General features: G+C 61.4%; 14 protein-coding genes across 23 annotated transcripts; 9 read left to right on the plus strand and 5 right to left on the minus strand.

Moving 5' to 3' along the window:
• Positions 1-1,785: 1,785 nt before the first annotated feature.
• LOC135442854 (uncharacterized) lies at positions 1,786-3,399 on the minus strand. Its single transcript, XM_064703130.1, has 4 exons — positions 3,060-3,399; positions 2,872-2,973; positions 2,521-2,646; positions 1,786-2,451 (listed from the first exon to the last, which is right to left on the minus strand). The coding sequence occupies exons 1-4, from the start codon at positions 3,393-3,395 to the stop codon at positions 2,302-2,304; spliced, it is 714 nt and encodes a 237-aa protein (XP_064559200.1). The 5' UTR covers positions 3,396-3,399; the 3' UTR covers positions 1,786-2,301.
• Positions 3,394-15,347, plus strand: CHKB (choline kinase beta). The gene is made up of 11 exons (XM_064703128.1): positions 3,394-3,684; positions 4,672-4,780; positions 7,743-7,856; positions 7,925-8,058; positions 9,139-9,243; positions 10,457-10,515; positions 10,599-10,683; positions 12,289-12,397; positions 13,025-13,131; positions 13,731-13,812; positions 14,822-15,347. The coding sequence occupies exons 1-11, from the start codon at positions 3,533-3,535 to the stop codon at positions 14,876-14,878; spliced, it is 1,113 nt and encodes a 370-aa protein (XP_064559198.1). The 5' UTR covers positions 3,394-3,532; the 3' UTR covers positions 14,879-15,347.
• Positions 15,348-16,847: 1,500 nt separating this feature from the next.
• On the plus strand, positions 16,848-34,295 carry CPT1B (carnitine palmitoyltransferase 1B). Its single transcript, XM_064703131.1, has 19 exons — positions 16,848-16,952; positions 18,080-18,242; positions 18,313-18,452; positions 19,069-19,240; positions 20,859-20,960; positions 21,043-21,180; positions 21,729-21,806; positions 21,899-22,006; positions 22,945-23,029; positions 23,116-23,311; positions 25,897-26,082; positions 27,125-27,230; positions 28,170-28,286; positions 28,491-28,655; positions 29,514-29,648; positions 31,173-31,325; positions 32,654-32,767; positions 33,031-33,123; positions 34,135-34,295. The coding sequence occupies exons 2-19, from the start codon at positions 18,102-18,104 to the stop codon at positions 34,216-34,218; spliced, it is 2,313 nt and encodes a 770-aa protein (XP_064559201.1). The 5' UTR covers positions 16,848-16,952; positions 18,080-18,101; the 3' UTR covers positions 34,219-34,295.
• Positions 34,296-37,594: 3,299 nt separating this feature from the next.
• LOC135458302 (dromaiocalcin-1-like) lies at positions 37,595-39,645 on the plus strand. The gene is made up of 5 exons (XM_064733368.1): positions 37,595-37,708; positions 38,333-38,427; positions 38,496-38,684; positions 39,084-39,189; positions 39,414-39,645. The coding sequence occupies exons 1-5, from the start codon at positions 37,642-37,644 to the stop codon at positions 39,479-39,481; spliced, it is 525 nt and encodes a 174-aa protein (XP_064589438.1). The 5' UTR covers positions 37,595-37,641; the 3' UTR covers positions 39,482-39,645.
• Positions 39,646-41,731: 2,086 nt separating this feature from the next.
• Positions 41,732-43,876, plus strand: CIMAP1B (ciliary microtubule associated protein 1B). Of its 2 annotated transcripts, XM_064733379.1 has the most exons (6): positions 41,732-41,942; positions 42,023-42,226; positions 42,363-42,464; positions 43,095-43,210; positions 43,514-43,651; positions 43,741-43,876. In XM_064733379.1, exons 1-6 carry the CDS (start codon positions 41,738-41,740, stop codon positions 43,813-43,815), a joined length of 840 nt encoding a protein of 279 aa, XP_064589449.1. In that variant the 5' UTR covers positions 41,732-41,737; the 3' UTR covers positions 43,816-43,876. The 2 variants fall into 2 exon arrangements, with proteins under 2 accessions (XP_064589449.1, XP_064589457.1); XM_064733387.1 differs by lacking the exon at positions 43,741-43,876 and having other exon boundaries at positions 43,043-43,210; positions 43,514-43,646.
• Positions 43,877-45,286: 1,410 nt separating this feature from the next.
• Positions 45,287-50,092, plus strand: TYMP (thymidine phosphorylase). The gene is given in 11 exon segments (XM_064733398.1): positions 45,287-45,413; positions 46,178-46,380; positions 46,457-46,555; positions 47,193-47,322; positions 47,397-47,520; positions 48,106-48,263; positions 48,705-48,896; positions 48,899-48,934; positions 49,550-49,690; positions 49,910-50,049; positions 50,051-50,092. Coding segments are annotated over 11 exon segments (1,392 nt in total).
• A 16-nt stretch (positions 50,093-50,108) lies between these two features.
• Positions 50,109-51,647, plus strand: LOC135458683 (protein SCO2 homolog, mitochondrial). Its single transcript, XM_064733957.1, has 3 exons — positions 50,109-50,176; positions 50,295-50,401; positions 50,855-51,647. Exons 1-3 carry the CDS (start codon positions 50,109-50,111, stop codon positions 51,628-51,630), a joined length of 951 nt encoding a protein of 316 aa, XP_064590027.1. The 3' UTR covers positions 51,631-51,647.
• Positions 51,648-53,700: 2,053 nt separating this feature from the next.
• NCAPH2 (non-SMC condensin II complex subunit H2) lies at positions 53,701-66,699 on the minus strand. 2 transcript variants are annotated; one of them, XM_064703133.1, is made up of 21 exons: positions 66,613-66,699; positions 64,839-65,085; positions 63,224-63,325; positions 61,802-61,857; positions 61,323-61,398; positions 61,160-61,231; positions 60,575-60,654; positions 59,588-59,730; positions 59,428-59,511; positions 58,406-58,503; positions 57,785-57,856; positions 57,621-57,687; positions 57,003-57,110; positions 56,740-56,793; positions 56,062-56,132; positions 55,881-55,959; positions 55,655-55,732; positions 55,504-55,547; positions 55,296-55,397; positions 53,954-54,103; positions 53,701-53,878 (listed from the first exon to the last, which is right to left on the minus strand). In XM_064703133.1, the coding sequence occupies exons 2-21, from the start codon at positions 64,944-64,946 to the stop codon at positions 53,750-53,752; spliced, it is 1,773 nt and encodes a 590-aa protein (XP_064559203.1). In that variant the 5' UTR covers positions 64,947-65,085; positions 66,613-66,699; the 3' UTR covers positions 53,701-53,749. The 2 variants fall into 2 exon arrangements, with proteins under 2 accessions (XP_064559203.1, XP_064559204.1); XM_064703134.1 differs by lacking the exon at positions 66,613-66,699 and adding an exon at positions 65,286-65,376.
• A 10-nt stretch (positions 66,700-66,709) lies between these two features.
• Positions 66,710-89,490, plus strand: LMF2 (lipase maturation factor 2). Its single transcript, XM_064703132.1, has 14 exons — positions 66,710-66,844; positions 70,010-70,263; positions 71,360-71,388; positions 73,051-73,247; positions 75,370-75,548; positions 79,419-79,557; positions 80,139-80,273; positions 80,370-80,475; positions 81,130-81,226; positions 81,303-81,485; positions 84,489-84,657; positions 85,973-86,084; positions 87,048-87,156; positions 88,498-89,490. Exons 1-14 carry the CDS (start codon positions 66,742-66,744, stop codon positions 88,825-88,827), a joined length of 2,142 nt encoding a protein of 713 aa, XP_064559202.1. The 5' UTR covers positions 66,710-66,741; the 3' UTR covers positions 88,828-89,490.
• Positions 89,491-89,637: 147 nt separating this feature from the next.
• On the minus strand, positions 89,638-92,545 carry MIOX (myo-inositol oxygenase). Its single transcript, XM_064733412.1, has 10 exons — positions 92,522-92,545; positions 91,523-91,585; positions 91,312-91,392; positions 90,950-91,112; positions 90,799-90,866; positions 90,600-90,709; positions 90,437-90,504; positions 90,155-90,204; positions 89,949-90,061; positions 89,638-89,845 (listed from the first exon to the last, which is right to left on the minus strand). The coding sequence occupies exons 1-10, from the start codon at positions 92,537-92,539 to the stop codon at positions 89,737-89,739; spliced, it is 843 nt and encodes a 280-aa protein (XP_064589482.1). The 5' UTR covers positions 92,540-92,545; the 3' UTR covers positions 89,638-89,736.
• Positions 92,546-94,413: 1,868 nt separating this feature from the next.
• On the minus strand, positions 94,414-97,585 carry ADM2 (adrenomedullin 2). The gene is made up of 2 exons (XM_064733425.1): positions 97,260-97,585; positions 94,414-96,137 (listed from the first exon to the last, which is right to left on the minus strand). The coding sequence occupies exons 1-2, from the start codon at positions 97,349-97,351 to the stop codon at positions 95,735-95,737; spliced, it is 495 nt and encodes a 164-aa protein (XP_064589495.1). The 5' UTR covers positions 97,352-97,585; the 3' UTR covers positions 94,414-95,734.
• A 4,292-nt stretch (positions 97,586-101,877) lies between these two features.
• Positions 101,878-174,356, plus strand: SBF1 (SET binding factor 1). 6 transcript variants are annotated; one of them, XM_064703135.1, is made up of 43 exons: positions 101,878-102,032; positions 133,648-133,733; positions 139,141-139,278; positions 140,715-140,849; positions 142,350-142,460; positions 146,625-146,648; positions 147,926-148,031; positions 148,744-148,876; positions 150,332-150,440; positions 150,867-150,980; positions 151,879-151,956; positions 152,474-152,587; positions 153,333-153,461; positions 154,581-154,679; positions 155,319-155,523; positions 156,399-156,511; positions 157,225-157,374; positions 157,466-157,534; positions 157,934-158,092; positions 158,571-158,830; positions 159,798-159,970; positions 160,761-160,834; positions 160,921-161,116; positions 161,866-161,993; positions 162,280-162,455; positions 163,810-163,949; positions 164,245-164,452; positions 165,142-165,338; positions 166,327-166,464; positions 167,464-167,559; positions 167,901-167,978; positions 168,499-168,683; positions 169,159-169,335; positions 169,794-169,895; positions 169,967-170,152; positions 170,342-170,468; positions 170,545-170,675; positions 171,150-171,383; positions 171,494-171,604; positions 171,896-172,107; positions 172,235-172,322; positions 172,463-172,594; positions 172,706-174,356. In XM_064703135.1, the coding sequence occupies exons 1-43, from the start codon at positions 101,978-101,980 to the stop codon at positions 172,802-172,804; spliced, it is 5,775 nt and encodes a 1,924-aa protein (XP_064559205.1). In that variant the 5' UTR covers positions 101,878-101,977; the 3' UTR covers positions 172,805-174,356. The 6 variants fall into 6 exon arrangements, with proteins under 6 accessions (XP_064559205.1, XP_064559207.1, XP_064559206.1 ...); XM_064703137.1 differs by lacking the exon at positions 167,901-167,978; XM_064703136.1 differs by lacking the exon at positions 146,625-146,648.
• A 9,478-nt stretch (positions 174,357-183,834) lies between these two features.
• On the minus strand, positions 183,835-241,944 carry PPP6R2 (protein phosphatase 6 regulatory subunit 2). Of its 2 annotated transcripts, none has more exons than XM_064703143.1 (24): positions 241,825-241,944; positions 222,473-222,605; positions 214,325-214,566; positions 211,281-211,467; positions 210,440-210,577; positions 209,289-209,354; positions 208,330-208,442; positions 206,512-206,625; positions 204,825-204,951; positions 204,079-204,231; positions 202,480-202,710; positions 200,936-201,000; positions 198,815-198,930; positions 197,776-197,861; positions 197,401-197,481; positions 196,957-197,054; positions 195,007-195,064; positions 194,073-194,200; positions 193,071-193,228; positions 190,641-190,794; positions 190,183-190,271; positions 189,555-189,735; positions 185,028-185,174; positions 183,835-184,392 (listed from the first exon to the last, which is right to left on the minus strand). In XM_064703143.1, exons 3-24 carry the CDS (start codon positions 214,549-214,551, stop codon positions 184,341-184,343), a joined length of 2,769 nt encoding a protein of 922 aa, XP_064559213.1. In that variant the 5' UTR covers positions 214,552-214,566; positions 222,473-222,605; positions 241,825-241,944; the 3' UTR covers positions 183,835-184,340. The 2 variants fall into 2 exon arrangements, with proteins under 2 accessions (XP_064559213.1, XP_064559211.1); XM_064703141.1 differs by having other exon boundaries at positions 214,325-214,570.
• A 5,585-nt stretch (positions 241,945-247,529) lies between these two features.
• On the plus strand, positions 247,530-264,195 carry DENND6B (DENN domain containing 6B). Of its 2 annotated transcripts, XM_064703144.1 has the most exons (20): positions 247,530-247,676; positions 251,924-251,962; positions 252,044-252,086; positions 252,781-252,893; positions 254,759-254,839; positions 255,855-255,960; positions 256,378-256,457; positions 256,595-256,657; positions 257,244-257,299; positions 257,943-258,065; positions 258,619-258,714; positions 258,792-258,886; positions 259,835-259,900; positions 260,018-260,082; positions 261,160-261,249; positions 261,459-261,512; positions 261,844-261,953; positions 262,624-262,726; positions 263,188-263,262; positions 263,541-264,195. In XM_064703144.1, the coding sequence occupies exons 1-20, from the start codon at positions 247,536-247,538 to the stop codon at positions 263,661-263,663; spliced, it is 1,722 nt and encodes a 573-aa protein (XP_064559214.1). In that variant the 5' UTR covers positions 247,530-247,535; the 3' UTR covers positions 263,664-264,195. The 2 variants fall into 2 exon arrangements, with proteins under 2 accessions (XP_064559214.1, XP_064559215.1); XM_064703145.1 differs by lacking the exon at positions 254,759-254,839.
• The last annotated feature ends 314 nt before the right edge of the window (positions 264,196-264,509 follow it).

Below are 264,509 nucleotides of genomic sequence, written 5' to 3' on the forward strand. Positions count from 1 at the left end.
AGAACTCCAAGGTCAGCGAGTCCAAGCTGGGCCCGATCCCCACCAGAGCCCCGAGTGCCACCTCCAGGAATCCCTTGGACACCTCCAGGGATGGGGCTCCAAAGCTCCCTGGGCAGCCCCTGCCAAGGCCTGACCCCTTTCCATGGAGAAATTCCCAATCTCCAACCCAACCCTGCCCTGGCCCAGGCTGAGGCCGCTCCCTCTGTTCCCGGGGCTCATTCCCTGGAGCAGATCCCGATCCCCGCTGGCTCCTGGCAGGAGCTGGGCAGGCCCAGAAGGACATTCCCGATCCCGGCCCCGATCCCAGCGGAGCTGCCCTGGCCCCCAGCCCGGGGCACATCCCACTTTTCCCGGGCTCTGCCTGCACGGATCCCTGGGGGGCTCGGGGGCCCTTCCCGAGGCACTGCCGGCATTCCATGGGCCAGGATCCCACCATTCCCCAATCCTGGCGGGGTCTGCCTGGGAGAGACCTCCCAGCCCATCCCAAGGATCCCCCGGGATCCAGGAGATCCCACAAGCACAGCCCAGGAAGTTTTCCAAGCGTTTCCATTCCCAGGATCCATGAATTGCACCCCAGGTTGATCCCAAATCTTTGGCTCCCAGAATGGATCCCAGGGATCCGCCTGGATCCACCACAGCTCTGAAAAATGGGAGAAATTCCCACTGGGAGAATCCAGCCTGAGGAAAATCCACCCATTCAATCCTTCCTGCCCTCCTTATCCCAAGTTTTCCCCTTTCCCTTTCACTTCCAGCTGAGTCCTTCCCATGGAGCCACAGGGTCTCCTCATCCCCAAATCCCAGCCCTTCTCCACATCCAACCCCCGCCACTTCCCACCCCAACATGGAACATCAGCTCCTGGAGCAGCAGCTGGAGCGGCTGGAGCTGAGATTCCACCCAAAAAAAAAAGGAATTTCCCTTTGGGAAAAGCCAAAGCTGGGAAATCCCAGATCTGGGAGCACCTGGCACAGCCCAGCCGCAAGCCCAGCCCAGGCCCGATGGAAATCTGGGAAGCAAAGGGAAATCCCTCGGGAATGAGGGAGCCCCAGGGCAGCCCAGGGCTTCCAGAAGCTTCCCTGAGAATCCCGGGATGAGCCAGAGCCCGTCCTGAAGGAGCCCTGGAGCCGCCTCTGCTCCAGGCTGAGCCCAAATCCCAAATCCAGCTGGAGTTTTCCAGCCCAAATCCCAAATCCCTCCAGAGTTTTCCAATCCAAATCCCAAACCCCTCTGGAGTTTTCCAGCCTAAATCTCAAATCCCTCCAGAGTTTTCCAGCCCTAATCCCAAACCTCTCTGGAGTTTTCCAGTCCCCTCCCAAAGCCCTCTGGAATTTTCCAGCCCTTCCCAGCCCTGTTCCCTTCCCTGGCCCCATTCCAGCCCCTCCAGGGCTCTCCCGGATTCCGGACGGGGCCTCACCGGAGCCACCTTTGGAAAATTTGGGAAAACTCTTCCCGGAAAATGTTTGGGATCGCAATCCCCACACGGGTTTCCAGCCCCATGGATGTGACACTTGGGGACACAGGAGGGTGGCCTTGCCCTGCTGGATCGATCCCAGGGGATTTTCCAGCCTCAGTTCCCACCCCGGGCAGGCCGGGGTGGCAGCAGCAGCAGCTGGCACAGATGTCACCACCCCCCGTCACCCATCTGTCACCCCCAGTTCCCCCCCGGCACTTCCCGAGGCTCCGGACATAATCCGGGATCAGGGCTGGGCATCGCTGCCACCCCTGAGCCGGGAATGTCACATGGAGGGGACAGAGTGGCCCCAGGAACGGGCACAGCTGGACACGGACACGGGGCGGGCACAGAGTTTATTGGTGACCATGGGGAGGGGGACACGGTGGCCATGGGGAGGGGGACATGGTGACCATGGGGACACGGTGGCCATGGGCAGGGGGACACGGTGACCATGGGGCAGTGTGGGATTTCCACGGGGAGTTTGGGGCTGGGGGTGTCTGTGGGGTGGGCACAGGATGTCCGTGGGGTGGGACAGGGCAGGAGGTGTCTGTGGGGTGGGACAGGGCAGGGGTTTCTGGGGGGCATTATGGGGCTGGGGGTGTCTGTGGGCAGGGCACAGGGTGTTTATGGGGTGGGGCACAGGGTGTCTATGGGGTGGGCACAGGGTGTCCATAGGGGGTACAGGGTGTTTTTGGGGTGGGACAAGGCACAGTGTGTTTATAGGGTGGCCACAGGGTGTTTATGGGATGGGACAAGGCACAGCGTGTCACAGCGTGTTTACAGGGTGGGCACAGCCACCAGGTGCCCCTGCCCTCAGCCCCGCTGTCCCTGGCCGGCCCCGGGGGGTGGCTCAGGGGGTGTCCCCATTGTCCCCCTGTGCCAGCAGCAGATCCAGGTAGGCTCCAGAGATGAGGTCCTGCTCCCCGATCCCGAACTCCTGCAGCAGCTCCAGTGCCACGCGCTGCCTGTCCTCCTCGCTCTGCTCCGGCCGCAGCACCACCTGCGGCCACCCCACGGTCACCAGGGTCACTTGGGGTCACCTGGGGTGCCACCCTCCCTGTCCCCTCACCTCCAGCTCCAGGAAGTCCCCGAGCCCCTGCACCCGGTCCAGGTGCAGCCGGGTCTGGCCCAGCAGGAACAGGAGCCGCTCCTTCCTCACCGTGCCCAGCACGCCCAGGGACTGCGACAGCACTGCCTGGGGACACCAGGGGGGACAGGGGTGACACAGGGACCCCACAGAGCCCAGCATGCCCAGGGACTGCGACAGCACCGCCTGGGGACAGGGGGGAAACAGGGGTGGCACAGCGGCTGACAAGGTGGCCCAGTGGGTGACAGAGATGGCACAGGGGTTTACAGGGATGGCACAGGGGTGACAAGGTGGCACACAGAGAGACCCCAGGGCGCCCCCAGCCCCGCTCACCTGCAGCCCCTCGGGGTCGGCCGTGGGGGTGATGCTGAACTTGGACAGTTTGGGGCCGGCGCTGTCGGGGCGCTCGTAGAAAATCAGCTCCCCCCGGCCATCCTGGGGACAGGCACCGGTGGGGACAGGTGAGGGACAGGGCCAGGTGAGCACGGGGACAGGGCCAAGCCCCTCCTGCCACCCCTCACCTGTGTCCGGCGCAGCTTGAGCCGCCCCCGCGGCACCCGGAAGAACGTGTCGGTCTGGAGCAGCACCTGCCCGGCCCCGGGGCACACCTGGGGCTGCTCCTGCCCCTCACCCGTGCCCGGCCCAGCCCCGGGGCACACCTGGGGCGGCTTCTGCTCCTCACCCGTGCCCGGCCCAGCCCCGGGGCACACCTGGGGCGCTCCCTGCCCTGCCCCGGGGCACACCGGGCACACCGAGCCCAGCCCCTGCAGCCTCAGGGCCGCCCTCAGCGCTTCCTCCCGCGCCCTCAGCCGCGCCTTCACCTCCACGTTCCGCCGCATCCCGCCGAGCGCGCCCATTGACTGTCGCGCACGCACCACCTCCCCGAGGCGTCTTTCTATTGGTCGATTACACCGTCAATCAGTGAACCGCGCTGTTATTGGTTAGAGGCTGCCCGGGCGCTGCCCCGGCAGAGCGGGCCGGGGCAGGGGCGACCATGGCGGCCGCGGCGGGGGGCCAGGGCTGCTGCAGCGAGGACGGCGATGTCCCCGCCGCCACCCGGCTGCAGGCCTACGCCTGGTGCCGCGAGTTCCTGTCCGGCTCCTGGAAGCTCATCGGCCCGGACGAGTTCGGCATCTGGCCCATCGGGTAGGAAGCGGAACGGGCGAGAGGCGTTCCCCCCCCCGCCCTCTCCGCGGTGGTCTCGTCCTGGGGTTTAGGGAAGCGTCCCTCCCAGCGGCCCCGGTTATCCCGGAGCGGTGTCCCTGTCCCTTCACAGCGTCCCCTCACAGTGGCCCCTCACAATGGCCCTCACAGCGGCCCCGGTTGTCCCTGGAGCGGTGTCCCTGTCCCCTCACAGCGTCCCCTCACAGTGGCCCCGTTTGCCCCGGAGCGTTGTCCCTGTCCCCGGTGTCCCCTAGTTGCCCTCGTGACCAGTAGCCCAGTGCCCCTCGGATTGGTGTCCCCAATTACCCTCCGGACCAGTGTGCCGGTCCCTTCCCCGACCCTTGTCCCAGTCCCTCTCCCAGTGGCCCCGGTTGTCCCTGGAGCGGTGTCCCTGTCCCCTCCCAGTGTCCCCACACCTGTGTCCCTGTCCCCTCCCAGTGTCCCCAGACCAGTGTCCCAGTCTCTTCCCCGACCCTCTCCCAGTGTTTCCAACTGCCCCACCCTGAAGCAATGTCCCTGTTCCCCGGTGTCCCCAGGTGCCCTCAGGGCCGTGTCCCAGTGTCGCCTCCCAGACCATCATCCCTGTCCCCCAGTGTCCCCCGGTTGTCCCCATGGACTGGTGTCCCGGTCCCTCTCCCAGCTGCCCTCAGTTTCCCCCCGGACTCGCACACAAGTGCCTCTCCCAGTGTCCCCAAGCACGTCCCCAGTGTCCCCATGCATTGTCCCCAATGTCCCTGTCCCTCTCCCAGTGTCCCCATCTCCTGCCAGGTGCCCAGCACATCCCAAGCAGGGGTATCGCTGTCCCCCCATGTCCCCCGCAGTTCCCGGTGCCACCTTGGTGTCCCGGTCGCCCCTGACCCCCCAAATCCCACAGCGGGGGCTTGGGAACTCCTGTACAAGTGCGTGCTGGCCAGGGTGGGTCAGTGTCCCCCCGGTGTCCCCAATGTCCCCAATGTCCGTGTCCCACAGAGGGGGGCTCAGTAACCTGCTGTACAAGTGTGCGCTGCCCGAGCACGTGCAGAGCGTGGGGGACGAGCCCCGGCAGGTGCTGCTGCGCGTCTATGGGGCCATCCTGCAGGTGAGGGGACAGTGACACCCCATGGGGACCCCGAACCCCACGGGGACCCCAAGGGAGCCCCCCGGGATCGGGGATCCGGCTGGGATATGGGGGGTGCTGGGGTTGGGGGTTCCAGGGCCATCCTGCAGGTGAGGGGACAGTAACACCCCATGGGGACCCCCGGGACCCCAAACCCCATGAGGACCCCAGGGGAGCCCCCCAGGACCCCCTGGGATTAGGATTTTGGGGTGCCTTCCCACTGGGGTAGGGGGTGTTGGGGCCATCCTGTAGGTCAGGGAACAGTGACACCCCAAATCCCAAGGGAACCCCCCAAACCCCGTGGGAACCCCAAGGGATCCCCTGGGATTAGGGTTTTTGGGTGCCCTCCCTCTGGGGTGGGGGGTGCTGGGGTTTGGGGTTCCGAGGCTCCTTGGGGTGCTGGGTTTGAGGTCCCATTTTTGGGGTACCATTGTTTGGGGTGCCAGTATTGGGGGTGCTGGGTTGGGGGCCCGTTTTTGGGGTGCTGGTGTTGGGAGTCCCATTTTTAGGGTCTTGGTTTTGGGGTAACGGTATGGGGATCCTGGTTTTGGGGGTGCTATTTTGGGGTCCCATTTTGGAGTCCCAGTTTGGGGATCCCGTTTTTGGGTCCCATTTAGGGGATGCCATTTTGGTGTCCTGTTTTTGTGGTCCCATTTTTGGGTCCTGTTTTTGGATTTCCTATTTGAGGTCCTGTTTTTGGGGATCCCATTTTGGTGTCCCGTGTTTTTTGTGTCCTGTTTTGGGGATCCCTATTTGTTGTCCATGCTTTTGGTGTCCCAATTTGGGGCCTGTTTTTGGGGATCCCTGTTGATGTCGTGTGTTTTTTGTGTCCCAATTTGGGATCCATTTTTGGGGCTCCCATTTTGGTGTCCCAAATTGGGGTCCTGTTTTTGGGATCTCTTTTGGTGTCCCAATCTGGGATCCCGTTTTGGGTCCACTTTTGGGATCTCTGTTGGTGTCCCAATTTGGGGTCCCGTTTTTGGGGATCCTCTTTGGTGTCCTGTGTTTTTGGTGTCCCAATCTGGGATCCCATTTTTGGGGCTCCATTTTGGTGTCCCAAATTGGGGTCCCGTTTTTGGGATCCCTGTTTGGTGTCCTGTGTTTTTTGTGTTCCAATTTGGGGTCCCATTTTGCACATCCCATTTTGGGGATCCCATTTTGGTGTCCCAAATTGGGGTCCCATTTTTGGGATCTCTGTTTGGTGTCCTGTGTTTTTTGGTGTCCAATGTGGGGATCCCATTTTGGGACTCCCATTTTGGTGTCCCAATTTGGGGTCCCGTTTTTGCGGATCCCATTTTGGGGGACCCATGTTTTTTTGTGTCCATTTGGGGCTCTCATTTGGTGTCCTGTTTTTTGTGTCCATTTGGGATCCCCCCAATTTCGGGTTCCTGTTTGGTGTCCTGTGTTTTTGGTGTCACGTTTTTGGGGATCCCTGTTTGGTGTCCTGTGTTTTTGGTGTCCACGTTTTTGGGGATCCTTGTTTGGTGTCCCGTTTTTTTGTGTCCCAATCTGGGATCCCATTTTTGGAGCTCCATTTTGGTGTCCCAAATTGGGTCCTGTTTTTAGGGATCCCTGTTTGGTGTCCTGTGTTTTTGGGGTCCCGTTTTTGGGGATCCTTGTTTGGTGTCCTGTGTTTTTTGTGTCCCAATTTGGGTCCCATTTGCACATCCATTTTGGGGATCCCATTTTGGTGTCCCAATTTGGGACCCATTTTTAGGGATCCCATTTTGGTGTCCCAATTTGGGGTCCCGTTTTTGCGGATCCCATTTTTGGGGGACCCATGTTTTTTTGTGTCCCATTTTTGGGGCTCCCATTTTGGTGTCCCGTGTTTTTGGTGTCCCAATCTGGGATCCTGTTTTTGGGGCTCCCATTTTGGTGTCCCGTGTTTTTGGTGTCCCAATCTGGGATCCTGTTTTTGGGGCTCTCATTTTGGTGTCCTGTGTTTTTTGTGTCCCAATTTGGGATCCCCACCCAAATTTTCGGGGTTCCCTGTTTGGTGTCCTGTGTTTTTGGTGTCCCGTTTTTGGGGATCCTTGTTTGGTGTCCCGTGTTTTTTGTGTCCCAATTTGGGGTCCCATTTTTGCACATCCCATTTTGGGGATCCCATTTTGGTGTCCCGTGTTTTTTGTGTCCCAATCTGGGATCCCATTTTTGGGGCTCCCATTTTGGTGTCCCAAATTGGGGTCCCGTTTTTGGGGATCCCTTTTTGGTGTCCTGTGTTTTTGGTGTCCCAATTTGGGATCCCATTTTTGGGGATCCCATTTTGGTGTCCCAATTTGGGGTCCCGTTTTTGGGGATCCCATTTTGGGGTTCCCATGTTTTTTGTGTCCTGATTCAGGATCCTGTTTTTAGGGATTCCTGTTTGGTGTCCCAATTTGGGGTCCTGTTTTTGGGGATCCCTGTTTGGTGTCCTGTGTTTTTGTGTCCTGTTTTTGGGGATCCCTGTTTGGTGTCCTGTGTTTTTGGTGTCCCAATTTGGGATCCCATTTTTGGGGCTCCCATTTTGGTGTCCCAATTTGGGGTCCCGTTTTTGCGGATCCCATTTTGGAGGTCCCATGTTTTTTTGTGTCCCATTTTTGGGGCTCCCATTTTGGTGTCCCATGTTTTTTGTGTCCTGATTTGGGGTCCTGTTTTTAGGGATCCCTGTTTGGTGTCCTGTGTTTTTGGGGTCCCGTTTTTTGGGGTTCCTGTTTGGTGTCCCAATTTGGGGTCCTATTTTTGGGGATCCCTGTTTGGTGTCCCAATTTGGGGTCCCGTTTTTGGGGATCCCTGTTTGGTGTCCCGTGTTTTTTGTGTCCCAATTTGGGGTCCCGTTTTTGCGGATCCCATTTTGGGGGTCCCATGTTTTTTTGTGTCCCATTTTTGGGGCTCCCATTTCGGTGTCCCGTGTTTTTGGTGTCCCAATCCGTGTCCCCGTTTTGGGGCGCCCCTGTCCCCCATGCAGGGCGTGGACTCGCTGGTGCTGGAGAGCGTCATGTTCGCCATCCTGGCCGAGCGCGCGCTGGGCCCGCGCCTCTTCGGGGTGTTCCCGCAGGGCCGCCTGGAGCAGTACCTGCCGGTAGGATCGGGGTCCCCCGCGCCCCCCCGGGCCCCCCCGGGCCCCCCCAACGCCCCGTGCCCCCCCAGAGCCGGCGGCTGCGCACCGAGGAGCTGCGGGACCCGCGCGTCTCGGCCGAGATCGCCGTCACCATGGCGCGCTTCCACGGCATGGCCATGCCCTTCAACAAGGAGCCCAAGTGGCTCTTTGGGACCATGGAGGGGTGAGGGGGCCTGATCCCGCTGGGAATGGGGAGGGGGGACTGAAATCCTACTGGGAATGGGGAGCGGGGACCCAAAATCCTACTGGGAATGGGGAGGGGGGACCAAAATCCCACTTGGGAACAGGGAATGGGGTGAGGGAACCTGATCTCACTGGGAACAGGGAATGGAGTGAGGGGACCCAATCCCACTGGGAATGGGGAGGGGGGACACAAAATCCTACTGGGAACGGGGAGGGGGGACCAAAATCCTACTGGGAACAGGGAATGGGATGAGGGAACCCAAAATCCTACTGGGAACGGGGAGGGGGGACCAAAATCCCACTGGGAATGGGGAGGGGGTACTGAAATCCTACTGGGAATGGGGAGGGGGGACACAAAATCCCTCTGGGAATGGGAATGGGGAACCAAAATCCCACGGGAATGGGAATGGGATGAGGGGACCCATCCCACTGGGAATGGGGAGGGGGGACCAAAATCCCACTGGGAACAGGGAATGGGGTGAGGGGGCCTGATCCCACTGGGAATGGGGAGGGGGGACTGAAATCCTACTGGGAATGGGGAGGGGGGACCAAAATCCCACTGGGAACAGGGAATGGGGTGAGGGGACACAAATCCTGCTGGGAACAGGGAATGGAGTGAGGGGACCCGATCCCACTGGGAATGGGGTGAGGGGACCCAAAATCCTACTGGGAACAGGTGTGGGGACCCAAAATCCCACTGGGAGTAGGGAGTGGGGACCCCAAATCCCATTGGGATCAGGGAGTGGGGACCCCAAATCCCACTGGGATCAGGGGGTGGGGACCCCAAATCCCACTGGGATCAGGGAGTGGGGACCCAAATCCCACTGGGATCAGGGAGTGGGGACCCCAAATCCCATTGGGATCAGGGGGTGGAGACCCCAAATCCCAACAGGTCCAGACCCCGGGGGTTTCCTGGCTGCTTCCAGCAGGTCCTGTGGGACACAGAGGGGACACTGGGTGGCCTTGGGGTGGCCGGGGCTGGGCAGGGAGCTCTGGGGGTTCTGTCCTCGGTGTCCCCGTGCTGTCCCCACACTGTCCCCACACTGTCCCGTGTCCCCAGGTACCTGCAGCAGATCTCAGAGCTGACGTTCTCAGAGCCGGCACAGCTGCAGCAGCTGGAGCAGCTCCGGGGCTACAACCTGGAGCAGGAGATGAGGAGCCTCAGGTCACTGCCACCCCCTGGGTGTCCCTCTGCTGTCCCCTGGCCCTGCCCAGCCCGACGGCGTCCCCAGGGCAGGGATCCTGCAGGGCCGGGGTGTCCGTGGTTCTGTCCTCCCCTCTGTCCCTGGTGTCCCCTCTATGTCAGGTCCCCCACTGTGTCCCTCATGTCCCCTTTGTTCTCCTGTCCCTGATGTCCCCCGTGTCCCACATATCCCTGTGTGTCCCCATGTCCCTAGAGTCCCTGTGTCCCCCCTGTGTCCCCTATGTCCTCAGGGTGTCTCCCCTGTGTTCCTTGTATCTGTGTCACCTCTATCTCCTGGTGTCACCCATGCCTTTGTTCCTCTGTGTCCCACATGTCCCCTGTGTCCCATATCCCCAGTGTCCCTGTGTCCCCCAAATCCTTGGGGTGTCCCTGGTGTCCCCTGTGTATATCCCCATTTCCTTGGGCCTTCTCCATGTCCCTGTGTCCCTGTACCCCTGCCATCCCCGTGTCCCCATTTCCCTGGATCTCTGTGTCCCCAATGTCCTTGTATGCCAAGTGTCCCCCTTGTCCCCAAGTGCCTGTGCTCCCATGTCCCCATACCCCTGGTGTCCCCCCATGTCCCCATATCCCAGGATCCCTCCATGTCCTTGGGCTGTCCCTCATGTCCCCATGTCCCCATACCCCTGGTGTCCTCCCATGTCCCCATGTCCCAATGTCCCCTTACTCTGCTGTCCCCCTATGTCCCCATATCCCAGGATCCCTCCATGTCCTTGGCTGTCCCCATGTCCCCAACCCCTGGTGTCTCCCCATGTCCCCATATCCCAGGATCCCTCCATGCCCTTGGGCTGTCCCTCATGTCCCCATGTCCCCATACCCCTGGTGTCTCCCCATGTCCCCATATCCCAGGATCCCTCCATGTCCTTGGGCTGTCCGCATGTCCCATGTCCCATACCCCTGGTGTCCCCACCATGTCCCCATATCCCAGGATCCCTCCATGTCCTTGGGCTGTCCCTCATGTCCCCAACCCCTGCTGTCCCCCCATGTCCCCATACTCCTGGTGTCCTCCATGTCCCCCATCCCTGGGCTGTCCCCAAGCTGTTCCCCTGTCCCCAGGCTGTCCCCCTGACCCTGGGTTGTCCCCAAGCTGTCCCCCTGTCCCTTGGCTGTCCCCTTGTCCCCATCGTGGTCCCCCAGCCTGTCCCTGTGTCCCCTCTGAGCCCCTCTCGCCCCTCAGGGACCTGCTGGAGGCCACCCCATCCCCGGTGGTTTTCTGCCACAACGACGTGCAGGAGGGTGAGTGCCACGGGTGGCCCTGTCCCCCAGACCCCCCAAAACCCCACAAATCCCCCATAAATGCCCCAAACCCGACCCCACAGGGAACATCCTGCTCCTGGCGGGGCGCGAGGCCTCCTCGGAACGGCTCATGCTCATCGACTTCGAGTACAGCAGCTACAACTACCGGTGGGCTTGGGGGTCCCCAGGGGGGTTTGGGGGTCCCCAGGGGGGTTTGGGGGGTTCCTGGGGGTCCCTCATGTTCCATGATCCCACTGGGACTTCCCCACTCCTGCTCAGATTCCACGGTCCCGGTGGGATTTAGGGGCTCCCCCTCACAAGTCCCTGATCCTGGGGGATTTTAGGGGTCCTTGGGGGTCCCTCACACTCCATGATCCCACTGGGATTTGGGGGCTTCCTGCTCATATTCCTGGTGGCTTTTAGGGGCTCCCCCTCCTGAGTCCCTGCTCTTTTTTTAGGGAGATTTTAGGGGGTCCCTGGGGGCTTTTGGAGGATGGCAATTTGGGAGTCCCTAAAGGATTTGGGTTCCCTGCACTCCATGACCCCACTGGGATTTGGGAGCTTCCCGCTCATATTCCACGGTCCCGGTGGGATTTGGGGTCTCCCCATCACCACTCAGTGACCCCCGTTGGGATTTGGGGTTTCACCTCTCTGCTCCATGATCCTGGTGGGATTTGGGGCTTTAATCCCCTCTGCAGGCTCCCAGGGGGGTTTGGGGTTCCCAGTGGGGTCAGTGCTGATCCCATGATGGGTTTGGGGCTCACAGTGGGGTCAGTGCTGATCCCATGATGGGTTTGGGCTCACAGTGGGGTCAGTGCTGATCTCCCAATGATTTTGGGGCTCACAGTGGGGTCAGTGCTGATCCCCAGTGATTTTGGGGTTCCCAGTGGGGTCAGTGCTGATCCCTGGTGGGTTTGGGGCTCACAGTGGGGTCAGTGCTGATCCCTGGGTGGGTTTGGGGCTCACAGTGGGGTCAGTGCTGTGTGACCCCCCCAGTGATTTTGGGGCTCACAGTGGGGTCAGTGCTGATCCCATGATGGGGTTGGGGCTCACAGTGGGGTCAGTGCTGATCCCTGTGATTTTGGGGCTTACAGTGGGGTCGGTGTTGATCCATGGTGGGTTTTGGGCTCCCAGTGGGGTGAGTGCTGTGTGACCCCCCAGTGATTTTGGGTTCCCAGTGGGGTCAGTGCTGATCCCTGATGGGTTTGGGGCTCACAGTGGGGTCGGTGCTGATCCCATGATGGGTTTGGGGCTCACAGTGGGGTCAGTGCTGATCTCCCAGTGATTTTGGGGCTCACAGTGGGGTCAGTGCTGATCCCTGGTGGGTTTGGGCTCACAGTGGGGTCAGTGCTGATCCCTCAGTGATTTTGGGGCTCCCAGTGGGGTCAGTGCTGATCCCTGGTGGGTTTGGGGCTCACAGTGGGGTCAGTGCTGATCCCTCAGTGATTTTGGGGCTCCCAGTGGGGTCAGTGCTGATCCCTCAGTGATTTTGGGGCTCCCAGTGGGGTCAGTGCTGATCCCATGATGGGTTTGGGCTCACAGTGGGGTCAGTGCTGATCCCCAGTGATTTTGGGGCTCCAGTGGGGTCAGTGCTGATCCCCAGTGGGTTTGGGGCTCCAGTGGGGTCAGTGCTGATCCCATGATGGGTTTGGGCTCACAGTGGGGTCAGTGCTGATCCCCAGTGATTTTGGGGCTCCCAGTGGGGTCGGTGCTGATCCCCAGTGATTTTGGGGCTCCCAGTGGGGTCGGTGCTGTGTGACCCCCCCGTTGCAGGGGCTTTGACCTGGGCAATCACTTCTGCGAGTGGGTTTACAGCTACAGCCACGAGAGCTGGCCCTGCTTCCAGGCACACCCCGAGCACTTCCCCAGCCGCCAGCAGCAGGTCTGGGGGCCCCTTGGGGGGGGGGCTTTGGGGTCCCGGGGTGTCTCTTGGGTCTGGAGGGTCCCCTGGAGGTCCTGGGGAGGGTCCTGGGGGTGTCCCTTGGGGCCAAGAGGGTCTCTTGGGACTGGGCAGGGGTCCCTTGGAGAGGTCCCTTGGGGACAGGGAGGGGTCCCTTGGGGTCAAGGAGGTTCTTTGGGGTCGAGGGGTTCCCTGGGGTGTCCCCTTGGGACTGGGGGATCGATCCCTTTGGGTGTCTCGGGGATGTCCCATGGGGATCCCTTGCAGTCAGGGGGTGTCCCTGGGTGTCCCTTTGGGGTCCCAGCCCCGTGTCCCCCTCCCCAGCTCCATTTCATCCACCATTACCTGCTGAGTGCTTGGGGATCGCAGGGCTGGGCAGGGGTCCCTTTGGGGGTCCCTTTGGGGTCCCAGCCCCGTGTCCCCCTCCCCAGCTCCATTTCATCCGCCATTACCTGTCCGAGGTCTCGGGGGTCCCTTTGGGGGTCCCTTTGGGGTCCCAGCCCCGTGTCCCCCTCCCCAGCTCCATTTCATCCGCCATTACCTGTCCGAGTGCTCGGGGGTCCCTTTGGGGGTCCCTTTGGGGTCCCAGCCCCGTGTCCCCCTCCCCAGCTCCATTTCATCCGCCATTACCTGTCGGCGCTGTCGGGCGGCCGCGGGCGGGCCCCGCCGGAGGAGCAGGAGCGCCTGGAGGAGGAGATGCTGCGGGAGATCGAGCGGTACCGGGGGGATCCGGGGGTCCTCAGTGGGATTTGGGGGGATTGGTGCCTCTCTTTGGGGTCTCTGTGCCGCTTTTGGGGGTGTCTGTGGGATTTTGGGGGGGGTCTTTGTACCTCTGTTTGGGGTTTCCATGCCACTTTTAGGGTCCTCTAAAGGATGTGGCAAGATTCGGGGTTTCTGTGCCCTCATTTGGGGTCTCTGTGCCGCTCATTTGGGGGATCCTCTGTGCCACTTTTGGGGTCCTTTATGCAAAGATTTGGGGTTTCTATGCCCTCATTTGGGGTCTCTGTGCCACTTTTGGGGGGTCCTCTGTGCCTCAGTTGGGGTCCTGTGTGGTTTTTTTTGGGGTCTTTGTACCTCCATTGGGGGTCTCTGTGCCACTCTGGGATGTCTGTGTCACTTTTGGGGTCCACAGTGGAATTTTTGGGGGGCTTTGTACCTCTATTTGGGGCCCTCTGTGCCAAGATTTGGGGTCTCTGTGCCCCTATTCGGGGTCTCTGTGCCATTTTTAGGCTCCCCTGCCCCACGCCCCCCTCCCGTTGGGTGTTTTTGGGGTGCCCTGGGAGGGTTTTGGGGTCTCACCCCCGTTTCCCCCCAGCTTCACCCTGGCCTCCCATTTCTTCTGGGGGCTCTGGTCCGTGGTGCAGGCCAAGATCTCCACGATCCACTTCGGGTACCTGGTGAGCTTTGGGGGGCACTGTGCCCCTCTGGGGTGTGGGGGGCTCCACAACCCCCCTGAACTCACCTTTCATCCCCTTTTCCCTCATTTCCCCTCCCTTTCCCCATTTCTCCCCGTTTTTTCCCCTTTCCTTCCTCTTTTCCCGATTTGCTCCCCATTTTCTCCCATTTTGTCCCCTTTTTTCTCACTTTTTCTCCCATTTTCCCCCCTTTTATCCCTCCTTTTTTCCCCCCATTTTCCCCCTTTCCTTTTTCCATATTTGCCCCCATTTTCTCCCAATTTTTCCCATTTTTCTCCCCTTTTCCCCCTTTTATCCCCCCTTTTCCCTCTTTACCTGCCCTTTCCTCCCTCTTTCCCCCTTCTCCCTTTTTCCTCCTTATTTTCCTCTTTTCTCCCCCTTCTTCCCCCATTTTTCCCCCCTTTCCCATTTCTTTCCCTTTTTCCCGATTTGCCCCCCATTTTCCCCTCATTTTCCCCATTTTTCACCCATTTCCCCCTTTTATCCTCCCTTTTTTTCCCTTTTCTCTCCTTCCCTGCCCTCACCTTCCTCTTTCCCCCTTCTCCCTTTTTCCCCCCATTTTTTCACCTTTCCCCTTTCTTTCCTTTTTCCATATTTGCCCCCATTTTCTCCCCTTTTTTCCCAATTTTTCTCCCATTTTCCCCCATTCTTCCTCCCTTTTCCCTCCTGCCCTGCCCTTTCCTCCCTCTCTCCCCCTTCTCCCTTTTTCCCTCTTTTCTCCCCTTCTTCCCTCGCTTTTCCCCCTTTATCCCATTTCCCCCCCTTTTTAACCCCTTTTCCCTCTTTTTTGCCCATTTCCCCTTTTCCCTCCTTCCCTGCCCTTTTCTCCCTCTTCCCCCTTCTCCCTTTTTCCTCCTCCTTTTGCTCCTCCTTCTTCCCCCATTTCCCCCCCTTTTTAACCCCTTTTTAACCCGTTTTTTAACCCCTTTTTAACCCCTTTTTTAACCCCTTTTTAACCCCTTTTTCGCCCCATTTTTCCCTTTTTCCCCAGGATTACGCCCAGAGCCGTTTCCAGGCCTATTTCCAGCACAAGGCTCGCTGCTCCTGAGGGGGATCCCCCAAACCCGGCCCCCCCCCCCCGGGCTCTGGGGGGGCGTTGGGACGGTTGGGGGGGTTTGTAACGGTTTGGGGGGGCCCCGACAGTTTGGGGGGCGCCGCCACAACGGTTCGGGGGGCTGAGACCCCCCCCGGCACCCCGGGACTCGGCAGCAGAGGTGGGTGGGACCCCTCCCCCAATAAGGGTGGGATTTGGGGTGGGGGCTGCGGGCACCCCCAGATCCGCACTCCTGGCCAGTAACGGGGGGTTTGGGGTGGGTTTGGGGGGGTTCGGGGTGTGGCACAGGGGGTGGGGGACCCCCGTTTGTACCTCAGTGCCCCCCCCTGCGCCCCCCGCCCGCAGTTCTGGGGCCGGGGGGCTCCCGGGGTCGCCCCGGTTTCGACAGCAGAATGTAAAACTCAGACCAATAAAGCCGCGCTGGGGCCGGCGCTCGAGTCCGCCTTCCCAAATCCCACCCAAATCCCACCCTAAATCCCACCCCTAAATCCCGCCCCTAAATCCACCCTAAATCCCCCCCTTCATTCCTCCATCCCAAATCCCACCCTAAATCCCACCCTAAATCCCACCCCTAAATCCCGCCCCTTCAGATTCCTCCATCCCAAATCCCGCCCTAAATCCCACCCCTAAATCCCGCCCCTTCAGATTCCTCCATCCCAAATCCCGCCCTAAATCCCACCCCGTCAAATCCCCCCATCCCGAATCTCGCCCCAAATCCCGCCCCTTCAAATGCCCCGTTCTCAAATCCCGCCCCAAATATCATCCCCTCAAATTCCCCCTTCCCAAATCCCGCCCTAAATCCAACCATCCTCGAATTCCCCCTCCCCAAATTCTCCCTTCCCAAATGCTGCCTTCCCCAAATCCCACCCCCTAATTCCCGGCTGTTCCTTCTGCCCCCTCCCCAAATCCGCCCCCCGGGACCCCCCAATGGCCGTCGGGCAGAGGGGGGGGCGGCCCGGGGAGGGCACAAGGGACACGCGGGGGGTGACATTGGGGGGCTCTTTGGGGTGGGGGTCGCGAGTGCTGCAGACCCCTCCCCGTGTCCCCTCAGGGCGGGGGCAGGGAACGGGCAGGGGACAGGGAGGTGACACTCGGGGTGACGGGCCGGTAACAACTGGGACAGGGGCCAGAGGTCGGGCAGGTGACAAACAGGTGGCAGGCAGGTGACAGGCGGGGCACAGGGACACCGGGGCACGGACACCCGCAGCCCGTGGCAGAGCCACTGTCCCTGTCCCCAGGATGCGAGTCCCTGTCCCGGGTTCGTGTCCCTGTCGCCGATATGTGTCCCTGTCCCAGGATGCGAGTCCCTGTCCCGGGTCCCTGTCCTGGTCCGCGTGTCCCTGTCCCGTGGATGTGTCCGGGATGTGTCCCTGTCGCTGATGTGTGTCCCTGTCCCAGGATGCGAGTCCCTGGACCGGGTCCCTGTCCTGGTCCGCGTGTCCCTGTCCCGTGGATGTGTCCCGGGTTCGTGTCCCTGTCCCCGATATGTGTCCCTGTCCCAGGATGCGAGTCCCTGTCCCGGGTCCCTGTCCTGGTCCGCGTGTCCCTGTCCCGTGGATGTGTCCCGGGATGTGTCCCTGTCCCTGACGTGTGTTCCTGTCACTGATGCGGGTGTCACTATCTCGGGACGTGGATCCATCCCCCCGGGATGTCGGTGTCCCCCGGTGTCCCCGCTGTCCCCCTGGGGTGACGCTCCGTGGCCCGGGCTGTGGATAACGCCCCATCCCGGGGATGTCCGTTCTATCCCGGGATGTCCGTTCCTGTCCCGGGACCGGGACGCCCGGGGGATGTCGGGCTCCTTGTCCCGCCATGTCGCTGTCCCCCTGCCGGGGGTTCCTGTCGCATTCCCGGGATGTCGCTGTCCCCCGGGACACCGCGTATCCGGGTCCCCCCGCGCTGCCGCTGCCGTCCCGGTGTGTCGGGGTCCCCCCGGGTGTCGCGGTCCCCCCGGGGGCGGAGCGGCTCCGGTCCCGCCCGGCCCCGCCGGTGTCCGGTTACCGGCTGGCGGCTGCCGCGGCCGCAGGAGCCGTCGTCCCGCGGAGCCGCGGCCCCCGCGCTGCCCACGCAGGTACCGGGCCCGGGGAGGGGGCGCGACAGGACCCGCGCGCGGGGAGCCCCGCGGGGGCGGCGGCGGCAGCGCGGGGACAGCCCCGGTACCGGCACAGCCGCCCCGGTCCCTCCCGTGCCGCCGCGCCCGGTGCCGGCTCCACGCGTGTCCGTGCGGAGCGACCCCCGCGCCCCCCGCGTGTCCGGGGGTCCCCTCCGAGGGTCCCCTGGCGGGGTCACCTCCGGGGGTCCCGGAGCGGGGCCCGGCCCCACGCGGGGGGAACGGGCGGGGCCGCCCCGGGGCTGCGCATCCCGGCCCCGGAGCCGCCGTGACCTTGGGCGGGGCGGGGGACACGGCGGGAGTGGCCCCGGTGCCACCCGCAGCAGCGACACGCGGGACAGGGCGGGCAGGGCCGGGCCACAGTGCCACTGTGCCCAGCGGGTGGCACAGGGCGGTGACACACAGCCGGGCAGTGGCAGTGCCACGGTGCCCTGCAGGGCTGGGGATGTGCTTTAGTGCCCAGGTGTGCCGTGCCAGGCCGGGCTGTGCCATGGGGTGCCATCGGTGCCGTGCCAGGCCTGGTGACACCGTGGGGTGCCATGGGGCGCGGGGTGGTGACGCCACGCGGTGCAGAGGGCACAGCAGCCCCGCTGTGATCGGGTCCCGGCTGTCACCCTCAGCCCAAGGCACCGTGGGAAAGGTGCCCGTGTTGGGGACAGGAGGGTCACCCCCGCCGCCCCCGGGCTCGGCCCTGGCTCTACCGGGGGGTCCCAGAGCTGGGGGCTTTGTGGCACCCCCAGAGCGGAGGGGTCTCCAGGGCCCACCGTGGTGACACGGGGACTTGGTGGCACCCCGGCCATGTCCCGCAGGGGACACGGGCAGGGGACAGCGTGTGCCACGGGCGGGGCCAGGGGCCGGGCTGTCCTTCCTCGCCGCTGTCCCCTCCGGGGCCGCGCGGGCGGCGGTGACAGCGCTGACCCTTCCCTCAGTGGGCACCGGGCCAGCGCCACGTGACGCCGCCGTGACACCGCCGTGACGCGGCCGGGGCTCCCGGGGGCTGGCACCGCCCCGGGCACACCGGCTGGGCACCGCTGTCCCCACCGCCCCCCGCTCCGTGCCCGCGCCCACCGCCCCCGTGTCCCCCGCAGGTGTCACCGGCCGGTCCCCACCATGGCGGAAGCTCACCAGGCCGTGGCCTTCCAGTTCACGGTCACCCCCGAGGGCTTGGGCTTCCAACTGAGCCGCGAGGCCGTGCGCCAGCTCTACCTGGCCGTCGTGCACTCATGGAAGAAGCGCTTAGTCCGCGCCAAGGTGGGCTCGGCCGCCCGTGCCCCCTCCGGTGCCACCCCCGTGCGCCCCCGTGACCCCGCTGTGCCCACAGAACAGCTTCCTGACCGGCGTGTACCCCGCGTCGCCCTCCAGCTGGATGGTGGTGGTGATGGCCACGGCCGGCTCCTGCTACTGCCAGGTGGATCCGTCCCTGGGGCTCATCGCCCGCATCCAGCACTGGCTGCCCCGCAGGTGAGCGGGACCCGGGACACGGCCGGGACACCGCAGGGCCAGCGGGGACAGCCCGTGCTGGGGACAGCCCACATGGGGACAACCTGCACGCCCCCGCTGCAGTGTCCCGGGGAGAGACCCCAGACCCAGCGTGGCCATGGGGACCCGGGACAGCCCTGGGGGCTCCACCCTGCACATCCCCGCCCCATTTGAGGGTGTCCCTCAAGGGGTCCCACCCCCACGGAGGGACCCTCACCCCCAGAAGGTGCAGGAGGCCCGTGACGTCTCCCTTTGGGGGTGTCCCTCAAGGAATCCCACCCCACGGAGGGACCCTCACCCCCAGAAGGTGCAGGAGGCCCGTGACGTCTCCCTTTGGGGGTGTCCCTCAAGGAATCCCACCCCACGGAGGGACCCTCACCCCCAGAAGGTGCAGGAGGCCCGTGACGTCTCCCTTTAGGGGTGTCCCTCAAGGCACCCCACGCAGGGACATCCCCGTGGGTCCCACTCCACAGGCACAGCCCCACCTGGGGACATTCCTTGGCAGTGCCACCAGGGGCACAGCCCAGCCTGGGGACACTCCGGGGGTGCCACCCGCGCTGTCCCCACCGCTGAGGCCGTGTCCCCCGTGTGTCCCCAGCGAGGCGCTGAGCCCCCGGGCGCAGACCGTGATCAGCACCGTGGTGTTCTCCACGGGCGCCTGGCTGGCGGCCGTGCTGCTCTTCCGGAGGCTGCTCCGCCTGCTGCTCTCCTACCACGGCTGGATGTTCGAGCCCCACGGGCGCATGAGCCGCAGCACCCGCCTCTGGATGGTGAGCGACGCCGCGCCGGGACATGCGGGAAATGTGGGAGCTTTGGGAAGTGTGGGAGATGTTGGAACTGTGGGAGCTTTGGAAGTGTGGGAGATGTTGGAAATGTGGGAGCTTTGGGAAGTGTGGGAGATGTTGGAACTGTGGGAGCTTTGAGAACTGTGGAAGCTATGGGAGATGTGGGAGCTGTGAGGGATGTGTGAGCTTTGGGAACTGTGGGAGCTGTTGGAGCTTTGGGAACTGTGGGAGATGTGGGAGCTTTGGGAGCTGTGGGAGCTTTGGGAGATGTGGGAGCTTTGGGAGATGTGGGAGCTTTGGGAGCTTTGGGAGATGTGGGAGCCATGGGAGATGTGGGAGCTTTGGGAGATGTGGGAGCCACAGATGCCATGGAGTTGTGGGAGCTGTTGGAGCTATGGAAGCCTTTGGAGATGTGGGAACCATGGGAGCTGCAGGAACTCGGGAGCTGTTGGAGCAATGGGAGACGTGGATGCTCTGAGAGCCGTGGGTTTTTGGGAGCCATGGGTGCCTGGAGATTTGTGGGAGCCATGGGAGCCGTGGAAGTTTTGGTAGTCATGGGTGCTTCGGGTGCCATGGGTGCCTGGAGATTTTTGGGAGCTGTGGGAGCCATGGGAGCCGTGGAAGTTTTGGCAGTCATGGGTGCTTCGGGTGCCATGGGTGCCTGGAGATTTTTGGGAGCTTTGGGTGCCCTGGGAGCTGTGTGTGCTGTGGGTGCCTGGAGTTCTTTGGGAGCTGTGGGAGCTTTGGTGCCATTGGAGCTGTGGAAACTCACGGAGCTTTGGGAGCTGTGGGAGCTGTGGAAGTTTTGGTAGTCATGGGTACTTTGGGAGCCATGGGTGCCTGGAGATTTTTGGGGAGTTGTGGGAACCGTGGGAGCTGTGGCTGGTGTAGGAGCTTTGGGACATGTTGGAGATTTGGGAGATGTGGGAGCTTTGGGACATGTTGGAGCTTTGGGACATGTTGGAGATTTGGAGCTGTGGGAGCTTGGGAACTTTGGGAGATGTGGGAGCTGTGGGAGCTTTGGGAGCTGTGGGAGCTTTGGGAGCTTTGGGAACTGTGGGAGCTTTGGGAACTTTGGGAGATGTGGGAGCTGTGGGAGCTTTGGGAACTGTGGGAGCTTTGGGAACTTTGGGAGCTGTGGGAACTTTGGGAGATGTGGGAGCTGTAGGAGTTTTGGGAGCTGTGGGAGCTTTGGATGCCATGGGAGCCACAGATGCCATGGAGTTGTGGGAGCTGCTGGAGTTGTGGCTGCCAGGGAAACCTTGGGAGATGTGGGAACCAGCTGTGGGAACTCGGGGAGCTGTTGGAGCTATGGGAGATGTGGATGCTCTGGGAACTGCGGGAGCTGTGACTGGTGTAGGAGCTGTGGGAGCTTTGGAAACTCGGGGAGCTTTGTGAGCTGTGGAGGTTTTGGTAGCCGTGGATTTTTTGGGAGCCATGGATACCTGGAGATTTTTGGGAGCCGTGGGACCTGTGGCTGGTGCAGGAGCTTTGGGTGCTGTGGGAGCTGTGGGTGCCTGGATTTTTTTGGGAGCTGTGGGAGCTGTGCATCCTCACCCCATCCCTCCTCCTCCTCCTCCTCCTCCTGCCGCTGCTCCCGCAGGCGATGGTGAAGATCATGTCCTTCCGCAAGCCCCTCCTGTACAGCTTCCAGAGCTCCCTCCCCACGCTGCCGGTGCCGCCCGTGAAAGCCACCATTGCCCGGGTACGCCGTCCCCGCGGGGCTGGGGCCCGAGGGGTGCCCGCGGTGGCGGTGGCGGGGGGTCACCCGTGTCCCCTCCCCACAGTACCTGGAGTCGGTGCGGCCGCTCCTGGACGATGACAAATTCCGGGAGATGGAGGCGCTGGCCAAGGAGTTCCAGGAGAAGACAGCGCCGCGGCTGCAGCGGTACCTGCGCCTCAAGTCCTGGTGGACAACCAACTATGTGAGTGTGGGGACAGCCGGGGACACGGGGAGCCCGCGGCCTTTGGGGTGGTGACCCCGGAACCGGTGTCCCCTCCCGGCAGCGTGAGGAGGGATTTGGGATCTCCTGGGTGTCCTGGCTGGAGCAGTAGGGGCAGAGGATCCTGTCCCCTGTCACTGTCCCCTGTTTCTGTCCCTTCCCCTGTCTCCCGTCCTTGTCCCTGCCTCCTAACCCTTGTCCCTGTCCCCTCTCCCTGTCCCCCATTCCTGTTCATATTCCTATCCCTGTCCCCATCCCCGTTCCTGTCCCCTGTCCCTGTTCCCTCACCCTTTACCCTGTCCCCTATCCCTGTCTCCCCGTTCCTTGTCTCCATTCCTGTCCCCTATCCCATGTCCCCTCTCCCTTGTCCTTGTCACTGTCCCCTATCCCACGTCCCTCTCCCTGTGGCCTTTCCCGGTTCCCTCTCTCCATCCCTGCCCCTGTGCTCTCTTCCCCCCTCTGTCCCCTGTCCCTGTCCCTTGTCCCCATCCCCTGTCCCGTGTCCCTTGTCCCCGTCCCCGTTCCCGCAGGTCAGCGACTGGTGGGAGGAGTACATTTACCTGCGCGGCCGCAGCCCCATCATGGTCAACAGCAACTACTACGCCATGGTAAGGGATGGAGGGGGGCCTGGGGACCCCCAAACCCCGCCGGGGACCCCCCGGCACCCCCCGCAACCCGCGGCTTGTCCCCTTGTCGCCAGGATTTCCTGTACGTGACCCCCAGCCGCGTCCAGGCTGCGCGGGCGGCCAACGTGGTGCACTCCATCCTGCTCTACCGGCGGCGGCTGGACCGGGGCGAGATCCCCCCGGTGAGGGGGCCCGGGGGCTTGGGGGCGTCCAGGGGGTCCCACAGGGCTGGGGGGTCCTGGGGGTCCCGGAGGGGTGGGGTCAGCGTTGTACTGTTGTACCGGCAGCAGCTGGAATGGGGGCAGATCACCCCGGTGAGGGGGGACTGGGGGGCCCCAATGGAGCTGGGGGGGTCCCATGGGGTTGGGGGTCCCAGGGGGGTCCCGTGGGGCTGGGGGGGCCAAGGGGACTGGAAACTGAGGGAGTCCCATGGGACTGGGAGGTTCTTTAGGGTTGAAGGGACTGAGAGGGCGCCATGGGGCTGGGGGCTCCGGAGGGTCCCATGGGGCTGAGGGGCCGGAGAGTCCGGGGGAACTGAGGGGTTTTGGGGGTCCCAGGGGGCTGGGGGAGCTCGGCGTTCCAGGGGGATCCTGGGGGTCCCAGGGGGTTGGGGGAGCTGTGGGGATCTGGGGGATTTGGGGGTCCTGGGGGTCCTGTGGGGTTGGGGGAGCTGCGAGATCCCATGGATTTGGGGGTCCTGTGGGGCTGGGGGAGCTGTGGAGATCCGATGGATTTGGGGGTCCTGTGGGGCTGGGGGAGCTGTGGGGACCCCATGGATTTGGGGGTCCTGTGGGGTTGGGGGAGCTGTGGGGACCCCATGGATTTGGGGGTCCTGTGGGGTTGGGGGAGCTGTGGAGATCCCATGGATTTGGGGGTCCTGGGGGTCCTGTGGGGTTGGGGGAGCTGTGGGGACCCCATGGATTTGGGGGTCCTGTGGGGTTGGGGGAGCTGTGGGGACCCCATGGATTTGGGGGTCCCGGGAGAGCAGGGAGAGCTCCGTGTGACAGGAGCAGGGCGGTGTCGCCCGGGGCAGTCGGGGGTCTCGGAGCGGGGGTGGCAGCGGCAGAGCTGGGCACGCCGCCCCCCCCGAGCCCCCCTGAGCCGTGCGCCCCCTCCCCAGATGATGGCGCTGGGCGTGGTGCCCATGTGCTCGTACCAGTTGGAGCGGATGTTCAACACCACCCGCATCCCGGGAAAGGAGACGGGTACGGCCCGGGGAGGGGGCGGCACCGGCCCGGGGGGCGTCCCGGGGGTCCCGGCTGCCTGGCCTGACCCCCCGTGCCCCCCCCAGACACGCTGCTGCACCTGACCGACAGCAAACACCTGGCCGTGTACCACAAGGGCCGCTACTACAAGGTGTGGCTCTACTACGGGGGGCAGGTGCTGCCGCCCGCAGACCTGGAGATGCAATTCCAGAGGATCCTGGAGGACCCCTCGCCCCCGCAGCCCGGAGAGGAGCGGCTGGCGGCGCTCACGGCCGGGGAAAGGTGCGAGGCACCGGGAATGACCGGGGTGTTGGGCGTACTGGGATGCTGGGAGCTATGGGGACTCCGGGAATAATGGGGACACTGGGGATACTGGGCACCTGGGAGCTCTGGGAACACCGGGAATAATGGGAATAATAATGGGGATACTGGGGATGCTGGGCACTTGGGAACTCCGGGAATAATGGAAATAATAATGGGGATATTGGGGATGCTGGGAACTTGGGAACTCCAGGAACATTGGGAATAATGGGGATGTTGGGCGTACTGGAATGCTGGGGACTCCGGGAATAATGGGAATAATGGGAATAATGGGGACACTGGGTACCTGGGAGCTCTGGGAGCACCAGAAATAATGGAAATAATAATGGGGATACTGGGGACACTGTGCACCTGGAAATACCAGGAACTCTGGGAGCAATGGGAATAATGGGCATACTGGGATACTGGGAACTCTAGGAACTCCGGGAATAATGGGGATATTGGGGACTCTGGGCACCTGGGAGCTCTGGGAACACTGGGAATAATGGAAATAATACTGGGGAAACTGGAAGCTCTGGGAGCACCGCGAACTCCAGGAACACTGGGAATAATGTGTATAATGGGAATAATGGGAATACCGGAGATACTGGGAATAATGGACACCTGGAAATACCAGGAACTCTGGGAATATTTGGAATAATGGGGATGCTGGGCGTACTTGGAACTCTGGGAACACTGGGAACAATGGAAATAATGGGGATACTGGGGACGCTGGGCATCTGGGAACTCTGGGAATAATGGGAATAATGGACATAATGGGAATACTGGGAATTCTGAGAAACCTGGGGGCACTGGGCATCTGGGAACTCTGGGGATAATGGGAATAATAATAGGGATACTGGAGACACTGGGGACTTGGAAATACCAGCAACTCTGGGAGTAATGGGGATACTGGGATGCTGGGCACCTGAGAACTCTGGGAACACCAGAAATATTGGGATTAATGGGAATAATGGCGACACTGGGCACCTGGAAAATCTGGGAACTCCAAGAATAATGGGCATGCTGGGCATACTAAAAATACAGGTCACCTGGGAACACCGGGAACACTGGGAACAATGGGAGCAATGGCCATACTGGGAATACTGGGGATGCTGGGCATAATGGGCTCCAGGGAACTCTGGGAGCGATGGGCACACTGGGGATACTGGGAACACTGGGAGTGTTGGGAACCCTGGACCACCAGGGCGTCCTGTCCCCATCTCTGTCCCCCATCCCTGTCCCCAGTCTCGCACAGGGACATGGGACAACCCTCATGGGTGGGGGACTCGGAGGGGTCCTCAATGACCCTGGGGTGCGGTGTGGGGGTCCAGGGTGCCCCAATGCCACCCAGGGTGGGATGTGGGATGCCCCTCACTGACCGTGGCTGCCCAGGGTGGGATGCGGAGTTTGGGGTTTGGGGTTTGGGGTGCCCCGCACTGACCAGCACTGCCCAGGGTGGGATGCGGGATGTGGGGTTTGGGGTTTGGGGTGCCCCTCACTGACCAGCACTGCCCAGGGTGGGATGCGGGGTTTGGGGTGCCCCGCACTGACCAGCACTGCCCAGGGTGGGATGCGGGATGTGGGGTTTGGGGTTTGGGGTGCCCCTCGCTGACCAGCACTGCCCAGGGTGGGATGCGGGGTTTGGGGTTTGGGGTGCCCCGCGCTGACCAGCACTGCCCAGGGTGGGATGCGGGGTTTGGGGTGCCCCTCACTGACCAGCACTGCCCAGGGTGGGATGCGGGGTTTGGGGTTTGGGGTGCCCCGCACTGACCAGCACTGCCCAGGGTGGCATGCGGGGTTTGGGTTTGGGTTTGGGGTGCCCCTCGCTGACCAGCACTGCCCAGGGTGGGATGCGTGGGGTTTGGGTTTGGGTGCCCCGCGCTGACCAGCACTGCCCAGGTGGGATGTGGGTTGGGGTTTGGGGTGCCCCGCGCTGACCAGCACTGCCCAGGGTGGGATGTGGGGTTTGGGGTTTGGGGTGCCCCTCACTGACCAGCACTGCCCAGGGTGGGATGCGGGGTTTGGGGTTTGGGGTGCCCCTCGCTGACCAGCACTGCCCAGGGTGAGATGCGAGTTGGGGTTTGGGGTTTGGGTGCCCCTCACTGACCATACTGCCCAGGGTGGGATCGGGATGTGGGGTTCGGGGTGCCCCGCAACTGACCAGCACTGCCCAGGTGGATGCAGGATGTGGGGTTTTGGGTTTGGGGTGCCCCGCGCTGACCAGCACTGCCCAGGGTGGGATGTGGGGTTTGGGGTGCCCCTCACTGACCAGCACTGCCCAGGGTGGGATGTGGGGTTTGGGGTTTGGGGTGCCCCTCACTGACCAGCACTGCCCAGGGTGGGATGCGGGATGTGGGGTTTGGGGTTTGGGGTGCCCCGCGCTGACCAGCACTGCCCAGGGTGGGATGTGGGGTTTGGGGTTTGGGGTGCCCCGCACTGACCGTGGCTGCCCAGGGTCGGATGCGGGGTTTGGGGTTTGGGGTGCCCCTCGCTGACCAGCACTGCCCAGGGTGGGATGCGGGGTTTGGGGTTTGGGGTGCCCCTCGCTGACCAGCACTGCCCAGGGTGCCGTGGGCCGAGGCGCGGGCGCGGTTCTTCAGCCGCGGCCCCAACAAGGCGTCCCTGGACGCCATCGAGCGCGCCGCCTTCTTCCTCACGCTGGACGAGGAAGAGCACGGCCAGGATCCCACCCAGCCGGGCTGCATGGACGCCTACGCCAAATCCCTGCTGCACGGCCGCTGCTACGACCGGTGCGTGAGACAGGACACCCCAAAACCTGCCCCTGGTACCCACAAAAACCCCACACACCCAAACTCACACCGACCCAGTCACAGCTGCACAGCCGCTGCTACGACCGGTGCGTGAGACAGGACACCCCAAAACCTGCCCCTGGTACCCACAAAAACCCCCAAACACCCACCCAGCCCAGTCACAGCTGCACGGCCGCTGCTACGACCGGTGTGTCACCTGAAACACCCCAAAACTTGCCCCTGGTACCCACAAAAACCTCACACACCCCAAAACGCACCCAGCCCAGTCCCTGCTGCACGGCCACTGCTATGACTGGTGAATGCCCCAAAACCACCCCCAGGACCCCAAAGCTGCACCCAGACACCCCAGATATCCCAAACACCCACCCAGCCCTGTCGCTGCTGCACAGCCATTGCTATGACTGTGAGTAACCCAAACACCCCAGGAGCCCAAAGCTGCACCCCAAACACCCACAGACACCCACAAATACTGCCAGAGCCCCCCAAAGAAACCCCAAATCCCCACCCAGCCCTGTCGCTGCTGCACAGCCATTGCTATGACTGTGAGTAACCCAAGACTCCCCCAGGACACCCCCCAGCCCCTTTGAACCCCCTCACATCACCCCCAGCCCCCCCAGACCCCATCACCCAAGTCCCTGCTGCACTGCTGTAACCGAAGGGCACCCCAAAAACCCTGCTGGGACCCCAAACCTCAGCCCAGCACCCCAAACCTCAGCCCAGCACCCTCAGCACCCCCATCCTACAATCCCAGACCCATTCCCAGACCCCCCAGCACCGTCAGACCCCCAGCACCCCATCCCTGCTGCTCCCACCACCTGTGGGCACCCCAAAATCCTCCCAGGTCTCCCGAACCCCCCCCCCATCCCCTTCAAACCCCCCACCCTCCCCTGCCATCTCCCCAAATCCCCTCTTGCCCTTGTCCCCCTCCACTGCCCCTGCCCTCTCCCTCCCGGTACCCTCTGCCCCCCAACACCCCAAACACCCCCTAAACACCCTCAAATCCCCCCAAAACTGCCCCCAGCTGGTTCGACAAGTCCTTCACAGTGGTGGTCTACAAGAACGGCAAGATCGGGGCCAACGCCGAGCACTCCTGGGCCGACGCCCCCATCGTGGGGCACCTCTGGGAGGTACCGGGGCACCAATGGGGCTCCCCCGGGTGGGGACACCCCAAATGGGGCAGGGACACCCCCAATGGGGCACCCCTGGCACGGGCAACCCCCCAGTGGGGCACCCCGGGGCTGGGGACCCTCAGTTGGGGGGATCCCATGGGGGGCCCAAGGGCTGGGGACTCCTGGCCAGGTTGGGAACCCTCAGTTGGGGACCCCTATACGGCACCCCAAGGCTGGGGACCCCCGTTTGGGGATGGGGATGGAGGGAAGATGTGGGGGTTCTGCCCGAGGCTGTGAGGGTGAGGGTCGGGATTCTGGGGGGGCTCTGAGGGTTTGGGATTGGGGAGCTGAGGGGCTCAGGGAGTTGGGGTGATGGGAGGTTTTGGGGATAGGGGCATTTGAGGGGCTTGGGGGCTGCAGGTGGTCGGGGGGGATGGCGGGGTCGGGGGCTTTGGGATTTGGGGTTTGTGGAGCTCGAGGGTTGGGGGCCCATGGAATTGGGGGATCAGGGGCCAGGGCCTTGGGGATTTGGGGTGTGGGAGACCATGGAACTGGGGGGATTTGGGGATTTGGGTGTGGGGGACCATGGAACTGACCATGGAACTGGGGGGCCAAGGGATTTGGGGATTTGGGTGTTGGAGGGTCATGGGATTGGGAGGTCGGGGGGCTTGGGGATTTGGGGTTTGGGGAGCTGAAGGGTTGGGGGCCCATGGGATTGGGGGTCTGGGGGCACAGAATTGGGCGATCAGGGGTCTTGGGAATTCAGGGTTGGGGCAGTCATGGTTTGAGGGTTGAGAGTTCTGGGGATTTGGGGTCTGGGTGGATTGTGGAATTGGGGCTCTGGGCGTTATGGAGTTGTGGGGGCGGGAGTTTTGGGGGCCTGGGGGTTTTGGGGCCCGGGGGTTTTGGGGGGCCGGGGGTCATTGCCCCCTTCCCACCGCCCGCTGTCCCCCCCAGTTCATGCTGGCCACGGACAAGTTCCAGCTGGGCTACACCGAGGACGGGCACTGCAAGGGGGACCCCAGGTGGCAGCTGGCCCCCCCCCAGCGCCTGCAGTGGAACATCCCCCCCGAGGTGGGTGACAGGGCGGGGACAGGTGAGGGTGAGGACACAGGTGAACGCAGTGCCATGCTGTGCCGTGCCATGCAGTGTCCCCAGGGGGTGGCGGCCACCGAGGGGTCGCTGGGGGTGGCTTGGATGTGGGTACAGGTACAGGTGTGAGCATGGGTTCAGGTGCCATGCCGTGCCATGCCGTGCCATGCCGTGCCGTGTCCCCAGGGGGTGGGGGCCATCGAGGCGTCGCTGCGCGTGGCGCGGGCGCTGGCCAACGACGTGGATTTCTGCTGCTTCCCGTTCACCACGTTCGGCAAGGGGCTCATCAAGCGCTGCCGCACCAGCCCCGACGCCTTCATCCAGATCGCCCTGCAGCTGGCACACTTCCGAGTGAGGGACGGGAACGGGAGCCGTGGAAATGGGATAATGGGGTGGGATGGAATGGGAATGGGATGGGACGGGAATGGGAATGGGAATGGGAATGGGAATGGGAATGGGAATGGGAATGGGAATGGGAATGGGAATGGGAATGGGGTGGGATGGGATTGGCGTGGGATGGGATGGGAATGGGAATGGGGTGGGATGGGATTGGGGTGGGATGGGAAATGGAATAATGGGATGATGGGATGGGATGGGATGGGATGGGATGGGATGGGATGGGATGGGATGGGGTGGGATGGGGTGGGATGGGGTGGGATGGGATTGGGGTGGGATGGGATTGGCGTGGGATGGGATAACGGGATAATGGGATGATGGGATGGGATGGAATGGTGATGTGGATGGGATGGGATGGCATAGGATCCATGGGGTGGGAATGGGAATGGGGCAGGAGGGAGCTGAGATGGGGTAGGGTAGGTATGGAATGGTGATGTGGATGGGATGGGACAGGGATAGGGATAGAATGGGATAGGGATGGGATGGGATGAGACGGGACGGGACGGGACGGGATGGGACGGGATGGGACGGGATGGGACGGGATGGGATGGGATGGGATGGGATGGGACGGGACGGGACGGGACGGGATGGGACGGGACGGGACGGGACGGGATGGGACGGGACGGGATGGGATGGGATGGGATGGGATGGGATGGGATGGGATGGGACAGGACAGGACGGGACGGGATGGGATGGGATGGGATGGGACGGGATGGTACAGCACCAGGGAAGGACGAGGTGGGTGTGACCAGCAGCAGGCAGGCATTGGGACGAGCCAGGCCCATGCCGTGTCCCCATGCTGCCACCCCCCAGGACAAGGGCTCCTTCTGCCTGACCTACGAGGCGTCCATGACGCGGCTGTTCCGCGAGGGCCGCACCGAGACCGTGCGCTCCTGCACCTCCGAGGCCACGGCCTTCGTGCGCAGCATGGGCGACACCTGGAGCAGCGTGAGTGACACCGGCGGGGACACGGGGCGGCCTGGGAACCGCCACACCCTGCTGGGATTGTCACTCGGGGGGTCCCCATCCTCCCTGGATGTCCCCATCCCTCACAGAGGGTCCTGTCCCTCACGGGGTGCTGGGTGCAGTTTGGGGTGCAGGTTTGGGGTACAGTTTGGGGTGCAGGTTTGGGGTACAGTTTGGGGTGCAGTTTGGGGTGCAGTTTGGGGTGCAGTTTGGGGTGCAGTTTGGGGTGCAGTTTGGGGTGCAGGTTTGGGGTGCAGTTTGGGGTGCAGTTTGGGGTGCAGTTTGGGGTACAGTTTGGGGTGCAGGTTTGGGGTGCAGTTTGGGGTACAGTTTGTGGTTCAGCCTCCCCAACCCATCCCCAGCATGCAGAGGGGCAGCAGCAGGTGCAGATTTGGGGTGCAGGTTTGGGTTCAGTTCGGGGTGCAGCTTTGGGGTGTGTTGGGGTTCAGTTTGGAGTCCAGCTCCCCCCCAGACTCCCCAGCGCTTGGAGGGGCAGTGTCTGTTCAAGGTGCAGATTTGGGGGCTGTGTCAGAGTTCTGATTTGAGCTCAGTTTGGGGTTCAGGTTTGGGGTGCAGGTTGAGGGTGTCAGTTTTGGGGTGTAATTTGGGGTTCTCCCCCAGCGCTCAGAGCGGCAGCAGCTGATCAAGGTGCAGATCTGGGGGCTGCATCAGGGTTCAGTTTGGTGCAGGTTTGGGGTGTCAGTTATTTTGGGGTGTAATTTGGGGCTCTCCCGCAGCGCTCAGAGCGGCAGCAGCTGTTCAAGGTGCAGGTTTGGGGGCTGTATCAGGGTGCAGGTTTGGGGTGCAGGTTTGGGGTGCAGTTTGGGTGTAATTTGGGGTTCTCCCACAGCGCTCGGAGCAGCAGCAGCTGATCAAGGTGCAGATCTGGGGGCTGCGTCAGAGTTCTGGTTTGAGCTCAGTTTGGGGTTCAGGTTTGGGGTGTCAGTTAATTTGGGGTTCACCCCGTACCCCGCAGCACTCAGAGCGGCAGCAGCTGTTCAAGGTGCAGGTTTGGGGGCTGTATCAGGGTTCAGGTTCGGGGTTCAGTTTTGGGGTGCAGTTTGGGTGTAATTTGGGGCTGTCCCGCAGTGCTCAGAGCGGCAGCAGCTGTTCAAGGTGCAGGTTTGGGGGCTGTATCAGGGTGCAGGTTTGGGGTGCAGGTTCGGGGTTCAGGTTCGGGGTGCAGGTTTGGGGTGCAGTTTGGCTGTAATTTGGGGCTGTCCCGCAGCGCTCGGAGCGGCAGCAGCTGTTCAAGGCGCAGGTTTGGGGGCTGTATCAGGGTTCCGGTTCGGGGTGCAGATTTGGGGTGCAGTTTGGCTGTAATTTGGGGTTCTCCCGCAGCGCTCGGAGCGGCAGCAGCTGTTCAAGGTTCGGGTTTGGGGGCTGTATCAGGGTGCAGGTTTGGGGTGCAGGTTCGGGGTTCAGGTTTGGGGTGCAGGTTCGGGGCTCAGGTTTGGGGTGCAGGTTTGGGGTGCAGTTTGGCTGTAATTTGGGGCTCTCCCGCAGCGCTCGGAGCGGCAGCAGCTGTTCAAGGCCGCGGCAGAGAAGCACCAGCAGCTCTATCGCCTCGCCATGACGGGCGCGGGCATCGACCGCCACCTCTTCTGCCTCTACCTGATGTCCCGGTACCTGGGCACGCAGAGCCCCTTCCTGGCCAAGGTCAGCGCGGGACAGGGACACGGGGGCACACAGGACAGGGAACAGGACAGGGGACACGGGACAGGGACACGGGATGGGGACACAGGACAGGGGACACGGGACAGGGACACGGGATGGGGACACAGGACAGGGAACAGGACAGGGGACAGGACAGGGGACAGGACAGGGGACAGGACAGGGGACACGGGACAGGGACACGGGATAGGGACACAGGACAGGGGACAGGACAGGGGACACGGGACAGGGACACAGGACAGGGGACACGGGACAGGGAACAGGACAGGGGACACGGGACAGGGACACGGGGGCACACAGGACAGGGGACAGGACAGAGACACGGGACAGGGACACGGGATGGGGACACAGAACAGGGGACAGGACAGGGGACACGGGATAGGGACACGGGATGGGGACACAGGACAGGGGACAGGACAGGGACACGGGATAGGGACACGGGATGGGGACACAGGACAGGGGACAGGACAGGGGACACGGGACAGGGACACGGGGGCACACAGGACAGGGAACAGGACAGGGGACACGGGACAGGGACACGGGAGGGGGACACAAGACAGGGGACAGGACAGGGACACGGGGGCACACAGGACAGGGGACAGGACAGGGGCACGGGATAGGGACACAGGACAGGGGACAGGACAGGGGACACGGGACAGGGACACGGGATGGGGACACAGAACAGGGGACACGGGACGGGGACAGAGACACGGGGGGGCAGCGTGGGAGCAGCACACGGGAGTGGCACTGAGGGACACGGGGAGACACGGGAGGGACACGAGTGGGAGAGCACTGGGGGGCATGAGGGGCACGAGGGTGACACAGGGTATGGGTAGGAGCATGGGAAGAGCAGCACACTTGGCACTGAGGGACACGGGGGGACACAAGGGGCACGGGGGTGACACGGGGGTGACACAGGACACGGGTGGGAGCACAGGGGAGCAGCACACTTGGCACTGAGGGACACAGGGGGACACGGGGAGGACAGGCAGGGACATGGGGGAGCACACATGGAGCCGCTGTGGGACACGAGCAGGGGGGCACGGGGGGACACAGAGTGGTACATGGAGGGGCACAGCAGGGTACAAGGGGGCACTGCCACCCTCCCTGGTGTCATCCCATGTGGAGTCCCGCTCTGGCACTGGGGTGCCGTGGGGCACAGTGGGGCAGTGGGGCTCCCTGGGGTGCCGTGGGGCACAGTGGGGCAGTGGGGCTCCCTGGGGTGCCGTGGGGCACAGTGGGGTGCCCTGGGGTTCCCCGCGGTTCTCTGGGGCGCATTGGGGTGCCCCGGGCTGCAGCGAGTGTCCCCGCAGGTGCTGTCGGAGCCCTGGCGCCTCTCCACCAGCCAGACCCCGCAGCAGCAGCTCAAGATGTTCGACTTCGAGCAATTCCCCGACCACGTCTCCTGCGGCGGCGGCTTCGGCCCCGTGAGCTCCGGGACCACCGGGGGGCACCGGGAGGGCACCGGGAGGGCACCGGGAGGGGGGCAGCGGGTGCAGGGGGGACCGTGGGCTCTTGTACTCCATCCCCGCCGTGGGTTCGGGCAGGGGGTGCCGCACGCCGGGAGCCCCCAGCCCCACAGGGGTGACCCGGGGGGTTCAGCCCGGCCCCACAGCCCCCGGGTGGGTGCCCCAGGTGGGTCCCAGGTGCCCGCAGGTGCCCCATGGCCCCTCTGCCCCCTCGCCGGCAGGTGGCAGACGATGGCTATGGGGTGTCCTACATCATCGCCGGGGAGAACCTCATCACCTTCCACGTGTCCAGCAAGTACTCCAGCCCCGAGACGGTGAGGGGGGCACGGGGGTGGGAGGAGGGGGCTCTACCAGAGCTGCAATCCGTGGGGTCACCTGGGGGGTCACCTGTGGGTCTGGGATACCCCTGACCCTGGTATTGCCCCTGCTGCATCCTGCACCCCCCCCTTGCTGTGGGACCGTCCCTGTCCCCTCCTCTGGGACCCTCCCCACATCCCAATCCACCCTGTGGGACCCCCACCCCATCCCTGGGACCCTCCCCAGATCCCAATCCACCCTGTGGGACCCCCACCCCATCCCCCCTCTGGGACCCTCCCCACATCCCAATCCACCCTGTGGGACCCCCACCCCATCCCTGGGACCCTCCCACATCCCAATACACCCTGTGGGACCCCCACCCCATCCCGTTCCCCCCTCTGAGACCCTCCTCATATCCCAATCCACCCTGTGGGACCCCCACCCCATCCCGTTCCCCCCTCTGAGACCCTCCTCATATCCCAATCCACCCCGTGGGACCCCCACCCCATCCCCGTTCCCCCTCTGGGACCCTCCTCCCCATCCCAATCCACCCAGTGGGACCCCACCCCATCCCTGGGACCCTCCCACATCCCAATTCACCCTGTGGGACCCTCACCCCATGCCGTTCCCCCCCCTGGGACCCTCCCCACATCCCAATCCACCCTGTGGGACCCCCGCCCCATCCCCGTCCCATCCCTGGGACCCCCGCCCCACATCCCAATCCACCCTGTGGGACCCCCGTCCAATCCCGTTCCCCCTCTGGGACCCCCCCCATCCCAATCCACCCTGTGGGACCCCCGCCCCATCCCATCCCTGGGACCCTCCCCACATCCCAATCCACCCTGTGGGACCCCCGCCCCATCCCCGTCCCCCCTCTGGGACCCTCCCCACATTCCCGTCCCCCCCCCCCCACCGGGCTGCCGGCTGTTCTGGGGGTCCCCCAGCCCGGGGGTGCCCCGGGGTGGGCACGGGGGGTCCGGGTGTCCCTTTGGGCGCTCGGGGCGGGCTCTGAGCAGCGCTGCCCGCAGGACTCGCAGCGATTCGGCCGCAACATCCGCCAGGCCATGCTGGACCTCGCGGCGCTCTTCGACAAACCCGGGGCCGGGAAGTGACCGGGGGGGCCCGGGGGGATTTGGGGGGCCGGGGGCGCTGCCCTGGACCCGCTCCCAATAAAGGCTCTTGGTGTGACCCCGCTGTGCCACGGGGGGGACGCCGGGGGCGGCCGTGGGGTGCAGCCGGGGCTGGAGCCATGGATGGAATGTGGGGTGCATCCATGGAATGCTGGGGAGTATCCATGGGGTGTCGGAGTGCATCTGTGGGGTGCAGCCAGGGCTGGATCCATGGGGTGTCGGAGTGCATCCATGGGGTGCAGCCAGGGCTGGATCCATGGGGTGTCGGAGTGCATCCATGGGGTGCAGCCAGGGCTGGATCCATGGAATGTCAGGGTGCATCCATGGGGTGCAGCCAGGGCTGGATCCATGGGGTGTCGGAGTGCATCCATGGGGTGCAGCCAGGGCTGGATCCATGGGGTGTCCTCAGAGGGGCCAGGTGGGCACCAGCCAGGGCTGATGAAGGCATCCAAAGGGCCATCCCTGGGGTGGTCCATACCCAGCCCCATCCTGGTGATCTGTGCCCATACCCGTACCCTTGCTTGTCCTGGTGATCTATGCCCGTCCCCATCCCAGTGATCTGTGCCCATCCCCAGCTCCATGCCCATCCTGGTGATCTGTGCCCATCCCGGTGATCCTTGGCCATTCCCAGCTCCGTGCCCGTCCCGGTGATCCATGCCCATGCCCATGTTTGTCCCGGTCATCTGTGCCCATCTCCATCCCAATGATCCATGCCCATCCCAGTGATCTGTGCCCATCCCCGTACTCGTGCCCATCCCCATCCCGGTGATCTGCTCCCATCCCCAGCCCCATGCCCATCCCCATATCTCTACCCGTTCCCATCCTGGTGATCCATTCCCGTTCCGGAGATCCGTGCCTGTCCCGCTGCTCCGTGCCCACCCCCGGATCCGCTCCCATCGCGGTGCTCCGTGCCTGTCCCCGTACCGGTGCTCCATGCCCATCCCGGTGCCCGTCCCCGTGCCTGTCCCCATACCGGTGCTCCATGCCGGTCCCCGTCCCCAGGCCTGTCCCCGTCCCGCTGCTCCGCTCCCATCCCGGTGCTCCGTGCCTGTCCCCGTCCCCGTGCCTGTCCCCGTACCGGTGCTCCATGCCCATCCCGGTGCCCGTCCCCGTGCCTGTCCCCGTACCGGTGCTCCATGCCCATCCCGGTGCCCGTCCCCGTGCCTGTCCCTGTCCCGGTGCTCCGTGCCGGTCCCCGTCCCTAGGCCAGTCCCGGTGCCCATCCCGATGCCGGTGACGGGGGTGCTCAGCGGGGCACGGCGGCACGGGCGGGCCCTGCGCAGAGCCCCTGGCCCGTGTCCCGCCTGGGGGTCGCCGCGCCCCGGCTGGCACCGCTGGCACCGCTGGCACCGTCCCCGCCCTCCCTCCCTGCCCGCCGCCACCGGCACCGCCCGCCCGGCGCCGCCAGCCCGGAGCCACCCGCGGGCCGGGGGCCAGGACGGGACCGGAGACACACCGGGAGAGGGGACAGGACTGGGACAAAGGACCGAGGAGAACCCTGGGAGAGGGGACAGGGACAGGGGACACCCGTCAGCGGGGACAGAGCGGGCACAGGGATGGGGGACATTCCTCGGAGAAGGGTCAGACAGGGAACAGGGACAGAGACCCCTCTGGGAGAGGGTCCGGGGACAGAGAGCCCACCCCCGCCTGGGGAGCGTCCCGTGGGGTCGCTGTCACCCCCGGCACCGGGGCTGTGTCCTGCACCCCGACCCCAGATCCGGGTGACATCCCCCTCCCACCCCATATCGGGGTGACATCCCCCTCCCACCCCATATCAGTGTGATATCCATCATCCCCCCCCCCACATCGGGGTCCCGCTGTCCCCACGCTGGGGCCGTGTCCCCCCCGGAGCCCCCAAGGCCAGGGGGGCTCGGGGCTGGCACTGGGGTGTCCTGGGTGCCGTGGGGACATCGGGGTGACCGCTGGGAGCTGGGGGGGCTGTGCTGGGACCCCGGACCGCGAGGGGCTGGCTGTGTCCCTCTGTCTGTCCCTGCTCCGTGTCCCTTGGTCCGTGTCCGCCGCAGCCGCGCCCGCTCTCCCTCCCTTATCAGATCCGTTATCAGCTCCCTTATCAGATCCCTCATGTGAGCGCACCCCAGCCCGGCACCCCTGGCACCGTCACCCCCCTGTCCCCATTTTGGGTGGGGGGCACCCTGGGGATGGCCCTGTCCCCTCCCGTGTCCCGCTGTGTCCCCTCCTGGCCCCTTCACCCCCCTGTCCCCACTCATGGCAGCCCGGGGATGGCCCTGTCCCCTCCCGTGTCCCCTCCGGGCCCCTTCACCCCCCTGTCCCCATTTGGGGCTGGGGGCATCCCGGGGATGGCCCTGTCCCCTCCTGTGTCCCCTCCGGGCCCCTTCACCCCCCTGTCCCCACTCATGGCACCCCGGGGATGGCCCTGTCCCCTCCCGTGTCCCGCTGTGTCCCCTCCCTGCTCCGTGCCCATCCTGGTCCCTCACACGGAGCTGTGCCCTGGCCCAGCCCGAGCCCCCCGCCCGTGGGTGACCCCCAGAGCCCGCCCGGGACCCCCGGCTGTGTCACGGTGACAGAGAGAGCGGGGGCAGCACCGGGGGGCTCGGGGGTCTCGGGATGGGTGAGCACGGCCCGGGGGTGCCCAGGGGGTGCCCAGGGACGGGGGTGCCAGCGTCACGGCCGTGCCCGGTGCCTTTGATGCGGTGCCAGCGGCTCCACGAGCGGCTGCTCCGGGCCCGGCCCCCCCGCACCCGGCCCTGCTCGGGCCTATAAAGGGCTCGGGGTGCCCCCGGCCCGTCCGCCCGGAGCTGCGGGAGCTGCCAGGTGCCGGGGATGCTGGGGGGGTGCTGGGGAGGGGTCCTGGGGGTGTTGGGGATATGTCCTGGGGGTGTTGGGGAGGGTCCTGGGGAGGTCTGGGGGTGTTGGGGAGGGGTCCTGGGAGTGCTGGGGATGCTGGGGAGGGGTCCTGGGGATGCTGGGGAGGGTCCTGGGGAGGTCTGGGGGTGTTGGAGAGGAGTCCTGGGAGTGCTGGGGAGGGTCCTGGTGGTGCCGGGGGACTGGAGGTGCTGGGGAGAGAGCTGGGGGTGCTGGGGAGGGGTCTTGGTGGTGCTGGGGAGGGGTCTAGGGGTGTTGGGGAGATGTCCTCGGGGCGATGGAGAGAGTCCCGGGGGTGCTGGGTGTGCTGGGGGGATCCTGAGGGTACTGGGGAGGGGTCCTGGGGATGATGGAGACAGTCCTGGGGATGCTTGGGGGGTCCTGGGGGTGCTGGGGAGGGGTCCCGCTGGTGTCAGGGGGCTGGAGGTGCTGGGGCCACCGGGGGGTGCTGGGGTGAATGTGCTGGGGGAGGTGGTCGAGTGGGTGCTGGGGTGGGGGTGGGTGCTGGGGCTGCTGCACCCCCAGCCCTGCAGCCCCCCGCCCATCGCAGGAAGGCTGAGGATGGGTCCCGCCACATTCCTGGGGCTCTGCCTGCTGGGGTGCCTGATGCTGCCCCCCTCCCTGCCGGGTGAGACCCCAAACTGCGCCCTGAGACCCCAAACTGCGCCCTGAGACCCCAAACTGCACCCTGAGATCCCCAACTGCGCCCTGAGACCCCAAACTGCGCCCTGAGACCCCAAACTGTGCTCTGAGACCCCAAACTGCACCCTGAGATCCCCAACTGCAATCTGACAGCCCAAACTGCAATCTGAGACCCCAAACTGCAATCTGAGACCCCAAACTGCGCCCTGAGACCCCAAACTGCGCCCTGAGACCCCAAACTGCACCCTGAGATCCCCAACTGCAGCCTGATCCTCCAAACTGCACCTTGACACCCTCCCTGCACCGAGAGCCCCAAACTGCACCCTAGTCCACCAAACTGCACCCCGAAACACCCCCTGCACCCCGAGCCCCTCCTGCCCACACCCTGAGACACCCCCACTGCCCCCTAACCCTCCAAACTGCTCCTGAGACCCCCAAATTTCACACAGCCCCCCCACCCACACTCTGAGCCCCCAAAGCGCCCCCTGCCCACCCCCTTCTTCCCTTTCCCCCAACCCCAGCCCCAAACAGGGCCGGAGCTGCCGTGACCCCCCAAAGCCGCCCCAGCTGGGTTCGGGGGGCTGTGCCAGTGACCCCGCTGTCCCCGCAGGGGCCGAGGCCACTCGGTGTCCCCGCGGCTGGCTGTCCTTCGAGGGACACTGCTACGGCTACTTCGGGCAGCAGCTGAGCTGGCGGCGGGCTGAGGTGGGTCCGGGGGGCGCGGGGGGCGCCGGGGGTCCCCAGGAGCGCGCTGCAGGTGCCTGTGTCCCCAGGCGTGGTGCCAGGCCACCCGCGGGGCGCACCTGGCGTCGCTGCACAGCCCCGAGGAGCACCGGGCGCTCGCCGCCTTCCTGGCGCGGCGGCCGCGGCGCGGAGAGGACGATGAGGAGGGCGACAAGGACAGGGACAGGGACAGGGACAGGGACAAGGAGGAGAGCGTCTGGATCGGCCTGCACCGGCGGGTGCGTGCCTGAGTGCGCCGTGCCTGTCTGTGCCTGTGTGCCACACCCGATGTGCCACCCCGGTGTCCCCTGGTGTCCCCTGGCTGTGCCCAAACCTGCCCTGACCCTGCCTTGCCACACCCTGATGTGCCACCCCGGTGTCCCCTGGTGTCCCCTGGCTGTGCTCGCTGTGCCCAAACCTGCCCCGAGCCCGCCCTGCCACACCTTTATGTGCCATCCTGGTGTCCTGAGCCCTCTGTGCAGCGCTACCTGTCTGCTTGTGTGTCCCCTTGTCCCTCTGTGCTGTCCCCCTGTCCCACCTGTGTGCCTCTGAGCCCCTAAGCCCCTGTCCTCTTGTCCCCCTGTGCCCTCTGTCCCCTGTCCCACCTGTGTCCCTGTGTCCCTGTGTCCCTGTCACAGCGCCAGGGCTGGCTCTGGGCTGACGGGTCCCCGCGCCACTACTGGGCCTGGGAGGGGGACGATGGCCCCAAGGGACATCCCTGCATCGCCATGGAGGACTCGGCAGGTGAGGGGACACTGGGGACAACGGGCTGGGGACAGCCCTGTGCCACACGGGAGGACTCAGCTGGTGAGGGGACCCAAGGGTTGGGGGGCAGGGGGGACAGGGAGGGTCAGGGAGGGACGGGGGGGTCACGGGGTGTCCAGGGGGCTCCGGGGCTGTCAGAGTGTCCCCCGTGTCCCCCGTGTCCCCCGTGTCCCCTGCCCCAGCCCTGGCTCGTGTCCCCGCAGGGTTCATGGCCTGGGAGGGCGAGGCCTGTGGGGAGCGCAAACCCTTCATCTGCAAATACCCGGCCTAGAGGGGCCCGGGGCCCGCGGCCCCCACCCCGAGCAGCCCCCCGACTGTGGGGCCTGACCCCCACCCTGCATCCTGCCCCCAAATCCCATCCCAGACCCCAATCCCTGCCCCCAAATCCCGTCCCAGACCCCAATCCCTGCCCCAAACCTGTCCCAGACCCCAATCCCTGCCCCAAATCCTGTCCCAGACCCCAATCCCTGCCCCCAAATCCTGTCCCAGACCCCAATCCCTGCCCCCAAATCCCATCCCAGACCCCAATCCCTGCCCCAAACCTGTCCCAGACCCCAATCCCTGCCCCAAACCTGTCCCGGACCCCAATCCCTGCCCCCAAACCCCATCCCAGACCCCAATCCCTGCCCCAAATCCCACCTCCTGCCCCCAACACCCCACACTCTGCCCCCCAAACCCTGTGTCCTGCCCCCCAAGCTCCAGCCCCTTGACCACCCCTGAACCCCAACCCCCAAACTCTGGACCTCTGTCCCCAATACCAAACCCTGCACCCCAATCCCACACCCTGCACCCCTCTGCACCCCCCAACCCCCGGATCACCCCCACCCTGCACACCCAGCCCCCCCTACACCGAGACCCCCCAATAAAGTGACGGAAGCACCGCGATGTCCCCGTGTCCCTTTGCTGTGTCTGCGCCCCACGGGTGACACCAATGGGGGACGGGGACCCTCAGTTCCCCATGGGGGGCACAACCAGAGGTGTCCCCAAGGGAAGGGGTGTCCCCAAGGCTGCCCCTGGGGGTCTCAGCCAGTTCCTGTGTTCCCATGTCCCCCCGTGTCCCCGTGTCCCCCTGTCCGCCTGTGTCCCCCATATTCCCATGTCCCCACATCCCCTGTGTCCCCCCTGTCCCCATGTCCCCCCCTTTACCCTCTCCCTGTGTCCCCGTGCTCTTCCCATGTCCCCCATATGTCCCCATGTCCCCCATGTGTCATTCACATCCAAGTTTCCATGTTCCCCTGTCCCCTTCCATGTCCCCTCCTGTCCCCCTGTCCTTGTGTTCCTGTGTCTCCATGTCCCTCCTGTCCTCTCCACGGGGTCCAAGGGGCTCATATTCGGAGTTTTGGGGCTCAGATATAGGGTCTGAGGGGGACATCCATGGGGTGTATTTTTGGGGGTGTACCCATTGGGATGTATCCAAGGGGGTGCCGGGGTTTATCCACGGGGTGTATTTTTGGGGTGCACTCATCGGGATGTATCTATGAGGTGTATTTTTGGGGTGTACCCATCGGGATGTACCCATGGGGGTGCAAAGCTTTATCCACGGGTGTATTTTTGGGGTGTACCCATTGGGATGTATCCATGTGGGTGCCAGGGTCAATCCATGGGGTGTATTTTTGGGGTGTACTCATCGGGATGTATCCATGAGGTGTATTTTTGGGGTGCACCCATTGGGATGTACCCATTGGGATGTATCCATGGGGGTGCCAGGGGTCAATCCATGGGGTGTATTTTTGGGGTGTAAGCATTGGGATGTTTCCATGGGGGTGCAAAGCTTTATCCACGGGGTGTATTTTTGGGGTGCACTCATCGGGATGTATCTATGAGGTGTACTTTTGGGGTGCACCCATTGGGATGTACCCATTGGGATGTATCCAAGGGGGTGCCGGGGTTTATCCACGGGGTGTATTTTTGGGGTGCACTCATCGGGATGTATCTATGAGGTGTATTTTTGGGGTGTACCCATTGGGATGTATCTATGAGGTGTATTTTTGGGGTGCACCCATTGGGATGTATCCATGGGGTGTATTTTTGGGGTGCACCCATTGGGATGTATCCATTGGAGTGCCAAGCTTTATCCACGGGGTGTATTTTTGGGGTGCACTCATCGGGATGTATCTATGAGATGTATTTTTGGGGTGTACCCATCGGGATGTACCCATGGGGATGCAAAGCTTTATCCATGGGGTGTATTTTGGGGTGTACCCATTGGGATGTACACATGGGGTGTATTTGGGGGGTCTATCAATAGGGTGTACCCTTTGGGGTGTCTGAATGGGGGTTCTGGGGGTCAATCCATGGGGTGTATTTTTGGGGTGCACCCATCGGGATGTACCCACGGGGCTCCCCACGTTCCTTCCCGCCGCTGTCACCGTTGTCACCGCGGGGGCGCTGGGCACGGAGGGGACAAGGCGCTGGAACCCCGGGGCCCCTTGTGACACCACGGCCACCCCCCGGCCGCCGCCGCCCGCGGCCCCGCAGAGTCACTTTGTCACCAGGGCGCCGCCGCCACCAACACGGCCGTGCCCGCATGCCGGCGCCGCTGCGCTCGCCCCGGGCCGCCGCGCTGGGGGCACCCGCGTCTCCCCCCGAGCCCGAGCCCGAGGCGCCCCCAGCAGAACCCCCCATGCGGAACCACGGCTGGGTGGGCCCCTGGAGACCGCACCGGCCCCGGGGGCCCACCTCGGCCGTGTACGGCAGCCCCGGGCCCAAGTACGGCGTCCCCGGCGGCATCGGTGAGTGCGGGGCCGCGGGGCCCGCGGGGGACGGGGGGGCCGGGGGCGCCGAGTCCCACCGAGCCCCTGCCCGCCCGCAGGCAAAGACCAGCGCGACCCGTCCGGCCGCCGCGCCCCCGCCTACAGCTTCGGGATGAGGCTGGAGGGCCCCGAGGAGCAGCGCTCCCCCGGCCCCCAGTACCTGGTGCCCGCCGGCTGCACCGCCCGCGGCCCCGAGCGCGGCCCCGCCTTCACCATGGGCGGCCGGCCCCGGGAGCGCCGGGCCAGCGACACCCCCGGGCCCGGTGAGTGAGGAGCGAGTGACTGAGTGAGTAGTGAGTGAGTAGTGAGTGAGTAGTGAGTGAGTGGCCGCAGCCCCGGCGGCGGGAGCCCCGCGCGGTGCCCGCAGCTCACGGCGCTGACCCCGCTCGCCCCTTGCAGCCTATTATTCCCCGGAGCAGGCAACCAGGGTGACCCTGCCCTCGGCCCCCGCCTGCTCCGTGCGGTCCCGCACCCGCCCGGACAAACCCCAGCAGACGCCAGGTGAGACAGAGAGGGGGCCGGGAGGGGACCCCCGGGACTGGGACCCCGTCACACCCCTGGGGCTGGGACCTCCAACCTTCCATATGGGCTGGGTTCCCCATCATTCCCCCTGTGCGGGACCCGGTCACACCCCTGGGGCTGGGCTGGGACCTCCAACCTTCCATATGGCTGGGTTCCCATCATTCTCCCTGTGCGGGACCCGTCACACCCTGGGGCTGGGACCTCCAACCTTCCATATGGGCTGGGATCCCCATCATTCCCGTGTGTGGGGCTGGGACCCCATCATTCCCCTCTGGGGCTGGGATCCCCATCATTCCTCCTGTGTGGGGCTGGGCTGGGACCCCCATCATTCCCCCTGTGTGGGGCTGGGACCCGGTCATCTCCCTGGGGCTGAGTTGGGACCTCCAACACCCCACCTGGGCTGAGATCCCCATCATTCCCCTGGGTTGGACTGGACTGGGACCCCCTAATCTCCTCTGGGCCGGGACCCCCATCTCCCCCTCCTCGGGCTGGGATCCCCCATCCCCCTGGGCCAGACTGGGCTCCCCAACATGCCCCGGTTGCTCTGACCCGCCCAGGGCCGTGCGAGGGTGAAGCCCCGAGTCCCCCTGAGCCGTGTCCCCTCCCCAGGCCCTGCCACCTACCAGCTGCCACCCGTGGTGGGCCCCCGCCTGGTGGACAAGACATCGACCCCCCAGTACACCATGGCAGGGCGAGGCCGCAGCATCTTCGAGGACGATAAAAACGTGGGGCTGGGGGGACCGGGGGGGCTGGGGGATCAGGTGCAAAGGGACTGGGGGGCCAGGGAACTGGGATCTGGGGTATCGGGGTCCCAGGGGATTGGGGTGCGGGGGGGCTGGGATCTGGGGTATCGGGGTCCCGGAGGGTTGGGGTACCAGGATTGTGGGGTGCCAGGGGTCCGCGGGGTTGGGGTACCAGGGAGTCTGGGGTGCCACGACTGCGGGGGGCTGAGTGTGGGGGGCAGGGGCTGCTGGTACCGAGGGTGTGGGGTGTCCAGGGGGTGACGCCCCCCGCCCCTGTCCCCGCAGACCCCAGGACCCAACACTTACTGCATCGTGGACACCAACCTGTACATGGAGCGCGCTCCCCGCTGCACCATAGCCGGGCGGACCCCCTCCCGCCTGGCCTCCAACACGCCCAGCCCCAGCGACTACTACCCCAAACCGGTGAGCGGGGACGGGGACACAGCGACACAGGGACACAGGGACAGGGAGCCACGGCCCCTCACCCTCACACCGCCTCCGTCCTCCCGCAGGACCGCAAACAAGGACAGACCTTCGGCGTGCGCCACTCGGAGTCCGTGGTCCCCGTGATGGACTTGCAGCTGTAGGAGAGCGGGGACGCGGGTGACGCCGCCAGCGTGTGACAAACACGAACCGCAGCAGCACTCGCTCGCTCGCTCGCTCTCCTTCTGTCCCGCTGCGTCGCACGGGGCCGGGGCTCCCCCAAAGCCGCGCTTGGCCCATCCCGAGGGAGACCCTGGCTAAACCACGGAGAGGGAACGCATGGTGGGGCGGGAGGTGCCGGGGTGAGGAATGGGCTACCGACCCCCTCCCCGCTCCAGTCCCATCCCACCCAGGACCTCAGGGCATGGGGGGCTCTGGGGACACCGAACGGGGAGGGGGAGTGCACCAGCGCCGCGCCTTGAGGGGTCCCCCCACTCTGTGGGGTCTGTGGGATGGGGGGGATCCCTGGCAGGGCATCACCTGCGAGTGTTCGGGGCGAATGAGGGACCCGGGGGCCACCCCCGTGTCACCCCCCGTGTCACCGCCCTGCCGCCCCCCGTGTCACCCCCCGTGCCACCCCCGTGTCACCCCCCGTGTCACCCCCGTGTCACCGCCCTGCCGCCCCCATGTCACCCCCCGTGTCACCCTGCCGCCCCGTGTCACCCCCATGTCACCCCCTGTGCCGCCCCGTGTCACCCCCCGTGTAATCCCGTGTCACCCCCCGTGCACCCCCGTGCCACCCCCGTGTCACCCCCGTGCCATCGCCCTGCCGCCCCCCGTGCCACCCCCGTGTCACCCCCCGTGTAATCCCCGTGTCACCCCCCGTGTCACCCCCCGTGTCACCCCCCGTGCCATCCCCCTGCCGCCCCCCGTGTCACCACCGTGTCACCCCCGTGTCACCCCCCATGTCACCCCCCGTGTCACCCCCCCGTGTCACCCCCCTGCCCCCCCCGTGTCACCCCGTGTCACCCCCATGTCACCCCCATGTCACCCCCGTGTCACCCAGTGTCACCCCCGTGCCACCCCCGTGTCACCGCCCTGCCGCCCCCCGTGTCACCCCCGTGTCACCCCCGTGCCGCCCCCGTGTCACCCCCGTGTCACCCCCGTGTCACCCCCGCCGTGTCACCCCCCCGTGCCACCTCCCGTGCCATCCCCCGTGCCGCCCCCCGTGCCGCCCCCGTGTCACCCCCCGTGTCTCCCCCCTGCCGCCCCCCTGCCGCCCCCCGCCGCGGCCTCTCCCGTGCCCCGCTCGTTGTCCCGGGCTCAGAGTCCACGGCCGGAGCCGCCTGGCCGCCCGCGGGCAGCGGGCAGCGGTCACGGGGCCGGGCCGGGCACGGGGCCAGCCGGGCAGCACCGGGCAGGTCCCGGCAGCGCCGGGGCAGGAGCGGCCCCGCGGGCTCGGGCTGGCGGCGCTGAGCAACCGGGGCGCGGCCCTGCGGGTTCCGGTGCCACTGGTGCCACTTCGGGGTGCGACCGTGAGGGCTCCGGTGCCACCGGTGCCACTTGGGGCTGTGACCGCTGCCACATCCCTGTGCCAGCTGTCCCAAACCGGGGTGCCAGCTGTCCGGGACAGGGATGGACGCCCCGAGCCCTCTCCCCACCCTGATCCGCAAGAAGCGGGACGGGGAGCGCCTGGAGGACGCCGAGATCCGGAGCTTCGTGCGCGGCGTCACCGAGGGCACCGCGCAGCAGGGACAGATCGGTGCGGGCGGGAGGGACGCGGGACACACCGGGGGCGGGAGGGGGACACGGCCGGGGATGCGCCGATGGGATGGGAACGGGGTGGGGAGCGCGGGCAGAGCCGGGGGGACACGGCCGGGGGAGCCGATGCACGGACACGGGAGCGGGCAAGCGGAGCGACACGGGCACAGGGGAGTGACACGGACACAGGGAGTGACACGGCACAGGGATGACACGGCACGGGGAGTGACCGACACGGGAGCGACACGGGCACAGGGGAGCGACACGGGCACAGGGGAGCGACACGGACACGGGGGAGCGACACGGGCACAGGGGAGTGACACGGACACAGGGGAGGGACACGGACACGGGGGAGCGACACGGACACAGGGGAGTGACACGGACACAGGGGAGGGACACGGACACGGGAGCGACACGGACACAAGGGAGTGACACGGACACAGGGGAGCGACACGGACACAGGGGACACCGGGGCAGAGGGCGGTCCCAGCAGAGGGAGGGACAGCAAGGGAAACAAACCCCGGGATGTGCCGGGGGGTCCTGGGCAGGGGACACGGCCTGGGGACCACCATGGGAGGACAAGAGGGGGACCCCAGGACGTGGCAGGGGGTCACGGCCAGAGGGTGTGGATGGGTGGGGGTCCTGGGGAGGGCACTGCGGTGCCCCCGGGTGCCACGCAGATGGCGTTAGGCTGTGGGCACGGGTAGGGTTGGGCACAGGGAAGGGGCCAGGGAGGTGACATGCGGCCGGCCGCTGTCACCGCAGGGGCCATGCTGATGGCCATCCGGCTGCGGGGCATGGACGCGGGTGAGACGCTGGCCCTGACCCGGGCCATGGGCAGCTCTGGCCGGACGCTGGCCTGGCCGCCCGCCTGGCACGGGCTGCTGGTGGACAAGCACTCGACCGGTGGCGTTGGGGACAAGGTCAGCCTGGCCCTGGCCCCCGCGCTGGCCGCCTGCGGCTGCAAGGTGAGGGGGAGCCGGGGATGGGGCGGGCACGGGGGGTCCCCGAGCCCCACCTGTGCCCACCCGTGCCCCTCCCCAGGTGCCCATGATCAGCGGGCGCGGGCTGGGCCACACCGGGGGCACCCTGGACAAGCTGGAGGCCATTCCCGGATTCCGGGTGTCCCAGAGCCCCGAGGAGGTGACAGACGGGGGGTGATGGCTGAGGGACGGGGACACCACGGGCACCCTCACACCCTGCAGGAGCCGGGCTCGGGGGGGCTCCAGAGGGGTGGGGGGAGATGATGGGGTCCCTCTGGGGCAGCCGGGGGGTGTCCATGGGGTGGGGGGTGACAGTGGGGTGTCCATGGGGGTGGATGCCATGGGGTACTGGTGGCGTACAGGTGCCAACGGGTTGTGGGTTCTCACGGGGTCCCAAAAGGGACAGGAGAAGATGGGGAGCGCCCTTGGGGTGCCCGTGGGGTGTGTGGGTGTCCGTGGGGTGTCCATGGGGTGTCCATAGGGTGTCCGTGGGTGTTTGGGTGTCCGTGGTGTCCATGAGGAGTCCATAGGGTGTCCGTGGGGTGCAGTTGGTGTCAGTGGTCTGTCATGCGGTGTCCTGCGGGTCCGTGGGTGCCCGTGGTTGTGTGGGTGCCCATGGGGTGTCCATGGGGTGTCAGTATGGTGTCCGTGGGGTGTCCATGGGGTGTCAGTGGTCTGTCCATGGGGTGTCCATGCGGGGTCCGTGGGGTGCCCGTGGGTTGTGTGGGTGCCCATGAGGTGTCCATGGGGTGTCAGTATGGTGTCCGTGGGGTCCCACCGGGACACGGCTCCGGCAGATGCAGCACATCCTGGCGCGGGTGGGCTGCTGCATCGTGGGGCAGAGCGCGGAGCTGGTGCCCGCCGACCGGGTGCTCTACGGGCTGCGCGACGTCACGGCCACGGTGGACAGCCTGCCCCTCATCACCGGTACGGGCACGGGGACGCGGGGACACACGGGAGGGGCGCAGGCAGGCGGTGACCCCCCGGCCCGCCCGGCCCAGCCTCCATCCTCAGCAAGAAGGCGGCGGAGCGGCTCTCGGCGCTGGTGCTCGATGTCAAGTTCGGCGAGGCGGCGCTGTACCGCACCCAGGAGAGCGCGCGGGAGCTGGCGCGGAGCCTGGTGAGACCTCGGGGACCCCCGGGACCCCTGCCCGGCTGCCCTGCCCGCCGTCCGCTCCCAGTGTCACTGTCCTCTGTGCCCGCCGTCCGCTCCCGCTGTCCCTGCTGTCCTGCTCCTGACCCTGCCCGCTGTCCCTGCCCCTGGCTGTCCGTGTCCCCACGTGTCCCATCCCTGCCCACACTCCCTGCCTGCTGTCCCTTGTCCCCGTCTGTTCTCCTTCCCACTGCCCCTGTCCCTGTCCCCTCTCTGTCCCTACCCGGTGTCCCTGCCTGCTGTCCCTTGTCCCTGTCTGTTCTTCCCACTGACCCTGCCTGTCCCTGTCCTGTCTTCTCTGCCTCCGTGTCCCTGCCTGCGTCCCTTGTCCCTGTCTGTTCTCCTCCCACTGCCCCTGCCTGTCTGCCCTGTCCCTGTCTCCTCTCTGTCCCTACCCTGTCCCTGCCTGCTGTCCCTGCCCCTGTTCCCCGCCTGTCCCTGTCCCTTCCCTACTCCTGTCCCTGCCCGTGTCTCCGCCTGCTTTCCTGTCCTGTCCCCTATCCCGCCTGTCCTTCTCGCCCCTGTCCGCGTCTTGTCCCGCTGTCCCTGAGGCTGCCCGTCTGCACCCACCTGGGCATCCGCACGGCGGCGCTGCTGAGCCGCATGGAGCAGCCGCTGGGCCGCGCCGTGGGCAACGCGCTGGAGGTGCTGGAGGCGCTGCAGTGCCTGGAGGGGGGCGGCCCCCCCGACCTGCGACACCTGGTCACGGCCCTGGGTCAGTGCGGGGACACGGGGGGACACGGGGGGACAAGGGAGGGAGCGGCCTCCCACACCTGGTCACGGCCCTGGGTCAGTGCGGGACACGGGGGGACACACAGGGGGGCACGGGGGCGGCTGCGACACTGGTCACGCTGGGTCAGTGCGGACACGGGACACGGGGACTGGGAGGTCGGCCCCTCACCTCACTTGCCCCCTCATGGGGTCCCGGTCCCTCTCCCTGGCCCCCGCCCCTCCTCCCTGTCCCGAGCAGGGCTGGGGGTGCAGAGGGGCAGTGGGGCAGGGTTTGGGGCTCCCCAGGAGTGGGGGTCCCTGTGGGGGTCCCAGCCCTGTCCCGTTTGGGGTGCTGCTGTGGCAGTGCAGATGGAGCAGGGGGCTGTGGGGCCGTGTTTGGGGTCCCTGTGGGGGTCCCAGCCCTGTCCCGTTTGGGGCGCTGCAGGCGGGGTGCTGCTGTGGCAGTGCGGGATGGCCGCGGGGGCCGAGCAGGGCCGTGAGCGCCTGGCCCGGGCTCTGGACGATGGCTCGGCCCTGGGCACGTTCGAGGCCATGCTGGGGGCGCAGGGGGTGCCCCCCGACACCGCCCGGGGCCTCTGTGCCGGGACCCCCGCGCAGCGCCGCCAGCTCCTGGGCGAGCCAAGGTGTGCGAGGAGCTGCCCGCGCCGCAGGAAGGTCAGAGGGGACCCCAACCCAAATCCTGCACCTTCCCCTCACCCCGTGCCCCTCCGGGGGGCTGAGGGTCCCCCTATTCCCACTGCCCCTATCCATCGCCATCCCTTTGCTCCCGCCCAGGATGCTCAAGACTCCCCTGGATTGTTCCCTCCACCCTGAGAGTCCTCACCTGCAATCCCTTGCCCCCCATCCTCTGTGCTTGGGGGTCCCCAATCCCCCCTTCCCCTTGAGGGTCCTTGGTTCCCCATCCCGTGTTCTGGGGGTCCTCACCTGTGCCCCCTGTTCCCCATCCCTGGGCTGTCCCTGATCCCTGGGGGATGCCCATATCCTGACCCACCTGGGCTGGGATGTCCCCATCATGTCCCTGTTCCCCCACCATGTTCCTGACACTCCCATGTCCCTGTCCTTCCCCAATGTCCCTGTCCCCTCCATGTCCCTGTCCTTCCCCAATGTCCCTGTCCCCTCCATGTCCCTGACATCCCCATGTCCCTGTCCTTCCCCAATGTCCCTGACCCCCTTTTTCCCGTCTTGCAGAAATGTCCCTGTCCCCTCCGGTCCTGACACCCCATGGGGTCCCTGCGGCCACCCCCTGTCCCTGACCCCCTTTTTCCCCAGGCTGGGTGCAGCAGGTGCGGGCGCTGCCCCTGGCGCGGGTCCTGCACCGCCTGGGCGCGGGCCGCTCGCGGGCCGGGGACCCCGTGAACCCCCGCGTGGGCGCCGAGCTGCTGGTGGGCACCGGGCAGCACCTGCGGGCAGGTGAGGGGGGCTCCCCAAAACCCCCCATAGCCTCCGTGTGCCCCATGGGCATCCCCGTGCCCCCTTCCCTCAGGCGAGCCCTGGCTGGGGGTGAATCTCGGTTGAGGGGGGAATATGGGGGGATCAGAGCCCCCGATAACTCCTCTGTGCACCCCGGTTGGAGAGGGATATCCGGGGGGATCAGAGCCCCCGATAACCTCTCCGTGTCCCCTCCCTCAGGCGAGCCCTGGCTGCGGGTGCACCATGAGGGCACCCTGGACCCTGAGGGCCGGCGCGAGCTGCAGGACGCCCTGTGCCTCGGCCCGCAGCCCCCCCGGGACCCGCCGCCGCTGGTGGCCGAGACCATCGTGCCCTCGGGAGCCCTGCCCGGGCCGTGCCTGAACTCGCAATAAACCGCGATGATCGCGATGCCGGGGCCATGTCGCGATTCTCGCCCCCGGCGCTGAGTCAGAGGGCTGCGGCGCGGGGCGGTGGCGCCACCTTGTGGTGAAAGGGGAGAGTGCACGAGGGCCCGGCCACGCCCCTCACATTGACCACGCCCCTCTTGTTTTGATCACGCCCCGCCCACATTGCACGCGCACTCTACAGACCACGCCCCATTTAGCCGTGGTCCCGCCCTTTCCCACCGTGGTCCCGCCCCCTCCCTGTATTTCCGGTTCCGCCGGCACCGGCGGCGGACGGGGCGCCGGGGAGCGGGCGGAGGCCTCAAAGGTCGGCGAGGGACTGCACACGGCGGGTGGAGGGAATGAGGGCACCGGGAGCGGGGAATGAGGGGCCGGGGCGCGTTTGAGGGGCAGAGCAGGGTCCGGGAGTAGCAGGGACAGGGACAGGGACGGGGTCAGCGGGGATTTGGTCTGGGGGGAAAGAGCAGCAGGGAACGGGGCGCAGGGGGTATTATGGGGGCAGAATTGGGGTCCAAGGGCAGCAGGAGGGGTGGGATGAGGAGTCAGGGGGCATTTGGGGAACAGACTGGGGGCTCCGAGAGCAGCAGTGTATTGGTTAGGGGACATTTGGGGAACAGCGTTGGGGTCCAAGAGCATCAGGAAGGGTGGGATGAGAGGCCAGAGAGCACTTGGGGCACAGGACTGAGATCAAAACCCACCACGGGGAGGGGGAACGCCGGGGCAACTCCCACCCCCTGACCCCCCCTCGCCCTCCGCACAGCCCCAGCGATGCTGCGGTCCCTGCGCCCCATCCCGCAGCTGTGCCCGCGGCTGTGCCCTCCCGGGCCGTGCCCAGCGCGGTGCCAGCCCCGGCGCCGCCTGGCCGTGCCCCCGGGCGCCCCGCTGCTCCCGCTGTGGCAGCGGCTGTGCGTGGCGGGCGCGGTGGCGGGCGCGGCGGCGGCGGGCTGGCTGTACGTGCGGCACGAGAAGGAGCGGCAGCAGCGCTCCCGCCGCCTGCAGCAGCTCCGCCGCCTGGCGCTGGGCCAGGGCGACTTCCAGCTGCGGGACACGGCGGGCGCGGCGCGGAGCAAGGCGGATTTCCTGGGCCGCTGGGTGCTGCTCTACTTCGGCTTCACGCACTGCCCGGACGTGTGTCCCGAGGAGCTGGAGAAGCTGAGCCGCGCCGTGGAGCTGCTGGAGCGCGACCCGGCGCTGCCGCCGCTGCAGCCGCTCTTTGTCACCGTGGATCCCGAGCGCGACGACGCGGCGGCGCTGGAGCGGTACCTGCGGGACTTCCACCCGCGCCTGCTGGGCCTCACCGGCACCCCCGAGCAGGTGCGGGCCGCCGCCAGCGCCTTCCGCGTCTACGTGAGCGCCGGGCCCCGCGACGCCGACGGGGACTACGTGGTGGATCACTCGGTGCTCACGTTCCTCGTGGATCCCGACGGCGTTTTCCGGGACTGCTACGGGCGCTCCCGCACGGCCGAGGAGGTGGCGCGGAGCGTCAAGGGACACATGGACGCCTACGAGCCGCTGCCCCCCGCGGATGGGCAATAAACGGCCGTGACCCCCCCAAAGAGTGGGGTCTGTCGTGATTTGGGGGGTGGGGTGGCACACGGCAGGGGAAAGGGACAGCTGGCAGCCTCCAGTGTCCCCAGGTGTGTCCCATGGGGGGACAGAGCCCTGAGAGCCTGCAGGGGTGGCACACAGAAACACTGACATCCCCAGTGTCCCATGACGGGACAGAGCCCGAGAGCCTGCAGGGGTGGCACACAGAAATACTGACATCCCCAGTGTCCCCTAGGTGTGTCCCATGAGGGGACAGAGCCCTGAGAGCCTGCAGGGGTGGCACACAGAACCACTGACATCCCCAGTGTCCCCAGGTGTGTCCCATGGGAGGGACAGAGCCCACAGCTTGCAGAGGTGGAACATGGTGGGTCAGGGACAGCTGACAGCCCCAGTGTCCCCCAGGTGTGTCCCATGAGGGGACAGAGCCCTGAGAGCCTGCAGGGGTGGCACACAGAAACACTGACATCCCCAGTGTCCCCAGGTGTGTCCCATGAGGGGACAGAGCCCTGAGAGCCTGCAGGGGTGGCACATGGAGGACAGCTGACAGCCCCCAGTGTCCCCAGGTGTGTCCCATGAGGGGACAGAGCCCTGAGAGCCTGCAGGGTGGCACACAGAAACACTGACATCCCCAGTGTCCCCAGGTGTGTCCCATGAGGGGACAGAGCCTGAGAGCCTGCAGGGGTGGCACACAGAAACACTGACATCCCCAGTGTCCCCAGGTGTGTCCCATGAGGGGACAGAGCCCTGAGAGCCTGCAGGGGTGGCACATGGAGGACAGCTGACAGCCCCCAGTGTCCCCCAGGTGTGTCCCATCAGGGGAAACAGCCCTGACAGAGCCCACACCCTTCAGGGGTGTGACATGGTAGAGGGGAGAGCTGACAGCCCCCGGGTGTTCCCATGGTGGGGACAGAGCCACAGCTTGCAGAGGTGGAACATGGTGGTCAGGGACAGCTGACAGCCCCAGTGTCCCCAGGTGTGTCCCATGGGGGGACAGAGCCCTGAGAGCGTGCAGGGGTGGCACACAGAAACACTGACATCCCCAGTGTCCCCAGGTGTGTCCCATGAGGGGACAGAGCCCCGAGAGCCTGCAGGGGTGGCACACAGAAACAGACATCCTCAGTGTCCCCAGGTGTGTCCCATGGGGGGACAGAGCCCTGAGAGCCTGCAGGGGTGGCACATGGAGGACAGCTGACAGCCCCCAGTGTCCCCCAGGTGTGTCCCATGAGGGGACAGAGCCCTGAGAGCCTGCAGGGGTGGCACATGGAGGACAGCTGACAGCCCCCAGTGTCCCCCAGGTGTGTCCCATCAGGGGAACAGCCCTGACAGAGCCCACAGCCTTCAGGGGTGTGACATGGTAGAGGGGAGAGCTGACAGCCCCCAGGTGTGTCCCATGGAGGGACAGAGCCCACAGCTTGCAGAGGTGGAACATGGTGGGTCAGGGACAGCTGACAGCCCCCAGTGTCCCCCAGGTGTGTCCTGTGGGAGGGACAGCCCTGAAAGAGGCCACAGCCTGCAAGGGTGTCACACAGAGGGGGACATCTGACACCTCCAGTGTCCCCCAGGTGTGTTCTGAGGGAGGGACAGAGACCACACCCTGCAGGGGTGGCACATGGCAGAAACAGGACACCTTATAGCCCCCTGTGTCCCCCAGGTGTGTCTTGTTGGGGGCAGAGAGCCCACACCCTCTGAGGGCTGTCACATAGCAGAAATGGACACCTGATAGCCCCCAGTGTCCCCAGGAATGGTCTGGGATGAGGAAGGCTTTGAGTGGGCAGGTGGAGGGACCCCCAGGTGTGTCCTGTGAGGGGGAGAACATGGGTGAGTAGGTGGAGGGACCCCCACCAGACCCCACTGTCCCCCAGCAGTGTCACATGGCAGGGAGGGACCCCTGCAGCCCCCCAGGAGTGTCCCGTGGGGCAGAGGGCTCTGCACAGGTGAGTGAAGTGACCCCTTCCCAAGAGGAGACAAAAAGCAGGTGGGCAGAGGGGCGCCCCAGCCCCTCTCCACAATCCCTGTGCACCCAAATCCCATTACACCCCCCGCCCCCCCAGGGAAGAGGCCTGTCCTTAGCAAAGTGGGGGGGGGTTTATTGGGGCCTGGGGTCCCTCTAGGAGGGCAGCTGGAAGTGCTGGAACCTCTCGTGCGCCGGGCGTGCCGAGAGCAGCCGCAGCCGCGCCGTGTCCAGCGCCTCCTCCAGCCCCGGCTCCTGCGCCAGCTCCACCTCCGCGTCGTTGGCCTGGGGAGAGGACACGGGGTGGCCGGGGGTCCTGGCACAGCCAGCGACCCCCCCAGGGCACCCCCAGAGCCTTACCAGCTGCAGCGAGGCCAGCAGGTAGCGGCACACCTCGAACGGGGGCTGCCCGGCCACCAGGCTGGCCAGAGAGTGCCACCGGCCCAGCTCCGCGCAGCGCCCGGTCAGTGCCAGCCCGTAGGCGCGGACATCGAAGGGGACACGGCTCTCCTGGGGGACAGCAAAGGGACAGGGAGTGTCACTGGTCAGTGCCAGCCCGTAGGCACGGACATCGAAGGGGACACGGCTCTCCTGGGGGACAGCAAGGGGACAGGGAGTGTCAGGGAGTGTCACTGGTCAGTGCCAGCCCGTAGGCACAAAGGGGACATCGAAGGGGACACGGCTCTCCTGGGGGACAGCAAGGGACAGGGAATGTCACTGGTTAGTGCCAGCCCGTAGGCACGGATATTGAAGGGGACACGGCTCTCCTGGGGGACAGCAAGGGGACAGGGAGTGTCACTGGTCAGTGCCAGCCCGTAGGCTCGGACATCGAAGGGGACACGGCTCTCCTGGGGGACAGCAAGGGACAGGGAGTGTCAGGGAATGCCACTGGTCAGTGCCAGCCCGTAGGCACGGACATCGAAGGGGACACGGCTCTCCTGGGGGACAGCAAGGGACAGGGAGTGTCACTGGTCAGTGCCAGCCCATAGGCACAAAGGGGACATCGAAGGGGACACGGCTCTCCTGGGGGACAGCAAAGGGACAGGGAATGTCACTGGTTAGTGCCAGCCCATAGGCACAAAGGGGACATCGAAGGGGACACGGCTCTCCTGGGGGACAGCAAGGGACAGGGAGTGTCACTGGTCAGTGCCAACCCGTAGGCACGGACATCAAAGGGGACACGGCTCTCCTGGGGGACAGCAAAGGGACAGGGAATGTCACTGGTTAGTGCCAGCCCATAGCGTGGACATCGAAGGGGACACAGTTCTCCTGAGGGACAGGAGAAAAGGGCAAAGGGACAGGGAGTGTCAGGGAGTGTCACTGGTCAGTGCCAGCCCATAGGAACAAAGGGGACATCGAAGGTGACATGGCTCTCCTGGGGGACAGTGAGGGGACAAGGAGTGCCACCTGTCAGTGCCAGCCCCTACCCATGGACATGGAATGGAACATGAGACTCCTGCAGGTATGAGGGGACAGGGAGGGTTAGGGGTGCAGTGAGAGGGGCAGGGGGGTGCTCAGGGGTGGGCAGGGGGCTCTGGGGTGGGTACAGGGTGCTCAGGGGTGGGCAGGGAAGGGCAGAGGGCTCGGGGAGTGGGTGGGTATTGGGTGTTCAGGTGTGAGCAGAGGGGCTCAGGGGTGAGCAGGGCAGTGCCAGCCCCCAGCCCAGCCCAGGCAGAGCCCCCAGCCCAGCCCGGCTCCGTGCCTGCTCCTGCAGCAGCGGCTCCACGCGCTCCTCCCACTGCCGGATGCGCTGCGACAGCTCCGTCTCCTGAGCAAACTTCTGCGAGCTGGCCATGAACAGCTCCTGGGGACAGGGACAGCAATGGGGACACCCCCAAGCCTCCTGGGGACACCCCCAAACTTCCTAGATTCTCTGGAGTCACCTCCAGGTCCCCACGTTCAGCACCTACCACGTTCCTGCGCACCAGCTCCTCATAGCCAGGTTCAGGGGGGTCTGTGGGAAAAGGGGGTCACAGCACACTGCCACCCCATGGGAGGGACAGGGGACAGAGTGGGGACAGATGGGTCAAGGAATTGGGCAGGGAAGGGTCAGCAGCTCACCCAGGTTTCCTTGCTCCAGCTCCTCTGGCGCCTCAGGCTCCATGTCCTCGTGCTCCACAAAATCATCACCATCCCCATCTGCCAGGATGGGGACACTACTCAGTGTCCCCTGAGACCCCCTCAGTGCCCCCTGAAACCCCCCCAACCTTCTGGGACCCCCCCAGACCCCCAGGAAGGAAAGAAAGGCTCCCCAGGCTGGGGGATTTGGGGTTTTGGGTTCCAGCACCTGCCCCATCCTCGCTTTCAGCGCCACGCTCCTGCTCCAGCTCTGGCTCCAGCTCCGGCTCCAGCTCCCTCAGCAGCTCCTGGAGGGAGGAACAGCCCTGAGCCCCCCTGAGCATCCCCAGAGCACGGCAAGGGGGTGCTGGAGCCCCCCAGCCCCCCAGTTTAGCTCGCACCCCACTCACCCCCCGTCTCTGGAGCTTCCTGTGCGCCGCCAGCCGCTCCTTGAAGTGCCGCCAGTACAGCACCTCCAGGTCTGCAGGATTGGGAACAGGGATTTGGGGGGGCTCCTCTGTGCCCCCCCAAAGCAGAACCCCCCCCAGGCATCCCAGGCCCTTCCCCTTTGCAGGAGCTGCTGTCCACTGCCCCCAGTTTTGGGGTGTCCTTCCCCTCCTTGCCCTCCCCACTGCAGGATCCAGTCCCTGGTGTCCCCTCTGTTTTGGGGTGCCCTTCCCCTCCATGCCCTCCCCACTGCAGGCTCCAGTCCCTGGTGTGCCCCCAATTTTGGGGTGTTGTTCCCCTCCATGCCCTCCCCACTGCAGGATCCAGTCCCTGGTGTCCATTCCCAGTTTTGGGGTGTCCTTCCCCTCCATGCCCTCCCCACTGCAGGATCCAGTCCCTGGTGTCCATTCCCAGTTTTGGGGTGTCCTTCCCCTCCTTCCTACCCCACTGCAGGATCCAATCCCTGGTGTGCCCCCAATTTTGGGGTGTTGTTCCCCTCCATGCCCTCCCCACTGCAGGATCCAATCCCTGATGTGCCCCCAGTTTTGGGGTGTTGTTCCCCTCCATGCCCTCCCCACTGCAGGATCCAGTCCCTGGTGTCCCCCAGGACAGGGAAAGTGTCCCTGCCCATGTCCCCTCACCTGCAAAGGTGGGGCCCTTCCTCCTGGTTTTCCGGCCCTCTGTGACGTTGTTGTCTGGGGGGAGCAGATCAGGAACAATCATTGGATGGAAACTCCATGGATTTATCAAAGCTGGAAAAGCCCTCTGAGCCCATCAAGCTCCCCCAGCACTGCCAAGGCCACCCCTGCCCGTGTCCCCAAGTGCCACGTGCACAGGGCTGTTAAATCCTCCTGTTAAGTATTTTTCAATCCTTTTGGATCCCAATCCCACAGGAATCACTCACAGGCTGCAGAGAACCATCTCGTGAAATCCTGGGGCTTCCTCGGGCCCCTCCTCTTCCTCTTGCCTCCAACCACATCATCCAGGCCATGTGGCACCAGGAAGGGCCTCCCTGTGGGTGACACGGGTGACACCGGGTGTGCGGCCACCGCCAGGGGCTGGGAAGGGGAAGGGGCCCCTCTGGATGTCCTGGGGCTGGAATGACCCAGCGTGGGGACAGGGACACTTGAGGATGTCCAGTGGGGCTGGGAGTGATCCACTGTGGGGCTGGGAAGGACCTGCCATGGGGATGGGGATGTGGGGCTGGGAATGAATCCCTGTGGGACTGGAAAGGACCCACCATGGAGCTGGGAATACTGAGGGATATGGGGCTGGGAATGACCCCCTGTGGGAGCAGGGATACCCCACTGTGGGACTGGGGACACTGAGGGACACATAGCCAGGAGTGACCCTCCCATGGGATTGGGAAGGACCCACCATGGAGCTGGGAATACTGAGGGATATGGGGCTGGGAATGAGCCGCTGTGGGGCTGGGGACCCTGAGGGACACGTGGCCAGGGATGACCCACCTGGGCCATGCTGTCCCTGCTCCCCTGGAGCTGCCCAGTTTCCCCAGAAATACCTTTCCTGAAGGGCTTCTCCTCGGAGTCTCCAAAGGGGTCGAGGCTCTGCCATGGATTGGGCTCCTCCTGGCACAGGGGTGAGGATGGGCAGGGGCTCCGGGGCATCCCAGGGGTCCCATCCTGCCCGGATTTGGGATCTCCCTGGCTCCAGGCCCCCCCTTACCTTGCTGAGGGCTTTGGGGTCCTGGTTGGGGAGTCTCTCCCGCAGGATGTACCCTCGGGTCCGGGGCAAGCTCTGGGGGACACGGAGAGGGACAGTGAGGGACGGGGGGACATGGAGAGGGACAGTGAGGGATGGGGGGACACGGAGAGGGACAGTGAGGGATGGGGGGACACGGAGAGGGACAGTGAGGGATGGGGGGACACGGAGAGGGACAGGGAGGGATGGGGGGACGTGGAGAGGGACAGTGAGGGATGGGGGGATGTGGAGAGGGACAGTGAGGGATGGGGGGACACGGAGAGGGACAGTGAGGGATGGGGGGACAGGGAAGGGCTGGGGTGGGGGGATCCAGGGGTCTGGGGAAGGAGTGAGGGGCTCCAGGAAAGGAACAAGGGGCTCCAGGGAAGGAACACGAGGCTCTGGGGAAGGAGTGAGGGGCTGTGGGGCTCCAGGGATCCAGGGAAGGAGTGAGGGGCTCCAGGGAAGAACAAGGGGCTCCAGGGAAGGAACACGAGGCTCTGGGGAAGGAGTGAGGGGCTGTGGGGCTCCAGGGATCCAGGGAAGGAGTGAGGGGATCCAGGGAAGGAGCACAGGCAGCCCCCCAAGCCCCTGCCCCACACAGACCCTCTGAGCCACGATGTGTTCGTTGGGGACCGGGGTCACTTCCATGTCATCCCCCAGGGGGACCGCAGGAACGTCGTCATCGTCAGGTCCTGCATCACCTGGAGGGGTGGGAATGGGCAGAGGCTGGAGAAGCTTCCAGGACCCCCCATTCCCACCCTGTCTGCCAGGGAATCTCCCCAGGAGCTCCTCCTGCCAGGGCAGGGGCAGCAGAGGGCAGGAGCAGGGAATGGTGCAGTTGGAAGGGTTGGAAAATCCCCCCGAGCCCAAATCCAAGCGTTCCCAGCACTGCCAGGGCCACCACTGACCCTGTCCCCAAGTGCCACATCCACAGGGATGTTAAACCCCCCCAGGGACAGGGACCTCACCCCTGTGCCAGGGCTGCACAGCCCTGTCCAGGAGGAAATGCCCCAAAATCCACCCTGAGGCCGTTCCTGTGGAGAGCCTGGTTCAAGCATGGCTTAAAAAAAGAGGCCATGAAGGGATCCAGCTAAGGGAAAAAAGCAGCCTTTCCCAGGCTTGATTCTGTAAATAGTTAAGGTTCTCAGCCACCTTTTATATAAACAACAAGATTCTCAGACCATTCTGTCCTTGGCTGCTACTGGGAACAGATGGCCGGTCTGGGAACAGATATGAAGGTTTTGAGAACTTTTCATATCATGGTGAGAACACTGATCTTGGTTTCAGTAAACTAACTTCAGCTATTGTAAACAAAAGGAGGAGCTGAAGTTTTCTCTACAGCCTATCCATCAGGAGCTCAGATTTTGCAATATGCATGAAGTGAATTAGCACTGTTATAAAAGGTGTCTAATTTGATCCATAAACTGGAGTCGATGCTGATCAACAAAGGTGGGTCCCTCCCTTCACTTCAACATGTTCCCTCTCCTCCCATCCCCGTTCCCTGGGAGCAGAGCCCAGTCCTGACCATCCCCTCCTGGCAGGGATGAATTCACCCCTCACCCTCCTCTGCAGGCCCCTGGATGGACAGAGGGAGCCCAGGACACCTGGCAGGTGCCACCCCTCACCTGCCTCCTCGCAGAAGCTCAGTGCCCGCACCAGGCCCGCGCCAGCGCTCGGACACTCGGCAGGGCCGGATCCCGGGGCCTCTGCTGGGGACAGCGACAGTGACAGTGAGCCCTGGCAGTGGCAGGGACGGTGCCAGGGCCACCCCAGAGCCCCCGGTACCTGTGGCTGTGCCCAGGGGCTGCTCCTGCTGCGGGTGGGTGGGGGAGAGCCCGGCCAGCTCCAGCAGGAAGGCGCCCGAGGCGTGGGGAGTGGAGGTGTTCATGCGGAAATCCCTGCGGCTGGCCAGCACCTCGCCGCGCCGGCTGCGGGGACACGGCACGGCACTGTCCCCAGGGTCCCCTGGGACAGCCCCTGGGACAGCCCAGCAGCACGGGAATGGCCTGGATGGCCACACACATCCTGCACAGGGATTGTCCTGCTCCTCCAGATCCCAGCGGGGATCGTGTGTTTGTGCTGAGGGACCCAGCTGGAGCAGGGGAGGGGACACGGGACAATGCCACCCAGGGGAGGGGACACGGGACAATGCCACCCAGGGGAGGGGACACGGGACAATGCCACCCAGGGATCCTGGCTTGAGCAGGGCAGGGGACACGGGACAATGCCACCCAGGGGAGGGGACACGGGACAATGCCACCAGGGACTGAAGCAGGGGAGGGGACATGGGACAATGCCACCCAGGGGAGGGGGACACGGGACAATGCCACCAGGGACTGGAGCAGGGGAGGGGACATGGGACAATTCCACCCAGGGGAGGGGACACGGGACAATGCCACCAGGGACTGGAGCAGGGGAGGGGACATGGGACAATCCCACCCAGGGATTGGAGCAGGGGAGGGGACACGGGACAATGCCACCCAGGGGAGGGGACATGGGACAATGCCACCCAGGGGAGGGGGACACAGGACAATCCCACCCAGGAACTGGAGCAGAGGAGGAGACACAGGACAATCCCACCAGGGAAGGGGACACGGGACAATCCCACCCAGGGGAGGGGACACGGGGCAATCCCACCAGGGGAGGGGACAAAGGACAATGCCACCCAGGGGAGGGGACACGGGACAATGCCACCAGGAACTGGAGCAGGGGAGGGGATGTGGGACAATGCCACCCAGGGGAGGGGACACAGGACAATCCCAGGAGTGGCACCTCAGGAGGGGATTTTCCTTCTTCTCCCCCTCTTCCGGGGGCACCAGGGACATCGGGGTCAGGGGAACGATGTTCACGGCCTGGGAAGGGACAGGGAGGTGGCAGAGAGCTGGGAAAGGTGTCATTGTCCCCAAGGCCACCACCCTGGCTGGATGGCCCTGGGATTCACCTGGGAAAATGGTGCCATGGAAGGAAGGAAAGGAGGGAGAAAGGGAAGGATAAAAAGAGGGATAAAAGGAAGAAAAGAAGGAAAAAGGAGAGAGAAAAGGAGGGAGAAAGGAAGGGAGAAAAGGAGGGAGAAGAGAGGGATAAAAGGAAGAAAAGGAGGAAAAAGGAGAGAGAAAAGGAGGGAGAAGAGAGGGATAAAAGGAAGAAAAGGAGGAAAAAGGATAGAGGAAAGGGAGGGATAAAAACAGGGATAAAAGAGAGAAAAGGAGGGGGAAAGAGAAGGGGAAAGGGAAGGATAAAAAGAGGAAATAGAGGAAAAAAGGGAAGGAGAAAAGGAGGAAGGAGGGATAAACAGAGGAATAAAAGAAGGGAAAGGAGAACTAAAAGGAGGCATAAAATGGAACTGGTTCCTCTTACGGCAGGCTGCTGATCCCTCCTCATGTCCACGCTGGCCTGGCTGGTTTCTGGGATGTCATCCAGGGACAGGAACTGCAGGAAAGCCCCTCCAGTGTCACCCCAGCTGGCAGGGACACCGAGGGACCCCCCTGGAGCAGGACAGGGAGCACAGAGCCCGCCTCACCTCCTCCTGCCTCTCCGTGAAGGTGGCGTCGGCATCGCGGCCGTCGGGGCCCAGGGAAGAGGGCAGCTTCTCCCTCCTAGGGAAAAACGGGCTCAGGATCCATGGAATGGGGGCCAGGGGTCCCTCCAGCCCTGCTGTGGCCCCCCCAGGTGGGAAAATCCCAAAAAACCATGGGGTTTTCCCTCTCATCCGTGTCAGTGTGGGAGTCCAGAGGAGCTGGCAGCACATTCCGAAGGGATTTTCCTTTTGGAAAAGGCTCCCTCAGGCTCCTCTGGACTCCTGAATCCCCAGGAACCAGAAGGAAAAGCAGCCCTGGTTCTGTGTGTTATCCCTGTGATGGCATTCCTAAACCTGGGATGCTCCTCCCAGGGCAGGGATGGGAGAGTGGGTTTGGCCCAGGATCAGGGCAGGGATTCTGCAGGACAAATTCCCCTTTGGGAAGGGAAAATTCTCCCCTGGGAAGGGAAAATCCCACTCACTTTTTCCTGGAGAGGGAGTCCAGTGTCTGGCAGACCAGTATGTACAGGTGTTCCACCTGGAAAACAGCACCTGGGGCTGGAAAAGGGGGAGCAGCTCCTGGGAAAGCTCCTCCACCCGAGGGACTCCCCCTCTCCCATTATGGAGGTCATTTCCATGGGGTTTGATGCTCTTTTCCCTTTTTTTCTGCTGTTCCAAGGCCAGACTGGGGGAAATCCCTGGAATTTGGAGCAGCCTGGGACAGTGGGAGGTGTCCCTGCCCATGGTACCCTCCCACCCAAACCATTCCAGGGCTTTGTGGTCCAAAAGCTCCAACATGCCACAATTTTGGGACAAAGTAGGATTTTATATCCCACCCTGGAGAACAGCAAAACTCCTGCTGTTCCCTGGGGCTGCCAACAGCTACAAAGGGATCAAATTTCAGAAGGATGAGCTGAAATTAAGGATTTGAAGCCAAGGGGGAATTCTGGGGTGACCCCAGGGACTCAGGGTGGCTCAGGGTCATGGGATTGGGATGGGGATGGGATTGGGATGGGATGGGATGGGGATGGGGATGGGGATGGGATGGGATGGGATCCATGGGATGGGATGGAATGGGATGGGGATGGGATGGGATGGGGATGGGGATGGGGATGGGGATGGGGATGGGGATGGGGATGGGATGGGATGGGATGAGATGGGGATGGGGATGGGGATGGGATGGGGATGGGGATGGGGATGGGGATGGGGATGGGGATGGGGATGGGATGGGATGGGATGGGATGGGATGGGATGGGATGGGATGGGATGGGATGGGATGGGGATGGGGATGGGATGGGATGGGATGGGATGGGATGGGATCCATGGGATGGGATGAGATGGGGATGGGGATGGGGATGGGGATGGGATGGGATGGGATGGGATGAGATGGGGATGGGGATGGGATGGGATCCATGGGATGGGATGGGATGGGATGGGATGGGATGGGATGGGATGGGATGGGATGGGATGAGATGGGATGAGATGGGGTGGGATGGGATGGGATGGAATGGGATGGAATGGGATGGAATGGGATGAGATGAGATTGGGATGGGATGGGATGAGATGAGATTGGGATGAGATGGGATGGGGATGAGATGGGATGGGAGGAGATGGGATGAGATGGGGTGGGATGGGATGGGATGGAATGGGATGGAATGGGATGAGATGAGATTGGGATGGGATGGGATGGGATGGGGATATGGGATGGGATCCATGGGATGGGGATGAGATGGGGATGGGATGGGATGGGATGGGATGAGATGGGATGAGATGGGGTGGGATGGGATGGGATGGAATGGGATGGAATGGGATGAGATGAGATTGGGATGGGATGGGATGGGGATGAGATGGGATGGGATCCATGGGATGGGGATGAGATGGGGATGGGGCAGGTGTGATCTCACCTTCCTGCTGTAGATGCAGGCAGAGCCCTGGATCAGCAGCGCTGCCTCCATGAAGTTCATGGTGGTTTTGCCGTTGTCAAAGGAAATGGAGATCTTGTCCAGCTGGGAGGGGCAGGGTTTGGGTTTAGCTTTTACAGAGGTGTTTGGAAAGGTTTTATCCTGTTATCAGTCTCAATGAAGGGTGAGACACAAGAGATGTAAAGCTCAACACTGTTCTATTAAAGCTAACTTATTTTCTGGTTACAATTGCTTATAAATATTTTTCACCCTATTAGCTTCTGCCACGCAATATTGCTATTAATTCTAACGCTAATCACTTATAATTAATTATGTTAATTCTAATATTGCTGTTAACTCTAACACTGACCACTTATAATTAATTATGTTAATTCTAATATTGCTGTTAATTCTAACACTAATCACTTATAATTAATTATGTTCATCCTAATATTGCTGTTAATTCTAACACTGATCACTTCTATTTTCACTCCATGTGGTCTTGCTACCGTGCGTCTTTCACAGTTTTAACCCTCTAAAATTAAATTTTTAATCAAAATTTATTAAATTAAAATTTTAATTCTCTAAAATTCTTTTGCAAGGCCACATTTTAAAACGTGTTTCAAGTTCAATCTCTCTCCCAATAATGTAATTTATATTTTTTGACTTTAAGTCAGCACACATTATTATTATTATTATTATTATTGTTATTGTTATTGTTATTGTTATTGTTATTGTTGTTATTACTGTTTGCATACAGATGTGTAAAACTGTGAGTTTTCTGTGAGGTTTTGGCAATTCTTTATAAATTTACTCCTCACAGGCAGGGAGGAGAGGCTGAGCCTGGCAGGGCTAAGGGATAAAAACAGGGAGAAAAGGAGGGGGAAGGAGAGTGATAATAGGGAGAAAAGGAGGGATAAAAAGAGGGATAAAAGGAGGAAAAAGGAGAGAGAAAAATAAGGGGAAAGAGAGGGATAAAAGGAAGAAAAGTAGGGATGAAAACAGAGATAAAAGGAGGAAAAAGGAGCAAGGAAAGGAGGGGGAAAGAGGGATAAAAGGCAGAAAAGGAGGAAAAAGCGAGAAAAGAAGGAATAAAAAGAGGGAGAAAAAGAGGAGGAAGAGAGGAATAAAAGGAGGAAAAAGGAGGGGGAAAGAGAAGGATAAAAAGAGGAAAAAGCAGAAAAGAAGGGGGAAAGAGAGGGATAAAAGAAAGAAAAGGAGGGACAGAAAGAGGGATAAAAAGAGGGGGAAAGAGAGGAATAAAAGGAAGAAAAGTACAGATAAAAGGAGAGAAAATAAGAAGGAGAGGGATAAAATGAAGAAAAGGAAGACAAAAAGGAGTGAAAAGGAGGGATAAAAATAGGGGGAAAGAGAGGAAGAAAAGGACAGATAAAAGGAGAGAATAAGAGGGATAAAATGAAGAAAAGGAAGACAAGAAGAGGAGAGAAAAGGAGGGATAAAAATAGAGAGAAAAGGAGGAAAAGGGAAAGAGAAAAAGAGGGATAAAAATAGGGAGGAAAAAAGAGGGAAAGAGAGGGATAAAAGGAAGAAGACGAAGAAAAAGGAGGGAGAAAAGGAGGGGCAGGAGACACGAGGGGCTCTGGGGTGAGCCCGTTACCTCCTCCAGGTACTCCTCCAGCTGGGCAGCCACATCCACCTCCCAGTTCTTGGTGAGGTCCCGGATGGGCTGCAGCAGGTGCACGAAGCGGGAATCCACCCCTTCCATGGTGGGGTCCCCCCTGCAGACACCCCAAAAGCGGCCTGGGAGCTCCCAGCTGTGCAGGAGGGTCCCTCAGGGAATCACTGTGCTGGGCTGCAGGGCAGGGGACAGCGGCAGGGGAAGCTCTGCAGGAATCACAGCTCGGCTGGGTGGGAACGGAGACACAGCTCAGGAAACGGGGAATTGTTTGGGCTGGAAAATGCCCACCCCAATGCCAACAGCAATCCCAATCCCACTGCCAAGCCTGGTCCTGATCCTGACCCTGATCGTGATCCAAACCCCAGTCCTGACCCTGACCCCAGCCCCAGCCCTGATTCTCATTCCGACTGTGATCCCAGTCCTGACCTGATCCTGATCTGTCACAGACATCTTTTGTGAAAAATCCTTTCTTCAGGATTTTCCCCCTTTCTGAGAAGCTGTGGCCTCAGCAACAAAATGTAAACAATGGTTATCTGCTGCTGTGGAATGTAACAGGTTGATATGTGATTGGTTTTCTGTAGATGTTTAGATTTACTGACCACTCACGGGCAGAGCTGTTCTTGCTTTCTGCCTGGACACAGACCTTTGTTATTCATTCCTTTTCTATTCTTAGCTTAGGTAGCACTTCTGAGAACTATTCCTTCTATTCCTATTAGTATAGTTACAATGTAATATATAGCATAAAATAATAAATCAAGCCTTCTGAACATGAGGTCAACATTCTCGTCTTTCTCTTCACCCTGATCATGACCCTTGCAAGCCCTGTAACAGTGATCCCAGCCCTGGCCCTGATTCTCACTCCGACCGTGATCCCAATCCTGACCTGATCCTGGCCCTAACTTCACTCCCAACCCTGACCCCGACCTCAAACTCGACCCCAGTCCCAACCCTGATCCTGCTCCCCACCCTGATTCTCACCCCAATCCCATCCCCTATCCCAACGCTCACCTCACCCCGACCCCAATTCCCAACCTTAACTCTGCCCTGGTCCCGATCCCAACCCCAACCCCAATTCCGATCTTGATCCCAGCCCCGATACCCAGCCAGATCCCGACCCCAATTCCCATCCCAATCCCTACCCCAACTGCGCTCTCAACCTCGACCGTGATCCCAATCCCAATCCCCCATCCCGACCTCAGTCTCCACCATGATCCCGACCTGACCCCGGTCCCCATCCAAACCTCGATCCCGACCGTGATTCCGATCCCAGTCCCGGTCCCGGTCCTCATTCAAACCTCAGTCCCGACCCTGATCCCGGTCCCTACCCAAACCTCAATCTCGATCGTCATTCCGATCCATCCCGTCCGTCCCCATCCAACTATCCGCATTCCAACTCCCGACCCAATCCCACCTGATCCCGACCTGACCCGGTCCCCATCCAAACCACATCCCGACCCTGATCCCGGTCCCATCCCAAACCTTCAATCCGAACGTCATTCCAATCCCATCCCGGTCCCGGTCCCCATCCAAACTTCAATCCCGACCGTGATTCCAATCCCGATCCCAATCCCAGTCTCGATCCCGACCTGATCCCGGTCCCCATCCAAACCCCGATCCCGGTCCCCATCCAAACCCTGATGCCGGTCCCGATCCCGATCCCGGTCCCCATCCACACCCCGATCCCGATCCCGATCCCGGTCCCCATCCACACCCCGGTCCCGATCCCGCCGTGTCCCCGTTCTCCGCCCCTCACCGGCCCCTCCTTATCCCCCGATCGCCGCCGCCATTTTCGTCCTTCCCGCGCTCCGTGACGCTCCCCGAGCGCCGCTGACGTCACGCCACCGCTGACGTCAGCGCCGCGCGCCGCCGGGCCGGGGCCGCCATGGCCGCCATGGGGGAGCTGGCGCGGCCGCGGGCGCTGTTCCTGGCCGGGCTGGCCGCCGTCTACATCGCCGCCTTCGGCTCCCTCTACGTGCAGATCCCCGGTACCGCGGCGGGCAGTGCCGGGAGTGGGGCCGGGAACGGGCACGGAGCCGGGAGTGGGGCGGGGGAACCGGGACGGAGCCGCGAGTGGGGCGGGGGGATGCGGGATAGGGACGGGAGTGGGGCCGGGGGAACCGGGGTAGGGACGGGAGTGGGGCCGGCAGAACGGGGGTACGGATGGGAGTGGGGCTGGGGGAACCGGGAATGGAATGGGAGTGGGGATGGGGGAACTGGGACAGGGCTCTGGGAACCGGGACGGAGCGGGGAGTGGGGCCAGGAGAACCGAGACAGAGCCGGGACTGGGGCGGGGGAACCGGGATAGGGACGAGAGTGGGGCCAGGGGAACCGGGGCAGAGATGGGAGTGGGGTCGGGAGAACCGGGATGGGGACGGAGCTGGGAGAGCCGGGATGGGGCCGGGGGAACCGAGATAGTACCGGGAGTGGAGCTGGGGGAACCAGGGCAGAGCCGGGACAGAGCTGGCGACGTGGCCGGTGGAGTCGAGCGGGATCGGGGTCGGGAGGGGACCGGCAGAGCCGGGGCAGGGACAGTCCGTGCCCGTCCCGCTGCCCGGCCGATCGCTCCGTATCCCCGTTATCTTTTCCCTCCTCCCGTTTCCCTCCCTCGTTTCCCCTTCCCGGGAGCACCGGCGGTCCCGGCGCGGCTCCGGTGTCTCTGAGCCGCAGCAGCCGCCGCCGCCCGTCCCTTCCACGTGGCTCTGGCGGCTCCTGCCTCGCACCTGGGCCCTTCCCGGGGGATCGAGGCCGGGAGAGCCGGGCTGGAGGCAGGGACGGGCCGGGTGGCACTCCCGGTGCCTCGGGTTTGTCCCGGCACCGGCTCCTCGGGAGGGTTACGGGTGGAGCTGACGGCTTTTTTCCCCGAGAATGCCGAGTTTATGCCGGGTCGTTTTTTCCCCGGGAATTCTTTTTTTTTGTTGTTTTTTTCCCCCCCGGGATGCCGAGTTTTTGCCGGGTTTTTTCCCCGGGAATGCCGGGGTTCTCGGCGAAATAGCGGGATTTCTCCCGGGAATGGCGGGTTTATTCCGGGTTTTCTCCCGGGAATGTGGAATTTATTGCGGGTGTTTCCCGGGAGTGCCGGGGTTCTCGGGGGAATGGGGCAGGTTTTCTCCCGGGAATGTGGGGTTTATGCCGGGTTTTCTCTTGGGAATGCCGGGTTTATGCCGGGTTTTCTCTTGGGAATGCCGGGTTTTCTCTTGGGAATGCCGGGTTTTCTCCCGGGAATGTGGGGTTTATTGCGGGTTTTCCCTGGAATGCCTTTTCCCTGACATGCCGGGTTTATTCTCAGTTTTCCCTGGCATGCCGTGTTTATTGCCGATTTTCCCTGGCATGCCGTGTTCAATCCCGGTTCTCCCTGGCATTCCGTGTTTAATCCGGGTTTTCTCCCTGGCATGCCGTGTTCAATCCCGGTTCTCCCTGGCATGCCGTGTTCAATCCGTGTTTTCCCTGGCATGCCGGGTTTATTCCCGTTTCTCCCTGGCATGCCGTGTTCAATCCCGGTTCTCCCTGGCATGCCGCGTTCAATCCCGGTTCTCCCTGCCATGCCGTGTTTATTGCGGGTTTTCCCAGTCGTGCCGGGTTCAATCCCGGTTTCTCCCTGCCGTGCTGGGTTTATTCCCATTTCTCCCTGGCATGCCGTGTTCAATCCCGGTTCTCCCTGGCATGCCGTGTTTATTCCCGGTTCTCCCTGTCGTGCCGGGTTTATTCCCGGTTTTCCCTGGCATGCCGGGTTTATTCCCGGTTCTCCCTGGCATGCCGTGTTTATTCCCATTTCTCCCTGGCATGCCGGGTTCAATCCCGGTTCTCCCTGGCATGCCGTGTTCAATCCGTGTTTTCCCTGGCATGCCGGGTTTATTCCCGGTTCTCCCTGGCATGCCGTGTTTATTGCGGGTTCTCCCTGGCATGCCGGGTTTATTCCCGGTTCTCCCTGGCATTCCGTGTTCAATCCGTGTTCTCCCTGGCATGCCGTGTTTATTCCCGTTTCTCCCTGGCATGCCGGGTTTATTCCCGGTTCTCCCTGGCATTCCGTGTTCAATCCGTGTTCTCCCTAGCATGCCGTGTTTATTGCGGGTTTTCTCCCTGGCATGCCGTGTTCATTCCCGGTTTTCCGTGGAGTACCGGTTCATTCCCGTTTCTCCCGGGCATGCTGTGCTCAATCCCGGTTCTCCCTGCCGTGCTGGATTTATTCCCGGTTCTCCCTGGCATTCCGTGTTCAATCCGTGATTTCCCTGGCATGCCGTGTTTATTCCCATTTCTCCCTGGCATGCCGTGTTCAATCCCGGTTCTCCCTGCCGTGCTGGTTTATTCCCGGTCCTCCCTGGCATTCCGTGTTCAATCCGTGATTTCCCTGGCATGCCGTGTTTATTCCCATTTCTCCCTGGCATGCCGGGTTTATTCCCGGTTTTCCCTGGCATGCCGGGTTTATTCCCATTTTTCCCTGGCATGCCGTGTTTATTCCCATTTCTCCCTGGCATGCCGTGCTCAATCCCGCTTCTCCCTGTCGTGCCGAGTTTATTCCCATTTCTCCCTGGCATGCCGTGTTTATTGCCGGTTTTCCCTGGCATGCCGGGTTTATTCCCGGTTCTCCCTGGCATGCCGTGTTTAATCCGGGTTTTCCCTGGCATGCCGGGTTTATTCCCGGTTCTCCCTGGCATGCCGTGTTCAATCCGTGTTTTCCCTGGCATGCCGTGTTCAATCCCGGTTTTCCCTGTCGTGCCGGGTTTATTCCCGGTTCTCCCTGGCATGCCGTGTTTATTGCGGGTTCTCCCTGGCATGCCGGGTTTATTCCCATTTCTCCCTGGCATGCCGGGTTTATTGCCGGTTCTCCCTGGCATGCCGTGTTCAATCCCGGTTCTCCCTGGCATGCCGTGTTCATTCCCGGTTCTCCCTGGCATGCCGTGTTTATTCCCATTTCTCCCTGTCGTGCCGAGTTCAATCCCTGTTCTCCCTAGCATGCCGTGTTCAATCCGTGTTTTCCCTGGCATGCCGGGTTTATTCCCGGTTCTCCCTGGCATGCCGTGTTTAATCCGGGTTTTCTCCCTGGCATGCCGGGTTCAATCCGTGATTTCCCAGTCGTGCCGGGTTCAATCCCGGTTTTCCCCCTGCCCTGCCCTGCCGTGCTCAGTGCTCAGTGCCGTTCCCGCTGTCCGCAGGGCTGTACGGCCGCGAGGGGCTGCTGCCGGCGCGGCGGGTGCTGCGGCTGAGCGGGAAGGGGCTGTGGGAGCAGCTCCGCGATGTCCCCACGCTGCTGTGGCTGGGGCCGCGCCTCGGGCTGGACACGGAGCAGGGCATGGAGCTGCTCTGCCTGCTGGGAATGCTGGCGGCGCTGGGCGCGCTGCTCTGCGACTCGCTGCGGGACTGCCTGGTGTTCGCCCTGCTCAGGATGTTCTACCTGTCCCTGTACCAGGTGCGGGGACAGCAGCGGGGGTGGCTTGTCCTGCCGGCTCCTGGTGGGCTGCGGGGGCACAGTGATGGAATCAGGGAAGGATGGGGTGGGAAGGGGCTGTAAATCCCATCCCATTCCAGCCCCCAAGGGCAGGGACACCTCACACTGTCCCAGGGTGATTCAGCCCCATTCAGCCTGGCCTGGAGCTGCAGGGGGACAAGGGATGGAGGGACAGCACCCAGGGAATGGCTCCCACTGCCAGAGGGCAGCCATGGGTGGCATCTTGGCAATGAGCAATTCCTGCCTGGGCTGGCATTGCCAGAGCAGCTGGGGCTGCCCCTGATCCCTGCAGTGCCCAAGGCCAGGCTGGAGCAGCCTGGGATGGTGGGCTTGGAATGGGATGGGCTTGAAGGGCCCTTCCCACCCAAACCATTCTGGGATTTGGGACACTCAGAATCCATCCCCAGGGGTTTTTATGGAAGTTGGGGATGGCAAAGGGAAGGGAGACCCTTCCTGGAGTGCTGAGATTGCCAGTGAAGCCCCCAGAGCCCAAAATCCCTTCCTGGAGAGGAGTCGGGGTGGGGATGGATCCAATGCCAGGCTGGGAGAGCTGGGAATGGAGGGAATTCCCTGGAGAGGGAGCCTGGGCTGGGATTTTGGGAAGGGATTCCCAGAGCAGCTGGGGCTGCCCCTGATCCCTGCAGTGCCCAGGGCCAGGCTGGGCACTGGGGCTGGAGCAGCCTGGCACAGTGGGAGCTGTCCCTGCCATGGCAGGGGTGGCACTGCAGGGGCTCTGGGGTCCCTTCCCACCCAACCCATTCCAGGATTCCCTGGATCCTCCCTGGTGTTGGGGCTGGAGCTCCCATGGGTCAGAGCTGGGTGTGGGGGGAGGAGGAGGAGGAGGAGGAAGAGGAGGAGGTTTCGCTTCCCTCTGAAATCAGGAATTAAGGAAGAACAAACAGATCTGTGTGAGGCCATCCCTCACAGCAGGGCTGTCACCTCCCACTGCTCCCGTGCCAGGGGGGCCCAGGGCTCTGTGCCCACCCCTCTCCTCATGGGGAAGGGTCTGGGGGTGTCAGACCCCCCGGCTGATCCCCACCCTGCTCTCTCTCTGCAGGTGGGCCAGGTGTTCCTGTACTTCCAGTGGTGAGTCAGGCAACCCCCTCACCTTTGGGGCTTTTGGGGGGCTCAGGGCTGGGGAACCATCCTGGACCCCCTGGGTGGGGGGTTCAGTGGGGTGGGGGGCACAGAGAGTCCTGGGGAGTGGGTGGGGGGCTCTGGGGACTGGGTTGGGGGGCACAGGGAGCTCTGGGGACAGGGCAGGGGACACCGAGGGCTCTGGGGATCAGGACAGGGGAACTGGGGGGCTCTGGGGACTGGGGTGGGGGCACAGTGGGATGGGGAGCAGGGGGTGGCCATGTCCCCAGCCCCACATACAGGGCACACCCGTGTCCCCAGCCCCACTTACAGGGCATGGCCATGTCCCCAGCCCCACATACAGGCCACACCTGTGTCCCCAGCCCCACATACAGGGCACACCCGTGTCCCCAGCCCCACATACAGGGCACAGCCGTGTCCCCAGCCCCACAAACAGGGCACAGCCGTGTCCCCAGCCCCACATGCAGGCCGTGCCCATGTCCCCAGCCCCACATACAGGGCACGGCCGTGTCCCCAGCCCCACATGCAGGGCATGGCCGTGTCCCCAGCCCCACATACAGGGCACGGCCATGTTCCCTGCCCACATACAGGCCGTGCCCGTGTCCCCAGCCCCACATACAGGGCACGGCCATGTTCCCAGCCCCACATACAGGCCATGCCCGTGTCCCCAGCCCCACATACCGGGCACACCCTGTCCCCAGCCCCACATACCAGGCACAGCAGTGTCCCCAGCCCCACATACAGGCCGTGCCCGTGTCCCCAGCCCCACATACAGGGCACACCCGTGTCCCCAGCCCCACATACAGGGCATGTCTGTGTCCCCAGCCCCATAAGCAGGGCACGGCCATGTCCCCAGCCCCACATACAGGGCACACCCGTGTCCCCAGCCCCACATACCAGGCACAGCCGTGTCCCCAGCCCCACATACCGGGCATGTCTGTCTCCCCAGCCCCACATACCGGGCACAGCCGTGTCCCCAGCCCCACATACAGGGCACACCCGTGTCCCCAGCCCCACATACAGGGCACACCCGTGTCCCCAGCCCCACATACAGGCCGTGCCCGTGTCCCCAGCCCCACATACAGGGCACAGCCGTGTCCCCAGCCCCACATACAGGGCACACCCGTGTCCCCAGCCCCACATACAGGGCACACCCGTGTCCCCAGCCCCACATACAGGCCACACCTGTGTCCCCAGCCCCACATACCGGGCACACCCGTGTCCCCTGCCCGACATACAGGGCACACCCGTGTCCCCAGCCCCACATACAGGGCACACCCCTGTCCCCAGCCCCACATACAGGGCACAGCCGTGTCCCCAGCCCCACATACAGGGCACACCCGTGTCCCCAGCCCCACATACCGGGCACACCCGTGTCCCCAGCCCCACATACAGGGCACAGCCGTGTCCCCAGCCCCATAAGCAGGGCACACCCGTGTCCCCAGCCCCACATACAGGGCACACCCGTGTCCCAGCCCACATACAAGGCATGCCCGTGTCCCCAGCCCCACTTACAGGGCATGGCCATGTCCCCAGCCCCACATACAGGGCACACCTGTGTCCCCAGCCCCACATACCGGGCACACCCGTGTCCCCAGCCCCTGCGGCGTGCAGGGTGGGGGTCTCAGCACTGTCCCCCCCGTTCCCCAGGGACAGCCTGCTGCTGGAGGCCGGGTTCCTGGCCGTGCTGGTGGCTCCCCTGCGCCTGCTGCGCTGGGGGTCCCCGGCCTGGAGGCCCCACGACGCCGTCACCTTCTGGGCCGTGCGCTGGCTCCTCTTCCGCCTCATGTTCGCCTCGGGCGTGGTGAAGCTCACCAGCCGCTGCCCCACCTGGTGGGGGCTCACAGGTGAGGGGGCTGCTTTGGGGGGTCAGCTCTTGGGGGGCTCACAGGTGAGGGGTGCAGCTTTAGGGGTTCAGCTGTTGGAGGGCCCACAGGTTTGGGGGTCAGCTCTTGGGGGGCTCACAGGTGAGGGGTGCAGCTTTGTGGGTTCAGGTGGATGCAGGTTTGTGAGTACAGGTGCTTGAGGGGACTCACAGGTGAGGGTTGCAGCTTTTGGGCTCAGGTGTTAGTGAGGGTGCAGGTTTGGGGGTTCAGGTATTGGGAGGGCTCACAGCTTTGGGGGTTCAGGTGTTTGGGGAGGGATGCAGGTTTGGGGGTACAGGTGCTTGAGGGGGCTCACAGGTGAGGGTTGCAGCTTTGGGGGCTGAGGTGTTAGTGAGGGGTGCAGGTTTGGGGGTTCAGGTATTGGGAGGGCTCACAGCTTTGGGGGTTCAGGTGTTTGGGAGGGCTCACAGCTTTGGGGGGTCAGCTCTTGGGGGGCTCACAGGTGAGGGGTGCAGCTTTAGGGGTTCAGCTGTTGGAGGGCCCACAGGTTTGGGGGTCAGCTCTTGGGGGGCTCACAGGTGAGGGGTGCAGCTTTGTGGGTTCAGGTGTTTGGGGAGGGATGCAGGTTTGGGGGTACAGGTGCTTGAGGGGACTCACAGGTGAGGGTTGCAGCTTTGTGGGTTCAGGTGTTTGGGGAGGGATGCAGGTTTGGGGGTACAGGTGCTTAAGGGGGCTCACAGGTGAGGGTTGCAGCTTTGTGGGTTCAGGTGTTTGGGAGGGATGCAGGTTTGGGGGTACAGGTGCTTGAGGGACTCACAGGTGAGGGTTGCAGCTTTGGGGCTCAGGTGTTTGGGGAGGATGCAGGTTTGGGGGTACAGGTGCTTGAGGGACTCACAGGTGAGGGTTGCAGCTTTGGGGCTCAGGTGTTAGTGAGGGTGCAGGTTTGGGGGTTCAGGTGTTTGGGAGGGCTCACAGCTTTGGGGGTTCTGGTGTTGGGGGGCTCACACATAAGGGGGTCTTAGCTCTTGGAGGGAATTCTCCAGTTTTAGAGGTTATGAAGCTCATGAGCAGCTGCCCCACCTGGTGGGGACTCACAGGTGAGGGGGGCTCAGGTATTGGGGGGCTCCCAGGTGAGGGCTCTAGGTTTGGGGGTTCAGCTGTTGGGGGGCTCACAGGTGAAGGGTGCAGGTTTGGGGGCTCAGGTGTTGGTAAGGGTGTGAAGCTTTGGAGGTTCAGTCACTAGCCTGGAATTCCAGTGAATTATTGGGAAGTAGAATATGGAAAAACCCTCCCATGCCCCCTCAGTTCTGTCTGAGGTACCGTTGAATTTGGATTTTCTGCAAGGAAGCTTTTCCCTGTTTAGCACTGATTCTATTTCATGGTAAGGGAAATCTGCCTTAGCCTGGAATTCCAGGGAATTTTTGGGAAGTAGTAGATTATGGAAAGCCCCCCCTGAAATTCCCCCATGTCCTCCAGCCCCAAGGTACCACTTCATTCAGAATTCCAGTTCTGGAATTCCCAGAATTGCTTGTGCTCTGCAATGGGAAAAACTGGCATTAACCCTGAATTAGGTTCAATTTTTGGGCAGTAAATTATGGAAAGACCTCCTGGACCCCCCTGTGTTGCCCAACCCTGAGGTGCCCCTTAATTTGGAATCATCTTTGCCCCAGGACGCTTTTCCCTATTGTGAATATTTTTGCAACTTTTTGGGATTAAATGAACGTTCCCTGTGTGGTGAAAATCTCGAGTACCCCTTAATTGGAATCATTTTTGCGAGAAGTTTTAGGGGTGTACTCTGATGGAAAACTGGTACCCGATTCTTTGGTTAAGTCTTCACCCCGAGGTACCCCTTAATCTGGAATAATTTTTGCCCCGAGAAGCTTTTCCCTGGTTAGCCCTGGTTGTACTCTGCGATGGGAAAAACTGGGATTACCCGGGATTGGGGTGAATTTTTGGGAAGTTATGGAAAGTCCCTTTGTGTCACCCAACCTCGAGGTACCCCTTAATCTGGAATAATTTTTGCCCCGAGAAGCTTTTCCCTGGTTAGCCCTGGTTGTACTCTGCGATGGGAATAGCCGGGATTACCCGGGATTGGGGTGAATTTTTGGGATTTTTGTCAAACCCCCGTTTCTGTGCCCCCCAGCTCTGACGTACCACTACGAGACGCAGTGCATCCCCACGCCGGGGGCATGGCTGGCACACCAGCTGCCCGTGTGGTTCCAGAAGCTCAGCGTGGTGGCCACCTACGTCATCGAGGTGGCCGTGCCCGTGCTCTTCTTCGCGCCCCTGCGCCGCCTGCGCCTCTTCGCCTTCTACTGCCAGGTGGGCAGGGGCACTGAACCCAGGGGTGGGCTGGGGTGGGCATCCTGCACCTCAGGGAGGCTGCTGCAGGGGTTTGGGTTGGGTTATTTGGCACTGTATTAATGTTGGGATTTTTTGGGTGGTGTACTAGTGAGTGCGGAGGGTTTAATGTTGGGTAATTACCGGTGTATTCATTTTTCATGAGTGTGGTGGGTTTAGTGTTGGTCAGTTACTGGTGTGCTCACTTTTTGTTAATTTGGGATTTTATTAATTCTGGGATTTTTTGGGTGTTGTGCTAATCGCTGTGGAGGGTTTAGTATTCATTAATTACTGGTGTACTCACTTTTTGTTGATTTGGGATTTTATTAATTTTAAGATTTTTCGTGTGCTAATCACTGTGAAGGGTTTAGTGTTGGTTCATTACTGGTGTACTCACTTTTTGTTGATTTGTGATTTTATTAATTTTAAGATTTTTTCGTGTGCTAATCACTGTGAAGGGTTTAGTGTTGGTTAGTTACTGCTGTACTCACTTTTTTGTTAATTCGAGATTTTATTAATTTTGGGATTTTTTGGGTGGTGTGCTAGTGAGTGTGGTGGGTTTAGTGTTCGTTAATTACGGGTGTGCTCACTTTTTCGATTTCAGATTTTATTAAGATTTTTTGGGTAGTTGCTAGTGAGTATGGTGGGTTTAATGCTGGGTAGTTACTAGTGTATTTGCTTGTTGGTTATTTGTGATTTTATTAATTTTGGGGTTTTTTTGTGTGTTGTGCTAATCGCTGTGGAGGGTTTAGTATTCATTAATTACTGGTGTACTCACTTTTTGTTGATTTGGGATTTTATTAATTTTGGGATGTTTTGGGGTGGTGTCCTAGTGAGTGTGGGTTTAGTGCTGGGTAATTATTAGTGTATCTGCTTTCTGTTCCTTTCAGATTTCATTAATTTTAAGATTTTTCGTGTGCTAATCACTGTGAAGGGTTTAGTGTTGGTTCATTACTGGTGTGCTCACTTTTTGTTAATTAGGGATTTTATTAATTTTGGGATTTTTTGGGTGGTGTACTAGTGAGTGCGGAGGGTTTAATGTTGGGTAATTACCGGTGTATTCATTTTTCATGGGTTTAGTGTTGGTCAGTTACTGGTGTGTTCACTTTTTGTTTTATTAATTTGGGGATTTTTTGAGTGTTGTGCTAATGAGTGTGGTGGGTTTCGTGTTTGTTAATTATTAGTGTACTCACTTTTTGTTGATTTCGGAGTGTATTAAGATTTTTTGGGTGGTGTACTAGTGAGTGTGGTGGGTTTAGTGTTCGTTAATTACTGGGGTACTCACTTTTTGCTCATTTGTGATTTTATTAATTTTAAGATTTTTCGTGTGCTAATCACTGTGAAGGGTTTAGTGTTGGTTCATTACTGGTGTACTCACTTTTTGTTAATTTGGGATTTTATTAATTTTGAGATTTTTTTGGGTGGTGTGCTAATTGCTGTGGAGGGTTTAGTGTTGGGTAATTACTGGTGTGCTCACTTTTTGTTAATTTGGGATTTTATTAATTTTGGGATGTTTTGGGGTGATGTGCTAATCACTGTGAAGGGTTTAGTGTTGGTTCATTACTGGTGTACTCACTTTTTGCTAATTCAGGATTTTATTAATTTTGTGATTTTTTGGGTGTTGTACTAGTGAGTGTGGTGGGTTTAGTGTTTGTTAATTATTAGTGTGCTCACTTTTGTTGATTTTGGAGTGTATTAAGATTTTTTGGGTAGTTGCTAGTGATTGTGGTGGGTTTAATGCTGGGTAGTTACTAGTGTATTTGCTTGTTGGTTATTTGTGATTTTATTAATTTTGGGATTTTTTGGGTGTTGTGCTAATCACTGTGGAGGGTTTAGTGTTGGGTAATTACTGGTGTACTCACTTTTTGTTAATTTGGGATTTTATTAATTTTGGGATGTTTTGGGGTGGTGTCCTAGTGAGTGTGGGTTTAGTGCTGGGTAATTATTAGTGTATCTGCTTTCTGTTCATTTCAGATTTCATTAATTTTAAGATTTTTCGTGTGCTAATCACTGTGAAGGGTTTAGTGTTGGTTCATTACTGGTGTACTCACTTTTTGTTAATTTGGGATTTTATTAATTTTGGGATTTTTTGGGTGGTGTACTAGTGAGTGCGGAGGGTTTAATGTTGGGTAATTACCGGTGTATTCATTTTTCATGAGTGTGGTGGGTTTAGTGTTGGTCAGTTACTGGTGTATTCACTTTTTGTTTTATTAATTTGGGGATTTTTTGGGTGTTGTACTAGTGAGTGTGGTGGGTTTAATGTACTGCTGTACTCACTTTTTTGTTAATTCGAGATTTTATTAGTTTTGGGATTTTTTGGGTGTTGTGCTAATGAGTGTGGTGGGTTTAGTGTTTGTTAATTATTAGTGTGCTCACTTTTTGTTGATTTCGGAGTGTATTAAAATTTTTTGGATGGTGTACTAGTTAGGTGAGTTTAATGTTGGGTAATTACTGCTGTACGCACTTTTTGTTAATTTGGGATTTTATTAATTTTGGGATGTTTTGGGGTGGTGTCCTAGTGAGTGTGGGTTTAGTGCTGGGTAATTATTAGTGTATCTGCTTTCTGTTCATTTCAGATTTCATTAATTTTAAGATTTTTCGTGTGCTAATCACTGTGAAGGGTTTAGTGTTGGTTAGTTACTGGTGTATTCACTTTTGTAAATTCGGGATTTTATTAATTTTAAGATTTTTTAGGTGGTGTGCTAATCACTGTGGAGGGTTTAGTGTTGGTTCATTACTGGTGTACTCACTTTTTGTTAATTTGGTATTTTATTAATTTTGGGATTTTTTGGGTGGTGTGCTAATGAGTGCGGAGGGTTTAATGTTGGGTAATTACTGGTGTGTTCATTTTTCATGAGTGTGGTGGGTTTAGTGTTGGTCAGTTACTGGTGTGCTCACTTTTTGTTTTATTAATTTGGGGATTTTTTGGGTGTTGTGCTAATGAGTGTGATGGGTTTCGTGTTTGTTAATTATTAGTGTACTCACTTTTTGTTGATTTCGGAGTGTATTAAGATTTTTTGGGTGGTGTACTAGTGAGTGTGATGGGTTTAGTGTTAGTTAATTACTGGTGTACTCACTTTTTGTTGATTTGTGATTTTATTCATTTTAAGATTTTTCGTGTGCTAATCACTGCGAAGGGTTTAGTGTTGGTTAGTTACTGGTGTATTCACTTTTGTAAATTTGGGATTTTATTAATTTTAAGATTTTTTTGGGTGGTGTGCTAATCACTGTGGAGGGTTTAGTGTTGGTTAATTACTGGTGTACTCACTTTTTGTTAATTTGGTATTTTATTAATTTTGTGATTTTTTGGGTGTTGTACTAGTGAGTGTGGTGGGTTTAATGTAATGCTGTACTCACTTTTTGTTGATTTCAGATTTTATTAAGATTTTTTGGGTGGTGTGCTAGTGAGTGTACTGGGTTTGATGTTGGGTAATTACTGCTGTAATCACTTTTTGTTAATTTAGGATTTTATTAATTTTGGGATTTTTTGGATGGTGTGCTAATCACCACGGAGGGTTTCGTGTTGGTTAATTACTGGTGTGCTCACTTTTTGTTAATTCAGAATTTTACTAATTTGGGGATTTTTTGGATGGTGTACTACTCAGTGTGGCGGGTTTAGTTTTTTAGCATTACTGCTATGCTCACTTTTTGTTGCGAGATAGGATTAGTAGGAAGGTAAAGCAGGTTTAAAACTTTAAAAGGAGATAAAGAAAAACTGTGACAGCCCTGGGTCTGTTTGTGCCAGGGGTGTCCCCATGGGGGCACTGAGGTGCCCACACTGGAGGTGCTGCTCAGGTGTGCCCAGTGTCCCCTGTCCCTGTGACACCCCAAACCCCCCCCTGTGCCCCCCAGGTCCTGCTGCAGCTCCTCATCATCCTCACGGGCAACTACAACTTCTTCAACGTGCTGACCATCGTGCTGGCCTTCTCGCTGCTGGACGAGGAGCACGTGGGGCGCTGGCTGGGCCGGCCCCGCCGGAGGCAGGGCAATGGTGAGACCCCCAGGCTGGGTGGGGGGCACCCCTGGGCACCACGCTGTGGGAGCTGCCAGGCTCAGCCCAGGGCAGGGGCTGTGCCCAGGGGGTGCCAGGCAGGCTCTGACCCCCTTTGTGCCCCAGGCTGGGTGGGGGGCACCCCTGGGCACGTGGGGACCACGCTGTGGGAGCTGCCAGGCTCAGCCCAGGCTGTGCCCAGGGGGTGCCAGGCAGGCTCTGACCCCCTTTGTGCCCCAGGCTGGGTGGGGGGCACCCCTGGGCACGTGGGGACCACGCTGTGGGAGCTGCCAGGCTCAGCCCAGGGCAGGGGCTGTGCCCAGGGGGTGCCAGGCAGGCTCTGACCCCCTCTGTGCCCCAGGCTGGGTGGGGGGCACCCCTGGGGGCCACGCTGTGGGAGCTGCCAGGCTCGGCCCAGGCTGTGCCCAGGGGGTGCCAGGCAGGCTCTGACCCCCTCTGTGCCCCAGGCTGGGTGGGGGGCACCCCTGGGCACGTGGGGACCACGCTGTGGGAGCTGCCAGGCTCAGCCCAGGCTGTGCCCAGGGGGTGCCAGGCAGGCTCTGACCCCCTCCGTGCCCCAGGCTGGCCCCCCAGCCTGGGCTCAGTGCTGGGCACGCTGCTGGAGCTCTGCACCTACGGGCTCCTGCTCTGCTGGACCGTGCACTACTTCGGCCTGCAGCTGGACTGGGACAAGAAACTGCTGGACTCCAAAGTGGGTACGTGCCAGGGCACAGCTGTGTGCCCCTCCCTGGGCACGGGGGCTGTCCCTCACCCAGGGGCTGTCCCCTGACCCACGTCTGTCCCCCCCGCAGCCTTCACCTACCACGAGTTCACCATGTGGCTGCGCACGGTGACACTGCCACTCGTGGGGGTGGCATCCCTGTCCCTGTCCTGGGAGATCCTCGTGGCCATGTACCGGTGGGTGTGGGGGACACCGGGGTGACCCCAGGGGTGTGGGGGACACTGGGGTGATCCCAGGGGAGTGGGGGACACCGGGGTGATCCCAGGGGTGTGGGGGACACTGGGGTGATCCCAGGGGTGTGGGGGACACCGGGGTGATCCCAGGGGTGTGGGGGACACTGGGGTGATCCCAGGGGAGTGGGGGACACTGAGGTGCCCTTGGGGGCATGAAGGACACCAGGTGATCCCAGGAGCATGGGGTAGCACTGGGGTGATCCCAGGGGTGTGGGGGACACCGGGGTGCCCCCAGGATTGTGGGTGAAACCAGGGTGATCCCAGGGACATGGGGGACATTGAGGTGATCCCAGGGACGTGGGTGAAATGAGGGTGTCCCCAGGAATGTGGGGGGACACCGAGATGATCCCAGAGGCATGGGGGGCCCTGGGGTGCCCCTGGGGGTGTGGCAGGCATTGGGGTGCCCCCAGGGGTGTGGGTGGAATTGAGGTGCCCCCAGGGGCATTGGGGACACTGAGGTGACACGCTGGGAGCTGGGAAGGGGTGACCCCGCTCTGGGATTTGTGCACTCAGATGCAGTGTGGGAGGGTTTTAACCCCCCAAACCGGGGGGGGCTGATCCTCTTCGCCCCCATAACCCCCCATTTGTGCCCCCCAGCTGTGCCTGTGTCCGGGGATGCTTCTGGAAGCTCTGGGCCACCCTGCAGTGGGCCATCATGGCCACGGCCACCGTGGGCCTGTTCGCCGTTAGCCTGGTGAGGCCTGGGGGCCAGGGGGCACCGGGCACCCCCAAACCCCCCAGGCCCTGACAGAGCCCCCTGCCCTCCCCAGGTGCCCTTCACCTACATCGAGCACGAGTCCAACGGGAAGCTGTGGCCCGGCATCCACCAGATGTTCGGGGCCGTGGAGCGATTCCAGGTGGTCAATTCCTACGGGCTCTTCCGCAGGATGACCGGCGTGGGCGGCCGGCCCGAGGTCATCCTGGAGGGCAGCTACGACGGGCACAGCTGGACGGTGAGCCTGGGCTGGGCACAGCTGGGCAGTGAGCCTGGCATGGGCACGGGAATGGGCACAGCTGGACGGTGAGCCTGGGCTGGGCACGGGAATGGGCACAGCTGGACGGTGAGCCTGGGCTGGGCACGGGAATGGGCACGGGAATGGGCACAGCTGGACGGTGAGCCTGGGGTGGGCATGGGAATGGGCACAGAGCCTGGCATGGGCACGGGAATGGGCACAGCTGGACGGTGAGCCTGGGGTGGGCACTGGCATGGGCACGGGAATGGGCACAGCTGGACAGTGAGCCTGGGATGGGCACTGCTGGGCACAGCTGGGCGGTGAGCCTGGGCTGGGCACAGGAATGGGCACGGGAATGGGCACAGCTGGACAGTGAGCCTGGGGTGGGCACTGCTGGGCACAGCTGGATGGTGAGCCTGGCATGGGAATGGGCATGGCTGGGCAGTGAGCCTGGGGTGGGCACGAGAATGGGCACAGAGCCTGGCATGGGCACGGGAATGGGCACAGCTGGACAGTGAGCCTCAGGTGGGCATGGGAATGGGCAGAGTCTGAGCTGGGCATGGGAATGGGCACAGCTAGATGGTGAGCTGGGCATGGGAATGGGCACAGAGCCTGGGATGGGCATGGGAATGGGCACAGCTGGACGGTGAGCCTGGGGTGGGCACGGGAATGGGCACAGCTGGACAGTGAGCCTGGGGTGGGCACTGCTGGGCACGGCTGGACAGTGAGCCTGGGGTGGGCACAGGAATAGGCACAGAGTCTTGGCTGGGCATGGGAATGGGCGCAGCTGGACGGTGAGCCTGGGGTGGGCACAGGAATGCCCACTGCACAGCTGGACAGTGAGCCTGGGATGGGCTCTGCTGGGCACAGCTGGACAGTGAGCCTGGCATGGGCACGGGAATGGGCACAGAGCCTGGCATGGGCACGGGAATGGGCACAGCTGGACGGTGAGCCTGGGGTGGGCATGGGAATGGGCACAGAGCCTGGCATGGGCACGGGAATGGGCACAGCTGGACGGTGAGCCTGGGGTGGGCACAGGAATGGGCGCGGGAATGGGCACAGCTGGACGGTGAGCCTGGGCTGGGCACTGCTTGGCACGGCTGGGCGGTGAGCCTGGGGTGGGCACGAGAATGGGCACAGAGCCTGGGATGGGCACAGGAATGGGCACAGCTGGATGGTGAGCCTGGGGTGAGCACGGGAATGGGCCCAGAGTCTGGGCTGGGCATGGGAATGGGCATAGCTGGACCGTGAGCCTGGCATGGGCATCAGAATGGGCACAGAGGCTCGGCTGGGCATAGGAACAGGCACAGCTGGACAGTGAGTCTGGGCTGGGCACTGCTGGGCACAGCAGGACAGTGAGCCTGGCCTGGGCACAATGGGCACTGAGCCAAGGGTGGGGACACACAGTCGGGGCTGGGAAGGGGCTCTGAGCTCTTGCAGCCCCAAGGCCCAGTTCTTCCTGCCAAGGAATTGCCCTGGAGCTCCTCCTGCCAGGGCCAAGGGGCAGCAGAGGGCAGGGGCAGGGAGTGGTGCAGTTGGTCTGGTTGGAATCATGGGGATCGTGGGGTCCAAACATTCCCAGCACTGCCAGGGCCACCACTGCCCCTGTCCCCAAGTGCCACATCCACACAGCTTTGAAATCTCTCTGGGGGTTGGGGACTCCAGCCTGTGCCAGGAGCCTTTCCAGGAGGATTTTTCCCACTATCCAACCTAAACCTTCCCTGCTGCAACTCGAGGCTTTCCTCTCATCCTGTCCCTCGCTGGGATTGGAGCCACCCTGGGTCCTTTTCCTGGGGCTGTGGTGACCCTGGGCAGGACCAGGCCCTTGGTTGGGTCGGGTTCTGGAGGTGTCCTGCCCCAGAATCCTGGGATTTTGGGTGGGAACGTCCTTTCCCTGGGTCTGAGGTGACTCCAGGTGCTTGGTTGGATCAGATGCTGGAGGTGTCCCTTTTACAGAATTCCAGGATTTGGGATGGCAATGTCCTTTTCCTAGTCTGAGGTGACTCCAGGCAATGGATGGGATTAGGTTCTGGAGGTGTCTCTTTTACAGAATCCCAGGATTTGGGATGGGAATGTCCTTTTCCTGGGGTTGAGGTGACTCCAGGCACTTGGTTGGATCAGGTTCTGGAGGTGTCCTGCCCCAGAATCCCGGGATTTTGGGTGGCAATGTCCCTTTCCTGTGCTGAGGTGACTCCAGGCCCTGGCTGGGGCTGGGTTCTGGAGGTGTCCTGTCCCAGAATCCCAGGATTTTGGGGTGGCAATGTCCCTTTCCTGGGGCTGAGGTGACTCTGGGCCCTGGCTGGGATTGGGTTCCGGAGGTGTTCTGCCCCAGAATCCCAGGATTTTGGGTGGCAATGTCCCTTTCCTGTGCTGGGGTGACTCCAGGCCCTGGCTGGGGCTGGGTTCCGGAGGTGTCCCTTTTACAGAATCCCAGGATTTTGGGTGGCAATGTCCCTTTCCTGGGGCTGAGGTGACTCTGGGCCCTGGGTGGGATTGGGTTCCGGAGGTGTCCCTTTTACAGAATCCCAGGATTTTGGGTGTCAATGTCCCTTTCCCGTGCTGAGGTGACCCAGGCCCTGGTTGGGGCTGGGTTCCGGAGGTGTCCTGTCCCAGAATCCCAGGATTTTGGGGTGGGAATGTCCCTTTCCTGTGCTGAGGTGACTCTGGGCCCTGGCTGGGATTGGGTTCCGGAGGTGCCCCAGAATCCCAGTATTTTGGATGTCAATGTCCCTTTCCTGGGCTGAGGTGACTCTGGGCCCTGGTTGGGCCTGGGTTCCGGAGGTGTCCCTTTTACAGAATCCCAGGATTTGGGGTGTCAATGTCCCTTTCCCGAGGCTGAGGTGACTCTGGGCCCTGGCTTGGGCTGGGTTCCAGAGGTGTCCCTTTTACAGAATCCCAGTATTTTGGGTGTCAATGTCCCTTTCCCGTGCTGAGGTGACCCCAGGCCCTGGCCGGGGCTGGGTGTCCCTGTCCCCGTTGCCATGGCAGCCGTTCCGTCCCCAGGAGATCGAGTTCATGTACAAGCCCGGGAACGTGAGCGCGGCCCCGGCCGTGGTGGCCCCGCACCAGCCCCGCCTGGACTGGCAGCTCTGGTTCGCCGCCCTCGGGCCCCACCAGAGCAGCCCCTGGTTCAGCGCCCTGGTGCTGCGCCTGCTGCAGGGACAGCCCGACGGTCAGACACACGGACAGGGCTGGGGACACGGGGGGCTGGGGGCTTGGGGGGCTGGGGGGACAGGAGACATGGGGGGCTGAGGGCTCTGGGGACAGGGACACGGGCTGGGGACGGGGGACACGGAGGTTGGGGGCTCTGGGGACAGGACATGGAGGGCTGGGAGGACAGGGGACACAGGGCCGAGGAACATGGGGGAAAGGGGACATGGGGGCTTTGGGGACAGGGGACACGGGGGCTGGGGGCTTGGGGGGCTGGGGGGACAGGGCCCACGGGACAGGGGGTCTGGGGATGGGAGACATGGAGGGTGGGGACAGGGGGCTTGGGGGGCTGAGGGCTCTGGGGACAGGGGGCTCTGGTGACAGGAGACACAGGCTGGGGACGGGGGACACGGAGGTTGGAGGCTTTGGTGACGGGACATGGAGGGCTGGGGGGACAGGGGACATAGGGCCGGGGAACATGGGGAAAGGGGACATGGGGGCTTTGGGGACAGGGGACACAGGGGGCTGGGGGCATGGAGGGCTGGGGGGACAGGGCCCATGGGATAGGGGTTCTGGGGATGGGAGACATGGAGGGTGGGGACAGGGGGCTTGGGGGCTGGGGGCTTGGGGGGCTGAGGGCTCTTGGGACAGGGGGCTCTGGTGACAGGAGACACAGGCTGGGGACAGGGGACACGGAGGTTGGGGGCTCTGGTGACAGGGGACATGGAGGGCTGGGAGGACAGGGGACACGGGGGCAGGGAACATGGGGGAAAGGGGACATGGGGGCTTTGGGGACAGGGGACACGGGGGCTGGGGACATGGAGGGCTGGGGGGACAGGGCCCACGGGACACAGGGGCTGGGGGCTCTGGGGACGGGACATGGAGGGTGGGGACACGGGGGGCTGGGTGGCTCTGGGGACAGAGGACACAAGGGCTGGGGGAACAGGGGATATGGGGGACTGGGAACAAGGAGCAGGGGGGCTGAGGGCTCTGGGGCTGGGGGCACTGGGGACAGAGGACATGGGAGGCTGGGGGGTCTTGTGACTGAGGACAGGGGTCAGCGGGGCCTGGGGGCTCTGGAGACCCAGGGTATGGTGGGACCTCCCCAGCATTGGTGCCACCATGGTTTTAGGGTGTCCCTGTTTGGGTTTGGGGTATCCCTGGATGGATTTGGGGTGTCCCCACAGCCTTGGAGGTGTCCATGATTGGGTTATTCCCACAGCCCTGGGGGTGTCCCCAGGTGGGTTTGGGTGTCCCATTTAGGTTTGGGGTGTCCCTGGGTGCGTTCGGGGTGTCCCCCATGCCGGTCTGTCCCCATCTCTGCCCCTGCCCCGCAGTGATCCGCCTGGTGCAGACAGACGAGTCCCGGTACCCGTTCCACGCCCGCCCGCCCACCTTCCTGCGGGCCCAGCTCTACAAGTACTGGTTCACATCCCCCAGCGAGGCCGGGTGAGTGGGGAGGGGCCCCTGCAGCCCCCAGCCCGGCCTTGATGAGGGGTTTGGGGTCACCGGAGACCCCTGTGCCCCCAGCCCTGGGGGGGTTTGGGGTCACCGGAGACCCCTGTGCCCCCAGCCCTGGGGGGGTTTGGGGTCACTGAGCCCCCTGTGCCCCCAGCCCGGCCTGGGGAGGTTTGGTGTCACTGAGCCCCTGTGCCCCCAGCCTTGGGGGCTTTGGGATCACTGAGCCCCCAGCCCGGCCCTGGGGGGATTTGGGGATCACTGAGCCCCCGGCCCGGCCCTGGGGGGGTTTGGGGTCACTGAGCCCCCTGTGTCCCCAGCCCTGGGGGGGTTTGGTGTCACTGAGCCCCCGGCCCGGCCCTGGGGGGGTTTGGGGTCACTGTGCCCCCAGCCTGGCCTTGAGGAGGGGTTTGGGGTCACTGAGCCCCCAGCCTGGCCTTGGGGAGATGGTTTGGGGTCACTGAGCCCCCTGTGCCCCCAGCCCGGCCCTGGGGGGGTGGGTTTGGGGTCACTGAGCCCCCTGTGCCCCCAGCCCGGCCCTGGGGGAGGGGGGTTGGTTTGGGGTCACTGAGCCCCCTGTGCCCCCAGCCCCCCTTGGGCAGGGTTTTGGGGTCACTGAGCCCCCTGTGCCCCCAGCCCGGCCCGGGGGGGGTTGGTTTGGGGTCACTGAGCCCCCTGTGCCCCCAGCCCTGGGGGGATTTGGGGTCACTGAGCCCCCAGCCCGGCCTTGAGGAGGAATTTGGGGTCACTGAGCCCCCTGTGCCCCCAGCCCTGGGGGGGTTTGGGGTCACTGAGCCCCCAGCCCGGCCTTGAGGAGGGGTTTGGGGTCACCAGAGCCCCCTGTGCCCCCAGCCCGGCCCTGGGGAGGTGGGTTTGGGGTCACTGAGCCCCCTGTGCCCCCAGCCCGGCCCTGGGGGGGTTGGTTTGGGGTCACTGAGCCCCCTGTGCCCCCAGCCCGGGCCCAGCTCCGTGGTGGCGGCGGCAGCACGTGCAGGAGTTCTTCCCGGCCGTGTCCCTGGGAGACCCCACGCTGGAGTCCCTGCTCAGCCAGCACGGCCTCAAGGTGGGCACGGGGTGACCCCTCAGACCCTCCCTGGCTCCTGGCCCTGTCCTTCAACACCCCTGACCCCCCTTCCCTTGCCCCAGCTCTCCCCCTGACCCTATTCCATTGCTCTTCCTTCACCTTGATCCCCTTTCCTCACCTTTGATCCCCAAGCCCCCTTCCCTGTCCCCTGACCCTCTTCCCCCACCCTGACCCCTTTCTCAGCCCCTGATCCCCCCCTTCCCTCACCCCTGACCGCCATCCCTCTCTCCCTGGACCCTGACCCCTTTCCCATCCCTTGTTCCCCTGACCCCTTGTTCCCCTGGCCCCACCTCCCCCTCCCTGACCCCCTTTCTTGGCCCCTGACCCCATTCTCTCACCCTGATCCCCTTTTTCAACCCCTGGCCCTTTTCTGTCACCCCCAATCCCCTCCCCATCTCAACTCCATTTTTTCTCCAGGACAAGCCCCCCTTGACCCTGTTTACCCCCAGAACAAGCCCTCCCTGACCCCTTTCTCTCAACACAATCCCCCCTGACCCATTTCCCCCAGCAGAAGCCCCCCTGACTCCTTTTCCCCCATGACCCCTTTTCCCCCAAGACAAGCCCCCGACCCCCTTTTGTCCCCCCAAGACAATCCCCCTGACCCCCTTTTCCCCCCTGACCCCTTTCTCCCCAGACCAATATCCCCTGACCCTTTTCCCCTCAGGACAAGCCCCCTCTGACCCCCTTTCCCCCAGCAGAAGCCCCCCTGCCCCATTCCCCCTCTGACCCCATATTCCCCTTGCCTCGTTATTTCCCCCTGCCCCATTATTTCCCCCCAGGACAATCCCCCTGACCCCGTTTCCCCCGTGACCCCCTTTCCCCCCCAGGACAAGCCCCCTGACCCCATATCCCCCCTGCCCCTTTGCCCCCAGGACAATCCCCCTGAAAATCCCCCTGACCCCATATCCCCCCTGACCCCCTTTCCCCCAGGACAATCCCCCTGACCCCATATCCCCCCTGCCCCTTTCCCCCCCAGGACAAGCCCCCTGACCCCATATCCCCCTGGCCATTTTCCCCCCCAGGACAAGCCCCCTGACCCCATATCCCCCCTGCCCCTTTCCACCCCAGGACAATCCCCCTGAAAATCCCCCTGACCCCATATCCCCCCTGACCCCCTTTCCCCCAGGACAATCCCCTGACCCCATATCCCCCCTGCCCCTTTCCCCCCCAGGACAATCCCCCTGACCCCATATCCCCCCTGCCATTTCCCCCCAGGACAATCCCCCTGACCCCATATCCCTCCTGCCCTTTCCCCCCAGGACAATCCCCCTGACCCCATATCCCCCCTGACCCCATATCCCCCCTGCCATTTTCCCCCAGGACAAGCCCCCCGCTCGCCGCCGGGCCGAGGCGCTGCTGCCGCGCCTGCTGAGCTCCGTGCGCCGCCTGTGCCAGCCCGTGTCGGGCCCTGCCCTGCTCTGGTCCCTCTACCTGGTGGCGGCCACGGCGGGGCTGCTGCGGGCCCTGGCCCGCCGGGGGCCGCCCCCCGCCCGCCACAAAGGGGCCCGGGACCGGGGGGAGCGCAACGGGGCCCGGGGGGCCGAGGGGACACGGGGCACGGAGGGGACACGGGGCACAGAGGGGACACGGGGCACAGGCACAGAGGGGGCACGGCCCGAGGGCCGGCAGGCCAACAAGAAGAAGAAGTAGCCCCCAGAGCCCCCCAAAAACGGGGGGTAGGGAGGGAGTCCCCGGCTGGGGGGGCAGCGCTTGTTGGACCCCAGCCCGGGCCAGTGCCTTCAGCACGGTGTGGCCATGCAGGGTGGGGACACAGCCAGGCCTTGGGGACACAGCCAGGCCTTGGGGACACCTCCCACTGCCTGGGGGGGACACCCAGGGCTTGGGGACACCTCCCCAGTGTCCAGGCACTCCTGGGGACCCCTCCCTAGGGTTTGGGGGCTGCTTGGGGACATGTCCCAGTGTCTGGGGACCCGGCCCAAATGCCCGGGGAGCCCTTGGGAACCTGGCCCCAATGCCGGGGGACCCCTCCCCAGTGCCCAGGGACCCCTTGGGGACCCCTCCCCAGTACCCAGGGACCCCTTGGGGACCCCTCCAGGCCCCACCGTGTGGGGGCTCAGCACAGGTCAGGGGCTCAGAGCGGGTGAGGGCTCTGTGCCCATAGGCTGGAGCAGTTTGGGCAGTGCCAGCCCTCCGGTTACCCTGCCCAGCCCCTCAGGTCACTTTGGGGTCCCCCCTGGCACTTTGGGGTGCTCCTCCCTGCGGGCTCTGCCCATGCCATGGTTCCCCCCTGCCCGGCTCAGCCCGAGCCCAGAGCTTTCCTATAATTTTCTAATTAAAGCCTTTGACATTCCAGCCCTGCAGCTCTCCTGGATTTGGGATTTGGGGGGTCCTGCGGGGAGGGGGGGACTGGCACGGGGGTGCAGCAGAGCAGGTTTATTGTAGAGCCCCAGGGTCAGGGGCTGGGGGTGCTGTGGGGGTCTCGGCAGGGTTCGGGGGGCTCCCAGCAGGGTTCGGGGGCTCCCGGCAGGGTTCAGGGGGCTCAGCAGGGTTCGGGGGGCTCTGGCAGGGTTCGGGGGTCCCCCCTGCAGGACGGGGGTGTCACCAGCAGAGCTGCCCCGGGCAGTATTTGTCGATGAGGCCCTGGTAGTAAGCGCGGAGCTGCTGCACATCAGGCAGCTCCTCCTGCTTGGTGTACAGGTCGAACTTGCTGCAGGGGCAAACGGGGGGTCAGGGCGGGGGGCTGCACCCCCCACAGCCTCGGGGGGCCCGGCCGAGCCCCCAGACCCCCCCCAGAGGCCCCTGGCACACACTTGAGCTCGCGGAGCCAGGGCAGCATGCGGCGATCCTCCTCCGAGCACAGGTGCCCGTAGTCACCGTGGGCGTGCCAGGGGTAGAAGGAGTGGAAGCGAACCATGTAGAAGGCCTGGCGTGGGGGGGACACGGGGTTAGGGTGCTGCCCCCGCACCCCCAAACCTCCCGGGGGTCCCTGAGCCCCCCCGCCCCAGGCTGAGCTCACCTCCTTGGGCAGGGCGAACTTGTTGAACTTCATCACTTGGTACATGTACTCTGAAAAGGGGAGGGGGGCGTGGGGAGGGGCTGGACCCCCACCAGGGGGGGGACCCCGAGAGGTGCAGAGCCCCCCCAGAGTCACAGAGCCCCCCCAGAGAGCAGCCCCTGCCCCACGCCAAGGGCTGCAGTCCGTGCAAAGGGGGCAATGGGGGACACCAGGGCCCCATTTGGGGCAGGGGGCCCGCCTTGCCCCCAGGAAGGGACCCCCTCCTCAGCCCCCCAAACTCACCATCGTGGCCCCAGGACATGAGGACGTTGTCCAGGCCACAGCCGGGCTGGTACATCCCGTACTCGGTGCTGGGGATGGGGTGGGGATTGAGGGGCTGGACCCCCCCTCAGAGCCTCGCCGGGCCGGGGGTGCAGCCCCCAACCCCCCCGGGGGTCCCGCTCACCTGTACCGGGGGTCTTTGGTGTCGGGGTTCTCGTGGAAGGTGGAGTCCCCGTACACCACCGACTTCTGCACCTTGCAGCCCACCGGGAAGGTGTCCCCGACCACGGCCCACTGCGGGGGGCACGGGGGTCACAGCGCCCCCCGAGGGTGCCCCGGCCGCGGGGGGACCCCCCGAGCCCCCTCCCCAACGTGCCGCTCACCTGGGGCTCCCCGAACAGCACCAGCACCTTGCCCAGGTCGTGCAGGAGCCCCACGAGGTGGAACCAGTCTGGAGACAGGCAGAGCCGTGTCACCCCCGGGCCGGGCACCCGGCGGGGCACAGGGCGGGCACAGGGCGGGTTCCGGCCCCACCTTTGTCGGGGTGCGCCCGGCGGATCCCCTCGGCCGTCTGGAAGGCGTGGAAGGAGTTGGGGAAATCCACGTCGGGGTCCGACTCGTCCACGAGCTGGTCCAGCAGCTCCAGCGCCTCCATCACGCTCATCCTCCGCTGCGAGCAGGAGCCGTACTGGGCGCTCTGGGGACGGCGACACGTGGCGACAGCGCCATCCCCTGCCAGCCCCGGGGCCTGGTGCCCCTCGGTGCCCCCACACGGGCTGGCATGGGGCGGCGGGGCTGGGACACCCCCGCTGTGGTGACACCGAGGTGACACCGGGGGACACGGGGTGACACCGAGGGACAGGAGGTGACACCGGGGGACACGGGGCCGTTCGCACCTTCCTGCGGACGAACTCCACGGTCTGGTGCGTGTGCATGAGCCGGTAGGTGTTGTACACGCGGTCGATCAGCTTCCCCTCCTGCGGGGCAGCACCGGGGCTGGGGGCGCTCCGGGGGCTCCCCCCGTGTCCCCGCACCCTGCCCGGGCTGCCCGAGCCCCCCCGGGACCCGCCCGGTTCGGGACCCCCGCCCACCCAGAGCCCCACTCACGGTGTAGTTGCGGAACTCGCTCTTGGCCTTGCCGGGCTGCGGCTCCTCCGAGGAGTCGGGGCCCTGCGGGGAGCGGGGATCAGCGGGACCCGCGTGGGCACCGAGGGACGGGCACAGGGGACAGGGACGGGGACAGGGACAGAGCGGCTCAGGGGGACCCGCGTGGGGACCGCGGGACGGGCACAGGGGACGGGGACGGGGGACAGGGACCGGAGCGGCTGAAGGGTCCCATCCTGCCCCCAGCCCGGGCACCGCGGGACAGGGACAGAGGGATCAGGGGTCCCATCCTGCCCCCGGGATGGGGACAAGGGACAGGAGGACAGGGGACAGGGACAGAGGGATCAGGGGTCCCATCCTGCCCGGATGGGACCCCAGGGACAGAGGGATCAGGGGTCCATCCTGCCCCGGCATGGGACAGGGACAGGACGAGGGGACAGGGTCCTGTCCTGTCCTGCTCCTCTGGCCGAGGCACTGCGGGACAGGGACAGGAGGTTGGGGACAGGGGGACGCTGGCACCAAGGAGAGACCTGGTCGTGTGGGATCGCGCTGTTACACTTTGTCACACACTATCGCACACTGCCACACAATGTCACACTTTGTCACACGGTGTCACACTTTGTCACACACTATCGCACACTATCTATCACCGTGTCACACGGTGTCACACGGTGTCACAGATCACCACACACTGTCCCCCGGGGCACAGACGGACCTGGGGGTGCCGTCCCTGATCCCTAGGTGGGGAGAGTAGTCCAGGGGTCCTTGTTGGGGGTCTCTGCCCAAACCCCCGGGCTGGCCCTGTTCCTCCAACCCTGCCCAGGGTGGGGGGCAGCTCCCTGTGGCCTCGGGACCCCCTGGGCTGGGACACTTTGGGGTGGGGGGGCACCTCCAGCAGGGGCGACATCGCCAAGGGGTCCCTCTGTCCCTGGTTTGGGGTGGCCCGGGTGTGTCTGTCCCCCCCCCAGGTGTGTGTTTGTACCCCCCCCACGCCCCACTCACCTCCTGCAGGCTGCTCATGCTGGGTCTGGGGGCTCCGGGGCTGGGGGCGGCCGCCGCAGCCCCGCTTTTATGGCGGGGGTGGCGCGGGGGGCCCGCCCGGCGCCGCGGGGACAATGGGTGACAATCGGTGACCAGTTAACCCGCCCCGGTTAATGTTTGACCCCGCGCCCGCCCGGGGGGGGCTGGGGGACCCCCGGGCCGGCCCCGAGCTGGGGACCCCCGGGTGGGGCCGCGAGTGACCCCGCAGGGACACGGGGAGAGGAACCGGCCCTGGGGACACAGCGGGGACACCGGGGTGGCACTGCCCCGGGGAGGCGATGGCACGGGTGTGACACGGCACGGGCTGGCACGGGTGGGCACGGCCACGTGTGGGCACGGCCAGGACAGGGCACAGACGCGGCCGGACATGGGCACGTGTGGGCACAACCAGGCACAGACACGTGTGGGCACAGGCACAGACACACATGTGTGTGCCCCCGCTGTCCCCACGTCTGTCCCCACAGCCCTGCGGACACGGCCCCCGCCTGTCACCTCCTGCTCCTGAGGGGTTCAGTGCCTGTCCCTGGACACGGCTGCGCCTTGCCCACCCCCTGACCCATCCCCAGGGCATCACCGTGCCCCATTCCTATGGGATCACCGTGCCCCATCCCATATCGCATCCCCCTGGGATCACCGTGCCCCATCCCTGCCCCATCCCTATGGGATCACTGTGCCCCATTCCTATGGGATCACCGTGCCCCATCCCTGCCCCATCCCCAGGGCATCACCGTGCCCCATTCCTATGGGATCACCGTGCCCCATCCCTGCTCCATCCCTATGGGATCACCGTGCCCCATCCCATATCCCATCCCCCTGGGATCACCGTGCCCCATCCCTGCCCCATCCCTATGGGATCACCGTGCCCCATCCCATATCCCATCCCTATGGGATCACCGTGCCCCATCCCTGCCCCATCCCTATGGGATCACCGTGCCCCATCCCTGCCCCATCCCTATGGGATCACCGTGCCCCATCCCTGCCCCATCCCTATGGGATCACCGTGCCCCATCCCATATCCCATCCCTATGGGATCACCGTGCCCCATCCCATATCCCATCCCTATGGGATCACCGTGCCCCATCCCTATGGGATCACCGTGCCCCATCCCATATCCCATCCCTATGGGATCACCGTGCCCCATCCCTGCCCCATCCCTATGGGATCACCGTGCCCCATCCCATATCCCATCCCCCTGGGATCACCACGCTCCAGCCCAGCTCCTCCTCACACGCTTTGTTTATTCCACACAAACCAGGATTCCCGGGAAGCAGCGACCTGGGCCAGGGTGGGTCGGGCACCCTCCAGGCTCAGCGGGGGCACCCAAGGGAGGGGACAAAGGCCTGGGGACCCCCACACCCCTCGGGATCCCCCAGCGCCCCTCGGCAGCTCTATGGGGTCTGGGAAGTGCCGAGACACCCAGGGGATGGACACCCAGGGACAGCTCCGTCCGTGTGGCACCCAGGGGACATCCTGGGCTGAAACCTCCTGGGACACCCAGGGACGGCTCTGTTCATGTGGCACCCAGGGGACATCCTGGGCTGAAACCTCCTGGGACACCCAGGGACGGCTCTGTTCATGTGGCACCCAGGGGACATCCTGGTGCTCTGGGGAACGGGGGCTCGGGAGCTCCTGGCAGGATTGGGGTGCTCCCGGGGCTGGGGTGTTCGGGGAATGGGGTGTTCAGGGAATGGGGGTGTTCCCAGCAATAGGGTGTTCCTGAGAATGGGGTGCTCTGGGGGAACGGGAACATTCCTGTGGGAATGGGGTGCCCCAGGAATGGGGGTACTCTGGGAATGGGGCTGCCCCAGGAATCGGGGTGCTCTGGGAATGGGGTGCCCCAGGAATGAGGTGCTCTGGGAATGGGGCTGCCCCAGGAATTGGGGTACTCTGTGAATGGGGGTGCCCCAGGAATGGGGGTACTCTGTGAATGGGCTGCCCTAGGAATCGGGGTGCTTTGGGAATGGGGTGCCCCAGGAATTGGGGTGCTCTGGGAATGGGGTGCCCCAGGAATGAGGTGCTCTGGGAATGGGGCTGCCCCAGGAATCGGGGTGCTCTGTGAATGGGGGTGCCCCAGGAATGGGGGTGCTCTGGGAATGGGGTGCCCCAGGAATGGGGTGCTCTGGGAATGGGGCTGCCCTAGGAATCGGGGTGCTCAGGGAATGGGGGTGCCCCAGGAATCGGGGTGCTCTGTGAATGGGGGTGCCCCAGGAATGGGGGTACTCTGTGAATGGGCTGCCCTAGGAATCGGGGTGCTTTGGGAATGGGGGTGCCCCAGGAATGGGGGTGCTCTGTGAATGGGGTGCCCCAGGAATCGGGGTGCTCTGTGAATGGGGTGCCCCAGGAATGGGGGTGCTCTGGGAATGGGGGTGCCCCAGGAATGGGGGTGCTCTGTGAATGGGGTGCCCCAGGAATCGGGGTGCTTTGGGAATGGGGGTGCCCCAGGAATCGGGGTGCTTTGGGAATGGGGTGCCCTAGGAATCGGGGTGCTCAGGGAATGGGGTGCCCCAGGAATGCGGGTGCTCCTGGGAGGCCAGGGCTGTTCTGGAGGGAGTGGGGCTGCTGCTCCTGGGGGGCTGCTGCTCCTGGGGGGCTGCTCAAGCCGCTCCCAGGAGGGGGTGGGACAGTGACCTGGGTCACACATCCCTGTCCCACCGGGCGGGGTCCCCGTGCCCTGTCCTTGCCGGGCCCCCACAGCCCCCGTGTCACCCTGGGGAGGGGCTGGGGGTGCCCTGGGGGTGCCACGGCCGGCACGGGAGCGCTGAGTCAGCAGGAGCGTCTTGCACAAGGTTCCGGTGCTGCTGCGGTCAGCGGGATTGCCGGCGGCCCTTGGACCTGCCCCGCACCGACCGGCCACTGCCGCCACCGCGGGCCAGCACCGGCCACCAGGGGCCACTCTGAGCCACCGAGAGTCACCACGGGCCAGCGCCGGTCACCGTGAGTCGCTCTGGGCCACCGCCGGTCTGTGAGGCCACCGCCGGTCTGTGAGGCCACCTCCAGTCCCTGGGGCCACCGCCGGCCACCACGGATCCCGTTGGGCCATCCCGGGCCACCAGCAGTCCCACGGTGCCGCTGTCCATCCGTGGCCGGCCCGGTGCTCCATCAGGAGGCTCCGGTGCCCGGAGCAGCCCGCGGCCGTGCTCGGGGGGTCCCGCGGGGCGGGGCCGCGCCCCCCGCTCAGCCGTAGCTGTGGGGGCTGTTGGGGTTCATGGGGGACGAGTCGCGGCGGCCCGACTGTCCCCGCAGCTGCCACAGGCGGTGGCTCAGGTTCTGCACCTGGCAGGTGCCCAGCACGCAGCCCACCCGCACCAGGTGCGCCCCGGCGTGCCGGCGGCCGCGGCCGGCCCGGGGGTCCCACCGGGGGGGGTCGTACCGGGGGTCCCGCCCGTGGTGCCGCAGGACGAGGCGCCGGCCGTGCCACGGCGGGGGCCGCGGGGCGGGCGGGCGGTGCCGGGGGGCGGCCCACGGGCCGTGCCGGGCAACCGGGGCTCGGTGCCGCGGGGTCCCCACGGGCTGCGGGGCCGGGGGCGCTCCGGGGAGAGCGGGGGTTCGCTCCGGGGGGCTCCGCGCCGGGGCGGCCCTGCAGGAGAGAAGGGACACGGTCAGGGGGACACGGCTGCGGCTCGGGGGGAGCACCGGGCACCGCTGAGCCCGGAGCCAGCGCTGAGCCCGGCGCTTCCGGAGGGGCGGAGGAGGAGGAGGAGAGGAGGAGGAGGAGGAGGAGGAGGAAGCCGCCGCTACCTGCAGGCACACACGTACCCCGAGCACACGGACACGTGTCCCGCACACACGACACCCCCGGGCAGCCGCCGGAGCCCCCCCGGCTCCCCCCGTTCCGCCCACTCCGTTCCCACGGGCTCTGCCCCGCACCCACGCCCGAGCCCCGGTAACCGCGGGGGGCTCCGGGCACCCCCACGGGGCCACAGAGCTGCCCCGGCCTCAGTGCCCCTGTCCCGGGACGCCTGTTCCTCAGGGGACCCCTCCTCAGCTCCAGGGAACTCGGGGATTTGGGTCCCATTCTCAGTCCCGTCCTTCTCTTTTCCCTTTTCTCAATATTTGTCCCCATTTTAACCCTCGTCCCGTGCCCCACAGGACCCCAGCTCAGCCCAGCCATGGCAGGGGTGCCCTGCGGGTGCCCCCGGTGCCCCCCACGCCCGGCGGTGCCAGGGCCGCTCCCCCCGCACCCCCCGAGCCAGGCGGGGATCGCCGGGGCCGGCCCGGACGCGCTCCCCGAGCCAGGACACGCACCCGAACGTGCGGGGTGGGCACGGTCACACGGGGGCGGCCCGGCCCCAGAGAAACCCCCCCCGGGCACCCACAGCGGCCCCGGGCACCCCCGAGATCCCGCACACACAAAATCTCTGTCCCGGCGTGTGCCAGTCCCCGCGGCTCTGGCTCACCTGGCACACCTCTGCACACCTTTGCACACCTCGCACACCTTGGCACGCCTGGCACCTCCCGCACCCCCGGCGGTGCCCCCAGCGCCCATGGCGGGGCCGGGACCCCGCACTCCCCGCCCGGTACCGCGTCCCCGGGGTGGGGGCCCGGCAGGAGACGCTGCCCCGAGACCCCCCCAGGCCCCCATCCCGGGGGGAACGGGGAGGGCGCGGAGCTGGGGGGCGGGCAGGGGGTGCGGGAGGGCAGGACGAGCGGGGCAGGGGTGCGGGCAGAGATGGAGCAGGGCTCGGGCAGGGTCCCTCACCTGCGCGGCGGCAGGGCCCGCCCGTGGGGCAGCTCCAGCAGGCACAGCGCGAAGCTGACGCAACCGAGCGCCAGCGGGGCCGGGGCTCGCATGGCCGGACGGGACGGGACGGGACGAGCGGCGGCGGCGGCGGCGGGAGGCACCGGGAGGGCGGTTCGGCGCGGGGGTCGCGCTGGGCTCCGGCTCCGGGTCGGGGTCGCAGCCCCTGCTCGTGCTGCCCCCGCTCCGCTCCCTGCCTGTGCCGCAGCGGGGGCGGCGCGGGGTCCCGGCGGTACCGGAGCGGGAACGGGAACGGGACCGGGCTGCGCTGCCTCGGGCTCGGCTCCGTCCCCGCTCGGCGCTGCCGCTCCCCGCCCCGGCCCAGGTTAAATATCGCCGGGCCGGCGGGCGGGAGGAGCCCAGCGGGACGGGAGGAGCCGCGGGCGGGAGCAGGAGCAGGAGCAGCCCCGCGCCGCCCTCGGCTCCGCACCGGCCCCGGAGCCCCGGCCGCCCACCTGCCCCGGATATCCCGGCACCGCTCCCGCAGCCCCCGAGTCCCGCAGCACCCCGGCCCCGCTGTGCCCGTCCCAGACCCCGCACTGCCCCGGCCCCCTCGGCCCCGCTGTGCCCGTCCCAGACCCCGCACTGCCCCGGACCCGCACCGCCTTCGCACCTTCCCCGGCCCCTCCCCAGCCCCGCAGCGCCCCAGGGCCGAGCCCGGCCCGAACCTCACCCCGGTACCGCACGTACCCGGCCCCGCTGCCCCCGGGACCTTCCCGGTGCGGGGCCGGGGCTGGGGAACGGCCCTGGGGCCGGGCCGGGCCGGGCTGGGCTGGGGGATCCCTCTGGGGGCAGAGGGACGGGACTGGGACTATTGGGGGGTCTGGGCAGCCCCCCGGCCGGGCCGGGTCCGCGCTGCCCCGTGCCACGTCGCGCCGTGCCCTGCCAAGCCCGGCCGTGCCCTCCCGCCTGGCATCGCCGGGCACCCCGAAACCCCCCGGGCACCCCGACACCTCCCTGCCCTGGGGAGACCCCGGGGGAACAGAGCCCCCCCCAGTGCAGCCCAGCAGGGACAGCCCCGTGCGCCCCCTCGGGGGGCAGCAGCGCCCCCGGTCCTGCCCGGGCTCATTCCGCGTTTAAAGCATCACATGGCGCCTTGCAGAACAACTCAGGAATGTAAATCCGCAGGGATCAGAGCGGCCCCGCTCCTGCCGGGCAGCAGCTCCCCCAAACTGCAATCCTGGGGTTCCGGGGGGCTCCTGGGGGCTGCCCCTGAGCTGGGCAGGGGAGGGGTCCCCACAGCTCCCCTCGCTGGGACCCCCGGCCGGGACCCCCACCCTGCTGGAGCCGGCGGTCCGGGGGGATCGGGGGAGACCCCTCAGCACCGCCGGGAGCCCGAGCCGGCCCGGACCCGGGGCTGGGGGCTCCCGCTCCCCCCTCTTCCCCAGGCCGAGGGCCGGGGGCCTCCGCGTGCCCGGAATCGCTGGGATTCTTCCGCATTATCGGGACACAAAGGCTGCACACACCCGGCCCCGTGCGGGGGGATTTGGGGCAGCACCTGATCCCGGCGCGGGGGGAACGGGCGGGGGCGGCGGGACACGGCCCCGAGCGGGGCGGGGGGCGCGGCTGGATCCCGCCCGACCCCCGGGGCCGCCCGGCTGCCGGGAATCCTGCCGCGGTCCGGGCTGAGAGAGGAAAACCCAGCGAGAGGGAAATCCCGGCTGGAAACAAGGCCGAGCGCGGCGGGCGGGGGGACGCGGGACACCCTGGGACCCCCGACCCCCTCCCCGAGCCCGCCGCCGCCACCGCGATGTCCCCAGGGCTGTGGCCGCGGGTGTCACCCCGTGGGATCGGGGACACAGAGGTGACATTTGTCACCCAGCACGGCACAGCGGCAGCGCCCCCACAGCGACCCCAGCGCCATCCCGGGCTCCCCTTGTGCGGGTCCCCGTAAGGGCAGGGCCAGCCGCTGTCACCCCGGGGACAAACCGTGTCACCACGGTCAGTGTCACCAGGGTCAGGGTCACCACGGCCAGTGTCACCACGGTCAGTGTCACCAGGGTCAGGGTCACCAGGGTCAGGCTGGGCACGAGGAGGGGGCTCTGGGGACACGGCAGGGCCGCAGCTGAGCCCCCGGCCCGCAGCAGGGACAGGGCCCGTTTCCCTGCCCGCCTCCTCCTCCTCCTCCTCCTCAGGGATCGCCATCCCTGGGGCGCTGGGAGGGACCCCGGGCGCTGTCCCTGCCCGGCCGTGCTGGCTCACAGATGTCCCCTCACGGCCACCCCGGCACAGCCGGACCCGCACCGGGAGCCGCCGTCCCCGGGTCACCCCCTCTGTCCCCGGGCTCGGCAGCGCTTTCCCTCTTCCTCTCCCTGTTCCTCCCCGCTGGCTCCCGGCCCTGGGAACCCAGGAGAAGTTTTAATTAGCTTAATTGCCTGCTGGCTGAGGCCCCGGGGCAGGGCGGGCTCCGGTCACCCGCCCCCCAAAAAGCGCCTCTGGCTGCTGCTGCTGGGACCCCCGGGGGGGGCGGGGGCACAGCCGGGACCCCCAAACCGAGCGGCCGCTGCCCCATCCCTGAGCCCGCCGGGACACCCGAGGTGGCCGCACACGGCCCCGGAGCCGCGTCCCGCTGGGCAGCGGTGACAGCGACACCCCGGGACATCGGGCTCCGAGTCGGGGACGCCCCGGGACATCGGGCTCCGTGTCCGGGCCGCGGGAACCCCCGGGAGCTGCCGGGAGAGGGGAGGAACCGCGTCCTTCAGCCTGCAGACACGGCAGTGTCACCAGGGTCCCCAGAGTCACCGGCATCCCTATTGTCACCAGCATCCTCAGTGACCCAGTGTCCCCAGTGCTCCCAGTGTCCCCAGCATCTCCAGGAACGCCAGCAACCCCCAGTGTCCCCAGTGTCCCCAGCAGCAGCTCTTTCCCGAGAGGATTCCGGGCACACGGCACGATTGGGCTCTGCACGTGCCTCGTGTCCCCGTGCCCCGTTCGTGTCCCCGTGCCCCGTTCCTGTCCCCGTGCCCGTGTCCTGCTCTCCCTGTGCCCGCTGCTGCCCCTGCGGGTCCCGCACAGCCCCTGCTGCCGTGTCACCGCGGCCACCACCGGTCCCTGCAGTGTCACCCCCGCGGTGTCAGTGCCACCCCCGCGGTCCCGACCCCAGCGGTGTCCCCGTGCCCGTCGCACCCTGGCACAGGACAGTCACACCCGCACGGCCCCGGGTGCTGCCAGGCTGGATCAGCCCGATTTTCCCGTTCCCAGACTCCGGCACCGCTCCGGTCCCACGTCCCCGCTGTCACCTTTGCCGGGTACCCGTCCCTGTCACTGTCCCAGGGGGTCACAGAGGGTGTCCCCTGCTCTGTGCTCCCACAGCCCCCTGTGTGCTCCCTGCAGCCCGGGGTCCGGGTGTGGCTCCTACCGGGGACACGGGGACACGGGGACACAGGGATGGGGGGACAGGGGGACACGGGGATGCGGGGACACGGGGACGCAGGGACACGGGCACGGCCACCCCGCTGCCAGGCCGCAGCCGGCCGATGGCCGAGCCCTGCCGCAATGGGCACATGGCACAGGGACACCTGCGGCTCGGTGCCACCCCCGGTCACCGCGGGCCCACCCCGCGGGTGTCCCCAGGAGCCGCCCGTGCCCTGGGACAGCCCTGCCCGGAGCGGGGCCAGCGCAGGACCGGGTCTCTACCGGGGCCGGTGCCCGTGCCCGGCACGGAGCCAGCCGTGTCCCAGCCGTGTCCCGACACGCCGCACATGTCCCGACACGCGGCGGGGCCGGCGGGAGGCGCAAGGGCCGGGCAGGGTTGCATCACCCCCGGCCGGCAGCGGGTACGGGGGGACCCCGCTCGGGGGTGCCGGGACCGGCCGCGCATCCCGGGATCCCCCCAGGGCCGGCGATGGGGATGGCCCGGGCTGTCCCTGCCCGGGGACACCGCGGGGACACCGGGGGTGACACCAGGGCAGGGCCGCGCTGTCCCCGGGGCAGGGGCAGCACGGAGCCCCGAGTGCGGGCACACCGCGGGATGGGGACACCGAGCCTCTGGGTCGTGTCCTGGGGGTCACATCTGTGTGTGGGGCGACATATGTGTGCGGGGTCACGTCTGTGTGGGGTCACACCTGTATGGGAACGCATCTGTGTGTGGGGTCACATCCGAGGGAGGTGACACCTGCGGGGGTCCTTTCCAGGGGGACTGTGTGCAATGGGGGGCGTGTACAACCTGTGGGCACCCCGGGGGCCGTGCACACCTGAGGGGTCCGTGCACACTCGGGGATGTCCCTGCACCTCGGGATGTCCCCACACCCCTGGATGTCCCCGCACACCCCCGGATGTTCCCGCATACCCCAGGTGTCGCTGCACACCCCTGGATGTCCCTGCACCTCGGGTGTCCCCGTGTCCCCCCCACTCCCGGACCCTCCGTCCCCCGTCCCCCCTCCCCACCCCTCGGGGAAGCCCCTCGCCCGGCCCCGCCCCTCCCCATCAGGCCCCGCCTCCTCTGCGCTTGGCCACGCCCCTCCCGCCACGACCAATGGGAGGCGCGGCCCCTCCCGCCCGCAGCCAATGGGAGGCGCGGCCCCGCCCCCCGCGGCGGCCGGCGCTGGCGCAGGCGCGGTGCGCGCGGGGCCAAGATGGCGGCGGCGGCGGGCGGTGGGCGCGGGCGGGCGGCGGCGCCCTGAGGAGCCGAGCGCGGCCTCGCGGGGCCCCCGGGGCCGGCCCGGGCCGCCCCCGCCGCCATGGCCCGCCTGGCCGACTACTTCGTGCTCGTGGGATACGACCCCGGCAAGCGCGGTGAGCGGCGGAGGGACGCGGGGGGGCCGGGCCCGCGCGGGGCCGCCCCGGCCGGGGCTGCGGGGCCGGGGCCGTGCGGTGGGCGCGGGGCCGGGGCCGCGGGGCGAGCACGGGCCGGGCTGCGGGGCGGCGGTGCAGGGTGGTGCTGGAGCCGGACGGGGCTGTGGGGCCGTCCCGGGCGTGCGGGCTGAGCCGGGCCGGGGCAGCGGAGCCGTCCCGGGGCCGCGGGGCCGTGGCCGGTGCCGGGCCGGGCAGCCCCGGGCCGTTCTCAGCCCGCCGTGACGCCGCTCCGAGCGGCCCCCGGGCAGCTGCCGGCAGCCGGAGCCGCCCCTGCGCGGCTCGGCGCGTTCACGGTTTGGGTGTTTTCGGTCTGTCTCCCTCCCCCGCCGTGCGCGGGCTGTCACCGCTCCGGAAACATCGGCTGGGCCCGGGGGGGCACTGCTGTCCTCGGGCACGGCCCCGGCCTGCTCCCCCTGCGCATCTCAGCTCCGGGCACGGCACGGGCTGCTCCCGGTCCTGCTTCCAGCGGGCACCACAGCCCCTGTGCTCCCAGCCCCATTGCCCGGGCGCCCACAGCCTCTGAGATGGGGAGCTGTGCCCTCTGCCCCATTCCCTGGGATGAGCTGTTGTACCCCCAGCCCCATTCCCTGCCATGGGGGGCTGTACCCCCAGCCCCATTCCCTGGGCACCCCCAGCCCCATTCCCTGCGATGCAGGGCTGTATCCCCAGCCCCATTCCCTGCGATGGGGGGCTGTACCCCCAGCCCCATTCCCTGGGCACCCCAGCCCCATTCCCTGCGATGGGGGGCTGTGCCCCAGCCCCATTCCTGCGATGGGGGGCTGTACCCCCAGCCCCATTCCCTGGGCACCCCCAGCCCCATTCCCTGCGATGGGGGGCTGTACCCCCAGCCCCATTCCCTGCGATGGGGGGCTGTGCCCCCAGCCCCATTGCCCGGGCACCCACAGCCCCTGGGATGGGGGGTTGTTCCCCCAGCCCCTTCAGGCAAGCCCTTGTGCCCTCCCTGCTCCCTCAGCCACTCGTGACCCCCGGATCTGTGGGATGTCCCCCAGTTCCTCCGTCCTCTCTCACATCCCTGCTCGCTGTCAGGTGATGCTGTTGGTTGTTGTGGTTGTGGGGTGTTCCTTGTTGTGGATTTAGGGTCTCTTCCCATCGTGTTTCCTTCTGGTTCCTGCCCCCAGAGCTGTCAGGGCAGATGAGCTTTGGCAGTGTCACAGGGGAGGTGAAGTGCCCTGCAATCAGGAAAGGAGATTTTCTTTGCTGCAGAACCCCCCAGCCCGGGTGTCTGTGCCCGCCTGGCTCCCTCCCAGCCGTGGCTGAGCTTGTTCCGAGCCTGTGCTCGGGGCTGGGGAAGGGGAATTCTGGTTTTGCTGGGGGTTTGTCCATCAGGGGATGCTGGTGGGGCTCAGATGCACAATCCCAGCCCGGATCCCAGCCCCATCCCGGGGTCCCTGGAGGGGGCAGCAGGAGTGAGGTGTGTGTTGGGAATGGTGGAGAGCAGAGCTCTGGATCTGAGTTTGGTGTTCCCTCAGGGCTTTCTGCTCCTGTGGTGCTGGTTTGGCTGTTATTGTTATTATTGCTGTTACTGCAGTTGTGTTCCCCAGTGTCCCCTTGTCCTGGGGCACTGGGATGGGCAGGAGCTGCTGTCCCACAGCTCACACTGTGCTGGGGTGGGAGATGCAGGGGGATTCCAGGATTCTGTCTGGTAACAGGCTCCACATCCTCTCAGGAGCCATGCTGAGTGGCTGTACCGACTTTGTCCTGCCTCTGGGTGCTTCCTCCTGCATCTTCTTCCTCATTTCCTCCCTGAGGATGCTGCAGCTGGGACCTGCACCCTCAAACTGGTGCTGTCGGCTGGCTGGTGACTGGTGGGGATCAGGGACCTGACATTCCTTGCTGCGATCCCAGAGCCTGAGTTTCCCAGGGAGCAGAAATGTCCCTCGTGTGCCTGGGGTCATTTGGGATTGTTTGGGAGAGGGATGATGCTGTGAGGTGATGTGCTTGTGCAGTGGGACAGCCAAAAGGAAGAACGGGTTTAGGTGGGATATTGGGAGGGAATTCCTGCCTGGGAGGGCAGGCAGGCCCTGGCACAGGGTGCCCAGAGCAGCTGGGGCTGCCCCTGCATCCCTGGCAGTGCCCAAGGCCAGGCTGGGCACTGGGACAGTGGGAGGTGTCCCTGCCATGGCAGGGGTGGATCAAGATGAACTTTCTGTTCCCTTCCCACTCAAATCACTCCATGATTCTGTGCAACTGGGAAGGGAAGAGCTCACACTTAACAAATGATGTTCCTTTGGTGTAAATACTCACTTTATTTTGGGTTTGACTCTCCTCTGCATGGAGGGAATGGCTCCAGGAGATTGTGGGGAGATGGATCCAGGCTCCCCTGGGAAGGGACAGGTCCCAGCACCAGCCCAACCCTCCTGGCTGCTGGGCTGGCCCAGTCAGGAGTGTCCCCTGTGCAGGATGAGGCACCAGGAGCTGTGGCCTCTGTGCCAGCCCAGGCAAACCCCTTGCCGTGCCAGGCTGGAGGTGCCCGAGCCGTGTCCGCAGGGCAGTGCCAGCCTGTGTCCAGGGATGGACTGACACCGGTTCTGTGGTTTTTGGCATCAGGCTGGCAGCATTCCCAGCTCCAGCGCTGTTTTCCCACCCCCCTCCCTGCTTAGATAACGCTGGAGGAAGGGCAGCGGCGCTCATCTGCCGGTGACTAATTGCTGTACAGGTTGGGTTGCTGTGGCAGAGCCGTGGGCTGTGCCAGGCTGGGCTGTGCCAGGCTGGGCTGTGCCATCCCTGGAGGCCTCACCTGTAAACAAAGCTGGGCTGAGCTGCCCCAGGGCTGGATGAGCCCCTCGGGGAGGGCAGTGCCTGTGGGGTTTGGGGTCGGGCAGGGATGGGTTTGCAGTGGGGATGTGAAAGGAGCTGAGGTGGCTCTGCAGTGTCTCCAGAGAGACAATGCCAGGCTGGGCTGGGTGGGAAGGGACCCCAGAGCCCCTGCAGTGCCACCCACTGTGGCACACCTGCCACTGTGCCAGGCTGCTCCAGCCCCAGTGCCCAGCCTGGCCTTGGGCACTGCAGGGATCAGGGGCAGCCCCAGCTGCTCTGGCAATGCCAGCCCAGGCAGGAATTGCTCATTGCCAAGATGCCACCCATGGCTGCCCTCTGGCAGTGGGAGCCATTCCCTGGGTGCTGTCCCTGCAGGCCTTGTCCCCAGTCCCCCTGCAGGCCCTGCCAGGGGCTCTCAGCTCTCCCTGGATCCTTCCCTTCCCTCCCAGCCTGGCTCCATGCGGTGTTGCCGTGGCTCAGGGCAGTGTTAGGAACAAAACCGAAAGCAGAGTGGGCTGTGCTGGGTTCCCTGGGGTCACTGGGTGCTGCTGGAGCCGCCTGTCCCTGGGGTTTCCTGGAACAGCCTCATCCCCGTGACCTGGGGCTGTCTGCAGGGCCTGGGACCGCTCCTGCTCCTGGGGCAGGGCACACGAGGGCTCTGAACTCCCTCAAGGGCTCTGCCTTTGGCCGTGCAGCAGGGCCTTGAGCTGCTCTGGCTGCACGGGCTGTCCAGGACCAGGGCAGGCATCCAGACGCTTTTCCTGCTTTGTGGAGCTGTGGGGGACGTGTCAGGGAATGCAGAGCATGGACACAGCACCTGCCTGGCACGGTGTCCCTGTGTCCCTCTGCTGTGCCAGGCACCCAGCCTGCTCCGTGGCACTGTGTGGGGCACCAGGGAAAAGTGTGGGGTGAAGGCTCCTGGCAGTGGGAGCCAGCTCCTTCCATGGCAGGGTCTGTTTTACTGTGTGCTGATTGCTCACATTATTCCCTGGAAATGAACGGTTTTTATTCTCCTGGCTCTTCCTTCAGCTTCCCAGAGCTGGGATTGTGCTGGGTTTTACCTGGAATGACAACTTCTCAGAGCTGGGATTTTGCCTGGTTTTACCTGGGATTGTGCCTGGTTTTAGCTGGGAGTGACAGCTTCCCAGAGCTGGGGTTGTGCTGGGTTTTCCCTCAGGATCTGAGGGATTTTCTCTGTGCACCCCTCATACTCTGAGAGTCCAGGACAGCTCAATTCCAAACCCAGTGGCTGAAGGAGTCTGGAAGTTTGGGATAGGGAGCACTGGATGGGCATGGTCTGGATGATGGGAGCCAAGACCCAGCTTGGGATCGATTTGGGATATTCCATGGGGTTTAAACTGCCAGAGGGCAGCCATGGGTGGCATCTTGGCAATGAGCAATTCCTGCCTGGGCTGGCATTGCCAGAGCAGCTGGGGCTGCCCCTGATCCCTGCAGTGCCCAAGGCCAGGCTGGGCACTGGGGCTGGAGCAGCCTGGCACAGTGGGAGGTGTCCCTGCCATGGCAGGGGTGGCACTGCAGGGGCTCTGGGGTCCCTGCCCACCGTGCCCATCCCATGACTGATCCCTGTGCAGTCCTGTGGGTGCCGGTGTCCTGTCGGTGTCCCAGGAGGTGCCAGTGTCCCATGGGTGTCCCGTGGGTGTCCCTGGGTGCTGGTGTCCCAGGAGGTGCCAGTGTCCCATCGGTGTCCCCTGGGCCCCGGTGTCCCCTGGGTGCCGGGCTGGCCGCAGAGGATGCCGCGGCTGCTGGGAAGTCCCGGTGGTTTCCGCGTTTCCGCGCTCAGGGAGCAGCTTCTCCCCACGCCTGTGCCCTGCTCACACACCCGGCCTGGGCTCAGCGGCTCCGTGGGCGGCTGGGCTGGCAGGAGGAAGCTGCTTGGGGCTGCCTCTTTCCATGAGGTGCTTGGGGCAGGCTTTGGGGTGCTCGTTGTGAGCGGTGAGGGCACAGACAGGACACATCCCGCCCTTCCCCAGGTGCTCCTGGAGCTGCTTCCTGGTGGGAGAAGCTGAATGGGTCTGCAGGCCAGGGCAGGGCTCTCAGGGCTCATCCTGCTGCTGTCACAGCCGTGTTTTGGGTGCGGTTCCAGCTCTCCTGGTGGCACCCATCCGTGTCACTGTCGCGCGTGGCCGTGGCCCAGTGACTCAGGGTTTGACTCAGCTGAGTTCTGGGAACATCCAGCAAAATCCTGGCCGTGGAAAAGCCCCCAGGGCTGGCAGCAGTGATGGAGCTGTTTGCTGGGTCAATATTTGCACAGGGAATGAGGCTGGGAATGGCCCTGCCACGTGCAGAGCTGCTCCCACCCACGTGCCCGGCCTTGGGAAAGGTGGGGATGTGAGACAGGGCAAATCCAGAGAGGCCCCGGAGCTGCTGCAGGGCTGGAGCCCCTCTGCTCTGCAGCCAGGCTGGGAGAGCTGGGGGTGCTCACCTGGACAGGAGAGGGATCCAGGGAGAGCTGAGAGCCCCTGGCAGGGCCTGCAGGGGGACTGGGGACAAGGCCTGCAGGGACAGCACCCAGGGAATGGCTCCCACTGCCAGAGGGCAGCCATGGGTGGCATCTTGGCAATGAGCAATTCCTGCCTGGGCTGGCATTGCCAGAGCAGCTGGGGCTGCCCCTGATCCCTGCAGTGCCCAAGGCCAGGCTGGGCACTGGGGCTGGAGCAGCCTGGCACAGTGGGAGGTGTCCCTGCCATGGCAGGGTGGCACTGGGTGATGTTCAAGGTCCCTTCCCACCCAGCCCAGTCTGGGATTCCCTGGTTGCGTGTGCCTCTGGAAGGGTCACCCGTCCCAGCAGCCCCCACAGCTTCCAGCTGCATCCAGGCCTGGGAACTGCGGCTCTTTGATCCCAGCTGCTCCAGGAATCCTCCTCGCCTTCCCTTTGAACTCCTGCCCGGGAGGAGCAGCTCTGGGGGCTGCAGGTCCCACCTGGGGGTTGGAGGCCAAGCAGTGACAGTGACGGGGCAGTGACAGGGCCAGAGCTGTCCCCGGGCAGTGCCAGGGCTGGGCCTGAGCTCCTCCAGCTCCACCAAGGTGTGTTTGTGGATGGGGAGAGATTCATCTTGGAATGAACATTCATCATGGAGTTGTTTAGGGTGGGAAACCCCTCAGAGCCCATCCAGTCCAACATCCCCAGCACTGACAAGGCTGCCACTGACCATGTCCCCAAGTGCCACATCCACAAGGATCTTAAATCCCTGCAGGGATGGGCACTCCAAAGCTCCCTGGGCAGCCCCTGCCAAGGCCTGATCCCTTTCCATGGGGAAATTGCTGCTGTGCCCACCCTGAGCTGCCCTGGCCCAGCCTGAGGCTGCTCCCTCTGCTCCTGTCCCTGTTCCCTGGCTGTGCCCTCCTGGCAGGGACTTGTGCAGAGCCACCAGGGCCCCTGAGCCTCCTCTGCTCCAGGCTCAGCCCCTCCCAGCTCCCCCAGCCCTGCTGGGGCTCCATTCCCTTCCCAGCCCCATTCCCTGGACACCCCAGGCTGCCCCTCCTTTTCCATGCTGTTGTTATTGCTGTGGGATGGATCAGGCTGGACCTGGAGCAGGGAGATCAGAGCTGCAGCTCTGGGCTGGTCATTTCTCCCCCTCTGGACGCATTCCCGTGTCCAGCTGGGTTTCCTTGCCAGAATTCCCTGCTCCTGTGCCCAGGGATGGTGTCTGGCATTCCTGGGAGAGTGGCAGTCCCTGCTTTGGGAAGGTGGCTCAAGGTGAGGTGGGCACACAGCCCTAACCCAGGTGGTGTACCCCGATCCTCGCCCCATTTCTTGGTGGTATTTTGTGTGCTGCCAGTGAGGATTTAGCACTTTTCTCTCTGGTGTCTCTCACCCCAGCTCGTGTTTTCCCCGAACCTGAAGCCTTTCCTTGCAGCCAGTTCCCTTTTCCTGTTCCCAGCACTGGGCTGGAGCAGCAGCTGCGGTTTTATGGGCGCTAGCAACACAAACAAACCCCACTGAACGTGCCCTGGGGCCGCAGGGAGGAGTTAAGCCCTTTGCAGAACCCCTCTGGTTTGGTTCCCTGGCACACCTGGGGGATCAGGGACCCTCCCGTGGGGCTGGGTGGGATCTGGAGGAGATTTCTGTCACCTCTCCCCGGGATGGCGGCGGTGACGCCTCCAGGGCCGCTCTGTTCCTGCTGTGGCTCCAGAGCTCCTGACCACTAAATGCTGCTCTTGTGGCAGAGGCGAGGAGCTGGAGAGAGCTGGAGAGGCTGCTGGCCTCGGGGCAGGGAATTGCTGCTGCTGGGAACGAGCCTTCCACATCCCGAGTGTGTTTGTCCCTCCCGGGGTGGCAGCTGCTGCCAGGGCAGGGCTGCAGGGACCCTCTGAGAGGTCCTTGGTGCCTGGTGGGACCCCGTGGGGTGATTTGGGGACTGATGAGACCCTCTTGGAGGGTTTAGGGGCTGGTGGGACCCTCTCAGAGGGTTTGGTGACTATTGGGACCCTCTTGGAGGGTTTAGGGGCTGGTGGGACCCTCTCAGAGGGTTTGGTGACTATTGGGACCCTCTTGAAGGGTTTAGGGGCTGGTGGGACCCTGTGAGGGGGTTTGGGGACTGGTGGGATCCTCTGAGAGGGTCCTTGGTGACTGAAGGGACTCTGGGGGAATTTGGTGACTATTGGGACCCTCTTGGAGGGTTTGGGGGCTGGTGGGACCCTCTCAGAGGGTTTGGTGACTATTGGGACCCTCTTGGAGGGTTTAGGGGCTGGTGGGACCCTGTGAGGGGCTTTGGGAACTGGTGGGACCCTCTTGGAGGATTTAGGGGCTGGTGGGACCCTGTGAGTAAGTTTGGGCACTGCTGGGACCCACTCAGAGGGCTCTTGGTCACTGGGGGGACCCTCTGGGGGAATTTGGTGACTGCTGGGACCCACTCAGAGGGTTTGGCGACTATTGGGACCCTCTTGGAGGGTTTGGTGGCTGGTGGGACCCTGTGGGAGTCCTTGGTGACTGGTGGGACCCCTCTGGAGGAGTTTGGGGACTGGTGGGATCCTGAGAAGGGGTTTGGGGATCCTGTGGAAGCATTTAGGGACTGGTGGGATTCTGTTGAAGGATTTAGGGCTGCTGGGAGCCCTCGGGAAGGGGCTGGGGGCTGGTTTAGGGGCAGGGTGAGCAGCAGTGGGGCCCTGCCTGTCCCTCCCTCCATCCCCCAGCAATTCCAGAGGTCTGTGTGTGTGTGTGTGTGGAGTGGCTCCAGTGCCACGTGTCCCCTGGCAGGAGCAGCCACGCGTCCCCAGGCTCCTCGCTGGGATGCAGAGAGTCCCTCACGTTATTTTGGTGTGCCTGAGCTGTGTGAGGGAGATGTGGCAGCACGAGGGGGGTTTGGGGAGGAAGAGCCGCCGTGGTGTGTGTGTGTGTGTGTGTGTGTGTGCAGCTGAGGTGTCTCTGTGGGCAGCTGCAGGAAGTGCAGCAAAGCAGCTCCTCGTGAGCTCTGCAGCACCTTCCTGCCCAGCCCGGCTGCTGATGGCCCAGATAAGGCCTCTTGTGTCTTGTCACTGCCGCTGTCACTGTCACACCCTCCCCAGGGCAGCCCTGCTGCTCGGATCAGCTTCTGAGCCCAGCCCGGATGCTCCGAGGGGCTTGGCCCTGCATCCACGGGAACAGGGACAGCGGCCTCCTGCACATTGTCCCCCCAAAGCTCCCAGTGCTCCTGTCCAGGGCAGGGAACGGCCTGGAGCCCCAGCAGGGCTGAGGGAGCTGGGAAAGGCCTGGAGCCCCAGCAGGGCTGGGGGAGCTGGGAAAGGCCTGGAGCCCCAGCAGGGCTGGGGGAGCTGGGCAGGGGCTGAGCCTGGAGCAAAGGAGGCTCAGGGGCCCTGGTGGCTCTGCACAAGTCCCTGCCAGGAGGGCACAGCCCAGGGAACAGGGACAGGAGCAGAGGGAGCGGCCTCAGGCTGGGCCAGGTTTGGGTGGATTTTTGGGGAATTCCTTCCTGGAATGGGCTGTGCAGCCCTGGCACAGGGATGGAGTCACCTGGGGACAGGGTCGGTGGTGGCCTTGGCGGGGGTGGGGAATGCTTGGACCCAATGCTTTTCCAACCCAAACAATTCCCTGATTTTGGGTCAGCTCTGCTCCAAAGCTGCTGTAACGTTGCTGTTTCATGTGGGAAAAGCCTCTGCCCTGGTTTTAGGACCTTGCCCTGGTGTTTGGTGTTTCTGAGCTACCTGCAGTCACAGCCCTGCAGCAAATTCCCGTCAGGATGCCCAGCCAGGCGTTGGGAGGTGCCAGCTGGGTGTTCATCCACAGCTTCACCTGCCAGCTTTGTGTCCCTCAGCGGGGAGAGCTGGGGAGGAGCTCTCTGAGGGCAGGGAAGGAGATGGAACCGCTGGGAATGAGCTCTGCAAGGGCTGGAATGGCTGGGAATGAGCTCTGGAAGGGCAGGGATAGAGCTGGAATGGCTGGGAATGAGCTCTGCAAGGGCAGGGATGGAGCTGGAACCGCTGGGAATGAGCTCTGCAAGGGCTGGAATGGCTGGGAATGAGCTCTGCAAGGGCAGGGATGGAGCTGGAACCACTGGGAATGAGCTCTGGAAGGGCTGAATGGCTGGGAATGAGCTCTGCAAGGGCAGGGATGGAGCTGGAATGGCTGGGAATGAGCTCTGCAAGGGCTGGAATGGCTGGGAATGAGCTCTGGAAGGGCTGGAACCACTGGGACTGAGCTCTGGAAGGGCTGAAACCACTGGGAATGAGCTCTGGAAGGGCTGGAATGGCTGGGGATGAGCTCTGCAAGGCATGGGATGGAGCTGGAACCACTGTGAATGAGCTCTGGAAGGGGCTGGAACCACTGGGACTGAGCTCTGGAAGGGCTGGAATGGCTGGGAATGAGCTCTAGAAGGGCTGGAATGGCTGGGAATGAGCTCTGCAAGGGCAGGGATGGAGCTGGAACCACTGGGAATGAGCTCTGGAAGGGCTGGAATGGCTGGGAATGAGCTCTGGAAGGGGCTGGAACCACTGGGACTGAGCTCTGGAAGGGGCTGGAACCACTGGGAATGAGCTCTGGAAGGGCTGGAATGGCTGGGGATGAGCTCTGCAAGGGCAGAGATGGGGCTGGAACTGCTGGGAATGAGCTCTGCAAGGGGCTGAAACCACTGGGAATGAGCTCTGGAAGGGCTGGAATGGCTGGGGATGAGCTCTGCAAGGGCAGAGATGGGGCTGGAACTGCTGGGAATGAGCTCTGCAAGGGCAGAGAAAGGGCTGGAACCACTGGGAATGAGCTCTGGAAGGGGCTGGAACCACTGGGACTGAGCTCTGGAAGGGGCTGGAACCACTGGGAATGAGCTCTGCAAGGGGCTGGAACCACTGGGAATGAGCTCTGGAAGGGCAGAGAAGGGGCTGGGAGCGAGGGCAGGCACTGCTGCTCTGTCCCTCGGCGGGGCTGTGGGGACACAGGGCTGGGCTGCAGCTGTGGGGACACGGCCCTGCTGTCCCTCGGACACGGTGGCTGTGCCAGGGCCCAGCTGAGGACAATGGCTGCCTTCAGCCTCACCACGGGCTGGGCTGGGCATGAGCAGAGCTTGGTGCCTCCAGGGGATGAGCCCAGCGAGGGCAGCTGGGCTCCCTGCTCAGGAGGGGATTGGAGAGGACAGGGATAAGCTCCTGCAGGGATCAAGGTGAGCTCAGCAGGAAGGAGGTCAGACAGTGCCGGTTCCTCACGGGAGCAGTGGGAGCTGATTCCTGCAGGGATTGGCTGCAGGAGCAGGCTCTCAGCTCTGCCTGGGGTTGCCTCAGGTGTTCCCAGTGCTGGCAATTCCTGCAGAGATGTGGGCAAAGCCCAGCAAGGTGGTTTCCTACAGCTCCCTGACAGGAGGGTGGGTCCGGGTGGGGTTGGGCTGTGCTGCCAGGGAACAGGGACAGGAGGAAAGGGAACAGCTCAGGCTGGGCAGGGGAGGGGCAGGGAGGACATCAGCAGGGATTTCCCCGTGGAAAAGCTGGCCCAGCCCTGGCAGAGCCTCAGCACCTGCACAGCCAGGAATCTCTTGTCGATATCCCATCTAATTCCATCTGGCAGCAGATGGAGGCCATTCCCCCTTGTCCCCAGTGCCTCTCAGGCGCCCACAGCGCTGTCCCAGTGAGGTGCCAGCAGGGCACGGGGACAGTGGCACTGCAGACAGCCCTGGCTGTCCCACAGCCTCTCCTCCCAGCACTGGGGCTCTCCTGGGGGATTTCTCTGTCCCTTTAACTTCTCCTTCCTCCCTCTCTGGGTTCCTCTCGGCTCTCCTGGCTCAGGTCTGTGTTTTCACTTCACGTTTCCTTTCCCCCCTGTTTGGATGGGTTTGGGCTGTGTCTGGAGGCTGCTTTGCTCCTGTCACACACGATCTGCATCCCCATTCTTCCCACTCTCCCTGGCATCCCTGTTTTCCCGTTTTCCTCCCAAGGCCTGGCAGTGCACTCACCTCACCATCATTAACACAGAGGGAGGAAATGTGGATTTTCTTCTGGATTCTCCCTCTGACCTGAGGTTTTCTTGGCAGCTCTGGTTTTATGCTGGGACCTTTCACAAGTGTTGGATTTCTTGGGAATTCCATCGAGGGTGTTGGGATTTTGTAGTTTTGATTAATGCTGGTGCAGAACTCGAGGTTTGCTGTGTTTGGGATCCAGGTCTGGTTTCAAGGAGCAGCTCCAAGAGCTGCTGGAGCTCCTTCCTTCATTCCATCCCTGGCAGTGCCCAGGCCAGGCTGGGCACTGGGGCTGGGCACACACTGGCACAGTGGGAGGTGTCCCTGCCATGGCAGGGGGGGCACTGGAAGAACTTTGTGCTCCCTTCCCACCCAGCCATTCCAGGATCCCCTGACTGCAATCCTGGCCTTTTCAGGGATGTTTTCCTCAAGAAAAAGCGGCTCCTTTTTCCCAAAGGCCCTTGTGAGCATCCCTGGGCGTGTGCCAGCCGCTCCTCCTGGCCCGAGGGATGCAGGTGGCAGCGGGCCAGGCAGCAGGAATGTGATCTGTCATCCCGGCACGTGGGCATGAATCGGCAGCCGCAGAGATCCAGCCGGGAGGAGTCATGAGACAGGCACAGGGCTGGGATCCTCTGACTCATCCCGGTGGAAATCTGCTCCGGCTCCGGAGCCCGTAGGAAGCGCGGGAGCAGCTGGGAGCCGTGAGCCCAGCCCGGGGAGGAGCGGGGCTGCGGGCAGCTCCCCCGGCTGGGATTTGCTGCCTTTCGCCATAAAAGGGGAAATTCTCCCTTCACACCTCGTGCGGAGCGGGTGTGAGCCCGCGGGGAGTGGGAGAAGGAACATCCGAGCAGGGAAGGCTGGAGAGGGTGTGGCCGTGAGGGAAAGGAGGTGGAGATCCCGTGTCCATCCATGGGGAGATGGATGGGGCTGCAGGGATGTGGGGATGGAGATGGGATGGGGGGCTGGAGATGGGATGGGGCTGCAGGGATGTGGGATGGGAAATAGGATGGGGCTGCAGGGGTGTGGGATGGGAAATGGGATGGGACTGTAGGGATATGGGATGGGAAATGGGATGGGGCTGCAGGGATGTGGGATGGGAAATGGGATGGGGCTGCAGGGATGTGGGATGGGAAATGGGATGGGGCTGCAGGGATGTGGGATGGGAAATGGGATGGGACTGTAGGGATATGGGATGGGAAATGGGATGGGGCTGCAGGGATGTGATGTGGGGCTGGAGATGGGATGGGGATGCAGGGATGTGGGGACAGAGATGGGATGAGAGATAGGAAGGGCCTGCAGGGATGTGGAGCTGGAGATGGGATGGGGATGCAGGGATGTAGGGATGGAGGTGGGATGGGGATGCAGGGATGTGGAGCTGGAGATGGGATGGGGCGGCAGGATGTAGGGATGGAGATGGGATGGGGGGCTGGAGATGGGATGGGGCTGCAGGGATGTGGGGCTGGAGGTGGGATAGGAGCTGGGAAGGGGCTGTAGGGATGTGGGGACAGAGATTGGACAGGACTGCAGGGATGTGAGGCTGATGTCCTGACCAAGGAGGCAGTTCCAGTTGGAGAGGTGAAATTCCAGTCTGCGCCCCAGTGGGAGCACTGGGTGCAGCTCCAGGAGGATCCATAGCCTTGTGGAGTTATAAAAACCAGCAAAAAAAACCCAGACTAAAGAGCCTCCCCTGCCCCAAACCAGTCCCAGTTTCTCCTGGAGTTGCCAGCCCATGGAGTGGGACACATCCCTGTTCAGGATTTGACCCCAAGTCCCTGGGAATGCTGCAGGGCACAGCAGCTGGCAGCCCACCTGGCACGGTGTGGAGCCCCAAGTGGAGAGGAGGGATGGATGTGGGACAGGACAGAATTCCCAATGGGAAAGGAGGAAGGGATCATGCCCTGCCCCGGAGCTGGGGGTGAGGAGGGGTCTGTGCTCCCCGAGGCAGCACCTGGGGACCTGCTGAGATGTCCTGGAGCAGTGCCAGCCTGGGGCCTGTCCCATCCAGGCAAGGCTGCTGTGGGATTTGCAGCTCCTGCTCCAGATGGAGACTGCCGGGCTCCAAGTAAATCCCGGGATTTACCGGGGGTTCCTGCCTGAGACGGGCGGGGGAGGGAGCGTGGATGGGGTCAGCCAGGGACCCCCGGGAGGGGACAGGACAGGGACATGGATTCATGGAATGGTTTGGGTGGGCAGGGACCCCAGAGCCCCTGCAGTGCCACCCCTGCCATGGCAGGGACACCTCCCACTGTGCCAGTGTGTGCCCAGCCCCAGTGCCCAGCCTGGCCCTGGCACTGCCAGGGATGCAGGGGCAGCCCCAGCTGCTCTGGGCACCTGTGCCAGGGCCTGCCCGCCCTCCTGGGATGCTGGAGCTCCAAAGAAAGGGGAAGGAGAGACCTCAGGGTGTGCTGAGGGCTGGGTGACATTGTTCAGGCATGGGGGGAGCTCACCTGGGGGTGTCTGTACCTGTCAGGAGCTCACCTGGGGGTGTCTGTACCTGTCAGGAGCTCACCTGGGGGTGTCTGTACCTGTCAGGAGCTCACCTGGGGGTGTCTGTACCTGTCAGGAGCTCACCTGGGGTGTCAGGAGCTCACCTGGGGGTGTCTGTACTGTCAGGAGCTCACCTGGGGGTGTCTGTACCTGTAGGAGCTCACCTGGGGGTGTCTGTACCTGTAGGAGCTCACCTGGGGGTGTCTGTACCTATAGGAGCTCACCTGGGGGTGTCTGTACCTGTCAGGAGCTCACCTGGGGTCTCTGTACCTGTGAGGAGCTCACCTGGGGGTGTCTGTACCTGTCAGGAGCTCACCTGGGGTGTCTGTACCTGTGAGGAGCTCACCTGAGGGTGTCTGTACCTGTCAGGAGCTCACCTGGGGTGCCCGTACCTGTCAGGAGCTCACCTGAGGGTGTCTGTACTGTCAGGAGCTCACCTGGGGGTGTCTGTACCTGTCAGGAGCTCACCTGGGGGTGTCTGTACCTGTCAGGAGCTCACCTGGGGGTGTCTGTACCTGTCAGGAGCTCACCTGGGGGTGTCTGTACCTGTCAGGAGCTCACCTGGGGGTGTCTGTACCTGTCAGGAGCTCACCTGGGGGTGTCTGTACCTGTCAGGAGCTCACCTGGGGTGTCTGTACCTGTCAGGAGCTCACCTGGGGGTGTTTGTACCTGTGAGGAGCTCACCTGGGGGTGTCTGTACCTATCAGGAGCTCACCTGGGGGTGTCTGTACCTGTCAGGAGCTCACCTGGGGGTGTCTGTACCTGTCAGGAGCTCACCTGGGGGTGTCTGTACCTGTCAGGAGCTCACCTGGGGGTGTCTGTGCCTGTCAGGAGCTCACCTGGGGGTGTCTGTACCTGTCAGGAGCTCACCTGGGGGTGTCTGTACCTGTCAGGAGCTCACCTGGGGGTGTCTGTACCTGTCAGGAGCTCACCTGAGGGTGTCTGTACCTATCAGGAGCTCACCTGGCTGCAGCTGCTCCACCTGCCTCCATTTGCAGCTCTTGTGCTTCTCTGTTGCCTTGGGTGTTTTTAATGGAACCATGGACTTGTTTGGGGTGGAAAATCCCTCGGGGCTCATCGAGTCCAGCCATTCCCCAGCACTGCCAAGGCCACCCCTGACCCTGTCAGAGCCCCTGGCAGGGCCTGCAGGGACAGCACCCAGGGAATGGCTTCACTCTTGCAGCCATCCCATTGTCTGTCCCTGAAGTCATTTCAATGGGATTATTGCACGTTATTTTCCTTGGCTCTGCTGCCTCATCCCAGCCCATGAGAGCTTTGGGGCTCATGGAATTTTCCAGGCACTGGGGTGGCTGGAAGGGAGTGACAGAAAAAGGGGGACAAGGTGGGAATGTCACCGTGCACCACCCCAAAAGCAAAATCCCATCTCCAGGCCCTGGCTTTGGGCAAAAGGAGGATGAAGAAGGGGCTCTGGAGGAGCAGGGAGTGTCGGGAGCTGCTCACAGCTCTTGGATCTTTTCCCAGAAATGTTTGAGGGAAAATGTGGACTCTTCTCCTCGGGTCTGGAGTGAGAGAGAGGGACGTGGTGGGCTCATCCCAGCTCCTGCTCCAGTCTGGGATGGATGGAAGGAGGGAATGGGGACGTGCTGGGCTCATCCCAGCTCCTGCTCCGGTCTGGGGTGGCTGGGAAGGGGGCAGTGGGGAGGTGCTGGGCTCATCCAGTGCGGTTCCAGTGCTCCTTGTCTCGTTCTGGACAGATGTGGGGCATTTTTCTCACTTTCCAGTTGATGCAGTTATTCCCATCAGGAGCCTCCATGTCCTCCCTTGCTCTGGTGTCCACCCAGGGCAGGGGCTGTGCCTGTGTCCCAATCCCCGTCACCCCGGAATGCCCTTGGCCCTGCTGTTTTCCTGGAGCCTTTGGGGTCAGTGGGGTTCCCGTTCCCGTGTGCCTTTGGGGTCAGTGGGGTTCCCATTCCCGTGTGCCTTTGGGGTCAGTGGGGTTCCCGTTCCCATTCCCGTGTGCCTTTGGGTCAGTGGGATTCCCGTGTGCCTTTGGGGTCAGTGGGGTTCCCATTCCCGTGTGCCTTTGGGGTCAGTGGGGTTCCCGTTCCCGTTCCCGTGTGCCTTTGGGGTCAGTGGGGTTCCCGTTCCCATTCCCGTGTGCCTGTGGGGTCAGTGGGGTTCCCGTTCCCGTTCCCGTGTGCCTTTGGGGTCAGTGGGGTTCCCATTCCCGTTCCCATGTGCCTGTGGGGTCAGTGGGGTTCATGTTCCCGTGTGCCTTTGGGGTCAGTGGGGTTCCCATTCCCGTGTGCCTTTGGGGTCAGTGGGGTTCATGTTCCCGTTCCCGTGTGCCTTTGGGGTCAGTGGGGTTCCCATTCCCGTGTGCCTTTGGGGTCAGTGCTGGTTCCTGTTCCCGTTCCCGTGTGCCTGTGGGGTCAGTGGGGTTCCCATTCCCGTGTGCCTTTGGGGTCAGTGGGGTTCCCGTTCCCGTGTGCCTTTGGGGTCAGTGCAGTTCCCGTTCCCATTCCCGTGTGCCTTTGGGTCAGTGGGGTTCCCGTTCCCGTGTGCCTTTGGGGTCAGTGCCGTTCCCATTCCCATTCCTGTGTGCCTTTGGGTCAGTGGGGTTCCCATTCCCGTGTGCCTTTGGGGTCAGTGGGGTTCCCATTCCCATTCCCGTTCCCGTGTGCCTTTGGGGTCAGTGGGGTTCCCATTCCCGTGCACCTTTGGGTCAGTGGGGGTTCCCGTGTGCCTTTGGGTCAGTGCAGTTCCCGTTCCCATTCCCGTGTGCCTTTGGGGTCAGTGGGGTTCCCGTTCCCGTTCCCGTGTGCCTTTGGGGTCAGTGGGGTTCCCGTTCCCGTTCCCGTGTGCCTGTGGGGTCAGTGGGGTTCCCGTTCCCGTGTGCCTTTGGGGTCAGTGGGGTTCCCATTCCCATTCCCGTGTGCCTTTGGGGTCAGTGGGGTTCCCATTCCCGTGCACCTTTGGGGTCAGTGGGGTTCCCATTCCCGTGCACCTTTGGGGTCAGTGGGGTTCCCATTCCCGTTCCCGTGTGCCTTTGGGGTCAGTGCTGGTTCCCATTCCCGTGTGCCTTTGGGGTCAGTGGGGTTCCCGTGTGCCTTTGGGGTCAGTGGGGTTCCCATTCCCATTCCCGTGTGCCTTTGGGGTCAGTGGGGTTCCCGTTCCCATTCCCGTGTGCCTTTGGGGTCAGTGCAGTTCCCGTTCCCCTGCACTCACACCAGGATCGCTCCGTGCCTGCAGTGTCCCAGCAGGCCTGGGCTGTGTCTGTGGGATTTATCCCAGCCCTGGCTGTATCCCAGCCCCGTGTGCCCACGCAGGGATCATCCCCAGGGCTCTGGGATCATTCCTGCCCCTGGGAATGACGCTTCTGCTCCGGGACAGGCCGCCCTCTGTGCCTCCAAACCAGCCTTAATCCTTAATCCATGACCAAGTTTGGAATTCTTGCAGCGTGTTTGCCCAGTTTTCTGGCTGTTAGCCGGTGGGTTTGGGGCTTTTAGGTGTTTTTTTTGCTGGCACTGGTGTGTCTGGAAGCAGCTGTGCTGCTGAAATCCCCGGGGTACAGGGTCAGCACAGACATCACTGAATATTCCTGAAAATCCAGGCAGGGCAGGAAGCTGACATTGGAGAAAATGTTTGAATTTTCAGTGTTTCTGTCGAATTTATTGTTAATTCCCATTTTTCGGTGTTTTTCAATAGTTTGTTGTTGCTCATTTTCCCCTGACCTTTGCCCCACGTCTGACTTGGTTTTACCCGTATGTCGTCTTGGTGGTTTTGGGGATGTTTATTTTATTGCTGAACTCTTTAATGGTTGTTTTTTTGTCCAGCTTGGTAAATCCCAAGATGATTTGGCTGAACGGGGGGTCAGTCACTTGTTGAGGGTTTGGAAAAACCTAAACCCACGCCAGAGATGGGGTTTATTTGGGTCACATTCCAAGTGCTTGTTCTGGGAAATCAGGGTTTTGCTGTAGGGGAAGTGAAGCACTTTGGGGCAGAGGGGTGGCTGTGCCCGAGCACCTGGCACAGTGGGAGCTGTCCCTGCCATGACAGGGTGGCACTGGAGGGGCTCTGAGGTGCTTTCCCACCCAACCCATTCCAGAGTTCCACGATTCTCAGTTTCTCTGGCATGGCAGCAGCAGAGATGAGTGTTTGCTCTGGCATTGCAAGGCTGGGAGCTCCGTGTGTGGAATGTGCCAGGCACATCCGTGAGGAGCACTCCTGCTCCAGCTGGATTCTGCTCTGCTCCACAGGACAGGGATTTTATCTTCCTCACTCTGCTGAGGCTTTCCTGTGTTTCTCAAAGTCAAAGTGATCCAAGGTTTCAGCTGAGTTCTTTTGGGAAAGGAGGGATTTGGGGCTGGTGGAGATGAGGAGCTCCTTGAGTCACGTGGGAGCACGTGGAGTGTTCCAGCCCTGTCCTGGGCTCCCAGGGGTGTGAGGGCCCAGCCCCTGCCCGGCTCTGTTGGCTTTGGGTGGAGGACAGAGCTGTGTTTCCTTCTGGGAAGGATCCCATGGGGCTGTGCTTCCCAGCCCTTGCCATCAAACAGAGCCTCTGGCCCAGCTGTGGGTGTGCCTGGGGTCAGGGAATCCTGGAATGGGTTGGGTGGGCAGGGACCCCAAACCCCTGCAGTGCCACCCCTGCCATGGCAGGGACACCTCCCACTGTGCCAGGCTGCTCCAGCCCCAGTGCCCAGCCTGGCCTTGGGCACTGCAGGGATCAGGGGCAGCCCCAGCTGCTCTGGCAGTGCCAGCCCAGGCAGGAATTGCTCATTGCCAAGATGCCACCCATGGCTGCCCTCTGGCAGTGGGAGCCATTCCCTGGGTGCTGTCCCTGCAGGCCTTGTCCCCAGTCCCTCTGCACTTGGCAAACTGCATTCTCCAGGAGCTTCCACTAAAATGGGGAATTTCAAGTCGTGTTCTGTATTGATTTCTTCCCAGTATCCCATCCCACCTCCCCTCTTCAGCTCAGTCCCTGGGATAAGCTGGGAAGGCCCCATGTCCTGCTGGTCTCCAGGAGCCGGGCTCAGGCTGGGAGCAGCTCCAGGGCCAGGTCTGCAGGTGAATCCTGGAACATCCCGAGCTGGAAGGGAGCTCAGGGATCCCAATCCAGCTCCTGGCCCTGCACAGACACCCCAGCCATCCCTGGGAGGGGAGCTCGGGCAGCCCCGGGGCTGTGCCCATTGCCCAGCACCCTCTGGGGCAGAACCACTCAGCTCTGTGACCTTGGGACTCATCCCAGCCTGTTCCAGCCTTCCCAGATAATCCCTGTGGGGGGATGAGGTGGGTTTGGGGGAGCTGGGTGTTGGTGGGGTCCATTGGGAGCAGGAGCTGCTGGGAATGGGCTAATTCCAGGAATCCCTGGCCAGGCTCAGAGCTGGCAGCGCTCCCTGGTGCTTCCATTCCCATCTCCCTGCTCGTTCCCAAGGATCAGAGGTGAGGAGCTGCTCCAGGTCACTGGGGCAGGACTGGGACCACGGCTGGACGCTCTGGGGTGATGTGCTGTGGGGTTTGGGGTATGGGCATTCCCAGGGATGGGCAGGGCAGGGCTCCTCTCCAGGCTGTGGGGTCAGGCTGAGGGACAGCTCCAGGCTCTGGGCTGCAGGTGCTCCATGGGAGCTATAACTGCTCAGAAAATGCCCTGGGAAATGCCAATGAGGAAGCTGAGGGCTCCAGGGCAGGATCATTTCCCCATCCTGGAGCAGTCTGTGGTCAGCGGGGTTTCAGTTCCCCTTGGATTCAGCCTCTCCCTCCTCCTGCACCCTGCGCTGTTGCTGCTGCCCCAGGAGAGGCAGAGCCCTGGTGAGGGCTGTCCCTCATGGAGGGATTCCCTTCTGCAGCACAGATGCTGTGAGGAGCCCTGAGGGAGCTGGGCAGGGGCTGAGCCTGGAGCAAAGGAGGCTCAGGGGCCCTGGTGGCTCTGCACAAGGCCCTGCCAGGAGGGCACAGCCAGGGAACAGGGACAGGAGCAGAGGGAGCGGCCTCAGGCTGGGCCAGGGCAGCTCAGGGGGGATTCTGGGGAAATCCCTCCTGGAAAGGGCTGGGCAGCCCTGTGCCCATCCGTGTTGGGCACATTTGGGGACATGCACAGTGCTGTTCTCGGGGAATTCTCACAGTTCCCCCATTGATGGGACATTTCCTCCCCTGTCAGCTCTGGTGGCTCCGGCACTGCCGAGCCCGGCTGAGGCCCCTGTGGAAGCTGACCCCATTCCCACTTCTCCATTCCTGCCCCGTGGTTCCTGTCCCTGTCCCTGTCCCTCCCTGCAGGCTCCCCCTGGCTGTGCCAGCTCCGCCCCGCTGCCGCCTGTGTGGGACTCGGGGAACAAAAGCTCCTTCTGCCCTGGTGGGAGGTGTTGATGCTGGCAGAGGCCGGGTGGAAATGATCCCTGCAGGGTCAGACAAACCGAGGCAGGGCTTGGATCCCTCCCTGGGCCCTGGCAGCACGGAGCAGGGAGGGACGGGGGCACCCACGTGTGATCCGTGAGGGCGGCCCTGGCTGCCATTGGGCTGTGGGGTTTCCCTCTGTGCTTGGCTGCTCTGCAGGGAATTGCCCGGCACGGACAGGACCAGGGCACTGAGGCCTTTTGTCCTGGGGCTTGGAGCTGCTCTCTGCCTGTGGCTGAGTCCTGTCCCACTGTCCCTCTGTGTCCCTTTGCCAGCTGGGAACAGCTCTGCCCTGCAGCCAGGCTGGGAGAGCTGGGGGTGCTCACCTGCACAGGAGAGGAATACAGAGACATCTCAGAGCCCCTGGCAGGGCCTGCAGGGGGACTGGGGACAAGGCCTGCAGGGACAGCACCCAGGGAATGGCTCCCACTGCCAGAGGGCAGCCATGGGTGGCATCTTGGCAATGAGCAATTCCTGCCTGGGCTGGCATTGCCAGAGCAGCTGGGGCTGCCCCTGATCCCTGCAGTGCCCAAGGCCAGGCTGGGCACTGGGGCTGGAGCAGCCTGGCACAGTGGGAGGTGTCCCTGCCATGGCAGGGGTGGCACTGCAGGGGCTCTGGGGTCCCTGCCCACCCAAACCATTTTGTAATTCCCACATATTTTTCCCACAGGGCAGGAGGGGCCATGGGAGCAGACATGGCTGTTTTTAGGCCGTGGGTAAATGTTGGCATCCCCATAATTATCACCCAGGGTGCCAGTGGAGCTGGGAATGGCTCCCCTGGGAAGCAGCTGGAATTTGGCATCAGGTAAAAATAGCAGAGAAAAAAAAAAGCATCCCCAAAATGCTTTTAGCAGCTCTGGCCATGGGTCCGTGACTGAACACTGGGATCCTCCTCTGGGAGGGCTGAGCCACAGCACCCACCCGGCTCCGGGTCCTGGAATCAGGGATCATGGAATGATTGGGTGGAAAGGGACCCCAGAGCCCCTGCAGTGCCACCCCTGCCATGGCAGGGACACCTCCCACTGTGCCAGGCTGCTCCAGCCCCAGTGCCCAGCCTGGCCTTGGGCACTGCAGGGATCAGGGGCAGCCCCAGCTGCTCTGGCAATGCCAGCCCAGGCAGGAATTGCTCATTGCCAAGATGCCACCCATGGCTGCCCTCTGGCAGTGGGAGCCATTCCCTGGGTGCTGTCCCTGCAGGCCTTGTCCCCAGTCCCTCTCCAGCTCTCCTGGAGCCCTTCCTGGCCATTCCCCCCCAGCTGGGTGTCACTGTCACCTGGCTGCTCTTGGTGGGACCCCAGAGAATGTGAGCTCCAAAGGCACCTTCAGGGATCCCCTGGGATGCCTTCACGCAGCTCCTGGGCCTTCACAGCTTCCAGCTTTCCTGGAGGGCTCCTCCAGAGGGACCTCTGGCTCCTGCCCCGTGTGGGTGGTGGTTTGAGGTGGTTTGAGGGGCTGTGAGGCCGTGTCCCCCAGCACTGATGGAATCCCTTCCTGCTCAGCCATGGCTGGGTGAGCAGTGGCTGGGGCAGTGGCAGCAGCAGCAGTGGCAGCAGCAGCAGTGGCAGCAGCAGCAGCAGCAGCAGCAGTGGCAGCAGCAGCAGCAGCAGTGGCAGCAGCAGCAGTGGCAGCAGCAGCAGTGGCAGCAGCAGCAGTGGCAGCAGCAGCAGCAGCAGCAGCAGTGGCAGCAGCAGCAGCAGCAGTGGCAGCAGCAGCAGTGGCAGCAGCAGCAGCAGTGGCAGCAGCAGCAGCAGCAGCAGTGGCAGCAGCAGCAGCAGCAGCAGTGGCAGCAGCAGCAGTGGCAGCTGCAGGCCGTGTCCGTGTCCGTGTCCATGTCCCGCTGCCAGGAACGCTCGGGGCCTGCAGCGTTTTCCTGCACCGAGCTCTCGGAAGCAGGCGGGGTTTTTTTAATTGAATTACTTCCTCTTGTGCCTTAATGTTTCCAAAGATAAACACAGCTCTCCCTTGGAACGGGGTCAGGGAACAGCTGGGCTCTGCCCAGGCTGCGCCGAGCCCGCTGCCAGGCACAGCTTTGGTGGTGGTGCTGGGCATCTCCCAGGGTCTGGCCCTGCCAGGACAGCAGGGATTCCGTGCCAGGCTGCTCCCTCCTCACTGAGCGCTCCTGCATCCTGGCATCTCCCCTGGCCCTGCTGAGTGCCATCCCAAAGTGCTGGGTGTGGGCAGGATCCCAGTGAATCTTCCTGCAGGATCTGGGGTGCTGGGAGAGCAGAGAACCCCACACTCCACAGGCTCCTGGGATTTTCCAGCTGGATTCTGTGCCAGGGATTTGCCAGCGTTCCTGATCCCTGGGATCAGCACCCCCAGCTCCTGGCAGGGCACCTGGGCTGTGTGCAGGGGGACATGGCTCTCTCCAGCATTTCTCCTGAACGTGAGGGGGTTCAGGAGAGGTTGAGAGGGATTAGAAGGAGGTTTGAGCAATAATGACATCCCGGGACAGGGCTGGTGTGAGCCAGGGTGGGGGGATCAGCGCTGACCCCTCCTTCCCCTGCCTCATTTCAGCTCCCTACAAACCCCCTCACCCTGAGCCTCCCTGAATTCCGTGGGGAATGGGGGCTCCCTGGAAGTGCCATGCTGGGGGTGTCCCCAGCTCCCCTCCCCGTGCTGGCCGGGCAGTGACAGCCCTGCTGCTGCTCCAGGGTGTTGTAACTGGGAGTGAGTGACCCCGGGCTGGAGGGCTCTGCCCCCCGTGGGAAGGGAGGTTTTCCAGCCTGGAATTGCATGCAGACAGTTTGTTTCCTCACCCAGCTCTTGTCCCAGGCTGTGGGTGATCCTTATCTTCCCTGGGTGATCCTTATCTTCCCTGTGTCCAGCGGGTCAAGCACATCCTCAGCCATCACCGAGGTGACCATTAAACAGGGAATGAAACAGGCCCTTATTCCCAAGTTTTCCCCTTTTTTAGCTGCACTCAGGACAGGAATTGCCGTTCTGGCTGTGACCTAGGGAGACTTTTGCCCTAAATCCCCTCCAAATCCCTATGGCCGAGCCAGAGGTGTCCCTGTCACCTGCTTCCTATCTGGGAAGGGCTGTGTCCTTCCCAAGCTCCTTGTCCCATGGGATTGCTCTGGAACACGGAGAGAACCACGAGTGGGAAATTGTTCCTTGGCATTTTGCATGTCCCGTTCGGGGGGCACAGCAGCCATGCCACAGGGTGGGTCTGGCCTTGGGGACAGCTGGAGGGGACACTGGGGGTCTGGTAAGTGCCACTTTCGGAGGAATTTCTCCATGGAAAGGGTTGTCCAGCACTGGAACAGGGATTCCATTGCCCAGGGAGCTTTGGGGTGCCCATCCCTGGAGGTGCCCAAGGGATTTCTGGAGGTGGCACTCAGGGCTCTGGGCTGGGGACAAGATGGGCACTGGGCACAGCTGGGACATGACCAGGCTTTCGCTCAGGAGCGGAGGCACAGGGGCGCCAGACTCTGTGGTGCTGTGGACAGGTGTCCCATGCCATGCCATGGGTGGCCAGGTGGCACAGGGTTGGGAGGTGTCGCCATGCATGCTGGCGGGGGACAGGGCTCTGGACGGGCCTCATGCCATGCTGTGCAGGGCACAGGCTGGACAGCTTCAGCTGTGGTGGCCGTGGCAAGGGGTGGGGACAGGGCTGTCCCATCAGTTGGTGCCAGGGTGGCACAGGCTTGGGCAGGACCCATGCATGGGTGGCCAGGGTGGCACAGGGGGGAGGACTGCCATGCCATGCATGCGTGGCAGGTGGCACAGGCCTCTGGACAGCTGTCCATGCCATGCTGGTGGCCAGGGTGGCACAGGGGCTGTGGGGAAGCTGTCATGCAGCATGTGGTGCCAGGTGGACGGCGTGGACAGGCTGTCCTGCCATGCTGCGGTGGCCAGGTGGCCAGGGCTGGGACAGGCTGTCCATGCTGTGGGCCAGGTGGCAAGGCTGTGGGACAGGGCTGTCCCATGCCATGCCATGTGTGGCCAGGGTGGCACAGGGGCTGTGGGGACAGGCGTCAGCCATGCATGTGGTGGCCAGGTGCATGGCTGGAGGGCTGTCCCATGCCATGCCATGCTGGTGGCCAGGGTGGCACAGGGGCTGTGGGGACAGGGCTGTCCCATGCCATGCCATGCTGGTGGCCAGGGGCTGTGTGCCCTCCCTGGGCAGGGTGGGCTTTCCTGGCAGTGGCCAGAGCTGGGGGCCACCCCAGCCCCACAAACGGCCCCTTTGTTCCCTCCATAGAAAGGCCATTCTCGGGGACACGTCCCAGGGAACAGAGGCTCCTTTGTCCCCACAGCAGACACTCGGGTGTTGTTCTGGGTGGGCTTGGGGGCGGGGGGCTGCAGGGCTGGGCTGGCTCATCCCTGTCTGTGCCTTATCCCTGCTCTTGGGAGGGAGGCAGGAGCTGCTGGGCAGGGCTGGAATAGCCCAGCTCGCACTCAGGGGATGATTCCTGGTGAACAGAGGGGTGAAGGATGGGCTGGTTGTCCTCAGGTTGGTGTGACATGTCTGAGAATCATGGAATGCTTCAAACCCCGTCCAGTGCCACCTCTGCCAAGGCAGGGACACCTTCCACTGTCCCAGAGTGCCCCGTGCCCCTGCAGGGGCTCCAGGAGAGCTGCAGAGGGGCTGGGGACAAGGCCTGCAGGGACAGCACCCAGGGAATGGCTCCCACTGCCAGAGGGCAGCCATGGGTGGCATCTTGGCAATGAGCAATTCCTGCCTGGGCTGGCATTGCCAGAGCAGCTGGGGCTGCCCCTGATCCCTGCAGTGCCCAAGGCCAGGCTGGAGCACTGGGATGGTAGGCTTGGAAGGGATGGGTGAGGGCCCTTCCCTACCAAACCATTGGCATGGGACTCAGAACATGCCAGGGGTTTTTATGGAAGTTCGGGATGGCCAACAAGGAACCTTCCGGAGTGCTGAGATTGCAGTGAAGGCCGAGCCAATCCCTCTGGAGATGGAGTCTGGAGGATGGATCCAATGCCAGGTGGAGAGCTGGGAAGGAGGAATCTGGAAGGAGCCTGGGCTGGGATTTGGAAGGGATTCCAGAGCGATGGGCTGCCCCTGTCCTGCAGTGCCCAAGGCAGGGGCGGGTGGAGAGCGGACAGGAGGCCTGCCATGGCAGGGCATGCAGGTTGGTCCTGCACAAACTCAGATTTGGGAGTTGGGAGGGGATGCACTGACAGATGGTGGTCAAGGTTGGTGGACAGGTGGAGGCATGTGTGGTGGCAGGATGATGTACATGCAGGCCATCACCCCTGTGTGGCACTCAGCCTGTGCCTGTCTGGGAGCTCCTGGCAGCTGCAGAATCACCATTTTCCCCCAGGCTTTTCCTGCCTCCGGAGCTTCCTGCCCGGTGCCGGTGCCACGCGGGGCAGGTGCTGCAGCCGGGCCTGGCCCGGGCCCAGCCCTGGGGCTGTGCCAATCCCGGATCCTGGGGAATTCCAGGGGAGCTGCTGCAGCCCCAGTGCCAGCTTTGATCCCACCTGCCGTGTCCCAGCTGAGAACGGGGCAGGTTTGGTCCTTGGGCCCACCTGGGCTGGCAGCGGCTGCTGGTGACAAATCCCACTGGCTCCATCAGCGTGGGAATGTCCTGCACAGGGCGTCCCTGGGGACAGGGCTGTTCTCTTCTGTGCATTCATGGAGTCACGTTGGGAAAGCCCTTTCTGTCCACTGAATCTGAGCATTCCCAGCACTGCCAGGGCCAACACTGACCCTGTCCCCAAGTGCCAATCTGCATGGCTTTGAAATCCCAGCAGGGATGGGGACTCCAAAGCTCCCTGGGCAGCTGTGCCAGGGCTGCCCAGCCCTTGTCCCAGAATCCCCCCTGAGCTGCCCTGGCCCAGCCTGAGGCCGCTCCCTCTGCTCCTGTCCCTGTTCCCTGGCTGTGCCCTCCTGGCAGGGACTTGTGCAGAGCCCCCAGGGCCCCTGAGCCTCCTTGCTGCAGGCCACCCTGCCCAGCTCCCCCAGCCCTGCTGGGGCTCCAGGCCATTCCCAGCCCCGCTCCCTGGGCACTGCAGCCCCTCCAGGGCTCTCCTGAGCTGCCCCAGGATCCCAGGGGGTCCCTGGGCAGTCCCTGCCCTGGGCCGTGCCCACCCTGGGGCCGTGCCCATCGCCCTCCTGCCCCCTGGGCTCCTGTTGCAGGCTGGCAGTGCCCTCCCTGCTCTGGCTGTGTGCCAGGCCCTGGCAGGAGCCACCACTCCGAGCACAGGTAGGACAGAGTGACTGGAGGATCAGGGAGTCCCAGAGTTGGGTGGGAAGGGACCTCAAACCCCTGCAGTGCCACCCAGCCATGGCAGGGACACCTTCCCCTGTGCCAGGCTGCTCCAGCCCCATGTCCAGCCTGGCCTGGGGCATTTCCAGGGATGGGTAGGGGCTGCTGGCAGTGCTCCCCTCTGTGTTGGTTGGTGCTGGTTGATGCAATCTCTCCCGGGGCTTGCAGGGCATTTCCCAATCCCTGTTTGGTGCTGCCCCAGGGATTCACGGCTCCTGCCTTGTTCCAGCAGGGCCCTGCTCTGGGCTGGGGTCAGGGCTCAGCTCTGAGTGCCCTCAGCAGCAGCTCCAGGGCCTGGCAGGTTCTGTGGCCTCGTGCCTGCTCTGTGCCTGCCTTTGCAGCAGCCACCTCCAGGCAGGGCTTTGGAGCACCAAGGATTTTCTGGTGCTGTAAAGCTGCTGAATTTATAAATAATTCCTGCAGTGAGAGGCTCTGGGAAGCCTCAGCTGATGCTTCCAGGCAGGCATGAGGCTGCCCCTGAACCTGGGTGAGCTGGAGCATCATTAATGGTGTGAAATGAATGTTTCTGGAATAATTTAAGGTATCTGAAGGTACTGGATGTTTCTAAAATGATTCCACACTCTCCTGGCTGGACATCACCTCCTGGTTGGAGCCTGTGGGGAAGGAGGGCTGGAACAGCTCTGGCTCCTGTGGGGAGGACTTGGAATGGTGGAATAGTTTGGGATGGAAGGGACCTTTAGTCTCATCCAGTTCCATGGCAGGGACAGCTCCCACTGTGCCAGGCTGCTCCAGCCCCAGTGCCCAGCCTGGCCTTGGGCACTGCAGGGATCAGGGGCAGCCCCAGCTCCAGGTCTGAGCTGTGTTGTCTGAACTTTGTGCTCCCCTGGATGATTTCATCCCGAATTTCTGAGGTTCAGGGGTGTGGGAGTCGTGTCCCAGCCTGCAGAGGAGCCGTTCCTGGGGACTGGCCAGACCAGTGGTCCCGAGCTGGTGGTGAAACAGCTCCAGTCACCTGTCAGGTGTGAGGGGTGGGACTGGGCTTGTTCCAGACAAGCTCCTTTGCCTCACATCCCTGTGAAAATTCCCTTCTCTTCTCTCTCTGTTGCAGCCAGCTCCTCAGGAAAGGAGGCTCAGGGTGCCCCCAGCACTCCCACAGCCCCTGGAAGGTGCCCGTGCCCAGCTGCCCTTGGGCTCTGGCTCCAGCAGCACTGGCACAGCCAGAGCACACAGCCTGAGCTGGGCCAAGGGAAATCCAGCTGGGAGAGCAGCAAAAAGCTTTTCCAGCAAGGGGGAGAAAGTTCTGCAATGGCTGCCCGGGGAGGGGGCGCAGTCGCCATCCCTGGGTGTGTTTGACCAGCCTGGAGGTGGCACTGGGTGCCAGGGGGTGCAGTCGCCATCCCTGGGTGTGTTTGACCAGCCTGGAGGTGGCACTGGGTGCCAGGGGGTGCAGTCGCCATCCCTGGGTGTGTTTGACCAGCCTGGAGGTGGCACTGGGTGCCAGGGGGCGCAGTCGCCATCCCTGGGTGTGTTTGACCAGCCTGGAGGTGGCACTGGGTGCCAGGGGGTGCAGTCGCCATCCCTGGGTGTGTTTGACCAGCCTGGAGGTGGCACTGGGTGCCAGGGGGTGCAGTCACCATCCCTGGGTGTGTTTGACCAGCCTGGAGGTGGCACTGGGTGCCAGGGGGTGCAGTCGCCATCCCTGGGTGTGTTTGACCAGCCTGGAGGTGGCACTGGGTGCCAGGGGGTGCGCTGGGCTCCAGGGCCTTGGAGGGCTCTCCCAACCCAGGGATTCTGGGAATTCTGTGACCGTATGTGATTGTGTGAATTCTGTGGATTCTGTGGATTGTGTGAAAGGGCTGCAGGAGCTGCTGCAGGGCTGTTCCCTGCCCTGACCCCATGGCTGCCCCAGAGCAGGAGCTGCCTGTGGGGCTGGCATGGGCTGGGGCTGCCCTGCTCCACCCGTGAATCCCCCAGGACTTTCCAGGGAGGGTGGGCGCCTCCTGCAGGCTCTGGGAGCCCCCAGCCCCGGAGGCAGAGGCGTGGCGGGTGTGTGTGCAGGGCTGATGCACAGCTCTCCGTGTCCCACATTCAGGGGACACGGGGGACACTCGTGTGTCCGGAGCCGTTCCCGGCAGTGTCCGCCCGTGTCCCGCCGTGCCAGCGCTCCCAGCCGGGGTCATCCGGTGCCGTGCCTCAGCCCCGTGTTTACCTCTGGGCTTATTTAGAATTTCCTGTGTCACAACAACATCCCGTGACCTTCCAGCATGGCCCAGGGAGGGGCTGGGCTCCCCCAGGTGTCCCCAGGAGCCGCAGGAAGGACGGAGCAGACACTGTGCTTTGCCAGGATCTGCAGCGTTCCCAGGGATCTCGGCTGGGGTGGCAGCAGGATGGATGGGGCAGGAAGGGACGCGCCGATCCCGCAGCCCGATACGGAGCTGAATGCTGGGAAATGGCAAAGCCGCCATCAGGCTGCCCCGGGAGCAGCTGAGGGAAGCGCCGGGTTCCTGAGTCAGCCTGTTGGTGACAGTGCCCAAAATCAGGATGTACCTGCCTGCAGCTGGCTCAAGGGTGGCAGCTCCTGGCTCTGGGAACCATTGTTCTCAGCAGCCCTTGGAATGATTGCTGTTTGTGTTGAGGGTGATGAGCCTGAGACCCCTCAGCCCTGGGCTGAGCCCAGTGGGCAGCAGGGAGGGGGATCCTGGCCCTGTCCCCCCCAGGTGCTGCCCCAGCCCTGGGGCACAGCAGCAGCACCTGGAGCTGCTGCAGGGCTGGAGCCCCTCAGCTTCCATGGATCCAGGCTGGGAGAGCTGGGAATGTTCCCCTGGAGCAGGGAGGGATCCAGGGAGAGCTGAGAGCCCCTGGCAGGGCCTGCAGAGGGACTGGGGACAAGGCCTGCAGGGACAGCACCCAGGGAATGGCTCCCACTGCCAGAGGGCAGCCATGGGTGGCATCTTGGCAATGAGCAATTCCTGCCTGGGCTGGCATTGCCAGAGCAGCTGGGGCTGCCCCTGATCCCTGCAGTGCCCAAGGCCAGGCTGGGCACTGGGGCTGGAGCAGCCTGGCACAGTGGGAGGTGTCCCTGCCATGGCAGGGTGGCACTGCAGGGGCTTTGGGGTCCCTTCCCAAACCATTCCATGATTTTGTGGTCTTGTATCCATTCCCCTTTAACTGAGGATATTGCAGCAAAGCCGTGGCAGGGCTGGGTGTGGAGGGCACAGCTTGGAGCTGTAATCCTGACGTGTGGATCTCAAGGGATTTTCCTGTCTGGAGCTTGAGCCGGGCCCTTGGCACTGGGAGTGGGCAGCCTTTGGCCAGGGCTGGGAGCACTCGGGGCCAGGGCTGCCTCCAGGGGGATGTGGGGATGGAGCAGGGACGTGGTGACAGAGCAGGGACGTGGTGACAGAGCAGGGATGTGGTGACAGAGCAGGGCTGTGGTGACAGAGCAGGGCTGTGGTGACAGAGCAGGGGACAAGCAGGGACATGGTGACAGAGCAGGGATGAGCAGGGACGTGGTGACAGAGCAGGGACGTGGTGACAGAACAGGGCTGTGGTGACAGAGCAGGGCTGTGGTGTCGCAGCACGTGGCCAGGCAGGATCTGGTTGACCCCATCCCTGTGGATATTTGGTGCCCAGTTTGGCTCCAGCCTTTCCATTTTGGGCCCAGGGCTATAAATGGCCCCTTTCCCTTTCTCTCTCCCTGCTAAATGCAGCTGTGGCTGCTGTGTGGTGAGCAGGACCCTGGGGACTTGTCTGGGCTCCCAGAATAGCCCTTCCCTGGGGCTGCTCCTGCTTTCCCAGCCCCATTCCATGGCCAGGAGCTGGCTCCCAGGATGGGAGAGGCCCTGGGTGGTCCCTGGAAATGGATAATCCCTCCCTCTGGAAGGGGCTGGAAGGAGCCCCCTCTCCCCACCATGGGCTGCCTGCCTTCGTGGCTGGGCCAGAATCCTTGGATTTGTGATTCCCAGCTGGATCCAGGAGCAGCCTGAGCAGTGTGGGAGCCCTTCCCAGCCTGGCAGAGTCTGTGACAGGAGGCTTGGTGGCACTGTCACCTCGGGCTGTGACAGGAGGCTTGGTGGCACTGCCACCTCGGGCTGTGACAGGAGGTTTGGTGGCACTGCCACCTCGGGCTGTGACAGGAGGCTTGGTGGCACTGCCACCTCGGGCTGTGACAGGAGGATTGGTGGCACTGTCACCTCGGGCTGTGACAGGAGGTTTGGTGGCACTGCCACCTCGGGCTGTGACAGGAGGCTTGGTGGCACTGCCACCTCGGGCTGTGACAGGAGGCTTGGTGGCACTGCCACCTCGGGCTGTGACAGGAGGCTTGGTGGCACTGCCACCTTGGGCTGTGACAGGAGGCTTGGTGGCACTGCCACCTCGGGCTGTGACAGGAGGATTGGTGGCACTGCCACCTCAGGCTGTGACAGGAGGCTTGGTGGCACTGTCACCTCGGGCTGTGACAGGAGGATTGGTGGCACTGCCACCTCGGGCTGTGACAGGAGGCTTGGTGGCACTGCCACCTCGGGCTGTGACAGGAGGATTGGTGGCACTGCCACCTCGGGCTGTGACAGGAGACTTGGTGGCACTGCCACCTCGGGTTGTGACAGGAGGCTTGGTGGCGCTGCCACCTCGGGTTGTGACAGGAGGCTTGGTGGCACTGTCACCTCGGGCTGTGACAGGAGGTTTGGTGGCACTGCCACCTCGGGCTGTGACAGGAGGCTTGGTGGCACTGCCACCTCGGGCTGTGACAGGAGGCTTGGTGGCACTGCCACCTCGGGCTGTGACAGGAGGCTTGGTGGCACTGCCACCTCGGGCTGTCCCAGAGCCGGCTGGTCCCGCAGTGCCCACCTGTCCTGCTGGGCCGTTTCCAGGCTGTCCATGGGGAACAGCAGGATTTAGGGTCTGGAATGGTGTGGGCTGGGGGCAGCTGAGGGTTTGGAGTGCTCCCAGTGCTCCATAAAGCCCCGGGGAAGCAGGAGCTGTCAGGAACCCAAAATAAACCCCAGGCAGGAAAGGCCAGTGGGAGATGAGGAGCAGGAATGTAGCTCAGAGTGGAGGGTGCTGTCCATGATGGGATCACAGGGAAGGGAGTTCTGCCTGGAGAGGGACCAGAGCTGCTGCTCCAGTGCCATTCCCACCTCCAGAGAAGGCTCTGGGAGCTGTTTGCTCTGGGGTTCCTTGGAATCTCTGCTGTTCCCTGCTGCAGTGGGCAGTGCTGCTCATAGGGCCTGGGCTCTCTCCTGTGCTGCCCCATCCATGGAGAGCTGGAGCACCCGGGGATGTTCCAGCTGGACATTCCCGGTGGGTGGGGGGTACCTGCTGCCCTCTAATCCCATCTTGTCCCCACAGGCAGCGGGGATGGGCAGGGCCAGATCCTGCAGCGCTTCCCGGAGAAGGACTGGGAGGACAACCCCTTCCCACAGGGCATCGAGCTGGTGAGTGGCTGGGGACCCACGGGTGGCACCGGGGGTGGCACTGGGACACATCCCACAGGGTCTGACTGCGGGGCTGGGAGCTGGGGGGGAGCAGTTCCCTCCTGCCCTGGGTGCATCTCCAGCTGTGGAACTCAGGACTGGATCCAGGACTGGCTCCTCTCCCGGCCTCCTGCTACCCCTCCTCTTCTGGGGTGCTGGAATGCCTCCTGGAGGAGCCATGGATGCAGCCTTGGTGTCCACAGCCCCAGGAGAATGGCCAGGCCTTTCCCACAATCACACACAATCACACAATCCCTGGGTTGGGAGAGCCCTTCAAGGCCCTGGAGCCCAGCGCAGCCCCTGGCACCCAGTGCCACCTCCAGGCTGGTCAAACACACCCAGGGATGGCGACTGCACCCCCTGGCACCCAGTGCCACCTCCAGGCTGGTCAAACACACCCAGGGATGGCGACTGCACCCCTGGCACCCAGTGCCACCTCCAGGCTGGTCAAACACACCAGGATGGTGACTGCACCCCTGGCACCCAGTGCCACCTCCAGGCTGGTCAAACACACCCAGGGATGGCGACTGCACCCCTGGCACCCAGTGCCACCTCCAGGCTGGTCAAACACACCCAGGGATGGCGACTGCACCCCCTGGCACCCAGTGCCACCTCCAGGCTGGTCAAACACACCCAGGGATGGTGACTGCACCCCCTCCCCGGGCAGCCATTGCAGAACTTTCTCCCCCTTGCTGGAAAAGCTTTTTGCTGCTCTCCCAGCTGGATTTCCCTTGGCCCAGCTCAGGCTGTGTGCTCTGGCTGTGCCAGTGCTGCTGGAGCCAGAGCCCAAGGGCAGCTGGGCACGGGCACCTTCCAGGGGCTGTGGGAGTGCTGGGGGCACCCTGAGCCTCCTTTCCTGCAGCCTGAGCACCCCCAGCCCCTTTGCCCTGCCTGAGGCTGGGTCCCAGGGCCAGGGCCTGGCTGTCCCCAGCCCTCTGGACACGGTCACCGACTCTCAGGAGTGCTTTGGGGTCAGCTCAGGGCTGGGACATTCCCGGGGTGTGGAGCTGTGGGGATCCTCCAGCTCATCCAGGAGGGTGGGATTGGTCCCCTCATGGCTGAACTGGGGTGGGAGCTCTTCCCAATCCCTGCCCTGTGCCCTGGAGCTCCAGGGACCCTGAGGGAGGAGCTGGAGCTCCATTCCAGTGAAAAGGCTGGGCTGGGACAGACTGAGCCCTGCAGGCTGAGCCCTCTGGAAGCTGCTCCATTCCCCCTGGGGTTCATGGAATCATGGATTTATTTGGGTTGCAAAATCCCTCTGAGCCCATTGAGTGCAATCCGTGGTGCCAAGGCCACCACTGCCCATGTCCCCAAGTGCCACATCCACATGGCTTTGAAGCCCCTGCAGGGATGGGGACTCCAGCACTGCCCTGGCAGCTGTGCCAGGGATGGACATCCTTTTAGGTGGGATCTTGGGAAGGAATTCCTGCCTGGAAGGGCAGGCAGGCCCTGGCACAGGGTGCCCCTGCATCCCTGGCAGTGCCCAGGGCCAGGCTGGGCACTGGGGCTGGGAGCACCTGGCACAGTGGGAGGAGTCCCTGCCCATCATCACTGGGGTCACTGGTTCCTCATCCCATTGTTACTGGGATCAGCAGTGTCCAGCTCCTCTTCCCATCACATGTCCCCTGAAATTCCAGCACAATTTGGGACCTTTCTGTGCTGTTTAATCTGAGGCAAAAACACGCATTTATTTTTATATTTATTTTTATTTTTCTGCTCCGAGCTTCCTGGTGTCTGCAGGGACTTGGGAACTGTCCCAAGCAGGAGCAAAGCTGCTTTTTTTCCCAAGGGTCAAACTGTCCAGCCAAAAAATCCTTGGAATTTAAACAATTGGAGCCCTGTGCTGTTGGGAGGCAGGGGTGGCTCCAGGGCTTCCCACAAACTCTCTGAGTGTCCAGGGGGAGCAGCACGTGGGGCTGCTCCGAAGGCAGCTCGGGAAACCCACGGGAGCCCGTCCTGGGGTTGGGGGGACGTGTCCCTGCGGTCAGGGCTGATCTCCCTGACAGCTTTTTGGGGACAGAAACATTCCCAGGGTGTGCAGGGAGCTGGGGTTTGGAGCTCCTGGCTGTGCGCAGTGTCCAGCAGCAATTCCCAGCAGAAATATCTCATTTTAATGGATCGAGTTCTCTGGGGACAGGCACAGGGTGTGGATAAACCACCCTGGGAGCCTCTCCCTGCCTGCCCAGAGCTGCTCCTGCAGAGCCCTGGGTGCTGCCTGGTGGGGGCATTCCATGGGCAGGGCATTCCCAGGGTCTCTGCTGGAGCAGGGGCGTCCAGGTGGGAATGGAGATTCCTGTAAATCCAAGGGCTCCCTGTGCTCCTGTGGCTCTCAGGGCCATTCCCACTCTCCTTTTTGGATCCTTCCTCGGCACTGGGCTTTAGGACCTTCCATGCCGTGATCCCACAGGTCTGCTGGACTTTGTGTGGGGTTTTCCATGTGCTGAGGCAGCTCTGGGATGGTTTTGGCACCTGCTGGGTGTGTCCAGGCCTGCAGACCTGCTCCACCTCTGCCAGCATTGCAGGGCATCCAGCAGCTTCCAGGGTCTGCAGAGGGACTGGGGACAAGGCCTGCAGGGACAGCACCCAGGGAATGGCTCCCACTGCCAGAGGGCAGCCATGGGTGGCATCTTGGCAATGAGCAATTCCTGCCTGGGCTGGCATTGCCAGAGCAGCTGGGGCTGCCCCTGATCCCTGCAGTGCCCAAGGCCAGGCTGGGCACTGGGGCTGGAGCAGCCTGGCACAGTGGGAGGTGTCCCTGCCATGGCAGGGGTGGCACTGCAGGGGCTCTGAGGTCCCTTCCCAGCCAGCCATGCCAGATTCCCTGATTCCATCACCCTGGTCCAGCAGCTCCGTGTGCTCTGGGCCCCTCATTCCCACAGGGCCAGGAGATCTGTGTGGGGCTGAGAGCAGGGAGGGGCAATTCCCACCTTGGGACAGTGACACTGGGACAGTGACACCGGGACAGTGACACCGTGTGCTCATCCTGTTCTGCTGAGCCAGGCCTTCCCCTGTGCTCCCATGGGAGCTGGCAGTGGGCTCTGGGATGGAGGGGACCCTGGGATGGAGGAGCCCTGGGATGGAGGAGCCCTGGGATGGAGGAGCCCCAGGATGGAGGAGCCCCGGGATGGAGGAGCCCTGGGATGGAGGGGACCCTGGGATGGAGGAGCCCCAGGATGGAGGGGACCCTGGGATGGAGGGGACCCTGGGATGGAGGAGCCCTGGGATGGAGGAGCCCCGGGATGGAGGAGCCCTGGGATGGAGGAGCCCTGGGATGGAGGAGCCCTGGGATGGAGGAGCCCTGGGATGGAGGAGCCCCAGGATGGAGGAGCCCCGGGATGGAGGAGCCCTGGGATGGAGGAGCCCTGGGATGGAGGGGACCCTGGGATGGAGGAGCCCCGGGATGGAGGGGACCCTGGGATGGAGGGGACCTTGGGATGGAGGGGACCCCAGGATGGAGGGGACCTGGGATGGAGGAGCCCAGGATGGAGGAGCCCAGGGGGGCCCGGGATGGAGGAGCCCCAGGATGGAGGAGCCCCAGGATGGAGGAGCCCTGGGATGGAGGGGACCCTGGGATGGAGGAGCCCTAGGATGGAGGGGCCCCAGGTGTTCCTTTCCAGGGACACAGGATGTGGGGAGCAGCTCCTGGGGTGCTTTCTCCTCCCGTCCCTCCTGCTGCCACCCCAAGGATCCGCACAAAGCCCAGCTCCTGTCCCGTGGGCTCTTCCCAGGGAGCACGGGAGGATCCGTGGGCGCTGTGAGCACGGAGCAGCTGGGAGACTCGGGTGGGATCCACCCTGGGTTCCTGGGGGAGCTGGGGCAGGATTCCTGGGCTCGCCAGGCCCTGGTGCCGTGGTTCTCCTCCCGGGATTTGCAGAATTCCCGTGTCCTCAGTGTGCCTCCAGCCCTGGGAGGAGCCGGGCTGTCCCGCACCCAGGGACTTTTCCAGGGCTCCTCAGCAGCCAATTGCAGCCCTGAGGAAATCGAGAAAATCCCCTGAGGCTCTGGAAGCCGCGGGAGTCTGGAATTAACCCCGGCCCTGGGAGGGGCTTTGGGAAGTGCCAGGGGCTGGTGCGGTGAGATGGCACAGCCAGGCCGTGTGTGTGCCAGGGGAGTGGTGCCACCTCCTGGAGCCACTCCAGAGCCCGCGTCCCACGGGTCCCCTGTCCTTCTGGGCTCTGTGTGGTGCTGGCATGGGGTGTCTGGCCCACGGTGGGATGGGGGCAGTGCAGAGTTTGGGGTCTCTGTGCTATGAGGGTTGGGGGTTCCTGCAGAGTTTGGGGTCTCTGTGCCATGGGGTCAGTGCAGAGTTGGGGTCAGTGCAAGAGTTAGGGATCTGTGTGCTGTGGGTCTGTGCAAAGTTGGGTCTCTGTGCATGGGGGCATTGCAGAGTTTGGGGTCTGTGTGCCATGGGGTCAGTGCAGAGTTTGGGGTCAGTGCAGAGTTTGGGGTCTCTTGCCATGGATCAGTGCAGAGTTTGGGGTCACTGCAGAGTTTGGGATCTGTGTGCCATGGGGTCAGTGCAGAGTTTGGGGTCTGTGTGCCATGGGGTCAGTGCAGAGTTTGGGGTCTGTGTGCCATGGGGTCAGTGCAGAGTTTGGGGTCAGTGCAGAGTTTGGGGTCTGTGTGCCATGAGGTCAGTGCAGAGTTTGGGGTCTCTGTGCCATGGGGGCATTGCAGAGTTTGGGGTCTGTGTGCCATGGGGGCAGTGCAGAGTTTGGGGTCTGTGTGCCATCGGGGCATTGCAGAATTTGGGGTCTGTGTGCCATGGGGTCAGTGCAGAGTTTGGGGTCTGTGTGCCATGGGGGCATTGCAGAGTTTGGGGTCTCTGTGTGCCATGGGGTCAGTGCAGAGTTTGGGGTCTGTGTGCCATGGGGGCAGTGCAGAGTTTGGGGTCTGTGTGCCATCGGGGCATTGCAGAGTTTGGGGTCTGTGTGCAGTGAGGTCAGTGCAGAGTTGGACTCTTGCCAATGGGGCAGTGCGATTGGGTCTGTGTGCCATGGGATCAGCACAGAATTTGGGGACTCTGTGCCAATGGGGGACCTTCCCCAGGGTCTGGGGGCTCCTGCCTGCCTGGGCTGTCCCATCACGACCCCTCCCAGTGTGGGTGTCTCCAGGCAGCTCCTGCTGTCCCTGCAGACAGGAGGGGATCTTGCTGGCCCTGCTTCCCCGCAGGGGCGATTTGGGAATCCCAGGAGCTGCCCAGTTCCAGAGGGAGCCTGGGGGCTCTGCCTGGTGCTCTCCCAGCTCCCGGCCCGTGGAGCTGCCCTTCCCTGCAGGCTCCATGGGCGATGTGGGCCGGGGCTCGGGGCTGGATCCCACGGGGTGGGTGAGGGTGGCAGCCCCTGAGCCCAGCCTGTCCCTCCCGCAGTTCTGCCAGCCCAGCGGGTGGCAGCTCTTCCCCGAGAGGAACCCCCCCACCTTCTTCGTGGCCGTGCTCACCGACATCAACTCGGAGCGGCACTACTGCGCCTGCTTCACCTTCTGGGAGGCCGTGGAGAGCCCGCAGGTACGGGGACACACACGCGGGGACATGGGGACACGCACAGGGACACAGGGACACACACGGGGACATGGGAACACACACGGGGGCACACATGGGGGACACGGGGACACACACAGGGACACCCGGGACACACACAGGGGACATGGGAACACACACAGGACAGGGAACACACACGGGGACATGGGAACACACACGGGGATACAGGGACCACACAGGGACATGGGAACTCACACGGGGACACACACGGGGACACGGGAACACACACGGGGACACACACGGGGACATGGGGACACACACGGGGACACACATGGGGACATGGGGACACACGGGGACATGGGAACACACACGGGGACACACACGCGGGGACATGGGACACATGCACAGGGACACAGGGACACACACGGGACACGGGAATCACACAGGGACACACAACGGGGGCATGGGGACATGGGAACACACACGGGGACACACATGGGGACATGGGGACACACACAGGGACACACACACGGGGACATGGGGACACGCACAGGGACACGCATGGGGACACACAGGGGCATGGGGACATGGGAACACACACGGGGACACACACATGGGGACATGGGAACACACACAGGGACACACACACAGGGACATGGGGACACACACAGGGACACAGGGACACACACGGGGACACGGGAACACACACGGGGACACACATGGGGACATGGGGACACACACGGGGACATGGGAACACACACGGGGACACACATGGGGACATGGGGACACACACGGGGACACACATAGGGACATGGGGACACACACAGGGACATGGGAACACACACGGGGACACACATGGGGACATGGGGACGGACACGGGGACATGGGAACGGGGGCTGGAAGTGCTGACAGGGAAGCACCCAGCTGCCTTTGGTAGGGGGTTCCTGCTTTGACTGTGCCACAGGAATCCATGGATGGATGGGAAGGGTGGCCAGCAGTGCTGGTGGAGGAGCACCCAGCTGCTTTTGGCTCTGGCCAGGGGTTCCTGCCTTCCTTGTGCCAGAGGAATCCATGGGTGGATGGATGGGAAGAATGGTCAGCAGTGCTGGTGGAAAAGCACCCAGCTGCCTTTGGCTCTGGCCAGGGTTCTGCCTCTGTGCACAGGAATCCGTGGATGGATGGGAAGGGTGGCCAGCAGTGCTGGTGGAGGAGCACCCAGCTGCTTTTGGCTCTGGCTGGGGGTTCCTGCCTTCCGTGTGCCACAGGAATCTGTGGGTGGATGGCAAGGGTGGCCAGCAGTGCTGGTGGAGGAGCACCCAGCTGCCTTTGGCTCTGGCCAGGGTTCCTGCCTTCCATGTGCCACAGGAATGCAGGAGCTTGGCACTGGGAGCTTGGCACTGGGAGCTTGGCACAGGGAAGAGCATCCCTTAACCCCCAGCCCGGGCTGGTTTGTGTCTCCCCAGCCCCAGAGCCATGCCAGGAATGGTGAAGGTGAGGAAGAGGAGGAGGAGGCCTCAGCCCTGGTGCAGCCTGCCCAGCTGTTCGCTCCCAAGAGCCTGGTGCTGGTGTCGCGGCTGGACCACGCCGAGGTGTTCCGGGTGAGTCAGGAGCAGGGCAGCTGTGCTGGGAGGGGTTCCTGCCTGTGGGAGTGGGAGCACAGCATGCTGGCACAGCCCCTGGGAGCCTGGCTCCATCCTGCCTTGGCACCCCGGAGCTGTGGGGCTGCAGCTGCTGCCGCTGATCCCGGATGGCTGCGGGACACGGAGCAGCTGCCGGCCCCGCTGCTGGGAGCCCTGAGGAACAGCCTGTTCCTGGGAGCACTGGCTGTGCCAGCTCTGCCGCCTCCAGAGGTGCTGCATTGTGTGCCTGGGGAGCCTGGGGAGGGCTGGGTACGGAGTGTATCCATGGGGATGGGCTGGGAGTGCCCAGCCTGGAGAGGAGAGGATCCAGGGAGAGCTCAGAGCCCCTGGCAGGGCCTGCAGGGGCTCCAGGGACTGGGGACAAGGAATGGAGGGACACAGGGAATGGCTCCCACTGCCAGAGGGCAGCCATGGGTGGCATCTTGGCAATGAGCAATTCCTGCCTGGGCTGGCATTGCCAGAGCAGCTGGGGCTGCCCCTGATCCCTGCAGTGCCCAAGGCCAGGCTGGGCACTGGAGCAGCCTGGGGCAGTGGGAGGTGTCCCTGCCTTGTGTGGAGTGGGAATTCTCTGAAATGCAGGATCTGTTTTCCTAAGCCTGGGACAGCAGAGTGGGGTCCTGCCAGGCACAAGCTGGGGCACCTCCAGGAGTCAGGGTCCCCTCACTTGTCCCCAAGGACAGAGATGTCCTGCCAGCTGCTCCCCTGGGACAGAAACAGTTCCCAGCTCCTCATTCCAGTGCCCAGGGATCTGAGCTTCATCTTCTCTCATTCCAGCAGGCAGAAGTTTATCCTGCTCTTTCCTCTTTATTCCATTGTGCCAGAGTCTGCCTGGCCCTGCTCTCCAAAGTCCAGTATTTGTGTTTTCCCTTTTCCTCAGTGGTTGGAAACCAGCACCCCGAGGGTGCCTGGAACACAAATTCCTCAAATCCCTCATTCCCAGCTTGTCCTGGGGGCTGCCCTGTGCTGGTGCCCCCAGAGCTGGGGCTGCAGTTGCTTCCCAGTTGGAATAGGGTGTTTTGGTGGGAAGGGACCCACAGTGACCACCCAGGGCTGACCAGAGGCCAGGTGTGCTGTCAAGGGCATTGCCCAAATTTTGGGCATTTCAGCCAGCTCTTTGCTGGGGAAGGATCCTCTGCCATGCCTTCCTTGGGCTTTGTGTGGGACTGGGGTGCTGGGAGGCTGGGTTAGGGTCAGGTTAGGCTGCCCTGGTCACCTCTGTGCTGGAGCTTTGGAAAGCCCCTTGGTGCTGCTCCATGGAGCTCTGGCCTTGGGGACTCATCTCCTGCTCTGGTGGGGTCAGTGCAGGGATGGGAAGCTGCTCCTGGCTGGAATATCCCATCCCTGTGGATGAGGAAGATGTGGAGCTGGCATTGCCAGGGTGTGTTTGTGGCCAGGGACAAGCCCTGGGGTGTCCCCTGCTGCCTGCACTGCTCATCCCTGCTCTGCTCCCCTCTCCAGAACAGCCTGGGGCTCATCTACACCATCTACGTGGACGGGCTGAGCGTGTCCCTGGAGAACGTCATCGGGAACCTGCTGACCTGCACCATCCCCATCACGGGGGGAGCACAGGTGGGTGCTGGGCTCCTGCTGCCCTCCCTGGCCTCGCTCTGTGCCCTCAGAGCCCAGCCCTGCTCCCCATGCTGAGTGGGCCCCGTGGGCAGGGCCTGGCTCCGTGCCCTGCTGCCTTCCCGAGCGCTTCCGAGCACAAATCCCACTCAGATCCTCAGTTGGCCAAGGAGCTCCTGCTGCAGCTTCTGTCCTGGCTGCTGCTGCCTGGGAGGGAGCACCAGGGGCTTGGCGTAGGCGCTGCTCAATCCATGCAAGCATTCCCTGCTCCGTGGGCACTGCTGGGGTCTGGCTCTGTGCTGAACCCTGCTCCAGAGCCACGTGGTCACGGGCCATCTGTGAGAGCAGGGCTGGGACAGCTGTGGGGACACGGCCAGCAGGGCAGGACAGAGCCTGGAGCTCTCCTCGGGGCACTGGCCTGGTGCTGTACCCGTGTTGTGCCAGGTCCTGTGCTGGGATGTGTCAGTGTCTGTGCCAGGTCCTGTGCCCATGGCCATGCCAAGCTCTGTGCCAGGTCCTGTATCTCTGTCTGTGCCAGGTCCTTTGCCCATGGCCATGCCAAGCTCTGTGCCAGGTCCTGTATCTCTGTCTGTGCCAGGTCCTGTGCCCATGGCCATGCCAAGCTCTGTGCCAGGTCCTGTATCTCTGTCTGTGCCAGGTCCTGTGCCCTTGGCTGTTCCAAGTCCTGTACCAGGTCCTGTGCCCATGGCCATGCCAAGCTCTGTGCCAGGTCCTGTATCTCTGTCTGTGCCAGGTCCTGTGCCCTTGGCTGTTCCAAGTCCTGTACCAGGTCCTTTGCCCATGGCCATGCCAAGCTCTGTGCCAGTCCTGTATCTCTGTCTGTGCCAGGTCCTTTGCCCATGGCCATGCCAAGCTCTGTGCCAGGTCCTGTATCTCTGTCTGTGCCAGGTCCTGTGCCCTTGGCTGTTCCAAGTCCTGTACCAGGTCCTGTGCCCATGGCCATGCCAAGCTCTGTGCCAGTCCTGTATCTCTGTCTGTGCCAGGTCCTGTGCCCATGGCCGTGCCAAGCTCTGTGCCAGTCCTGTATCTCTGTCTGTGCCAGGTCCTGTGCCCATGGCCGTGCCAAGCTCTGTGCCAGGTCCTGTATCTCTGTCTGTGCCAGGTCCTGTGCCCATGGCCATGCCAAGCTCTGTGCCAGTCCTGTATCTCTGTCTGTGCCAGGTCCTGTGCCCATGGCCATGCCAAGCTCTGTGCCAGGTCCTGTATCTCTGTCTGTACCAGGTCCTGTGCCCATGGCCGTGCCAAGCTCTGTGCCAGGTCCTGTGTCAGTGTCTGCCCTGGGTCCTGTGCCTGTGCTGGGGGCCTGAGGAGCAGCAGCTTCTCCTGCAGCTGAGGCCACCAAGCCCCTGCTGTCCCCTCAGAGCCCTGTGTCCCTCCAGCCTGCCCTGCTCCAGGCCAGCTGGGCTCAGCACATGGAGCTGGGGGGCTCACTGGGGGTGGCAGAGAGGGAGAGCCCAGCTGGAGCCCCTGGCAGAGGTTGGGCTCAGCAGTTTGTGCCCTGGAGCTCTCGTGCCCTGCTGGCCCCTGGGGTGTCCCTGTGGGTGTGTGCTTGTGTCCCCATGGGCCTTCCCTCGGCTGAGCTCCCCTTTTCCCAGCACAGAGGGCCAGGAGTGATCCCACAGCCCGGCTGGTCCAGTGCAGGAGCCTTGGCCAGGCTGGGACAGCACCATGGGGCACTGGGACAGCACCATGGGGCACTGGGACAGCACCATGGGGCACTGGGACAGCACCATGGGGCACTGGGACAGCAGCACAGGCACTGGGACAGCACCATGGGGCACTGGGACAGCAGCACAGGGCACTGGGACAGCAGCACGGGCACTGGGACAGCACCATGGGGCACTGGGACAGCAGCACAGGGCACTGGGGCAGCACCATGGGGCACTGGGACAGCACTGCAGGGCACTGGGACAGCAGCGTGGGGCACTGGGACAGCAGCGTGGGGCACTGGAACAGCACCATGGGGCACTGGGACAGCAGCACAGGCACTGGGACAGAACCAACGGGGCACTGGGACAGCAGCAAGGCACTGGGACAGCACTGCAGGGCACTGGGACAGCAGCACAGGCACTGGGACAGCACCAATGGGGCACTGGGACAGCACCAATGGGGCACTGGGACAGCAGCACGGGCACTGGGACAGCACCATGGGGCACTGGGACAGCAGCACAGGCACTGGGACAGCACCATGGGGCACTGGGACAGCAGCACGGGGCACTGGGACAGCACCAATGGGGCACTGGGACAGAACCATGGGGCACCGGGACAGCACCAATGGGGCACTGGGGCAGCACCATGGGGCACTGGGACAGCACCATGGGGCACTGGGACAGCACCATGGGGCACTGGGACGGCACCATGGGGCACTGGGACAGCACCAACGGGGCACTGGGACAGCACCATGGGGCACTGGGACAGAACCATGGGGCATTGGGACAGAACCATGGGGCACTGGGACAGCAGCACAGGCACTGGGACAGCACCATGGGGCACTGGGACAGCACCATGGGGCACTGGGACAGCAGCATGGGGCACTGGGACAGAACCATGGGGCACTGGGACAGCAGCACGGGGCACTGGGACAGCAGCACAGGCACTGGGACAGCAGCACAGGCACTGGGACAGCACTGCAGGGCACTGGGACAGCAGCACGGGGCACTGGGACAGCAGCACGGGGCACTGGGACAGCACTGCAGGGCACTGGGACAGCACCAATGGGGCACTGGGACAGCAGCACGGGGCACTGGGACAGCACTGCAGGGCACTGGGACAGCACTGCAGGGCACTGGGACAGCAGCATGGGGCACTGGGACAGCAGCACGGGGCACTGGGACAGCACCAATGGGGCACTGGGACAGAACCATGGGGCACCGGGACAGCACCAATGGGGCACTGGGACAGCACCATGAGGCACTGGGACAGCATCACAGGATACTGTGACAGCAGCACAGGCCCCAGTGCCTCCACAGGGGTTCCCTCCCCACACTGCCCTGACCCCGAGGGGGCTCTCCCTGATCCCAAATCTCAGCAGGATTCGGGGCAGGTGCTGCTCCTCGTTCCAGGCTCCCTCTGGCACCCAGAGCCATGCGGGTCCCCAGAGAAGCCAGCAGTGCTGCTGGGATTTATGGAGGTGTGTGGAGCCAGCCTGTCCCAGTGCTGGGGCAGAGTGGGGTGCTGCCCATGCCCGAGGTGCTGCCCGTGCCCGGGCTGTGCCAGGGTTTGCAGTCCCTTCCCATGGGATCTGCCCGGATCCGGCTCCTCCCGGCAGGACCAGGAGCGGCTGCTGCAGCAGGACGGCTTCTCCTGCCACCATGGCTGGCTGAGCTTGGCACAGATCCGTGCCCCCAGCTGGGGCAGGATGGCTCTGTGCCCTGGGAACGGGGACTGTGTGACAGGGGGGACAGTTTGGTGGTGGCACTTCCCTTCCTGTGGTTTTCCTGCTCTCTTGCCGTGTCCAGTGCTCCTTCCCTGTGCCATAGGCATTGCTTTCACTCCGTGTCTGTGGGCTCCTCTCCCTTCCCATTGTCCCTGCTGGTGTCACTGTCTGTGGGCTCCTGTCCCATTGTCCCTGCTGGTGTCCCTGTCTGTGGGCTCCTGTCCCATTGTCCCTGCTGGTGTCACTGTCTGTGGGCTCCTGTCCCCTTGTCCCTGCTGATGTCCCTGTCTGTGGGCTTCTGTCCCATTGTCCCTGCTGGTGTCCCTGTCTGTGTCTGTGGGCTCCTGTCCCATTGTCCCTGCTGATGTCCCTGTTTGTGGGCTCCTCTCCTCTTGTCCCTGCTGGTGTCCCTGTCCCTGTCTGTGGGCTCCTGTCCCATTGTCCCTGCTGGTGTCCCTGTCTGTGTCTGTGGGCTTCTCTCCTGTCCCCTTGTCCCTGCTGGTGTCCCTGTCTGTGGGCTCCTGTCCCATTGTCCCTGCTGGTGTCCCTGTCTGTGGGCTCCTCTCCTCTTGTCCCTGCTGGTGTCCCTGTCTGTGGGCTCCTGTCCCATTGTCCCTGCTGGTGTCCCTGTCTGTGGGCTCCTCTCCTCTTGTCCCTGCTGGTGTCCCTGTCTGTGGGCTCCTGTCCCATTGTCCCTGCTGGTGTCAGTGTCCCCACTGTGCCTGTCTGTGTGTCCTAACTGACTGTGCTCTCTGTCTGTCCCACCTCAGCCTGACGTGGAGGACGAAGCCGTGGTACGAACTCCTTTTCTTTCCCATCTTCTTTTCCCCACCTTTTCTGTCCCGGCTCTGGGTCTGTCCCCTCGTTAGCAGCCTCTCTGTTAATTGCTGTTAATTGCAGCCCCAGGTCCCGGTGGTACCCTCGGGTGTGTGTCCCTGTGTGTCCCTGTGTGTCACAGCCAGGGTGTCCCTGGGCTCTGGGAAGGAGCTGAATTCCAGGCTCAGCTCTCTGGGTGCCCTGCTGGGGTTGTGACAGCCCAGCTCAGGGCTCTGGCTCTGCTCAGCCCTGCATTTTGGGGCTGTTCTGCCAGGAGGTGGCTGCAGTGGGAGCGCTGCTCCTGCAGGAGCATTTTCCTGGAGAGGAGTGGAAAGAGGAGGAGAGGGGCCTGGAGACAGCCTGGGGATGTTTGAGTGTCCCTGAGTCCCTGGGAACGAGCTCAGGGCTGGGGGTGTTCAGTGGTGCCAGGGAAGAAGCACCCATCCTGTGCCCAGGGTGTCCATCCCTTCCCCCAGGATATTTCCAGGATATTCCTCTGGGTGTTCCTCAGGATATTTCCAGGATATTCCTCTGGGTATTCCTCAGGATATTTCCAGGATATTCCTGGGTGTCCTCAGGATATCCAGATATTCTCTGGTGTTCTCAGGATATTTCCAGGATATTCCTCTGGGTGTTCCTCAGGATATTTCCAGGATATTCCTTCCACTGGAGAGGCCATGGAGCTGGGGCTGCTCCTGGGCACAGCCAGGCTGGGACAGGGGAGCTGCTCCCTTGGCTCCAAGGGCCTGGGAGAGGCTTGAATTCCCCTTGAGTCCTGGGGAGCCTTTGAATCCTGGGGGGCCCTCTTATCCTGGAGAGGTTTTGAATCCCAGAAAGCCTTCGTGTCCTGGAGATCCCTCAGATCCTGGGGAGCCCTGGGGAGCCCTCGTGGCCTGGAGACTCCCTGAGTTCTGGGGACCCCTCATGTCCTGGAGAGCCATTGTGTCCCACATCTGCACATGGATCTTGGGGCTGTTGGGGCACTGTTGGCACTGGCTGGGGATGTTGCAGGTGGTGCCCTCCTTCCCTCAGCCCAGGGACCCAGCCAAGCACCCAGCGGGTGCTGTGGCAGCATCTTCTCTCTTTTCCTTTTCTTTTTCCTCTTTCTCTTTCCCTTTCCCTCTTCCCGCAGCAGACGGGGGTTGTGCTGGGGCAGGGTGGCCCTGCCCCTGTGCCCGGGGGGGTCTGGCTGCCCCTGCCCTGGCCCTGTCCCTCTCTGGGTGGCCCTGGTGACCAGGTGTGTGTTGCCTTGCAGAGGACCATCTCTCTGGGAGCGGGGGACAGGCAGGTGATCCAGACCCCCATCAATGACTCACTGCCTGTCAGCAGCTGCAGCGTGGCCCTGCTCTTCCGCCAGCTCGGTGAGACGTGTCCCCACCCTGTCCCCGTGGCACCTGGGGTCCCTGGGGTCACCTCCCTGTGGGTCACCTCCTGTGGGTCACCTCCCATGGGTCACCTCCCTGCGGGTCACCTCCTGTGGTCACTTCCTGTGGTCACCTCCCATGGGTCACCTCCCATGGGTCACCTCCCTGCGGGTCACCTCCCTGTGGGTCACCTCCTGTGGTCACCTCCCATGGGTCACATCCCTGTGGGTCACCTCCCATGGGTCACCTCCCTGTGGGTCACCTCCCTGTGGGTCACCCCCCATGGGTCACATCCCTGCGGGTCACATATCTGTGGTCGCCTCCCATGGGTCACCTCCCATGGGTCACCTCCTGTGTGTCATATCCTGCATGTGGCTCTGAGCTCTGTCCCAGCTGAGCCTCTTGGCCCTGCTGTGCCATCCCTGGGACTGGGGCTGGGGTCTGGAGGAGCAGCCCAGGGCTGCCACTGGCCTTGTGTCCCCAAGGAAAGGCCATCCTGTGCCCCCAGGGAAGGCCACCAGCCCCCAGGAGGGACAGAGCTGTCTGGGAAGGGGGAGCACACCCGGCAGTGACCCCAAACCACGAGTGGCTCTCTGGGGGATGCTGGGCTCCTCCCCTGGCAGGATGCAGGGATGGGGGGGATCAGGGGTCTCTGAGGGGTGTCAGAGGGAGCCCCCCAGTTCCTGAGCCCCTGCTGTGCCCTGCCCAGGCATCACCAACGTGCTGTTCCTGTTCTGCGCGGCGCTGACCGAGCACAAGATCCTGTTCCTCTCCAGCAGCTACCAGAGGCTGACGGACGCCTGCCGGGCCCTCCTGGCTCTCATGTTCCCCCTCAAGTACAGGTGAGGGTCCCCGAGCCTCCAGCTGTGCCACCCTCGGTGCCTCCCAGGGTCTGGGGAATAACTGGGAATCTCCCAGCCCTGCCTCCCTCTTCTCCCAGGCAAATCGGGCTCTGGCACTGGAGGCAGTGCTGGGAAATGTTCTGTCCTTCCTGCTGAGCAGGGACAGGACCCAGGGAACAGCTGGAGCTGTGCCAGGGCAGGGATAGCATGGACATCAGGACAGGCTCTATTCCAGAGGGTGCTGGCACTGCCCAGGCTCCCCAGGGAACGGGCACAGCCCCAGAGCTCCAGGAGTGCTTGCACAGCGTGCCAGGGATGCACAGGCTGGGACTGTTGGGGTGTCTGTGCAGGGCCAGGAGCTGGATCTGTGATCCCTGGGGGCCCTTCCCACCCAGGAGATTCCATGGTTCCATGAGCAGCAGTGAGGTGTTCCCAGCAGTGGCTGTGCTGGTGGTGGCCAAGCCCCCGTGGTGACTCCTGTGGGATGGCTGGAGCCCCGCTCACCCTGGGAGCTGGGAATGTCCCACAGGGAGTGGGAACACAGCCCTGGCAGCCCTGGGGCTCCTGGCAGCTCTGCCAGGGCCGGGCTGGGACAGAGCTTCCTGGCCAGCTCCTGTCTCCCCAGGCCACAGGGAGGCTGTTGGTGTCCCAGAGGAACCTTCCTTTTCACAGAATTATGGAATCCCTGAGCTTGGAAGAGCCCTCCAGGGTCACTGAGTCCAAGGTGTTCCCAATCCCCTCCTTGTCCCCAGCCCAGAGCACTGAGTGCCACCTCCAGGAATTCCTTGGACACCTCCAGGGATGGGCACTCCAAAGCTCCCTGGGCAGCCCCAGCCAAGGCCTGACCCCCTTTCCATGGGGAATTTTTCCTGAAATTCTTCTGTTGGAGTTAGTGGCTCTGCTGGAAACCCTTTCCTTGGTCACACTTTGATTACAACCCCAAGACCAGACAGGGATCTTATAATGAAATCATGAAATCCCAGGATAATTTGGATTGGAAGGGACCCCAGAGCCCCTGCAGTGCCACCCCTGCCATGGCAGGGACACCTCCCACTGTGCCAGGCTGCTCCAGCCCCAGTGCCCAGCCTGGCCTTGGGCACTGCAGGGATCAGGGGCAGCCCCAGCTGCTCTGGCAATGCCAGCCCAGGCAGGAATTGCTCATTGCCAAGATGCCACCCATGGCTGCCCTCTGGCAGTGGGAGCCATTCCCTGGGTGCTGTCCCTGCAGGCCTTGTCCCCAGTCCCTCCCAGGGCATTCTCAGGGACGGGGCAGCCACAGCCTTTGGGAGCCGTGTGTGCCCGAGGGGCTGGGGGTGCCAGGGGCACCCTGGACACGGCTCCAGAGCCAGGATGGTGTCTGGCTGTGCCAGGACAGGGCTGGGGTGTGGGGCAGGGCTGGCCTGGCTGCAGTGGGGCTGTGTTTGGGGCTGGTTTTGAGGCTGTTTCTGGTTGCAGTTTCACCTACGTGCCCATCCTGCCCGCCCAGCTCCTGGAGGTGCTGAGCACCCCCACCCCCTTCATCATCGGCGTGCACTCCATCTTCCAGTCGGAGACCCAGGAGCTGGTGAGAGGCCACGTTCCCTGCCCTGGGGCCAGGGGCTGGGGACGGGCAGCGTGGGTGTCACAGCTCGGGTGACAGCTCCATCCGTCCTGAGCGTGCCCAGGGCCACGGGCTGTGTGTGCTCAGCCCGGGATGCATCCAGGTGTCCCACAGGAGCCAGGGGGGCTGGGTCACATGGGGATGGCTGGGTCACATGGGAATGGCTGGGTCCCTCTCCCGCCAGGTGTCCCCCTGTCCCCCCAGTGTGGGATCCCAGTGTGTCCTTGGATGGACAGGATGGAACTGCTGAGCACTCAGGGAAGGTGGGGAGGAGCCAGAGCCCCCTCCCAGCCCTTTCCTGAGCCAGCTCACCTGGGTAGCTCCCCATCAGCTGTGGGGTTGGGGTGTGGGGTGGGAGGTGGGGCTGTGTCCCACTCTGTCCCCTCCCAGCTGGACGTGGTGATCGCGGACCTGGACGGCGGCACCGTCAACGTCCCGGAGTGCGTGCACATCTCGCTGCTGCCCGAGCCCCTGCTCCAGCAGACACGGGAAGCGCTGTCCATGGTGAGTGCCAGGGCATTCCTGTTCCCCACGGCATCCCCGGGGTGCCAGCACCATGCCCTGGCAATGACACACGTGGCCAGAGAGCTGGGAGGGGAGCCAGGGCTCCTCTGTGAACAGGATTCCTACCTTGGGGTCCTGCTCATGCCTTTGGGGTCCTGCCCATGCCTTTGGGGTCCTGTCTATACCTTGGAGTCCTGCCCATGCCTTTGAGATCCTGCCCATGCCTTTGGGGCTGGGTCCACACCTTTGGGGTCCTGCCCATGCCTTTGGGGCTGTGTCCACGCCTTTGGGGTCCTGCCCATGCCTTTGGGGCTGTGTCCACACCTTTGGGGTCCTGCCCATGCCTTGGGGTCCTGTCACAGGACCATTCCTGATCCAATGGCGTCTGGCCAGCGCCCTGGGAATGGCACACATTTCCATGGGAGCTGGGAGTGGTCAGCAGGGGTTCCTTCCTCTGTGATTGCTGCCCTGGGGTGCTGCTGCCCCCGTCCCATGGCCATTCCCAGCCCAGTGCCCTCTGATGTCCCGCAGTGCCGGGGGGGTTCTTTGGCAGAGGTTTCTGGGAATGTGGTGCTGGCTCCCAGCCCAGGGCAGGAAGCAGCTGTGGCCTGGCTGCTCCTGTGTTCCCAAGGCGCTGCTGGAGCAGCTCCTGCTCCTCCTGGGGGCACGGGGGGGTGAAGGTCTCCCTGGCAGAGCAGGAGGGGCTCCCCCTTCCCTGGGATCCCAGTGCCAGCCGTGCTTCCCAGGGCAGGGTCAGGCCAGCAGAGCATTCCTGATCCCCCATGGTTTGTCCCCAAGCCCCTCAGACCTTTTCCACAGGGGCTGTGGGGTCTCTGGGGAAATGTCCTTGGCTTCTCCAGCCAGGATGGGGCCTGAGCTGAGTGTCCTCCCTGGGCAGGTCCTGGACCCGGAGCTGGAGGTGGCCGACCTCGCCTTCCCCCCTTCCACCATCTCCGCCTCTTCCCTCAAGATGCAGGTGAGTGGTGGGAGGGAGAGGGTCCCTGGGTGAGGGGCTGTTCCCCTGGGTGAGGGGCTGTTCCCCAGGGATACTCCAGGCAGGAGGAGAGGGACCCTCAGCAGGGGCTGTTCCCCAGGGATACCCCAGGCAGGAGGAGAGGGACCCTCAGCAGGGGCTGTTTTCCAGGGCCATCCTGGCTCTCACACACCATTCCAGCCCCTTGTCCATCCAAGGCCACTGTTCCAAGCCGTGGCTGGATCCTGCAGTGCCTTGTTCTCCAGATTCACAGCCAGGCTGGAGCAGACAGGGAATGTTTGGGCTTGCAGCATTCCCAGAGCTGGAGAGCTCCCTCTCCTCCCTGTGCAGCTCTAGGGGCCAGAGCAGTGAATCCCGTGCCCCCTTTCCCTGGAATCTCAGCTGCATTCCCTGCCCTCACCCCGGGGCTGATCCCATCCTGGGGGGAAATCCCTGCCCCAGGAGCTGCCCTGTCCACACCCTGAGCCCCCCCAGCCCGGGCTGTGCTTCCCTGTTGCAGGACAAGGAGATCCGGGCCGTGTTCCTGCGCCTGTTTGCTCAGCTGCTGCAGGGCTACCGCTGGTGCCTGCACATCATCCGCATCCACCCCGAGCCCGTCATCCGCTTCCACAAGGTGAGGGCCTCACCCAGGCCGGGCTGGGACAGCTGAGAGCAGGAAACACCCTGCCTTTCCAGGCAGTGACCTCCCCTGCACCCCTGCCAGCCCACCTGCATCCCGTGTTTGTCCTGGAGCGCGCCGAGGTCTCCTGGGGCAGCAGCGCTTCCCTCCCTGCCTGGGTGTTCCTGCAGGGCTCAGCCAGGAGGGAGCCAGGCCTGCAGCTGGGTGTTTGGGGAGATCTTGGCACTGCTGAGGGACCACCTGCAGTCCTCTGGCCCTGAGTCCCTCTGGCCTTGAATCCCTCTGGCCTTGTGTTCCTGTGCCTCTGTGTTCCTGAGTACCTCTGGCCTTGTGTTCCTGTGCCTCTCTGTCCCTGTGTCCCTGAATCCTTCTGGTCTTATGTCCCTGAGTACCTCAGGCCTTGTAGCCCTGTGTCCCTGTATTCCCATGTCCCTGTGCCCCTATGTCCCAGAGTCCCCCTGGCTTCGTGTCCCTGTGTCCCTATGGCCCCGTATCCCTCTGTCCCTGTATTCCTGTGCCCCTGTGTCCCAGAGTCCCTCTGCCCCCATATCCCTGTGTCCTGCCTCTGCATGCCAAGGTGACACCAGAGCCCTTCCCTTGCCCCTTGTCCTGCTGCCATGGGCCAGAGGCTCAGGTTTCCATGCCAACCCTGTCCCTGAGGAAGGAGGTGGCACCGTCCCAGGTGCCCCCCACGGCTTGGTGTCACCGCTGTGCTGATGGCACTGCCGTTCCCTTGCAGGCGGCGTTCCTGGGCCAGCGGGGGCTCACGGAGGATGATTTCCTCACCAAGGTGCTGGAGGGGATGGCCTTCGCTGGCTTTGTCACCGAGCGCGGGGCTCCCTACCGCCCCATCGACCTGTTTGATGAGGTGGGGCCTTGGGGCAGCTCCCTTCCCACAGCCCGGGATCTGTGGGGCTGAGGGGGATCTGTGGGGCTGAGCGGGTCTGCAGGGTCTGAGTGGGGTCTGCAGGGCCTGTGCAGGACATGTGTGGCCTGAGCGGGATCTGTGGGGCTGAGGGGGATCTGTGGGGCTGAGCGGGATCTGCTGGGCTGAGGGGGATCTGTGGGGCTGAGCGGGATCTGCGGGGCTGAGCGGGATCTGTGGGGCTGAGCGGGATCTGCAGGGCTGAGGGGGATCTGCAGGGCTGAGGGGGATCTGTGGGGCTGAGGGGGATCTGTGGGGCTGAGCGAGGTCTATGGGGCTGAGGGGGATCTGTGGGGCTGAGGGGGATCTGGGGGGCTGAGGGAGATCTGTGGGGCTGGGTGGGATCTGTGGGGGCTGAGGGGGATCTGTGGGGGCTGAGGGGGATGTGTGGGGCTGAGGGGGATCTGTGGGGTTGAGTGGGATCTGTGGGGCCTGAGTGGGATCTGTGGGGGCTGAGGGGATCTGTGGGGCTGAGGGGATCTGTGGGGCTGAGGGGGATCTGTGGGGCTGAGGGAGATCTGTGGGGGCTGAGGGAGATCTGTGGGGGCTGAGGGGGATCTGTGGGGCTGAGGGGGATCTGTGGGGGCTGAGCGGGATCTGTGGGGCTGAGCGGGATCTGTGGGGCTGAGCGGGATCTGTGGGGGCTGAGGGGGATCTGTGGGGCTGAGGGGGATCTGTGGGGGCTGAGGGGGATCTGTGGGGGCTGAGGGGGATCTGTGGGGCTGAGGGGGATCTGTGGGGCTGAGCGGGATCTGTGGGGCTGAGGGGGATCTGTGGGGCTGAGCGGGATCTGTGGGGCTGAGCGGGGTCTGCAGGGCCTGTGCAGGACATGTGTGGCCTGAGTGAGATCTGCGGGGTCTGAGCAGGATCTGCCATGGCCTGAGTGGGATTTGCAGGGCCTGAGTGGGATCTGTGAGGGCTGAGGGGGATCTGTGGGGCCTGAGTGGGATCTGTGGGGTTGAGTGGGATCTGCAGGGTCTGAGCAGGACCTGCCATGGCCCCAGGTTTGGGAGAGGCCCTGGAGCTGTCCCTGTCACCCCATTCCTGTCCTGTCCTCCCCAGCTCGTGGCCTACGAGGTGAAGCGCATGAAGGCAGAGGAGGGGAACAAACAGAAAATCCTGAGGCACATCAAGGAGCTGGCAGAGAAACTCTACAAAAATGTGAGTCCTGGAGCCCCCGGGCAGGAGTGGGGATGTGCTGGGGGATACGGGGCAGGGAGAGCCTGGGTGCAGTCCTGGTCACTCTGTCCTCCCTCCATAAGCTCCTGGTAATAGTTCCTGTCCCTCCTTGTGCTGTCATGGGTGGTCAGGCACATCCTCATGTGCCCAGAGGTCCTGATTTTATAGGATCATAGAATCCCAGAATCACAGAGGTTGGAAAAGACCCCCAGGGCTATGCAGTCCAAGCTGTGCCCAGTGTCCACCTTGTCCCCAGCCCAGAGCCCTGAGTGCCACCTCTGGGAATTCCTTTGACACCTCCAGGGATGGGGACTGGGCAGCCCCTTCCAAGGCCTGAGCGCCCTTTCCAGGAGGAGATTCCTGCTGATATCCAACCTGAGCCTCCCTGGCCCAGCTGGAGGTTTCCAGCAGCACCTGAAGGCAGGAGCCTCGGCTGGCTGGGCTGGAGCTCCTGCTGGCACTTGGCTCATGGCCGTGCCACAGCTGTGCATCCCTGGGGGCTGGGGGAGCAGATCCTGGGTCCTGCAGCTTCCAGCTGGGAGCAGGGGGCAGGGGGCTGCTGTCCGGGAGGGGACACGCTGTGGGTGACCTCAGGGCTGAGCAGGAGCTGTCCCCACGCAGGAGAACCCGTACCCTGCAGTGACCATGCACAAGGTGCAGAAGCCCACCGAGGGCTGCCACCTGCGCCTGCACCAGAAGCCCTTCCCGCACCTGGACGAGGGCACCGTGCAGTGGATCATCGACCAGGCCACGGCCAAGCTGCAGACAGCCCCACCTGCTGTCAAGGCTGAGAAGAAGTGCATGGTGCCCTCGGGACCCCCCATCGGTATGTGGGGTGGGGGGGATCCTGCTTTGGGGGCCTGCTGGAGCCCTCGGGACCCCCATTGGTACATGGGGCACAAGGGAGCCTGTCCTGGGGGCTGCTGGAGGCCATGGTGCCCTCGGGACCCCCATTGGTGTGTGGGGCATGGGGTACCCTGCTTTGGGGGGCTGCTGGAGGCCATGGTGCCCTCAGGACCCCCATTGGTGTGTGGGGCATGGGGTACCCTGCTTTGGGGGGCTGCTGGAGGCCATGGTGCCCTCAGGACCCCCATTGATACATGGGGCACAGGGGAGCCTGTCCTGGGGGCTGTTGGGAGGCCATGGTGCCCTTGGGACCCCCTATTGGTACATGGGGCACAGGGGAGCCTGTCCTGGGGGCTGTGGGAGGCCATGGTGCCCTCAGGACCCCCATTGGTGTGTGGAGCATGGGGGACCCTGCTTTGGGGGGCTGCTGGAGGCCATGGTGCCCTCGGGACCCCCTATTGGTACATGGGGCACAGGGGAGCCTGTCCTGGGGGCTGCTGGAGGCCATGGTGCCCTCGGGACCCCCATTGGTACATGGGGCACAGGGGAGCCTGTCCTGGGGGCTGCTGGAGGCCATGGTGCCCTCAGGACCCCCATTGGTGTGTGGGGCACAGGGGACCCTGCGCTGGGGGGCTGTTGGTGCCCTTGGAACACCCCATGGGTATGTGGGACACAGTGGACCCTGTTCTGGGTCACAGCACAGGAGTAAAACATGGAGAAACAGCAGTTCCAACCCCCTTGGGGTTCTCAGCTCCCCCAAGGCCCATGGAGGCCCCGTGGTCTCTCAGAGCAGGGGGACACGGTGTCCCCCCGGGTGCCAGCCCCACCCAGAGTGACGGGATCTGTTCCACCCAGCTGCCATCCTGGAGCGCAACGGGAACGCCCTGGCCAACAGCGCCCGGCGCCTGGAGGTGGTCAGGAACTGCATCTCCTACGTCTTCGAGAACAAGATGCTGGAGGCCAAAAAGGTGAGGGGGGCTGCGGATGGGGGTCGGTGTCCTCTGTGGATGGAGAGGACATTCCTGTCCTGCTGGTTGACTTAGGGTCAGAAAGTTGTGGAATCACAGAGTTACTGAGGTTGGAAAATCCCTCTGAGCCCATTGGGTCCAACCATCCACAACACTGCCAAGGCCACTGCTGACCATGTCCCCAAGTGCCACATCCACATATATCCTTGAAATCCCTCCAGGGATGGGGACTCCAAACCTCCCTGGATAGCTGTGACAGTGCCTGACCAGCCTTTCTGTGGGGAAATTCTTTCTGATGTCCCCCCTGAGCCTTCCCTGGCCCAGTTTGAATCTGCTGCATCTCCTGCTGTCCCTGTTCCCTGGGAGCACAGCCCCACTCCCACCTCAGTAACAGCCCATGGAGCCATTTGGATTGGCAGTCCCTCTGGGACCATCAAGTCCCACCATTCCCCAGCACTGCTGTGGCCACCACTGACCCGTGACTTGTCCCCTGCTGGTGTTCCTGGGATTTTGGCTGGTGGCTCCACACCAGCCCAACTCCATTGCTCCATGTCCTGCTGCCCCTGGGCTCCTCCTCCTCCTCCATGGCCGTGTCCTGGAATTCTGCCCTGCTTTGTCTCCATGTCCGAGTGCATGCCCTGGCACTGGGGTGGGCACTGTGTGGGAGCAGGGCTGTCCGGGCCCATCCCACCCCACAAACCCCTCTCCCACAGCTGTTCCCAGCCGTGCTCCGTGCCATGAAGGGCCGGGCTGCCCGGCACTGCCTGACCCAGGAGCTGCACCTGCACGTGCAGCAGAACCGTGCCGTGCTGGACCACCAGCAGTTCGACTTCGTCATCCGCATGATGAACTGCTGTCTCCAGGTAGGGCAGGGCTGGGGGGCTCCTTCTTCCCGTGGGACACGGCAGGGGTCAGCCCTGGAGTGTCCCCTGGTCACCCCTGCTCCTTCCCCAGGACTGCACGGCCATGGACGAGCACGGCATCGCCGCCGCCCTGCTGCCGCTGGTCACCGCCTTCTGCAGGGTGAGTGACCGCAGGCTCCCCGCCCCGCAGCCCTCAGGATCCCCCCGGGGACAGAGGCTGCAGGGGGGTCCCATCAGGGCTTGTCAGCCTGTGGCTCCTGCCCAGAACGTTCCACCCAGCCCAGACTGGCCCGAGGCTCACAGGGAGGCTGGAACACCTGTGGGAAGGGGCTGCTCTGGAATGCCAGCTCAATCCCATGGTCAGGCTGGGCTGGGATGAACCTCTGGGTGGGCTCTGAGCAAGAGAATTTTCAGGGAATGCTGGAGGAGCTCTGGTGCAGACATCCCTCCTGCCTGCCCAGGGCTTTCCCAGTGGCTGGCTGGAGGAGCAGGGACACCCGAGTGGAGAGCTCAGCACCAAGGCTGTGTGCAGATGGATCTTTTCCACCTCCTTCCACAGAAACTGAGCCCTGGCATCACCCAGTTTGCCTACAGCTGTGTGCAGGAGCACGTGGTGTGGACCAACATCCAGTTCTGGGAGGCCATGTTCTACTGCGACGTCCAGAACCACATCCGGGCCCTCTACCTGGACAGTGCTGAGGAGAACCACACAGAGCAGGTGAGAGCCTGGCCCAGGAGAGCTCTTCCCAAAGGGCTGGGGCTCATCATGGAGTTACAGAATCCTGGAATGGGTTGGGTGGGAAGGGACCTCAAAGCCCTCCAGTGCCACCCCTGCCGTGGCAGGGACACCACCCCCTGTCCCAGGCTGCTCCAGCCCCAGTGCCCAGCCTGGCCTTGGGCATTCCAGGGATCAGGGGCAGCCCCAGCTGCTCTGGCAGTCCCAGCCCAGCTGCCAGTTCTGGGCAGGCTGCTCAGCTGAGGCCGAGGGGCTGCGCCCCAGTTGTGGGAGATCCCTGTGGGTGTACCCATGCACACAGCCCATCCCTCCCCTGGCCCAGGAGAGCCCCAGTTGTGGGAGATCCCTGTGGGTGTGCCCATGCACACAGCCCATCCCTCCCCTGGCCCAGGAGAGCCCCAGTTGTGGGAGATCCCTGTGGGTGTGCCCATGCACACAGCCCATCCCTCCCCTGGCCCAGGAGAGCGCGGAGGAGCCGCAGGAGGCCAAGTCTGCGCTGGAGATCGCGTCGGAGCAGCTGCGGCTGTGGCCCACCATGAGCCGGGAGAAGCAGCAGGAGCTGATCCAGAAGGAGGAGAGCACGGTGTTCAGCCAGGCCATCCACTACGCCAACAGGATGAGCTACCTGCTGCTGCCCCTGGACACCAGCAAGAACCGCCTGCTGCGCAGCTCCGGCCTGGGCGACGTGGAGAGCGTCAGCAACAGCTTCGTCACCAACAGGTGTGGGGACAGCGCCGTGACCCGAGCTGGGGACAGGCTGCTGCCAGGGAAAGGTGGCCCTGCTCCCTGTGGGGCTTGGACCCCTCTGAGGGTTCTTTCCAGTCCCAGCCGTGCTGGGATTCCAGGGTTATGTCAGGATTGAGGCATGCTGTGGTGTCCAGGGGGGTTTCTAGGAGTGGGAGCTCTGCTGGGTCCATGCTGGGAGTGGGAACAGTCTTGGACTCTTGGCAGGAATGGGAGGGAGCTTTCCAGGGCCTCTGTCAGGAGTGGGAGGGAGTTCTCCTGCTATCTCCTACTGCTAACACAGGAGTAGGAACTCCCCTGTGTTCCTATGAGGAGTGGGAGCTCTCCTGGGATCATATCAGGAGTAGGAACTCTCCGATGTTCCTATGAGGAGTGGGAGCTCTCCTGGGATCATATCAGGAGTAGGAACTCTCCGATGTTCCTATGAGGAGTGGGAGCTCTCCTGGGATATCAGGAGTAGGAACTGTACTGTGTTCTTATGAGGAGTGGGAGCTCTCCTGGGTCTGTGTCAGCCATAGGAGCTCTCCTGGGATCATATCAGGAGTAGGAACTTCCCTGTGTTCCTATCAGGAGTGGGAGCTCTCCTGGGATCATATCAGGAGTAGGAACTTTTCTGTGTTCCTATAAGGAGTGGGAGCTCTCCTGGTTTGTATCAGTACTGGGAGTTCTCCTGGTCTGTGTCAGCCATAGGAGCTCTCCTGGGATCATATCAGGAGTAGGAACTTTCCTGTGTTCCTGTCAGGAGTGGGAGCTCTCCTGGCTTTTTCCAGGAGTAAGAGCTTTCCTGCATTTCTGTCACGAGTGGGAGCTCTCCTGGGTCTGTGTCAGCCCTGGGAGCTCTCCTGGGACCTTATGAGGAGTGGGAGCTCTCCTGGGTCCGTGCAGGGAGTGGTCCCTGGCCGGGGCTGTCCCGGGCTGACCCCTCCCCGTTTCCCTCGGGAAGCATCGCGGGCAGCGTGGCCGAGAGCTACGACACCGAGAGCGGCTTCGAGGACGCCGAGAGCTCGGACGTGGCCAACTCCGTGGTGAGGTTCATCAACCGCTTCGTGGACAAGGTGTGCACCGAGAGCGGCGTCACCAACGAGCACCTCAAGGGGCTGCACGTCATGATCCCGGGTGAGGACACCGGGCTGGCCCTGCAGGAGCAGCGGGAGAGGGCAGGGTGGGGTTTGGGAAGGGCAGGGCGGGATTTGGATAGGGCAGGGTGGATTTGGGCAGGGTGGGATTCAGGTAAGAGAGGGCAGGATTTGGGTAAGATAGGATGGGATTTGGGCAGGGACAGGGTGGGATTTGGACAGGGCAGGTAGGATTTGGGCAAGGACAGGGTGGAATTCCGGCAGGGTAGGTGGGATTCGGCCTGGGACAGGGTGGGATTTGGGCAGGGCAGGGTGGGCTTCAGGCAGGACAGGTGGGATTCAGGCAGGACAGGGTGGGATTCAGGCATGGCAGGGTGGGATTCAGGCAGGACAGGTGGGATTTGGGCAGGGACAGGGTGGGATTCAGGCAGGGGCAGGTGGGATTCGGGCAGGGACAGGTGGGATTCAGGCAGGGCAGGGTGGGATTCAGGCAGGGACAGGTGGGATTCGGGCAGGACAGGGTGGGATTCGGGCAGGGCAGGGTGGGATTCAGGCAGGGCAGGTGGGATTCAGGCAGGGTAGGTGGGATTCGGGCAGGACAGGGTGGGATTCAGGCAGGGCAGGTGGGATTCGGGCAGGACAGGGTGGGATTTGGGCAGGGCAGGTGGGATTCAGGCATGGCAGGGTGGGATTCAGGCAGGGCAGGTGGGATTCGGGCAGGGACAGGGTGGGATTCGGGCAGGACAGGTGGGATTCAGGCAGGACAGGGTGGGATTCAGGCAGGGCAGGGTGGGATTCGGGCAGGGCAGGACTCACCTCCTGTCCCACAGACATCGTGCAGATGCACATCGAGACCCTGGACGCCGTGCACAGGGAGAGCAAGAGGCTTCCTCCCATCCAGAAGGTAGGGATGCCCTGCTGGGCTGGGGGCAGAGCTGGGGGGGGCTGTGAGACCCTTCCCCGGGCCTGAGCCCCCCGTTGTTCCCCCAGCCAAAGCTGCTGCGGCCCAACCTGCTGCTGGGGGAGGAGTGTGTGATGGAGGGGCTCCGCGTGTACCTGATGCCCGACGGGCGCGAGGAGGGCGCCGGGGGCAGCATCGGGGGGCCCCCCCTGCTCCCCGCAGAGGGAGCCGTGTTCCTCACCACCTACAGGATCATCTTCAAGGGAACCCCCACCGACCCCCTGGGTGAGGGGCTGCGGCCTCGGGAGAGGGGGGGGTCCTTGGGGGCAGGGGAGAGGGTTGGGGATCCCTGGGGATCAGGGGGATGGTTGGGGAGGAGGGAGCTGGTCAGTGATCCCTGCAGGTCAAGGGCTTGGTTGGTCAGGGATCCCTGGGGAGCAGGGGGGAAGGGTTGGGGATCCCTGGGGAGCAGGGGTTGGTTGGTCAGTGATCCCTGGGGAGCAGGGAGAGTGGGGTTGGAGATCCCTGGGGAGCAGGGAGCTGATCGGTGATCCCTGGGGATCAGGGTTGGTGATCCCTGAAGAGCATGGATTGGTTGGTCAGTGATCCCTGAGGAGCAGGGCCTGGTCAGTGATCCCTGAGGAGCAGGGGTTGGTTGGTCAGTGATCCCTGGGGAGCAGGGGTTGGTTGGTCAGTGATCCCTGGGGAGCAGGGCCTGGTCAGTGATCCCTGAGGAGCAGGGGTTGGTTGGTCAGTGATCCCTGAGGAGCAGGGGTTGGTTGGTCAGTGATCCCTGAGGAGCAGGGGTTGGTTGGTCAGTGATCCCTGGGGAGCAGGGGTTGGTTGGTCAGTGGTCCCTGGGGAGCAGGGCCTGGTCAGTGGTCCCTGGGGAGCAGGGGTTGGTTGTTTCTGGCTGCTGTGTCCCACAGACCCATGTCTGTGGTGGGACAGACACCAGGGGTGGCCTGGGGTGGCCTGGCTGTGCCTGGGGCCGGGGCAGGGATGGAACTGACCCCTTCCTGTCCTATATCCAGTGGGGGAGCAGGTGGTGATCCGGTCCTTCCCCATCGCCTCGCTGACCAAAGAGAAGAAGATCAGTATCCAGGCCCAGGCGGATCAGTTCATCCAGGAGGGATTGCAGCTGCGCTCCTGCACATTCCAGGTGGGACCCCGTGCTGGGAGAGAGCTCAGGGACACCCAGGAGCAGGAGTGGGGACTCCAGCAGGAAAGGGAATGGGACAGGGGAAGGGGAATGGGGCAGGGGAAAGGGAATGGGGAAGGGGAATGGGGCAGGGGAAAGGGGAATGGGAATGCAGGGAGAGGCAGGGCAGCCTCTCAGTCCAGCCTGTGCCCTGGGAGCTCCTGGGTGGATCCAAGCCCTGCCCTGCTCCATGGGAAGGGCTGTCCCTGGCCTGACCCCCTGTCGCCCCCCACGTGTGCCTCCCCAGCTGCTGAAGATCGCCTTTGACGAGGAGGTGGCCTCGGACAGCGCCGAGATCTTCCGGAAGCACCTGCACAAGCTGCGCTACCCCCAGCACGTGCGCGGCACCTTCGCCTTCACCGTGGGCCAGTCCCCCAAGCAGGCCATGCAGCCCAAGGCCAAGGAGAAGAACCCCTCACTCAGGTACCTGTGCCGGGAGGGGGGATCACACCTGGGTGTGCCTCATCCTCTGCGACTCCCCCTCCTGTCCCTGCTCCGGCAGAGCCACCAGGGAGGGGACACGGGGAGCTGAGCCCTCCCTGCTCAGACCCATCCTGGTGCAGGGTTTGTGTCACTGGAGATCAGAGAATCCTTGGGCTTGGGAAAGCCCTGTGGGACAATGACTGCGGCCATTCCCAGCACTGCCCGTGTCCCCAGGTGCCACATCCCCACAGCGCTTAAACCCCCCCAGGGATGGGGACCCCACCCCTGTGCCAGGGCTGCACAGCCCTTCCCAGGAGGAATTTCCCCAAAATCCCCCTGAGGTTCCTCTGTCCTGTCCCTCTGCTCCTGTCCCTGTTCCCTGGAGCACAGCCCGACCCCCCAGCTGTGCCCTCCTGGCAGGGAGCTGTGGAGCCCAAAGAGCTGCAGGTGTCCCCTGTCCTGCAGTGTCCCCTGTCCTGCAGTGTCCCCAGCCCCACAGTCACACTGGGAAGAACAGGTCACACTGGGAGTTTGTTGCAGTGACATCCCCTGCCTGAGGAGGTGTCCCACAGGAGGGGTTCCAGTGGCCTGGGTGGCACAAGGACACAGTGCTGCAGTGCTGGGTGATCTGGGGACATGGCCCTGCAGTGCTGGGTGACTCAGGCACATTGTCCTGCTGTGCTGGGTAACTTGAGGACGCATTATTCCTGCCCTGGGTGACTCGAGGACACTGATTTTGCACAGGGTGTCTCAGGGATGCAGTTCTGGGTGACTTGGGGATGCAGTGCTGCAGTGCTCGGTGACTTGAGGACATGGTCCTGCAGCACTGGGTGACTCAGGGACATTTTGCTGCAGCATTGGGTGACTTGGTAACACAGTCCTTCAGTGCTGAATGACTGGGTAGCATTGTCCTGCAGTGCTGGGTGACTTGGGGACATGGTCCTGCAGCACCGGCTGCAGCCCTGAGCCCAGGCTTGGCTGGCAATGGCCCTGCCATGGATCCCCAGGTCCCTGCTATGGATTCCATGGCACCAGTAGATCCTCTTGTCCCTGTGCTGGATCCCCTTGTCCCTGTGCTGGATCCCTGTCCCTTGCTGTGATTCGGAGCCCTCCTCCCCTGCGATGAGCCAGAGCTCAGCCTGTGGCAGCTCTGATCCAGAGCCTGGGGCACAGCCCCATCCCACCTCCCCACCTCCCCAAATCCCTTGGGAATGGCAGCAGCCGTGGCTCCTGCAGGGCCAAGGTGCTGGCAGGTGACAGGTCCGTCCCCTCCCGTGTGACAGTGGCTGTCCAGGCTGAGGGCTGCTCCTGGCTCTGGCTGCTGGGTGACAGCGTTGTCCCTCTGTGTGCCCAGGACGCTGTCCAAGAACCTGGTGAAGAACGCCAAGAGGACGATCGGCCGGCAGTACGTGACCCGCAAGAAGTACACGCCTCCAGCCTGGGAGCAGCGGGGCAGCCAGCACTTCCCCGAGGACAACGAGGACGAGATCTCAGGTTGGGAATGTCCCTGGGGAGGCAGGGAGCAGTGGCACCTGGGAGAAGTCCCGGTGTCCCTGTGGTGAGAGCAGGGTGGGAGAATCTCCTGGTTCCCAATGCTGTCCCAGCCCTTGGCTGCTGGTGGCAGAGAGCCCAGCATGGAGAGAGGTCTTGGGCTGGCTGGAGAATGTCCTGGGGCTGACGGGTGACAGCAGCAGGGTGGGACATTGCTCCAAGCCATCCATCTCCTGCTGCTGCTCTGGGGCGCCGTGTGTGTGCGCCGAGGTGTCACAGCCCCGCCGTGTCCCCGCAGTGTCCGAGGAGCTGGACAGGAGCACCCTGACGCCCAGCAGCACCATGAGGCCGTCGGAGAAGATGACCATGACGCACGTGGTGGAGCGCGCCTGCTGCCGGGACTACCAGCGCCTGGGGCTGGGCACGCTGAGCAGCAGCCTGACCCGCTCCAAGAACGAGCCCTTCCGCATCTCCACCGTCAACCGCATGTACGCCATCTGCCGCAGGTGAGCCCGCCGGGGCACGGATCCATCCCTGCCCATCCCTGCCCGTCCCAGCTGATCCCTTCTGCTGGCACCGGGACACCCAGAGCCACCGGGATCAATAAAACTGGTGCCAGCATGGCCTTGTCCTTGGCCAACCCAATCCCAGCCTGCAGCGCCCCACAACTTTCTCAGCCAACGTTCGTTGGTTCTGAGTTGCCCAATGTTCGTCATTAATCGCTGTTCTGCCCTCTATTGATTATTGATTTCTCACTTCTCATGGTTAGTGTGAATTTTCCAGTGTTTTTGTCCTGTTTTTCCCACATGGGAAGTTTCCAGCACTGAGACTGAAGTGTCTTTGTTAGTGTTTCCTTTGTCTTCATTTACTCCATTGTGTCCTTGGATGACCATGAGTCCTGGTCACTCCATTGTGTCCTTGGATGACCATGAGTCCTGGTCACCCCATTGTGTCCTTGAATGACCATGAATTCTGGCTCCCAGGTGTCCAGCCTTTGACTCCCTCGGGCTTTGTTGAGTGCAGCTTGTCAGGGTTGGTTTTACCCAACTCAGAGCTGTGATTTAATGATCCGAGGAGCAGTCAGGAGTGTGGGGAAGGGTGATCAGTGCTGGCTCCAAGTGGAGCTCAGGATTAATGAAAGCACTGAGGGAGCCAGCTCAGGAGAGCCGTGCCATGCCGGGCTTTGTGTCCCCAGCTACCCCGGGCTGCTGATCGTGCCGCAGAGCATCCAGGACAACACCATCCAGCGGATCTCGCGCTGCTACCGCCAGAGCCGCTTCCCCGTGGTGTGCTGGAGGAACTCCCGCACCAAGGCCGTGCTCCTGCGCTCCGGGGGCCTCCACGGCAAGGGCGTCGTCGGCCTCTTCAAGTCCCAGAACGCCCCGACCCCAGGTGACCCTCCCAGCCTGGCTGGAACGGGGGGCTGGGGCTGTGGGATCGCCCCTGGCTCCGGGCTGTGACACCCAGGGGTCCCCTGGCTCCGGGCTGTGACACCCAGGGGTCCCCTGGCTCTGGGCTGTGACACCCAGGGGTCCCCTGGCTCCGGGCTGTGACACCCAGGGGTCCCCTGGCTCAGGGTGGTGACACTCAGGGGTCCCCTGGCTCCGGGCTGTGACACCCAGGGGTCCCCTGGCTCCCGGGTGGTGACACCCAGGGGTCCCCTGGCTCCAGGCAGTGACACCCAGGGGTCCCTTGGCTCAGGGTGGTGACACCCAGGGGTCCCCTGGCTCCGGGCAGTGATACCAGGGGTCCCCTGGCTCTGGGCTGTGACACCCAGGGGTCCCCTGGCTCCGGGCAGTGACACCAGGGTCCCTTGGCTCAGGGTGGTGACACTCAGGGGTCCCCTGGCTCTGGGCTGTGACACTCAGGGGTCCCCTGGCTCAGGGTGGTGACACTCAGGGGTCCCCTGGCTCGGGGTGGTGACACTCAGGGGTCCCCTGGCTCAGGGTGGTGACACTCAGGGGTCCCCTGGCTCTGGGTGGTGACACTCAGGGGTCTTCCTGGCTTGAGGCAGTTTTACCTGGGGGTCTGCAGCATCCAGGCAGTGACACTTTGGGAGTGACACTTTGGGGTCTCCAGCTCTGTGTGGTGTGTTTGGGAGTCCCCTGGCTCTGGGAGGTGGCACTCAGGGGACTCCCCAGCTCTGGGAGGTGACACTCAGGTGTCTCCCTGGCTGGGTGCAGATACCTGGGGGTGTCCCCAGCTCTGGGAGGTGACACTCAGGTGTCTCCCTGGCTTGGTGCAGATACCTGGGGGTGTCCCCAGCTCCAGACGGTGACACTCTGGGGTCTCCCAGCTCTGGGTGGTTGCCCTCAGAGGTCTCCTGGTTCTGGGCAGTGACAATCCGAGGGTATCCAGGTGACACTGGTGTCCCCTGCAGGCCCCTCGCAGGCAGACTCCACGAGCCTGGAGCAGGAGAAGTACCTGCAGGCCGTCATCAATTCCATGCCCCACTACTCGGACGCCGGCGGGCGCAACACCCTCAGCGGCTTCACCTCGGCTCACATGAGCAGTGCAGGTGAGGGGGGCACAGGGGAGGGGGACGGGGGGCTCCTGCCAGCCCTGGCTCCTGCTCTGCATCCCAAGGGAGCTGCTCTCCCACATCCCAGGAGGCAGCGCTGCCTCTCCAGAGCTCCCAGCTCCAGCTGGGTCTGCCTGGCTGCAGGTGGGGATGGGCTTTGGGACATCTGGTGTCCCTGGAGCTGGGAGCCCTGGGGGTTTTGGGAAGCCCAGCGTCCCTGGAGCACTGGGAGCCAAAGCCTGTGCTGGGATCTGGGCACTTTCCAGGGGCCAGTGGGGACAGACCCTTCCCACCAGGACCTCAGCACTGCGTGTCCCCCATGCGTGGTGCTGGGGTCGGTCTGGGGACCCCTGGTAAGTCTGTGCCCAGCTGTCCCTTCCCAGCCAGACCTTCCCAACTGTCCCATCCCAGCTGGCCCTTCCTGCAGGGCAGAGTTCCATCCTGCCCTGCCACATTCTGGTGCCATCCGTGCTGTCCCAGTGCCATCCATCCTGTCCCAGTGCCATCCATCCTGTCCCAGTGCCATCCATGCTGTCCCATCATCCCACCCATCATCACTGTGGACACATCAGGGGCTGGGGGCTCTGGGGAGCCCAGGGGGGCTCCCTGATCCTGAAGAGAAGAGAGAACTTCCCAACAGCCCCTCCGAGGCCTTTCCCCAGTGCAGGGGGACGTGGCCAGAGCAGGGGGCTCAGCCTGGCTCTGAGGCTGGCACGGGTGACCTGGCAGGGCTGGCACAGGGTGACCCCACCCTGTGGGTGGGCTGGGGGCCGAGTCCCCTCCTCCAGGGCTGCCCCAGGCACTGGTTTTCCGTGGCTCCAGCTGGATGGTGCTTCCCCTGCTGGCTCTGCGTCCTGGGGCTCCGCTTGCTGCTGCTTCCTCCCCGCCCTGCCTGGCTCCAGCAGGGCCTCGGGAGCTGGGCAGGGCCTCGGGAGCTGGGCAGGGCCTCGGGAGCTGGGCAGGGCCTCGGGAGCTGACCTTCTCTTGGTGCTGCAGATTTCTCCGACAAGAGGCAGCAGCCTAAGCTGGGATCGCTCATGAAGCAGGTGATGGGAGGGAAGGACGAAGGGCCTGGGACTTTGAGCCGCGGAGGTGAGGACGGGACGGGGGCGCTGCCTGGGGGCCTCGCCGAGACCCCCAGCCCCGGGCAGCTCTCGTAGAGTAGATGCTTCTCTGGGGGGAGCAGGTGATCCCCTGGGGAGAGCAGGTGATTCCTTGGGAAGAGCAGGTGATAATTCCTGGGCAAGGGCAGGTGATCCCCTGGGAAGAGCAGGTGATGATTCCTTGGGAAGAGCAGGTGATCCCCTGAGCCGCAGCCACAGGGAGGGAGGGAGGGAGGGCTCTCCCCCAGCCCCGGTGCCATCACCTCCATCCCATTGCCTGTCTGTGGCTCCGTGTCCCTTGCTGAGGTCACTTTCATCCTGTGCCCCCAGGGCTGGGTCACAGAGCCAGGGTCATCACCCTGTCCTCCCCCAAGTGCGCGTCGCCGAAGGGCCGCGAGACGCCCCGAGGTACGGACGCGCCCGAGCCGGCGGGGTGTGACTGACCACTGTGACTGACCCCACTCACCCAGCCACCCACCCACTCCCTGCCCCTCACACTAATGCCCAGTAACCCCAGTAACCCCCCGAGCCCCCTGCTCCAGGTGTGCCGCGGGCACGGTAAGTACCGGGCAGCCTCGCCAGGTTTGCTTTGGGCTCCCGGGCTCTGCGGTGCGGGGCGGTGGTGCCAGGGCAGGGTGCAGCTGGTGGCAGGGCTGTGGCACAGCGGGCAGGGCTGTGGTGCAGGTGGCGGGTCCCGGTGACGCTGGAGAGGGGTGTGACAGTGCCAGTGACCAGCCACGGAGCCAACGGGCAGGAGTTCCTGCAGCACCCAGAGGGAGAAGGAGCCAAAGCAAACCTGGTGCCCAGCACCTCCCTGGCATGTGCCCCCCGGGCCGGGCTGCGGGGACAGCTCGGCCCCCGGCTGGGGACGTGGGGCTGTGCAGCCCCCGAGCCCCGGCCCCGCCCTGACCCCGCCCCGGTCCCGCAGGGAAGTGGGGCAGCATCCGGGCCAGCGGCCGCATGAGCAGCTACGCCCTGAACGTGGAGATCGGGTCCCGCCTGGCCGGCAAGGACCTGCTGGGGACACAGCACAACGGCACCCCCGCCGAGCCCTCCTTCCTGCGGCAGCACCGCGCCTCGCTCTACATCATCGGCGACAAGTCCCAGCTGAAGGTGACACCGCCACTGCGGGAGGGACGGGGCTGGGAAAGGCCTGGAGCCCCAGCAGAGCTGGGGGAGCTGGGCAGGGGCTGAGCCTGGAGCAAAGGAGGCTCAGGGGCCCTGGTGGCTCTGCACAAGTCCCTGCCAGGAGGGCACAGCCAGGGAACAGGGACAGGAGCAGAGGGAGCGGCCTCAGGCTGGGCCAGGGCAGCTCAGGGTGGGCACAGCAGGAATTTCCCCATGGAAAGGGGTCAGGCCTTGGCAGGGGCTGCCCTGGGAGTTTTTGAGCCCCCATCCCTGCAGGGATTTCAGAGCTGTGTGGATGTGGCACTTGGGGACAGGGTCAGTGGTGGCCTTGGCAGTGCTGGGGAACAGTTGGGCTCCACGGTCTCCGAGGGCCTTTCCAATGCAGAGAATTCCCTGCCCCCGAGGGTGGCAGTGGCTCAGGCCAGCCCAGGGCAGCCCAGGCCGTGCTGTCCCCCTGCAGGGTGTGAAGCCAGACCCGCTGCAGCACTGGGAGGTGGTGCCCATCGAGGTGTTCGACGTGCGCCAGGTCAAGGCCAGCTTCAAGAAGCTGATGAAGGCCTGCGTGCCCGGCTGCCCCTCCAGCGACCCCAGCGTGGCCTACCTGCGCTCCCTGGAGGACTCGGAGTGGCTGTCCCAGGTCAGTCACACCCACAGACAGGGCCCTCCCCTCCCCTGGGGGCTCTGGGCGGGATGGGCTCCAGTGCCCTGTGCACAGCAGCACCCTGGGGACACGCAGGGGGGTGTGAGGGACAAGGGTGGCACAGTCCAGAGCTCAGCTCCGTGATGCTGGGCAGAGCTGCCAGCCAGGAATGCCAGGCAGGACCCACGGGATGCTCCAGAGGGGCTGGACAGGGCAGTGCCAGGATGAGCCAGGGCAGTGACTCAGGGGGACTGGTCCAATGTGGAGGCATGGGAGGGGTCCCACTCTGGAGGGGGTGAGGGTCCCGTCCCTGCTGCTGCTGCCGTGTCCGAGCCCCTGTGGTGGTGGCCCCTGTGACCCCCGAGCGTGGCCTCGCCCCGGAGAAGGGGACACTGCCCCCACACCCAGCCCAGGAGCTCCCTGCGCCCTCCTCACTCCTGGGCCTGCCCTGGCAGATCCACAAGATCCTGCAGATCTCGGTGCTGGTGGTGGAGCTGCTGGACACGGGCTCGTCCGTGCTGGTCAGTCTGGAGGACGGCTGGGACATCACCACGCAGGTGAGGGCGCGGCGCTGCCCGGGGCGGCCCCGGCCGTGCCCCGCAGCCCCTGGAGCTCCCTGTCCCCGCAGGTGGTGTCCCTGGTGCAGCTCCTGTCCGACCCCTACTACCGGACGCTGGAGGGCTTCCGGCTGCTGGTGGAGAAGGAGTGGCTCTCCTTCGGCCACCGCTTCAGCCACCGCGGCGCCCAGACCCTGGCGGGCCAGAGCAGCGGCTTCGCCCCCATCTTCCTGCAGTTCCTGGACTGTGTGCACCAGGTGAGCCCGGGCACCTGGGCCATGGGGGAACCCCTGAGTGCCCCCGAGTCTGCGAGTGTCCAGTGGGAACCCCAGCACCCCGAGGGACCCCTCAGTGCCTGCTGGAACCCCCAGGTGTGCCCTGGGGCAGGCGGGAGGGCCCAGCCCAGCCTGTGTGCCTGATCCCAGCCATCCCGGGCTCTCCCACAGATCCACCTGCAGTTCCCCATGGAGTTTGAGTTCAGCCAGTACTACCTGAAGTTCCTCAGCTACCACTACATTTCCAACCGCTTCCGGACATTCCTGCTGGACTCGGACTACGAGCGCATCGAGCTGGGTGAGCGCGGCGTGCGGGGCCAGGGATGGCTCCTGCCCCTGCCCCCGTCACACCCGCTGTCCCCTCTGTCCCCCAGGGCTCCTGTACGAGGAGAAGGGCGAGCGGAAGGGCCAGCAGGTCTCCAAATCCATCTGGGATTACATCGACCGCCTCAACAAGAAAGCTCCCATCTTCTTCAACTACCTGTACGCACCTGAGGACGGCGAGGTGAGGGCTGGGGGCACCCCGGGATCCCCCCTGCAGGAGCAGCTGGAGCTGGGATTTGTCCCCTGGGCAGGGACCCCAGAGCCCCTGCAGTGCCACCCCTGCCATGGCAGGGACACCTCCCACTGTGCCAGGCTGCTCCAGCCCCAGTGCCCAGCCTGGCCTTGGGCACTGCAGGGATCAGGGGCAGCCCCAGCTGCTCTGGCAATGCCAGCCCAGGCAGGAATTGCTCATTGCCAAGATGCCACCCATGGCTGCCCTCTGGCAGTGGGAGCCATTCCCTGGGTGCTGTCCCTGCAGGCCTTGTCCCCAGTCCCCCTGCAGGCCCTGCCAGGGGCTCTCAGCTCTCTCTGGATCCCTCTCTCCACACTGGACACTCCCAGCTCTCCATGTGGACACGCTGTCCCCTTGTTCTGGCCAGGAATGTCCAGCCTGGCCCCGCTGCCCTTCCTGAGCCTTCCCCCACCCCTCCCGCAGGTGCTGAGGCCGTACAGCAACATCTCCAACCTGAAGGTGTGGGATTATTACACGGAGGAGACGCTGTCCGAGGGCCCCCCGTACGACTGGGAGCTGGCGCAGGGGCAGCCGGAGCCGGCGGAGGAGCCGGATCGCCAGGACACGGCGGCCCCGCAGAGCAAGCGCCGCATCATCTGGCCCTGCTACGACAACCGCAGCCGCGTGGAGCCCGACGCCATCTCCAAACTGCTCGAGGTGGGCATCCTGCCCCGGGGATGGCACCCGGCAGAGCCCTGGCACAGGCACAGCGGCCCCAGGGGGTTTGTACCCTCCGGGGCTGATGCTGGAATCCATCCCCCCCACAGGAGTTGCAGAACCTGGAGATGGAGCTGGGGCAGGTCCCGGAGCGCTGGAAGGACACGTGGGACAAGGTGAAAGCGTCCCAGCGCACGGAGGGGCGGCAGGAGGGCAACAGGGTAGGTGGCAGGGGGTGCCAGGGCTGTGCCAGGCACTGTCACAGGATGTGACAGGGTGTGACAGTGTGTGCCAGGGTGTGGGTGTAGCTGTGGCGAGGGCTGTGATGGGGCTGTGATGGTGTGACAGGGCGTGGCAGTGGCTGTGACAGGGTGTGACAGGGCGTGGCAGGCTGTGCTGCTGCTGGCTGCTGCTGCTGCTGCTGCTGGTTGTGGTGGTTGTGGTGGTTGTGGTGATGCTGCTGCTGCTGCTGGAGCTCAGCCCCAGCCCCCCTCACTGTCCCTGTCCCGCAGACCCCCAGCTCCCTGCTGATGTCATCGGGGCTGTCCCACCAGCGGCGCTCGCTGGGCGTGTACCTGCAGGAGAGCGGGGTGGGCTCCACGCTCAACCTCAGCCTGGACAGCGACACCAGCAGCACCTCCACCCCGTCCAGCGGGAAGCCGGGCGGCCGCCGCAGCACCTCCACCCTCTACAGCCAGTTCCAGATGTCCGAGAGCGAGAACAGGCAGGCGGGGCTGGGCATGGGCTGGCAATGGTGGCAGCAGGAGGGGGATCCCTCCCGGGGGGCAGGATGTGGGTCCTGGTGGGTTTCCATCCCTGACCCCGCTGTTCCACCCCTTCCTGCCCTGCAGATCCTACGAGGGGTCTCTGTACAAGAAAGGCGCCTTCATGAAACCCTGGAAGTCTCGGTGGTTTGTGCTGGATAAAACCAAACATCAGGTACCGGGTGGGGCCCGGGGTCTGTCCTGTCCCTCTGTCCCATCCCATCCCATCCCATCCCATCCCATCCCATCCCATCCCATCCCATCCCATCCCATCCCATCCCATCCCTGCCTGCCCTGAGCGCGGCTCTCCTGCAGCTGCGGTACTACGACAGCCGGATGGACACGGAGTGCAAGGGCGTCATTGACCTGGCCGAGGTGGAGTCCATCACCCCGGGGACTCCCACCATGGGGGCCCCCAAGACGGTGGATGAGAAAGCTTTCTTCGACGTGAGTGTCCCCAGGGGCTGGCCCTGGGCAGCTCCTGTCACTCCGGGCTGCGGCCGCGGCCCCGGAGCTGTCCCGGGTACCGCCCTCAGCCCCTGCTCTCTCTGCCCGCAGCTGAAGACGACGAAACGAGTTTACAATTTCTGCGCCCAGGACGTGCAGCTGGCCCAGCAGTGGATCGACCGCATCCAGAGCTGCCTGTCGGACGCGTGAGCCCGGCTCAGCGGAGCCGCAATTCCAGGCACGGCTGCCGGGCCCGCAGCGGGAGCAGAGGCAGCGCCAGGCTCGAGGCCGAGCCCGGGACTGAGGGAGAGGAGGAGCGGCCCTTCCTCCCGGCCAGCGGGCAGGGGTGGCACAGGGAGGGATTCCTCGCGTTGAAGCGGGCGGGGGCCCGTCCCGCCCCCGGCCCCGTCTGAGCCGTGTCGTGACCCCGTGTCCTCCGTGTGCCCCAGCCCCGCTCCAGCTCCCCGGGCAGGGGATCCTGCACCCCACACCCCCACCCCACACTGCGGGGGGAGGCGGAGCTGCCCCCTCGTCCTGCCCCTCGTCCTGCCCCCCTGCATGTCTGCCAGCGCCGCCGGAACCTGCCCTGCCCCTCCCGGCCTGGGAGCGAGTCCTGGGCTCCGCTCCCGTCCTGCTGGAGCCGGGACCTGCAGCTCAGGGGATGATGGCACAGGGGACAGCCCTGCAGCTCAGGGGGTGATGGCACCGGGGACAGCCCTGCAGCTCAGGGGGTGGCACAGGGGACAGCCCTGCAGCTCAGGGGATGATGGCACAGGGGACAGCCCTGCAGCTCAGGGGATGATGGCACAGGGGACAGCACAGAGCACCGGGACCATCCCGTCTCTGTCCCAGCTGTGCACAGGAACGGGAGTGCTGGGAATGTTGGGATGCTGCAGTGCTGGCTCCGTGTCCCTGTGGCCACGCTGCACCCCGCGGGCAGGAGGCTCCTCGGGCTGTGGGCAGGGGGTCCCTGTCCCGCTGGGCTCCCTGTCCTGGCTGGGGCAGTCTCTACCTCCAGGCCGGCTGGCCCGAGGGCACATTCCCTGCGGAGGTGCCAAATGCTGCGGCCTCCTGGGTGCCCCTCTGTGCCCTCCCGGGATGAGGGTCCCCTCTGGCTGAAGGCACGCGGGGCTGGGCAGGGGCCCTGCAAGTGCCACCTGGTCCCTGCAGGGTCCCCTTTGCACAGGTCACATCCCCCCCCCCACCCCACGGGTGCCCCCTTTGTGCTCTGCCTGTGCCCAGCCCGGGGGAGCAGCTCCTGTCCCGCTGTCCCTGTCCCAGCCCCGCTGTCCCTGTCCCAGCCCTGCTGTCCCGTCCCCACTGCTGCCCCTCAGTGCTGGGGGTGGCTCTCGGTACCGAACTGGCTCCTGCAGCCCCCGCACTGGTGTGAACTGGGGGTTCGGCGTGGGGGGACCCCGGAGGGCACCGTGGGGTCACTGCGGCCCCACTGCTGCCCGGGACCCCCCAGCACCCCCAGGACTGACCCCCCCAGCTCCGCCAGCCCCTCCACCCGTCTTGTTTTTAAAGTCCAGCGTTTTATTTCAGTGCAGAGCTCTTTGTACAGTCGCCCCGTTCCTCTGTACCATCCTGGCTGTGCAGGTGTAACACGGAGGTTTTGTAACTTACCTGAGCAGTTGTAGATTATTGAAGTTTCTGTACATTGTGTCAAACATGCAGAGTCCTTGTATTGTATTTGTGCCTAGAGGAAAAGGTTATTCTATAAAGAGAAAACTAACGGAATTTAATAAAAAAATTAATATGAGAGACGCTCCTTTTGCCTTGCTGAGCACAGGAAGACAGGGCAGAGCCTGGGGCCAGCCCAGGACGGGCTCAGCTCCTGTCACAGGGCAGAGCTCCTGGGGGATCTGGCACAGGAACATTTGCACCACGCTGGATCCGCTCTGTCCCTCCCACCCCTGCTGCCGCCATTCCAACCCCACAGGAGCAGAGGGAGCGGCCTCAGGCTGGGCCAGGGCAGCTCAGGGTGGGCACAGCAGGAATTTCCCCATGGAAAGGGGTCAGGCCTTGGCAGGGGCTGCCCAGGGAGGTTTTGAGCCCCCATCCCTGGAGGTGTCCCAGGAGATCCTGGAGGTGGCACTCAGGGCTCTGGGCTGGGCACAGGTGCGGGTCGGGCACAGCTGGCACTGGCAGGGCTTTTCCAGCCTTGGGGATTCCATGATTCCATCAGGGTCCAGCCCCACTCCTGGCCCCGACCATCCCCGAGCCCCTCGGGACCCTTGGCGTGTCCTGCAGGATGGAGGAACCCAGCACTGGCACGTGAATTTTGAGCTTTTATTGATAGTTGGAATTTACAGCCTAAAACTGACAACATAGAGAGATGCAGACTTTTTTTCCTTTTTCTTATTTTCTTTTTTTTTTTGTTTCTTTTTTGGTCGCTTTTTTACAAAAAAAAAAAAAAAAAAAAAAAAAAAACCAAAAGAAAAACCAAACCAAAATAACCAAAAAAGCCACCAGCATCAGATTTACAATATAAAAGTTTTGACAGTAGAGAGACTAAAGTACATCTGGAATTACTCAGAAAAATAAACAGGGAAAAGGCAGTAATTTCAAATTTGTCCCTCATATTTACACATAATACACAGACATTGCTTACAAAGACCCGGATCCCAGGTTAAGGGCAGTTGGCATCGTGAGAAGGCTCCCCCGGCATCGCCCTCGTGCCCGCCCGGAGCGGATCCCGGGGTCTCCCCGCGGCCCCTCCGTGGTTTTATTGCTTTGCGGGGCCGGTGGTTGTGGAGAAAGGCATCGAGTCCGCCCCGCCCGCCGGGACAGCCCAGCCCTCCCTCGGGACTTGGCCCCGGTGCCAGCGCACATTTCCAGGGAGACAGCTCGGGACAGCACGGCGGGATCTGGGGACAGCGGGAGGAGGAGGAGGAGCGGAGCGACGCCGAAATTCAGGGCTCGGCCTGGGGACCCCCAGCAACCTTCCCAAATCCACGAACCCCCACCCCCGGGCAGCAGCGCCTCCCCCTGCCCGGGCTGTTGGGGTTATGGGATCTCCTGTGCTCAGGGAAGGCTCCAGCTCCCATCCCACAGCCTGGGATCAGCTCTGCCTCAGCCGGGACGTGGAGATGGCAGAGGTGCCATTCCCAAGGCCTTTTCCCAAATGAGCCAAGGCTGGGAGCCAGGCACGGCCTGGGATGGGCACGGCCTGGGATGGGCACGGAGCCCCCGGGGTGGGCACGGAGCCCAGGCAGAATCCGCTCCCTCAGGAGAGGCCCTGCCAGCCCCAGGCACTGCTGCGGCCCCAGAACCTCCTGCTCTCCTGGAGATCCGGAATTATTCCCAACAAACAGCCCGGCTGGGGTCACTCTGGGATCAGCCTGGGGCTCCGGGGTGTCCCGGGGGATGAATCCATGGTTTGTGCTAACAGTCACAGAGCCAATGCTCCCAGCCAGCCCCTGCAAGGGAAAGCCCTGGAAAAGCCCTGGAAAAGCAGCTCCAGAGGCTCCAACTCAACTGCAAACATGGAATGCTCCGAGTGCGGACGGACGGAGGAGGCCGGGCGGGATCTGCTGGAGCCAATTCACCAGGGAAAACCACCAGGAGCCCCTGGGGAAGGGGATGAGCCAGCTGGGATCCCAGGACTCGGGAGGGATAAAGGAAAGGTTTGGAAAATGTCACATCAAGGAGAATGCCTGGAAAACTCCACATTTCCACCCAAATTCCCCTCAACTGCCGCCGCAGCCGGGTCAGACATGGAAGGCAAAGACAGAAACAAGGAAAAGGGAAAATCCAGGACCCCCGAGAGCGCCAGGGACACCCTGGGACGGCTCCAGCCTGGAACAGCCTCTCCCACACGGAGAAAATGGAACAGGGATAAAATCAAGGGAAGGAGCTGCTCCATTCTCAGCCCTGGGACCCCTGGAATTCCCAGCCCCTGGGACTGGGATTGGATTGATTTGTACTGACGCCGGAGCCCATTGGGAAGGTGCAAATCTCCTGCTCCAGGAGATCCCAGCAAAGCCAAAAGCTCTGGGAAAAACGGGATTCGGGTGAGTTTAGAAATCTCTGCAATAAATTTTTATAAATATTCCCTATTTACAGCAAACACTGGGAATGGGAGCGTGGGGAGGGAAGGAGGAGCCAGGGACACGCTCAGAGCAGCTCCTGCCTGTCCCCAGTGTCCCCTCCGCCCTCATCCCATGGATCCATCCCCTCTGGAATGTTCCTGCCTGTCCCCAAGGCTGGGGGAGAAACCAACCTTCCCTGAAATCCCCAGGATTTCTATCCCAAGGTCTCTCCTCATCACTCTCATGCTCCAACCCTTGAGTCACAGCCTCAGCCAAATGGGAAACCACAGGGAAGGTTCTGGCTCCCTTGGGAACGGGGCTGGGGGGTCAGGTCCTGCTCCTAAATCAGCCATAAATCCATAAATCCAGGACGTCCGGCTGCTCTGGCCCCGCAGCGCCTCCTTTGATCCCAAACAGGAAAAGGGAGATCCCAGCCAGGGAAAGCCCAATTCCAGCCAGGGAATTCCCAATTCCAGCCCTTCCCTCTGTGCCCAGCTCCGGGGTTAAGGCTGGATCCCAGCACCGGAGCGTTCCCGGTGTTTGCCACCATCGGCTGCCAGGGGACACAAGGACGATTCTAAGAGGGAAAAGCTCACCGGGGAATTCTCTGGGACTGTCTGGCACAAAACCCCTTTCCATTCCACAAACCCCAGACCCAGCAGGGGAATGTTTATATTCCAAGGGGGGGAATATTTACAGGTCCGGGAAGTTTTCATTTAAATTCCATTAAATAATAAAATGTTTGGGATTAAACACTAATTCCATTCCATCAGAAAATCAGGAATAATCCTTTCTTTCTGGTGCTCTTAGCCCAGTTTCTGTCCTACTCGCAGACAGCTCTGATGCCCAGGCTGGAGTCTGGGATCCACTGACTGGGACACTGGGATGCACTGACTGGGATACTGACATGCATGGACTGGGATACTGGGATGGGCTAACTGGGACACTGGGATGCACTGACTGGGATACTGGGATGGGCTAACTGGGATACTGGGATGGGCTAACTGGGATACTGGGATGCACTGACTGGGATACTGGGATGGGCTAACTGGGATACTGGGATGCACTGACTGGGATACTGGGATGCACCAAGTGGGATAAGGAGCTGTGAGGTGCAGGGGGAAGAGCACAGGGAACAGAAATCCATTGCTGGAACTGGGATGGATTTAAGGCACTCGGAACAGTGGGAACTGGGAATGATTTTATCCATGGACTCGAGCACAGGACATTCTCCTCTGTTTCCTGTGATCTGGGATGGAACAGCACTGGATCCAAGCTGGAATGGGAAGAGGTGGCTCCTTCCAGAGTAAATCCAAGGCTTTGGATTGCTTTGGAACCACAGTGTGGTCAGTGCTGTGCCCTGGAACAGCTCCCAGATCCAAGGGGCCTCAGAGCTGGAAGTGTCTGAGGGAGCTGAACCTTTTTTGGGAAAGCTGCAGCAGGTCTGGAGGGACGGGAGGAGCAGGGATGGGAATTGCAGGGATGTGATGAATACACGGGAATTAACTGCAAATTAACAGGATCAGGGAAAAGGAAGGGAAGGGAAGGGAAGGGAAGGGAAGGGAAGGGAAGGGAAGGGAAGGGAAGGGAAGGGAAGGGAAGGGAAGGGAAGGGAAGGGAAGGGAAGGGAAGGGAAGGGAAGGGAAGGGAAGGGAAGGGAAGGGAAGGGAAGGGAAGGGAAGGGAAGGGAAGGGAAGGGAAGGGAAGGGAAGGGAAGGGAAGGGAAGGGAAGGGAAGGGAAGGGAAGGGAAGGGAAGGGAAGGGAAGGGGATTTTCCCACATTTTCCAGATTCTGCCATGGCCAATCAGACACAGACTGGAGTTCACACATTGCTGGGACCACAGAGAGGAGCAGGGAAAGAGCTGAAGTGTCCATGCAAAGTCACTGCCAGGAGTGGAGCTGAGGAGCAGGGAATGGCTGCAGGGAGCAGGGAATGCACGAGGGCCAGGGAACAGCTGCAAGGAGCACGAGCCAGATGTGAGGATCAGGGAACTGCAAGGAACAAAGGATGACTCCACAGAGCAGAGATGACTCCAGGGAGGCAGGAATTCACAGCAGGACATGGAAGGCACACAAGGAGCACGGAACGAGGGAGCTCCAGGCCCAGCTCCGGGCTCTGGAGCGGAGCAGCCAGAATTCCCCATCACAATCCCAGCACCCCAGGGCCACTCGAGGTTCTCCAGCAGCAGCTGGGGAAAGAGGAGAGTGGGAGAAGCATTTCCATGGAGAGAAGAACGTTTGCTGTGCCTGTGGATCCTCGTGTTTGGATCCATGAGATCCAGCCAAGTGCCCTCACTGCAAAAGCACCAAAGCCACAGGGGAATCCCTACAGCATTCCCAGAATTCCTACAGAGTTCTGCAAAACTACCTCTGAGCATCAAAATTACAGGAGAAAGGATTTATCCCTCGTTTCCACCTGTCCAAGGAATTGGAGGGAATCAAAAATAGAAGGGAAGGCTCTGCCCTCCAGAAAAGCCCCAAATTCAGGGAGAGAGGAAAATCCCTCTCTTCCCATCAGCATCAAATACAAAAATACAGTTTCCATGGGAATATCCCACTGCTGGGAGAGGTGAGGACCACCACGGAATACCAGGAATTCTGTACAAACCCAGGTGGGAGCTGGGACACCACAAAGCCCTTCCTGGATGAGGTAAGAGAGGTTCAGGTGAGCAAAGCCACCGGGGAGGAGCCAAATTGTTCCTTTTCCATTTGTCCCAAAGCTCAGCCCTAAATACACCTGGAAAACTCCTGGGTTTGCTGGAACTTCCCACCACAGAGGGAAAACCCAGGATCAAAATTCCCATTTCAGCCCAAGCCCAACAGCATTCCTGGTGAAGTCAGAAACGTTACCCAGGATGAAACCAACGGGAACTGATCCAACCCAATTCCAAAGGATCCCAGACTGCCACTGACGGAATGCTGGAGTTGGTCCAACGCTTCAAGGGCACCATTCCTGCCACTGCCACATGTCATTAACTAACACAGGTAATTATTCACTAATTATTCATTAACACTGCCGAATCCCAGAGCCGATTCCGGACCGGGAACACCAAAATCCCAAATCCCAAATATCGGCAGAGCAAAGGGAAAAATCCCAATAAGGAGTCAGAGGGAGAACAGTCACAAGGAAAGCCCTCCATCCCAGGTTTCCATGGATTCACCACAGCAGCACAGCCCATTCCAAGGGTGCCAGGTGTGCCAGCCTGGGACACTGAGCAGCCTCCAGCCCTTCCCTGAGGGCACGGCCAGGATGCCAGGGTGGCACATCCTGTGCCCGCAGAGGACAGCACAGGGAAACGGCACAGGACGGAGCCAGGGGAGCGGGGATGGGAAATGGCAGGAGGAGCTCCCAATCCCAACATAAGGAGGGGACCAGGAATTCTCTCAGGGCAGCAGCGAGCCCAGGGAGCCCCAGTTTAAACCAGTTCAGAGCCAGTCCATGAGTGCCACGACAGCGGGAGGACGGGTACGGCTCGGACAGACTCTGGATACACCCTGGGTGCACCCCAGTTACACCCTGGACACACCCCAGTTACACCCAGTTACACCCTGGATACACCCTGAGCCCTTCACCAATTCATCAATCCTGTTTTTTCCCATCAATTCTGTTTTTTCCAACGGATCCATTCCCAGCCCACCCACTGTGGGCAGAACGGGCCCCTCAGGATGAGGGGGGTCCCCGAGGGGTTGGGATTTCAAGGCCTGGCACAGGGATGTGCTCCAAGGATTGCCACTGATAAATCAGGATTTTAATGACAGCTCCCTGGCCAGTGTAGGAAAAATGACTCTGGGATGCCACTGGAGAACGAGAAAGTAATTTAAATGATATTTCCTTCAGATATGTTCTTTGGGAATGTCCCTGCACCTTCACTCCAAACCTTTCACTGGGAGGTTTGGGAACTGGGATGCCCAAGCCCTTTGGAACAGACACTGAGGGCAACACTGGGCTTTTTGGGTTTTTTTTTTTCCTTTTTTTTCCAATCTGTGCCCCCAGGGTTTCCATTCCCTGCACACCTGCAGCTCTCCAAAGAGATGTTCCTGATGGAACCTCGGGGTGAAACCTTGGGATTCCATCCCAGGGACAGCCAAGCCTTGGGACACTTGGGCAATTTCCCTTGGGCTTTGCTGAGGACACAGGACCCCATCAAACACCCGGGATTTTGCCTGACTCAGGAGGAGAGGGAATTCTGTTCTAGGGAAGTTTTTGGCTGTGGAATTGCTGAGGGAATGATGGGAATATTCCCTGCTGGTTGCCCTTGCAGGGTGCATGGGATCTCTGGCCTGGGACACGCAGCAATTCTGGACACACCTCTGGATAACCCTGGATTGAGGGGGTACAGAACCCTCAGCCTGTCCTGAGCCCCAGGAATGCTCAATCCCAGCACTGCCATGGGATCACAGCTCCACACACTGGGATCGGGGATTCCCAGCCCTCCACCCTGCTGCCCTCCCTCCCTCTGCACCCAGGGGCCCCCACAGGAGCCGGGACACTGGGAAGGGGCACCCGATGTGCCAGTGATGGGGACACTCCAACACCACGGGGCTTTCCCATGCCCAAGGAGCCCATTCCATTCTTCCCACATCCCACCCAGGACAGGCGTGCCACGACCCAGGGATTGCCCAGGACTGGCCAAAGGGATGAGGTTCAGCTCTAACTGTGCCCAGGACCCCCTTCCCTCCCACCCCAGTGTGGAGCAGTTGGCACAGCGGGATCACCAGATGCCCAGATGGATGCCCAGGCAGGGCACAGAACATTCCAGAACCATCCCCCTGGAACCTGGCCTTGCTGCTCTTGGCCTTGACCCTGGAGATAAAAACCCAGCTCCTGGTGCTCCCAGTGCCCCCTTCCCAGGCTTCCCACAAGATCCAAGTGTGTGTGGATGAACATCCATGCAATGACACAGATCTGTGTCCAGGCACACCCTCACAGCCCCAGGGCACCCTGTGATTATGGGAGATCCCAAGGAGGCAGGAGGGAAGCACGGAGCAGGACCTGGAGGGAGCCCCCATCACCTGGGCACGGAGCCCAGCAGGGCCAGGGCATGAGGGGACACAGGACAGGGAATCCACGCTAGAGCAAGAGAGCCTGTCAGGCCTGGGAACTTTCCTGGAGCACAGGAAAGAAAACCCAGGTGGGACACTCCAAGCCCCCACACCCGCTCTGCCTCAGAAGGATCTCCCATTCCTGGATTCCCCACACAAGCACTGGAGGCAGCCAGGAAGCGGCTCTGGCTCTGCTCAGAGCTGCAAAGCCCGGCAGCCCAGGCAGCAGGAGCTGGGTCTGGGTCGGGCCCTGCCTGGGGGGAAGAACAGCCCAGGGGAGTGCAGAGGTGGAATGAACTGAGAGCCTCAGTCCAGCTGTGGAGGGATCATCCACAGGCACCCAACCCATGGAATTTGTGCATCTCCACAGGTCTGACCAGCCCCAGTGATGTGTCTCAGCACTAAGTAATAAATTAACCCACTAATGAGCCCCCAGTAATGAGCTGTGTTCAGTTCTGGATATGCCCAAGGATATTATTATTATTATAATCATTATTATTAATATAATTATTATTATTAAAGCTCTCACTGACACTCAGGGACTCGAAGCCAAAGCTGAGGAATGCCAGGCTGGAATTGCAGCAGAAGGCACAGCCAGCCCCAGCGTGGGGTCACTGCTGCCCATCCCTGTCCAGGTGGAATCTCTGCTCCCAAAGCTCAGCAGCCCGGGGTGCAGGCCCTGTCCTGTCCCTCAGAGCCACCCGAAGCACTGCTCCCACGGCAAGGATGATCCAGCTGTGCCTGCCGAGGACATTCCCCGCATCCCTGATCCCCCTGGGGCAGGCACAGGGAACAGGCTGGAAGAGCACCCTGGCATCCCCTGGATCCAGCCAGGCTGTGGATCCTTCAGCTCCCATGGAATCAGCTCTGGGGCCCCAAGGATGCCCAATGTCCAGCAGAACTCTAGCACCAATCCTTGGAAAATTAAGACTTTAATGTGTCTCCAATCAGGACCTCAAAGCCACTGATCCTGTCTGAGAGTCCTGGCTGGAGTGGGATTGATCCCTGAACACCAAGTGGGGGAAGCAAAGCACAAAGTGAGATTTTTTTTCCCTCCCAGTGCAATTAACTTTAAATTATTAATTTTAAATTACACGCAGCAAGTGAAAACTTCCCGAACAGGAGCCCTGCACCACCTGATTCCCAAGGAAGTGCCAGCAGCACACACGGCCCACAGCCCCAGCCACTGCAGGATCCCAGGCACCTCAGCAGCCCATCCTGGGATCCAGCCCTTTCCCCACGAGCAGAACCGACCTGGGCACACAGGGCTGGGCCAGGGCTGTGGGAGTGGTGCCCTTGCACCCACAGGAGCAGCCCCAAGTGGGAACACCTGGCTCCCCCGCTGCCCCCCAGCCCAGCTGAGCACATCCCACCAGCAGACACCACAGCACAAGCAAGGGATTTCTGCCTGTTGGGAGCAGGAGGCCCTTCCCACTCCCAGGAATGCATCCCAAAGCAGGGCTCTGCCTCCCTGTGTGCCAAGCTCCAGCCTTTGCTCCAAAGGGAGGGTTTTTCAGGATTCCACAAGCCGGGGGTTCCAGCTCAGCTGCCCCAGTGCCCCTCATGTGCCCCCCAGGCTGGGCTGGCAGTGAGCTCAGAGCTCCAGCCTGGGCACATCCCATATCCCACATCCCACATCCCACATCCCATATCCCAGCTCCAGGTGCTCCCCTCACCTGGCCCTGCTCTCCCATCGCCCCCGAGGGACCCAGATGTCCCCCAGGGCTCTCCCATGCCCTCCCCCAACGCTGTCATCACCAGGTACAAAGTGCAAAAGTGTTGCTGTTCCTGCATCCATTAAAAACTTTAAAAACAGAACAAAACAAACAGAAAAAGGATTTCCATCATCATTTGCAAATACATTAATTCAGTCTCCAAAGAGCCAGCAAACCCCTGGTCACCTCCTCGCGGGCAGGGTTCCCTGCGGCCAGCACGGCCATCGGCAGGAGAGGCCACCTGTGCCCGGCCCAGCCCCTGCCCTGATCCACCACGTGTCCATGGAGAGCCCGGAGCAGCGCTGGAGTGCAGGGACATCCCGTTCCCTGGACAGCCGGGCCTCAGCGTCACTCCCTGCTCTGGCCAGGGACAACCCCGGCCTCGGCCCTGCCAACCCAATCCAAGCCCTCCCTGCTCCCCCCACGGAAGTGTTGGCATTCCTCCTCTCCTGTGAAATGTTTCTGGTAAGGCTTTATTGCTCTACAAAGCGGTGCAAAGGCTGCCCGAGGACAGCTCCATCAGGAACTTTGGTCACACGGCTGCGGGATTTGTGCGCTGGCCCCGGCCGCCGCTGGACCTGCTACCTTCCCAAGAGAAGCTGAATACTGTGTGCAATAACACTGGGAAAACAGCACTGAACCCCAAATCCAAAACAAAAACCAGGGGCACGGGGAAGGGGACAACTCAAATCAGGCAGAAGGCTTGGGAAGAGCCCGTCATTCCCGTGAGGACTGAACTCAATGCTACATTTCGACAATGCCGAGTGTCTTTCCGAACGGATCGGTGCTGTTGGATCTGCGTGTCTGGTCCTGAACGCCAGCTCGCTCTCATCAATGCAGCATTTATTAAAAAATAAAATTAAAATGAAAAAAAAAATAATAAAGAATTGACAAATTGCATCACCAGGGAGCAGCCTGGCCTGGCTCACACACGTCCCAGGGCGGCGGCGGCATCAAGCGGGGCCGTTCAACGTGGCTTCGGTGCAGGGCAAGGCCTCGTCACTCCTGCAGGCACCAAAGGGAGCAGCCTTAGGGACATGGGACAGGCCAGGAGAGCCCCAAAACTGCCTTCATCCCTCCTGGGAACGCCTTTCTGCTGGGACCTGAGCCTCTCCCTCTGGTTGTGTTCTGTCTGCCCAGGGAAGTGTTCTCAGCTCCCTGTGGAGAAACTCCCCCAGTGCCTCATGGAATATTACAGGGAAAATCAACGTGGAATCAGGGAATGGCATGGGTAGGAACAGACCTAAAAGCTTCCAACCTCTTCCAAGGTGATCAGAGGGATGGGGTGTCTCTACCATGAGGGCAGGCTGACAGGAATGTTCAGTCAGGGAGAGCTGAGAGCCCCTGGCAGGGCCTGCAGGGGGACTGGGGACAAGGCCTGCAGGGACAGCACCCAGGGAATGGCTCCCACTGCCAGAGGGCAGCCATGGGTGGCATCTTGGCAATGAGCAATTCCTGCCTGGGCTGGCATTGCCAGAGCAGCTGGGGCTGCCCCTGATCCCTGCAGTGCCCAGGGCCAGGCTGGGCACTGGGGCTGGAGCAGCCTGGCACAGTGGGAGGTGTCCCTGCCATGGCAGGGGTGGCACTGCAGGGGCTCTGGGGTCCCTGCCCAGCCAGCCATGCCAGGATTCTGCGCTCACCTGTCTCTCGTGGCCGTTTCTGTGGCAGTTGTGACAGCAGTGGCCACTCTCTGGTGCCCGTCCGTGTGCGTGGCCGCGCTGTTCCGGGCACGGGGGGCACCGGAGTCGCCCGCGGGAAGCATCTCCGGAGCCTTTCCGTCAGAGCCACTGTGGGACAGGGCAGGGACACGTCAGTGCAGCTCAGCCCAGGGCAAAAGCAGACTCACGCTGGAATGGGGCTCAAATTCCAATGGGCAAAACAAAATTCCTCCTGCTCTCCTCACACAGGCCTAAAGATCCCATCGGGAATGAGAACTGGCAACAAGCTGGGATTCAAATCAGCGGGCACATCCTGGAGGCTCCGGGTCCCAAACCCAACAGGACACACCAGAACAGCTCCTCGAGGGAGGCATTCCCAACTCCTGCTGCAAATGCAGCCTGAGAGCTCCCAAAGCACCATTCCCACTGCCACTGCTTGGGCATGGGCACAGACCCTGCTCTGCTCTGCATGGGCACAGACCCTGCTCTGCTCGGCATGGGCACAGACACTGCTCTGCTCTGTTATGGGCACAGACCCTGCTCTGCTCTGCATGGGCACAGACCCTGCTCTGTTATGGGCATGGACACAGACCCTGCTCTGCTCGGGCATGGGCACAGACACTGCTCTGCTCCTCAGGCTTCTGGGACACCCAGAAAATCCTGGGTTTAGGGGCAGGGCCTAAAACCCCATGGAGGAAAACGCCCAGGGACTGGATGTCCAGAATCCAAACATGCTGAAGGCGCTCCAGGGACCATGGAGCTGCCACCTGAGGGACAATGTCCCCAGAGAGGCACCCACAACCAAAGCTCAAATCCTGGGAAAGGAGAACTGCAGGAGCAAACCCTCCCAATCTCTTGTTTGGAATAAACCCACCCAGATTTGCAGCTGGAGAAGGGATTTCTGTGCACACCCCATTTCTGGCTTCCAAGGCAGAGGATGAGCTGCCCCAGGAATGTTTTCTTCCCAGTTTCCATCCAGAACAACTCTTTCTCCCTCTCTCCCAGAGCAAACCTCCACAAAAGGGAGGAAAGCTGGAGAGGGCTGAGCTGAATCCTGTCACCATCTCTGGGGGAGTTTATGGAATAAAATAATCCCAGCTGGATAATTGGACATGTGATGGAGATTGGAGACTGGGGTTCTATTTCTGGAGCACTTATCTTGAAAAAAAAGACATTAAAATGAGGAATAATGAGATCCAAACACTCCCTTTTCTCCAGGCTCACAAGCTCCTCAGAAGTACCAAAATACACCTTGGAGAGACACAGGGATGGAGCTGTGTTCCCAGGAATGTCGCTGGAAAAAACCACTTCCCACACAAAAAACCGGAGCTCGACATTTCCATGGCTCAGAGAGAAACTTGTGAAGCCCAATCCCCGAAGTTTCCAGGGCAGGAGGATTCCAGAGTTACCTGAGCACCTGCAGGGGCTTGGGAATTTCTCTGCCTTCCCTGGGCTCCTGGAAAATCCCAGCTGGACACTCACCCCATGTCACCCAGGGGTGACACAACCCAAACAAGGAGTTTGTGTGGGATGTCCTGTTGTCCCCTGGTCCCCCAGGGGTGGGACCCCAAACCTTCCTGGGCAGCAGGATCCAAACTATCCAAACTGAGAAGCTGAGAGCAATTCCTGAGCTGCAGCTCCCGAAGGATCCCCCTGGGAGCTGGGCTGGGGCTCACAGAGGGTGGAACATCTGGGCTGCAACATCTGACTCCCCATGGAATCCACAGAGGCCTTGGGCAGCTCCAAGGATAAAAGACCTCCAACGTGGATTCCAGGGACAAGGGGAAGGAAAACCCTGAGTCCCTGAGCAGCTCCAAGGAGAATCAGAGATCCCTGTGTGGATTCCAGTTATTCCAGGGGCACAAGGGGATGGAAAAACTGCTCCTACAGCAACAGGAATGGGGTTTGGTGCAGGTATTGGGGAAGTGCTTGGAGAGTCACAAGCCACAGAGTGACTCCAAAATGCTCCTGATTTCCCTGGAATCATTAAGGAACGTGGCAAGAAATGGATATTCCCACTGCAGGCAGAGTGGTCTGGGAGGGCTCTGGGTGGTGATTCCCTGTGGGAGCCCAGGCCTGGAGCAGCTCCAGTGCCCCTGTCCTCCCACAGCTTCCCCTGGCATCTCTGGCCATGGACACAGCTGTGGAGAGCCACAGACACCTGTCAGGGAGGCCCTGGGTGCTCTGTGCCACCATGGAATCAGCAGGCAGGCAAAGGCAGGCAGCTTTGGGAAGCTTTATCCCTATGGAACGTGCTACAGACACTTGTCTGGAGAGGAAAACATTCCCAATGTGCCAAACCAGGAACCACCACTTCCCTCCAGCCAGGAAAGCAGGGAAGAGGATGGACACAGGAACAGGAAGAGCTGGAGCTGGGTCAGGGAGGGTTAGCTGGGCTATCAGGAAAGGCTCTTGCTGGGCACTGGAACAGCTCCCCAGGGAATGGGCACAGCTCCAGAGCCCCAGGAATGCCTGGACAACACTGGGATTGCTGGGCTATCTGGGCAGCTGTGAGTCCAGTTCAGGACATCCCCTGATCCTACTGGGAACCCTGCCAGCCCCAGGCAAGGTCCTGCTGTGCCCCCACCATGGGCCAGGGCAGCAAGAGCACCTGGAGCACAGCTTGGATCAGATCCAATGGATCCAACTCCACACAACCCCAGAGAAGGAGAGGCTGTTTCAGCACAGCTGGAACTGCTGTGCCCTCCCTCACCCTCTGCTGCCCACCAAGCCACAGCCAGGCCACTCCCAGGCACACAGAGTGCATTTATCACAATTAATGCATTTCTTGGAACTAATGCATTTATCAAACTGAAATGTATCAAAATTACCTGTGTTTATCAAAATGAATCCATTTATCTAAATTAATGCATTTATCAGAACTAATGCATTTATCAAAATCAACTGTATTTATCAGAATTAATGCAATTATCAGAATTAATGCGTTTCTCAGAATGAGCTGCTTCCAACCTAACAGACCCTGGGATAACTCCTGCCCTAATTCCAGGGAATTCTGCAATCCCAGTGGTTTCCCAGCCCCCAGGCCCCCAGGAGCTGCTGCTGGCTGAGCACACCCAGGGATGACCCCAAAGTGTCACCAAGCATTGCTGAAGGAAACTCCTGATCCTGAGTCAGGTGCACAAACCCAGGGACTCAGGTAAGAAACACGAGGAAATCCACGGAAGAGTATGAGGAGAAACCTCAGAACTGAGTAAAATCTCTGTGGATGCAGCAGATGCTGACTGGGCTGGGCTGCAGCTCATCCTCTGTGATTGGAGCAGGCTGGACTGAGGATCCAATTCCTACAAACCTGCCCAATCCCTGGATCTGCTCCAGCCTTTCCTGGTGCTTTTATCACTGAATGCCTTCGACACTGAGGGGAAAATGGGAACCTGAGTGGGTTAAACCTTCCCCCCATGGCTGCAGGAGGATCCCATGGGAGCCTTTATCTGCTTTTCTGAGCGATCCCACCCAGATCCTGCTCTGGGTCTGATCCCAGATCATGGACAGAGATCCTCCTGTGACACTGGAGTGACACAAAGGACAGGGACAGAGATGCTCCTGTGACACTGGAGTGACACAAAGGACAGAGACAGAGATGCTCCTGTGACACTGGAGTGCCCAAAGGACGGGGACAGAGATGCTCCTGTGACACTGGAGTGCCCAAAGGACGGGGACAGAGATGCTCCTGTGACACTGGAGTGGCCCAAAGGATGGGGACAGAGATGCTCCTGTGACACTGGAGTGCCCAAAGGACAGGGACAGAGATGCTCCTGTGACACTGGAGTGCCCAAAGGACGGGGACAGAGATGCTCCTGTGACACTGGAGTGCCCAAAGGACAGAGATGCTCCTGTGACACTGGAGTGACCCAAAGGACAGCGACAGAGATGCTCCTGTGACACTGGAGTGGCCCAAAGGACGGGGACAGAGATGCTCCTGTGACACTGGAGTGCCCAAAGGACAGAGATGCTCCTGTGACACTGGAGTGACACAAAGGACGGGGACAGAGATGCTCCTGTGACACTGGAGTGGCCCAAAGGACGGGGACAGAGATCCTCCTGTGACACTGGAGTGCCCAAAGGACAGAGATGCTCCTGTGACACTGGAGTGACACAAAGGACGGGACAGAGATGCTCCTGTGACACTGGAGTGGCCCAAAGGACGGGGACAGAGATCCTCCTGTGACACTGGAGTGCCCAAAGGACAGAGATGCTCCTGTGACACTGGAGTGCCCAAAGGACGGGGACAGAGATGCTCCTGTGACACTGGAGTGCCCAAAGGACGGGGACAGAGATGCTCCTGTGACACTGGAGTGCCCAAAGGAGCCCCAACCCTTCCTTGGAGTAACCCTGTGCTAAATTCGTCCCTCAGCGCCCCCGTGCCATGCCAGGGCAGGACCTGCTCCCAAGGGATACCGGGACACAGAGCCCACAGGAGAAGGGACACTGGAACCACGTGGGGCCATCCCAGCCCAGGGACTGTCCCAGCCCACACAGATCCCTTCCCACCTGGAGGGAGCTGCCCTGTCCTTGCTGGGCTCCTGTGCCGTGGATTCCGTGCCAGCCTTGGCCTTGTCGTCGTCGTCGTCGTCGCTCTCGGAGCTGCCCGAGGAGCTGCTGTCCAAGGCCACCAGCGGTGCCTTCCGTGTCCCACACGCGTTCCACACACAGGGAGAGGCAGCAGTGCTGGCTGGGGGAGGAACAGCCCACACTGGAACCTCGGGAAAGCTCCCTGCACTGGCCCGAGGGGTCAAACAGGGCCTGCAGCCACTGCAGATGGTCTGGGAATCGTGGGATGGGGTGGGCGGGAAGGATCTCGAAGCCCACCCAGTGCCACCATGGGCAGGGACACCTTCCACTGTCCCAGAGTGCTCCCAGCCCCATGCAGCCTGGCCTGGGACACCACCAGGGAGAAATGAAGTGTGCCTGTGATATCAGCTCCAACCCACTGCAGCTCCATCCCTTCCCTGCTGACACTGTCCCAACAAACCCTGGGGATCTCTGCCTTTGTTTCCTTCACTGATCCCACAGGGAGCGCTCAGGGCAGGGGCCCTGCAGGGAGGTTTCTCCTGCCCCAGGGGCTCCATGCAGGGTTCCCAGGGGCTGGGAGCACCCCGTGTGGCCCAGGGTCACTCACAGTTCTTGTCCTGGCCCTGCGCCGGGGTCCCGTCGGTGCCGCCGCTCTCGGTGTCCACGGGGGAGCTGCAGCGAGGGCCCGACTCGGAGCTGGGGAGGGAAGAGCCCTGAGCACGGAGCCAGGATCACCCCAGAGCCTCCAACAGCCCCAGGAGCAGCCACCGGCCCTGCTCTTCCTTCCCATCACTGTTCTGAATGGCTCTAAACCTTATTTCCTGGCTCTCTACCCCAGTGAGGACACAGAAAGCGGGGCTGTGTCCCACCCCAGTCAGGAGCACTGGGAAGCACTGGGAAGCACAAAGGAACCCTGATCCAGGATCATCAGACAGCATTAAACAACAAAAGGGAAGCGATGGGAAGGGGAAGAAGAAAGGATTACAGCCAGGCACTCCATCAAAACATGTCCTAAATACTCCCCCATTCCCAAGCCCCAGGGGAGCTGGAATTCGTGGCTCTTACCAGCAGAAAGGCTGGAAGTCTGTGAACTTGGCCCAGCCCTTCTCCTCCGGGGCGCTGCTCTGCGGGGCGGCCGAGTCCCACACGCTGGAGCCCACGTCCATGGCCACGGGCGGCGTGGGGCCCGCGGGCTCGAACACGGCCGTCCAGCCAGCCCCTGGGGACACACACCACAGCCTGGCTGCCAGCCCAGCCTCAGCCGGCCACGAGCACCCCAGGGACACAGCAGGGACCCCAGGGACAATCCAGGGCCATGCCAGGGATCCCAGGGACACAGCAACCCACCCAGGGGCACCCTAGGGATCCCAGGGACATCCCAGGGACACAGCAACCCAGCCCAGGGCCATGCCAGGGATCCCAGGGACATCCCAGAGACACAGCAACCCAGCCCAGGAACATCCCAGGATTCCAGGGACAGTGACCCAGCCCAGGAGCACCCTGGGATCCCAGGGACACAGCAACCCACCCAGGGACACCCTAGGGATCCCAGGGACATCCCAGGGACACAGCAACCCAGCCCAGGGACATGCCAGGGATCCCAGGGACACAACAACCCATCCAGGGACACCCTAGGGATCCCAGGGACATCCCAGAGACACAGCAACCCATCCCAGGAACATCCTTGGGATCCCAGGGACATCCCAGGGACATCCCACCCAGGAGCACCCCTGGGATCCCAGGGACACAGCAACCCACCCAGGGACACCCTAGGGATCCCAGGGACATCCCAGGACATAACAACCCAGCCAGGAACATCCTTGGATCCCAAGGGCATCCCAGGGACATCGCAACCCAGGAACATCCTTGGGATCCCAGGGACATCCCAGGGACATCCCAGGAACATCCCAGGAACATCCCCGGGATCCCAGGGACACAGTGACCCATCCCAGGGCCCCCCTTGCACACCCGCCTGTGTCCCACAGAAATCCCTCTGCAGGTGTTTATCCCTGAGAGGTATCTGTGGAGATCAATGACACCACAAGTGGCTTCATCCCCCAAGCCAGTGATTTCCAGGTCCAAGCCCCTCAGTTCCCTGCCAAAAGCTGCCATCTCCATCTCCAATGGTTGTGTTTCAGGTAAAGAACTGATCAATGGATTCCAATATTTAAGATCCTAAAAATCACCCATTGCTTTTTTTTACAGTCCTGGACAATTCCTCCTCCAGAACCTCCTTCCACTTCTACTCCCACTTCCTACTTCCAGTCCTACAAATGCCACCTTTGGAACAGCATTTTTCCTTAGCTTTCCCCAGGGAAGAGGGAGGATTCAGAGCTCTGCAGGAACAGAACCAGGCAGGAGAGCCCCTCCCCGGGCTGCATCCCCAAAACTGATCCCAAATTCCAGCTGAGTCTCCAGAGGGTGACTGGGCTGCCACACACAGAGCCCACTGGGACTGGGTGGTTCATACTGGTTATTCCCAATGGACTGGAATTATCTGACACTTCCAAAGGGGTGCAGAGAACCTGGGATAACCCTGCCTGGTGCTCACAGTGACAACACAAAGGCAGCACCCAGAGAAAAAAACTGTACAGAATTCAAAAAGCATGGGAAAATGGATGGTTGGGAAAGTGTTTTGTCCCTTGGAATTGTTCTGCTGACAGCACCATGTATGTCCAGCATTCCCATGTTGTCATTTACACAGAGTTGTGAAAATCCCTGAAGGGAGCAGACAAGACGAAAAATGACAATGTACAGGGGCCTGGAGGGACAGGACACAGGGAATGGCTTGAGCCCCAGGTTTAGATGGCATCTTAGGAAGGAATTCCTGTCTGGGAGGGTGGGCAGGGGCTGGGCTGGCATTGCCAGAGCAGCTGGGGCTGCCCCTGATCCCTGCAGTGCCCAAGGCCAGGCTGGGCACTGGGGCTGGAGCAGCCTGGCACAGTGGGAGCTGTCCCTGCCATGGCAGGGGTGGCACTGCAGGGGCTCTGGGGTCCCTGCCCACATGAACCATTCCTGGGATTCCAGGAAAAGCCTGTCCCTCTGCACTCCTGCTCCAGTCACTGTAGGGATGGGACTGCCACAGGCAGAGCACGGCTGGAAAAGCAGAACAGGCAGGGATGAGGGTGTGGAGACACTGGCAAAGGTGGGCACACACAACTCCTGTCCGGGATGGGACGAGTTCAGGTCACATCCCTGCACTGCTGCTTTGACTGGGATTTGCACTGAAGGAGCTGGGATTCAGGGAGCCACAGAACCATGGAATGGCTTGGGTGTGAGGGGACCTTACAGCCCCTCTCATTCCAAGCCCTGCCACGGGCAGGGACCCCTTCCCTGGGATTCTCCCTGTGGGGCTGCCTGACACAAGGGCAGTGCTGGACAGGGCTGCAGCTCCAGGACTCCAGAGGCACAAGGGGAGCCCTGACACCCCGGTTTCCCCTGGCCAGTGCTGCTGTGACCCCTGCAGCCCCAGGGAGGTGCTCCCAAGCCCGGTACCTTGGCAGGAGTCTGAGTCCTTCTGCTCCGGGGCGCTGCCCTTGTGTGGGGAGGGGGGTGGGGGCCGCTCCTCCTCCTCCTCCGAGTCCACGCTGCCGTCGTGGTCCCCGTTCTCCAGGTCACTCTTGGAGCTCTCTGACGTCTGTGAGGCTCCAAACCTGAACGGGAACTGGGAATGAGCCACGCCTGGATGCCGCAGCTCCTCCTCCCTGTCCCTGGGGAGGCAGCCCAGAGCCTCTGCCAGGGCTGTTTCCCCCAAAGTGTTTCCCCCGAGGGCTCAGGCACTCCTGGGTGCACAGAGAGATTCCCCCAGATTCCTGAGGGCTTTGCTGCCAGCATTCCCTGGAGGTGCAGGACAGAGCCAGGGCTGGGGACACCACACAAACCAGTGCTCAGAGAGGGGACAGACACTGGCGTGGAGCCCACCCCATACCCAGGCAGGACCTGAGGCTGTTGATGCTTGGCAAGGACACAGGGAAGTCTTGGATGTTTTCTCTGTTTCCTTTGATCAAATTGCAGATTGAGAATTATGGAAATAACTTTATTTTAATGAGTGGCTCTGTCAAAGGGATGAAAAATTATTTCAAAGCCCGAGATGCCCCTGGGAGGCCTCTTGTTCTCACTTTTCTGATTTGAATGTTCTGAGAAAGAATGTTCTGCCCACTCCCCTCAGTCTCACCTCCTCCTCCTCCTCCTCCTCTCCAAGGATGAGAGAAGGAGCAAATTCCAAGTGTTTCACACTAAGGGTGGGGGTTTTTAATGTGTTTGATGGAAGACTCACTCATTAGGTGTCCCCATTGTTAATGAATTCCCTTGAACTGGATCTGTCTCCAGTTCAGGAGAACCCCCAGCACAAGTGGCAGGGAAAGTGCTCAGGGTTGTGTCAGACAAAACCTCACAGCCCCAAAATGACACAAAACCCAAGGAATTCCTCCTGGCCTGGACTGAAATGTGCAGATTCCCAGCAGCAGGGGGAAAATCAGAGTTCTGCTTTCACCTTACCGTGTCCTGGACTTGACCTGGGTGGCGTAGGAGATGTCCTTCTCCTCCCAGATATCCTCCTCCTCCTCGTTGTCGTCGAACTGCTGGATGCGCTCGTTGCAGCAGGCCTCGAACAGGGAGGCGTTGGGCTGCAGACCAAAGAGAAACCACATGGCACACGCTCTCTGGAGACACTGCTTTAAGCCCAAGGCTCAGGGCTGACCAAATCCAGCTCTGCTCAGGAACTGGGACCACCTGGGATCACCACAGTCCAGCTGCTGCTTTGCTTTGGGGCAATAAAGCAGGAAAGGCCAGGAACAGCCTGGCAATGTTTAGATCCATGAGAAATCCTTCTCTGCCTATGCTTCCCTAATCTGTGTCTGGAAGATGATCTAAAGCTGGGAGAGCTGGGGGTGCTCACCTGCACAGGAGAGGAATACAGAGACATCTCAGAGCCCCTGGCAGGGCCTGCAGGGGGACTGGGGACAAGGCCTGCAGGGACAGCACCCAGGGAATGGCTCCCACTGCCAGAGGGCAGCCATGGGTGGCATCTTGGCAATGAGCAATTCCTGCCTGGGCTGGCATTGCCAGAGCAGCTGGGGCTGCCCCTGATCCCTGCAGTGCCCAAGGCCAGGCTGGGCACTGGGGCTGGAGCAGCCTGGCACAGTGGGAGGTGTCCCTGCCATGGGTGGCACTGGAGGGGCTCTGAGGTCCTCTCCCACCGAACCCATCCCAGGATTCCATGATTCTAAGAGCAGATTGGCACTGCAGGGAGGGAGGAAGATTCCCTCTGTGCCTCAGAAGGAAGGAACATTTCCTGGCAGGAAGCCCTGAGGGGCAGCAGTGCCCGGCTCTCTCAGGCCCCTCTGCACTGCCCAAGGCCCCCAAGCTCTGCTGTGCCAGCAGCACCTTTGCAGCAGCCCCCTGAGCCCAGCCCCAGCCCCAGCCCACTCACGCTGTCGTCGTCAGCGTCGATGTTGAAGTTGATCTCGGCGATGCGGTCAAAGGGAGCGCTGGGAGGGAGGAGGGAGGGAAGAGCCTCAGGGGTGGCTCCCAGGAGCCCGCGCTGCCCGCAGGGACAGCAGCAGGGCCAGAGCCACTCCCGGGCTGGGGGCCCTGCACAGCCGCTCCTGCCCACGGTGCCCCTCACCGAGGGAAGGCTTATTCCAGCCTAGAACATCCCCTGCCCATGGCAGGGCAGCACTGCAGGGGATTCCTGGGGGCAGCTGGGGGGTCGGGCTGTGCTCCAGGGAACAGGGACAGGAGCAGAGGGAGCGGCCCCAGGCTGGGCCAGGGCAGCTCAGGGTGGGCACCAGCAGGTATTTCCCCATGGAAAGGGGGTCAGGCCTCAGCAGGGGAAATTTGGAGTCTCCATCTCTGGAGGTGTCCAAGGAGTTCCTGGAGGTGGCACTCAGGGCTCTGGGCTGGGGACAAGGTGGGCACTGGGCACAGCTGGGACTGGATGGGCTGGGAGGGCTTTTCCAGCCCCAGGGATCCTGGGGTTCTGTGAATCTCAGTCCCAAAGCCCAAGGTGTGCTGCTCTGTGAATATCCCAGGATGTGAATATCCCCGATGACCCAATTCCCAGTTCAAGGCAGGGGAGCCCCTGTGGGAACAGCAGAGGGTGCTGCAGGCCCAGAAATTCCCAATTCCCAGAGTTTGGATTCAGGAAGCGTCCACTCCCCACTCATGGATCTGTAGCTTTTCCAGTGTCATTTTCTTTGAAAGACTCTCCTGTTCAATACCCCTGCAGTTCTAGGGACATTGACACATGACTGATAGTCCTTAAATATTCCAATTCACTTCCAGCCCAGTGTCCACCACCTGGACACAGCTGGCAGGGAGCACCATTCCCACAATATTCCTGGTTTTGCAGGACATTCTCCTTTTCCAATCACAAACAGAGCTACAACATGCCACGCAGACTTCTTCCAGTTTCGTGTTCATGTTACACCTGGCACGAGGCCCCTGGGGCAGCTCCACAGGGATTTAACTCCTCCCTGCCCCTCACTCACATGGGGCTGTATTTGCCAGCAGTGAAAAGTCTTTATTTTATTTTATTTTTAAAAAAATATTGATGTGTAGAACAGAATCATTTCTGTTCATTTCAACTCTGATTCTATTCTAGAACTTTTTGGCCTTATCAAGTTTCTGACATCTCTGAGGCTCAGGAAAACCCCTGGATGGGAAGGGCAGAGGTGCTGCCTTGGATCCCAAGGAATTCCCGGGATGCAGACAAACCCAGGAGCACTGGGACCCCCTGGAGCACTGTTCTGTCCATAACTGGTCCCAATTTCAGGACTGTTATGGCCACTGGGATAATCCCAGTGCCAGGTACATTTCTAAGGAGAGAGGATGAGCTGCAGCTTTAATGGGATTAAAGGAATTCTGTAAAAGCAGCAAATTCTGAGCTCTGGATTCACCAAGTTGTGTAACACTGAATCCCCTTCCCTGTCTCCCAGAAATGCCACTGCTCCTGATCATCCCTGCTCCCTTCCTCAGGAGAGGGAAAATGGCTGCATTTTCCACGGATTCCATCAGAGCACTGTCTCTTCACTCCTCCTTCCAATAAGGATTTAATTCCTTGGAAAAGATCTGTTTAACTGCCCAGAGTTTGCTCTCATGCTTTGTCTTTAAACTCATTCCAGACCAGGGCTGGACAACAGTTGCCTGCTTTATTTCAAATATCCCTCTTTGAAATGAAAGAATACTTTTCCTTGCTTCTCCACCTGGCTCTGGAGATCAGGCTGGGCTCCTGGAAAACAAGGAGCTGTTTACAACCTGAGGAGGGATAACAAGGCTCATTTGCAAACCTGAAGCAGAGGGAGGATGGGATGCAAAGAGGCTGAAATGCCAATCACCCCCAGACTCACTCGGTGCTGCCACCAAACACCCGCAGACTCACTTGATGTTGTCATCCTGGTCTGCAAACTCCTCATCATTGAAGCCAAACTGATCCACAAAATTGGCCGTCATCTGCTGGATCTGGTACTCGGAGAAGGCCTGGGAAGGGATCCCAAAAAATCCATCAATGGGGTGTCCAGAGACATTCCAGAAACAGTCAGTGGAGCTCCTCCAGGAGAGCACTAAAATCCCAGGGAAGAGTGTGAAGCCCTCCCTCTGACCCTTCCCAGCGCAGGGTCACACAGAGCTCTGGGATTCCCACCCTGATTGATGCCTCCTGCCCTGCTCCCACGTGGATCCCAGGCCATGGAACTGCTCTGGGAAAGCCCAAAGGAGCTGAACACAGACTGGGAGCAGAGTTCAGGAGGCTGCTCCGCACCAGGATGGACCAAAGGCAGCTGGAGCAGTGAGTTTCCTGGCAATAGTGAAGATGCTCCCAACTCACCTGCTGGAGAGTGAGCTCGTTGGGAAAAGCATTTTCAATGTCCTCATCCTCGCTGGAGGAGTGCAGGTGGTGGGTGCTCACCTGGGAAAGCACAAACCAGTCAGGGAACCAGGGAAAGCTGGAAAAGCTCCAATGTTTCAGTTCCACCAAAGCCCCAACTCCTGCCCAGGCAGGAGCTGCCCCAAGGAATCCCAGGGACCAGCTCAGCACCACAGATCAGCCCTGCTGAAGGACTGTTATGAAACACGTTTATGGAAATGCTTTCTACTCTGCCTTGAAGCACTCTTCAGCAAAAGAAGGAAAATGAGAAAAACCAGGAATATCCCTTTTTTTCTGTTAGGGGAAGCCCAGCAGGCACTGGAGTGACCAACTCACCAGATCCACCGTGTTTCTCCGGTTTGTCTCCGTCAGCGTCTCCTCCACAAAACTCTCCCACCTGCCCCTGCAGTCCTCAGGCAGCTCTGGAATGAGAGGGACACAGAAACCATGGGAGCTCTGAGCCAGCTCAACTCCCTGGGGACTCACCTGGGCTAAGGGCTCACAGCCTCTCTCGCCTTGCTGGGAACAACCCCGAGCAGGCTCCAGCTCTGCTTGGGACTTCCCTTTTCTCCTGGGGGCCGAGGGCACCTTCCCCTCCCATCCCTCCCAGCCCAGCACAGCTGGGAGCACCAAGGTGAGCAGAACTTGAGGGCTGAGGCAGGGAAATGGGGGAATAATAAAAGGAGAAACAAGCAGAAGATTGTGCCCCCACATTGTCACTGCCCAGCTGTGCCCCTTCCTAGCCCGGCAGGGGCTGAGCAGTGGGGATGGAAAATGTGGAAAATGGAAAATCTTCCTTCTTCCCACCCAAGCCCATCTGACAAAACCAGTTCTCCAAGTGGATCCAGTGAGGGCAGGATGGACACAGCCTGGCAATGGGAATATCCCTGGTGAGCACATCTGGGGCCTCTGGGGACACCACCTCGTGTCTCTTTCCTCACAGAGCCATGGAATCATTGAATGGGCTGGGTGGGAAGGGACCTCAAAGCCCATCCAGTGCCACCCCTGCCATGACAGGGACACCTCCCACTGTCCAATCTTAACCTCACTGTGTGAAAACCAGGAGCAGCCACATGGGGTCTCACCATACTTTAAATGATGAGAATATTGTGGGATTTCCCTGGGAACACTTTCCAATGGGAAAGGATCTTGAGGAAATACCTGCAAATGAGCCCTCCCTGGAGCTCCCAAGAGTTATTTTTCCCTGGAGAGCAGTGAAAAGTGAAGGAAGAGAAGGAGAAGGAGAAGGAGAAGGAGAAGGAGAAGGAGAAGGAGAAGGAGAAGGAGAAGGAGAAGGAGAAGGAGAAGGAGAAGGAGAAGGAGAAGGAGAAGGAGAAGGAGAAGGAGAAGGAGAAGGAGAAGGAGCAGGCGGTACCTTTGATGAAGTCACTGATCTGGGCCTGCATGGGCCCCTTCTCCATGTTGTGCACCACGGCGTTGGCGATGCGGGTCAGGTGCCCCATGTTCCCTCTCCTCCTGCCGCCCTCTGCCCTGGAACAGAGAGCAGCCGCTACCCACGGAGCCGGGACACCCTCGGAGCTGGGATACCCAGAGAGCTGGGATACCCATGGAACTGGGACACCCATGGAGCCAGGACACCCATGGAGCTGGGATGGATGCCCATGGAGCCAGGATAACCACAGAGCCAGGACAGAGCCCTGGGAATGGCCCCAGCATTCCTGCCCCACTGGCCACAGCATTCCTGCCCCACTGGCCACAGCATTACTGACCCACTGGCCACAGAATTCCTGCCCCACTGGCCACAGCATTCCTGCCCCACTGGCCACAGCATTCCTGCCCCAATGGCCACAGCATTCCTGCCCCACTGGCCACAGCATTCCTGCCACAATGGCCACAGCATTCCTGCCCCAATGGCCACAGCATTCCTGCCCCACTGGCCACAGCATTCCTGCCCCAATGGCCACAGCATTCCTGCCCCAATGGCCACAGCATTCCTGCCCCACTGGCCACAGAATTCCAGCCACAATGGCCACAGCATTCTTGCCCCAGTGGCCACAGAATTTCAGCCCCACACAGGGATCAGCCCTGCTCTGGCAGGATGGGGTGAGCTCACCCCCAGGACAGGGACCTTCCCTCATTTTGCCCTGTTTTGGGATCCCTCCTCCCACTCAGGTAACATGGGAAGGCCTCCAAACAAGGAGCTAAACATGGAAAAGGTGCAGGAATAAATCTGACTGTAATTCCCAGGGAAGAAAACTGCCAAAGTTAAGGATCTACAGCTACAGGCAGAGCTCCAGGGTGGGACTGGGATTGCAGCAGTGACTCCCCCGGAACAGAAGACATCCCATCCAAGCATGGGATTCCCCCTGGGATAAAACCAGTCCCCAACACAGAGCCCGAGCAGCCCTGAGCCCCTGCTCTGGCTCCTCACTGCTTCCCTTCCTGCAGAGTGAAGCCGTGCTCCAAAGCAGCCCAGGGAATGGGTTGGGTGGGCAGGGACCCCAGAGCCCCTGCAGTGCCACCCTGCCATGGCAGGGACACCTCCCACTGCCCCAGTGTGTGCCCAGCCCCAGTGCCCAGCCTGGCCCTGGCACTGCCAGGGATCAGGGGCAGCCCCTGCTGGTCTCCATCTGCCCACTGAGAGCAGCCAAGGACCTTCCTGGAAACTCCACCTTCCCAAAGCCCCAGCTGAGATTCCTCTGCTTCAATCCCTATTTTTTTCCTTCCATTCAGATTCTTTCCAGCGTGGTGGTGACTGGAACTCTGGCAGGAAATGGGGATGAGCTCTGGCTCCTTTCTGGTTTAATCAGGAAAACTCCCAAGCAGCACCCAGGGATATTTTTGGTCCTACAGAACTGGGCAAGGAAATGCCCAGTAAAATTCCTTATGTGGACAAGGAACCAAAAACCCAAAACCCCAAACCACACCAACAACAAAAAAATGTAATCCAGATCTCAATCCACCAATTATGGCCTAAACAATTCCAGTGGGACTCCAAAGGCCTTGGAAGCCACCAGGAGCTCAAAATAGAGAGGGAGGACCAAACACTGAGCTGGACATGGAAACTGAAGCCTCTGGAGTATTTCCACTTTAATGTTTTAGTTCTTTTAGAATATTTAGCTCTTATCAGCCCAATCAGCACAAAATCCAAGGGGTTTTTAAAGCTAAAATAGGAAATCCAGGCCACAAATGCTTGGCCACCCCAACTTCCAACAGTTTTGTACTCCGGGAAGAATAAAATCGTACATTTAAAACAAACAAACAAACAAGTTTAAAAAGTGAGTATTCCATGGGATTCCCTGAGAAAGCAGGTAAGCAGAAGACTGAATGTTTGGGATGGAGTGTTGGAAACATCCATAAAACCCACCATGCCTTCAAATCCTGTCCAAAATTTGAGAATTTGGCTTGTCAGCATGCAAACCACCCCAGTTCCAAATCCCAACCAAAATCCAAGTCTGTCTGGACACCATTAAAACGGAAATTCTCCAAGAATATTCCAAAGTCAACGTGCAGCCCCAGGCCAGCAATTCCTTACTGGATTTTGTCATTGGCTTCCCAGGCGTCCAATATCCTCTGCACCAGGCAGCACTTCTGGAACAGCTGTGGGGAAAAAGGGAGGATATTCAGGATTTTCCAAAGGAGAACTGTGGATCCTCCTGCTCCTTCCCTGGCTGCCCCTCAGGAGCTGCAGCCTCAGCCCTTCCCCTGCCCAAGAGCCCAATTCCTTCCTGGTTCTTCCCCAGAGATCCCAGCACAGCAGCAACACCTGGAGCATCCCCAAGCAGCAGCAACTGAAGCTCTGCTGCCTTTTTCCAGCCCCCACACTGAGGCCTGGCCACTGACAGCTGCAATGCTCTTGGGCAGTTTTTTGTCCAAAACTTGTAGTAGTTTTTACTTTAAAAAATGGAATTTTAATAATAAATGGGGATAATTTTAATAAATATCAAAGGATTTACAGGGTCATTAAATGAGGGGAGTTTTAATGGGATGCTACAAATAAAGGCACAAAAGCAACCGCAGCTCCATGAGAACCACTACAAATGATAATAAGTAATAACAAAGCCCACTAAAAATAGATAAAAAATAATAATAAAACCCACTACAAATGATAATAAATAATAATAAAACCCATTAAAAATAGATAGCAATAAAGCCCACGAAAATTTGATAATAAGTAATAAAAACAATTTTTAAAGGTAATAAATTATAACAAATCCACTAAAAATTTGTATACAAATAAATAATAATAAAAAAATCTACACTGAGACAAGTGCCTGCTCTGGAACAGCCCACCCCAGAGATGTCCTGGTGACTCCAGCCCCTCCCCAGGGATCCCAGCCCCATCCTCAGAGATCCCTGGTGACCCCAGCCCCATCCTAGGGATCCCTGGTGACCCCAGCCTTGTCCTAGGGATCCCTGGTGACCCCAGCCTTGTCCTAGGGATCCCTGGTGACCCCAGCCCCATCCTAGGGATCCCTGGTGACCCCAGCCTTACCACAGAGATCCCTGGTGACCCCAGCCCCATCCTAGGGATCCCTGGTGACCCCAGCCTCATCCTAGGGATCCCAGCCTTACCACAGAGATCCCTGGTGACCCCAGCCTTACCACAGAGATCCCTGGTGACCCCAGCCCCATCCTCAGAGATCCCTGGTGACCCCAGCCCCATCCTAGGGATCCCTGGTGATCCCAGCCTTACCACAGAGATCCTTGGTGACCCCAGCCCCATCCCCAGAGATCCCTGGTGACCCCAGCCCCATCCTAGGGATCCCTGGTGACCCCAGCCTCACCACAGAGACCCCGGTGACCCCAGCCCCATCCCAGGGATCCCAGCCCTATCCTCAGAGATCCCTGGTGACCCCAGCCTCGTCCTAGGGATCCCTGGTGACCCCATCCCCATCCCAGGGATCCCAGCCCTATCCTCAGAGATCCCTGGTGACCCCAGCCTCACCACAGAGATCCCTGGTGACCCCAGCCCACGCACCCTGGTGACCCCAGCCCCACCCCAGGCACCCTGGTGATCCCAATCTGATCCCAGAGACCCCTGATGCCCCCAGCCCCATCCCAGAGCCCGGCTCTCACGTGGGTGACCATGAGGTTCTCGGTGCCCCTGGCAGGGGGCTGCGGGGGCTGCGGGGGCTGTGGGGGCTCCGCGGGCTCCGGGGCCGCGCTCCCGCTCGCAGCCTCCTCTTTGCTGCCCGGCTCCCCCGGGCTGGGCTTGCCCTCGTGCACCGAGTGCGACAGGATGGCTGCTATGGACAGCTCCACTTGGAAATGCAAAAAGTTATTCCACGTGTATTTAAAAAATAAATCCTGGAGGAGAAACGAGAGATGGAAGAGTTTACTTGGGATAAATTTTCCGGGTTTTAATGATATTAAGGATCTTTAAGGATCTTCCCAATTCAACCCATCCCAGGATTCTGGGACTCTGGGATATTAAACTGTTGCCCAAGCTGTTTGATCAAGCAATTCCACTCATCCAGTTTTCCTGCTACATGCCAGCACCCAGTGCAGGCTGGACTCTGCATTCCCAGGGCACTCAGTCTGCTGGGAAATCAGTGAATATTCCCCGTAAATGGAGCACTTAGGAATCCTCTCACACAGCACTCACAGCACAGACACACTGAATTAAACAACTTAACTCTGCTGGGGCTCAGTGAAGCCTAGGAAAAACAGGAACTAAACCACTGCTAAGGGTGGAATGAATTCTCTTAAGGCTGCCCAGGTTCTGCAAGGCTTTTTCCAGCCTCAGGGATCCTGGGAGAAAATTAATCTCTCATCATTCCACGAGCTCACACTCACAGCACAGACTGTTTCACACCTTCTCCACTGAACTGACATTTAATTGGAAATGTGAGGCTCAGTCCAAAACCCCAAACAGTCGGATTTGGATCACAAAAGCTCCTCCAGGGGAGGAGGAGCTGGAGCAGGTAAGGGAAAAGTCAGGACTTTGTCTCCCCAGCACAAGCCCTGCACAGAGGGATCCAGGTCCCACCCCAGTGCCCCAGACACTCACAAGTAACCAGTCCTGCTCAATGCAGCAGGTAAGGGAAATGTCAGGACCTTGGCCCCTGGCACAAGCCCCGCACAGAGGGATCCAGGTGCCCCCACACACTCACAAGTAACCACTCCTGCACACTGGAGCAGGTAAGGGAAAAGTCAGGACTTTGTCTCCCCAGCACAAGCCCTGCACAGAGGGATCCAGGTCCCACCCCAGTGCCCCAAACACTCACAAGTAACCAGTCCTGCTCAATGCAGCAGGTAAGGGAAAAGTCAGGACTTTGGCCCCCTGGCACAAGCCCCGCACAGAGGGATCCAGGTCCCACCCCGGTGCCCCACACACTCACAAGTAACCAGTCCTGCTCACTGGAGCAGGTAAGGGAAATGTCAGGACTTTGTCTCCCCAGCACAGAGGGATCCAGGTCCCACCCCGGTGCCCCACACACTCACAAGTAACCAGTCCTACTCAATGGAGCAGGTAAGGGAAATGTCAGGACTTTGTCTCCCCAGCACAAGCCCTGCACAGAAGGATCCAGGTCCCACTGCCAGTGCCCCACACACTCACAAGTAACCAGTCCTGCTCACTGGAGCAGGTAAGGGAAATGTCAGGACTTTGTCTCCCCAGCACAAGCCCCGCACAGAGGGATCCAGGTCCCACCCCCAGTGCCCCCAGACACTCACAAGTAACAAGTCCAGGGTGCCCAGCCGGCAGAGCTCGTGGTTGATGCTGGGCGTGTTGGCGTGCAGCAGCGCCGCGATCAGCCGCGAGCCGTGCAGCCGCGCGTTGCCCAGCGGCTCCTCCAGCACCCCCAGCGTGGTCAGGATGGCCGGTTTCTGCGGGCAGGGAGGGCAGTCAGGGCAGGGCAGCGTTCCCACAGAGCCCGCACCAGGGTTCTGCAGGGCCTTGGCCATAAATCCAACCATGGGAATTCCACCTCACCAGGGGCAAGAGCTTCCCATGGAGGGCACAGAGCCCTGGAAGCCTGCACTGCCCAGGGAGGGCCTGAGCGCCCCGCTCTGCAGGCATCCCAATCCCAGCTGGACGTGTCCCTCTGTCACCTGCTCCAGTGACCCTGCCCTGCATGGAGTAGCACCGGATGATCCCTAACAACCCCAGCTGTTCTGGAATTCTCAGATTGAACAGAACCCACCCATTTCAGGAGTGTTCTCAGCAGGGAAACCTAAACCACCTTCCCAAGAGGATGGTTCTGGGGCAACTGGGAGATTTAACTTCCAAATCAGAAGACTAAAATCCAACTATCCACTGAAAGTTTCTTCCTCTCCATCCCTTCCCATCTCCCCTCAATCCCCCAGTCCCAAAGATTTCCCAGAACGCAGCTCTCAGCCTCCTGCTGCTCATCCCTGAGTTTCAGGGTTTGCTGTGGATTCCCCTCCCTGGCCCCGTGTCCATGGAGTGCCGGCGGTACCTTGGGCGGGCACAGCAGCAGCTGGTGGAAGTCCTTGAGCCGGGGCTCGATGCCGTGTAAGATGCTGCTGTTGACAGTGTAAGACCTCTCGAATCCCTGAGTGTACGAGTCCATCAGGCCTTCCACTCTGAGGGAACACCACGATTCACTGGAGTCATTCACCATTCCCTCTTCCCATTCTGAACAACCAAGTGATACCAGGGTCCTCAAGGTCCCTCCCAACCCAGTCAGTCCTGGGATTCTGGGACTTTATGATATTAAACCAGTGCCCAACCTGGTGTTCAATCAGCAATTCCACTAAAACCATTTTCCTTCTACACTTCCTGCATTCCATCTTCCTTCTCCTGGGGCCCAGAACTGCCCCCAGTATCCAGAGGTGGAGATTTTGTTAAAGAGCCTCCAGTCACACTGGCCATGTCAGTAGTTTTCTCTTCAAAAATGAGGATGAAAAATAATAATATTCAGCTCCTGAACACATTCCCACACCTGCACAGTATTGATTCTATTATATTAGTTATTCCTATTATTTATTATACTGTATTAGTTAATATTGGTATAATTTCCCAGGTGCTGCTCACACAACCAAACCTGTGCTGAGCTCAGGAGGAGCTGACCAGAAATAACCTCCCAGCAGAGCTGGCAAACCAAACATTCCCTAAGTGGGGCCTGGGGTTCCAAACTCCCAAACACTTCCAAAGAAAATGGCTCAGCAAGAGCTACCTAACAAATCTTTGTTCCTCCCACTGTCCCAGGCTGCTCCAGCCCCAATGTCCAGCCTGGCCTTGGACACTGCCAGGGATCCAGGGGCAGCAGGCCCTGCCCACCCTCCCAGCCACGAATTCCCTCCCAATATCCCATCTAAGACTTCCAGCTTGAAGCCATTCCCTGTGTCTGGGCAGTGCCCCCAGCCCAGCCTGGAGCGTCCGGTGATCCCAGTGACCCCAGTGATCCTGGTAATCCCAGTAATCCCAGTAATCCTGGTAATCCAAGTGATCCCAGTGATCCTGGCAATCCCAGTGATCCCGGTAATCCCATGGATCCTGGCAATCCCAGTGATCCTGATAATCCCATGGATCCTGGCAATCCCAGTGATCCTGATAATCCCAGCAATCCCAGCAGTCCCAGCAATCCCAGTGCCCCAGTGATCCCAGTAATCCCAGCGATCCTGGTGATCTCAGTGATCCCAGTGACCCCGGTGATCCCGGTAATCCTGGCAATACCAGTGACCCTGGTAATCCCAGCAATTCCAATGATCCCGGTAATCCCAGTGATCCCAGTGATCCCGGTAATCCTGGCGATCCCAGTGATCCTGGCAATACCAGTGAACCCAGTAATCCCAGCAATTCCAATGATCCCAGTAATCCCAGTGATCCCAGTAATCCCAGTGATCCTGGCAATCCCAGCAATCCCAGTGATCCTAGTAATCCTGGTAATCCCGGTGATCCCAGTGATCCTGGTAATCCCAGTGATCCCAGTAATTCTGGTAATCCTGGTGATCCCAGTGATCCTGGTAATCCCAGTGATCCCAGTAATCCTGGCGGTCCCAGCAATCCCAGTAACCCTGGCGATCCCAGTGATCCCAGTAATCCTAGCAATCCCAGTAATCCTGGCAATCCCAGTAATCCTGGCAATCCCAGTAATCGTGGCAATCCCGGCAGTCCCAGCAGTCCCAGCGGTCCCGGCTCACCCGGAGCGCCGCGTTTCCAGCAGCGTCAGGAGCACCTGGGTTCCGTTGACGATGCAGGTCTCGCTCTGCTCCCCGTCGAACATGTTGGTGAGGAGCTGCTCCACGCACTCCTGCCTGGGGACACAGGGCTCACTCACACGGGGCAGCCACTGAGGGCACAGGGAACACCCCACGCTCCCCACTGCCCTGGGCCGCACCAGCCCTGCTCCCCAGCCCACACCATCACCGGCTTGGGAGAGACCTTCAATGTCATCGACTCCAACCCAGCCCCAACCCCTCAGGCAGCCCCTGGCACCCAGCGCCACCTCCAGGCTGGTCAAACACACCCAGGGATGGCGACTGCACCCCCTGGCACCCAGTGCCACCTCCAGGCTGGTTAAACACACCCAGGGATGGCGACTGCACCCCCTGGCACCCAGTGCCACCTCCAGGCTGGTCAAACACACCCAGGGATGGCGACTGCGCCCCCTGGCACCCAGTGCCACCTCCAGGCTGGTCAAACACACCCAGGGATGGACCCCTGCCCCCCCCACCGGTGGACTGCACCCCCTGGCACCCAGTGCCACCTCCAGGCTGGTCAAACACACCAGGGATGGCGACTGCACCCCCTGGCACCCAGTGCCACCTCCAGGCTGGTAAACACACCCAGGATGGACTGCACCACCTCTCATCCCAGCTTCCACCCCTTGCTGGAGAAGCTCCGTCTCCACCACTCCCATTGCGCAGAAGACTGTGTCCCCTTGCTGGATATGTCTTTCCTGCTCTCAGCCTGCACTCCTGGCGCTTAACAGTGCCCTCTGTCCTCTCAGGGGCAGCTCCCAAAATTCCAGCAGCTCCTGTCCCTTCCCCTTCCCGCTCTTCCCTCAGTCCCATGTCAGCCTCAGGAATCCCCTCCTCCATCCCATGGACGTTCACAGCCCAATCCTGACTATTTTCTAATGTTCCAAAAAGTCTCCTTTCCATGGGTATAAATAAAATATACAAAAATGTAAAAACAGCTGAATAATTCATGAGGGAGGATTCTTTTAATAAGAAGCATCTAAATACCCTCTGTCCACAGAGCAGGGGAGACAGAGGCAGGAAAAGGAGGCAATTTTCTGTAATGAACCAAATTCCCTTTATTGCCCCCAGCCAGCAGCTCCTGAACCTGGATTTGGGGCTCAAACCCTGATCCCACCTCCTTCATGCTGATCATTCATTCCTGACTCAGGAATGATAAAAGTTATCCAAAACCCAAAAGGTCACTGTAATGCTGGGAAAATTGGCCAGGAAGGGTCATGAGCTTTGTGACCTTCAGCAGAAAGGGAAGAGAAGCACGAGAACCCCTTTGCCCAAAATGCTCCTTTATTTTGAGCAAGAATTCTGGAGATAGTTCCTGGAAGTGCAGGGTCCCATAGCCCTCTCCAAAACTACAAAGAAAGCCTAAAATTACCCAAAAAGTCTGTAAGTACCATGTCATCCATGGCCATCACCCCTGGGACTGCAGGGAATCACAGCCCTCATTGAAGGTCCTGGGATTCCTCTGAGATCCCTTCAGACTCTGAAGGTGCTGTGAGGTCCCACATAACCCTCCCTTCTCCAGGCTGGAATTCCCTGGGTTTTTGCCTCTCACCCTGGATCAGGTGGGACCTTTGGGCTCCCTGGCCCCCTCTCCTGCCTCTGGACAGAGCCCCAATGCCCAGATCACTGAAGAGGCCATTGAGAGCAGCTCCAGCTCCAAAGGAACATCCCTGCCCTGTCTGCTCCCTGCAGAGCGCTCCGGGCACCACTGCCAGGGCACCCGGTGCCCCCAGCACGCCCAGTGCCCCCAGGACTCACGATTCCAGTGCTGTGAGAAGTGGATCTGGCTCCGGGACATCCTGGAGCTGAGTGCTCTGGTCTCTGCTCAGCCTGATGATGTCACACAGGGTCTGGGAAGCGTTGGATTGCCTCTGCAAACAGGACAGGAGCAGCCTCAGCGCCTGGCCAGGCTGGGAATGCTCTGCCTGGGATCAACCCCACTCCTGCTCCCCCTGCAGTGACTCAGGGCTGGACACTCCTGGAGCTGCAGCACCAACAGGCTTTGCACTCAAAGGAGATTGGCCCAAACCAGACCATTCAGGAGCTCAGGGGTGAGGATTCCTTTTTCTCTCCTCAATCCTCTAATCTGCACATCTGCAACACAAACATCCCATCCTTCCTCCCTCTGCTCAGCTTTCCTGCTTGAGAAAACCCTTCACCATTTAATTCCTGGGATTTAAAAGGCTTTCCAGGAGTGTTTGAGGAATTCATCCTCCAGTTCTGGCCATCAGGCAAAGCCTCTGGAGCTACTGTACCTCAGCATCTGCTCCAACACAAATCCATGGGGATGTTCCCAGTTTTCCCCTCACAGAGGGAGGTTTGCTTGGGATGAGCTGAGGGAATTGGGCTCAGAGAACTCCATTTTCTGGACTTTACAACTGAATTCCTACTTGGGGTTAGAAAGATTTGAAAATGGCACAAAGTGGCTGATTTTAAAGGATCTCCCAGGAACAGCAGGCTCCTCCCTAACCCCAAGGGAAATCCCCGCTGTCTGTAGGACTGAGATGAACTGAGGCAGCAGAACCAAGAAATTGGGAGTAAAGTGAGTCAAAAGCAAATGAAACCACTCCAATTCCCCTCATCTGGTGCTGAGCAGAAGATGGGACATCCCAAGGCCCATCCCCATGGCTCCTCCACAGGTCACTGGGACAAGGCAAACGGAAATCTCCCGGACCCTGCAGGACCCAGCCCCCAAATCCCAGCCCTGTGCCACTCACATCCTCATCCTGGCTCGAATGGATCAGCTCCACGAGTCTCTGGATAATCCTGGCTTCATTCAGCCACTGCAGGGGAAAGAGCAGCAGAGAAAATCCTCAATGGATGTCCGAGAACTCAGAGCAAGAGGGGCTCTGGGAAGCCCTTCCTTCCCTCTCCAGTCCCATCCCTGAGGCAGGGACAGGGATGGATTCAGATTTGCATCAGCAGGGATGGGGATGGATGTGGATTTGCATCCTGCCATGGAGCTAACACGCAGGGCCCTCTGGAAAACATGGAATGCTCCGGGGACAAACAGCCTCATCTGAGCAGCGGTGGCAGAACCCACCACGCTCTCCCAGTAGCTCCTGCTCTTCCTGCTGCTCACACCCAGCAATTCCACCTCCTGCCAGATGCTGCAACAGCTGTCACTGCACCTTCACCTTGCTCCACCTTGCTTGAACTTCTTGTTCTCCATGTAAACCATTCCCTATCCTCATTTCTGGCCCAGGCAAACCAGGAAGGTCCTCTCCAAAGGCTCCCTGCCAGCCCCACGTGCTCAGCCCCTCATGTCCACCTGTTTCCATTCACATCCCACTCCTGCTCCAGGAAAACTGCTGCACGTGTGACATCCCCCAGACTCATCCCAACAATGCCCAAACTCAGCTGTCTGGGAAATGAGCAAACTTCCATTACAAGGAAAAACATTTCCAGGGATGAGTCTGGAGCCCCTCTGCTCCTGAGCCTGGGACAGTGGGAGGTGTCCCTGCCATGGCAGGGGTGGCACTGCAGGGGCATTAGGGTCCTCTCTAACCCCAACCATTCCAGGATTCCTTGACTCTATGGTTCCTTGAACATGGCAAGGAATTACACTAATTACTGTCCCAATCAATGTCTGAATTTCTGAACACTGGGAAAACACAGTTTCCCTTTCTCCAAGCTCTCCAGCTGGACTAAGAGAGGTTGCTCCATGGAAAAACGAGCGGGAACCCTTTGCTGCCAGGAGTGACCCAGGCTGCTGCCCTGGAGCCACAATGGGGGACCCCACGGAGTGACCCCAGCCCTGGGAACAGGAGCTGCCTGAGGGGTGGGTGTGCTCCTGGGATGAAACAGCCACGGGCTCCAGCTGTCCCCAGCCAGGCAGGGACAGGGGCTGGCAGGGGAAGGCCCTCACGTTGAGCACGTCCTGGCGCAGCGCCGTGGGCTCCACGCAGCTGATGAGGCGCAGCAGCAGGTCCATCATGGCAGAGGTGTCGATGTGCTTTAGCACCAGGCTCAGGAACTTGTCCTTTTTCCTCAAAAATGAGATCACCTGTGGAAACAGGAGCCTGCATCAGCTGCCAGCGGGACACACAGTTCCCTCACAAATCCCCCACAGCTCCCTCACAGATCCCCCTCAACTCCCTCACAACTCCTCCCTCACAGCTCCCACAGCTTCTCCTTTTTGTCTCAACCACTGACCTTGGGTTGGGAACTCTCCAGGGAACAAGGGAATAATTCTTATTCCAAGGCAACACCAAATGAGATCTTTTCAGCCAGCTTTTCTCCCCTCTGTGTCACAGACAAACCCAATGCCATGGAAGTAAGTGAAGCTGGAGGATTCTCCTTTCCTCTCAAGCTCCCTACCAGGCAGCATTTACAACCCCGGTATTTACTGGGATGTGAGAATTCCTGAATGCCTGTTCAGCCCAAGCCTCAGCACCCCTTTCACAAGGATGAGCCTGAGGCCTTGTGTATGTATTGGGATGACTCTGATGATCCTCAAAATGCCTTGCTATGAAAAGTGAAGCTTTAGCTGTGCCATGGGGATATCCTGGCCGTGGCAGATCCCAACCCAAAGCCCTGGGAAGAGTCTGTCCACAGCAGCATGTCCCTGCACTGAGGAATTCTGAGAACTTTCAGAGACCCCATTTCACCTCCACCTTAAACCCAGCTCCAGGGTGATGAGCTCACAGCAAGGACACAGCACGGGCAGCGCCAGGGAATTCCCGGGAGCGGGACAGACCCATCCCCACCTGTTCTGTTTTGCGTGCAATGAGGTTCCCGATGGTCTTGCTGAAGAAGCTGGCGAGGAGGGGGTTCAGGGGGGGCTCGTGGTCCAGGAAGTCGTAGAGGATGTTGAGCAGGGTCTCGTCCCCGCCCAGTTTGTCGTTGATCTGCGGCACGTCCGAGGTGAGCAGCTCGCAGGCCGTGTTGGGGTACCTGCAGTGACACACCAGAGCCAGCACAGGTGAGACGGGAACTGCAGATCTGCCCTCCACAAAGGAACTGAAGGAGTTCCTGCCTGGGAGGGCAGGCAGGCCCTGGCACAGGGTGCCCAGAGCAGCTGGGGCTGCCCCTGCACCCCTGGCAGTGCCCAAGGCCCGGCTGGGCACTGGGACAGTGGGAGGTGTCCCTGCCATGGCAGGGCTGGCACTGGAGGGGCTCTGAGGCCCTTCCCACCCACCCCATCCCTCTGGTGAGGACACTTTTCCCACAATGGGTTATTAGTGATTTGTGACCACAGGTTTCTACACCAGGATCTTTCCCAATCTCTGCATTCCCTGCAAGCCACTGGGACAAGGCACTTCCAGGCCAGCTGGGAGCTCTGACCCTTTCCCTGCACCATTCCCTCCCCCAGCAGCCTCCTCCTGTTCCTGCAGTTCCAGCCCTGGAGGTCCCAAAGCCCCTCAGGCCCTGCTGCTGCTGTTCCAGGCTTGGTGCTGCCCAAGGAGCAGAGGCTGAGGATGCCACTGTCACCACCACAGAGGGACCTTAGAGCCCTTCCAGCCCTCACAGCCCCGAAGGGACACCACCATTCTTTTCTCCTTTCCCCGGCTCATTCCATGCACAAAACATCCACAGTTCCTAAAGATCTGTGTGTGGAGCCTCCCTGGGATCCCATGGACAGGGGAGGAACGGGAGCTCTCCCTGTCCCAGCTGCTCCTGCAGCTCTCACAGCCCAGGTCTGATCCAACCCCTCACCATTCCCGTTCTGGCACCACATCCCAGCCCTGGAGGTTCCCAGGCTGCAGGGACCTCACCTCACCCCAACTCCCCCTCCGACCCCTGCAAGCTGAGCTCCCCTCACCCTGGGCTCAGCAGCTCATTGGCAGGTCCAACATTCACACTCTCCCTTCGTGCTCCAGCCTCCTTTCAGGTGTTTCAATCCACAAGTTCTGCTTGGATGGGGATTTACTGGGGACATTTCCTCTTTGCAATTTCCCCTCTGAACTTTATGAACCTCCATCCCACTGTTCCAGGGACAAAGCCTTTGGATGATCCCCTCTCCACGCATCCCCAGCCCCAGATCCTTCCAAAGCTATCAAGTTTCTCCCTATTCCACTTCACCAACTTTTATAAGCTTTCCTGAGGAGCCAAAGTGGGATTCCATCAGGATTTACACAGAGCCCATTCTTCCTGCTCAGCCTTTATTTATCCCAAAAGCTTCCCTGGTACTCTTAATGAGCTCAAACCCTCCTTCCCCTCTCCAGGTTTTGGAGATGCTTCTGGGCCTGCTCTGCCTGGGAGTCCCAAGAGCTGCCAAGAAAATGCTCCATGAACATCAGCCCTCAGTGTCCCAGCAGGAATTTCCTTCTTGATACCTCTGTCCTTGTGCCCCCCTTCCCTCACTCTTCACCTGTTTGGTAACAACCAGGGAATCCTGGCATGGCTGGGTGGGAAGGGACCTCAGAGCCCCTGCAGTGCCACCCCTGCCATGGCAGGGACACCTCCCACTGTGCCAGGCTGCTCCAGCCCCAGTGCCCAGCCTGGCCTTGGGCACTGCAGGGATCAGGGGCAGCCCCAGCTGCTCTGGCAATGCCAGCCCAGGCAGGAATTGCTCATTGCCAAGATGCCACCCATGGCTGCCCTCTGGCAGTGGGAGCCATTCCCTGGGTGCTGTCCCTGCAGGCCTTGTCCCCAGTCCCCCTGCAGGCCCTGCCAGGGGCTCTCAGCTCTCCCTGGATCCCTCTCCTGTCCAGGTGAGCTCTCCCAGCCTCTCCTGAGCAGAGGGGCTCCAGCCCTGCAGCAGCTCCAGGACTTGCTCCAGGTCCTTCAGCTGCTGGCCCCAGGGCTGATGCAGCTCTGCAGGCGGGTCCCAAATTCACCCTTCAGAGCAGGAGCCTTGCACAGCAGCCACAGGATATTCCAGGTTATTACCCGGGCATTCACTCACCTGGGAACAGCCACCCCACACCATTATCAACTCTTACCCAAAACCACACCTGAACGTGGCACTTCTGTGGCTTTCCACCAACCCCAGCCCTGATCCATCCCCACCAGGAAAAACCTGCCCAGTTTCATTTATTTATAGTCAGAGCAGCCTTTTATTTTTATATAAACTTTGTAAGAACTTCACAAAAGCAAACAAACTCCCCAAACCCAAATGTCAATATTTTTGAGTATACATTGGGTTAAAAATACATAAACACAACTCTGGTGAGAAGTAAACCCCTGTGAAGAGCTCAGCGTGGTCTGAGCAGAGGCAGGGCCTGCCCACAGCTGTGATCCTAAAATCAGCAGGATCTGGACATGCAGCACACTGAAAATAACCCAGATTTTATTCATTTTTCAGCTCATTTTGTTCTGTGGGATTGGAAACCCATTGAATTCAGAGATTTCTACCTCTTGTGCTTCCCTTTCCTATAAAAACCTATTCAGAGGGCTTTGGATTTTGAGGGAACAGCAAGTTTCTACACCACGATCTTTCCCAATCTCTGCATTCCCTACAAGCCACTAGGACAAGTCACTTCCAGGCCAGCTGGGAGCTCTGGATAAGATTTTTTGAGATAAGATTTTTTTTTTTTACATTATTTGAGATTTGATTATTTGAGGCATTACTTGAGCTATGTGTTTTTGGAGACATTACTTGAAATAGGAATTTTTTTGGAGACCAACTCAATGTCAAACCATCAAAACCAAACCAATTCCCTCCAAACCCCAAGAGCTGGAACATCCCCGGTGCTCAAAGGCTCCCTCCCCCGAGGAGGTGGCAGGACGGAGCCCAGGTGGAATGTGTGTTTGCAGCCCCGGGATCCCTGGCTGGCACGTCCCAGGGGAGCAGGGATCCAATACCTACTTGAATCGGACCTTCTCGTCCATGTCCACGGGGGGCTCGTGGGTGATGAGGGTGACCAGCTGCTCCATGCAGCGCTGCTGGCACAGGAAGTCCAGCAGCCGCCGGTTCTGGGCCTTGCATTCCTGCAGGACGTCATCCTCGTCCATCAGCTCCTCCAGGGTCACATCCTCCTTGTCCAGCAGCTTGTCCACGTGTGACGTTGTGTTCAAATCAAACTTCCAGAACATGGTGATGGGACACGACTGGCTGGGGGCAGGAAAGCACCGGTTACTGCTCCACACCCACTGTGCATGATCACAGCACTGCTGATGTCAGAGCCCTGAGAGCATCGAGTCCCACCATCACCCCATCCCCTGCCACCCCATGGCCTTAGGTGCCACCTCCACATATTCTTTGAACACTTCCAGGGATGAGGACTCCAGCCCATCCAGTGTTTTCCAACCCTCCTGGGGAAGGAATTTCCCCAGAATCCCCCCTGAGCTGCCCTGGCCCAGCCTGAGGCCGCTCCCTCTGCTCCTGTCCCTGTTCCCTGGCTGTGCCCTCCTGGCAGGGACTTGTGCAGAGCCACCAGGGCCCCTGAGCCTCCTTTGCTCCAGGCTCAGCCCCTGCCCAGCTCCCCCAGCCCTGCTGGGGCTCCAGGCCATTCCCAGCTCCATTCCCTGGACATGCTCCAGCCCCTCAGGGTTGTTCTTGGGGCACTGCACTTTGAATCCCCCATTTCCATGCACTCCTATCCCAACACTAGTTTGCCCTTTTGTTATCCCAATTTTTCTCTGTGTAAGTTCTATTAATGATCTTTTTCCACTTTGCTTTCCTAATACCTGAAATTTTGGAAAAGTTGTGAGTTACACCAAAGCAAGGCACTGCTCAGACCACTCCTAGGACACTCTTCCAGGGCTCTTCCTCTTGTTTAACACTTCCTCTTCCAATTCTGCCCTTCACCATCTCACCTCAGCTCCTCAACAACCCTTCACAGTCCTGTTCTGGCCACAGCACCAGGTACAGAATTCAGGGAATCCTGGAATGGTTTGGGTGGGAAGGGACCCCAGAGCCCCTGCAGTGCCACCCCTGCCATGGCAGGGACACCTCCCACTGTGCCAGGCTGCTCCAGCCCCAGTGCCCAGCCTGGCCTTGGGCACTGCAGGGATCAGGGGCAGCCCCAGCTGCTCTGGCAATGCCAGCCCAGGCAGGAATTGCTCATTGCCAAGATGCCACCCATGGCTGCCCTCTGGCAGTGGGAGCCATTCCCTGGGTGCTGTCCCTGCAGGCCTTGTCCCCAGTCCCCCTGCAGCCATTACCACAAACAGCAGGCAGTGGCTGCCATTGCCAGGGACACAGGGGGCACATCCTGGGCAGTGCCAGCCCTGGCTGCCACGCTCTGCACACGCAGCCCCTGGGCTGAGCTGTGTCCCTGTGCCACATTCCCAGATGATCCAGCAGCACCATGTGATTCCACACCCAGGATCACAAGGCTGTTTTTAACCTAACCCACATCCCCATTTCCACACACAGAACTCTCTCCATCCATTCCTTTGGCTTTTTCCAGCATCCAAAAATGTCCCTGTGCCTGATCCTCTGCTGGTTACACTCTGCATACCCTCAGCTACAGGACAGCCTGGACACTGTCCCCATAAAAATCCACTTTCCCTCCAGGAATGACACTGAGGGGGCTCTGCCTTCCAGTCACCAGAGCAGGGCCTTGTAAAAAGCTGAAGATCCTAATCTTCCCATTAGATTTTAAACCTCCCAGTCCTTCATGGTGCAACTTCCACAGTGAGTCTTCAAGTGAAGCATTCACAGAAGCAGGACATGGATCAGGGGATAAACTGAGTTTCTTCTACACATCAGGATTTGCCCACCCAGAATCCTGGGGCAGCTCAGGAGAGCCCTGGAGGGGCTGCAGTGCCCAGGGAGTGGGGCTGGGAATGGCCTGGAGCCCCAGCAGGGCTGGGGGAGCTGGGCAGGGGCTGAGCCTGGAGCAAAGGAGGCTCAGGGGCCCTGGTGGCTCTGCACAAGTCCCTGCCAGGAGGGCACAGCCCAGGGAACAGGGACAGGAGCAGAGGGAGCGGCCTCAGGCTGGGCCAGGGCAGCTCAGGGTGGGCACAGCAGGAATTTCCCCATGGAAAGGGGTCAGGCCTTGGCAGGGGCTGCCCAGGGAGGTTTGGGGTGCCCATCCCTGCAGGTGGCCAAGGAATTCCTGGAGGTGGCACTCAGGGCTCTGGGCTGGGGACAGGTGGAGGTCAAGCACAGATTGGACTGGATGGGCTGGGAGGGCTTTTCCAACCCCAGGGATTTTGGGATTCTGGGATTTCAGCGCTGAATTTTGGAGTTGGGAGCAGCCATCTGAATGTTCAACCTACGTGACACTGCAGTGACAGCACTGCTGGGCTCGGTGTGTTCCTCACAAACTGTTCTTTGGGTATTTTTAACCATCTCTGCTTGGTTATAAATTCACCGAGGGAGAATCTGGCACCAAAGGCCTTCAGTGAAGGAGGTTTGGGGGCTCAGTCAACCCAAATGCAGAAATATTCCTTCCATTGGTGTGGAATCCACACAGAATTCTCACCTTCCAAACTGACACCCATTGTAATCCTGGCAAGGCCACAGCTTTCCTGAACTTTTTATACATCTCCAGGAAAAGCTGCCTGACCTCCCCTGCGAGAGTGGAGAGGGGCTGGGCTGGCACTGCCAGAGCAGCTGGGGCTGCCCCTGATCCCTGCAGTGCCCAAGGCCAGGCTGGGCACTGGGGCTGGAGCAGCCTGGCACAGTGGGAGGTGTCCCTGCCATGGCAGGGGTGGCACTGCAGGGGCTCTGGGGTCCCTTCCCACCCAAACCATTCCAGAACTCTCTGATTCCATGGCATCTGCTGCTTCTCTCATCTCAGTGCTTAAATTTAGGTCACTCTTGCCACCAGCAAAGCAGAGATGTTTTCCCTTGTTCAGGTGGACACCCACAGCCCTTCCCAGCTGCTGGTTTTATTTCTGGAATATCCAATAACAGCAACCCCCACGAGGGCTGCAGGAGGGCAGCTCTGTGTCAGTTCCTGCTGTGGGGCTGGAGCTGAGCTGTTCTCCAGGGAGCATCTCCCAGCCCCACAGGAAATTCCAGTGTCCCCCCAAGGCCTGTGTGGGAAGGAGCAGTGGGGCTGCAGCCAAGGAGAGCCCCAGGGCACCCCCTGGGGCACCAGGCTCTGGGACAGCTCATTAACAGCAGCAATTACAGATCCTCAGGGGGGCTCTGAGGCTCAGGGGATCCTGGCATGGCTGGCTGGGAAGGGGCCTGAGGGACCACCCAGTGCCACCCTGCCATGGCAGGGACCCCTCCCACTGTCCCAGTGTGTGCCCAGCCCCATGTCCAGCCTGGCCTTGGGCATTGCCAGGGATGCAGGGTGGGCACCCTGTGCCAGGGCCTGCCCACCCTGCCAGGGAACAATTCCTCATTCCCAATCTCCCATCCAGCCCTGCCCTCCCCAGCCTGAGGCACCAGGGAAGGTGAGTTCTGTAATGTGTCTTTGGGCCCCACCTGGATTGAAGCCCCCCTGTCCCAGCACAGCAGCATCAGTTTCCAGCCCATAAATTAATTCCTATTCATGATAAAAAACAGTGTTGGGGTGTTTCAATTTGGGGACAATGCAGGAGATATTTAATCTCCCTGTTCCAACACAGAATTCCAAGACTAACAAACCCTGCCTCCTCAGGGCTGGGAATATTCAATTCCCTGCCAACAGAATTCCTGCTGAGTTTATAGAAAGTTCCAACAAGTAATGCACTTGCTGCTTAAAACCCCAAACAAAGGATCCCTTTTGTCACCTCTGCTCTGTTCAGTTCTTTTTCTCCTTCTCCATCTGCTCAGGGGCTAGGGGGAGGACACATATTTTACTTTATTTTGTTATATGTTATTTTATTTTACTGTATTTAATTTTGTTTCATTTTCCCCCCTCCCCAAAGCCATGTCCTGGACAGTACCTGCCCCAGAGCTGCTCATCTGCATAAAGGACAAAATCAATGTTTTACACAGAATATTCTGAGCCCGAGGAGCTCCTGCCTGGGAATTCCAATGAGGAATTTGCCCTTTAATTATTTATTTTTCATGGACGATCACCCAGGCTCCTGCTGGCGGCAGCTCCAGGAAACCAAGGCTCCCTTTGGGGACTGCAGTGGGAACAGCAGGGAAGCAGCCTGGGGGCGTGGTACAGGGGACAGGGTCAGTGTCAGGTGACTCCAAAGGGACCCAGGGACACGGTGCTGGGGACAGGGTCACCCTCAGGTGACTCCAAAGGGACACAGGGACACGGTGCTGGGGACAGGGTCACCCTCGGGTGACTCCAAAGGGACACAGGGACACGGTGCCGGGGACAGGGTCAGTGTCAGGTGACTCCAAAGGGACACAGGGACACGGTGCCGGTGACAGGGTCAGTGTCAGGTGACTCCAAAGGGACACAGGGACATGGTGCCGGTGACAGGGTCACCCTCAGGTGACTCCAAAGGGACACAGGGACACGGTGCTGGGACAGGGTCACCCTCAGGTGACTCCAAAGGGACACAGGGACACGGTGCCGGTGACAGGGTCACCCTCAGGTGACTCCAAAGGGACACAGGGACACGGTGCCGGTGACAGGGTCACCCTCGGTGACTCCAAGGGACAAAGGGACACGGTGCCGGTGACAGGGTCACCCTCAGGTGACTCCAAAGGGACCCAGGGACACGGTGCTGGGACAGGGTCACCCTCAGGTGACTCCAAAGGGACCCAGGGACACGGCGCCGGTGACAGGGTCAGTGTCAGGTGACTCCAAGGGGACACAGGGCACGGTGCTGGGACAGGGTCAGTGTCAGGTGACTCCAAGGGGACCCAGGGACACGGTGCCGGGGACAGGGTCACCCTCAGGTGACTCCAAAGGGACACAGGGACACGGTGCTGGGACAGGGTCACCCTCAGGTGACTCCAAAGGGACCCAGGGGCACGGTGCTGGGACAGGGTCACCCTCGGGTGACTCCAAGGGGACACAGGGACACGGTGCTGGGGACAGGGTCACCCTCAGGTGACTCCAAAGGGACCCAGGGACACGGTGCTGGGACAGGGTCACCCTCAGGTGACTCCAAAGGACACAGGACACGGTGCCGGTGACAGGGTCACTCCCAGATGACTCCAAAGGGACACAGGGACACGGTGCTGGGGACAGGGTCACCCTCAGGTGACTCCAAAGGGACACAGGGACACGGTGCCGGTGACAGGGTCACCCTCGGGTGACTCCAAAGGGACACAGGGACACGGTGCCGGTGACAGGGTCACCCTCGGGTGACTCCAAAGGGACACAGGGACACGGTGCCGGTGACAGGGTCACTCCCAGGTGACTCCAAAGGGACCCAGGGACACGGTGCCGGTGACAGGGTCACCCTCGGGTGACTCTCCCAGCCCCCCTGATCCCACAGCCCCAGCAGTAGCAGATCCTGGGTTGCTGTGATCTCTCCCAGGGCTGTTCCCAGCCAGATCTGTGTCACCAAGGGCCCCCCTGAGCCCCAGCAAGCACAGGCACAGAGAAAACATCCACAGCATTTTCCAACCTTTCCAAAATGCTCTGTGCACTCCAGTGCCAGGAAAAGTGAACAGGGAGGGGCAGGAACCCCCCAGGCAATGTCTCCTGGAAATCAGGACAAAATTCCCAAGATTTACCGATTTTTTAGGTCCATTTAAGATCATTCCTGCTAAAATAAAACACTGAATGTTTTTACTAGGTGGGGGCACATGGAAGTGCTGAAGGAGGGACATTCCCAGAAAGAGTTTTGGGATCCTCCCGCCATCCCGGTAACACCCAGTACAAACTCCCAAAGCCACCCCAACTCCAGCAGCTCTGGCCCAGCTCAACAGCTCCCACTTCCATCCAGGGTGGGTTTTAGCCTGGACAGACACAGATTCCTGATGGAAATTTAAACCTTATTCTTTTTTTTGCCAAGTTTTAATACAAAATCTCCCCTATTTCCTCCATAAGAATAAATAATTTTAAGCTTTGCTACACAAAGCAACAAAAAATACCCCAAAACATAGGGAATTCCCTCCAATTCCAGTGTGGGAACACCAGGACCACACATCCACCCAACCTTTAACCACCTTTAATTCCAGTTATCCAGTAACAGTTATCCCAGCTCCAGGGAACAAAATCTCACTTCACTGAACCTGCTGAACATGAACCCCCAAATCAGCTTTTCCAGCAAACTGTTCCACCACTGGAAAATCCTCCTGGAAAACACAGATGGACGAGGCCAGGCTGATCAATGGCTCAGCTGAATTCCCACTGAAGGGCTGGGCATGGAATTCCCAGACAGCTTTAGAGCAAAACTCCCTCCCTTTGGTGACTCAGCAGCGGGATGAAAGGGAAGAAATGAATCAGCACAAATCAGAAAGAGGAAAAGGCACAGGCAGATCCCAAACCAGTGGATTTGGGAGTGATCCCAGAAGGATCCCTGCTCCCAGGAGGAACAGCAGGGAATCAACATCTGCTTGGGACACAAAAATAATTAGGCTGAGCCTACCAAAGCTGTCACAAGGACCAGGCAGCTCCAAGCCCCATCCAGCCTGGCCCTGGACACTTCCAGGGACCCAGAGGCAGCCACAGCTTCTCTGGGAATTGCATCCCAGCCCTCAGCACCCCCCCAGCAGGAATTCCTTCCCAATATCCCACCTAACCATTCCAGTCTGTGCATCTTTAACTCATGCCCTATTTCCATGGGAGAACTTGTTTTACATCAAATCTCTCCCTTTGGAGCATTAGGGGAGCTTTTCCCAACGGAATTCCCAAGAGGAAAAGGCCCGAGTGAGCCACTCCCCTGCTGGCTCTGGGAAGGATGCACTGCTCCCACAGCTCCAGGGAATGCCAGGGCAGTGCATCCACAATGGAGGTGCTGCTGCAGAGAGGGCAGCTCCTGCTGTGTGCCTGAGCTGCTCTGCTCCATGGTTCCCACTCCTCCCTGGGAACTCTGGGGACAGATCCCAGCCTGTTCCCTTTTCCTGCCCCACAAAGAGGGCACAGGGTGGCACCTCCACAGGGCATTTCCTGCCACAGCCACAGCAGTGCCCAGGGGAACAGGCAAAGAGGAGCTCCATGCCCTCCCCAGCCATTATGGACCTGAGCTCAGGTTCTGAGGGAACTTTTTCCCAGCTGAACCTGGTTCTAGGGAGGCTCCTGGCCAGCACACCATGAATCCTGGGATCCCTGAGGCTGGAAAAGCCCTCCCAGCCCATGGAGCCCCAGCTGTGCCCAGTGCCCACCTTGTCCCCAGCCCACAGCCCCGAGTGCCACCTCCAGGAATGCCTTGGGCACCTCCAGGGATGGGCACCCCAAACCTCCCTGGGCAGCCCCTGCCAAGGCCTGACCCCTCCCCATGGGGAAAAAGGCAGCCCAGGCTCCAGGATGGCACAGGGACACAGGGACTGAGCCCCTCAGACTCCATCCCAGAATACTCCTGGGACACCACAATTCCCTCTCAGATGACTCAAGGCATTAAATACCAGCATCAATCCCAGGAGCAGCCACCAGAACTGAGCACCCAGCACCACAGCAGCATCACAGAGCTCATCCTCATTACTTGGAATTAACTGGTCCCTTAATGAGGAACTTCACAGGCCCTGGCCAGAAATCCCCCAGTGCTGGGTGATCCCACAGGGGAGGGGGATTCTACCCCTTTGCTCAGGTGAGACCCCACCTGCAAAGCGGCCCTGGGGCCAACAGCAGAGGGACCTGGAGCTGCTGCAGGGCTGGAGCCCCTCAGCTCCCAGGGATCCAGGCTGGGAGAGCTGGGGATGCTCACCTGGAGAGGAGAAGGATCCAGGGAGAGCTGAGAGCCCCTGGCAGGGCCTGCAGGGGGACTGGGGACAAGGCCTGCAGGGACAGCACCCAGGGAATGGCTCCCACTGCCAGAGGGCAGCCATGGGTGGCATCTTGGCAATGAGCAATTCCTGCCTGGGCTGGCATTGCCAGAGCAGCTGGGGCTGCCCCTGATCCCTGCAGTGCCCAAGGCCAGGCTGGGCACTGGGGCTGGAGCAGCCTGGCACAGTGTCAGGGGTCCCTGCCATGGCAGGGGTGGCACTGCAGGGGCTCTGGGGTCCCTTCCCACCCAGCCATTCCAAGACAAAAGGACAGGGAGATGTTCCTACCTTCGGTAGAAGTTTCTTCAAATGTGAAATCTCCTCCACGGACAGAGAAACATTTGGGTTACAGTTCCTGGAATAGACCCAGCTTCAGGAAATGGTTTTCATCCAGTGTGAATTCCTTTGCAAGATTCCAATCCTGGAAAACATTTTTAAAAGTTACTAATAAGCAAAGGCACCTGAGGGCCAAAGGCTTTTATTGTTTTCCCTAAATGAACTTTCACAGAACCATTCAGCTCAAAGGAGGATCACAGGGACTGACAGTCCCTGCCAAGGAATCACCAATCAGGGCACTCAGGATCCTCCCAGTTATCCCAGTTCCCCTCCTCTGCAGCCCTGGGCAAACATGAACGGCCCAGCCCTGCAGTGTCCAAGGCCAGGCTGGATGAGGCTCAGAACAACCACAGAGAGTGCAAGGGGATCTCAGGGGAAGAGCCCAGCCTGGCTCAGCCCATGAGCTCCCCCACAACTCCAGAGCTGGGCTTTAACCAATCTCCTGAAATCCAGGAATTCCTGGTGTGCTGTGGGACACACCCAGACAGGGACCAACCAGCAGCAGCTCCCCACATCAATGGAAATTAAATGTAATGTGAATAGAAATGTATTTCCTCATCATCCACTAAATGGTTACTTAACTGCAGGTACAACATTCACCCACACCAAGGGCATTGATCACAACAAAAACTGTTCAGGGTTTTATTTCTAAGCTTTGTCACCCTTTTCCCCAGAATTGGAAAAGCCCTCCGAGCCCATCCAGTCCCAATTGTGCCCAATGGCCACCTTGTCCCCAGCCCAGAGCCCTGAGTGCCACCTCCAGGATCTCCTGGGACACCTGCAGGGATGGGCACTCCAGAGCTCCCTGGGCAGCCCCTGCCAAGGCCTGACCCCTTTCCATGGGGAAATTCCTGCTGATTCCCCCCTGCTCTGCCCTGTCCCAGCCTGAGGCCGCTCCCTCTGCTCCTGTCCCTGTTCCCTGGGAGCAGAGCCAGATCCCTGCCATAAACAGGGACACCTCCTCAGCAAAACAAATGCCAAGAGTTCCATAAAATTCTCCACAGCTCTGGCTTAAATGGACACTGATGCTTTGGAGAGCTCAAGGCTGGAAGAGCCATGGAAGAACACAGGGAATTCTCACAATGCACAGAAGAAGCTGGGACAGGGAGCAATGGGGGGGTTGGAAGGGAGAACTTGTCTTGGTCTCAGCTGGCTTTGCATCCCACAACCATGCAGTTCTGGAATGGTTTGGGTGGGAAGAAGGGATGCACAGAGGCTGCAGTGCCCCTTCCCTGAGGAAATCCATACCCACCATTGCTCTGAGCCAACTACAAGGAAAAGGTTCTTTGCCTGCAAAAGGAACTGGAAAAGGATGAGGACAATCAGGAATTCCTCAATAAAAAACAATCAAAAGGTCCATGTAATCCTTAAACATGAGCCTCACAAGAGGAACAGAATTCCTGCCCTTCCCATTCATCCCATGGCACATCCCAGGAGGCCGCAGTGGGATGGGAGCATTTGGAAAAGGACAGACACATATAAAATCCAGTTATTTTTAAGAAAATTTAAAGTCTTCCCACTGCCTCAGTTACTTTATCATGGTTGATCAGAACTATCAGCCCAGATGAGCTAAATTCAACCTTTTATATAAGTTAGAACTTCCCTCAAGATTTCACTGATAAAGGAAGAGTTTGAGCTGTTGGAACTAAGGAAAAGCAGCATTTCCCAGGGTGCCTGCACTGCTGACAGAACAGAACAACCACAAACTATTCCCTAATCAATGTCCACTCACACGAATTTTGGGATTTATTCAGCCTCTTCCCACCTGCTTTAAGAGCAGCCCCAACAAAATCCCAGGATGGCTGAGGTTGAGAAAGCTCTCCCAGCCCATCCAGTCCCAACTGTGCCCAATCCCCTCCTTGTCCCCAGCCCAGAGCCCTGAGTGCCACCTCCAGCAATTCCCTGGACACCTGCAGGGATGGGCACCCCAAACCTCCCTGGGCAGCCCCTTCCATGGCTGAATACACTCAAAGGAAAAAATAATCCCAGCCTAAAACAGTTGGATTTACCAGCTTCTCTCCTGCAGATGTGAGTGATGCAAAGACTGGGAAAAACGGTCCAGAGGTTTTCCCATTTTTGGAGTTTTATACCATCAACACCTGCATTGATTTTCTGAACTTGGGGGTTACGATGTCTTCAGCTCTTCCCTAACCCTCCTTGTCTCTGCCAGGAATTCAGGCATTAAAGGGTAGAAGAGCTGTAAAACCATCCAGGCACCGCCCCAATGCTCAGCTGGAACGGCCAAGTGACCACAAACACCAACTGACCAGGATGGTCACTCCACATTGTCCTGGTCAGTTCTAACCCACCTACTCCTGCAGCCCATGCCTGACTGCACACAGCCATGGGGTCACTGGGATGGGCTCTGCTCTGTGCTGCCTCCTCATTTCCAGCAAATAAATAAATAAATAAACAAACACATACATACAGATCCTTCCATCAACTCTTCTGAACCTCAACCCCAATACAGGAACTGAAATATTCCCAGAGGCACTGGTTCTAACAGTAAATAAACAACAGCTGAGACAAACTGCTGGCCAGAGTCCAGAGAGCACGGAGCTGCTGCAGGGCTGAGCCAGGCTGGGAGAGCTGGGGGTGCTCACCTGGACAGACAGAACCTTCCACAGCCTAAAGGGGCTCCAGGAGAGGGAGAGGGGACAAGGCCTGCAGGGACAGGACAAGGGGGTGCCCATGGCAGGGACACCTCCCACTGTGCCAGGCTGCTCCAGCCCCAGTGCCCAGCCTGGCCTTGGGCACTGCAGGGATCAGGGGCAGCCCCAGCTGCTCTGGGAATCCCTTCCCAAAATCCCAGCCCAGGCTCCCTCTCCAGGGAATTCCCTCCATTCCCAGCTCTCCCAGCCTGCCATTGGATCCATCCCCACCCCGACTCCTCTCCAGGAAGGGATTTTGGGCTCTGGAGGCTTCACTGGCAATCTCAGCACTCCAGGAAGGGTCTCCCTTCCCTTTGCCATCCCCAACTTCCATAAAAACCCCTGGGGATGGATTCTGAGTGTCCCAAATGCCAGAATGGTTTGGGTGGGAAGGGCCCTTCAAGCCCATCCCATTCCAAGCCCACCATCCCAGGCTGCTCCAGCCTGGCCTTGGGCACTGCAGGGATCAGGGGCAGCCCCAGCTGCTCTGGCAATGCCAGCCCAGGCAGGAATTGCTCATTGCCAAGATGCCACCCATGGCTGCCCTCTGGCAGTTTCCTGGAGTTCCCATTCCATCCCCATGGAGGAGCAGCCAGCCCACCCCTCTCTGCCCAAACACTGCCAGCTCCCAGCCCCAGCTCATCCCTACATCCACTCCTGGCAAACATCATTTCAACTCTTCCTTCATCACCTCAGGGTCAGAGCAACAGCAAATTTCTTTTCCTCTGCATGTGGACATTTGGAAAACGATATGCAAATCATGAGATCCCTGCAATGATCCTGGTAACTGGAGAAGCCACCAAGACCAGTTACTATTTTAAACCCTTGGCCAAGCTCTGGGAATCTTCCACAGGAGCTGATCCAGCACACAACCAGCACCTTGTGCTGCCAGAGCCTGCTCCAAATCTTTTCAAATCTCCATGGAGCTGTGCCAGGGCAGGGATAGCATGGACATCAGGACAGGCTCTATTCCAGAGGGTGCTGGCACTGCCCAGGCTCCCCAGGGAACGGGCACAGCCCCAGAGCTCCAGGAGTGCTTGCACAGCGTGCCAGGGATGCACAGGCTGGGACTGTTGGGGTGTCTGTGATCCCTGGGGGTCCCCTCCTGCTCTGGAGACTCCCTGATTCTGGGATCCCGGGCACACCACAGGATGGACGTGCAGCTGCTGTGGTTTTCCAGTGAGTCACCCCAACCACAGCAGGTCCTTCCCCAAGGTCAGGCAGCCCTGGATGAGGAAACACAGCCCAGGACTTCCCGGTGCAGTTCCTGATGGCAATGAACTGCCCACACCTGCAAGCAGAGGCACTGTTGTTGTTATTATTGTTATGGTTATCCCTGCCCAGGGCTCCCTGGGAAGGAGCTGGAGGCTGCAGAGCATCACCTGCAGGAGATGGAGGTGCCCAGGTGTCCCAGTGCTGCCTGGTGACTCCCAGCGCAGGGACAGGGTCACTGCAGCCCTCTCCCACCTCCTGCCACACAGCTCTGCCTCCCTGCCCAGCTGGAAGGCAGCCCTGCTCCATGCCCAGAGCTGTCAGGCACTCCCAGGAAAGCAGGCGAGGAGCGGTGCCAGGCTCATACATCACACCCCACTGCCACCTCACAACAATTTACACTCGCCGGTATTTTTATCCCCAAGAAATTGGATCATTTGGGTTATCAACATTTCTCGACTGCACAATTTCACTTCCCTAAAAAGGACCCAAATTTCCTTGAGAGAGAAGCAAACACCGCCCAGAATTCAGAGCACCCTGGAAATGTCTCAGGTCAGCCCTGATGGGGGCTGCCGGCACATCCCAGAGTCCTCCTCCCATGAGTGCTGCACAAGGGAGACAAGAAGTCACCATCCCGCAGGAATTCAGCAGGAATTTCCCATGGAAAGGGGGTCAGGCCTTGGCAGGGGCTGCCCAGGGAGCTCTGGAGTGCCCATCCCTGGAGGTGTCCAAGGAACTCCTGGAGGTGGCACTCAGGGCTCTGGGCTGGGGACAAGGTGGGCACTGGGCACAGCTGGGACTCAGGGATCCCAAAGGGCTTTTCCAGCCTCAGTATTTCTGGAATTCTGGGATTCAGTCTGCCAGGGGAAGAGAATCATGAGCTACTCAGTGATTTCAGAGCTCTCTCAACTCCTTAGGCTCCCACCTCAGACTCCTGAGCAACACAGTCTGTCTCTGCTTCCAAGATGGAATAATTCCCACATTCATCTTTAACACAGCAAAGACTGAATCCAAGACCTTTGCGGATTTCTCTTCAGAGGAATGGTGGAGGCACCAAGGATGGTGAGAAACTCCAAAGGAGGAAAGGAAATGCTTCCTACACAAAGCCTGGAGCTCAAGGCCAGGCTGGCTGGGGCTGGAGCAGCCTGGGACAGCGGGAGGTGTCCCTGCCATGGCAGGGGTGGCACTGCAGGGGCTCTGGGGTCCCTGCCCACCACAGCAGTCTGGGATTCCACAATTGCATGAACCCAGCCCCTCTGTTCTCAATTACACCGTGCCAGAGCCCATCCCATGCCAGCCATGAGGAACAGCCAAGGACAGGACCTGTGCAAGGTTCTCCCCCAGGGGCAGCTCTGCAGCTCTGGGACACCCTCCCAAGTGGCAGCACAAAATTAAAACAGCTCCTTTGACATCAGGATTTTACATAACCCTATTCTCATTCAGCACCCTTCTCTTTCCTGCCGGCCTCTCTCATTTGCTCAATTCTTTTTGGAATCCCTGACTAAAGGCAAAGCAGGACACACCAGAGGCCTGGAGGCAGCGATCCCAACTCACTGGGGGCTCATCATTGCCACACACCCCCAAAAGAGGCACCTCAGCTCCCTGAGACATTCCCCAGCCCAAGCTGCTTAGTGAAAACCACTGGGATACACTTAAAATTCACAGATAAAATTTCAACCAAAATATTTTACCAGTTTGCCAAGAATCTCCTTTTGTTTTCCCCTTGTGAGCTACAAAGATGAATTTCTTCATTATTCCTTAATATCTGACAAATTAAAGAGATCTCTGCATTTGCATTACAAAATCCTGGCACCATTTAGGTTGGAAAAACCCTGCAAAGCCATCCAACCCAGGGACGGGGATTCCAAACCCCCCTGGGCAGCTGTGCCAGGGCTGCCCAGCCCTTGTCCCAGAATCCCCCCTGAGCTGCCCTGGCCCAGCCTGAGGCCGTTCCCTCTGCTCCTGTCCCTGTTCCCTGGCTGTCCCCTCCTGGCAGGGACTTGTGCAGAGCCCCCAGGGCCCCTGAGCCTCCTCTGCTCCAGGCTCAGCCCCTGCCCAGCTCCCCCAGCCCTGCCGGGGCTCCAGGCCATTCCCAGCCCCACTCCCTGGGCACTGCAGCCCCTCCAGGGCTCTCCTGAGCTGCCCCAGGATCCCAGGGGGTCCCTGGGCAGGGCCAGCACAGGGACAGTCCCTGCCCTGGGCCGTGCCCACCCTGGGGCTGTGCCCATCGCCCTCCTGCCCCCTGGGCTCGTGTGCAGCTGCTGGCACAGCACCCCCAGGGCCGTTCCCAGCTTTCCAGCCCCCTGTCCCAGCCTGGAGCTGAGCCCAGGGCGGCAGCACCTGGCACCTGGCCTGGCTGGCCCTCACCCTGCCGTGCCCAGCCATGGATCCAGCCTGTCCCCATGCCTCTGCAAGCTCCCACCCAGCTCAGCACCAGCCGAGGGTCCCTGGCCACCAGCAGGAAACCACAGGCACAGTGCGATGCTGCTCTGCATGGAAAGGGGCTGTGCTGGGCTTTTTCTTTAACAAAAAACTGCCCCTGGCAACAAACCCTTGAAGGCCTCTGTGTTGGACAAATGTGCACCCGAAATAAAGAGCTCCTTCTAATCCTTCCCGGCCTCTGAAGCTCCCAAAGACAGAGATGATATCAGGAGTACTTTGTTTTGATCATCAACCTTATCCTCACCCAGTATCTCGTTAAGCAGCCTCCTAATTGCTGCCCTACCCCATGCTAAAGACAGAATTTGCACAGCTTCTCGATTTAAATGTTACTTTTTTAATTAACTGCTCCACACCCAGACACGAAGAAACCAAAACCGCAGCACTTCAAAAGCTGCAGGAAAAGGCTGCAGAAAAGGATCCCAAACGCTCTGGGAACAGAACAGCACAAAAAAGGCCTTTTTTACCAGCTCAGTTGGCGCACATGGAGCTCAATACATCCCTAAAATTCACCTCTGTGGGCTCCTGGGCTCACATCAGCTCTGAGGGCAGAGCAATCTCCCAGTCTGTGATCAGTATTTCAGCAATAATTCAGCAGGATTGGTATTTGCAGCTGCTCCTCTGTGCTGACCCCATGGAAGCAACACCAGTCCCAAGGAACCCCAGGGGGACTCGGGGCTTCCCATTAAATATTAACTTTGAGTGTGAGATTTGCAACTGCATTTGAATGTTAAAGCAGCAAAACAAAGTCCTGGGGTGCTTGAAGCTTCATTTCCATCCCTTGCAGGACTCCAGGCTCCTCCCTCTCGGCCCGCCTGCATCACTTTGATGCTGCTCAGGGCTGGTTACTCTGTCTGCTCCAAGCAACAAGTGACATTTTCTGCCGGCTCACCGCAGCTCAGCCCCACAGAAATGCCTGCTCGTGACCAGCCTGGGATCTGCGAGCAGGGTGCTGGTTCGTACTGGGGTGCACAAGCAGCGTTTCACAGAAATCCCATCTGTCCTTCCGTGGGCCTTGCACGTTTTCATCTCTGCTGCCCACACAGACTAAAGTGGCGTTACAGAAGACACCTCTTTGTGCTCAGACTGAGGGCCAGCATTTGCAAACTGAGATTTCCTGCTGCACCCCACGGCGAGATCAAGGGCTGCCCGTTCCACAGACGCCTATTTGATCAACACACGGCCTCCAGTGAGCCAGTGAAACGAGAGCTGAGCTCCTTTCCTGCTCCTTCATCCCAGTTCAAAGCTCCAAGGTGAGTTTGTGGCTGTCCCTCACCAGAACAGCCCAGCCTGTCACACACTGCAGCTCCTACCAGAATATTCCAATGCTCCTCCACACAACGGACCCAGAACTGAGGCCTCAGTGAAGCAGAGCCCTCAAACAGGACATCAAATAAATGCATTTTCATTTCCTCAAGCTTTCAGGGCATTACAGACACAAAGCTTAAGAAGTTTTGCAGTTAAAATAAATAAAGACTCTACAGAAGGAGCTCAGAATGGCTGAGGTTGGAAAAGAGCATCCAGTGCCAGCTGTGCCTGATCCCCACCTTGTCCCCAGCCCAGAGCCCTGAGTGCCACCTCCAGGAATTCCTGGGACACCTCCAGGGACGGGCACTCCAGAGCTCCCTGGGCAGCCCCTGCCAAGGCCTGAGCCCCCATTCCATGGGGAAATTCCTCCCCCTTCACCCAATTCCTCAGAATTGGGTAAAACATCTTTCCCAGACCAAGGCTGTTCTCCCTGCATGGCACCACTTAACCTCTATTTATGAGCCAGGCTTCATCCATCCATCATAAAACCTCCTGAAAGGAAAACAATCCCTGGGAACTCTCAGACCCACCCTTCAGAGTTTTACCTGGACAAAGGAACATCAAAGCTCAACCTGCTCTGGGAATCCCAAACCAGCAGGACACACTCCTGATCTGAGGCCACGGCTTGCTGGGTACTAAACCTGCACTGCTGGGAAAAAATGGGTTTCCTTTGCCATGCAGTATTAGCAGCAAAAAATAACCAGCTGGATCATCCCCCCAAACCGGCTTCCAACATTGCTGCAGGAATGTCTGAGCAGGGAGGGAGGGCAGGGAAGTGAGGAAGGATGGAGCAGCAGCAAGGGGACAGCATTCCAGCTGAAATGTCCATCCAACTCGGGCTTGGAGCACTAATCCAAGGAGTCACTCACACTCTGACTGAATTCCCTCCATCATAACCAAAACCACTCATAAAAGCCACGGTATCTGTAGGGTGAGAGTTTCAAAAGACTGAAAAGGATGACATTTGTTTTTCCAAGCTTATTAAAGAATCCTAGAGATTGGACCAACATTGGGAAAATAACTGAACGTCCACCTTGCACAAGGGATCGTGAATAGCTCTCTTGGAATGGTTTGGGTGGGGCCTGGAGACCCCTGGGACAGTGAAGGTGTCCCTGCCCTTGGCAGGGGCTGTAGGGCCCCAACCCATCCTGGGATGCTGTGACTGCCCCAGGACTCTGAATGGGCCAACCCACAGGACTGCAGCCATTTCCTCAGCAGGAACTGCCCCCACAGCACCAAAACCTAAACCCAGCAGGGCCCTGCAGATCCTCCTGCTTCCCCCAGCACTGGCCCTGCTGGTTGGCTGGTGGTGATCCCACCTGCTTTTCCCAAAATGACACATTCCTGACCAGGGCACTGTCCACAGCTCCAAACAAACTGGGATTACACAACAGGATTTTCCCCACATGGCCAAAGTCTCCCGTGCCCACCAGGTGATCCCATCTCACTCCACTGCTCCTCGGAAAACTCCAGCACAGATCCAAACCCCAAGGATACACTCAGTAATTCTCCTTGCTTTCCTCTTCTGAAACTAAAAATAACTCAACAGTTTTGTGCTTGGGAACTGCACTGCTTCATTTCAGCATTTGCTTCCAGGTATTTGAGATCCCTGAGGCTGGAAAAGCCCTCCCAGCCCATGGAGCCCCAACTGTGCCCAATGCCCATCTTGTCCCAGAGCCCTGAGTGCCACCTCCAGGAATTCCTGGGATACTTCCAGGGATGGGCACCCCAAAGCTCCCTGGGCAGCCCCTGCCAAGGCCTGACCCCTTATTCCATGGGGAAATTGCTGCTGATGCCCAAAATTCACCTGTCAAAAATGAAGTGGCCATTTGTTTCCTGCAAGACACAACATTCCTGAGCAGAGCTGCTGTTGGAAATGGAGGGCAAAGCAGGAGCAGGGAGGCCATGGACACACTGGAAGCACTCCCCACACTAACATCACTGCCTTGCACCAGTAATTTCATGTGTCAGAACAAAGGTGACAGAAGGGAAGGAAAAACAGAAGGCCTGAAATTGCCTCTTTTGCAAGAGGAAGTTACAGTGTAACAGCCATGAAATCGGGTGTGCAGTCACTGCTGGCACCCTATCCCAAACCCCCACCAGCATCTGGCACCCTAAAGCCCCTTACAGCTCATCCTTGAGTTTCCAGAGCCCTCAGTGACACACCACCAGTCTGGGACCAGCCATAATTAAACAAACTTTCTCTAAAGCAGAAAGAAAAAACTCAGTAAAATATTGATAAACTTCTGAGCTTTGGGTGCTCCCCATGCCAGGCACTGAAGCAGGAGGGGAAACCCTGTCCTCTGCCTGAAGGGCCCCAGAGCCCCTGCAGTGCCACCCTGCCATGCAGGGACAGCTCCCACTGTCCCAGTGTGTGCCCAGCCCCAGTGCCCAGCCTGGCCTTGGGCACTGCCAGGGATCAGGGGCAGCCCCAGCTGCTCTGGGCACCTGTGCCAGGGCCTGCCCGCCCTCCCAGGCAAGAATTTGTTCCTAATATCCAATCTAACCCAATCCATGCCTGCCCTCTGGCAGTGGGAAGCCATTCCCTGTGTCCTGGCACTCCAGTGCTGATTCAGGGTCCCTCTCTGGCTCTCTAGGATCCCTTCAGATCCTGGAAGGTGCTCTGAGGTCTCCACACAACCTTCCCCTCCCCAGGCTGAACATTCCCAACTCTCCCAGGCTGTCTCTGGATGAACGTGCTGGGCTCCTCTGGACCTGCTCCAGCAGCTCCACGTTCTCCTGATGCCAGGAGCAGCAGAGCTGTGCCCCATGCTCCTCACAGAACTGAAAACCAGCTGTGCTGGGCATGTGCACAACAACAGCTTGGATTTGGTTCAGTGCTTTGGCCCTAGAGAGATCTGCAGGGTTCTGAATGCCTCCCTGCTTCCAGCAGCAAACTCATCCACGGGCTGTGGAAGAGGGAGAAGGTTCCCAGGCAGAGCTCGGGGTTTGGACGTGGCTAAAGCTCAGTGTCCCACACTCACAGAATCACTCAGGCTGGAAAAGCTGCTGGGGAGCACCCAGCCCAATCTCCTCAGCTGCCTGACCCAGAGGAGGTCCTGTCCCTGTCCCTGTCCCCTGCCCAGGCTGGGTCCCACCCGAGGTGCAGCTCTTCATGCTGAGGACGAGTGATGCCAGTCAGTCACACAGATTCCCTGGCAGGAGAGGAAGGAGCGCTTCTCCAGCACAACTCAGCTACTTCAGACCCCTGCACACACACGGAATGAGCACCTGGCTCCTCCACTGACTAAAAAAGGAACCCTGAACCACTGAACCTCAGAAAGAGGATTTACATCACAGAGGTGTGAACTTAGGGAGAGGTTCCAGCCCCTGGAAAGCAAAGGCAAAGTATGAAACACATTGTTGGGGGAGGGGAAATACTTAGAAAGTCATGGAAGAAAAATTAGGGTATACCATGGACAGTACAACATTAAATAATGATACAGTAAATCAGGGAATCATAGAATGGTTTGGGTGGGAAGGGACTTTTAAATACCATCTCATTCTAACCATGGCAGAGAACAAGGACTAGGAGAATGCAGAAGAAGTAAATAACAACTGAGCACAAAGAAAAACAATCTTCCAACTGAAAAATAAAAAGGAAACAAACTGCAGAGCTAAGCTGAAAAAGCACCCTTTGGTGTTTTCCAATTTGCTAAATGGTGCAGACTGAGCACCTGCTCAGCAGGAATGGGGTGTCTGGCTCAGGGCTCTCAGGATAACCTGGCTATTCCATTCCCTGGGCTGAGCTTGACTTAACCTAACCCAGAACCATGGCTGTTGTCAACACCAGTGCAGCCCCACTGCTGCAACCCCATCACATTCCAGCCCCAGATTCCAACTGCCCGGCAGAACTTCCAGCAGTGGGACTCACGTTCAGTGAAACAGAAGTGCAGAGTCCTGGAATGGTTTGGGTGGGAAGGGACCCCAGAGCCCCTGCAGTGCCACCCTGCCAGGGCAGGGACACCTCCCACTGTGCCAGGCTGCTCCAGCCCCAGTGCCCAGCCTGGCCTTGGGCACTGCAGGGATCAGGGGCAGCCCCAGCTGCTCTGGCAATGCCAGCCCAGGCAGGAATTGCTCATTGCCAAGATGCCACCCATGGCTGCCCTCTGGCAGTGGGAGCCATTCCCTGGGTGCTGTCCCTGCAGGCCTTGTCCCCAGTCCCCCTGCAGGCCCTGCCAGGGGCTCTCAGCTCTGCCTGGTTCCTTCTCTGGTCTGGGTGAACATTCCCAGCTCTCCTGGCCTGGCTGCAGAGCAGAGGGGCTCCAGCGCCCCCATGGCCTCTCTGGGTTCCCTCCAGCAGCTCCAGTCCCTGTGCTGTCAGGAGCTGCAGGCTCTCAGCAGCAGCAGCAGAAGTTCCCAGGAAGGGGAGGTGTCTGAGTCCTGCTCCCTGCGAGCCCAGCAGCGGCACGGCCGCACCAGGAACATGTTGCACCACGAGGCTGCCAGCGCCATCCAACCACGCCCTGGTTAAATGCCAGGCCAGCCCTGGCCCTGTCACTGTGCTCCCTCCTGGCTCCCAGGTGCCCGTGCCGTGCCCGGTGCCAGCGCTGCCGTGCCGCTCCAGCTGCGGAGCTGCCGGTGCTGGCCCCGTGCCCGCGCCGTGCCGCTGCCATCCCGCACGGACGCGGTGCCAGCACAGGGCAGCCTGGCCTCCTGCCCGCTCCTGGCACGGGGCAACCCTGCCCTTCGTCCTCTGCCTCGGGGACACGGGGACAGTTTGCAACCTGTGAGCTCACAGGCTCAATTATCCTTCTCAAAGAAAAGAAATCCATCTTAACATAAAAGAATTCAATTAAACGGCGTCCCGGGGGATCTGCCGAGGGAAGAGAACACAAATAAACAGCTAAGGAAACACAACCTTCTCATCCCAGCCCGCTGCACAGCCGAGCAAGGAGCTGGAACGAGCTGCAGGCTGTGCAGGGCTACGGGAATGGAAGGAAAGGAAGAGACTGCCACCCAAATGTCACAGCAGAGCCAGCGGTGTGTTCTCTGAGGTGTGACAGAACTCAGTCCTCACAAGGAATCGAACACAAAACTGAAACTGAAGCAGCTTCTTGTGTTCTATTTCCTTCTTCCTTCCTGTGGCGGCAGCAGCCAGACCATCCCCACTCCTGCAGGTTTGTGCCTCTCCCATGCCAGGCTCTGCTCTGCTGCCACTGTTCCAAAAGCTGCTCGGGGAAATCAGAATCAAAGTGACTCTGTACTCATCAGTGTCACTCCAGGCCACAGAGCTCTGAGCAGCAGCAAACTGCAGGACTGCAATCCCACTGCAACCCCAGGTTCCCAGCACAGGCACCCCCAAGTGCAGCAGGGGCCCTGCCAGGCCCACACAAACCCTGGGCTGAGCAGTCCAGATGTCCGGGAAGTTTCCCTGCAAAGCCAAATTCCACCTGGCTCCAGCTCAGGCCCAGCTCCTTCAGCACCTTCACTGTGACCTGGATGCAGCTTGAGGGGACACCAGGGAAGTGTGCAGATGGCACAAAACCAGGAGGAGCTGCTGCCTCCCCTAAGGGAGAGGCCCTGCAGAGACCTGGACAAACGCAAGGGCTGGCAAGCAGCAGCAGTGTGAGGTTTAACACAGGCAGGTGCCGGATTCTGCAGCTGGATGCACCCACAGGCTGGGATGGGGAGGCTGGAGAGCAGCTCTGGGAAGGGACCTGGTCCTGCTGGATGGCAAGGGGGACCTGAGTGAGCTGTGCCCTGGTGCCAGGAGGGACATCCCTGTCTCAGGGGCATCAGGGACAGCAGCAACGGGGGGGACTGACCTGCTCTGCACTGGGGAGGCCTCACCTCCACTCCTGGGACTGGGCACCTCAACATACAAAACAACTAAAGCTCCTGGGGAGCATCCAAAGGAGGGACATGGGGATGGGGAAGGCTCTGGAGGGGCCACACAAGGAGCGGCTGAGGGCACTTGGAATGTCCAGCTGGAGGAGACCGAGCTCAGAGCTCCCCAGGGACTGCAGCCTCATCCCGAGGGGCAGCTCTGATCTCTGCTCCCTGAGAGCAGGGACAGCACCCAGGGAACGGCTGGAGCTGTGCCAGGGAGGGTCAGGCTGGGAAGCAGGAAAGGTTCTGCCCCAGAGGGTGCTGGCACTGCCCAGGCTCCCTGGGAACGGGCACAGCCCCGGAGCTCCCCTCCCTGGGATTGTTGGGGTGTCTGTGCAGGGCCAGGAGTTGGATGTGTGATCCCTGTGCTCCCTTCCAGCTCAGCAGATTCTGTGGAAAGCTGTGCCAGAGAAGCTTTTCACTCTGCCCCGGGCAGGGAAGAGCTCTGAGCTCTGCCTGCCCCCAGTGACTCCCTGCCCTTTGCCATTTCACCAGCAGGTTTATCCCTCACGCCTTCCAGCTTCCCCTCCTGCCCAGCTGATCCCGGTGTCCTCAGGCACCCCGGGCTGACTCCGGGGGAAGGAATGGGGTGTGTGGGTGCCGTGACACCGGGGACAGCCGCCCCCAGAGCTCCCGGCTCTCAGGTAACAAGTGGACACAGCAAAGAGAGACTGAGAAGGACGAGGAGGAGCAATCCCAGCCCAGCAGCTGCAGAGCTGCCAGCTCAGGCTGAGGAGCTGCACTTCCTCCTGACAGCACCTCACCCTCGCTGCGGTGACAGCCCCCGGTCACGGCTCCGTGCCACGTGGGGCTCGGTTTAAAGGCGCCCCTGACAAAAATGACAATTCTGGTCAGGCTTCAGGCCCTGCAGACGTTTATTACTGTCACTCTCGAGGTGCCTCTGCTCCATCTGGGACTAACAGGCACTAAGAAACACAAAGATGGAACTTCCCACTTCCACACCTCATCCAATAGCAATATGTGTGACACTCAAATTCCACCTAAATCTGAGCCTTTTTTGTCTGATATTTTCAAACTTGGCTGCAAAAGCTTCATTTCCTGAGATAACTGATATTTATTTGCCCAAGTTTCCCTCCAAACCAGAGTTAAGGTGCAGGTAAAAATAGTCCAGGCAGCGATAGTAATGTCAATATTGGTTATTACAGTGCTGGCAGCTGGGTAGGATCAAAACAAGGAGCAGGGAAGTCCATCAGGAGTGAGGGGAGGATGGTGGGAGGAACAGGAGCAGAGAGGGAAAAAGAAAAGCTCAAGTAGAGAAACACAGCAGCAGCCAGGAAAGACAACACACTCCTGCTTCCAATAATATTGAATCAAAGGAGACACTTAAGAGCCTTTGTTGCTACTCCTGGTCACACAGAGGCCACATTCCTTCCCTGAGCCTTCCATAAACCCCGACATCTGTGCATTTTCCATGAAAAGGAGGTAAAACCACGGCAGCCCATGAATGTAACTGGGAGCAGGGCTGTGTTCCCTATAGACAGGGCCAGGAGCGAGGAACTGCTGCTCCCGGCCGAGGCTCAGTGTCTGACAGCCCGGCCGAGCACTGCCGTCACTCATTAACTCACTCTATTAACTCCTCAATTAGTTCTTCAGGAACTCTGCATGCAGCAAAACAAGACCTCCCACAAACCTTCCTCCCTGCAAAGTTCTCTGAAGTTCTGTCAACCTGGCACAGGCTCCCCAGGGAATGGGCACAGCCCTGGGGCTGCCGGAGCTCCAGGAGCACTGGGACAGCACTCCCAGGGATGCACAGGGTGGGATTTGAGGGGTCCCAGGCAGGGCCAGGAGCTGGTCTGGATGATCCCTGTGGGTCCCTTCCAGCTCAGGATATTCCTTGATCCTATGATTGAAGCACCCAGCTCCTCCTTTGCTCTCAGCTCGCCGACCTCACCCGTTTCTCCCGCACCATTTGCACCCAAATTTCCCAGTTATTCTTGTTCTACTCCTGTTCCAAACCCAAGATTTACTCCAACAAGAGACTCTCCTATTTCCTGGCATTCCAGTTTGCCCATTTTTACGGCTGAGCTGCAGCTCCTGCCCTTCAGGCACTGTGACTCGCAGCCCCTGTTGAACCATCCTGCTGGATGACATCCACAGAGTCATGATCCCGAGCACAGAGCCCAGGGCTGCTCCACCTGCACCCCTGGCACTCAGCAAGGAGAGCAGGGGAGCTCATCCCTCCGTTCCCTGCACCCCTGGCACTCAGCAAGGAGAGCAGGAGAGCTCAGCCCTCCGTTCCCTGCACCCCTGGCACTCAGCAAGGAGAGCAGGAGAGCTCATCCCTCCGTTCCCTGCACCCCTGGCACTCAGCAAGGAGAGCAGGAGAGCTCATCCCTCCGTTCCCTGCACCCCTGGCACTCAGCAAGGAGAGCAGGAGAGCTCATCCCTCCGTTCCCTGCACCCCTGGCACTCAGCAAGGAGAGCAGGAGAGCTCAGCCCTCCGTTCCCTGCACCCCTGGCACTCAGCAAGGAGAGCAGGAGAGCTCATCCCTCCGTTCCCTGCACCCCTGGCACTCAGCAAGGAGAGCAGGAGAGCTCATCCCTCTGTTCCCTGCACCCCTGGCACTCAGCAAGGAGAGCAGGAGAGCTCATCCCTCCGTTCCCTGCACCCCTGGCACTCAGCAAGGAGAGCAGGAGAGCTCATCCCTCCGTTCCCTGCACCCCTGGCACTCAGCAAGGAGAGCAGGAGAGCTCATCCCTGTGCTCCCTGCACCCCTGGCACTCAGCAAGGAGAGCAGGAGTGCTCATCCCCCATTCCCTGCACCCCTGGCTGTCAGCAAGGAGAGCAGGAGAGCTCATCCCTGTGCTCCCTGCACCCCTGGCACTCAGCAAGGAGAGCAGGAGTGCTCATCCCCCATTCCCTGCACCCCTGGCTGTCAGCAAGGAGAGCAGGAGAGCTCATCCCTCCGTTCCCTGCACCCCTGGCTGTCAGCAAGGAGAGCAGGGGAGCTCATCCCTCCATTCCCTGCACCCCTGGCACTCAGCAAGGAGAGCAGGAGAGCTCAGCCCTCCGTTCCCTGCACCCCTGGCTGTCAGCAAGGAGAGCAGGGGAGCTCATTCCTCCGTTCCCTGCACCCCTGGCACTCAGCAAGGAGAGCAGGAGAGCTCATCCCTCCGTTCCCTGCACCCCTGGCAGTCAGCAAGGAGAGCAGGAGAGCTCATCCCTCTGTTCCCAGCCCGGAGCTGCCCCCAGACTCTGCTGAGCAGGGACAGGACCCAGGGAACAGCTGGAGCTGTGCCAGGGCAGGGATAGCATGGACATCAGGACAGGCTCTATTCCAGAGGGTGCTGGCACTGCCCAGGCTCCCCAGGGAACGGGCACAGCCCCAGAGCTCCAGGAGTGCTTGCACAGCGTGCCAGGGATGCACAGGCTGGGACTGTTGGGGTGTCTGTGCAGGGCCAGGAGCTGGATCTGTGATCCCTGGGGGCCCTTCCCACCCAGGAGATTCCATGGTTCTGTGATGCTGGAATTCCTCTATACCACTGCTGGGCTCAGGGAAGAAAAGTTTTGGGTCCCCTTTGCTGCCAGAAAACTCAGGGGAGATGTCAAATGAAGCATTCCCTGCACAGAGCATGGAAAAGCACCACAGGAAACACTGGGATATCTCCCTACCAAAGAGGAGAGGAAGCACTAACAACCAACACCCCCTTCTCGCTCAGGATCTCACTGTGGGGGACAGCAGGGATGGGATTCCCTCCAGCTGTCTCCCAATCCAACCGGGAAGCTGTGATCAGGACCGGGGATCCCAATCTGGAACACAGCTGGGCCCCCCAGCCCCCTGTTCCCCAGGCAAGCTCTGCCAACAGCGGCCTGGAGCTTCCCAAAAATCCTGTAAGCCCACAGAGCACTTTTCTCCTGGTAACAAACCCCCGAGCAGCAGCTCTCACACAGCGCTGCCTCGTCGTTATTATTTTTGACAGTTTCCAATTTGTGAAGTCAGAAATCCACCCTGTCCCTCCCACAGCACACGCAGAGCTCCTGGAACACCAGGCTGAGCAGGAGATGCTCCCCAGCTCCTGCATCCCACAACAAACCTTCCCCCAGCGTGAGGTTCTGCAGGAACCTTTGCTGCACCACCTGCCCGACAGGCACCTGCTGCTGCACCGCCAATCTGTCCCCGCTGCCAGCCAGGACCTCGTCCCACATCCTTGGATTCCAACGTTAATCCAAAGCAAGTACAGAAAGCACCAGGAATATCAGTGTACACACAGAGAACAAGCCTTGGTTTCAGACCAGTTTGTTCCTCCCCAGCCCTCAGCACCTTCTGCCGAGCAAATGTCACCCAGGCCAGCCCAGGCCATGATGTGCTCCCACTGACAGCCCAAAATTTAACTTTGCTTCCCATGAGATCACCATTGGTTGCCATGGAAATCCCTATACTACCATCCACCAAGGGTATTTTTTACCACTGAAGTATTTTGGCAGCATGTTCGCTTTTAAGTGTCAGAGTAATAAGAGAAAACATAAATGTTTCTTCTCTCATCAGGCTTTAAACAGAGCTTTATAACCCAAATCTGCTCCTAAGAGCTTGGTTCAAACCTGTAGGGCTGGGCAGGGCTGGAATCACCACTTTCTCCTTTCTTAGGCACAAAATAAACAATGAAAACAACCTTTAAGTTTTTAAAACATTGATTTCCAAGTGGGGGAATCAAGCGAGGAAAAACCTCTTAGGCCCCTCCAAGTTCGCTCAGTTTCTCTTTTTCACTTCCTAGTTTGGTTTTTTTTTTAGCTGGTGCAAAACAAGGCCCTCAAATTCAGCAGGGCCCTCCCAGCCTCTGCCAGGAGCCGCTTTCCTGTCAGATCAATCTTGTGGTGATTCCAGCGGGGCCTCCACTCCTACCCCGGTTTCTGGTCGTTAATAAAACCAGCACGGTGACATTTACGGGCAAACTCTGCACCCTGAGGTGGGCAGGTCCCCAGGAGGGTGGCACCCGTGGGAGGCTGAGCCCCCTCCTGTGACCCCCGGCAGGGACCTGACCCCGGGAAGGGACCAGACCCTCCGGAGAGGGACCCTGACCACTGATCCCTCTCCTCTCACCCCCGGGAACGGGACCAGAACCCCAGAGGACAGGTCAGACTCTCAGGAAGGCAACCAGACCCCCGCAAAGGGGAGCAGACCCTTGGGAAGGGGAGCAGAGCCCTGGGAGGGGGATCTGACCCGCCAGAAGGGGACCAGACCGCCGAGAGGGACTTGACCCATAGGAGGGGAACCACAGCCCAGGAAGGGGGACCCTCAGAAGGGTGATCAGACCCCCGGGGCTGACCTGACCCCCAGCAGGGGGACAAGAACCTCGAGAGGCGGACCTGACCCTCGGGAAAGGGACCAGACCCCCAGGGGGGTGATGTGACCCTCGGGCAGGGGACCCCCGGAAGGTGAGCAGACCCTCGGGAGTGCGCGCTGAGCCCTAGGAGGGGGATCTGAGTCGCAGGAAGGGTGACCTGACCCCTGACCTTGCCACCGCCACCACTCCCGACAGCTCCGGCCACTCCCGGCCGGCCAGGTGAGCTCCAGGAGCACCGGGAGGCCGCAGCCCCAGCCCCCCGCCCCGCCAGCCCGCCCCGCACGCACCAAAACACGGCAAAAGGAAACTGTCACGCGCAGAGCAGGCGGATTTAACCCAGATCCGCACGGAACGAGGCGGCGGGACCACGGCCCAGCCCCGGACAGCGGCTCGGCGGGGCAGGTTTTTAACCCCCCAAACGGTACCGAACCCCCAGAGCTCGGGGGGCGGCTCCGGGAGGCCGGAGCGGAGCCGGGGGGGCGGCGGGGCCCAGTCCGCGGCGCCGGGCCCAGCCCCGACCCTGGCCCCGCGAGGGCGGCGGTGACAGCCGGGTCTCACCTGCGGGTGCCGGGCTGCCCTCGGGCGCTGCCGGGCCGGGCTGCGGGCCGGGCCCGCGGGCTGGGCCGGCCGGGGCTGCGCGGGCAGCGGCGGCGGAGCGGCGGCGGCGGCGGCTCCAAAATGGCGGCGGCGCCGCGGCTCTCTCAGGGCGGGGGAGAGGGGCGGGGCCGAGGGGGAGGGGGCGGAGTTTGAGTTGGGCGTGGTCCTTGGTGGGCGGTGCTATCTGAGGTGGGCGTGGCTGGGGCGGGGACGCGGGGACAGGGATGGGGACAGGGGGACGGGAATGAACGCATGGAGATGGGGACACAGGGACGGGGACACGGACATAAGGACACGGGGACGGGGGCAGGGATGGGCATGGGGACAGGGGGACAGGAATGAGCGCATGGACATGGGGACACAGGAACGGGGACACGGACATAAGGACACGGGGACGGGGGCAGGGATGGGCATGGGCACGGGGATGGGGATGGGGACACGGACACAGGGACACGGACACCGCAGGACGGGGATGGGGACTGTGGGACGCGGATCGCGACTCGGGACGGGAACAGTGGGACGGGACGGGGGGACAGGGATGAGAATGGGGATGGAGGGGGGGAATGGGAACGAGGACAGGGGGACGAGGATGGGGACACGCGGACGGGAATGGGGATGGGGGGACAGGGGCGGGGATGGGATGGGATGGGGACAGGAACGGGGACCTGAGGAGACAGGGACGGGAATGAGGATAAGGGGACGGAGACTCGGGGGCGGAGATGCAGACACGGGGGCGGGGACTGGGGACAGGGAGATGGTGGGACGGGGATGTGTCAGGGACAGAAACACGGACACACTGGGATGGCCACGGGGACACGGGGACAGGGGGTCGGGGATGGTGGGGCGAGGGCGGGCACAGGGGAACGGTGGGGCGGCCCCAGCCCCGGGGACGGGGGCGAGGGGACAGTGACAGCCCTCGGGACCCCGGGGTGGGCGAGCTGCGGCCCGCGGGGGTGGTCACGGCCTCGGGGGGAGCAGGAGGAGCACAAGGACAGCACCCCGCGGCTGGGGGGACACGGGGACAGCAGGAGCCCCTCCACGGCCTTCAGGTGGCCCCAGCGCTACTGCAAGGGGGGGACCCCAGAGATGGGGGTCAGGGCACTGGGGTGGGGACAGAGTCCACCGTGTCCAGGGATCGGGGTGAGCACGGAGAAGGGAAGGGAAAAGGGAGCCAGAGGGAGCAGGGAGCCAGGGCTGGAGCAGGGATCTCTGAGTCATGCTGGCAGTCTGGGCTCCTGGATCCGCTGTCGCCGTGCCCGGATTTGTCTTTGTCTCGTGGATAAACTGCTTTCCAAGTGCCAGCATCCTCCAGGAACCAGCAGGAAGCCATCCAATCCTTCATTCCAAAGTGAATTCCTGCCATGAGATTTACCACTAAGCTGCTCCGTGCTGCTCTCGCCGAGGCCTTGACCCTGCACAGACTCCTGCACGTGGTTAAAGTTTACAGGGAAAACGTGGCCTTTGCCATGGGAAAAGAGGGACGGTTTTGTACTGCCCTGCTGGCAGGGGGCACGGAATCACGGGATCCTGGAATGGTCAGGGCTGGGAGGGAGCTTAAGGCTCATCCCGTGTCACCCCCTGCCACAGGCTGGGGTTTGGCCACGGGACTGTCACACAGAAATGCCACCACAAGTGTCCCCCATGACTGAGTGGGTAAAACTCCTCGTTTATGGACGCTTTTCCAGTGTGAGGGCTGCTAGGGAAGGACTCCTAGAATTTACACGGCACCCAGTGTGGTAATTAGCACCATGGTGGCCATTAATGCGGGAAAAAATAGCACAACCTCAGGAGTTTCACTTCCCTGTTTCGTCTGTTGGAGGGAAATGGGCTTATAAAGCATTTTTTGTGGCTTGCTGTGGCTTCTGGGGACAGGATGAAACCATCCAAGCAAATTCCCAAACCTTCCAGCCGCCCCCAGAGCCCATTCCCACCCCCAGGAGGGCTGGGGCTGTACAGCCTGACTCCTCCAGCTGATTTCTAGAGCTCCAGCCTTGGAACAGCTTCCTTGGTCTCTGCTCCAGCCCTCTGGAACACGCTAAGATACAGCTGAACTCTGGGCTTGGCAGCAGCAGGGCCAGGAGCTGCCAGCTCCCCTCTCCCAGCAGGGACAGGGACAGGGACGGGGACAGACACCCCAGGCCATGGTTCTGTGCCCTGGCTGTGGCACGGGGCACTGGATCCCACTGGGAACAACAGCTGGAATGTCCTCAGCACCGACACAGGGGCTGGGCCAGGCTGGACACCGGGAGCAGGCCGGACTCACGGAAGGTGTCCCTGTCCCTGGCAGGGTGGCACTGGGGGGCATCAGGGACCCCCTCAATCCAAACCCTTGCAGGATTCCCTGCAGTGCTCTGTGTGAGGGCAGCCCCTCAGCACGAGGAGCGCTCTGGCTGCAGAGCCCCCAGCCCTGGAGCAGGGATGGAGCTGAGCCTGAGCAGGATTCCCAGCGGGAGCGGGCACACGCTGGGTGGGAGGCTGCAGCCCAGAATAGGCTGTGGATGATGAAGAATTCTGGGATCTATTCTTGGCTCGGATTGAGGCGTGATCTGGTGCCTCCAGCAGGCATCAGAACAGGATCTCCCAGCGCCAGTTTGACATTAATCTGAGCGGCCCTGCAGGGAGGAGGGGACGAGCTCTCCTCCCTTCTCCCGCAGCCACAGACTCTGCCGAGCACCCAGCGCTGCTCTGGGAGCTTTTCCAAACCCCGGCGTTTCTCTCTGGCTGCCTTTTGGGCCGAGTGACCGGGCCTGCTTCAAATCCCACGGCTCCGAGTGCCCGAGCACAAAGAGCCCGAGGAGCAGCCCACATTCCTTGGCCTGCGGCAGCCCGCACGTTCCCGGGGCTGCAGGGAATGTTCCTCGCTGCTCTGGGGAACATTATCCACATTATCCCGGCCGGCAGCGCGGGAGCGCAGGCGGCCAGGGCAGCGGCTCCTGCGGGGCCGGGGCGCACGGTTAATTATAGCCGGCAGGGTTGGGCAATGTTGTGTTTGCCGGGTTGCCGGGGAGATGAGCGGCGGCCCCAGCGCTGCCCCGGCAGCTCCGCGCTCGGCAGCAGCGCTGCGCTCGCAGGGCTGCACCGCCGACCTTCCCAAATATGGTCCAGCAGCAGCCGGAGCTCCCCGGCTCAGCCCGGGCTCAGGGACCAGCCGGCTCCGGCCATCGGACCCTCACAGCCCCTCCTGAGGGCACCAAACTGAGCCCTGCGGGAAATCCCGCTCTGCAGCCTCCCCTGGCCACAACAGCAGCCTGGGCTGGGCACATCCAGCCGGGGGTACCCAGAGCAGCCGGGCAAAGGAGTCCTGAGGGCTCGGGGGTTTCAACAACAGGAAACCAAAACTGCTCTGGGGCAGGCCCTGAGGTCATGGAAACCTCCTGTGGAGCCAGGCTGGGAGAGCTGGGGGTGCTCACCTGGACAGGAGAGGGATCCAGGGAGAGCTGAGAGCCCCTGGCAGGGCCTGCAGGGGGACTGGGGACAAGGCCTGCAGGGACAGCACCCAGGGAATGGCTCCCACTGCCACAGGGCAGCCATGGGTGGCATCTTGGCAATGAGCAATTCCTGCCTGGGCTGGCATTGCCAGAGCAGCTGGGGCTGCCCCTGATCCCTGCAGTGCCCAAGGCCAGGCTGGGCACTGGGGCTGGAGCAGCCTGGCACAGTGGGAGGTGTCCCTGCCATGGCAGGGGTGGCACTGCAGGGGCTCTGGGGTCCCTTCCCACCCAGCCATGCCAGGATTCCCTGATTCTGTGATTCCAACAGCTGCCTGTCCTGCCTCGTGGCTCTGGGAAATTCTCAGTGAAGGAATGGGGATGTAGGGTGTGACCTTCTGTTCCTGACAGTTCCCTGCTCAGGGACAGGGCTCTGCTCCCATTCTAATGGAAACCCTCCAGCCCTCACTTTTACACTTCTCAGATGTTCTAAGCACTTTTATTGTCCTTTTTATTCACAGTTAATTTTCTTCTGCTTGGCCAGGAGGGAATATTTGTGTGGCTGCAGTGAAATCAGCCATGGGAGACCCCTGGGACAAGATTAAAACTGATTTTTATTGTGGGACAAAGAGTTACTGAGGAAAAAATGTCCAATATTTTTAATTCATATTTTCCTTATCTTTTCCTCCTGTCCCTTGTGTGGCAAGAATCAGCTCCAAGTGTGGCAAGTATAAATGCAGTGGTGCAGGCTTTATTACAAGCCTGTAATAAATCATAATCAGCATTAATTAGCAGTTCATGGGACAGGGCAGTGTTTAAGTGCACATCCTCTGCTCCCTGACCTGGGGAGTTTGACAGGGGCAGGGCAGGTGGGGCAAGGACATTAAAGGGCTGAAACTGAACAAACAACACGGAGGGGCCAAAGAAGTGCCAAAAATAAATAACCAAACCCACGGGGGCGATGCTGCTGTGGGAGCTCGGCAGCCTGGCCATGGGATTCCTGTGGAAAACAGTCCCTGCCAGGAGCTGCAGTGACACCACACACCCGGGGTGCCTGGGGGACACTCGGGGTCACTTGGACACCAATGGGCACTCTGGAATCATGGAATGGTTTAGCTGGAAGAGACCTCAAAGCCCACCCAGTCCTGTGGGCAGGGACACTGTCCCAGGGTGCTCCAAGCCCTGTCCCACCTGGCCTTGGGCACTGCCAGGGTGGAATTGTTCCTTCTCACACTTTCTCTTTACACTGCTCCTACTCCTCCTCTGCTCCGGGCCTGACTCTGGTGATAAATAACCCCCCAAAGTGCCTGGGTGCTCCTCAGCAAACCTGCCACAGATCTGTGATTTATCCCCGATATTTCCCAGATGTCCCTGAGCAGGAAGCAGCTCGTGCACTGCATTCACGTGCCTGGAATCGCACAAAAATCTCGGTAACTAACAATCCCGGGTCAGCCTTTGCCCTCTGCCTTGGAACACCCCCGTGCCGGCTCTGCCAACAGCTCCCGGGCCAGGGGCTCCCCGGTGCATCCTCACTCCCGGGAAAAACTGCTCCTACAGGAATCGGTGTCATTTTCTCACCTTTGTAAACGTAACCGAGGCGTCAGGTAACTTCTACAATAGGAGTCGCTCAATAAAGGAACTCTCTCTCAAGCGAAAGTCAGCTTTCAGCTGGGTCAGCTTAGGTCACACAACGAGCTGTGCGTTAGGCAGGTGGAGAGTGTGAGTTACACCGGGGCGGGTCTGTGCAACTTCTCCTGTAAAAGAGATGCCATTTTCTACCCCTTCGTGAGCCTGCTTTGTGGAAATCTCCTCCTCACGCCCGGCAGAGAACAAACAGCGTCTTTTCTAAAGGGTGTTTGGAGCGCTCCTAAAACCGGCCCCGCGGGCCTGCGAACGGGGGCTCGGGGAGGCTCAGACCGGGCACAGGCGGGGGCCGGGGAGGCTCCGGCCGGCACACGTGGGGGTCCGACGGGCCCCGGCCGGCACAGGCGAGGGCCGGGCACCGAGCGGTGATGCCGCCGCGGGTTCAATACATCCAAGACCCGCGGAGCCCTCACGCCGCCGCCATGACACCCGCACAACCCCGCCGGCGCCGCTCTGCGCGCCCGCTCCCGTCTCGATGGTCTCGGGACCTCCCGGCCGCCAGGGGGCGCCTTGGGGCGGGGCGGGGGCGCGTTGGGGCGGGGTCCTCCCGGCCGCCAGGGGGCGCGGCGCGGGGCGGGCCGCGCGCGGGCGGGCGGCGCCGCCATGGACGCGCTGAGCCGGGCCGGGCCCCGGCCCCGCCGCGCCGCCGCCGCCGCCTCCCCGCTGCCCTGGGGCCGCTTCGCCGCATGGATCGACTGCGTGTGTGTGGTGACCTTCGACCTGGAGCTGGGACAGGCCATGGAGGTGCGCCACGGGCACGGGCACTCCGCCTCAGGGAGCGGGGCTGTGAGGGGAGCCGGGATGGAGAGGAGGGGAACGGGAATAGGGAGAGGGAACGGGGAATCGGGGATGGGGCTGAGGGTCGGGAATGGGGAGAGGGAATGGGAACAGGGAGGTGACAAGGGGAGTCAGGGACTGGGGATGTGGAGCGAGCAGGGATGGGGAGAGAGGGGATCGGGGATGGCGGAGTGGAAAGGGAATTAAGGATGGGAACGGAGGGGATTAGGAATGGACAGGGAAAAGAGGCTTAAGGTATGGAGAGGAAAAAGCGGGATAAGGAATGGACAGGAAAAAGCGGGATCGGGAATGGACAGGGGAAAGCGGGATTAGGAATGGAGAGGGAAAAGCTGGATCAGGAATGGACAGGGGAAAGCGGGATCACGGTTGGGGGTGTGGACAGGGGGATCAGGGTTGGGGTGGAGGCAGCGAACAGAGAGGGGAGCGGAGCCCGAGCAGAGATTTGGGGTAAGTGGGATCTTTGTGGGGTGGGGGGTGCACAGGGCAGCATCCAAGAGACCTTTATGGATCCTCTTCATGGAATAAAACCTGCCCAGGGTGGCGCGTCCCATGGAGCCCGGCTGGGAGGGAAGGGAAAGATCCAGGGAGAGCTCCGAGCTGGAATTGCTGCCCCTGATCCCTGCAGTGCCCAAGGCCAGGCTGGGCACTGGGGCTGGAGCAGCCTGGCACAGTGGGAGCTGTCCCTGCCATGGCAGGGTGGCACTGCAGGGGCTCTGGGGTCCCTTCCCAGCCAACCCATTCCAGGATTCCAAAGACACACATTCCCAGCAGCCAGGGCAGGGGGGTGTCCGTGCAGGATTCCCAGGGAAGGGAAGTTCCCCGGCTGGGTTGGAGCAGGGCTGAGCCCCCTTTGGGTGGGATTGGGATGGGAAGGGCTGGACAGCTGTTCCCGGTTCCCTGGAATGTCCAGTGCTGGTCCTGCACGAGGGTTTGGGGGGAGCTGGGCTCCTCAGGGGCTGCTCTCTGAGGAAAGCAGGGAACTGTGGATTTGTCTGAACCTGAGGCACCACCTCAAGTTTCCTCTTATTTCTTGTGGTTGTGGGAGTCGCTCCTTGCGCTGCCCTTTTTAAGGAGATTGATCTGGTTTTCAGAGAATTCAGCCTTCCCAGTTTTAAATGCTGGAGCTTCCAAAGGGAATGGGAAGCAGGAGGAACCAACACCACCTTTTTGCTGCTCCCTTGCCTTGAACACTTGATTCTTTCCCTGGAGCCTCAAAGTCAATAAAAAAATCTCCTCCAGACCCGAGTTTCACATGTTTGATCCTTTTTCCTGCAAAAGCAGGCCTGAAAGACCCGAAAAAAGGGAAGAATATTGGGATGATAATTAACATGGCAAATTCAACACTTTGTAGTTGTGTTTTGATGTGTAAAGGTGGGTTCTCACCTGGCTGCCTTTGTGAGGAGGGGCCTTTGTGGATGAGGGATGCAGGAATGTTGTTTGTTCATCCCTGGAAAGGAATTTTCATTCTTTTCCTCCCTTGTAAGTTTCAGTGGGAAAATGTTCCTTATGTGGCAGAAATGACTTAGGAAAACTGGGAACACGTCAGTGGGGATGACACAGCCCCACTGTCCCCCTTCCTTTGGAAAACCATTGTGGATTTCTGTCGCAGAGGGAAGGGGAAGGAGCAGGATGAGATATGGGAAGGGAGGGGAAGCCAGCAAGAGGAGAAGCTTGGGGGGCTCTGGGGGTACCAATTTAGGGGGTCTGGCCATACAAACCCCGGGGGTCTCTGTGGGTACAAACCTGGAGGGTCTCTGAAATTCAGCTCTGGGAGACTCAGAAATCCAGCAGACTCTGAGGGAGAGCCCCACGATCCTGGAATTCAGCGATTCCCACTCTGCTTCCATGGACAGTGGAGAAGCTGTAGGAAAGCAGAACCCAAATCAAGGCAGGAATTAAATGGAATTCCTGTTCCTGGCCCCTCCACCTTCCGATAACCAAATAAACACTTCAGGATGTGATTGAAGCCCTGTTGGGCTGCTCTGGCTACATCCAGGGACTTCTACACATCCTAATTTCCTCTTCATTTGCCTTTTTTTGGCTTTTGAAAAGTTATAGTGACTGAGATTCCTTTTGGCTTGGATTTGAAGTTTTGGACTTTTGGATATACCCCAAACATAGAGAAACATCAGAGTTAAAGTGAAGGGGAAGCAAAGATGAGGGATTAAGGTTGGAAAGGACCTCTGAGATCATCAATTCCAGCCCTGGAGGTTAAAGCCTGATTTTCCAAACGTTCTCTTGCAGAAAGCTCCCCCCAAATCCAGCAGGAGAAGCTGAAGCCTTGTCCCAAGTCCTGCTCTGAATTAGGCAGCCAATGTTGAGGAAAGCACAATTCCTGGGATTCACTGATGGACCAGGATCAGCTGTCCAGGCCGTGATTCCCTGGGAATTAACAGGATAAACATTGGGGTGGGGTTCATTACTCCCAACCACAGGGATGTGTTGGGGGTCCTGGCACAGAACAGGGGCAGCAGGGAGGTGATGGATGCCCTGGGACAATCCCAATCCCCTCCCTCTTCCTGCCGAGTCCCTGGAGCTGCTCGGGGATCATTTTGCCCTGGGATTTTGGTGGCTGTTGTCTCAGCTCAGCTCTCAGCAGCAGCGCTGTTAATTGGGGGTTTGGCAGGCGGGGCCGGAGCGCCGCCCTCGCCGAGGGACCCGCGGGAATTGTGAGAGCTGGGTGAGCTCCCAGCCCCTGGCACGGGGCCACCCGGCCTATTTATAGCCTGGAGAGGAGAGTCAGGCACCGAGGGAGCTCCGGCTGGAGCAGCAGCTGATTCTGGAGCACAATCCTGAGGCTGACACGGGAGATCCAGCTCAGCCCGGCCTGTGCCGGCTCCTTCTGCTCCACTGCAGTTCCTGCACTTCTGCAGGGGCTCTGTGGGATCCTCCTGCTCGGGACCCACCCCATGAGACCCCAGCTGCAGAGCTGCCCCAGCCCTGGGATGCTGCAGAGAGCCCAGAGAGGCCCCAGAGCTGCTGCAGGGCTGGAGCCCCTCAGCTCCCAGGGAGCCAGGCTGGGAGAGCTGGGGATGCCCAGCCTGGAGAGGAGAAGGATCCAGGGAGAGCTGAGAGCCCCTGGCAGGGCCTGCAGGGGGACTGGGGACAAGGCCTGCAGGGACAGCACCCAGGGAATGGCTCCCACTGCCAGAGGGCAGCCATGGGTGGCATCTTGGCAATGAGCAATTCCTGCCTGGGCTGGCATTGCCAGAGCAGCTGGGGCTGCCCCTGATCCCTGCAGTGCCCAAGGCCAGGCTGGAGCAGCCTGGGATGGTGGGCTTGGAATGGGATGGGCTTGAAGGGCCCTTCCCACCCAAACCATTCTGGCATTTGGGACACTCAGAATCCATCCCCAGGGATTTTTATGGAAGTTGGGGATGGAGAAGGGAAGGGAGACCCTTCCTGGAGTGCTGAGATTGCCAGTGAAGCCCCCAGAGCCCAAAATTCCTTCCTAGAGAGGAGTCGGGGTGGGGATGGATCCAATGCCAGGCTGGGAGAGCTGGGAATGGAGGGAATTCCCTGGAGAGGGAGCCTGGGCTGGGATTTTGGGAAGGGATTCCCAGAGCAGCTGGGGCTGCCCCTGATCCCTGCAGTGCCCAAGGCCAGGCTGGGCACTGGGGCTGGAGCAGCCTGGCACAGTGGGAGGTGTCCCTGCCATGGCAGGGTGGCACTGCAGGGGCTCTGGGGTCCCTGCCCACCCAACCCATTCCAGGATTCCCTGGCTCTGTGATCCCCATGGGTTATGAGAAGCGCAGAGTCAGGCTGGAGAAGCCCTCCAAGGTTATCCAATCCAGGTTATAGAATTCCTCCCTGCGGGGTTTGTCTCAGCCGTGGCTGTTGAGCCCTCCTGGTTCCCCATTCCTGCAGTGCATCCCCCACACTCCCCTGCTCTTTCCCAGCTCCTGCTCCACCCTGTCCCTCCTGTGTGTCCTGTCCTGCTCCTGACAGAACAGATGTTTGCACATCTGGAATGCTCCCAGAGGATTTGGGGCAGTTCATTCACTCGGCCATCAGGAATAAATCTAAACCAGGAGCCTTTGGGTCTGTCCAGAAATGCAAATAAAGCCGGGTTCAGTGCCAGGTTCAGAGTTTAAATCATCCCAGGTGCTTTCCCGGGGGCTCTGCTGGGGTCAGGGAGTTGTTGTGTGTGGAGCTGTGGGCGCAGGGGCTGACAGGCTCTGCTCTCTCCACAGCTGGTGTATCCCCACGACTTCAGGCTCACCGAGAAGGAGGTAACCACCCCACCCTTCATTCCCTCCTCCTTCCTTTGCCAGCAGCTCTCCTGGGCCTCACTGGGTGTTGGTTCTTTGCAGAAAACGAGCATCTGCTACCTGTCCTTCCCAGACTCCTACTCAGGTGGGTGACGCCGGCGGTGACAGAAGTGTCCCTGGTGGGAGGACAGTCCCTGGGGTGCAGCAGGGCCGAGGGGACTGCAGGGAGCACCCTGGGGCTGAGCCAGAGCCCCCCGTGCTCTGCTGGGTGGGTGCTCCAAGGGAATTCCCAATGTGGCCAGGAGGGGTGGCAGCTGTCACATTGCTGTGGTTGGGAGCAGGAGCTGGGGAGGAGACACTTCCAGCAGAAATGTTCCCAAACCTGAGTTTGTACTTCACAAAGGGACAATGAGAAATAAATCTGCCCATCCAGCCAGGCCCTGGGGCTTTGAGGGTTGGGTTTCTGCATTTTCATGGAATCTTGGAATGGTTGGGTGGGAAGGGACCTCAGAGCCCCTCCGGTGCCACCCCTGCCATGGCAGGGACACCTCCCACTGTGCCAGGGTGCCAAAAGCCCCAATGTAATGCCTGGCTTGGGCACTGCCAGGGATGCAGGGGCAGCCCCAGCTGCCAGGGCCTGCCCACCCTGCCAAGGAAAAGCTTTTTCCTATAGTTCCATTTCCCTTTTCCTTCCCATTTTGCTTCCTTTTTCCCTTTGCTCTCCCTTTTGGATTTCTTTGGTTTCTGCCCCGTCCCTCCCCATTCCCTGCCGGGTTTCCCTATGGCCCCCTCCCATTGTGCTGGAGCCATTCACCGTCACTGTCCCGTGTCTGTGGCAGGTGGCCTCGGGGACACCCAGTTCAGCTTCCGGCTGCGCCAGGCCGGGGGCTCCCGCAGCTCCCCGTTCCAGGATGACGGCCGCTACAACCGGGAGGCCCCGGTGACGCTGCAGGTGGGTCCTGGCCCTCACCCTGACACGGCAAAGCCAGGGATCCCTGGGTCTGGGGTCCCTGGGGAAACCCTCCTGCTCTTGGCTGTGGGTTCAGCTCAGGGATTGCCTTCTGTGCTCACAGGGAGGGAGAGCGGGACAGGGACTGCTGGACCGGAATGGGATCAAAGGTGGGACTGGATCAGGGACGAGAACTGCTGGACGGGAATGGGATCAGGGACAGGGAAGCTCAAAGTGGACTGATCGGACAGGAATTGCTGACAGGGAATGGATTGAAGGGACTGGATCAGGGACAGGGAACTGCTGGGACAGGGAATGGGATCAGGGGACAGGGAATGGGCTCAAAGGTGGGACTGGATCAGGGACAGGGAACTGCTGGGACTGGGAATGGGATCAGGGGATCAAAGGTGGGACTGGATCAGGGACAGGGAACTGCTGGGACCGGGAATGGGATCAGGGGACAGGGAAGGGAAAGTGGGACTGGATCAGGGACAGGAACTGCTGGGACTGGATGGGATCAAAGGTGGGACTGGATTCAGGGACTGAGAACTGCTGGGAGGGAATGCGATCAGGGGACAGGGAATGGCTCAAAGGTGGGACTGATCAGGGACTGAGAACTGTGGGACGGGAATGGGAAGCAGGGGAAGGAACTGCTGACTGGGAATGGGATCAAAGGGACGATCCGACTGAGAACTGCTGACCGAATGGATTCAGGGACTAGGGAACTGCTGGGACATGGAAATGGGATCAAAGGGGACTGATCCGGCAGGATCGCTGACAGGGAATTGATCAGGGACAGGAATGGCTCAAAGTGGGACTGGATCAGGGACAGGGAACTGCTGGGACTGGGAACTGCTGGGACAGGGAACTGCTGGGACTGGGAATGGGATCAGGGGACAGGGAACTGCTGGGACAGGGAACTGCTGGGACTGGGAATGGGATCAGGGGACAGGGAATGGGCTCAAAGGTGGGACTGGATCAGGGACTGGGAGCTGCTGGGACTGGGAATGGGATCAGGGGACAGGGAACTGCTGGGACAGGGAATGGGATCAGGGGATCAAAGGTGGGACTGGATCAGGGACTGGGAATTGCTGGGACAGGGAATGGGATTGAAGGTGGGACTGGATCAGGGACAGGGAACTGCTGGGACTGGGAATGGGATCAGGGGACAAGGAACTGCTAGGAGAGGGAATTAGGTCAGGGGGATCAAAGAGTGAATTGAATCGGAGAGAGGGAACTGAACTGAGTCAGGGGGACCCCTAGATGTTTTAGGAGGTGGAGCAGAATTAGGGAGACCCCAATTCCACTAGGAGAGGGAACTGAATTTGGGAGACCTCAGTTATTTTGGGAGAGGAGGCTGAAGCAGGGGGATCCTGGCAATGCTGGGAGAGGGAGCTGAAGCAGGGACACCTCCCACTGTCCTGGACTGCTCCAAGTTCCAGTGTCTAGCCTGGCCTTGGACACTGCCAGGGATCCAGGGGCAGCCGCAGATTTTCCTCTGGGACTTCTATTCCAGGGCTAGCAATTCCTCATTGCCAAGATGCCACCCATGGCTGCCCTCTGGCAGTGGGAGCCATTCCCTGGGTGCTGTCCCTGCAGGCCTTGTCCCCAGTCCCTCTCCTGGAGCCCCTTTAGCTCTGAGCTCTCCCTGGAATGTCCCTCTCCATGTGAGCACCCCCAGCCCTCCCAGTTGTGTCTCTCCCTGTGCCCCCTTGGAAATCTCTCTTGGAGGGCTGGGAGGTGTCAGAGCAGGGGGGTGGCTCAGGAGGGGCTGGTGGCAGTGGGGCTGGGCTGTCCTTAACTGTCTCTCTGTTCTTTTTCTGTCCCTCCCTGTCTCTCTGTCCCTGCCTGTCCCTCTGTCCCTGCAGCGAGAGGCTGCTCACTATTTCGGGTACGTGTACTTCCGGCAGGTCAAGGACAGCTCCATGAGGAGGGGCTACTTCCAGAAGGTCAGTGCTGAGTCTGGAATCCCGAGATCCCTGGGGCTGGAAAAGCCCTCCCAGCCCATCCAGTCCCAGCTGTGCCCAGTGCCCACCTTGTCCCGGAGCCCTGAGTGCCACCTCCAGGAATTCCTTGGACACCTCCAGAGATGGGGACTGTGAAGCTCCCTGGGCAGCCTGACCCCTTTCCATGGGGAAATTCCTGCTGATTCCATCCAGACCCTCCCCTGGCCCAGCTTGAGGCTGTTCCCCCTTGTCCTGTGCTGGTCCATGGGGACATCTCAGTCCCAGCAGTGTCCTCAGCTTTGTGCCCTCCACCTCCAGGAGCTCCTTTCAGACTCCTGCTAATGCAGAATTCAGTTTTTCCATCCCCACTAAACCAGTGAGTTTTCCACTGGAACAGTGGGATTGCTCAGGGAAGGAATTATCACACTTGGATGAGGTTTGAATTCAAATGGCCAAGTTTGGGGTTGGACAGGAGGGGTTTAAATGACTCCTGCATTCCTAATTAATGCACTCATTAATGGCTAGGGGAAGAGGAGAGTCAGTGTAACAATGAAACCTCCAGTGGGGCTGGGCTGGGACAGCTGTAAAAAACAGGGATTTATTTCACAAGGAGGCCCCAATTAGAACAAAAAAGGCCTTGCTGGACACAATTCATTATTCCAAGTTCTTTTGTCCTTCTCCAGCATTCCTTGACTTTGTTTATCTGCCCAATTCCCATTTCAGGAGTCGCTCCTTCGTGCTTCTCCACCTGAAATGGTTTCTGGGAGCTTTGAACCCACTAGCAATTGACTTTTATTCCCTCTCCAGCTGCTCCTTTGCCAGGCCATGCTCCCATCCCTTTGCTCTCCCAAATCCTGGCTCACGAGCAGGTGGCAGCAGGAATTCCACCAAAGTGCTGCTTGGGAGCTGCTCCACGGATTTAGTGCTGGGTTTTTTAAGTTCCCCCCTCTCTAAGCAGCACAGAAACGGGCAGTGCTGGGGTCAGGGGGGGTCCTGATCCCAAATGTGCCGTTCCCAGTCCCTGGTGCTCGTGTCCCGCCTTCCCTACGTGAACCTGTTCCAGTGCCTGCTGCAGCTGATTGCTCCGGAGTACTTCGACAAGCTGGAGCCCTGCCTGGAGGCAGGTGAGCTGGGGACAGGGATTCCAGCTTGGGATAGAGGGGCTGCATCGGGAGGGTCCTGGAAAACAGCTGCAGTGCTCCAAATGGCTTCACTCTGGAGCAGATTCCAGCAGGGATGAACCTCCTCCTGCTTGTCCAAGCGGATAACCAGGTGTGAAGGAGGGATTGTGGGAGGGAGGGGATGGGGCTGTCAGTTTGGATGCAGGGTGTTCCCAAGGAGTGAGGGGTATTCCCAAAGCCAGGAATCTGCTGGGCCCCCATCAGGCCTTTTGTGCCTGATTTCATCCTGATCTATCAGCTCTGGGTTTGCCACAAGCCAGGGGGATGTGTGAGCTGGGAAAGGGAACAGTTCCCTTTCAGAAAGCCAGGATGAGCTGGACTTTCCCTCAGGTGAATCTCTTCCCTTCCTGTGCCCCACAGTGTGCAACGAGATCGACCAGTGGCCACCCCCAGTGCCTGGCCAGACCCTGAACCTGCCCGTGATGGGAGTTGTCATCCAGGTACCTGGGGAGCTGTGTTCCTGCATGTGAAATCCCTGCTCACCCCACGTCCCCACAGCCTTGCCAGCTGGAAATGGTGCCTGGGATTGCCCTGCCAGTCCCACCCCAGTGTGCTCCCTGCTCTCCTTGCCCTGCAGGTGAGGATCCCATCCCGGGTGGACAAGCCAGGCTCCAGCCCAGTGAAGCAGTGCAACCAGGAGGTGAGAGGGGCTGGAGCAGAGGGAGGAGATGGATCCTGAATCCTCTTGGGAACCCTTTGGGCTGGGATCAGTGTGATCTCAGCAGATCCACGCCAGTCTCTCCTGCCTGGAGTCACACAGGGCTCTCTGCACCCACTCTGGGTGCTTTACTCACTGCTCCCCTTGCTTTTCCTGGGAAGTCAGGCCCTGCTGGGTCTCCTGCCTTCACCCTGGAGTTGTTCTGAATTTGCTTCAGTGTTTTGGTTCAGCTCTGGTTTGGATTCCTTCCTTTCCCCTTTCTCTGACTAACACTGGTTTGGTGCCACATCTCTAACCCCGCTGGCTCTGCTCTGTCTCAAACACTCTCCCACCAGAGGAAACCCTGGAAAACAAAGGAGCAGGCATGGGCAGCCTTTCCCATCTGGAAAAGAAGGGAACCTTCTTTAGTTTGTAGGCATAGGAATTAGTTTGGGATTGAGTGCTGTGCCCACCTCAGGGTGTGAGCCTTGTTCCCTGTGGCTGGCTGGTGGAATTCCAGGCAGGCTGCTCCCATCTCCTCACAGTTCACTAACAGCTACTAACAGCCTTTTCTCCCTTCCTCATCCAGAATCTGTTACCAGCCCCCCTGGTTCTCCCCAGTGTTCATGAGCTGGATCTGTTCAGGTGAGAGGCTCCTGCCAACCCTCTCCCCTCCACCTGCTGGGAGCATCCCATAAACCACAGGGATGGTGCACAACCAAACACTGCTGCATTCCAGGGACTCCTTTGGGATTCTGGGCAGGCTTGGAGCTGAGGGTTGTGCCTGCACAGCCCCAGGGCCAGGGGAGGGGCTGGGGGTGAGAGCTGGAGCTGACCCAGCCCAGAGCCCCCCAGCCCTGGGCTGAGCCCAGTATGGGCAGCAGGGCAGGGGGATGCTGCCCCCGTGCCCCCTCAGGTGACACCCCAGCTGCAGAGCTGCCCCTGCCCTGGGACACAGCAGCAGCACCTGGAGCTGCTGCAGAGAGCCCAGAGGAGGCCCCAGAGTGGCAGGGGTGGCACTGGATGAGCTTTGAGGTCCCTTCCCACCCAAACCATTCCATGACTCTCTGATCACAGATTGCCTGACTTTGCTTAGAGCATTTCCTTTAAACTTGTATGAAACAACTGAGTGACAGCCCAGGTGAAAGCAGCTGAATTTCCCTGTGGAATGCTGGAAGTCCATCCTAGATCTCAATTTCCCAGACAGGAGCACACCTGGGGGTGGCTTGCAGGCCACAGCTGTGTCTGTCCATCCTGACTGACCCTGTCATTGTCCCCATTGTCCCAGGTGCTTCCAGCCAGTGCTGATCCACATCCAGATGCTGTGGGAGCTGATGCTGCTGGGGGAGCCCATGGTGGTGATGGCACCGTCCCCAACCATGTCCTCAGAGATGGTCCTGGCCCTCACCAGGTAACACCCACAGGGTGGGAGGGACTGGGAGCTGTGACACCAAATTCTGGCAGCTTTTCCCTGCCACATGCGCTCTGTGCTGCTCACCTGGCTCGGGTTCAGTTTGCTCGTGGAAGCTTTGCAAGACAAACTGCAAATATTCCAGCAAGGGTAGAGAGGAGTACAAAGGAATCTCCCCTGATGGGTCCAGCCCTGAGGAATGTTCTCTGCCCAGCTCAGAGCTCTGTCTTAGCACAAAGCCCCAAAACCTGCAGCTTCCCCAGAGAGGTTCTGCTGCCCTGGGCTCAGCCCAAGCCCCTGGGGCACTCCAGGCTGGGACAGGGGGCTGGAAAGCTGGGAAAGGCCCTGGGGGTGCTGTGCCAGCAGCTGCACACGAGCCATTGGGGGCAGGAGGGCGATGGGCACGGCCCCAGGGTGGGCACGGCCCAGGGCAGGGACTGTCCCTGTGCTGGCCTGGGATGACTCTGCCATCCCCGGGGATGACCCTGCCACGCCTGGGGTGACCCTGCCACGCCCAGGGTGACCCTGCACGGCTCTGTGCCTGTCCCTGCAGCTGCCTGGCCCCGCTGCGTTACTGCTGCGATTTCCGGCCCTACTTCACCATCCACGACAGCGAGTTCAAGGAATACACCACGCGCACCCAGGCCCCGTGAGTGCCCCCTGCCCTGCCACCTCCCCCCAGGGACATCTGGGGCCACCGGCGCTCAGCCTGTCCCCTCCTTCCAGGCCCAACATCGTCGTGGGCGTCACCAACCCCTTCTTCATCAAGACCCTGCAGCACTGGCCGCACATCCTGCGCGTGGGCGAGCCCCGCATGTCAGGTGAGCCCAGGGGGCCAGGGGAGCTCAGGGGGCCTGCCAGGGGAGCTCAGGGTGAAGGGAGAGCTCAGGGTGTTGCAGTCGAGAGAGCCACAATTTCAGAAAGCTTTAAGCATTCCTACAGTAACAGCTTACCACTTCAGAAGGCTGCAGGCATCTGCTCTTGTTGTTCTTTGCCCACCCTTTTATGCCCTCATGTTCATGCAGTGCACCTGTGTGCCCTCTGCTGCCTGGGCACACCTGGGCACTCCATGGCTGTCAGTGCTGCTCACCTGGGCACTCCCTGGCTGTTAGTGCTGCTCACCTGGGCACTCCCTGGCTGTCAGTGCTGCTCACCTGGGCACCCCACAGCTGTCAGTGCTGTCAGTGCTGCTCACCTGGGCACCCCATGGCTGTCAGTGCTGTCAGTGCTGCTCACCTGGGCACCCCATGGCTGTCAGTGCTGCTCACCTGGGCACCCCATGGCTGTCAGTGCTGTCAGTGCTGCTCACCTGGGCACGCCATGGCTGTCAGTGCTGCTCACCTGGGCACCCCACGGCTGTCAGTGCTGCTCACCTGGGCACTGAGCTGCCCTGGCAGTGGTTTCCTCTCCTGGGAGAGCCCAGCAGCCCCACAGGAGCTCACCTCTGGCTGTGGCCATGTGCAGGATGAGCACGGAGCTGGGGCAGGGTGTGGGGAGCAGGAATTGCTGTCCTGGAGCTTCCAGGAGAGGAAGTTGAGAGAGGTGGAGAGAGAGAAATCTCCTCTCCTTTATCGAGCGCCGTTGTTGGCTGGGAAGCCAAGGAAGCCCTGGGGAGGAGGAGCTGGTTTCCAGCACATCCCCATCCCAGAATTCCAGCAGGGAAGGGAGCTGGGACTGCTCTGAGGGTGGGCAAGGGCAGGGCTGGGTGTCCCCAGGTGCAGTCCCAGCAGGAAGGACAGAGCCTGAATTGTCCCCGCTGTGTGGCACAGGAGACCTGCCCAAGCAGGTGAAGGTGAAGAAGCTGGCCAAGCTGAAGACCCTGGACACCAAACCAGGTGGGTGCAGGCCTCAGGAATCCCTCAGGACTGACCCTTCCCGTGGGGTTTGGCAGCAGGGAGCTGTGTCCATTTGGGACTCCTGATTTTTCCTGATGCCGTGTTTTTCCCACCCAGGAATCTACACTTCCTATAAAACATTCCTTCACAAAGACAAAACCCTGATCAAAAGGCTGCTGAAGGTGAGCACCTCCCAGGCTGTCCTGGTGGGAAACTGTGCCAGAGCTGGCTTTGATCAGACAGAGCTCTCCAGGACTTACACTTTGGGATGATTTAGTCTGTAATGGGACCATTCATCATGGCAGGTTTAGGATTTTCCATTTGATATTGAGGATTAAATCCTGGTGCTAGCAATAAACTGAGTGGGAATAATTTATATTAAAAAAGTCCTGAAAAAAACCTCAGGTTTTGTGTAGTGAAACTTGAAATTTTAATGTGTTTGAGTGGAGGGTGGAATCTGTGCTATGGGATCTGGAGTTTGGGATCTGGATTTGGGGATCTGGAGCTTGGGCAGCACTTCAGGCTCCTGTGGCTGCAGAGCTGCAGGTTGTGTGTGACAGTGAGGGGACACCTGGGTGACCCAGCTGTGCCATGGGTGACCCCGTGTGCCATGGGTGACATTGGGTGACCCAGCTGTGCCGTGGGTGACCCGTGTGACCCAGCTGTGCTGTGGGTGACCCCGGGTGACCCTGTGTGACCCAGCTGTGCCATGGGTGACCCCATGTGCCATGGGTGACACTGGGTGACCCCGTGTGACCCCGTGTGCCATGGGTGACACTGGGTGACCCCACATGACCCAGCTGTGCCGTGGGTGACACTGGGTGACCCCACATGACCCAGCTGTGCCATGGGTGACCCCATGTGCCATGGGTGACATTGGGTGACCCCACATGACCCAGCTGTGCCATGGGTGACACTGGGTGACCCCGTGTGCCATGGGTGACACTGGGTGACCCCATGTGACCCAGCTGTGCCATGGGTGACACTGGGTGACCCCGTGTGACCCAGCTGTGCCATGGGTGACCCCGTGTGACCCAGCTGTGCCATGGGTGACACTGGGTGACCCCACATGACCCGGCTGTGCCATGGGTGACACTGGGTGACCCCACATGACCCAGCTGTGCCATGGGTGACACTGGGTGACCCCGTGTGACCCAGCTGTGCCATGGGTGACACTGGGTGACCCCACATGACCCAGCTGTGCCGTGGGTGACACTGGGTGACCCAGCTGTGCCGTGGGTGACCCCCCTGTCCCGCAGGGCATCCAGCGGAAGCGCCCCTCGGAGGTGCAGAGCGCTCTGCTGAGGAGGCACCTGCTGGAGCTCACCCAGAGCTTCATCATCCCTCTGGTGAGTGCAGGGACACCTGGGGGGACAGGGAGCAGTGCCTGGGACAGACCTTTAAACTCATCCCATCCCCTGCCACGGCAGGGACACCTCCCACTGTCCCCAGTGCTCCAAACCCCACTGCCCACCTGGCCCTGGGCACTGCCGGGGCCACCACAAGAGGCTCCTCACCTGGAAGTTATTATTTTTATTTTTATCTTTTCTTGTTTTAGGAGCATTACATGGCCAGCCTGATGCCTCTGCAGAGGGCCATCACTCCGTGGAAGGTAGGATGCACTTCCCAGTCCTCCTTCTCTTTGGGATTGGGAGTGGTTACAGGGTGCTGGGCACACTCCTGGGAACCTCCCCTGCTGAAGGAAGAGGGTTTTACTCCTTTAAAAATTCATTAAAAAGTTGGAAGAACTCTTGTGACAGATATTCCCAGTTTTGCCAGGAGCTGAATTACTGAGAATCTCACGTGAGGATCGACCTTGGGGTGTTTTTATCCTCAGTGCCTTGGGCTCCTTTCCCACTGGAAGTGCAGCCCTTGTTTTCCTGGTTTCCTTTGGGATTCTCTGATATGAATTTCCATGGACTAACGTGGATTTCCCTGTGCAGAATCCCCCCCAGATCCGCCCGTTCTGCCAGGAGGATTTCATGAAGAGCCTGGAGCACGCTGGGCCCCAGCTCACCTGTGTGCTCAAGGGGGACTGGCTGGGGCTCTACAGGTGAGAATCCTGATCCCAGCCCCAGCTGGGCCTGCCCAAATGGGCAGCAAACCCTGCACCAGCTCTGGGAGCTGTGGGGCCTGCAGAACTCAGCCATGGATTAACTCAGGATGCTCAGCGAGAGCAAATCCAGGGCAAATCCAGCCTGGGGTTTGTGTGTTTTAAATGAGTGGAGATCCTGCAGGGAAGTTGGTCCAGGGCTTTACTGGATAATTGGTTCTGACTGGGATGGAGAAAACACTTGGTGCAATAGGAGTGGGAAAAATGCAGAAGTTGGATACCCAAGGAAGGAAAATGGGAAATGCACGGATAGAGAATGAAAAAATCCCAGAAAGTGATCAGAAACAATAATTACAGAATTATGGAATGGGTTTGGGTGGGAAGGGACCTCAGGCCTCTCCAGTGCCACCCCAGCCATGGCAGGGACAGCTCCCACTGCCCCAGGCTGCTCCAGCCCCAGTGCCCAGCCTGGCCTTGGCACTGCCAGGGATGCAGGGGCACCCACAGCTGCTCTGGGCACCTGTGCCCTTGTCCTGGTGTGTCCCCAGCCAGCCCAGGGTCCCCTTGACCCCTGCCCAGGGTCACAGGGTGGGGCTGTTGGATGGGATTGCCCTGTGGGTCCCTGCCAGCTCCAGCTCCCCACAATTCACAATTGCTGACCTCTCCGCAGGAGATTCTTCAAGTCCCCCAACTTCGACGGCTGGTTCCGGCAGCGGCACCGCGAGATGACCCAGAAGCTCGAGGCCCTGCACCTGGAGGCCATCTGTGAGGCGGTGGGTGACAGGGACAGGGACAGGGCTGGGACAGGGACAGGGCTGTGTCTGTGAGGCCGTGGGTGACAGGGACAGGGCTGGGTTTACTCAGAGAGGAGAAGGCTCCAGCAGAGCTGCAGAGGGACTGGGGACAAGGCCTGCAGGGACAGCACCCAGGGAATGGCTCCCACTGCCAGAGGGCAGCCATGGGTGGCATCTTGGCAATGAGCAATTCCTGCCTGGGCTGGCATTGCCAGAGCAGCTGGGGCTGCCCCTGATCCCTGCAGTGCCCAAGGCCAGGCTGGGCACTGGGGCTGGAGCAGCCTGGCACAGTGGGAGGTGTCCCTGCCATGGCAGGGTGGCACTGCAGGGGCTCTGTCACTGTTTCAGGAATGAGGATGGGAATCCCCCTGCTCACCTTCAGGCTTTCCTTAGGGGAATCCCTTGGGAAGTGTCCCTGAGGGAAGCCACTCTCTCCTTAGGACATCGTGGCCTGGATGAAGGACAAGTCCGAGGTGGAGATCGTGGACCTGGTGCTGAAGCTGCGGGAGAAGCTGGTGAGTCCCTCCCTGCCTCCCCCTGCACTCCTTCCCCTCTGGGTGGAGAGAAATCCGGGACACAGATCACACCTGTGCCATGGGAAACCTCGAGGACTGGGAAGCTCAGGGGAGTTTGGTGTTTGTGTGAAATCCTCAGAAATGGGAGGATCCAGGGAAGTCCTTCCCCTCCCGAGGCTCAGGTGGCGTTTCCTGCCCCTGTTTATGCTGAGCTGCAGCAGGCAGAGCCCAGCAGAGGGGCAAGGCCCCTGGGATGTGTCCATTCGCATTTCCTGCAGGTGAGGGCTCGCTGCCAGCACCTGCCCGTCAAGGAGGAGACCCTGCAGAGGGTGGGTCTCTACATCGACACCATCATCGGCTCGCTGCCCGAGGACCTGCAGACTGTGCTGCACCACCCCTGAGCCGGGGGGCTCCTGGAGACCCTTCCCGGGCTGTCCCGGGCTGTCCCGGGATCGCGGGCGGAGCCGGGCCGGGGCTGTCCCCGCCGAACCGCCCCTGGGTGGCACCGCAGGGCAGGAGGGCCCGCCCGGACACCTCATCCTCCTCCCCCGTGCTTGGATCCTCGGCGTCCCCGCAGCCCGTCCCGCCCGGGAGCAGCAGCAGCAGCAGCCGTGCAGGGGCACGGGCAGGCGGTGACAGAACCGTGCCTGGCCCCGGGCAGCCGCGGGAGCAGGAGGAGGATTGCTGGACATGGACAATTGCTGCTCTGTTCCTCCAGGGCAGAGCCAGAGGAGGGGCTGGAGCACCCGCAGGGATCAGAGCTCCCCGGAGTGCCTGGGCATGGCTGCTGGGAGGAGCTGGCCCCAAATCCTATTTATTCTGCTTGGAAACCCAGCCTGAGCTCCAGGGACACAGCGGGGCTGGGGCTCTGCCCGAGGCACCGGGAGAGCTCTGCCAGCCCCTTCCCAATAAAACCTGGAGAAGCTGATTGCACAGCCTGTGCCGAGCTGCAGTGGGCCCCGCTGCTCTGCCCCTGCCTCCAGAGCAGCTCCTGTGCCTGGATCCCCTTCCTGCCTCGGGAATGGATTTGCTGGGACCAGGGCATTGGCGCTCCAAACCTGCATTGCACCACTAGGGGTCCATCCAGGGCTGGAGTTTTATCCTAAAAAAGGGGTTTGGGAGGGATGTGGCAGCCTGGAGGGTCAAACCCAGCACCTCTGCACACGGTGGGGTTGTTGGATTGTTCCTGCCCTGAGCTGGGGCAGCTCCCAGTGCAAGCTGTGCTGTTTCCATCGGTCCCTGCCCAT

This window comes from Zonotrichia leucophrys, chromosome 1A, assembly GCF_028769735.1.
Source record: "Zonotrichia leucophrys gambelii isolate GWCS_2022_RI chromosome 1A, RI_Zleu_2.0, whole genome shotgun sequence".
Classification (NCBI taxonomy): Eukaryota; Metazoa; Chordata; class Aves; order Passeriformes; family Passerellidae; genus Zonotrichia; species Zonotrichia leucophrys.

Coding starts and splice junctions, on each gene's coding strand:
- LOC135442854 (XM_064703130.1), bottom strand. CDS start 3,395: ATGGGCGCGCTCGGCGGGATGCGGCGGAACGTGGAGGTGAAGGCGCGG. Junction 2,974..3,059: donor TCAAGCTGCGCCGGACACAG/GTGAGGGGTGGC, acceptor GCCTGTCCCCAG/GATGGCCGGGGGGAGCTGAT. Junction 2,647..2,871: donor CCGACCCCGAGGGGCTGCAG/GTGAGCGGGGCT, acceptor TGGTGTCCCCAG/GCAGTGCTGTCGCAGTCCCT.
- CHKB (XM_064703128.1), top strand. CDS start 3,533: ATGGCGGCCGCGGCGGGGGGCCAGGGCTGCTGCAGCGAGGACGGCGAT. Junction 7,857..7,924: donor GCCTGGAGCAGTACCTGCCG/GTAGGATCGGGG, acceptor GTGCCCCCCCAG/AGCCGGCGGCTGCGCACCGA. Junction 8,059..9,138: donor CTCTTTGGGACCATGGAGGG/GTGAGGGGGCCT, acceptor CCGTGTCCCCAG/GTACCTGCAGCAGATCTCAG.
- CPT1B (XM_064703131.1), top strand. CDS start 18,102: ATGGCGGAAGCTCACCAGGCCGTGGCCTTCCAGTTCACGGTCACCCCC. Junction 27,231..28,169: donor TCGTGGGGCACCTCTGGGAG/GTACCGGGGCAC, acceptor TGTCCCCCCCAG/TTCATGCTGGCCACGGACAA. Junction 28,656..29,513: donor TGCAGCTGGCACACTTCCGA/GTGAGGGACGGG, acceptor GCCACCCCCCAG/GACAAGGGCTCCTTCTGCCT.
- LOC135458302 (XM_064733368.1), top strand. CDS start 37,642: ATGGGTCCCGCCACATTCCTGGGGCTCTGCCTGCTGGGGTGCCTGATG. Junction 37,709..38,332: donor GCTGCCCCCCTCCCTGCCGG/GTGAGACCCCAA, acceptor CTGTCCCCGCAG/GGGCCGAGGCCACTCGGTGT. Junction 38,685..39,083: donor GGATCGGCCTGCACCGGCGG/GTGCGTGCCTGA, acceptor TCCCTGTCACAG/CGCCAGGGCTGGCTCTGGGC.
- CIMAP1B (XM_064733379.1), top strand. CDS start 41,738: ATGCCGGCGCCGCTGCGCTCGCCCCGGGCCGCCGCGCTGGGGGCACCC. Junction 42,227..42,362: donor CAGCGACACCCCCGGGCCCG/GTGAGTGAGGAG, acceptor CGCCCCTTGCAG/CCTATTATTCCCCGGAGCAG. Junction 42,465..43,094: donor CAAACCCCAGCAGACGCCAG/GTGAGACAGAGA, acceptor TCCCCTCCCCAG/GCCCTGCCACCTACCAGCTG.
- LOC135458683 (XM_064733957.1), top strand. CDS start 50,109: ATGTCGCGATTCTCGCCCCCGGCGCTGAGTCAGAGGGCTGCGGCGCGG. Junction 50,177..50,294: donor GGCGGTGGCGCCACCTTGTG/GTGAAAGGGGAG, acceptor CGCCCCATTTAG/CCGTGGTCCCGCCCTTTCCC. Junction 50,402..50,854: donor AGCGGGCGGAGGCCTCAAAG/GTCGGCGAGGGA, acceptor CCCTCCGCACAG/CCCCAGCGATGCTGCGGTCC.
- NCAPH2 (XM_064703133.1), bottom strand. CDS start 64,946: ATGGAAGGGGTGGATTCCCGCTTCGTGCACCTGCTGCAGCCCATCCGG. Junction 56,794..57,002: donor GAGATGGTTCTCTGCAGCCT/GTGAGTGATTCC, acceptor TGCTCCCCCCAG/ACAACAACGTCACAGAGGGC. Junction 55,548..55,654: donor GCTGGAGCAAGGAAACCTGG/GTGAGCTGCTGA, acceptor CTTTTCCCACAG/ACCCCCCTGAACCTGGCTAT.
- LMF2 (XM_064703132.1), top strand. CDS start 66,742: ATGGCCGCCATGGGGGAGCTGGCGCGGCCGCGGGCGCTGTTCCTGGCC. Junction 81,227..81,302: donor GCCTGTTCGCCGTTAGCCTG/GTGAGGCCTGGG, acceptor TGCCCTCCCCAG/GTGCCCTTCACCTACATCGA. Junction 81,486..84,488: donor ACGACGGGCACAGCTGGACG/GTGAGCCTGGGC, acceptor TTCCGTCCCCAG/GAGATCGAGTTCATGTACAA.
- MIOX (XM_064733412.1), bottom strand. Junction 90,867..90,949: donor CCGGGCGCACCCCGACAAAG/GTGGGGCCGGAA, acceptor GCCTGTCTCCAG/ACTGGTTCCACCTCGTGGGG. Junction 90,505..90,599: donor ACCAAAGACCCCCGGTACAG/GTGAGCGGGACC, acceptor CCCCATCCCCAG/CACCGAGTACGGGATGTACC.
- ADM2 (XM_064733425.1), bottom strand. CDS start 97,351: ATGCGAGCCCCGGCCCCGCTGGCGCTCGGTTGCGTCAGCTTCGCGCTG. Junction 96,138..97,259: donor CGGGCCCTGCCGCCGCGCAG/GTGAGGGACCCT, acceptor TCTCTCCTGCAG/GGCCGCCCCGGCGCGGAGCC.
- SBF1 (XM_064703135.1), top strand. CDS start 101,978: ATGGCCCGCCTGGCCGACTACTTCGTGCTCGTGGGATACGACCCCGGC. Junction 150,441..150,866: donor AGTCGGAGACCCAGGAGCTG/GTGAGAGGCCAC, acceptor GTCCCCTCCCAG/CTGGACGTGGTGATCGCGGA. Junction 168,684..169,158: donor GCGACAAGTCCCAGCTGAAG/GTGACACCGCCA, acceptor GTCCCCCTGCAG/GGTGTGAAGCCAGACCCGCT.
- PPP6R2 (XM_064703143.1), bottom strand. CDS start 214,551: ATGTTCTGGAAGTTTGATTTGAACACAACGTCACACGTGGACAAGCTG. Junction 208,443..209,288: donor ATTCGAGCCAGGATGAGGAT/GTGAGTGGCACA, acceptor TCCTGTTTGCAG/AGGCAATCCAACGCTTCCCA. Junction 190,795..193,070: donor GGACTCAGACTCCTGCCAAG/GTACCGGGCTTG, acceptor GTGTGTCCCCAG/GGGCTGGCTGGACGGCCGTG.
- DENND6B (XM_064703144.1), top strand. CDS start 247,536: ATGGACGCGCTGAGCCGGGCCGGGCCCCGGCCCCGCCGCGCCGCCGCC. Junction 255,961..256,377: donor GGAGCCCTGCCTGGAGGCAG/GTGAGCTGGGGA, acceptor TGTGCCCCACAG/TGTGCAACGAGATCGACCAG. Junction 261,954..262,623: donor GACTGGCTGGGGCTCTACAG/GTGAGAATCCTG, acceptor ACCTCTCCGCAG/GAGATTCTTCAAGTCCCCCA.